The 288358-nt window shown below is 46.3% G+C and overlaps 3 protein-coding genes across 4 annotated transcripts; 1 reads left to right on the top strand and 2 right to left on the bottom strand.

The window, feature by feature from the left end:
- Nucleotides 1–10802: 10802 nt before the first annotated feature.
- On the bottom strand, nucleotides 10803–41132 carry LOC136627091 (ciliary microtubule inner protein 2B-like). The gene is made up of 5 exons (XM_066602035.1): nucleotides 41003–41132; nucleotides 28377–28570; nucleotides 24174–24391; nucleotides 14075–14264; nucleotides 10803–10986 (listed from the first exon to the last, which is right to left on the bottom strand). The coding sequence occupies exons 1-5, from the start codon at nucleotides 41068–41070 to the stop codon at nucleotides 10889–10891; spliced, it is 768 nt and encodes a 255-aa protein (XP_066458132.1). The 5' UTR covers nucleotides 41071–41132; the 3' UTR covers nucleotides 10803–10888.
- A 61710-nt stretch (nucleotides 41133–102842) lies between these two features.
- Nucleotides 102843–226006, top strand: DGKQ (diacylglycerol kinase theta). The gene is made up of 23 exons (XM_066604481.1): nucleotides 102843–103332; nucleotides 129807–129886; nucleotides 144874–144976; nucleotides 153055–153140; nucleotides 155398–155523; nucleotides 156575–156728; nucleotides 161485–161553; nucleotides 175686–175786; nucleotides 176725–176948; nucleotides 186712–186802; nucleotides 187074–187128; nucleotides 189589–189650; nucleotides 189795–189945; nucleotides 190347–190385; nucleotides 191921–192036; nucleotides 195821–195972; nucleotides 200461–200609; nucleotides 203029–203210; nucleotides 204724–204824; nucleotides 204954–205100; nucleotides 211909–212020; nucleotides 217422–217574; nucleotides 219316–226006. The coding sequence occupies exons 1-23, from the start codon at nucleotides 103050–103052 to the stop codon at nucleotides 219418–219420; spliced, it is 2841 nt and encodes a 946-aa protein (XP_066460578.1). The 5' UTR covers nucleotides 102843–103049; the 3' UTR covers nucleotides 219421–226006.
- A 3307-nt stretch (nucleotides 226007–229313) lies between these two features.
- On the bottom strand, nucleotides 229314–288086 carry SLC49A3 (solute carrier family 49 member 3). 2 transcript variants are annotated; one of them, XM_066604479.1, is made up of 11 exons: nucleotides 287992–288083; nucleotides 279390–279611; nucleotides 275118–275276; nucleotides 250525–250744; nucleotides 250323–250399; nucleotides 248026–248163; nucleotides 245989–246105; nucleotides 242672–242824; nucleotides 237455–237612; nucleotides 233597–233709; nucleotides 229314–230338 (listed from the first exon to the last, which is right to left on the bottom strand). In XM_066604479.1, the coding sequence occupies exons 2-11, from the start codon at nucleotides 279561–279563 to the stop codon at nucleotides 230220–230222; spliced, it is 1428 nt and encodes a 475-aa protein (XP_066460576.1). In that variant the 5' UTR covers nucleotides 279564–279611; nucleotides 287992–288083; the 3' UTR covers nucleotides 229314–230219. The 2 variants fall into 2 exon arrangements, with proteins under 2 accessions (XP_066460576.1, XP_066460577.1); XM_066604480.1 differs by lacking the exon at nucleotides 233597–233709 and having other exon boundaries at nucleotides 287992–288086.
- Nucleotides 288087–288358: the final 272 nt, after the last annotated feature.

Raw genomic sequence — 288358 nt, 5'->3', positions numbered from 1 at the left:
GGGTTAAATGTGAAATCAGGAGAATAGAACATGTTGGATTGGATAATGGGCTGGACTATTTAGCACCCAAGAGAGCTCAATAAAAGAGAAGGTGTGCCTCTAAAGGTCAGCTTTGAGCTTGCTGTTTTCCTGGCTGTCTGGAGAGAGACGTATGATGCTCACCGTGAGGCATGATGGGATGTCCACTCAAGTTTAAAGTTTTGGCACTAGGCCTGTAAGTAAGGGCAATGCCAAATGTTTAGGTAGAAGCCAGACAGCTAGGGTTTGTGTTTGTTTCTGTGCACTATGACAATATTTTATACAATGTGCTGTAAGAAGAAATAGAGAATGGTGAAGGACAGATTTTAAGTCAAATCCATCATGTTGGAGTGATTTGAGTAACTTCAGGTATGTGTGCCAACCATACAAGGTTATTGCTATATAATATGATTTTATATATATATATATATATATATATATATATATATATATATATATACACTACCGTTCAAAAGTTTGGGGTCACATTGAAATGTCCTTATTTTTGAAGGAAAAGCACTGTACTTTTCAATGAAGATAACTTTAAACTAGTCCTAACTTTAAACAAATGCACTCTATACATTGCTAATGTGGTAAATGACTATTCTAGCTGCAAATACCTGGTTTTTTGTGCAAAATCTACAAAGGTGAATAGAGGCCCATTTCCAGCAACTATCACTCCAGTGTTCTAATGGTACAATGTGTTTGCTCCTTGGCTCAGAAGGCTAATTGATGATTAGAAAACCCTTGTGCAATCATGTTCACACATCTGAAAACAGTCTAGCTCGTTACAGAAGCTACAAAACTGACCTTCCTGTGAGCAGATTGAGTTTCTGGAGCATCACATTTGTGGGGTCAATTAAACGCTCAAAATGGCCAGAAAAAGAGAACTTTCATCTGAAACTCGACAGTCTATTCTTGTTCTTAGAAATGAAGGCTATTCCATGCGAGAAATTGCTAAGAAATTGAAGATTTCCTACAACGGTGTGTACTACTCCCTTCAGAGGACAGCACAAACAGGCTCTAACCAGAGTAGAAAAAGAAATGGGAGGCCGCGTTGCACAACTAAGCAAGAAGATAAGCACATTGGAGTCTCTAGTTTGAGAAACAGACGCCTCACAGGTACCCAACTGGCATCTTCATTAAATAGTACCCGCAAAACACCAGTGTCAACATCTACAGTGAAGAGGCGGCTGCGGGATTTTGGGCTTCAGGGCAGAGTGGCAAAGAAAAAGCCATATCTGAGACTGGCCAATAAAAGAAAAAGATTAAGATGGTTTCTCACCTACGTCTAACATGCAGCAAATGTCCAAGATACCATACCCAACCAGGTGTCAGTCAAGAGGCGTCCTTCCCTGTCAGGCTCGTGGCATTACGGTTTGGTCTGCCTGGACTCCAGGCTTGCAGCCCTCAGCTTCTTCTGAACTATCTCTGATCCCGAGGAGTAGGTCCAGCAGCATTGTGGCTGGAGGTTTAAACTCCTCCAACCACACTCATACAGCTGTCCCTTCTAATCAGCACTCAGTATGCCTGTTCTCCAGCCCCCTGCAGGCTATCTCTTGTACTGCATTACCACTGTGTGTATAATGTTACAGGAGTTGTAGTGGACGGGAAGTATATTTCTCCCAGAGTCCTGTCATTCTGTGACGCAGCAGGAAGCCAGCTCATCTGCTAGCTAATTAATTAGAAGTTCAATTTTCTTGGTTTTGTTAATGATATGCTATGCCTTTATGTAACTTTTTTATATATGTTTTTTCTTGGGTACACTGATTTATATTATATACAATATGTTTCTATTTATTATATTTTTCTACATATCTAATGATTTTATGTGAATTATTCTGCTTCTGTTTTTCAACATGCACGAGTGAGAGTGAGAGGAGAGAGAGGAAAAAAAAAAAGCTCGGCACCGGGGGTCCCACATACAAAAATGCTCGAGTCTCCCATTGTAGTCAATGGGGTTCGTTACTCGAGTAGAGCTCTCGAATTTTAAAAAAAGGTCGACTCGAATAACGCGGACCAGAGCATTTGGGTGCTCGCTCATCTCTATTTGTAAATACACACATGCACGTACGAACGTAACTCTGTTCACCCTGCCCTGCCCAACAAATCGAGGAAAGGTTATCATATTAATCTGGTCTGACATCTCGCCCGTAATAATACTGTGCTTTAGCATCGACATACGATGCCGCATCTCTGTATCCATCGTGTTTCGGATTTGTTTACTAAAATAAATCTTCTTAAGTTTATACATCATTGGATTTAGCCTTGTGACAACAGTGAACACCACTATTTGTTCGGTATTCCTAGACACCAAGAGGGTCTCTTTGATGACTTTGGGAACCCCCTTCCCCTCTAAGTGAGTACCTTAAAGTTTGTCATATGGAGTTTAGTGCTGAATTTTATTTGTTTCTGTTTTGTATGCTTTTATGACCAAGTATAGCAGAAATCTTGGGCCATCTCCATGCGCTCTCATCCTGGGATGTTCTAGTGAGAGTGTTTTCATCTATCCCACCATGGGTGTGATGGTCTACCAGAAGTTCAGGCCGTTTACACCAGATGAGTCCTTTCCTTTTTATTTTCTCTGTTATCTTTCTTTTATTATCCCACAGAGGACTGCCTTGCTTTTAAATATTTAGTATTACCTATTAGAAAGAAGGTTTAAGCTGGTAACCGACCACGCACCTCAAAAATGGATGCCCCAAAATAAAGAAAAAATAATAGCCGGGTAAAGATCTGTTTTTTTGTCCTCTAGCTTTACAATGTCTTGGTGGACTACCAATTGGGAAAGTTGTATGGGAATGCCGATGCCCTCTCTCTATCATATGAATGTGCCGTGGTGAGTACTCAGGTAGAGTGCCCTGAGCAGAGGGGGGAAATGTGACAGGATGACAGGAGTTGTAGTGGATGGGAGGTATATTTCTCCCAGACTCCTGTCATTCTGTGACGCAGCAGGAAGCCAGCTCATCTGCTAGGTAATTTAATTAAAAGCTCTAGTTGGTGGATGTAAAAGTAAGGAAGAGTTAAGTTCTGGTCATTCACACACCCAACGCTGAGGGACATCCAGTTCTTGGTAATGTCACTGTTGTAACAAATGTAATCCCCTTCTTCACTGTGCCCCATGGTACATGTTTTGTCTTGGAGATGTTTTGGCCCCCTTCTCCTGACTGACACTTTCCAACAATCAGATTCCTTTGATGTGCTGTAACTAGAGATGAGCGAGCACCAAAATGCTCGGGTGCTCGTTACTCGGGACGAAATTATCGCGATGCTCGAGGGTTCGTTTCGAGTAACGAACCCCATTGAAGTCAATGGGCGACCTGAGCATTTTTGTATTTCGACGATGCTCGCTAAGGTTTTCATGTGTGAAAATCTGGGCAACTCAAGAAAGTGATGGGAACGACACAGCAACGGATAGGGCAGGCGAGGGGCTACATGTTGGGCTGCATCTCAAGTTCACAGGTCCCACTATTAAGCCACAATAGCAGCAAGAGTGGGCCACCCCCCTCCCAACAACTTTTACTTCTGAAAAGCCCTCATTAGCAATGGATAGCTTAGCTAAGCACCACACTACCTCCAACAAAGCACAATCACTGCCTGCATGACACTCCGCTGCCACTTCTCCTGGGTTACATGCTACCCAAACCCCCCCCCCCCCCACAGCGCACACCAAAGTGTCCCTGCACAGCCTTCAGCTGCCCTCATGCCACACCACCCTCATGTCTATTTATAAGTGCGTCTGCCATGACGAGGAACCGCAGGCACACACTGCAGAGGGTTGGCACGGCTAGGCAGCGACCCTCTTTAAAAGGGGCGGGGCGATAGCCCACAATGCTGTACAGAAGCAATGAGAAATAGAATCCTGTGCCACCGCCATCAGGAGCTGCACACGTGGGCATAGCAATGGGGAACGTATGTGCCACACACTATTCATTCTGTCAAGGTGTCTGCATGCCCCAGTCAGACCGCGGTTTTTAATTCATAGACACAGGCAGGTACAACTCCCTATTGTGAAGTCCCTGTGGACCGACAGCATGGGTGGCTCCCTGGAACCCACCGGCGGTACATAAAAATATCCCATTGCATTGCCCAACACAGCTGAGGTAGTAATGTCGTGCTTAATGCAGGTGGGCTTCGGCCCACACTGCATGCCCCAGTCAGACTGGGGTTCTTTAGAAGTGGAAACAGATGCATTTACAACTCCCTGTGGACCGACAGCATGGGTGGGTGCCAGGAAGCCACCGGCGGTACATAAAAATATCCCATTGCATTGCCCAACACAGCTGAGGTAGTAATGTCGTGCTTAATACAGGTGGGCTTCGGCCCACACTGCATGCCCCAGTCTGACTGGGGTTCTTTAGATGTGGAAACAGATGCATTTATAATTCTCTGTGGACCCACAGCATGGGTGGGTGCCAGGAAGCCACCGGCGGTACATAGAAATATCCCATTGCATTGCCCAACACAGCTGAGGTAGTAATGTCGTGCTTAATGCAGGTGGGCTTCGGCCCACACTGCATGCCCCAGTCTGACTGGGGTTCTTTAGATGTGGAAACAGATGCATTTATAATTCTCTGTGGACCCACAGCATGGGTGGGTGCCAGGAAGCCACCGGCGGTACATAAATATATCCCATTGCATTGCCCAACACAGCGGATGTAACGTCAGCTGTAATGCAGGTGGGCTAAAAATTCATTTGATTACACTGTAGTGTAATCACTGTAGTGCGAGGGCCCACAAAAATTGCTGTATCAACAGTACTAATGTACATCCAAAAAATTGGCCATGGCCAACCAAGAGGGCAGGTGAAACCCATTAATCGCTTTGGTTAATGTGGCTTAAGTGGTAACTAGGCCTGGAGGCAGCCCAGTTTAACGAAAAATTGGTTCAAGTTAAAGTTTCAACGCTTTTAAGAGCATTGAAACATATAAAAATTGTTTAGAAAAATTATGAGTGAGCCTTGTGGCCCTAAGAAAAATTGCCCGTTCAGCGTGATTACGTGAGGTTTCAGGAGGAGGAGGAGGAGGAGGAGGAGGAGGAGGAATATTATACACAGATTGATGAAGCAGAAATGTCCCCGTTTTGGATGGTGAGAGAGAACGATGCTTCCATCCGCGGGTGCAGCCTACGTATTGCTTAGGTATCGCTGCTGTCCGCTGGTGGAGAAGAGAAGTCTGGGGAAATCCAGGCTTTGTTCATCTTGATGAGTGTAAGCCTGTCGGCACTGTCGGTTGACAGGTGGGTACGCTTATCCGTGATGATTCCCCCAGCCACACTAAACACACTCTCTGACAAGACGCTAGCCGCAGGACAAGCAAGCACCTCCAGGGCATACAGCGCGAGTTCAGGCCACGTGTCCAGCTTTGACACCCAGTAGTTGTAGGTGGCAGAGGCGTCACGGAGGACGGTCGTGCGATAGGCTACGTACTCCCTCACCATGCTTTTACAGTGCTCCCGCCGACTCAGCCTTGACTGGGGAGCGGTGACACAGTCTTGCTGGGGAGCCATAAAGCTGGCAAAGGCCTTGGAGAATGTTCCCCTGCCTGCGCTGTACATGCTGCCTGATCTCTGCGCCTCCCCTGCTACCTGGCCCTCGGAACTGCGCCTTCTGCCACTAGCGCTGTCGGATGGGAAGTTTACCATCAGTTTGTCCACCAGCGCCCTGTGGTATAGCATCATTCTCGAACCCCTTTCCTCTTCGGGAATGAGAGTGCAAAGGCTCTCCTTATACCGTGGATCGAGCAGTGTGTACACCCAGTAATCCGTAGTGGCCAGAATGCGTGTAACGCGAGGGTCACGAGAAAGGCATCCTAACATGAAGTCAGCCATGTGTGCCAGGGTACCTGTACGCAACACATGGCTGTCTTCACTAGGAAGATCACTTTCAGGATCCTCCTCCTCCTCCTCTTCCTCCTCCTCAGGCCATACACGCTGAAAGGATGACAGGCAAGCAGCATGGGTACCGTCAGCAGTGGGCCAAGCTGTCTCTTCCCCCTCCTCCTCATGCTCCTCCTCCTCCTCCTCCTCCTGAACGCGCTGAGATATAGACAGGAGGGTGCTCTGACTATCCAGCGACATACTGTCTTCCCCCGGCTCTGTTTCCGAGCGCAAAGCGTCTGCCTTTATGCTTTGCAGGGAACTTCTCAAGATGCATAGCAGAGGAATGGTGACGCTAAAGATTGCAGCATCGCCGCTCACCACCTGGGTAGACTCCTCAAAGTTTCCAAGGACCTGGCAGATGGCTGCCAACCAGGCCCACTCTTCTGTAAATAATTGAGGAGGCTGACTCCCACTGCGCCGCGCAAGTTGGAGTTGGTACTTCACTATAGCTCTACGCTGCTCATAGAGTCTGGCCAACATGTGGAGCGTAGAGTTCCACTGTGTGGGCACGTCGCACAGCAGTCGGTGCACTGGCAGATTAAACCGATGTTGCAGGGTCCGCAGGGTGGCAGCGTGCGTGTGTGATTTGCGGAAATGTGCGCAGAGCCGGCGCACCTTTCCGAGCAGGTATGACAAGCGTGGGTAGCTTTTCAGAAAGCGCTGAACCACCAAATTAAACACATGGGCCAGGCATGGCACGTGCGTGAGGCTGCCGAGCTGCAGAGCCGCCACCAGCTTACGGCCGTTGTCACACACGACCATGCCCGGTTGGAGGCTCAGCGGCGCAAGCCAGCGGTCGGTCTGCTCTGTCAGACCCTGCAGCAGTTCATGGGCCGTGTGCCTCTTCTCTCCTAAGCTGAGTAGTTTCAGCACGGCCTGCTGACGCTTGCCCACCGCTGTGCTGCCACGCCGCGTGACACCGACTGCTGGCGACGTACTGCTGCTGCTGACACATCTTGATTGCGAGACAGAGGTTGCGTAGGAGGAGGAGGAGGGTGCTTTAGTGGAGGAAGCATACACCCCCGCAGATACCACCACCGAGCTGGGGCACGCAATTCGGGGGGTGGGTAGGACGTGAGCGGTCCCAGGCTCTGACTCTGTCCCAGCCTCCACTAAATTCACCCAATGTGCCGTCAGGGAGATATAGTGGCCCTGCCCGCCTGTGCTTGTCCACGTGTCTGTTGTTAAGTGGACCTTGGCAGTAACCGCGTTGGTGAGGGCGCGTACAATGTTGCGGGAGACGTGGTCGTGCAGGCCTGGGACGGCACATCGGGAAAAGTAGTGGCGACTGGAAACCGAGTAGCGCGGGGCCGCCGCCGCCATCATGCTTTTGAAAGCCTCCGTTTCCACAAGCCTATACGGCAGCATCTCTAGGCTGATCAATTTTGCAATGTGCACGTTTAACGCTTGAGCGTGCGGATGCGTGGCGTCGTACTTGCGCTTGCGCTCAAACTGTGGCGCTAGCGACGTCTGGACGCTACGCTGAGAGACATTGCTGGATGGGAGCCGAGGACAGCGGAGGTGAGGGTGTGGGTGCAGGCCAGGAGATGGTAGTGCCTGTGTCCTCAGAGGGGGGTTGTATCTCAGTGGCAGGTTGGGGCACAGGGGGAGAGGCAGTGGTGCAAACCGGAGGCGGTGAACGGGCATCGTCCCACCTTGTGGGGTGCTTGGCCATCATATGCCTGCGCATGCTGTTGGTGGTGCCTCCCCAGCTGATCTTGGCGCGACAAAGGTTGCACACCACTGTTCGTCGGTCGTCAGGCGTCTCTGTGAAAAACTGCCACACCATAGAGCACCTTGACCTGTGCAGGGTGGCATGGCGCGAGGGGGCGCTTTGGGAAACAGTTGGTGGATTATTCGGTCTGGCCCTGCCTCTACCCCTGGCCACCGCACTGGCTCGGCCTGTGCCCACACCCTGACTTGGGCCTCCGCGTCCTCGCCCGCGTCCTATAGGCCTACCCCTACCTCTCAGCATGGTGTATTACCAGTGATTTGATTTCCTAGGCAGGAAATAAATTGGCGCAAGCCTGCTGTTAAACGTAGCTGGCTGCGTATGATTTGTTTACTATCTCCACCCACCACACACGTACACAGAACGCTGAGGACTGACAGAGGCAGGGCACATAGAATGTTTCCCTTTTTTTTGAAAAGAAAAGGCCCACTGACTATATTCAATCAGATAAGATATGTGTTGTACAGAAATGCAGTTATATGAAGTGCAGCACAGCGGTTACTTTTCCCATGCAGGAAAAAAATTGGCGCAAGCCTGCAGCCAAAATAGAATTTTTTCCCTTGTTTTTCAAAGGACAAGCCACACTGCGTGTATTCAATGAATACTACTAAGTTTAATAACTGTGTTGTGGCCCTGCAAATGTGTCACAGAACTGCAGTGATGCAAAGTTATTGGCTACAGCAGATCAGGGATTTCCCATGCAGGAAAAAAATTGGCGCAAGCCTGCAGTAAAACGTAGCTGGCTGCGTCTGATTTTTTTTAACGTTCTGCACGCAGCACACACGTACCCAGAGCCCTGAGGACTGTCAGAGGCAGGCCAAATAGAATTTTTTCCCTTGTTTTTCAAAGGAAAAGCCACACTGCGTCTATTCAATGAATAATGTATGTCTTCTGGCCCTGCCTACACAATTCTATCCCTGTAGTATTAATGCCGGGTGCAATGGTCTGCACAGCCGGTTTTGAGAAAAAAAAAAAAATATGCAACACTGCTAATAGCAGCCTGGACAGTACTGCACACGGATAGATGTGGCCCTAGAAAGGACCGTTGGGGTTCTTGAAGCCTACACTCACTGCTAACACTCTCCCTGCCTAACCACCACTTCTGTCCCTATTGCAGGGCGCAATGCTCTGCAGATCCAATTTTGAAAAAAAAAAAAAAAATACAGTGCTAACACAGTACTGCACACTATTAGATGTGGCCCTGAGAAGGACCGTTGGGGTTCTTGAAGCCTACACTAACTCCTAACGCTCTCCCTACAGCAGCTCCAGCACGATAGCACTTTCCCTCAGCTAACTCACAAGGCATCTGTGGCGAGCTGCGGGAGGGGCCGATTTATATACTCGGGTGACACCTGATCTCGCCAGCCACTCACAGCAGGGGGGTGGTATAGGGCTTGAACGTCACAGGGGGAAGTTGTAATGCCTTCCCTGTCTTTCAATTGGCCAGAAAAGCGCGCTAACGTCTCAGAGAGGAAACTGAAAGTAACCGGAACATCGCGTGGTACTCGTTACGAGTACCGAGCATCCCGAACACGCTAATATTCGCCCGAGTATCAAGCTCGGACGAGTACGTTCGCTCATCTCTAGCTGTAACATCTTCACGGACTAACTAAGAAAATGTCAGGAAAATCCTCCTAGAAGAGCCGAACTTCATATGGGGGAAATCAGAATCCCTGTAAGTAATGGCAGCGGAGTGCGGACTACTAGTTATCAGGAGGTTACATGTGATTGGGGATGTGATTGTGTTCAGAATTAGCCAAATATAAGAGTGTCTTCACACTTATACAACCTCATTAGTGTAATGATGTTATTTTTATTTTCCCACAATAAAAGATTTTATATTGTTTTTCCAATGGAGTTGTACAGATAACGGGTCACACGGATTTTTTAACATGACAAAAACGTGACAATATACCAGAGGCGTGTAGACTTTTTATATCCGCTGTACATGAGTGCAGTGGGTACTATTGCATATTAAGGCCCATTTACACGGAGCGATGATCGCTAAAAAGCGATAGTTTGACCGATAATCATTGCATTTAAACACGCGGCCATCGTGTACTTTTCATGTACTGCTAGCTGATCGTTAAATTCACTCCAACCTAAAAATCATCTTTCAGTCTTATCAGCAGTTCTCCATGGGTAGTGCTGATAGCATTGTTTCCCGCTGGAGAACTTAAGAACTGAAAGCAGATAAGACCCCTCGGGCTATTAACGGAGTTCAGTGAACGCTTCATTTGCACACTTAATTGCTCTTAAGTACTGAGTAGCTACTTAAAGGGGTTGTCCCGCGCCGAAACGGGTTTTTTTTTTATTCAATAGGCCCCCCGTTCGGTGCGAGACAAACCCAATGCATGTGTTAAAAAAAAAATGTTTAGTACTTACCCGAATCCCCGTACTGCGGCGACTTCTTCCTTACCTTAGCAAGATGGCCGCCGGGATCTTCACCCACGATGCACCGCGGGTCTTCTCCCATGGTGCACCGTGGGCTCTGTGCGGTCCATTGCCGATTCCAGCCTCCTGATTGGCTGGAATCGGCACACGTGATGGGGCAGAGCTACGTGATGACGCGTAGAAGGGGCGGAGCCAGAACTCCGCTCGTGCCGAGACCCAAGAGAAGGGAGAGGACCCTTCTGCGCAAGCGCGTCTAATCGGAAGATTAGACACTGAAATTAGACGGCACCATGGAGACGGGGACGCCAGCAATGGAGCAGGTAAGTGAATAACTTCTGTATGGCTCATATTTAATGCACGATGTATATTACAAAGTGCATTAATATGGCCATACAGAAGTGCTTACCCCCACTTGCTTTCTCGGGACAACCCCTTTAATAGTTTATGCAAAATGATCGCTCAAAGCTGTCACTCAAACTGTCCTTTGAGCGATCTTTGAGCGATCATTGCTCCGTGTAAATGGGCCTTTAGAAATACAGCTTGTTTTATCTAAAGATTTTGTCTGCTTCATAGGCTACTTTAGCCTTTTTTAAAAATCCAGCATATTGTTTTCTTAGCTTCAGCCTAGACAATGCTATAGAGCATAATGTAAAACAGTGGGACTGAATCTAATACATCATTCCTATTACCACCTTCCTTTGAAGAGACCACACAATACAGTTTATATTCTGTCGCACACAGAACACATGTTGTGTAATCATAAATAGCAGAATGATACTTATACCGTACAATACATTTTATTAGATTTAATTAGGCAGATCTTATATGACAACTGAATATGTTGCAGCAACAAGTCTAGCAATTTCATAGAAGAGATGTCCATTGGAATGTTTGTTCATGCAGCTTTCCTATGGCATTCATGCTGCTCCTTCCCCAAGTGGACCCCAAAGAAAACATTTGTCCTATTGAAATAAAAAGAAACGTATTTCCATTATTATACAGAATTATATTTGTGTCCACCTTAAATATATGCATGTTCAACTCCGCAAAATACCTTAACAAGCTAACTTAATAAACAAGCATTGTAGGGAGATTTCTTAGTTTTTCCATTTTCCACCCAGGACATATTTACCAGTCACCAACAAGCACTTATTCTAGAATGAAAAAGAACAGGACTTTAAAAAAAACTTTGAAAAATGTGAAAAAATATACACTCCAAGACTTATTTTCCTGGGTTTGATGAAGTAGTTACATGGGCGCGGTAGCATTTCGTGTAAATGAATTGGTTTTCAGTCAGAGGCGTACAAGTGTTCTCATTCAGGTTTCTGTCACTCCCGTTTATTAAATTAAGAGTGAATGCAGATACACAACTGCCTCTGTATTGAGACTGGTCAAAATGAAGCCAGCTTAATTCTTGGGATGACTTGTGGGCCCAACAGCCGGACCTCCACCAATGGATGGATAAATTATGTAACTTTGATTAGGACTGTTGAGAGGCTACCTGGAGTCCTGGGATGACATAGGAAGGTATATACTGTATGTACCTGTCACGACACGCTGGCAAAGGAATGGGATTGGGGTGACGTCACGGCATTTGCCTCAGAGTCCAGATGATCCTGTTTTCTGCGCCTGTGCCTTGCAGTAGGTCCCTGAGGTGTCATCAGTTTTGAAATCCATCAGTGGGCCCTGTATATTATGTTTCCGATGCATCTCTTTTGGCCAACAGGGAGGTGTTTCCCCTAGTCCACCAATCAGCCATGATGGAGGTGTATTTATTCTTGTCCCGCCTCTACTTGGGTACTGGTTATTTTCCTGCCTGTTAGATGAGGCAGCGGACTCTTGTCAGCTAAGTACTTGTGGCTATTTATACTGTGTTATATATATTGCTCTTTCCTTCTGCATTTAACCGCTTCCCTTTCCCACATCTAAGGACTGTCTGGTCCCCAAGTCTCCTGATGTGGGGGCCATCCTTATTGGGGTGACTGCCTTGCTTTTAGGCAGGGTCTGCTTCACCAAAGTCGGTTAGGAATAGCATTCCCATTCCCATATTTCTATTATTTGCCCTATCTTGCCTACATCTCTGTCTGTCTTTGTCGGTCGTGTTAATGACATCTGTGTAGGGCCCCGTGCTTGTGAGCATAAACGTAATAGTACCCTCCCTGGTCTAAAGGGTTACAAGGAGAGCAATAGTATAGTAGTAGTTATCTGAGGGATAACAAAAAGTGTTAGGGAGGCGATGGTGCCAGTAAATGGTAGGAGAGACCAACCACAGAGAGGTCTCTAAATAGAAGTCAAAATCCCATCTCTCTGGTGGCTCGCGCCACTGCTGGGCTGAGTTGTGGGACTGTTATTTGTAGCACATTGATGGCAGAATTGCTTATTGCTGGTTAAAATTTGGACAGAGAGCAATCCACTTCTATGTCAACTGCACATGGAGGCTCACAATGCATGTTAATTAAAGGGAACCTGTCAAGTCCCCTAAGCTGTACGGGGTGCGGGCAATGGGTAGAGTGGATTTGCAAATCTTACTTTTTAAACTTTGCAGGACTGGACTACAGAGGAGTCAATGAAGCTCATACATATTCATATATACACACTCCCCTCGCCCTCCTTCTCCCGCCACATGCTGATTGTCAGGGCTTTCTGTGTTATTGTGAACATGGAGAGATCTGTCAATCAGCATTAGGAAGTGGTTGGGGGGGGGGGGGAAGAGCTCAAATATGAATATACATGAGCTTTATTGGACTCAACTCCAGTCCAGTCATACAAAGTTTAAAAGTAAGATTTGCAAAACTACTAAACTGATTGGTATAAGTGATGGACCGCTGATCAGTGTGTATCACTATAACCTGCGGTCCTGGCAGCTTATCGACCTGACAGGTTCCCTTTACGTAGAATCTATTACTAACGAACAGGAATCCTACAACCTATACCTCCATGACTCGGGAATGCCTTTTCCCTTTTAGGTTCAGAGGAGTAACAGAGAAGACAGCACCTTAACAATAGTGCCATCCTGGGAATAAGCCCCGTGAGAATCTCCAGAGCTTAAATTATCACTGGCCGTTTAACAAACTAACAATAGTGCAAGTCCCTTTACCTAAAATTAGGGTTTTGTGCTGAAAAAACACTAAGGGTCTCAGTTACTTCTAACTTGCCGTAATATGAAGCCTATCTCTAATAACTGAGACACTAAGATGGAACATAGGGGCAAGGGGCACAGTTGTCTCATGGTGCCCCTGGGACAATGCCCAGAGAGAAGATGGCATTTAGAGTAAGATTCCTGCAGCTTGTAACCACTGTAATCAATTTATTTTAATAGGGTTGTACCAAGATTGATAGGGGTTAGGGGATAACTTGCTGTTGGGGTAGGGGGTGTCTCACTGATGAAACCCCCACTGATCTCCAGATCGGGACTACCGTGTCCTGCCTGCCTGTCACTGCGGAGGCCGTGTCTCCCTCCACAGTAACGTCAGCATAAAGGGAGAGCTGGCTGAGTGTGCGCAGTCAGTGCTCCACTCATTTCAATGTGGCTCAGGTATCTCCATCGCCCCATTGAAAGTGAATAGAGCACTAGTGCGCTCCATTCAGTCTCCTTCTTGATACAGGGGGTGCACTAGCCCCGCATTGAGGGTTACTGCAACCACCATATTAATTCCATTGAGATTGACGGGGGTCGGAGCAGTGAGACCACACTGATCAGCAAGTTACCCCATATCCCATGGATAGGGGATAACATGCAATCTTGGTACAAGCCGTTTAGCCACTTCCTGACTAGATGTTTTAGCCTCTTCATTACTTGGCATGGGCCACCAGGACATTTATAGTCTCTGGGCAGTCCAGAACTGATTAAAGAAGCTGCAATCAAACTTTGGGTTGAGTTGTACTTCTGCCTCTTCTATGGTGTCTCAGGCAATGCCCAAATACCAGAGCGGTCCGTATGCCTCTGAAAACCTGTTACATCCATCAGTTATTTACAATTAGATATTCCATCATAATTATTCCCTCCAGGAGCCGCCGTACTATAAACCATTCATAAACTCTCTGCCGTACCGGGTGCGTATCCGGAATAGTTGGGGAGGAGCCCACTGTCGGTTCTGTATATTACTTTTCCTCGTCTTCTTTGTAGATAATCGTTTGCATCAGATAACCTTGGAGAATGATTATTGTCTGTCAAATCTTCTTTGAAGATTTTTTTCATCTTTTCATTTCTGTAAGAAGGAAGACCTGACATTTCTCCTGTCTTTACAAAGAAAACATGGATGACTGATTGTTACAGTTCAACACATCCTTCTCAGCATTTTGGCCACAAATAACATCAGGTTATGGTATTTTAACCCCTTGAGTGGCACGCCCGGAAAAGTTCCGGGGACGAGCTCCACTGCACATAGCAACATAGCCCGGAAGATTTCCGGGCTATGTATGACTATGGGAGCTGCAGAGCACAATGCCACAAGCTGTGACAGTGTGCTCTGCCTGCACAGACCCACACAGAGCAGTGCAAGGGCTTTGAAAAACCAGCAGAAGATATTGCCGACATGTCGGCAATGTCCTGCTTTGTTTACAGGTTGCCATAGAGACCATCGGCTTGTCAGAAGCAAGCCGATGATCTCTGTGGCAGGGAGAGCTGGTTGTTAGCTGTCAGAGGACAGCTAGGTACTAGCTCTTACAGCAGAGATCAGAGAAAACCTCCGATCTCTGCTGTGTTAACCCTTTACATGCTGCAGTCTATGTGACTGCAGCATGTAAAGGGCTGTCACTGCAGCATGTAAAGGGCTGTCACCATCGGACCCCTGGAATGTGATCAGGGGTCCTGATGGGTCCCTGTGGAAGTCCCCTAAAGGGACAAAAAAAAAAAAAAAAATTTAAAAAAAATAAAAATAAAAAAATAAAAAAAATAATTAAAAAAATTAAAAAAACACTTGTCTCCCTTTACTTTGTAAAAAATCAAAAATACAATCACACATGTGGTATCCATGTGCGTCGTAATGACCCAGAGAAGGAAGTTAATACATTATTTAACCCCTTAATGACATGGCCCCTTTTTTCTTTTTTCCCCATTTCTTTTTTTCCTCCCCCCTGTTTAAAAAATCACAACTTGTCCCGCAAAAAACAAGCCCTTATATGGCCATGTCAATGGAAAAATGAAAAAGTTATGGCTCTTGAGACGCAACTGCAAAACTAGTTGAAATTCAATGATTAGACCATTTTAAAAAACCTGCCCTGGTGGGCACGACAGGGTGGTAGGAAACCTGCCACTCAAGGGGTTAAAGTGCATGGACGCTGATTCCTCTTTTACTAGAGACACCCATCCAAAAATTCAACATTTTACATGCCAATGTTCCCAAAAGGGATAATTATTAATTACTTTTCAAATTTTTTGTGACCTACATTTTACCAATTTTGCAAAAAAAAAATCCGGCCACTGAAAAAAAAATTTGGCCTGTAAAAGGTTAAGTGGAATGCTATTAGATTCAGGAGAGTAGCTAAAGCGTGATGGCCCATAGTGCCGAAGTTCAGCTTGGGCTCACCCTCCCTTGTAAAATATCACTCCATTACTGTCCATGTCCTTCAGATGCACCACCAGGTCTCTTAAGTGACAAATTGATGGAGCACTAGCAACTAAGGATATTGCTCAAGTCTGAAAAGATCAGGGAAACAAGCATACTGTATGTCCCTCCTTCCCACAAGAATCATTATATATATTGGAGACAGCATCTATAAGCATACTTTTATAACGCAGCAGGGTAAAACATGGTGGTTCAGCTATAGTATATGTAATGTATTTCAATTGCCCATCTGTGTGCCTCCACACAGTAATACTTCCCTACTGTGCCCCACAAAGCAATAGCTGTCCCTTTTGCTCACCCAGCACAAAGCTAGTACCCCATATGTGCCCCCACAAACAATAGTGCTCCTTTTTGCCCCACACACTAACAGTGCCCCCTTTGTGCCGCCCCCCCCCCCCCCGCCCCCCCAAACACAGTAGTAGTGCCCCCTTTATGCCCCTAAACATTAATATTGCCAAGGGACCAAAGAGGAAGAGAAAAAGGAGGATAATTCAAGATACACAAGCTGCCACATGGAGGAAGGGAAGAGCTTATTAACTTACAGTAATCCTTTAGTTTGGCAATGGGCACCTGTGCCCCCCCCCCCCCCCCCCCCTAGCTTAGGAGCCTGGTCACGACTGACCCTTATAGCTACGCTTCATGCTATTCTACTATTGTTTCCTGTGCATGTGTGTATAAGAATCAATTCATCAAGAACAAAGTTCTAGCGAGTAGTTTAGAATCAGTACATGTATTGCCTGTTTGTCTGCTAACATGTAGGAGGCTAATGGATAGTAATGGAATACAGGAATGTGAGCTCATTTATGGCCGCGGTCCCACACAGTAACAACCAGTTCAGCTGAAATCATGCCCAGCCTCTGATACTGGCAGCTACAGGTGGGCAGAGTTGCAATTGTGTTTTTTTTGTCTATGTCTACATGTTGAATACACGCCACTGCCAAGCACTTCTCATAGTGGCTTACTGTCCACTCTAATTTTACCCATGTGGCGGTTTTACTGCCCTATTTATTTTTCTTCAGCTACCAAATTTATTTCTTTTTTTTTTTTTTTTCATTGATTTTTTTCCCCTTTTTTTAGTTTTATTGGTGTTCAAAAGCAAAAAAAAAGATATTTGTTTTTTTTTTTAAATTAGTATATTTAAGCTAAAATAAAGTACCAGAAGTACCTCATTTTGCTTTGGATGTTATGATATATAAAATGTACAGTTTTGGATTACAGGGTGCATACACAACAGTTTTGGTTGGTGCCGGCTTTGGGTCATTTTCATTTTTATGTATATATTTTTATTTTATTCTATAATTTTTTTTACTTATTTTTGTAACAATTTCTTTTATCATCTATGTCCCCCATGACATCATATAAGACCTTTATGGGTCTTATGTTACATTGTATTTCTTTTTTTTTATACTATTCCACTGTAACTGGGGCATCCATAGAAGCTGCATCCATAGGAGCCCCAGTTACAGGGGAAACATTCCCCTGTAGTGACAATAGTCACTGGCAGAGCTGATCAGGGTCTGCTAGGACCCTGCAGCTCTGCTGTAATAGGGGGCTCCCAGCAGTCATGTGATTGCTGGATTGCATAGTGGAAGAAACACTTCCATTTTCACTCTTTGGCACGTAATGCTTGTTCAGTGCTTTGCAGCACGGAAAGGAGAAGGCAGAAGCACTTAAAACATGCTTCTCCCTTCTCCTCCAGGTCCTCAGCTGTGTCCGACAACCGAGGACCCGACCTGCTCCTGCTTGATTTTGCAGGAGCAGAGGCTTTAATCCTGCACCGTACTTCTGCTATCACCCGGGATTAAAGCCCAGGACCAAATGGTGTATATTTACCAAGCTTGATTCTTAAGGGTTTAAATAACTACACCCTTTTTGCATACCATGCCCCCTAATTTACTTGATGAGTGAAAACTGCTTTTACATGTAGCAGTGAACCAGGGTTTTCAGGAAGAAGGACTTCTATGAACACACATTAAACCAGGAGACACAGCACAACTAACAATACAGAACCCATTTCAACCCTTTATACCAGTGGTTCAGGAGCTACATGTGGTTCGCGACTAGAGATGAGCGAACGTACTCGTCCGAGCTTGATACTCGTTCGAGTATTAGCGTGTTCGAGATGCTCGTTACTCGTAACGAGTACCATGCGATGTTCGGGTTACTTTCACTTTCATGTCTGAGACGTTAGCGCGCTTTTCTGGCCAATTGAAAGACAGGGAAGGCATTACAACTTCCCCCTGCGACGTTCAAGCCCTATACCACCCCCCTGCTGTGAGTGGCTGGGGAGATCAGGTGTCACCCGAGTATATAAATCGGCCCCTCCCGCGGCTCGCCTCAGATGCGTTGTGAGATAGCTGAGGGACAGTGCTGTTGGTGCCGGAGCTGCTATAGGGAGAGTGTTAGGAGTTAGTGTAGGCTTCAAGAACCCCAACGGTCCTTCTTAGGGCCACATCTAACCGTGTGCAGTAGTGTGGAGGCTGCTTTTAGCAGTGTTGCACTTTTTTTTTTTTTGGTATATCGGCCATGCAGAGCATTGCGCCCTGCAGTAATACTCCAGGGATAGAATTGTGTAGGCAGGGCCAGAAGACATATATTATAGATTGAATATACGCAGTGGTCCTTTTGAAAAAAATATTTAAAAAAATCTATTTGGCCTGCCTGTCACTGTGCTCAGTGTTCTGGGTCCGTGTCTGCTGGGGGTAGTAGTTCTCCAAATAAATACGCAGCCAGCTAATTGTTACAGCAGGCTTGCGCCAAATTATTTCCTGGCTCTTAAATCACCGCTCTGTTGCACTTAATAACAGTGCAACACTGCAGTTCCGTGACACACACATCAGGGACAGAATTGTGTAGGCAGGGCCAGAAGACATATATTATAGATTGAATATACGCAGTGGTCCTTTTGAAAAAAATATTTGAAAAAAATCTATTTGGCCTGCCTGTCACTGTGCTCAGTGTTCTGGGTCCGTGTCTGCTGGGGGTAGTATTTCTCCAAATAAATACGCAGCCAGCTAAGTGTTACAGCAGGCTTGCGCCAAATTATTTCCTGGCTCTGAAATCACCGGTCTGTTGCAGTTAATAACAGTGCAACACTGCAGTTCCGTGACACACACATCAGGGACAGAATTGCGTAGGCAGGGCCAGAAGACATATATTATAGATTGAATATACGCAGTGGTCCTTTTTAAAAAAATCTATTTGGCCTGCCTGTCACTCTGCTCAGTGTTCTGGGTCCGTGTCTGCTGGGGGTAGCAGTTCTCCAAATAAATACGCTGCCAGCTAAGTGTTACAGCAGGCTTGCGCCAAATTATTTCCTGGGGTTCCGTAAACGAAGTCAGCCTCCAACCACAGGCCAATAAGCGCCACATTTAATTACAGCGTTCTGTTTCTGCACTACTGCTAATACACCATGCTGAGGGGTAGGGGTAGGCCTATAGGACGTGGACGCGGGCGAGGACGCGGAGGCCCAAGTCAGGGTGTGGGCACAGGCCGAGCCAGTGCGGTGGCCAGGGGTAGAGGCAGGGCCAGACCGAATAATCCACCAACTGGTTCCCAAAGCGCCCCCTCGCGCTATGCCACCCTGCAGAGGTCAAGGTGCTCTACAGTGTGGCAGTTTTTCACAGACGCCTGACGACCGACGAACAGTGGTGTGCAACCTTTGTCGCGCCAAGATCAGCTGGGGAGGCACCACCACCAGCATGCGCAGGCATATGATGGCCAAGCACCCCACAAGGTGGGACGATGCCCGTTCACCGCCTCCGGTTTGCACCACTTCCTCTCCCCCTGTGCCCCAACCTGCCACTGAGATCCAACCCCCCTCTGAGGACACAGGCAGTACCGTCTCCTGGCCTGCACCCACACCCTCACCTCCGCTGTCCTCGGCCCCATCCAGCAATGTCTCTTAGCGTAGCGTCCAGACGTCGCTAGCGCCACAGTTTGAGCGCAAGCGCAAGTACGCCGCCACGCACCCGCACGCTCAAGCGTTAAACGTGCACATTGCAAAATTGATCAGCCTAGAGATGCTGCCGTATAGGCTTGTGGAAACGGAGGCTTTCAAAAGCATGATGGCGGCGGCGGCCCCGCGCTACTCGGCTCCCAGTCGCCACTACTTTTCCCGATGTGCCGTCCCAGGCCTACACGACCACGTCTCCAGCAACATTGTACGCGCCCTCACCAACGCGGTTACTGCCAAGGTCCACTTAACAACAGACACGTGGACAAGCACAGGCGGGCAGGGCCACTATATCTCCCTGACGGCACATTGGGTGAATTTAGTGGAGGCTGGGACAGAGTCAGAGCCTGGGACCGCTCACATCCTACCCACCCCCCGAATTGCATGCCCCAGCTCGGTGGTGGTATCTGCGGGAGTGTATGCTTCCTCCACTAAACCACCCTCCTCCTCCTCCTACGCAACCTCTGTCTCGCAATCAAGATGTGTCAGCAGCAGCAGTACGTCGCCAGCAGTCGGTGTCACGCGGCGTGGCAGCACAGCGGTGGGCAAGCGTCAGCAGGCCGTGCTGAAACTACTCAGCTTAGGAGAGAAGTGCCACACGGCCCACGAACTGCTGCAGGGTCTGACAGAGCAGACCGACCGCTGGCTTGCGCCGCTGAGCCTCCAACCGGGCATGGTCGTGTGTGACAACGGCCGTAACCTGGTGGCGGCTCTGCAGCTCGGCAGCCTCACGCACGTGCCATGCCTGGCCCATGTCTTTAATTTGGTGTTTCAGCGCTTTCTGAAAAGCTACCCCCACTTGTCATACCTGCTCGGAAAGGTGCGCCAGCTCTGCGCACATTTCCGCAAATCCCACACGCACGCTGCCACCCTGCGGACCCTGCAACATCGGTTTAATCTGCCAGTGCACCGACTGCTGTGCGACGTGCCCACACAGAGGAACTCTACGCTCCACATGTTGGCCAGACTCTATGAGCAGCGTAGAGCTATAGTGGAATACCAACTCCAACTTGCGCGACGCAGTGGGAGTCAGCCTCCTCAATTATTTACAGAAGAGTGGGCCTGGTTGGCAGCCATCTGCCAGGTCCTTGGAAAATTTGAGGAGTCTACCCAGATGGTGAGCGGGGATGCTGCAATCATTAGCGTCACCATTCCTCTGCTATGCCTCTTGAGAAGTTCCCTGCAAAGCATAAAGGCAGACGCTTTGGAATCAGAAACGGAGGCGGGGGAAGACAGTATGTCGCTGGATAGTCAGAGCAACCTCATGTCTATATCTCAGCGCGTTGAGGAGGAGGGGGAGGAGCATGAGGAGGAGGGGGAAGAGACAGCTTGGCCCACTGCTGAGGGTACAGATGCAGCTTGCCTGTCATCCTTTCAGCGTGTATGGCCAGAGGAGGAGGAGGAGGATCCTGAAAGTGATCTTCCGAGTGAGGACAGCCATGTGTTGCGTACAGGTACCCTGGCACACATGGCTGACTTCATGTTAGGATGCCTTTCTCGTGACCCTCGCGTTACACGCATTCTGGTCACTACGGATTACTGGGTGTACACACTGCTCGATCCACGGTATAAGGAGAGCCTTTGCACTCTCATTCCCGAAGAGGAAAGGGGTTCGAGAATGATGCTATACCACAGGGCGCTGGTGGACAAACTGATGGTAAACTTCCCATCCGACAGCGCTAGTGGCCGAAGGCGCATTTCCGCGGCCCAGGTAGCAGGGGAGGCGCAGAGATCAGGCAGCATGTACAGCGCAGGCAGGGGAACACTCTAAGGCCTTTGACAGCTTTATGGCTCCCCAGCAAGACTGTGTCACTGGTCCCCAGTCAAGGCTGAGTTGGCGGGAGCACTGTAAAAGGATGGTGAGGGAGTACGTAGCCGATTGCAGCACCGTCCTCGGTGACGGCTCTGCCCCCTACAACTACTGGGTGTTGAAGCTGGACACGTGGCCTGAACTCGCGCTGTATGCCCTGGAGGTGCTTGCTTGTCCTGCAGCTAGCGTCTTGTCAGAGAGTGTGTTTAGTGTGGCTGGGGGAATCATCACGGATAAGCGTACCCGCCTGTCAACTGACAGTGCCGACAGGCTTACACTCATCAAGATGAACAAAGCCTGGATTTCCCCAGACTTCTCTTCTCCACCAGCGGACAGCAGCGATACCTAAGCAATACGTAGGCTGCACCCGCGGATGGAAGCATCGTTCTCTATCACCATCCAAAACGGGGACCTTTTTGCTTCATCAATCTGTGTATTATATTCATCCTCCTCCTCCTGCTCCTCCTCCTGAAACCTGACGTAATCACGCCGAACGGGCAATTTTTCTTAGGCCCACAAGGCTCAGTCATATAATTTTTCTAAACAATTTTTATACGTTTCAATGCTCATTAAAGCGTTGAAACTTTCACCTCAACCAATTTTTATTTTAACTCGGCTGCCTCCAGGCCTAGTTACCAATTAAGCCACATTAACCAAAGCCATTAATGGGTTTCACCTGCCCTCTCGGTTGGGCATGGGCAATTTTTCTCAGGTACATTAGTACTGTTGGTACACCAATTTTTGTGGGCCCTCGCCTACAGTGTAATCCAATAAATTTTTGGCCCACCTGCATTATAGCTGACATAACATCAGCTGTGATGGGCAATGCAATGGGATATATTTATGTACAGCCGGTGGGTTCCAGGGAGCCACCCATGCTGTGGGTCCTCAGGGAGTTGTAAATGCATCTGTTTCCACTTCTAAAGAACCCCAGTCTGACTGGGGCATGCAGTGTGGGCCGAAGCCCACCTGCATTAAACATGACATTACTACCTCAGCTGTGTTGGGCAATGCAATGGGATATATTTATGTACCGCCGGTGGGTTCCAGGGAGCCACCCATGCTGTGGGTCCACAGGGAGTTGTAAATGCATCTGTTTCCACTTCTAAAGAACCCCAGTCTGACTGGGGCATGCAGTGTGGGCCGAAGCCCAGCTGCATTAAACATGACATTACTAGCTCAGCTGTGATGGGCAATGCAATGGGATATTGTTATGTACTGCCGGTGGCTTCCTGGCACCCACCCATGCTGTGGGTCCACAGGGAGTTGTAAATGCATCTGTTTCCACTTCTAAAGAACCCCAGTCTGACTGGGGCATGCAGTGTGGGCCGAAGCCCACCTGCATTAAGCACGACATTACATCAGCTGTGATGGGCACTGCAATGGGATATATTTATGTACCGCCGGTGGGTTCCAGGGAGCCACCCATGCTGTGGGTGCACACGGAATTCCCATTGCGGAGTTGTACCTGCCTGTGACTATATATAAAAAAACGCGGTCTGACTGGGGCATGCAGACACCTTGACAGAATGAATAGTGTGTGGCACATAGGTTCCCCATTGCTATGCCCACGTGTGCAGCTCCAGATGGAGGTGGCACAGGATTGGATTTCTCATTGCTTCTGTACAGCATTGTGGGCTATCGCCCCGCCCCTTTTAAAGAGGGTCGCTGCCTAGCCGTGCCAACCCTCTGCAGTGTGTGCCTGCTTTTCCTGTGGCAGACACACTTATAAATAGACATGTGGGTGGCGTGGCATGAGGGCAGCTGAAGGCTGGGCAGGGACAGTTTGGTGTGCGCTGTGGACACTGGGTCGTGGGGGGGGGGGGGGATTTGGCAGCATGTAACCCAGGAGAAGTGGCAGCGGAGTGTCATGCAGGCAGTGATTGTGCTTTGTTGGAGGTAGTGTGGTGCTTAGCTAAGGTATGCATTGCTAATGAGGGCTTTTCAGATGTAAAAGTTGTTGGGGGGGGCCCACTCTTGCTGCTATTGTGGCTTAATAGTGGGACCTGTGAACTTGAGATGCAGCCCAACATGTAGCCCCTCGCCTGCCCTATCCGTTGCTGTGTCGTTCCCATCACTTTCTTGAATTGCCCCGATTTTCACAAATGAAAACCTTAGCGAGCATCGGCGAAATACAAAAATGCTCGGGTCGCCCATTGACTTCAATGGGGTTCGTTACTCGAAACGAACCCTCGAGCATCGCGAAAAATTCATCTCGAGTAACGAGCACCCGAGCATTTTGGTGCTCGCTCATCTCTATTCGCGACCCCTTGCTATGTGGTTGACCATCTGAGTCTTAAGTTATGTACTGATATATTGGCAATGGACATGATTGCAGACCTACTCTAGCCACCAAACAGTGCCACCAGCCACTATGGCTCTGGTACCCGCATACATGTAATTTATAATAAATCTCTAAGGCTGGGTTCATACGGCGGCTGATTTGGCGGGCATTCTGCTGCCAATAAGCAATGGAAAGCTTGTCTGCACACCTTTGCAATTTTGTGCAGGTTTTATCACATGTTTCTGTGTGAAATTCGCCCCCTCATTGAGAAGAGGTGAATTCTGCAGCAGAAATGGGGATAAAATTGACATGCTGCGGAATTAAATTCTGCACCTCATGTCAATTTCCGCACGGGTTTTGTGCAGATTTTCTTCAGGAAACTTTTAGATGACATTTTCAAAATCTCATCAACTTTGCTGCTACTGCAAATGCTGCTGAATTTCTGTGCTGAAGATGTGGACCCACCCTTATACGTGTGACATAAGCATGCATACAGTATTACATACACAGATATGAAACATACAAGAACAAACCTGCTCAGTTGCCCCATTACATGTTGGCCTCTCCCTTTGGGTACTGTCCCTCAGTGAAGACCATCTGTCCATCTGAGATGAGCTACATTTGGCTGGTGTGCTAAGCTCATGTTTTAGTTCTTCTATGGCTTTTATTGCAGCTGTGTTCTGAGGATTTCCATCGTAAGTTTGGTATCTTTGAGCATAAAAATACTTTCCACTTGATGGATGAAAATATCCTTAAAATGAGAGAGGGAAACATGAAGTTACATCAAGGGACAAGGGTGGCGCTGTGTTTGGAAGAAAGCAGCCATGTTTTAATAACCCTGGACAACCCTTTTAACGAATTGAAAAAATATAACTGCAACCTTTTTGGAGCACAGAGGGGTCTTCATTAAGAAAGCTTACAACTAGAGATGAGCGAGCGTACTCGGATAAGCACTACTCGCTCGAGTAATTGGCTTTATCCAAGTATCGCTGTGCTCGGGTCTAAAGATTCGGGTGCCGGCACGGAGCGGGGAGCTGCAGGGGAGAGCAGGGAGGAACGGAGGGGAGATCTTTCTCTCCTTCTCTCCCGCCCGCTCTCCCCTGCTCCCCGCTGCGACTCACCTGTCAGCCGCAGCGGCACCCGAATCTTTAGACCCGAGCACAGCGATACTCGGATAAAGCCAATTACTCGAGCGAGTAGTGCTTATCCAAGTACGCTCGCTCATCTCTACTTACAACTCAATAATACTTTGTTGACATCACATTTTTGGGCGGAATTTCTTGGGTGTGCCAGGGAAATCTGGGTCTATGTATCATCGGTAAAGTCCTAATGCATGCCATTGTGTACCATACCCATAGGCACCAGCCAGTGTACTGAAATTCAGCCCTTAAAGTATACAAGCCCAGGTGAGCCATCATCATGAAGTAAATATCTTCCCAGTAGTGCCATAGGTGTACATCACAGAGTAGGAACAGGGTTAAGGGAATGCTGGGAGTTGTAACCTCTGGACATGTGAGTGGACAACTCTCGTAACTACTTAGGCAATATTAAAATAAATGTGCTGATGGCTGTTAAATAGAGATGAGCGAGTATACTCGCTAAGGCACATTACTCAAGCGAGTAGTGCCTTAGCCGAGTATCTCCCCGCTCGTCTCTAAAGATTTGGGGGCCGGCGCCGGTGACAGGTGAGTTGCAGCGGTGAGCGGGGGGAAGAGGGGGAGAGAGAGATCTCCCTGCTCTCCCCCGCTGCTCCCTGCCCACCGCCGGCCCCCGAATCTTTAGAGACGAGCGGGCAGATACTCGACTAAGGCACTACTCGATCGAGTAGTTAACCTTAACGAGTATGCTTGCTCATCTCTATTGTTAAAGCATTATTTCCACGTTTATGGCATATAAATAGGATATGCCATTAATGCCTGATGAGTGGAGGTCTGTCTTATGGATCCTCCCCTTCTCTATACTCTTCAATGGAAAAGTAGTTATGCTTATGTGAGACCGCCTTTCCAATGAAGTAGATGGAGTCTGCAATGGGCAGGAATTGGTAAATGGGGTCAGTTAACCCACATTCTGTAGGTGAGGATCCCATGGTTGGCATTTATGGCATATGCTGTGAATGGAAGTCCTTTTTAGTCTGTTGAGAAAACAATTATTTAACATTTTATTGAACTTCTTCACATTTTTTTAAAGTCCTCTAAGGGAATTGGCCATGCAATCATTTGATCACTTGTATAATGCACTGAAATATGTACATGAAGTATTATGTATGCATTTAAAGCGAGCAGTTAGCTCAAAAAGAAAGGCAAATATAAAAGGACTTATATTTCACCTTCCCGCCAGAGTTACTTCAGACTTTGGCTCAAAAATCTACATCAAAAAATTACACAAAAATTGTGTGTGAAACAACCCTATTGTAGTGTATTACACAGTACTAGAGTTGAGCGAACCTACGCATTTCGAGTAATTACTCGATTGAGCACCACGATTTTCGAGTACTTCCGTACTCGGGAGAAAAGATTCGGGAGGCGCCGGGGGGCGGGGGGAGGCGTGGCGGAGCAGGGGGTAGCAGCAGGGAACAGGGGGGAGCCCTCTCTCTCTCCCACTCCCCGCTGCAACCCCCCACTCACCCACGGCGCCCCCCGAATCTTTTCGCCCGAGTACGGAAGTACTCGAAAATCGCGGTGCTCGGGCAAAAAAGGGGCATGGCCGAGTACGCTCGCTCCTCTCTACACAGTACCCATCAGTTTTCCGCTGAAGGGCAGCCTATTAGGGCCCGATCCTTGCTGGATCACTGTAATTTGAGCGATGATCCAGGCGTGTAAATACCCGCAGTGACTTAATGACAAACGGTGGCCTGTTTACAGTAAATGGAGGCAGGCTGGCCGGCCTCCAGTCAGTGAGCGATCCTCACTCCTGTGTTAAAACACAAGTGTAATTATTGCTGGGACGGCTGTGAAGCACCAGACAGTCGTCCATGTAAAAGGGCCCTTAGACCGTGCATCTAAGGAGGCTGTTGGTAGACCTTGCGCTGTCATAACAACTCATTGGCATTGGGCTGACAGAGGGAGCCCCTTCTCCCCTTCAACCACAAGGATGCTACAGTTGCTATTAACCGTGACATCTAAGGGATTAAACTGCTGGGATCAAAGTTATCTCCAATCCTAACAATGCCAGGAGCACAGCTGATACTATCGCTGATTATTTGCTTAGTGACAGTACCTGGGAGTTCACAATAACATATATTAGAGACATGGACCCTTTCATGGTTGGAGCTTCCCTGCATGGAAATTAGACATGTGACCATGGATTGCAGCCTAAAATCAAGTAAGCAAGTTTTCCGTGCATTAGTTCCAGTGTAAATCCATCTTAGAATGGGAAAATCAAGTGATCTAAGTGACTTCAAACAAGGCATGGTCAGGCAGGGCCAGTATTTCAAGAACTGCTAATTTTGTTGGGTTTGTATCAAAACTATACCGAGCGTACCTTCATCTAATTTACAGCAACTGAAAGAAACGATCTGTTCCTATGGGCCAATATTCCAGCAAAACAATTTCAATATCAAGTGGAATATATGCCTCTACTAGATGGCTGTCTACTAAAGTGGTCATTCAGTGCATATGGATGTGGGCATGGGTGTGTACAAGTACCTCTGTGAACCTCTCTCTCATAGGCCCATGCGCTAGTATTACCTAAATAGGGTATTTTCTGGAGACTGCATGCTCCTTTTAAATAAGGAATGCATGAAGGTATTATGTTACATTGAATGGAGTTTTCCTGGGCTTTTCAAAAAGTTGCTAAAGACAGGGAATAGGCTAAAATAAACTAAGCCCTGCTCATCCGTTAAATGACCTGCTGGTCTAACACAGCCATCTTGCTCCCTGCGACTCCGTACTTGGAAGGAGTGCCGACATGCCACTTATTCATGTGACTGCTGCAGCCAATCATTGCCTCAGTGGTCATGTGCCATACATGCACACATGAATGCTGTAGCTGGAGATTGCAGGAACTTCCAGGGTCGGGACGACTGCACTGGTTGCTCTGCTGACGTATTCTAGTATAATGCAGAACTTATAACCTGCAGTGCAAGAACAGCCATTAAATACATTGTCTAAGTTAAAGGGGTTGTCCCGCGGCAGCAAGTGGGTCTATACACTTCTGTATGGCCATAATAATGCACTTTGTAATATACATTGTGCATTAATTATGAGCCATACAGAAGTTATAAAAAGTTTTATACTTACCTGCTCCGTTGCTGGCGTCCTCGTCTCCATGGTGCCGACTAATTTTCGCCCTCCGATGGCCAAATTAGCCGCGCTTGCGCAGTCCGGGTCTTCTCCTGTTCTCTATGGGGCTCCGTGTAGCTCCGTGTAGCTCCGCCCCGTCACGTGCCGATTCCAGCCAATCAGGAGGCTGGAATCGGCAATGGACCGCACAGAAGAGCTGCGGTCCACGGAGGAAGAGGATCCCGGCGGCCATCTTCACCGGTACGTATAGAAGTCACCGGAGCGCGGGGATTAAGGTAAGCGCTCCGGTAAGCTTTCTTTAGGTCCCTGCATCGGGGTTGTCTTGCGCCGAACGGGGGGGGGGGATTGAAAAAATAAAAAAACCCGTTTCGGCGCGGGACAACCCCTTTAAGGACGTTTGTCTTGATGACAGATTCCCTTTGGACACCTGGCCAGCACACAAGCTCAAAATATTCAATGTACAATTACACACAGTTAATTAAAAATGAAACCTACCATGCTTATTGTTCCAGTTTTCCGCATTAGTTCCAGGAATATTAGAAACCTTTCCATACATTTCCATATTAAGGGAAGTATTGTGGTTGCGAGCACATCTCTGGAGGCCGGGCTCATAGTTGGCTGATCTTAGAGTAGCATTGCCATATATTTTACCTTGCTCACTGCGGAGTTTTGGGGTGTAGCTTGTGTAACTAAAGAAACATATAAAAGTAAATATGAACTGGTATACTGTCTTTATAATAGAGGAAGGGATCATATAATATAGTAGAAAGATGGAAAGAGTCTCTAAGCAGGAAGTGATGCTCCGCTTACACCACGCAGCAGCTCGGCTGCTCAGAGCCGCATATACGAGCGCCAGGTATCGGAGTGCTAATCTGGTTTAGAGAGACTGTGCTACACTGTGACAAGTGCATCATGTTTGAAAGAAAGTGTTGCAGCGGTTCTGGGATTGTTGCCTTGCTTATAGTCTGTTGTAGGTTTTGTAGGTGTTTCTCTTACTTCTGGCTCTGGTGGGAGTGACACAGGTGAGAAGTGTTTGGTCTCACCTGTGGCTAACTGTCAGGGCTAATTAGCCTGGCCTGATGTTGAGCTGAATTGCTGTTGAATCCTCAGTCTCTCTCTGGCTGGGCTAGCAGTCAGAGCTGGGTCCTGGATCTATGTTACCTGTTGCATCTCAGAGCTAAGTACTGCACTTGTTTGCATTTATATTTGGTTTCCAGTGTTATTGCCCTGTTCTAGCCAACTAGTGGCCGGGGTACATGGTTGAGGTACGTGGTCAGGTTCGTCCTTATCAGGAAAAGGAATCTGCGTTTCGGCATGCCCCCTTCCCTGTGTTAGTTATTTGGGGACAGTGTTTCCTTGTTTTGGTTATCTGTATTGTTTTGACACTATTTGTTTTACATTTGTGGGAGATCTGTGGGTGAGGGATACAGAGCGTCCTGGTTGGACATGACACAAAGGCCATGATGAAGAATGCAGATATGTCTGAGGACATGCAGCAAGATGCAGTGGATTGTGCCATGTAAGCTATGTCAGCAATCACATGTATGCGCATGAAATGCGCTACTTGGAAGAGAGAAGGGACTAAAGCAGAGCGAACCATCAGGGGAAGCGAGATTGTGAGTATAGTATTTTTTATTGTATAACATAAGGAGCCATAACCCAGCATTATTACTGATGGGAGTCATGGGGGAATTGTTACTATGTGGGAGAATAAGGGGGCATTAAGATTAATGGGGATCACAGAGGACAGTATTACTGATGGAGCATAATGGAGAAATAATTACTATGTGGGGGCTTTATTACTGATGGGCTCATGGCACTATTGCTGATGGGGGCCTTAACGGGGCATTATCATCACTCATGGGGCCCTAAGGGAGCATTATTCCTGATGGGGCATATGGCAACAATTATTACTATGTAAGAATATTATTGTTTATGGGGGCAATAATGGGGCATTATAACTGTTAGGGGTCATAACGAGGCATTATTACTGATGGCCATAACAGGTCATAATTAAAGATAAAGGTCATAATGGGGCATTATTACCGATAAGGACCATAATGTGGCATTATTATTGATAGGGGCATTATTGCTGCTGGGGTGGGTCATAATAGAGCATTATTACTGATGGCAACTATGATAGTGCATTTTTACTAATGGGGCATAAAAAGAATTATGCAGAAACAAGTTGTGCCTGGTAGAAGTTGTCATTCTGGTCTGAACCAGATGTAGAAGAAAATGTAAGTTAAGGACTCCATTCAGAGGGGGTCTAGGACTAGTATCTACTGCTGTATGGTCAGGGCCGTGTTTACAGCTCAGTATGAAAGTATGTCTTAGGCACTGGGCTGGCTCCTACCCCCCACTAACCCTTTAGTGATCACCCATAAGTATTTTCAAGGTGGTCACTAAGGGACTGTTGATACAGAAGACCTGTTTTGGGAAGAGTGGGAGCTTGGCTTAGGCTTCTGCTTTAATAGCTGGGATTGGAGAAAAAACTCTGATTCTCGCTGTTTAACCATGGTCAATAGTGACAGTAGCATCTAAGTGGCTTCAAAGGGAGTGGGCTCTCTCCGTCATCCATCGAGCCCTCCAAGATGCAATTGTTGGGTGCTGATGGGTCGCCATAGCGGCCAGAGGCAGGATCTAATAGGCTGTTTGTCACAGAATACGCAGAAAAATAGAACATGTGTTATTTTTGGGTTTTTTTTGTGTGGCCGAAACGTATGCGCAAAATACAGAAATGCGAATGAACCTACTGAAATCAATGGATTCTGTTCTCGGCATATTGCATGCGCAAATATGTCACTGTGAAGCCGGCCTTAATCCTACAACGTAAATGACATGAAACATTTTTTTCTACAGGTCTGTACGATTTTGTTTGAGCTTTTATTGGTTCCATTTTGGGAACATATGGCTTTTTGGATCACTGTAATTGAGTTTTTTGGGGGGGAGTTGGGGGAGGCAAAATGACCAAAAAAGCATTTTGGTTCTTTTTTTTTTTTTTTTTTTCTTTTTTTACAATTTTTGTAATGCAGGATAAATAGTTTGTTCACAGGTTGTTATGGATATGATGATACCAAATACCAAACCAGAAAAGTTATGATCACTGATAATGCATTGTAGTACTTCTGTATTGCAATGCATTATCGCCCACGACAGCAATCACAAGCCATGGGAAGCCCGAATGCCAAGGCCTGGCATCCAGTTGCCATGGCAACCCATCGGCCCTCTGTGATTACATAGCACTGGGCCAATAACATTATTCAATTTATTTTTCCTTTTTTTAGCACTTGAACTAGGGGTCATCTGATCACTTTACAATATACTGCAATACGAACGATGAATTTTTGTGCGCATATTTTACTTAACTTTCTTGTACCTTCAATACATGTTCATTTGCATGTAGCAAGCAAAGATGCACCGATTGAAGTGGCTAATTAGCCTAATGAGTTCCAGATGTGTTCTTTTTCCTGCACAATTATGCAGCATATCACGTATCTCATAGCGTATTGCGTGCACATTTGACTTCTGTGGGGGCTTTTGAAGCGCAAATATGCAGAAAAATAGAACGTTTTTTCTGTGTATATATGTAAATGTAAACAAACCCATTGAAATAACTGGGTTTTATTTTCAGTTGTGTGCACAAATACGTCAGTGTATAGCTGGCCTAAGAGATTTCATATATCAAAATACTAACGACCACCTGTCCATGAGTGATTGTGTGAGTTACATGTTCCACCCCCTGATCACATAACAGGGACCTCATCATAGGTCCTAAAATATGCAGAGCCTGACAGCAGCCTTGTGATTACAGGACCTGTGATGATGTCAATGTCATGTGATCAGTCACCTGGGCTCTGTGTCCGTGAGTGAGTTATTTGCTCTGCCCCTGATCACATGATGGTGACATTATCACCCAGTTGCGCCTTCATCTGCCTCCCCCGCAATTGACCTCCCCCGCATTAGACTCGCTCCACTCCAATCCATACTAAATGCGGCAGCTAGGCTCATTTTTCTATCCAGTCATGACCCGGGTATAACGGAGTTGTCGCTGCTATGACCTTCCCTTACCATTTCCCCACCTACCATTCGCCGCACAAACCACCGACACCATCTGTTGGATAAATTTGGCCACAGCAGCCATTTTATTATCACAAACCACATTAATACATTTAAAACTTATTTCACCCCAACCTCAATAATAACAATATCCCCCAAATGTAAACCTGGAAGAGGACCTTGGAGCCCACCCCCTGTCTCTACCACATCCTGCCGCCTCACACCAACAAGGGGATAGCTGTCCCGGCCACCCGCCGCAACTTGGCTGACTCAGGCGACGCTATCCCCGAACCTTTTCTAAACTTTTCCTCCCGCCGCAGGTCGGCAGACTCGGGAGACCGACGACACTCTCCCTTAACCTCCGGTCGCCGTCTCTTACCGACCCCCGAGGCCGGCTAGCCACCCCTGGCTAGCCTCTCCCCCCGACTATCAGGGCTCCGCCCTGTAACCCCGGAGGCGACAGGCCACAAATTACAGCAAAGGAGGGGAAAAGGGGGCTATGTAGCCCCTGCCATTCCCCCACTACCTTCTATACGGGCTCCAAGGATCCGTCTCCCTCCCCCGCCATAGCAAGCGAGGCTCGACCCCCCCCCCCCCCTTGAGCCTGCGCCGCCCTCCACACCACCAGCGGGCGCTCAATGCCCTCCTGCAAACCCTCCATCCATAAGTCCATCCCGATATCATTCAGATGGACGCCATCTGACCTCCAATAGTTGCCAATACCTTTTTCCAGGTCTATGTGCCGCACTGCTATTCCCCCTTTTCCCCCCACAAATCGCGAGACTTCTTTATTTAGCTTCACCCTCGCTCTGTTTAGGCCCTTTTCTGAAAGCGCACCCCTCCACACTTTTCTTGGCACCACTTCGGACCAAACCACCACTACACCCGGGTATGACGCTTGTAACCTAAGGAAGTCATACCGAATGTCCCTTGATAGGTCCCTAAATCTCCTCTTTCCCAAGTCATTCCCCCCCGCATGTATCACTAATACGTCCGGTGCCCTGTCCCATCTCACCCTCCTTTCCACCTCCTCTAAAACAGTGCCCCACGACATGCCTCTAATCCCCAGCCACCTAATTAGTGCTTCACTCTTAGGGAACCTTAATTGTCTGCTGTTGGCCCGCACCCCCGCTCTCTCCGCCCCCCAGAAGACATATGAATGGCCCAAGATCCATACTAAGGCTGGGTGACCATCTGCAAAACAAAGAAACAACGATACAATTTGTTAACAACCGCCCCTATATATCCCCCCCACCCCCCACCCCCAGCCTTAAAGCAGGTGGGGGCGAACATAGGATTCAAAACGTCCTGACTCCCAACGACCTATTCTCTTTATCGCTTCCACCCCCATGCCTCTTACTGATGCCTCCGTCGCTGCTCCCACCCTAAATGAGTGTGACCCAAATTGCTCTTTGTCAAACCCCGCTACCTCCAATGCCTGTTTAAATATTGCTATGAATTGAAAACGGGATAAGAATTGGCCATTCTCATGGCGCAACAAGGGGCCTGACCGAGATTCTAACCCTCCACTATACTGTTCCCATGTCCTCCTAGGGCACATAAAGGCCCCTGGCACCTCGCCTAGCTGGATAACCTGTCCCCGACCCTGCTGGTCCGTCTTAGATCGACGAATCCGCAACTCCAACCTCCCTTCTACTACCCTTACGTCCTCTGCCTGCAACCCGCCCCCGGAAGTCTTGCTGGGAGACACCAACTCATTTATCCTGAATGCACCGAAAAATGCCAGTGAAAAGGCCACCCTGAACAACCGCCTCTCAGACTCGCTCCCGCACACAATGTCCAATGCTCTACCCAATTTCTCCAAGACGTCAAAGGAAACCGGCCGCCTAGTGTCTAAACTCCCCCTACCTTTCCTTAAACCCTTAATTGCCTGTTTCACCAAAAAAATTTTTGTCGCATCCCCCACCCCCCTTAACTTAAAACCAAATGCTATACCCGCTATAAATTGATTTACTTGTGCCACTGACCTACCCAATTCAGCGCTTCTCCCCAACCAGCTCAACAGCAGGCCTACTCTATCGTCCTCTGAATGTGCCCCCCCCCCCTTGCCTCAACCAGTCTTCCCACTCGCGCCATGCTGCGCCATACGCTGCCCTAGTTCGCCGAGCCAGTGACCGCTCTATCAGGCCCCCCACTGCTCGCTTACCACGTTCCAGATTTGATCCGGGCATTTTCTCCCCACCAGCTCTGCACCCGGCGCCAGTGTCCGGAACCGCTCCCACTGAAACCGAGAGAGAGCATCCGCAATTGAATTTTCGACACCTGGAACGTGCACCGCTACCACCCACATGTTTAGCGACGACGCTTGGAGCACTAACTGACGCAGCAAGTTTACCACAGGGGGGGATGATGCCGAAAGGCTGTTAATTACCTGCACCACCCCCATATTATCGCAATGGAATTTTACTTTTCTATCACGGAAGTGGTCACCCCACAGCGTGATGGCCACCACTATTGGGAATAACTCCAATAGCACTAAGTTCCGTACCAAACCTTCTTGCTTCCACCGCTCCGGCCATTCCCCCGTGCACCATTTACCTTGAAAATAGGCCCCGAACCCTGCACTGCCTGCCGCATCAGTATATAACTCCCAGTCCACATTATTGCTGACCTCACCCATGATTACCGACCTGCCATTATATTTTTTAAGGAAGGTGGACCACACTGCAAGGTCTGCCTTGTGGCTGGCCCCCAAACGGATCAAATGGTGCGGTGCGCGAATCGCCAGCCGTCTACAAAACACCCGGCCCATGGGCATGATCCTGCAGGCAAAGTTCAGCTTGCCTAACAGTGACTGCAGCCCTCTTAGCGTGATTTTTTTTTTTTCCTCTTTGCGCCGCGCGTACTTCCTCCCGTAAGTCACACAATTTATTTTCTGGTAAACGACACACCATTGCCACTGAATCAATGGTGATGCCCAGAAAACTTAGACAGGTAGTGGGCCCCTCCGTCTTGTCGGGTGCTAACGCACCCCGAACTGCCTCGCCACCCACTGTAAGGTGCCCAGCAAGCTCACACAAACTGGCGAACCCCCGGGCCCCACACACAAAAAATCATCCAGGTAATGAATGATCGACTGCACAGCCGCAGTATCCTTCACCACCCATTCTACAAATGAACTAAATGCTTCGAAGTATGCACATGAGATGGAACATCCCATGGGTAAACAACGATCTGCAAAATAATTCCCTTCCCAAAAACACCCCAACAACCTAACACTTTCTTGTGTTACCGGTAGAAGGCGAAAAGCCGACTCAACGTCAGCCTTCGCCATCAATGCTCCCTTCCCGTATTTTCTAATCCACTGAAGCGCCGCATCGAACGACGTATACACCACCGAACATAGCTCAGGGTCTATTCCATCGTTCACCGATGCGCCCTTTGGATACGATAAGTGGTGAATCAGCCGAAATTTATTCGGCTCCTTCTTTGGAACCACTCCCAAAGGCGACACCACGAAATCTCGCACCGGCGGTTCTTTAAACGGCCCCGCCATGCGCCCCAAACTCACTTCCTTTTTTAACTTTTCCGTCACCACTCCCGGATAATCTAACGCCGATCGTAAGTTTTTTAACGAAAAGGGGACCCCATGTAACGGGGGCGGGATGTGAAAACCATCCCTAAAACCCTTAAACAGCAACTCCGCCTTCGCTCTATCAGGGTATCTATTTAGATGAGGTACCATCTCTTCCAGAATCACCGGGGTCATCCCTCTTTGTAAAACCGCCGGGACCCTTTCCCTTTCCTTTCTTGAAACATTTCGCTGCCCCGTGGGACCCTGCGCTACAATGGGAGCAGGCATGGCGAAACTTACATGTTGCACCGAACTTGCACTGCCCCTCATTGTACTGCCAACAGTACCCAAGCCCACTTCCCCCCCCCCCCCCGCTGAGCTCCCCTGACCCCCTGCCGAACTAGAGGCCAGGTCGAATGACCCGGCACTGCCCTGAAAGGGCTGTCCAAATCGCGCGGGGGCCATTACTCTCAACCATAATCCAATGTCTTTATGCTCCCATCTGATAGATGGGCGCACCGCTTTACGCTGCCTGAACTGCTCATCATAGCGCAGCCAGGTCTGTCCCCCGTATACCCTATATGCCTCACCTATGGAGTCCATATAGCAAAAAAGGCCGGAACAATTGTCCGGCGCTTTTTCGCCTATCACACTCGCTAAAATGGCAAACGCCTGCAGCCAATTAGCGAAAGTCTGGGGGATCAGGCGCCATCTCCTCTTCTCCTCCTCTTCTTTCTTAAACTCCGTCCTTTTCCCCTTGTCCAAATTAAATTTTTCCAAGGGGAGAAGGGAGAATATCTCAACATATTCATCCTTCCAAATCTTTTCCCTCACCTCTTTTTTGAGATGGGCCCCCAGCGGTCCCTCAAAGCAGACGTATACTTCGCCTTTCGCTTTGTCATCTAGTCGTATCCCCTCCTCGTCCTTTTCTGTCTGTACCGCCACTGTAACCCCCGCTGCTGCCCCTCCCTCCGTAGTACCCGCTAAAGCCCCCGCTTGGAGGCTTTCCCCAGTGACTTGTGATGCCACTATGGGCCCCCGTTCTACCAACGGGGGGGGTTGCATGGATCCCATCGCCTGTCCTACCCCAGTCCCCCCAGCAAGCGGTCCTACCAGTCCCATCCCCATGCTGGATGACGCACTGCACGGTGAGCTCCATGCTGTGACAGGCGACGGGTTATAGCCCCCCCCCCCCTGCCTTCTCAAGAAATCTAACATAAACCCCAGCAATGCACCTGCCTCGCCGCCTACGCCCGGTGTGGTTGCTGTCGCTGCGCTACCCCCCGCCACTTGCGCAATGCTATTCCCCACATGCTCTGCGCGGCTAACATTGCTGGACATACTGTACAAAGAGCTTAACTCACCTGGCTGCGTAGGGGCTGTGAACCCACCAGCCGCCGAACCTCCCGATTGAGTTTCTTCCTGCCCTCCGCTGTGCTGCGACCGATCTGCCGGAACCGCAACCGCCTCCGCTCTTCTTGGCCCCGCTTGACCGTGGGTCACCTCTGTCGTTGTCCACCGCCTTCCTGATGCGTTCGCTGTCAGACCCAGAGATGTTCCGGGCCGCTCCACACCTGACCCGCTGCAAGGCTGTTCCCGTCCTGCAGAGCCGCCACCTCCTCTCCCTCTGCTCTTTGCATTCAGATTAGCGTTTGGCCCCGCCCCCCTCTCAGCACGGGGCCTCGCGCTGTCCGCCGCACTCCTCCGTTTCGCGGGAGTTCTCCCCGACTTGCTCCCCCTGCCTGTTGGTGTTGCCGGGGGGAGCCTACTATGCGGGTGGGCCGGGGAGAGACTCCACATCCTCTGCCTGCGTGAGGGACCGTGCTCGGGGCTCAATCTTTCTGGCGCCCGGGCCCTCCGCGACCTAAGCTCTTTTGTGTGCCCCGCTGGTGCTGCCGCCGCCGGCCCCGCACCCCTAGTTGACCTCCTTCCTTCCACCCGATCCGCTTCCGCCATCTCCGAGTCTCCTGCCGCCACCTCTTGTGTTGCTGCCGATGCCACATTGGTATCACTGGATGAAGGTCCTGCCGCTGCGCCGAGTGCTTCATCCGAGAGCTCCAAGAGCCACTCAAGACCCCTTTCTTCCACCGCTGCCCGGATTCTGGAAAGGACCGCCTCCATCTCTTCGGGTGCTGTGATCTTCGGGGGCTTCCTTGCTGCGTTCGTAACTGGCACTCCTCCTCTTCCTGCTTTCCCCCTCGGGACGAAGTCTTCCTGTTCTGCCGCTGTGCGGGGGCCCCACGTGTCTTCCGGTGCTTCAGGTAAGCCGCGTGTCCTCTGCCCACTTCGCCGTCTGTCGTTCACTGCTCCGGCTTGTACCTCTCACCGCTCGTCACCCACCGCCTTCAACCGCCGCTCCCGCTTCTTTTCTCCGCGCTCGCCCTTCAGCGCTCGATACCCCGCTTCCTCTTCTCGCGCCCGTCTCTCCTGCTTCAGCGCTCACCGTCACTGCTTCCGCACCTGCCGCTCCTGCTTCAGCCCAGCCGCTCCCGCTTCAGCGCTCACCGATCCTCTTCAGCGCTCGCCGCTCCACCCTGCCGCGCTTGCCGATGCTTGATCTCCGCCCGTCGCTCACCGAACTCCGCCACTCTTCTCCTTGTTCTTCTCACTCTTTTGCTTGCTTCCCTCTTCTTTTCGCCGCTCTGGGCCTCTCCCGTGCTTGCTGCTTCTTTTATAGCGCCTCCCGGTTGAGGCCCCGCCCCCTCCCAGAACCCCCTGCGCCTGATGACGCCTCTCCTCCCCGTTAACCCTTTCATGCCGCCTACCGCCCTGCGGGCTTCCGGCTCCGACGGTTCTTTACTCAGACACCTCTGCATTATGGCAGTCGCTGCATTGGCTGCCCATCCACTGCAGAACTAAATTTAAACTCCTCTACCCCACTCACAAAGCTCTGTATGGTGCTGCGCCAGGATGCATCGCCTCCCTACTGTCAGTACACCACCCAGCCCGCTCACTCCGATCGGCTAACACACTCAGACTTAACACCCCTATAATACGAACCTCACATGCTCGCCTACAGGACTTCACCAGAGCAGTACCCATCCTCTGGAACGCTCTACCCCAAGGCATCCAGACAATTCCCAATGCACAAAATTTCAGACATGCCTTAAAAACGCACCTCTTCAGGGAAGCATACCAAATCTCTTGACCTAGTCCCCCGCCCCTGCCTAAAGCGCCCCACCCTGTTTGCCTTCTAATAATTGATCTGCACATGAAATTCCCCATTGCCTGTGTTCCCCATGCCTTGCCCCTCCCCCCACCCTTTGCACCTCCTGTATCACCCCCAACCCATTTGTATCAAACCTAATGTACCTCACATTGTAATTCTTGTATTGTTTTGCATTTATCCATGCCTGAAAGCGCTGCGGAATAAGTTAGCGCTATACAAATAAAGAATATTACTATATATTATTATCTAATCGTGAACTGTTGTCCAGTGTGGGAACAAACCGTCACTGTCGTGCAAGCATGTCACCACAGAGGGTTCAATGCCACCGTGAAGCTAATGCAGCTTACATGATACAGCGACAAGCCAGGATTTCACCTCAGCGAGCAGCTGAACTTTGTAAATCTCGTGAGGCAGATATGCGAAAGCAACGAGCCAACATGTCTCCTCTGAGAGCAGCTGAAGTTCGTAATTCATGTGCACCGCATGGAAATATTTCGACCAATTCCAATCTCTCTCACTATATTATAATAAGTGGCACAGTGCGCCATCAGAAACATTGGTACGCGTGAGTGTGTGTGTGTGTGTATATATATATATGTTTTATATATATAGTTTTATATATATAGTTTTATATATATATAGTTTTATATATATAGTTTTATATATATATAGTTTTATATATATAGTTTTATATATATAGTTTTATATATATAGTTTTATATATATAGTTTTATATATATAGTTTTATATATATAGTTTTATATATATATAGTTTTATATATATAGTTATATATATATATATATATAGTTTTATATATATATAGTTTTATATATATATAGTTTTATATATATATAGTTTTATATATATATAGTTTTATATATATATAGTTTTATATATATATAGTTTTATATATATATAGTTATATATATATATATATATATATATATATATATATATATATATATATATATATAGTTATATATATATATATATATATATATATATATAGTTATATATATATATAGTTATATATATATATATAGTTATATATATATATATAGATAGATATATATATATATATAGTTATATATATATATATATATATATATATATAGTTATATATATATATATAGTTATAGTTATATATATATATATATAGTTATATATATATATATATATATATATATATATAGTTATATATATATATATAGTTATATATATATATATATAGTTATATATATATATAGTTATATATATATATATAGTTATATATATATATAGTTATATATATATATATAGTTATATATATATATATATAGTTATATATATATAGTTATATATATATATAGTTATATATATATATATATATATATATATAGTTATATATATATATAGTTATATATATATAGTTATATATATAGTTATATATATATATATATATAGTTATATATATATATATAGTTATATATATATATATATAGTTATATATATAGTTATATATATATAGTTATATATAGTTATATATATATATATATATAGTTATATATATAGTTATATATATATATATATATATATATATAGTTTTATATATATATATATATATATATATATATATAGTTATATATATATATATATATATATATATAGTTATATATATATAGTTATATATATATAGTTATATATATATATATATATAGTTATATATATATATATATATATATATATATAGTTATATATATATATATATATATATATATATAGTTATATATATATATATATATATATATATATATATATATAGTTATATATATATATATATATATATATATATAGTTATATATATATATATATATATAGTTATATATATATATATATATATAGTTATATATATATATATATATATATATATAGTTATATATATATATATATATATATATAGTTATATATATATATATATAGTTATATATATATATATAGTTATATATATAGTAATATTAGCTTGGATATTCCGCACATCTACAAAACACTCAAGAAGACATTGAGAAGTCAGAGCTCAGACTCATGGGGTATATTAGCACAATATATTTGGATCCAAAAGTAAAAGTATCCTTTTCCTATCCAATACAATTGGAAGTAGCAGGCGAATGACAAGTACAAGGGGACATAAGATAGTTAAAGGGCATGCTTCCACAGTATAGCCCAAACATGCATATGATACAAAGCTCTATCATGTCCATTTAGATAAGCATAAATGGTAGATCCCGGGTTACCTTCTTGTTCCCAGACTCTGCAAACCCTGCAATGTCATACATAAGACAACATAGAAAAATATAAATACTAAAATCCGTTCTACTTACCCCGGTTTATATTTGGGGTCATAGCTGGAAAATAGCAGGTCGGGTAGCTGCGGTAAGATAATGGGCATTTTTGCAGACCGTTTTTAAGTAGCAGAGCGAACACTAAAGATTACAGAGAAGCTGCTGCAGTTAGCATAGTAACAGTAACTGGAGACACAGAGGACCGTGTTATCACAACCAGCGCTCCATTGTCTGCACCACTCGGGAATGTCCAGCTAAATTAACCCTTGAGAGTAACAGGTAGAAAAAATGTTGCCTTTTAGAATCTCAGCAGCGCATCAATATTTGTATTTCGGTGATTAAATATTGCTTGTATATAATGTTTGTATATGAACCCTGCATTTTTTCTTTGTATGTGTGGTTGCTTAGTAACAGTATATCAGATCTCCACAAGAATAGTGCATCAGTAGTGCCACCTAGTGACCACAGAACTAAGAATGCTTATGCAGGTATCTGCCACTTAAAATGCAACCATGGGCTGCTGATAAGATCTTGGCTTTTTGATCATTTGTTTTCACATCAATGAAAGTTATATCATTTGAAAGCTCAATTTTTGGGCAAATTTTGGCATGACCTCATGTGCCATTCTAATGTTACGCGGGTTTGAAGACAACATGGCAGTCTGCAGCAGATTTCACTGCAAAGGACAGCAGAGCAGCGATGAAGATAAGGTGGTTTCACATCAGCCGGACTGCTGAGCAGAAAGCGGGTAGACCCCATTATAGTCAATGAGGTGCGTTCGGCGCTGTTCGGTTTCGTCATAAGACGGACCCGTTCGGCCAGGGGATTCCCCTTTCCTCCCTCCAAGATGGAGAAGAAAACCGGAACCCCAACGCAGACGTGAAACCACCTTAAATCAAAGAAATTCATGGTACAAACATTAACCGACACGTGCCCCTTGTATTCTACAGTGAAAAATTTGGTTGGCAAGTTTAAAACCTGTCACTTCAACACCAAGACCATTCTGGGACACCTTCCAAGGTGACTGTTCCAGATTCCATGATTCCAGAAGACCAGCTAATTTCTGCTAAGACGATTGTCAAGGCGCTGAACATTTCCGTAGAAAGAATTGGGTCCATAGCTCACGATTATCTAGACATGAGGAAGGTATCTGACAGATGGGTTCCAAAATGTTTGTCAGCACATCAAAAGTGTGCCCGAGTTCAAGCCCACCGGGGCATTCTGCAGTGCTTTTGGCAGGATGCTAATGTTTTCCTGTCTCGATTGGTGATGATGGATGAGACGTGGATTTTTACGTATGATCCTGAGTCAAAGGAGCAGTCGAAAAAATTCAGACACAATAATTCTCCTAGTCCAGAAAAGCTCAGAATACAGAAATCGTCATCTAAGCTGATGGCATCTGTCTGGGAGGAAGAGCCCTGCATAGGATCAAAAGCTTGCTGTAACATCATGTATTTTTGTTAGCCATTAAAAGGTCTCATATCTACAAGATTACTTGCCTACTCTTACTGAGAACAATCACATTTTGCTCTACTGGCTAACACTGTATCAAACAGTTTTCATTATATCTTCTGGGATAAAAATGGGATACTGTTTTTGTGTTGGTTTTAGAACATGGTCACACGTAATTATTCTAAAATTGGCTTTGTGTTACGTCCCTGCGGGCCGCAGGAACAACAACCGACACAAACGCAACGAAAATAAGAGCTGAAAGCAAGAGAAACCGAAAGAATATGCACTCACATGGACACCAACAACATACATACACCGACCGTGCATAAAAACAAAGTCAACAGTCTCCAAAATACTTACCAGATGTACTACAACTCAAACAGATGGAAATATGAATAGTATGTACAAGGTATTGGCTTGTGTTTTGGCCAGAATATGTAAGCTCACAAGCCCACATCAAGGGTCCTCTACAGAAAGGGAACCCTGCCTACAAGCTGGACAATCATCCCAATATGGATGGCCCCATGCTGGAAACTAGAGAGAATATATCATAGAATATAAAACTCATCAGGTATTTGCACACCTACAGACACAAACAAAAAAAAATCAACTATGTATATAGACACAGACCAAGACATTAGGTGTGAACAATGTCTGGATGCCTGTAAACAGACACTGAACAGGTCACTGTTCAAATCAAGGAACAGACACAAGGCAAACCCACCCAGAACCTCATGCAAGCACCAAACAGGGAAATGGCAAAATGACCAGCACCCTCTAGTAAGAGGGGCTGGTATTTATATGCACAAGACCGATAGTCATAGGCTGGAGAACTCCACTCCATCAGCCAGCTAAATCAACCGACCTGCAGCACTGTGCTTCTGGAAATCCACAGAACTACAGGTCCCAGGAGAACAACATAAAACTTTGAAAAAATATGCAAAAAGTTGAAGGTTTTAACATTCAGGAGGTTTTATGCGGAATGGAGGAGAACCGCTTGTATTTGTATACCCATTCCACTATAAAGAAAGCCCATTGTATAGAAACTGCATACTCAAAACACATAGTTGTAAGAAAAAGTATGTGAACTCTTTAGAATGACATTGATTTCTACATTGAATACTAGTAAAATGAATGTGACCTATTAGTTGTCTATGTGACAGTTAGTTATAGAAAACTTGGTTCCCTGTGTGGCCAATAGTGGGAAATATGAAAAAGTGAAGAAAATTAAAGCATAACTAAGGTTTCAGATACATTTTCAGAAAAAGGTCTTATGATGATCTGTTTTTCTGTTTCACTTTTTGCTATTACTAAGTTTAGTGGGTGAGAATTTGGACAAGACATTACCCAAATCGATGCGGACTGATATCAAATTGTTAGTTTTTTAATCTGCTTGAATCAGTTACAACACGCTGGATGTACACTAGAGGGCAAGCTATGGTAATGAAAAGGCCGAACAACTCATTGGAGAGCAATGGAGTCTAGAACAGAGAAATGTATCCCTGTCTTACTGACACCACAGCCGTTATTTTAGAATGATCACATCTTCAGGTACGGAAAGTTTATTGTTGCATTAAAAGTTTTAATTTTGGGGTTTTAAAAAAAAGACCCTTTGTCTAAAAGTTGATATTTTTCCATGGTTTGATACCCCTTGGAAATAATTGATGTCTCATCTCTTCAGACATGGAGCTTTTTCTTACATGACGAGAATGTTCTCTTACTCTAAGGAGAGTTGTAGACCCTGTGGGTGGGTAACAGAAAAATAAAGCCCCTAAGAATTAAAGTGGTAGTCCCAGAACTGACACTTATCACCCATCTACAGGATATGGGCCCCCATTGGTTGGATATTGATGGCCTATCAATATCTATTTTGTGATCCTGGATATTACTCTTAAAAGACTTCCTACCTGTTGCTGGATGTCCCCAAGAAAATCAATGTATCGCACAAATGGCGAGCCTTGCAAAAGAGAGACCGTAGAGTCACAGCCGATAGCGATTCCGGAGCACCACAAGTTTTCATTTTTATGTTCTTGTAATGTGCATCAGGGTCTCATTAGCGCTTTTTCCAATTTGGCTTTCAGTTGGTCCAGGCTTCAACTCCATCTTTTCGTTCCTCCATTATAAGAAGCTTTTTAGTTAGGCCAAAGCATACAAAGTAGTAAGTGAGCCCCATTCTAGTGACCGAAATTAAACTTTCCTCTAGCTCTAGTTTAAGGAAATTGTAGTGTAGGGAAAGAGAGAGATAATACATAGAAGAGATATATACTTTAGAGAAAAAGATACTGGGAGAAAGATATATACTGTGTGAGAGATTATACTGGTGGTGAAAGATAATAGTTGGAGGGAAGATATATACTGAGAGGGATTATACTGGGGGTAAAGACATAATACTGGGGGCAACAGGCTCAGCCTGACCCCTTGGGAAGCTGGTGAAACACCCGACAGGCCCTGTTAATCAAGCGCCTCCCAGCAAAGAGGTGCACGCACATGTTGGTTCACATATCATCTTGATCGCTAAAGCATCAATATACACTCATTGTCAAAATATTAGGCACCTAGGAGAAGTTGTTGGAATCCATGTATGATTTACATGCATGATTGTAACATTGATATAAATAAGTGATAATATTAGAGTAAAAGTACAATTTATTGTAGAGAACTCGACCTCTTGTAGAGATGCTCTAGTACCTTGTTGTACCGCCTCTAGCTTGGATACAAGATGTGATACAGGCAGGCATGGAGGCTCTAGTACCCTGTTGTACTGCCAGTAGCTTGGATACAAGATGTGACACAGGTGGACATGGAGGCTCTAGTACCCTGTTGTACTGCCTCTAGCTTGGATACAAGATGTGATTAGGGCAACATGAAGGCTCTAGTACCCTGTTGTACCGCCTCTAGCTTTGATGCAAGATGTGATACGGGCGAGCATGGAGGCTCTAGTACCCTGTTGTACCACCTCTATCTTTTATACAAGATGTGATACAGGTCGCCGAGGAGGCTCTAGTACCCTATTGTACTGCCTCTAGCTTGGATACAAGATGTGATACGGGTGGCCATGGAGGCTCTAGTACCCTGTTGTACCGCCTCTATCTTGGATACAAGATGTGATACAGGCAGGCATGGGGGCTCTAGCACCCTGTTGTACCACCGCTAGCTTGGATACAAGATGTGATATGGATGGGTATGGAGGCTCTAGTACCCTGTGGTACCGACTGTAGCTTTGATACAAGATGGGATTAGGGCAACATGAAGGCTCTAGTACCCAGTTGTACCTCGTCTAGCTTTGATGCAAGATGTGATATGGGTGAGCATGGAGGCTCTACCGGTAGTTCCCTGTTGTACCTCCTCTAGCTTGGATGCAAGATATGATACGGGTGGGCATGAAGGCTCTAGTACTCTGTTGTACCGCCTCTAGCTTGGATGCAAGATGTGATACGGGTGGGCATAGAGGTTCTAGTACCCTGTTGTACCTCCTCTAGCTTGTATAAAAGATGTAATACAGTTGGCCATGTAGGCTCTAGTACCCTGTTGTACCGCCTCTAGCTTGGATACAAGATGTGATGGGGGCTCTAGTACCTTGTTGTACTACCTCTAGCTTGTATACAAGATGTGATACGGGTGGCCATGGAGGCTCTAGTACCCTGTTGTACCACCTCTAGCTTGTATACAAGATGTGATACAGGGGCATGGAGGCTCTAGTACCTTGTTGTACTGCCTCTAGCTTGGATGCAAGATGTGATATGGGCAGGCATGGGGGCTTAGTACCCTGTGGTACTGCCTCTAGCTTGGATGCAAGATGTGATACGAGCAGGAATGGAGGCTCTAGTACCCTGTTGTATCGCGTCTAGCTTGGATACAAGATGTGATACGGATGGGTATGTAGGCTCTAGTACCCTCTGGTACTGCCTCTAGCTTTGATGTAAGATGTGACATGAGCAGGCATGGAGGATCTAGTACCCTGTTGTATCACCTCTAGCTTGGATGCAAGATGTGATACGGGGGGCATGGAGGCTCTAGTACCCTGTTGTATCACCTTTAGCTTGGATGCAAGATGTGATACGGGCAGGAATGGAGGTATACAGGTTCTGTATGGTATCCTGTACTGAACCTGTATAGATCTGAACCTCTAGATCATGCAAACTCATTGGCAGTTGAAGTTGGCATCCCAGTTGTTCTTATACATGTTCTGTTGGCAATAAATCTGGTGACCGGGCAGCCACAGAAGTGTGACAATGTTGTGGAGACATTCCTGTGACCCCCTTGTGTGTGGCCGAGTATCTTGCTAGAAAATGCCCCATGGAAGCCACCATGAGAGGAACACATGTGGCTGCAGGATATCCTGAACATATCACTGAGCTGTCATTGACCCTCGTACCACTAGTAGTCGTATGCGATGGACCCCCAGACCAGCACACCAGCAGGGGGCAGTGTGCCGCTCCACAGTATAGGCAGGATTGAGGCGCTCACCCCGAGGTCTCCAAACACGAACACAGCCATAGTCAGCGCCCAAACTAAACCTGGATTCATCGCTGAAGACAACTCGGTTCCACTCCGTAGCTTCAAAGTGGCCTATATGTAGTGGTGTATGTAGCCTAAGTGGCGTATGTAGCGGTGTATGTAGCCTAAGTGGCATATGTAGCGGTGTATGTAGCCTAAGTGGCATATGTAGCGGTGTATGTAGCCTAAGTGGCATATGTAGCGGTGTATGTAGCCTAAGTGGCATATGTAGCGGTGTATGTAGCCTAAGTGGCGTATGTAGCGGTGTATGTAGCCTAAGTGGCGTATGTAGCGGTGTATGTAGCCTAAGTGGCGTATGTAGCGGTGTATGTAGCCTAAGTGGCGTATGTAGCGGTGTATGTAGCCTAAGTGGCATATGTAGCGGTGTATGTAGCCTAAGTGGCGTATGTAGCGGTGTATGTAGCCTAAGTGGCGTATGTAGCGGTGTATGTAGCCTAAGTGGCGTATGTAGCGGTGTATGTAGCCTAAGTGGCGTATGTAGCGGTGTATGTAGCCTAAGTGGCGTATGTAGCGGTGTATGTAGCGGCGTATGTAGCCTAAGTGGCGTATGTAGCCTAAGTGGCGTATGTAGCGGCGTATGTAGCCTAAGTGGCGTATGTAGCCTAAGTGGCGTATGTAGCGGTGTATGTAGCCTAAGTGGCGTATGTAGCGGTGTATGTAGCCTAAGTGGCGTATGTAGCGGTGTATGTAGCCTAAGTGGCGTATGTAGCGGTGTATGTAGCCTAAGTGGCGTATGTAGCGGTGTATGTAGCGGTGTATGTAGCCTAAGTGGCCTATGTAGCGGTGTATGTAGCCTAAGTGGCCTATGTAGCGGTGTATGTAGCCTAAGTGGCCTATGTAGCGGTGTATGTAGCCTAAGTGGCGTATGTAGCGGTGTATGTAGCCTAAGTGGCGGATGTAGCGGTGTATGTAGCCTAAGTGGCGGATGTAGCGGTGTATGTAGCCTAAGTGGCGGATGTAGCGGTGTATGTAGCCTAAGTGGCGGATGTAGCGGTGTATGTAGCCTAAGTGGCGGATGTAGCGGTGTATGTAGCCTAAGTGGCGGATGTAGCGGTGTATGTAGCCTAAGTGGCGGATGTAGCGGTGTATGTAGCCTAAGTGGCGGATGTAGCGGTGTATGTAGCGGTGTATGTAGCCTAAGTGGCCTATGTAGCGGTGTATGTAGCCTAAGTGGCGTATGTAGCGGTGTATGTAGCCTAAGTGGCGGATGTAGCGGTGTATGTAGCCTAAGTGGCGGATGTAGCGGTGTATGTAGCCTAAGTGGCGGATGTAGCGGTGTATGTAGCCTAAGTGGCGGATGTAGCGGTGTATGTAGCCTAAGTGGCGGATGTAGCGGTGTATGTAGCCTAAGTGGCGGACGTAGCGGTGTATGTAGCCTAAGTGGCGGACGTAGCGGTGTATGTAGCCTAAGTGGCGGACGTAGCGGTGTATGTAGCCTAAGTGGCGGACGTAGCGGTGTATGTAGCCTAAGTGGCGGACGTAGCGGTGTATGTAGCCTAAGTGGCGGACGTAGCGGTGTATGTAGCCTAAGTGGCGGACGTAGCGGTGTATGTAGCCTAAGTGGCGGACGTAGCGGTGTATGTAGCCTAAGTGGCGGACGTAGCGGTGTATGTAGCCTAAGTGGCGGACGTAGCGGTGTATGTAGCCTAAGTGGCGGACGTAGCGGTGTATGTAGCCTAAGTGGCGGACGTAGCGGTGTATGTAGCCTAAGTGGCGGACGTAGCGGTGTATGTAGCCTAAGTGGCGGACGTAGCGGTGTATGTAGCCTAAGTGGCGGACGTAGCGGTGTATGTAGCCTAAGTGGCGGACGTAGCGGTGTATGTAGCCTAAGTGGCGGACGTAGCGGTGTATGTAGCCTAAGTGGCGGACGTAGCGGTGTATGTAGCCTAAGTGGCGGACGTAGCGGTGTATGTAGCCTAAGTGGCGGACGTAGCGGTGTATGTAGCCTAAGTGGCGGACGTAGCGGTGTATGTAGCCTAAGTGGCGGACGTAGCGGTGTATGTAGCCTAAGTCGCCTATGTAGCCTAAATGGCGTATGTAGTGGTGTATGTAGCCTAAGTGGCTGATGTAGAACTTTCTGCATACAGACTAATTTAACATTGTATCCCGCACAAGTTTTTGTCTATATCATAGGTCAGTGAAACCATTAATACAATATTGGCCCCCATCATTGTCTCCAACTGGAAATGCATTTTTGGTGCAATAGTTACAATTCCATTCCACTTTTCACTTTTGAATTACCCATCAGTTAAATAGCTAATGACTATTTCATTAGTTATTATTAATTTAGGAGATTTTGTTTGAGGCCTTCAGATATACTGACCTAGAATATTCTATTCCAACCCGACATACAGCATATAAGTCTTATTTATTTGTCATAACATATTATCCTCCACAGAATGTACTGTGCTTAAAAAATAATCTGTGTCCCCAGGGATAAAAAGCTGGTTAGGAAATAGGAAAATATGTCATGAACAGTGTCACTACTACATGCTGTACAAATATAGTTGCAGCCCCTGCAGCGCTCGCTCATATCTGGTAGCTGTAATATCACAGGAAATCACAAGAAGTAAAGCCTACATTGTTAGCTAATCTGAAAATAGGAGAAAGACAATAGTATGGAATAAAAATACGCCACGAAAAGAATGAATAGAGCATAGCATTATTAGTACGGGGTCTGAAAATACGACGTTACATAATGTGAGGAAACCATGTCTAAAAGGAAACCAATTCAAGAACATAGTTCCAATAGAACTTCATGGACTTGCACAAGAGTTCAGTGCAAAAGCAGACATGTTTTCAGGCAGTCTTAAAGGGGCCCCGTCACCTACTTTTCACCCTATACGTTAAGTTTATGAGCTGAAAGTAGTTGACTCGCTGAGTCCGGGGATCTAAGTTTTATACATACTTTCCCTGTAGTTCCCCCCGCTAAGTAGTCCACCCAAATTAGAAAAGGCGGACTATTTAGCAGCGCCACTCAATGCATTCTACAGCATCTTTCAGTGCTCACACTGCAGGAAGGTATGTATAAAACTTACCTTCCCCACTCCATTGGTCACCTACTTTTAGTCCATAAGCTAAGCTAGTAGGGCTAAAAGTTAGCGACAGAGTCTCTTTAAGATTTAATTTGGTCATATAGTTATGTTCTTTTATTAAAGGGCCACTCCAGCGAAAACACATTTTTCCATCCCTGCACCCCTCACCTAACTGCCTGTCACAGTCTGCAGGTTTTTTTTTGGCATTGCACTCACTTCCATGCAGTACAGCCTCCTGTCTGATGCTTATCAGGCACCATCTTGATGTTGAGATTATAATTCCTCCTGCACAAAACCCCATATGTGGCTAAACATATTTGGCTCCTTTAAATGTGAGCATGAATGGGTGCAGAGCATGTAGATATATGCTGCAGGCCAATTCAATATGTTCCTTCCATATAGTTTGTACTTATGAGATTTAGGCCTTATTCACATGAGTGTTTTTACGTGGCTATTTAGCTTCGTAAGTACGTCAGCCGAAAATCGCGTCCATCTGAAGCATTGGTTTCCAAAAATATCCATTCAGATGACCAATTTTTAGTTGCGTAAAAAACGTTGTCCAGAAAAAAATAGGACATACGCGATTGAAATCCGGGACTGAATTTATACGCTGCCGGAAAAGATAAGTCCGGCCCTATCTTTTGACCAAGATAGACTGGAAGCTCCCATAGTCTCCTAAGGAAGCTGGAAAATGGGAGGGGGAGGGGGTTTCGCTGCGTCCCACATTAGGAGAAGAACACAGCTGGCTTTATTTACCCATTAGAAGTCAATTTGAGGATTTCTGCCGCCCGAGGGAATTCTGGGCAGCAGCGTATTTTTTTGTGGATGAGAAAATGCTAATTAAGATTGGGACGTGATTGCGGCTTTTCTTCATTCAAGCGGGTTTTTTTACGGCGTGTGCAGGCGACCGTAAAAAACTCATATGCTCGTATGAGCCTAGCCGAAGAGTTTTTCTGAATTGTAGCTCCTCCCATGTGGTCTATGTTATACAGTGCGAGGAGTGCAGCCTCCAGTATGTGGGCCGCATGACTCATGCTCTACGGATGTGCTGTTGCGTCCTCCGGACGTGCAACCACAAAAACACAAACAAAAGGCACAACTGTGCAAAGAAAAACATAAACCTATGGGGAAATCTCTCCCTATAGTCCCCTAACCCGGGAGGGGGCCCTGCCTACTCGGCAGACCGATCGATCTTACAAGTGCGAGCCCGCACGCGTGCCTGGGCCACTGACAAGTCCCTATCAGGGAGCCCTAGCACAAAAGAAAGGTGAAACAGCAAACCAAACAAAACAGAAAAGAACTTAGCTCGCATGAAGAGCTTTAGCCAAGATGTGTTCCTCCGTCGCTGTCCAAAGGCAACTGAAGTATTGACCAGCACAGGAGATAATGCTGGCAATGTTTAAGTAGGAGCCAAGCTACTCAGCACCAGGTGCTGACTGACATTACTCCTGCAACTACCACACCCCTCAGCTCCAGGAGAAGCAAGGGCACACCCAAAACCTGGTCTGGCCTGCAAGCAAGGTGCAGGCCTCAGAACGGCTACAACAGTACCTCCCCTTCTAGAAGGGGCCCCAGGACCCTTAGGACCAGGACGACCAGGGTTTGATCTGTGAAAATTTTTTACCAGACGATCTGCATGAACGTCCGCTGCAGAAACCTATGACTTCTCTTCTGGGCCATAACCGCGCCAGTGCACCAGGTACTGCAGGGAATTCCTGACTCGACGGGAGTCCAGAATGCGACATATTACAAACTGCTCCTCCCCATCCACTAGCACAGGAGTCGGGGGTGGTGAGTCATTCCCAGAATCGTATCTTTTGAGCAGAGATTTATGGAACACATTGTTAATCTTCATCGTGCTGGGAATTGCTAACCGGAAGGCCACCGCGTTAATCTTCTCAATTATTTTAAATGGACCGATAAATCGCGGGCCCAGTTTAGCGGATGGTTGTTTGAGTTTTATATTTCTGGTAGACAACCACACCAAGTCTCCAACACAGAATCCCGCCCCCTCAGAGCGGTGACTGTCTGCAACTCGCTTGCTGCGCCGAATGGATCGCTGTAAATTTTTCTGGACCTCCGCCCACCCGGCCTCAATATCAGAACAAAACTCATTTGCTCCTGGTACCTCCGAAACCCTCTTGGAAAGGGGGCCAAAACATGGGTGAAATCCGTAGTTACAGAAGAACGGTGAAGTCCCCGTAGCCTCCAGTGGTCTATTGTTTAGAGCAAACTCGGCTAGAGGTAAGAACTTCGACCAGTCCTCCTGATTTTCCAAGGCATAACAATGTAAATACTGCTCCAGGTTCTGATTACACCTCTCAGTTTGCCCATTGGTCGCAGGATGGTATGCCGAGGAAAACAAAAGCTGGACACCCAAACGAGAGCAGACTATTCGCCAAAAGCTAGAAACAAATTGTACGCCGCGATCGGAGACTATATTCTCTGGCAAACCATGTAGTCTAACGATGTGGCAAATGAACAAACTCGCCAACGTCTTGGCATTAGGTAAATCGGGGAGTGCCACAAAATGGCACATTTTACTAAACCGGTCCACTACCACCCACGCAACCGTGTTGCCATCGGAAGGTGGTAAATCCGTTATGAAGTCCATGGACAAATGCGTCCATGGTCTCTTAGGAATAGGCAACGGCAATAACATACCGGCTGGCCGACTGCGGGATGACTTGGTTCTGGCACACACCTCACATGACGAAACAAAACTGAACGTATCCCGTCGTAATGACGGCCACCAATATGTTCTAGAGAGTAACTTACGGGTATTATTAATCCCCGGATGCCCGGCCAACAGCAAACTGTGAATCTCGGCCAGCACCTGTAACCTTAGATGAACAGGAACAAAAAGCTTCCCATCCGGAAGCTTTGACAGGGCCAAATTTTGTGCTTTACGGACTTGCTTCTCTAACTCTAATGACACTGCCGACACCACCACCCCTTCAGACAGGATAGGGGCAGGAGGTTCCTCAGAAACTACTGGAAGAAAACTTCTGGAAAGAACATCGGCCTTCACATTCTTCCAGCCTGGACGATATGTAACTAAAAAATTGAAACGGGAAAAGAAAAGCGACTAGCGTGCCTGTCTGGAATTAAGTCTCTTGGCAGATTCCAGATATATGAGGTTTTTGTGATCAGTGAAAACCGTTACTTTGTGTCGCGCCCCCTCTAGAAAATGACGCCACTCCTCGAATGCCCATTTAATCGCCAGCAATTCCCTGTCCCCAATGTCATAATTTCGCTCCGAAGACGAAAATTTACGGGAGAAGAATTTACACGGGCGGAGATCTTGCAGTGTCTCCGTTCCCTGAGATAGAGCTGCTCCAACTCCCACCTCTGAAGCATCGACCTCAACAATAAAGGGCCTGGAAGAATCTGGCTGCACCAGAAGCGGAGCAGTAGCAAAACACCTCTTCAATCTCTGAAATGACTGCATAGCTTCCGTCGACCATTTAGTAGGAAAGCCCCCCTTCTTAGTCATATCAGTAAGAGGTTTAACTATCACCGAAAAATTCCTAATGAATCTACGGTAATAGTTGGCGAACCCCAAGAACCTTTGTAAGGCTTTCACATTTTCTGGTAGGACCCAATCCTGCACCGCTCGAACCTTCTCAGGATCCATCTTGAACCCTTCGTGGGTAATTATATGCCCCAAAAATGTGATCTTTTGTACAGCAAACACACACTTTTCTCTTTTGGTGAACAAACCATTCTCACGCAAAGCTTGGAGGACCTGGCGAACATGGGAAACATGGGACTCAAAATCCGGAGAGAAGATCAAAATATCATCCAAGTATACTAGTACGAATCTGCGCACAAACTGAGAGAGAACCTCATTGATCAAGAACTGGAATACAGCAGGGACATTAGTGAGACCAAAAGGCATCACCAGACTCTCAAAATGCCCCTCTGGGGTATTAAACGCAGTCTTCCACTCATCCCCCTCCTTAATCCAGATTAAATTATATGCCCCGCGCAAGTCTAGTTTGGAAAACCAGTTGGAGCCATTCAACTGCGAAAACAGATCCGGAATAAGGGGGAGAGGGTATTGATTGCGTTTCGTGATTTTGTTCAATTCCCTAAAGTCAACACAGAGACGTAACCCGCCATCTTTTTTCTTTACAAAAAAGAAACCAGCTGCTAGTGGGGAATTAGATGGTCGTATATGATTCCTTCTCAAGCTGTCCTGGATATACTCTTTGAGCGCCAGTCTCTCAGGGGCCGATATGTTGAACATGCGACTCTTGGGGAACTTGCACTCAGGGAGAAGTTCAATGGCACAATCCCCCTGTCTGTGCGGTGGTAATTTGTCTGCCCCCTCTTGGGAAAACACATCCGAGAAGTCAGCTATAAATTCAGGCAACTCCTCTGCCTGAATGGAGGCTATATCAGCAGAAAGACAACCAGGGCTCCATTTAACAATGTCCCCCTTTTCCCAGTCCACTACTGGGTTGTGTAAGCCAGGGCAACCCCAAAACTACTTGCATAGGGAGGGATTCCATGACATATAGTGTTATACATTCCATGTGGAACAGCCCAATCCTTAAATGGACATTAGGTACACAAAAACGCAGATTTCTCTGAGATAGTGGAACAGCATCAATGGCGGACACAGGCATGGGAAAATCCAAAGCACTCATCTCTAAGCCTAAACGTTTGACAGTCTCCTGATGTATTAAATTAATACTAGCTCCACAATCCAAAAAGACTGGTATGGGACTGTCAACACTGCCACAACGAATTTCAGTAGGAAGTACCAGCCTGGAAGAGGATACCCAAGCAATCTTATGGCCTAGAGGGGCCCTCTCACTAATCTCCAGGCCATCAAGTTCTGGCTGGCCATTCTGACGGAGACAACACTGAACCATGCGACCAATGCGGTTACAGGAAAAGCATCGACCTTTGCACTGTACTTTGTTCCCACTCCTAACCATGGCAGTCAGTGACCCCAACTGCATGGGCTCCTCCACATCCGCAGATAAGAAGGCAGGATCTATGGAGAGTTCCTGATGCCTCTCCCTAATCCGTCTCCCAGCTTTGATAGCCAGAGACATGGCCTCATCTAGACTGCGGTGTACTGGATGTCCTACCAGTACGTCTTTGACCTCATTGGACAGACCACAATGGAACTGGCTCTTTAAAGCAGGGTCATTCCACTGGGTTTCTGCTGCCCAACGTCGAAACTTAGCACAATAATCTTCAACAGTGGAATCTCTCTGTCGCAAACGTCTGATATTTCCCTCAGCCACCGCTATCTTATCAGGGTCGTCATAAATAAGACCCAAAGCAGCAAAAAAGTTGTCCACTGAGGTCAAAGCCTCAGACGTCGGGGGTAATGAAAACACCCATGCCTGTGGCGCCCCCTGCAGTCTGGACATTATAATGCCCACCCTCTGGGCGTCGTCCCCCGAAGAGCTAGGATGCAGTCTGAAATAGAGCTTGCAGGCCTCTCGAAAGGGTCCGAATTTCTGCCTATCACCAGAAAAACAGTCGGGTAGCTCAATTTTTGGTTCCTTGCTGGGAACCTGCAGCGCAAGTTGTCGCTGTTTAATCTCAGCGACCTCAGCAGCCAGTGTGCCAAGCTGGTGCGACAAAACCCTAAGGGGATTCATATTAACCACACAGAATCTCCCTGAGTAGGTAAGGGCTGGTCAATCTGTTGCGTCCTCCGGAGGTGCAACCACAAAGTCCAAACGAAAGGCACAACTGTGCAAAGAAAAACATAAACCTATGGGGAAATCTCTCCCTATAGTCCCCTAACCCGGAGGGGGCCCTGCCTACTCGGCGGACCGATCGCTCTGACAAGTGCGAGCCCGCACGCGTGCCTGGGCCACAGACAAGTCCCTATCAGGGAGCCCTAGCACAAAAGAAAGGCGAAACAGCAAACCAAACAAAACAGAAAAGAACTTAGCTCGCATGGAGAGCTTCAGCCAAGATGTGTTCCTCCGTCGCTGTCCAAAGGCAACTGAAGTATTGACCAGCACAGGAGATAATGCTGGCACTGTTTAAGTAGGAGCCAAGCTACTCAGCACCAGGTGCTGACTGACATTACTCCTGCAACTACCACACCCCTCAGCTCCAGGAGAAGCAAGGGCACACCCAAAACCTGGTCTGGCCTGCAAGCAAGGTGTAGGCCTCAGAACGGCTGCAACATGTGCATTGGACAACCCCCCGAGATCTATAGCATCCTGGTTCCCTCAGTGTGTTAGGTGCTGCCAAACACTTTTTTCAGGAACATGGCGGTAATACCAGGAGGCTGTAGGCAATAGCATAGGAACACTTTAGTAAACCAAGAAGGGGTGGGGACTATCGCCGTAAGGTATTAGCCCGTGAGGCTTCTTGAATTTTAAAATTTAAAAAACACTTTCCTAATGGGCTTAATATGAATCAGTTATTATCTATTTATTGAACATTTGTGTTTGCTATGCAGTTTGTCTGCCTATTGTATATGGACATGGGGAGGGATTGATCCTATTATGAGGGTTAAAATTTCTAAGTGCAACACCAATCCGGCCCACCCCACTTGCCCCGTTGCCGGCCGTAAGAAGAGACACCACACACAGGAGTCTGGTCTAGCTCCTCACACGGGAGAAAAAACTGCGCACTTTATTACAGATTACATGAGATCTTATACCCTCTGCCCTCTCACCACTAGGGGGTGATGGGCTCATAACCATATATGGGCAGTCCGGATTTGCGGACTGAGACAGTGAAAATCATATAACAGTCATGTACATTTGAACATCTTGATATCTTGTTCCAGCGCTTCTGGGAAATCGGCCAAGTACATGCGGCCTTGTCTGGTTCCGTATCTTCTCTGAATTTCTTAGAACATCTCTCTCAGCCTTGGGATATCTGATGTAAGGCGAAGTATTAAAGTTTTTTTCTCATTTGGAATTGAATAAAACTTGCATATAGGTATAAAAGTATAAAGAACATATATGGCAATATATATATACCCTCACAAACCCCCCTAAAAAACTTAATATGGAGATCAAGCATCAGACCTTGCACTCTTCCTCGGTCGTCTCTCCCTTGCGTCAGGGTTTCTCCACTGCCCGTAAGTCCCTACTCCTAAAAGGGAAGGGATCCCTACCTCACCTCAGAAGGAGGCCATGGATTCCCTGGGCTTATTTCCGGGCCTCCATACCCTCTATCTGTACAAGTTAACACCCCGCAGGGTGTGCCCTCGCCGGAACCTAAGGTCTTCTGCACTTTCCCTAGGCAAATGGGAAGTCCACTGACAGTCCATCTTATGAGACTGAGGCAGACACAGTACTAGTCCATCTCTCCATTCTTCTGGTAACGTATCTGGTTGGCATTATCGGAACTGGCTCTTCATCTTTTTCAAACAAGGGAAATTTTGGTCACATTATCCAGTCCCTTACTCATACTCTTTGATCAAAGGGAAAATACACATACATGAAATTACATACCCCACCTCTTTCTGCTAAAACCATATCCAGGGCCACTCTATTTTGGAACGCCATGGATGCAGTGGGCCCTTACTGGTCAATTAACCCTTGCAAAGCATCTCTGGTGTAGTTTACAAACCTCTGCTAATTGGAATAGATATAATTCATCTAATCTACATTATTATTAACAGTGACAATAGCAAATAAGGACTCAAAACCTGCTTTAACCTGATCTCTAGAATTAAATTCATCTGGCACCCCCCTTGGCACTCCTATTGCATCTATGTGTACATGTGGATCAAAGTTACCACCTTGAGTGTCAACGTCTCTCTTAGCACGATGCGGTGTTGGATTCTCACCCTCAGTGTAGGCTTCATATTGCACATTTCATTGTATTAATTTTTTCTGAAACAGGGGGCTAGTGTACAGTAGTCAAAGGTGTGTGTTAGAGGAATTGTACCACATTATAGCATGTAAAGGATATGCAGGATCATGAGTTTTTTTCAGTGCGAAGTGTGGATCCCAGTGGGCTTTCCTTCGAGCTTGACTGCAGTTGGGATGGTGAACAACATCTGGTAGGGACATTCAAACAGGGTTTCTCTCTCAAACTTTTTCACATAGACCCTGTCACCTGGTTTCAGATTGTGACACTCATCTGTAGGACCTGGGAGAAAAGCAGAGACTACAGAATACATTATTGACAATTCCTTGGAGGGACTCATGACAAAATTAACAAGAAAATCATTCCCCAAACTCTGATACTGTGGCATGTATCCTCCTGGAAAAAAGAAAAACTAATAGAAAGACACTCAATTCAAAATCTACCCATTTCCTTCATTGCCTTTTTGTGTCTACTTTCCCCCTACTCCGCGGATGGTAGGGTGTGTGAAAAGCCTGGAATATACCCAAAACAGACATGACGTGTTGCATTATTTCACCTGTGAAGTGTGTACCTTTGTTTGACTCAATCACTTCCGGTGCCCCATATCTGCGGATTACCTCATTCATGAGCTTCTGTGCGGTTACCTGCTTATTTACTTTGGTAACAGAGAAGGTCTCCAACCTGAAAAACATTAACAACAACAAGCACATTTTCATGCTTCCCAACAAGTGGGAGTTGAGTGTAGCCAATTTGCAATCCCTGAAATGGGTAGAGTGGCCTAGGCAAGTGTGGTGTGGCAAATTTACTTCTGCCCTGTTGCTTACGGCAAAGATCATGCAAAATTGGACAAATGATGCAGCAGCTACAGAAAACCAAGGAGCCACCCGTCCTTGTTCAAGCGTCGACATCATTACTGCTTTGAGAGGTGCGTCTTTTCGTGCGTCAGCTGGGCCATTATGAGGCACAGGGACTATGGTAAGCAAGTTCTGTTGACTGTTCACCATACGCCGTCCCTTTTTAGTCCATTTGTCTTTTTCTTAACTGTAAAGTCTTTAGCATATCAAAGTCCATGTTTTTTATCAAAGTTCAAGTTATTGTTAAATTCTTCTTTTCTTCTTTCTTCCACGGCTTGAGGGCCGCTGCCTTTGCTGTTTGGTCTGTGATGGCATTGCCTCTTGTTTCTCCGGTGTAGGAATTGGTGTGAGCTTTCCACTTTGTCAGGTAGAAGTAGGGTCTCCATGAGACTGCACCGCTGCATCATTCCTAATTGGCTGTCCTGCTGTGGTAAAAAACTGTCTGGCCTTCCATGTTGGGCCGTAATCATGAGCTATGCCAAATGCATACCGGGAGTCAGTGTAAATGTTTGCCGTCTTACCTTCCTCCACTCTACACGCCTCCGTGAGTGCTTTTAATTCCGCTTCTTGTACTGCGACATGCGGAGACATTCTGCTTTTAGGACATCTTGTTGTGTAACCACCGTATATCCAGTGTGGAGTCGTCAATCACCCTGGTACCATCTATAAAAAACAACTCAAAATATGCATTATTAACAAGGGCTTTCAGTAACTTTTTTTTAACTTAAATTTTCTTGTTGCATCACTGCTAGACAATCAGGCAGGTATTCTATTTCAAAAAGATTAGAACCTTGTTGCAAAAAATTTAAAAAATTTAAAAAATGGCTTGCAAAAAATTTAAAAATGGCTGAATTTAAAAATGGCTGACTTGCAATACCTAGATCACCTATGCCTTCTCCTCCCCCCCTTTAAACCAGGGTACGCAATTGGAACAATAGTAGCCGGGTTTAAGTTATTACAACATTGTAAAAAGATTTGATGGAAGCAGATAAGGCCTGTAAGATGTTAGCATGTATAACAGAAACATGAGTTACATCGGGGAAGAATAATCTACAAAACATCTACTCATATTTGAAATGTGATATCCCTTTAAGTGAATTCATTATTAGTCTGTTCCTGCCTGCAATTTCTTATCAAATCTCAGACAGGAGAAAAAAAAAACAAAACAGGAAAAAAAACTAGCTGCTCAAAATTCTCCCCCCTCCCTTGTGCAGGAGGGATGAAACATTATTACGTACTATTACATCATCTAGCTCCACCCCTTCGATATTGGCACATTGCGTCCGTCTTCTCAACTTAATTTCAGCTTAACCGTCCACACGTCCACATCTCAACCAAGCAAAGTCCCATGCATGGGGTAGGACTTTTACCCCCAGTCAATTATCTGCATCACACATTCCACGCAGCCCAAACACGGGTCACTAACTCACATCCATCCATGTGCTCAAGTCTGCTCCGTCGCCCCCCTTTAAAGGTGTACCAGTACATACAGATGCACGGACAAAAAAAAAAAGTTTGACAAACGTACATACATCAGCTGAAAAACACCGAGGTGAGTGCTATAATTTTTATAAAGTACATAATTCTATTGAGATGAGATTGTGAATGAGCGCTATTTATGACAAATTATGTGAAAAAGTTTGCTGAGTGACTGAAATATTCTATATTTCTTATCTACTGAAGCTATTATATGCTGTATTAAACACTGAAGTATTTAGTTTCTGTGACCCTGAATTTGGAGTGAATTCTGAAAGCCCCCACCATTTTAAAACAAACCGTTATCTCTCCGCGACTATGAAACACAGACGGAATTGTTGTTTTAGCTTAAACTATTGAAAAAACATTTTGAAATCATAATTAACACATATGCTGGGACCTTGCAACATTCATTTTCAACCCCTGTATAAGTAAGAATATATATTAGAAATTACTATATTTCCCTGCCTACTAAGACAGTATAACTAATTAAATTCATTTCAATTCATTGCAAGCAAGCCAAGATATTAACCAAGGATGTTATTGTATTTTCTCTCTCGCTGTTATCTTCCTGACCTTGGAAGGCTACACAGACTTTGCAGCTACTTGTCAACAACCTCTTCTCCCCTAAGAGCAAGCTGTTAACTATTTGCACATACAGTATATATATATATATACACACATATATCCACCTAGTATGGATTATACATATTATCTATTATCTATCTTGTATTATACACTTTTTTTCTTTCTTTGCCAACAAATCACGTGCATTGTACTTCTCTCCCCTACCTAACTGCCAATATAACCTTCAATAGACACTCTCCTGACGCCCTCTTGATCACTTACTGTACTTTTCAACATTTCACTTACGGATACTTTCTTAAACAAATAATGTGTACATACGTAACTTTCTCTGACTGTCTCTCTCTCTTTAGCAAACCTTGGTCTTCCAAGGCACCTCTCGGTCCTAAAGACCTCCTCCCAGACACCATTTTGTAATCTACCGTGCGGGTCGGTCTGACACATTTTCATTAGATTTTTCTTACATTTTACAGATTCATCCACACGGCGGCAGCCCTTGAGGGGCTCTATCTTCTTTAATAAGATCTTACGCATATTACAACAACAATAATAATAATAATAACACGCTCCATAGAATGCATCCCTCTTAATTTTCAAATTGTCAGCCCCTTATATACCAGCAGACAACCGAGGGTCCCTTCTCCTTATGGAACCAGTCCCATAAAAATGCATCTCTCTGAAATCAAATCGCTAGCCCCATATATAAGGCAAACCGACCGAGAGTCCCTTCTTTCTATGAGACATCTCACAAAATGCATCCCTCTCTGCTAAACCATTAACAACTAACTAAACTAACCTGAGGGTCCCTTCTCTTGTGAGATCAAATGAAAAGTAAGAGAAAAAAAATTCTGCAGATACAACAAACAATCTCCACTATCGCTAAAACGCTACGGACTTCAAAGTACAAATAGACTACAGATTAACTTCTGGGTGAGCCATTGGTGTGCATATCACAGTCAGTGGTCCATGACGGCAAACCCGGAGCCCACACGAGTTACCGTGTAGAACTCTTAACCCAACCCGTCCGGTCACAAACCACAGATAGTCAGTCCTGCTGCAAGACTCTCAGCGTAAAACACAACATAAATATATGTTTGTCTTACCTGGAGTTCTAAGTGAGTTGATCAGGCTCGGTTTGCAGTAGGACGGTTTCTCAGTAGCGTGGATCCGGGTGAATTGCGCTGTAAGCTCCGATTTTACCGCAGCACGTTCGGGTGCCATTTATGAGGGTTAAAATTTCTAAGTGCAACACCAATCCGGCCCACCCCACTTGCCCCGTTGCCGGCCGTAAGAAGAGACACCACACACAGGAGTCTGGTCTAGCTCCTCACACGGGAGAAAAAACTGCGCACTTTATTACAGATTACATGAGATCTTATACCCTCTGCCCTCTCACCACTAGGGGGTGATGGGCTCATAACCATATATGGGCAGTCCGGATTTGCGGACTGAGACAGTGAAAATCATATAACAGTCATGTACATTTGAACATCTTGATATCTTGTTCCAGCGCGTCTGGGAAATCGGCCAAGTACATGCGGCCTTGTCTGGTTCCGTATCTTCTCTGAATTTCTTAGAACATCTCTCTCAGCCTTGGGATATCTGATGTAAGGCGAAGTATTAAAGTTTTTTTCTCATTTGGAATTGAATAAAACTTGCATATAGGTATAAAAGTATAAAGAACATATATGGCAATATATATATATACCCTCACACTATGAATTAGGTAGCATATGATTATGGGTGTCTCTTTTTCTTTTTATGGCAGCTCAGTAGCCTATGGGTCATGCCATGATTAGGAATCCTGTATGGGTTGAAACTAGTAGTCTAACTTGGGTGTCCTGACTTTACTGTTTCTAAAACTTATGAAATACATTTTTGGTTTTATATTTTTCACTGGCCCTGAGTGCTGGACTATGCAACTTAGATTTTATACTGAGATTTCTCCCTGCTTACTATCTCTTTGCTCTGCTAATACATGAATAGCTAGAGCCTGTACCATATCTGCCTGCAGAGAGGACACTGTGATTATCACTACACTATGTATTCACCTAAATAAGCCACAGGCCATAAGTGTACAGTTACGATGCTGGACTATCATCTCCTTCTTGATTTCTGTGTGACAGAAGCCTCTAATCGTCAGCAGTAATGTGATGGGTGTTTCTGTGCCCCCCTCTAAAGAGCAGGATCCATTACACAGGACAGTTTGATTGCAAAACAGACTTATTTGGGAACACTCAAACCCAAGTAAATCTCAGCTAATCAGAATTGAGGTCCCATGACCAATCTGAGGAGAAGAACTCCATGAGTTTCAGATAGAAAGGAGTACCTAAACATAATAATAATAGCTGACATATATACTGGGGGACAGTTACATAATGAATGGGGGAAAAATTCTGCGGAGTGGCCCTTTAATTAGCTGCAACTATAACCACTGGCTGTTTCCTAAAAAAAATGTGAGGTTGACCGAGTCCTACCTTCATCATTAACCCTCCAACAGTCACGCTAAAATTGGAAAAATTCTCCCCAAAATGTTACTTTTTTTTTAATGTAGATTTTAGCCTTAAAGGGGTTTTGTCATAAAAAAAATCTATACTCGCCTATTCCTTCCCCCTCAGTCTCCTTACCACATCTTCTGGCTGAGCTTCTGCAGTGTCCCAGGTCACCTCACCGCATGCTGGCCGTCTTGATATTAACCCTTTCCAATCCAATTTTGGATTCAGGGTTTCCTAAAAGGCTTTTTGTCTTTTTGCTGTTATACAACAGTGCCATCTACTGGCTAAAGCCAGTGTGTGTGCGCCAGAGAGGCTCCGACAGCGGAGTGGCTGGCAATAGACGGTAATAATACCCTGTCGGACGCATTCTGACATTGGAGCTGTACAAGCTTCAATCAGAATGTAGGAAGACGCCAGACAGTGGATTGGAAAGGGTTATGGCTTAATTCCTAACATTCCTTCCAGGTGGGTCAGTGAAGGTCAGGTCCCTGTGCTATAGCGTTCACTGCCTGGGAAGGCATTCTAATCTATTTCAGAGTCAGCTCGCATGAGCTATCTCTGAACCATATAGGCACTCCCCCTGCTGGCCTGTGTGCTGTGACGTAACATACCTCGGCGGGCAGGCAGTAGCTTGCTGGTAATGTATGTAACCTCACAGGAAGGAGAAGAATCAGGCAGCTGGAGGTGAAGTGACCCCCCTGGACTGCAGGAGACAGGAGAAGATGGGGGAGGTGAAGATGTGGTAAGTAGACTGATGGAGGAGGAATAGGTAAGTATTAGAGATGAGCGAGCACGCTTGGTAAGGGCAGTTACTTGAGTAACTGCCCTTACCCAGCATGCTCGCTCATCTCTAGTAAGTATAGAATTTTTCTTTTTTAATGACAGAACCCCTCCAAGAGTCAGTAAGCCATTTTGTTTTTTGCAAAAAAGACTTTTTGTATGTCACCACATTCTTGGACCAGAGCATTTTTATTTTTCCATGGAGAGAGACGTATGAGGCCTGTTTATTGTGGGACGCCTTGTAGTTTTTATTGGTACCATTTTGATGTCTAACCAATTTTATAATTATTTTTTATTCCTGTTTTGTGAAGTGAAATGATCAGAAAACTGCTATTGTGGTGTGTTTTTTTGCTTTTATGCAACTAACTGTCCTGGATAAATGTAATATTTTTAGTTTAATTTTTTTTCCTATTTATATAATTTGAAGAACAGTTTAGAGTTACTTTTACTTTCTTTGGCGTTTGGTCTCTCTATCTCCACCTTTTGATTCTTTTATTTGCTTGTTACATCATTTATTCTTTTAGTGCTTCTTCACTGCCTTTTTGTTTTAGTAGTTTAATGGGAGCCTGTCAGCTCTGAACAACACCATAAACTAAGTTATGGTACTGTTCAGGGAGGCAGGGCGGATTGGGAAATCAAAGTGGCCCTGGAACAAAATTACAAAGTGGCCCCATCTTGTAAGTGGGTCCAAACCAGCAGCAAGTGTGGTGAATACAAATCGGTAGGGGTCAGCAAATTACCTGCCGCAGCCATTAAGGTGGTAGGAGGGAATAACCGAATGTGGCGTGCATAAACCACCAAAGCAAATTTACTATACAGCAAAGAGCATGTTACAACTGAAGGTATATATTAAGGTGGAGACTATTTCTAACCAGTTAAAGCCGGCATGTGTCCTGAGCCTGCATGATCCTTGGGTTTTTGCTGACAGCTGGGCTCTCGTTGTAATGGCCAGGATCAGAGTGACTCTGATCACTGTCATTTAACTCCCTAGATGGCATGCTCAATAGTGACCATGGTATCTATGTGAGCAGACAGAGGGAGGGGGCTCCCTCTGAGCCTATTGGCCACCCACAAATGCATTTTTAGGATGTCGATGAGTAACCATCGCAGCCGGAGGTCTCGGAAAGACCCCCAGGCATGCCACAACTGTATGCCTATTAGGCTGCATCCACATGGGCGACTTTATCGTGCGATTTTGTTGCGCGATGTGACAGTGCTACAAACTGTATATATGTACAGCCCATGCTTTCCTATGGGTTATTCCACACAAGCTATGTTTTGTAGCCTGCAAGACAACAAAATCACCGTATGCTCTATACAGTCGTGATTTGCAATTTTTTGTATCCCATGCTTCCCTATGGAACCTTCCTCTCTGTTGCATCGCATCACACGAAAACATGATTTTCGTGCGGTGCGATGCAACTTTTACAGTAAGATTTCCTACTATCAAAGCCCTAGTAAGCCCTAGCTGCAGGCAAAAAAAGAAAACATCCCCTTGGAAGCACTGTCCGGCTTCACTGCATCTTCTCCCCGGTCTCCGGCACTGTTCTTCATCATCTCTTCTGCATGGGGATTAAAATTCCCGCCTTCTGGAAGCGCTGCTTCTGATTGGCTGAGCGCGGTGATGCTTAGCCAATCAGACCCAGTATTCAATGAATGGCTGTGTCGGGGCCAGGAAGAAGATGCAGCAGAGCTGGATAGCGCTTTTAAGGTGATGTTTTCTTAGTATTTTCTGCAGCTAGGACTTATTTTTGGGGTAGGGCTTATATTTCAAGCCACTAACCCCCTCCCCTGAAAATCCTTGCAAGTGGTGCTACAAAGTCGAATGACTTTGTAGTGCCACAAAAGCGCGGTCTTGCTGCTAGAGATTGCAGCAATATCGCATGGACCACCGATGCAATATCGCTCCAATTTTCCCATGTTGCCCATGTGGATGCAGCCTTAGGGTGAAGTCACACGAACTTATATCGGCTCGGTTTTTACGCTGAGCCGATATACGTTGTCCTCGTGTGCAGGGGGGGGGGGATGGAAGAGCCAGGAGAAGGAACTGAGCTCCCGTCCCCCTCTCCGCCCCTCTGCACTATTTGCAATGGGAAGAGGCAGGGCGGGGCTAAGTTCCGAGAATTAGCCCCGCCCCCATCCCACCTCTCCCCATTGCAAATAGTGCAGAGGGGCGGAGAGGAGGCAGAGAGGGGGCGGGAGCTCAGTTCCTGCTCCTGGCTCTTCCATCCTCCCCCCCCCCCCCCCCCCTGCACACGAGGACAACGTATATCGGCTCGGCGTAAAAACCGAGCCGATGTATGTTCATGTGACTTCACCCTTAGGATGAGCATTTAGAACTGCTTATTAGATTGTCATAGAGTTTTACACAATAATTATTTCCTATACTAAGTATACATTGCGGAGTCACTAGTGGGTCTTATTAAATAACGAAATAAATGTTAATAAAGGTTATTAAAATTTTATACTGTTTAAACTTAAAAAAACAAAAACATTACCAATAATAACATTGTGCAAGGAGCAAATAATTCTGCCACCCCATGATCACATATTACCACCACAGAGTGATTAGTACCAACATACTGCCACTGAGCACTACAAAGATCAATATTAACACTGTATGAGGGCCAAATAATACCCCAAGACCATGACCACATAAAGCCACCATAGTGTTGCTGAAAAAAAACACTATACATAGACCAATAATACACCCCATACGGTGACCAAATAAGCATTGAATGCCAGATCTACACAGATGCAAAGTGTTAAAAACCCTTTCTGCCTCCTCCCACGGGTTCTCAGCTGTCAGTATCAGCTGACAAACTGACATGCTTCTGATTTATTGCAGAATCAGAGGCTTTAAACCTGCGCTATATTTTTACTATCGGCTGGGTTTAAAGCCCAGGACCAAGCGCCGTAAATGTACCGTGCTTGGTCTAAAATGGGTTAATATAAAGAATAACAAAAGTGATTGCGCAACAATTTCACAATCACTGTTACACACCACGCGCTGACTAAAGACTATAAGGGTATGCTTATATTACATATATGGGGTGTTTCCACGTGGTGATCATCCACCAGTAAGGTATAATTAATGAACTGTTTTTACAGGCTATTGGTTAGACTGGGACTATTTTTCAAACTTCAATAACAATATGGCTGAGCGGCGTGGATGTCTGAACAACCCAGACATTTTCTAATATGTCTGCGGACCGTTCACAACAAGGACACAGCGGAGGAAAATAACATCCTTGGTAAAGTGGGTCTATCACAAGTATTTGGAATAAAGCTTGGTGACCAAGATAAGAAGGAAAGGGAAGATGCCATTTGCCATTCCAATGGTATGGCGAGACAAAGGGACCACCATACTTACTGTTACGTCTGCATGAGAAATACCAAAGGTTTCTCCAGTAAACAGAAAGATAACATTCTGTATCCAGATATACCTTCTGCAATAAAACCTGTGCCCCATGACGACTGATTACCTATTCCTGATCCAATGGGAGGGTTGCTATTGGCCTCTGGCTGAGCAGCATCCCTGGAAATACTATGGTGGTCACTATTACGATTTGGGCCAATATAGGGGACACTGTTACTTTTGAGGCCACTCTAAGGGGACACTGGTACTACTGAGGCCACTATAGGGTACACTGTTACTACTGGGGCCACTATGGGGGTCACTATTACTACTGAGGCCACTATGGGGGTCACTATTACTACTGAGGCCACTGTGGGGGGTCAATATTACTTCTCAGGCCAATATAGGGGACGCTGTTAGTACTGGGGCCACTATGAGAGTCACTATTACTACTCAGGCCACTATGGGGGGTCACTTTTACTACTCGGGCCACTATAGTGTTCACAATACTGGGGACACTATGGGGGACGCTGTTATTACTGGTGCAACTTTGGGGGTCATTTACTACTAGTGCCACTGTGGGGGTCCCTATTACTACTGGGGCCACTATGGGGGTCACTATTACTACTGAGGCCACTGTGGGGGGTCACTACTACTACTCAGGCCAATATAGGGGACACTGTTAGTACTGGGGCCACTATGGGAGTCACTATTACTACTCAGGCCACTATGGGGGGTCACTATTACTACTCGGGCCACTATGGTGTTCACTATTACTACTGGGGCCACTATGGGGGCCACTGTTACTACTGATGCCACTTTGGGGGTCATTTACTACTGGTGCCACTGTGGGGGTCCCCATTACTACTGAGGCCACTTTGGGGCTCATTGCCATGGACGTAAGCGCATTTCAGTTGTGCAAATGCAATATGTATTTGCAGGACCACCGTTGTGTTTTCCACCTGCTCTGGTGTGTTTTCAAGTGCACAAATACACTGCATATTTGCAGATGCAAAAAAGAATGCAAACAGACTCATTGAGATAAGCAGGTTCCCTGCGTACTTGCTGCGTATTTGTGCCATTCACTTCAATTGCAGTGTGTAGTACGCCCCAACAAGGTTTCTTTTTATCCGATTGCTGGGTTTTTTTCCACGCGATTGTACATCGTGCAAAAAAATACGCTCATGTGAACACATTGAAATCAATGAGTTCTCTTCACTGCGTATTCTGCAAACAAGACGTCTCAGTCATTGAAGACGTTACAAAGGGAAGTACAATCTGACTATGATGGGCGACTCTTGCTGGTTCTTACAGATGAAGACATGTTTCTTACAGGAGGAAGGCAAGATCCAAGCACCATTGTCAACCAAGAACAGTCGAATAGTAATATTACGGCGCGTCCAAACCGTTATCATCTTACATGAAGGAAATGGTTCGTAACTTGAAAGTGAGACGTGCGGCGAGTATTCAGTAGGCAGGTTTAATTTTACTGAAACGCATCCATTACTTTTAGAGATGAGCGAACGGGCTCGTTTAGAGCAATTACTCGATCATCGCTTTTTTCGAGTAACTGCCTAATCAGGCGAAAACATTCCGGGGGTGAGCGGGGGTTGCAGAGGGGAGTGGGGGGGGGGGAGAGAGAGCTCCCGCCCTGTCCCCCCTTGCTACCCCCCGCTCCACCCCGCCGGCCCTTACCCCCAGGTGCCCCGCGAATCTTTTACCCGAGTAGGCAGCGATGCTCGATCAAGTAATTGTCCTAAACGAGCACGTTCGCTTATCTCTAATTACTTTCTGTTATGAAAATTTGTTGCACAGTGTTAGCATTCAGAATTGTTCAGATTCTGACGCTCCTGCGGGAACCTGAACGATAATCGTCCTGTTCAAACAAATGCAGCCACTCAACGAGAATCGTTTAATTGTTAAGTTTCCACGTGCAGAAAACTGTCCGACGTGCCATTCAGTATAAGCAGCAGTCATTCAATTCTGAGAACGCTCCCCGGCCCGCTCCGTCTCCATCCCAGCAGCGCTGCGAGCAGCGCTGGGGCGAGCGGCTGGGCATGGTTTGTCCAAAAGCTTGTCCCATGTAAAACAATATAGGAGAACCATTAAAAATATAGTTGGCATGTTGGCACCATCAAAGTATCATCTAAATTGATATGTAAATAGACCCTTACATTAGCTAAACCAAATTATATTGTTTATTTGAAGGTAATTTAAAGAATGAGAAGAAGTGTTTAACAAAACTGAGTCTATCTACCTAGAAACTGGTCAATTCCAGAAATTACTTCTACGGCTCTGTTCACACTGGTTTTGGGGCTCCTACCCACTTGTGTTTTTTTTTAGTGCTGCGTTTTTTTTCAGCAAATCTCAATGGGACTTTCTAATGTTAAAAACGCATCGTACAAAAATCGTAAAGCACAAACTTGTGATGTGTTTTTACATTAGAAAGTCCCATTGACATTCGCATTAAAAAAACACAGCGATATCGCAGCGTTAAGAAAACGCAAGTGTGTGGGAGCCCTTGGGGTGCATTCCTGCAGGTTTCAGCTGCTCTTGGACAGACAGAATAGCCTAATTTACTGTCCTATCCTTTATTGTAAAAAACAAGCAGATATTTAAGTTTTCTGTAATAACAGAACCCATAGTGTAGGGGCTCATGTCCATCGACCGTGCTTTCCCCACGTATCACATGTGTGTTGCACCCATACGTGGTATGCGGTGAATGGAGGCAATGAAAGTCAATTGGTTTTCATCGTTCCATGCACATTGGCATATTAATATGTAAGTGAAATAAATCGCAGCATGCTCTATACTCTGCGTATCATACGCAGCCCGTGTGTGGTTGTACAATGCAATACATTGCGTATGGGCAGCATTTCCGTTATTTAAAAAATCACACTGTTTTGCAGTCTTTTTTTTATTGAAAACCTGGCGTAAGGATAGGTTATCAATAAAAGATGAGCGGGGTCTGACACCTGCCACCCCCGCCAACCAGTTGCTTCCCATAGTTACTGCACATCAGAACTATCACAGCTCCACACAATGTGCCGCAGTCCTCAGTGGTATTGCAGGCTATCTCCCATTGAAGTGAATGGGAAACGGCCTGCAATACCATTCTGGGTTGCTTCACAGTGTATTGATCTGAGCTAGTTCCAGCATGCAATGGATACTGCTGATTAGTGGGATTGCCGGGAATCAGACCCTGCCGATCTCTTAGTGATCAATTTTTAAAAAAAAGGTGGCAAAACTTTTTTAAATTTTGCAAACAACTTCAGAAAATAATTAACTGAATATAATGAATACAGAACAAACGAGTTACATATTTGTAGTTTATAATCGTCTATACCATAAACAGGATGTGATCAGCAAAGAGGGATTGTAAAAACCTATAAATGAGCTCCGTAAGGAACGATTCTTTTCTTTCACATTGTACTGAATGTCCTTTCACTGAGGAGACCCAGAGGCTGGCGGGAGCAGGCAGTGATAGGCAGCTGCTGTGCCTGCAGCACTCACAGAGCAGCACAAGCGATTCATTGTAACATATCAGGACATCCAGTTTGAATGCTGTAGCTTGTTTTTAGTTAATGACTCTCCCCGGTCCAGTCTAAAACTTACCTCCCTGTAGGAGCTGATCACATTGGTCTGACCCCTCATACACCCATGGAGTTATACATGATTGATTGTTGTCTATTGCCAGAGACCTCTGCCAATCTCTGGGCTGGTGTGCTTGTGCACATTTCTGCAGGAAGAAGACAGCTCTGTTCCCATTGGAATAGCCAGGCTTTGGTGATGCAGGCTAAGTTCCCATTGACATCAATGAATGCAATACCAAGCCTGGCCACAGCAGTGGGAACAGAGCAGTCTGCTTCCTGAAGAAATCATCTCAGTGCATTGGCCCAAAAGACAGCTGATCAGTGGGGGTCCTGGGCAGCCGATATCCACCACTGATCTATTACTGATGACTTATCCGGAGGTTTTCAACTGGACAATCCCTTTAAGCTGATATGATATTAAATATTTTGTGATTGAACCCAGAAATCTTGTAGATAGGATACCTTTTAAAGGGGTTGTCTCGCGAAATGAAGTGGGGTTATACACTTCTGTATGGCCATATTAATGCACTTTGTAATATACATCGTGCATTAAATATGAGCCATACAGAAGTTATTCACTTACCTGCTCCGTTGCTAGCGTCCTCGTCTCCATGGTTCCGTCTAAATTCGCTGGCAGCTTGCTTTTTTAGACGCGCTTGCGCAGTCCGTTCTTCTCCTTTCAGCACAAGCCGCTTCAGTGTGCTCCCCGCTACAGCTCTTATGCGCATGCGCAGACGAGCTGTCACTGCTCGGGAGCGCGCTGGAGCGGCCATTCTGTACCATCCTCTGTTAGAGGAAGGTGCAGAGCTGCCGAGCTGTCACGAGAAGCCGCCCAGCTGTCCCACCGTCCTGCCGTCTTCTGCCGCTGCGATGGGGGGGCTGCCGCTGCGATGGGGGGGGGCTGTCTTGCGATGGGGGGGCTGTCGCTGCGATGGGGGGGCTGCGCTGCGCCGGTTACCTGCTGCCTGGCGGTGGGTGACTGGTCGGCCGTGTTCACTCCAGGGGTCCGGTCGGCGGCGCGGCTGCGGGGCGTCTGGTTGTCAGGGAGACACAGCTGGTAGCGTCTCGGGAGCGCGCACGTCGGGCTACAGCAAGCGAAGGGAAAAGAGCTGGCGGCCATCTTGGGAAAATTTTTATAAGTTGCTTAAACGCTGGAACGGTAAGTACAAACCAGCTAGAAAAGTCATTTACAAGGGGGCTTAGTAATGTATGTTTAGTTAGGGGGACTGGGCAATAAAAAAAAATCCACTCCTGCCTCGAGACATCTCCTTTAATGGCTAACAAAAATACCTCTCAGGGTTCTTCCTCAGGCATAATGAAATCGATCCGAAGAAGCGTGAATTATATATATATAATATATATATATATATGGCACATGCATGGATGTGATTAGTTTGTGACACCCTAACACTCTGAATTAGTGTTAGGGTGTCACCGGGCCAGCAGTGTTATCTCTGCTATAGATTTCTCATACTTCCCAGTCACGCATGAATCCTCTTGAAGAATTTAACCCTTTTGTTTAAAGTGTCAAAAGTTGTTATAAGTTTGTATTCCCAAATTCTTCTATGACTTTGATTTTAAATTGCCTTTAAGTATCATAACTTTCGTGTCTGGGTCATTGGCAATCAGTTGTTCATGGTGTGTGAGATACATTGTGTCGCTGTCATGTCTAGTACAATTTTTCGGTGATAGGATTGATCAGCAGCGGCTCCACAGTGATAAAATGCTACGTGACCCACGCTGTGTTTTGCACTTACGGCCGTGTTCATGGTTTTTATTGCGTTTTTGAACCACAATTAACCCCTTCCCGCTCCAGGATGTACATTTACATCCTGGAGCACGGTGCAACCTCTCTGCATACAGCGCGGGTGTCTACTACAGCTGACACCCGCGGGCAATAGCTATTTGCGGCTATTACCCCTTTAAATGCTGCTGTCAATCCTGACAGCGGCATTTAAAACCCCCGAACAGCGTACGGTCCTCCCCGGTGAGATCAGGGGAGCCGTGCAGGTGTCATGGCTGCCTGGGGCCTTCTGAAAGGCCTCAGGGCTGCCTTGAGAGACTGCCTATCAAGCCATCCCCGTGTGGTGACTTGATAGGCTGCCTATCAGAAGGCAGTATGACCTAATGCTATAGCATTACGTCATACTGCAGGAGCGATCAAAGTATCGCATATTGTAGTCCCCCAGGGTGACTTAAAAATAAAGTTAAAAAAAGAGCAATAAAGTTTTTTTAATTGTTAAAAAAAAGTAATAAATGTTTAAATTACCCCCCTTTTGCCATAGCTATAATTAAAAAGTCTAAATAATAAAATAAAAATACATATTTGTTATCGCCGCATCCGTAAAAGTCTGATCTATCAAAGTAGCACATTATTTACCCTGCACGGTTAACATCGTCCGAAAAAAAAAGAAAGAACGCCAGAAATGCACTTTTTCAGTCACCCTGTCTCCCAGAAAAAACGCAATAAAAAGCGATCAAAAAGTCGCATGTATTCCAAATTAGTATTACTGGAAACTACAGGATGTCCCGCAAAAAATGAGCTATCGCTGAACTACGTCAACGGAAAAATAAAAAATTTATTGCGCGCACAAGATGACCGCAGAAAATAATTGCAAAAAAATTAAATGTCTTTGAAAAAAAAAAGAGTAGTATAGTAAAAAAAAAACCTATACAAGTTTGGTGTCATAGTAATCGTACCGACCCATAGAATAAAATTATCTTGTTGCCGTTTGTGCGCCATAGAAACAAGACGCACTGAAACATGGCGGAATGTTGTTTTTTTAAAATATTTTACTCCACTTAGAATTTTTTTAAAGTTTTTTAGTACATTATATGGTACATTAAATAGCACCATTAAAAACTACAACTCAAAAAAGCCATATGTACCCCAAAATGGTACTAATAAAAATTATAGCTTGTCTCGCAAAAAATAAGCCCTCACACAGCTTCATTGAAAAATAAAAAAGTTATAGGAGTTTGAATGCAGCGATTTAGAAAAAAATCTAATTAAAAAAAAAAAGTTTTTAACGGGGAAAAGTGGAGAAACCTAAAAAAAAAAAAAGAATTTTGGTATCGTTGTAACCGTACCGACCCGCAGAAAAAATGTATTGTGTGTGTCATTTACGCTGCATGATTAATGCTTTTAAAAAAAATCTATTGCAAAATTGATGCGTTTTCTCTCCCTGATCTTAAAAAAAAATAAAAAGTTTTACAATATAGTCTCATGTACCCTAAAAACTACAGTTCGCCACGCAAAAAACAAGCCCTTATACGGCCGCATCCACAAAGAAATAAAAACGTTATGGCTTTTAAAAAATGGAGATGAAAATCCGGCAAAAACCGTTACGCCCTTAAAAGGGTTCTGTCAGGGAAAAAAAATCATACTCACCTGTGCCTTACGGGGTCGGTCACCGCAATCCTGCTACTCTTCTCCTATCCCTCCGACAGCCGTCCGATTGTTGGGCAGCTTTCGTCCCTGCTCCGACTACTGCCGGGTCAGTGGTCATCGTGTCACAAATGACGCATAACCCACTGATTGGCCTGGCTGCGTCTAACCTCTGCTGTCCTCGGTAAGTCGACGGTGAGTGCACATGCGTCCCCCTTCCCGGCGCACTTGCGCACTTGCCGTCAACTCTCGGGGGACGGCAGAGGTTAGATACGGGCAGGTCGAGTCGCTGGGAGTTGACTGCTCACATAGCACCTAAACAATGGAGGGACCAAGTACAATGGGATTAGGTGAGAATGCTTTGTTTTTCTCTTTCCATGGGTTAGAATGTAAAGGGATGCAGGGCAGGATGCAGGAGAGTATAATTCTTTTTAATTTTTCTGACAGAACCCCTTTAAGCCCAAAAGAGGCCATGTCCTTAAGGGGTTAAAGGTAATGCCTCTTTTTACTCAAATTTACCTCCAGACTGGAGGTTGCAGCCCTTTCTTGGCCTTAAAGGCCTGCTCCATCCCTGCAGTCTATGGCCACTTCCTTATGTACTTTACAGCCTTTCAGTATATCCCCCTTAGTATTTACACAGCTAGGCCTCAGTCACACTCACAAATTTTTGAACGTATCAGTTATGCATTCAAAAATTCGCCTGACCGAAGCGGGCGTCACGGCGGAACAAACGCTGCTAGCAATGGTTATCCGCTCATAAACAGCGCTGCCCACTATCCTCTGCTGCGGCTGTGACAGCTGCAGCAGAGGATTCCTTGAATGTGAAACCCCTGGATGCTGTCACATCCAAGGGCATCACCTGTGGTCAATGGGGCCGGCGGCAGCCCCAGTGACATACAGAGAACATCGCAATGCTCTGCTACAGCTGTGACAGTTGTGGCAGCGGATTTCTTCATCTCCACGGGGAGTCCTATTGTCACTGGACACTGTAACAGCATTGTCACAGTGTCTAGTGAAAATGGGACTTCCCGCGGAGATGAAGAAATCCTTTGCCACAGCTGTAACAGCTGTGGCAGTGGAGAGTGATGTTCTCCCATTGAATTCAATGGAGCTGGAAATACAGCCGGCTCCATTGAAAGCAATGGGCTGCCGGCAAGCGCTGCAATTATTTTCGAGGAAGGGCTTCAAATATAAGCCCTTCCCTGAAAATCAATCCAAAAATGGGTAAAAAAAAAAAGTATGCTCACCTCTCTGCAGCTGCCGGGGCTTAGCCACGTCCAGCCCGCTCTTCTCTTGCACTGCTCTGAGGAGTATTCAGCAGGCAGGGATTTAAAATTGGCTGTTGACAAAGACTATTATAGCCGAAACACGTTCAGCGCGGACCTGTGAGCTGTATGCTTTTTATTCAATAAAGAACATCATTTTTTTAATGGTAGCAGCTCCTCTCTACTTCTACTTTTTTCAGACAGACAGACAGACAGACAGACATGAGATAGATTGATAGATAGACATGAGATAGATTGATAGATAGATATGAGATAGATTGATAGATAGATATGAGATAGATTGATAGATAGATATGAGATAGATAGATTTGAGAATATCAGAATTATGGGTAATCCTTGCAGAGGAATCACCCAAAATTAAGACCAACTGCGATTAGTGCTGCCTCTGATCGGCTTAGCGCAGGGACCAATCAGAGGCAGCTCTCAGCTGTCATTCAATAGCTGAGAGCTGCCTTTGATTGGTCACAGTGCTCAGCCAATCAGAGGCAGCCCATTCAGCAGACGGGAATTTAAAATCCCCGACTGCTGAATACTACTCAGAGCAGTGCCCCGTGTGAAATTAGCCTGAGGCTCCCTGAACACTGAAGAGCTGGATTCCACATGCAGAATCCCGCAGCGGAAGCCAAGTCTGCCAGCAGCGGCGCCCACGAGTACCTGTCACTTTTCTTTTTCTTCTGTACTGCGGATGTGCAGTACTGATTTTTTTTTTTGAACTACTGCTTTTCTCACTGCGGACGGGCTGTGGATCAGACAGCTTCAATTGACTTTAATGGAAGCTGTCTACAAGGATTCTGCGAAAAAATGGAGCACGCTGTGGTGTGCAATTGGTTTCGGCAAGTGTGCAGGAAGAATCGATGTCCCATAGCATGCTATGGGTGCTATTTGCTGCGGATCCACGGTGCGGACGCCCACTGCGGATTCTACAGCAAATATCCAGCCATGGGCAGGAGCCTTAAGGGGCTGCACATTTTCATGTGGTCCAGGAAATAAGTCATTTTCATTAAATATTTTGGTGCTCCACAATGCCACCTCATGCATAAGTAATCACAAGTTCAACTTATGTAACTTTACCATGAGAGCAGGAGTAATAAACCTCATGTATTGTATGCACTGTTATATACTGACAAACAGAACCTAATAGGCATGAGAAAATGAAAGGCCAGACAAATGAACTGCTTGAGATCTTATCACCTCTGTAACCAGCTTACATCAGCACCATCCAGTCAGCCATGCAGAACAGCAATGGACCTGCTACTTTTGCTACTTTTTTGTTTTGATAATAAGCAGCTATTACACATTAATACGCCTATAACGTACATACAAAGCACTTAGGAGATTCTCTGATGGTCAATTAATATTGCGAGGAACTAAAACAAAAAGTATAATAGAAAGTTACCAAACTTTACATCGTACAGTAATTAACCCCTTAAAGGGGTTTTCCAGTGAGAATACTATTGATGACCTATCCTCAGCATAGGTCATCAATAGTTGATCAGTTGGGGTCCAACGCTCGGGACCCTGACCAATCAGCTGATTGTGTGCCTGCTGACAGGACCACAATTACAAAGGGGTCACAGCAGAAGTCTCTGCTCCGCCCTCTGTGTAGTGGCCGGTTCTTATAATTGCAGGTAAGGCTCGCGTTGATCTCAATCATTACTTTTAATAATCCATCGACGTTGCTGTATGAGGGCTTGTTGTTTTTTGCGGGACGAGTTGTATTTTTTCAATGGTGCTACTTAATGTACCATATAATGTACTGAAAATCTTTAAAAAATTTCTAAGTGTAGTGAAATAGAAAAAAAAGTGCAATTCTCCCATCTTTGGGGGAGTGAGGGTGGTTTTTTTTTTGTTTGTTTCTACAGCAAAAAGGACATAACTTTATTCTATGGCTCAGTACATTTACTACAATACCAAATTTATATAGTTGTTTTAAAAAAAATAAAATATCCTTGGAAAAAAATAAAATTATTTTCTGCCCCCATCTTCTGACTGCCATAACTTTTCTTTATTTTATTTTTTCGACAGTTGTGTGTGTGTGTGTGTGTGATAGATAGATATAGATATATATATATATATATATATATATATATATATATATATATAATGTAGCGTTCTCAGTAAGAGAAACCAAGTAATCTTGTAGATATGATACCTTTTAGTGGCTAACAAAAATCCTTGATGTTACAGCGAGCTTTCCAACTAACTCAGGGGTCTTCCTCAGACATAATGAAATAGATCCGAAGAGGCATGCATATAAATAATGCATTACTTTCAAATTTGTATGGATGCAGTGATACCAAATATGTTTTTAGTTTTTTTCATTGTAAATATGGGAAAAGGTTTTCTTTTTACTTTTATTACCTTTTATTTTTTTTTTAAATAATTAATAAAACTTTTTATTATAATTTTTTTATTTTTATTTGTCTCCACAGGGGACAAGAATTTGTGATAGATTGATCGCTCCTGCAGTGTGGTGTTATACCATAGTATTACATTACACCGTGATCTGACAGGCAGGTTTTGATTGGTAATCTGCAATGACAGCCAAACGGCACCCTGCAATTTCATTGCGGGAGCAATTCTGAACCCCGATCAGGGGATTTCAGTGCTGCTGTCAGAATTGATGACGGCATTTAAAGTGTTAACAGCCACTATCAGCGGAAGTGCTGATTGCACATGTTGCTGGCGGGTGTCATCTGTAAGAAAAAGCCAGCGCCCGCATTGTATGGAACGGGATCAACCCTCAATGTACGTCATGGAGTGTTAAGGGGTTATGGCAGCCTGCAGACGGCCGGGTCGGATTTGGCTGCGAGAATTCTCACAGCGGGATCCGAACCGCGCCCCTGCAGAGACCAGCGCGGCACTCACCTGCTCCTGCGGTTTCGGCTCTTTGATGGGTCAGCTGCCGGACAGCCGAGGCATGTGCAAACCGGAGCCAGCGGCCGGGAGTGACATTTCTGTGCGGGACTCGCAATAGAAATAGAGCATGCCGCGATTTGTTTTCTGCTCGTGATTTCGTGCAGACAAATCGCGGCCCTCTGCATAGAATTGCGTTTTCTATCGCAATCCTATGGCAGCTTCCACGAGCGGAAATTCTGCGGGAAATCCCAACGCGGAATTTCCGCCCGTGTGCAGGGGGCCTAAAGGAGAGGTCTACTTTGGAGAAAAACGTACTTGCTAGAAGGGTTCCTTGATAATAAGCTGATTGTAAAGTGTTACCCCGCAAGAACACTTGGGCAGAAACCTGGCAGATAGGCCACACAGGCTACAAAACCGTGTGACTTTGTATCGATGCAACAGCGTTACAAATCCCATAAATGTGAAGCCTGTGGCTTCCAAGGGGTTCCTTCACAGTAGCGATGTGTTGTCTAATGCTATGTTGCTGGAAAAAAAATCATGGATTCCCGAATATTGCTGCGATTTGCAATGTTTTGTAGCCCTATGGAGCCTTCCTTTGTGTTGCATCGCACAAAATCGCGTTTTTTCATGCAGTGCGATGCAACTTTTACAGTGGGAAGTCCTACTGATTGTCCCTAAAATAAGACCTAGCTGCATTTAAAAAAAAACAAGAAAACAGTACATTACCTAAAAGGTGCTGTCCGCACCACCGCACTTGTTTGTAGTCTTTAGCTGCTGCTTCCTGGTCAAGTGGTTCATAAATCCCGCCTTCAGGAAGCGCTGGCTCTGATTGGTTCTTGGGTGCCGTTGCTCAGGCAATCAATGCAGCAATCAATCATCAAGTGCTGCAGTGATTGGCTGAGGCGTGGAGCTCAAGAACCAGTCAAAGCTAGTGCTTCATGGAGACGGGATTTTTGAACCCCCTCAGTAGGAAGCGCTGGCTGAAGGCTACAGACAAGTTGTGCTGGAGCTTCGGGTGGAGAAGTGCGGATGAGCGGACAACGCCTGTTAGGTAATGTAGCCAGGGCTTATTTTCAGGGTAGGGCTTATATTTCAGGCAAAAGAGCGCAAAAAAATGCAGTGATATCATGCAGAAATTGCCGGAACACAGCTGCGATATTGCTGCAATTTTCTCACAGCAATATCGCTAACGAGCGCGTGAAAGAGACCTACGGCTAACTTTGCACGAGCAATGAATTCCGCCCCCATATCGCGCTCGCCATCCATGTGAAATCACCAAGAATGTAAGGCGTTGTCAAAACAGGCGTGCATGACTTCGCAAAAGAAGCAATCCCCCGTTGCTGCTTTCAGCCGTGGCAGAGGATCGCGGAGTCTCTCCCATTGTATCAATGGGGGATCTCGCATCGCATGCACTAGTACGTGGTGCGATGCTGCTGCCGGCCCCATTTATAACAATGCGTGCCGCGATGTGAGCACGCACCAAATAGAACATGCTGCAACTTGTTCCCCGCATAGTGTCGCATCGGGGTGCCATGCGGGAAAACATCATCATGCATATTACCCCGATCAAAAGAATGGGGTTCATAGTTGTGCATCTCGCAATGCACAAAACTCGCACAATTTTGTCGCCCGCATGAAGGTGGCTTTATTGTATGTAGCGGTGTCCTATATTTCTTCAGAAAGCTGAGTACCAGCGAATATGAAGTCTAGCTCTGTAGTGATGGTATGTACTTAACTAACTTACTGCTACATTGATAGCCAAATCTCGCTACAAAATCATTGCTACAAGACGCATGTATGCGGAGCCTGTGGTTCCAGTGGGTTTCCTTCAGGCTACAAAACATCTCTCATGTGAACCCATAGGCTTCACATACATGCGTCTTGTAGCGATGATTTTGTAGCCCGTGTGAAAGAGGCCTTATTTAATGAGATTTTAATTCATAGGAATGGTAGAATTCTTCTCATTCGTCGGATTCCGTCATCCTCCTCGATCTCCATAGACTGCTATGGAGAAATGCCAGAAGTCTTCTCCCACGTTTCCTTGCTTCAGGCTCACCTTAGGTATGCCGGTGCAATGTATATATGCACAGGCAAGAATGTACTGGAATACACAGATACTGCAGTACATTCCAGCACCGCCTTGAGTGATCTCTCACAAACTTCTCAGGGACTTGTTTTTGTGGCATTTCTTCAGAATCTGATGCCCCAAAGACAAATGCATTATTTTTGTAGTGCATTCAATATTTCACTATAGACTTCTATGTAACAAAACTACAGACAAAAATGCAGTAAAAAATGCTGTGTGTCAAATCACTTTAAGGCCGGTCTACACGAGCGGACTTGAATTGTGGATTCTGTGATTGCCGTCCATATGTATGATACACAGTAATACGCAGGCATTGAAATACATGGACTTTCGCTGGTTCACTCACACTTGCAGGTAGGAATTGCGGATTCCACGAACGGAAGAAAAATCACACCATGCTCTATGTTACCGCGGATTCCACACGTATGAGCTCCATTGATCTCTATGGATGCGTTCGATCCGCAGTGCATACGCAAATAACATTCATATGAACGCAGATTCGTGCACACTTTGCAAGGAGACCAGAGACAAATGGTATAAAGAAAGCAGGAATTAGTGGGCAGACAATGCAGGACGGAGTCTGGGAAGCAACACCCCATCCAGAATGCTGCCTGCAACCCCTGCTTGTTCTTCTGCGCTCTTCCTCCACAGGAAGAAGTGTTTTAAAAAAAAAAAAAGTAGTATAAACCAGCCGAGCCTGTAGAGCAGTATCCCGGTGAGAAGGCTCTCGGAGCAGCTCTCACCACGACTGCACGAGAGAATGTAGCCTGAGCGATAGAAGGTGTTTCCAGGGGGTTCAGCAACCTTCTGGGGTCATTCCCTGCTTGCGTTCAGTTTTCCGTGCAGACGATATGCTCTCCATATGCGCACGTCCGCACAGAGAACCGTGTGCATACACGACCATACGCAATTAGTTTCCGCCATCATTGACAGGTCTTCTGCTGCGTTTATCTACAAGCAGAATCCCACCTGCTCGCGTGGTCGAAGGGACCTTTAACATGAGTGGAATATTTCCACAATACGCACCTAAAGACGCAGCTTAATCTACAGCTCCGGATTTCCCGATGTAGACATGCAGATTGTGATGCAGAGATTTCTGAGTATTGTGGAAATATTCCGCTTGTGTGAAAGCTCCCCAAAGTATGGGTCACACAGAGCAGATTTTCTGCTATTGATTTTGCTACAATTTTCAGTGCATTCATCAAAAAGGGTGAAGCTGGCGGTGAAAATTCTCAGCATAAGGCCGGCTGCACACAGCCGTGACGGGCCCGTCACGGCGCCCCCAAGAGACCCCAATACTTAGCTGCGGATCTGGCGTCCTACGTCCCGCATGACGTTTCGGCGTGACGCGCTGGGCACGTCACATGATACGCCCACAGCGTCATATGACGCGGCGGCGGTAGGCGGGGAAGCAGTTTCACGCTATCTTTCTACAGCGGAAGATAGCGTGACGGACGGCTTTCATTGACTGCAATGGAAGCCGTCCGCGTATACACCCGTGGCAAATAGAACATGCCGCGGGTAAGGACGGGTGATTTCGCAGTGGAATTCCGCACCATGAGCACTGAACTATTAGGTTCAATAGAACCTAATAGCTGCGAGCAACGCAGCGGATTTCCGCCGCGTTGTCTGTGGGAAGGAGCCCTAAGGCCTCATTCACACGGGCGACTTTGTCGTGTTGCTACAAATCGCATGCATGTGAAGCCCATGCTTTCCTATGGGTTACTTCACATTAGCAAAGTTTTGTAGCATGCAACATCCTGACACAAAAACCTTGTGGGTCCTGCGATATGCCTGCGACTCGTGAGGTTTTGTAGCCCATGTTTCCCTATGGAGCCTGCCTCTCTATTGCATCGCATGTCAAAGCCCTAGTCTAAGTCCTAGCAGCAGAAATTAAAAGAAAAAGTGTATATCACCTTAGAAGCGCTGTCAGCTCAGTTGCATCTTCTCCCAGGTCCCTGGCAATATTCTCCTTCATCTCTTCTGGCCGGAGATTGAAAAATCCCCGCCTCTGGAAGCGCTGCCTTTGATAGGTTGACGCTAATCCAATCAAAGCCAGGGCTCGATGAACCAATCACAGTCATTCTTCGAGTGCTGGCTGTAATTGGCTAAGCGTTAGCAGTTGGGATGTCCCCCAGGGAGGCCCAGGGGCCATCCCAAATGCCCCTATTTATAATCCACCAACCACCACTAAGACCTTTAGGCTGCGTTTACACGAGCGCATAAACGGCGCGTTTTTGCGACCAAACGTATATACGAGACCCTCTGAGGCAATGGTTTCGAATGTATTCGTTCACATGGGTGATTTTACGGCGTGTAAAAACGGCAACCCGCGGAAAAACGGACATACGCGACCGAAATACGTGCCGGCGAATATTCGATGGCCGACAAGACCGTTTGAAAAGTAGGAACAAACGAAAATACGCTTTCTAGCTCTGGTCGTGATCGGCGAAAAACGTTCTTTCCGGTGATTATAGGCTGCTCTCGTGCGAACATAAATATGCCTACGCTCATGTGAACGCACCCTTATATAGCACTAGCTGCAAAAGTATAACGGCTCTCCTCTCAATCCATTTAATTTTTTATTTCATTCCTCTGCTCCAAAAGCAGAACACAGACAGAAGTATAACGGACAACCGAACTAAAGTGTGAATGCAACCTGAAGTAGCACTACATGCTGCGCTATGTTATCCTGTAAAATGCTGGCCAGCCAGCTGGAAACTGCACAGACCCCATTATAGTAAATAGGGTCCCTTGAGGGCCATTTAGGTCTGTCATAGGATGGATCTGTAAGGTCAGGGTATGCCGAATGGAGCAGAATAACAGAAACCCCTAACAATGTGTCACTCTGTGTTACAGTATGTAGAAGCGTCTCACTGTGTGCATACAGGTAACTAGAGATGAGCGAATGTACTTGTCCGAGCTTGATACTCGTTCGAGTATTAGCGTGTTCGAGATGCTCGTTACTCGTGACGAGTACCACGCGATGTTCGAGTTACTTTCACTTTCATCTCTGAGACGTTAGCGCGCTTTTCTGGCCAATAGAAAGACAGGGAAGGCATTACAACTTCCCCCTGCGACGTTCAAGCCCTATACCACCCCCCTGCAGTGAGTGGCTGGTGAGATCAGGTGTCACCCGAGTATATAAATCGGCCCCTCCCGCGGCTCGCCACAGATGCATTCTGACAGAGATCAGGGAAAGTGCTGCTGATGCCGGAGCTGCTATAGGGAGAGTGTTAGGATCGATTTTAGGCTTCAAGAACCCCAACGGTCCTTCTTAGGGCCACATCTGACCGTGTGCAGTACTGTTGAGGCTGCTTTTTGCAGTGTTGCACTTTTTTTTTTTTTGTATATCGGCCGTGCAGAGCATTGCGTCCAGAGCATTGCGTCCTGCAGTAATTTTACATAGTCCAGGGCCAGTAGTGGTGGTGAGGCAGGGACAGTGAAAGACATATACAGTCTATATAGGCAGTGAGCTTTTCCAAAAAAATTTGGGGAAAAAAATCTATTTGGGCTGCCTGTGACCGTCCTCAGTGTACTGCGTCTCTGCTGGGGGTAGTTGTCCTGATTCATACGCAGCCAGCTAAGTGTTACAGCAGGCTTGCGCAAAATTCTTTCCTGCCTCTGCTGTGCGTTCCGTAAGCGAAGTCAGCCTCCAACCACAGGCCAATAAGCGGCACATTTAATTACAGCGTTCTGTTTCTGCACTACTGGTAATACAGCATGCTGAGGGGTAGGGGTAGGCCTAGAGGACGTGGACGCGGGCGAGGACGCGGAGGCCCAAGTCAGGGTGTGGGCACAGGCCGAGCTCCTGATCCAGGTGTATCGCAGCCGACTGTTGCGGGATTAGGAGAGAGGCACGTTTCTGGCGTCCCCACATTCATCTCACAATTAATGGGTCCACGCGGTAGACCTTTATTAGAAAATGAGCAGTGTGAGCAGGTCCTGTCGTGGATGGCAGAAAGTGCATCCAGCAATCTATCGACCACCCAGAGTTCTGCGCCGTCCACTGCTGCAACTCTGAATCCTCTGGCTGCTGCTCCTCCTTCCTCCCAGCCTCCTCACTCCATTACAATGACACATTCTGAGGAGCAGGCAGACTCCCAGGAACTGTTCTCGGGCCCCTGCCCAGAATGGGCAGCAATGGTTCCGAATCCTCTCCCACTGGAGGAGTTTGTTGTGACCGATGCCCAACCTTTGGAAAGTTCCCGGGGTCTGGGTGAGGAGACTGGGGACTTCCGGAAACTGTCTCAAGAGCTTTCAGTGGGTGAGGAGGACGATGACGATGAGACACAGTTGTCTATCACTCAGGTAGTAGTAATTGGAGTAAGTCCGAGGGAGGAGCGCACAGAGGATTCGGAGGAAGAGCAGCAGGACGATGAGGTGACTGACCCCACCTGGTTTGCTACGCCTACTGAGGAAGGTCTTCAGAGGGGGAGGCAAGTGCAGCAGCAGGGCAGGTTGGAAGAGGCAGTGCGGTGGCCAGGGGTAGAGGCAGGGCCAGACCGAATAATCCACCAACCGTTTCCCAAAGCGCCCCCTCGCGCCATGCCACCCTGCAGAGGCCGAGGTGCTCAAAGGTCTGGCAGTTTTTCACTGAGCGTGCAGACAACCGACAAACAGTGGTGTGCAACCTTTGTCGCGCCAAGATCAGCCGGGGAGCCACCACCACCAGCCTCACCACCACCAGCATGCGCAGACATATGATGGCCAAGCACCCCACAAGGTGGGACGAAGGCCGTTCACCGCCTACGGTTTGCACCGCTGCCTCTCCCCCTGTGCCCCAACCTGCCACTGAGATCCAACCCCCCTCTCAGGGCACAGGCACTACCGTCTCCTGGCCTGCACCCACACCCTCACCTCCGCTGTCCTCGGCCCCATCCACCAATGTCTCTCAGCGCACCGTCCAGCCGTCGCTAGCGCAAGTGTTGGAGCGCAAACGCAAGTACGCCGCCACGTACCCGCACGCTCAGGCGTTAAACGTGCACATAGCCAAATTTATCAGCCTGGAGATGCTGCCGTATAGGGTTGTGGAAACGGAGGCTTTCAAAGGTATGATGGCGGCGGCGGCCCTGCGCTACTCAGTTCCCAGTCGCCACTACTTTTCCCGATGTGCCGTCCCAGCCCTGCACGACCACGTCTCCCGCAACATTGTACGCGCCCTCACCAACGCGGTTACTGCCAAAGTCCACTTAACAACGGACACGTGGACAAGCACAGGCGGGCAGGGCCACTATATCTCCCTGACGGCACATTGGGTGAATTTAGTGGAGGCTGGGACAGAGTCAGAGCCTGGGACCGCTCACGTCCCACCCACCCCCAGAATTGCGGGCCACAGCTCGGTGGTGGTATCTGCGGCGGTGTATGCTTCCTCCAGTAAACCACCCTCCTCCTCCTACGCAACCTCTGTCTCGCAATCAAGATGTGTCAGCAGCAGCACGTCGCCAGCAGTCGGTGTCGCGCGGCACGGCAGCACAGCGGTGGGCAAGTGTCAGCAGGCCGTGCTGAAACTACTCAGCTTAGGAGAGAAGAGGCACATGGCCCACGAACTGCTGCAGGGTCTGACAGAGCAGACCGACCGCTGGCTTGCGCCGCTGAGCCTCCAACCGGGCATGGTCGTGTGTGACAACGGCCGTAACTTGGTGGCGGCTCTGCAGCTCGGCAGCCTCACGCACGTGCTATGCCTGGCCCACGTCTTTAATCTGGTGGTTCAACGCTTTCTGAAAAGCTACCCACGCTTGTCAGACCTGCTCGGAAAGGTGCGCCGGCTCTGCGCACATTTCCGCAAGTCCCACACGGACGCTGCCACCCTGCGCACCCTGCAACATCGGTTTCATCTGCCAGTGCACCGACTGCTGTGCGACGTGCCCACACGGTGGAACTCTACGCTCCACATGTTGGCCAGGCTCTATGAGCAGCGTAGAGCTATAGTGAAATACCAACTCCAACATGGGCGGCGCAGTGGGAGTCAGCCTCCTCAATTCTTTACAGAAGAGGGGCCTGGTTGGCAGACATCTGCCAGGTCCTTGGAAACTTTGAGGAGTCTACCCAGATGGTGAGCGGGGATGCTGCAATCATTAGTGTCACCATTCCTCTGCTATGCCTCTTGAGAAGTTCCCTGCAAAGCATAAAGGCAGACGCTTTGCGCTCAGAAACGGAGACCGGGGAAGACAGTATGTCGCTGGATAGTCAAAGCACCCTCCTGTCTATATCTCAGCTCGTTGAGGAGGAGGAGGAGCATGAGGAGGATGAGGAGGAGGGGGAAGAGACAGATTGGCCCACTGCAGAGGGTACCCATGCTGCTTGCCTGTCATCCTTTCAGCGTGTATGGCCTGAGGAGGAGGATCCTGAAAGTGATCTTCCTAGTGAGGACAGCCATGTGTTGCGTACAGGTACCGTGGCACACATGGCTGACTTCATGTTAGGATGCCTTTCTCGTGACCCTCGTGTTACACGCATTCTGGCCACTACGGATTACTGGGTGTACACACTGCTCGACCCACGGTATAAGGAGAATCTTTCCACTCTCATACCCGAAGAGGAAACGGGTTCGAGAGTGATGCTATACCACAGGACCCTGGCGGACAAGCTGATGGTAAAATTCCCATTCGACAGCGCTAGTGGCAGAAGGCGCAGTTCTGAGGGCCAGGTAGCAGGGGAGGCGCGGAGATCAGGCAGCATGTACAGCACAGGCAGGGGAACACTCTGTAAGGCCTTTGACAGCTTTCTGGCTCCCCAGCAAGACTGTGTCACCGCTCCCCAGTCAAGGCTGAGTCGGCGGGAGCACTGTAAAAGGATCGTGAAGGAGTACGTAGCCGATCGCACGACCGTCCTCCGTGACGCCTCTGCCCCCTACAACTACTGGGTGTCGAAGCTGGACACGTGGCCTGAACTCGCGCTGTATGCCCTGGAGGTGCTTGCTTGTCCTGCGGCTAGCGTCTTGTCAGAGAGGGTGTTTAGTGCGGCTGGGGGAATCATCACAGATAAGCGTACCCGCCTGTCAACCGACAGTGCCGACAGGCTTACACTCATCAAGATGAACAAAGCCTGGATTTCCCCAGACTTCTCTTCTCCACCAGCGGACAGCAGCGATACCTAAACAATACGTAGGCTGCACCCGCGGATGGAAGTATTGTTCTCTATCACCATCAAAAACGTGGACCTTTTTGCTTCATCAATCTGTGTATAATATTCATCCTCCTCCTCCTGCTCCACCTCCTGAGACCTCACGTAATCACGCCGAACGGGCAATTTTTCTTAGGCCCACAAGGCTCAGTCATATAATTTTTGTAAACAATTTTTATACGTTTCAATGCTCATTAAAGCGTTGAAACTTTCACCTGAACCAATTTTTATTTTAACTGGGCTGCCTCCAGGCCTAGTTACAAATTAAGCCACATTAACCAAAGCGATTAATGGGTTTCACCTGCCCTCTTGGTTGGGCATGGGCAATTTTTCTGAGGTACATTAGTACTGTTGGTACACCAATTTTTTGGGGCCCTCGCCTACAGTGTAATCCAATTAATTTTTTGCCCACCTGCATTAAAGCTGACGTTACATCAGCTGTGCAGGGCACTGCAATGGGATATATTTATGTACCGCCGGTGGCTTCCTGGCACCCACCCATGCTGTCGGTCCACACGGAGTTGTAACTGCATGTGTCCACTTCTAAAGAACCCCAGTCTGACTGGGGCATGCAGTGTGGGCCGAAGCCCACCTGCATTAAACATGACATTACCTCAGCTGTGCTGGGCACTGCAATGGGATATATTTATGTACCGTCGGTGGGTTCCAGGGAGCCACCCATGCTGTGGGTCCACACGGAGTTGTAAATGCATCTGTTTCCACTTCTAAAGAACCCCATTCTGACTGGGGCATGCAGTGTGGGCCGAAGCCCACCTGCATTAAACATGACATTACCTCAGCTGTGCTGGGCACTGCAGTGGGATATATTTATGTACCGTCGGTGGGTTCCAGGGAGCCACCCATGCTGTCGGTCCACACGGAGTTGTAACTGCATGTATCCACTTCTAAAGAACCCCAGTCTGACTGGGGCATGCAGTGTGGGCCGAAGCCCACCTGCATTAAACATGACATTACCTCAGCTGTGATGGGCACTGCAATGGGATATATTTATGTACCGCCGGTGGCTTCCTGGCACCCACCCATGCTGTCGGTCCACAGGGACTTCACAATAGGGAGTTGTACCTGCCTGTGTCTACTTATAAAGAACCCCAGTCTGACTGGGGCATGCAGTATGGGCCGAAGCCCACCTGCATTAAACATGACATTACCTCAGCTGTGCTGGGCAATGCAATGGGATTTATTTATGTACTGCCGGTGGCTTCCTGGGACCCTCCCATGCTGTCGGTCCACACGGACTTCATAATAGGGAGCTGTACCTGCCTGTGTCTACTTATAAAGAACCCCAGTCTGACTGGGGCATGCAGTGTGGACCGAAGCCCACCTGCATTTAATCTGACGTTAGCTCTGCTGTCCAGGGCACTGCAATGGGATACATTTATGTACAGCCGGTGGGTTCCAGGGAGCCACCCATGCTGTCGGTCCACACGGGGTTGTAACTGCATGTGTCCACTTCTAAAGAACCCCAGTGAGACTGGGGCATGCAGTGTGGGCCAAAGCCCACCTGCATTAAACATGACATTACCTCAGCTGTGATGGGCACTGCAATGGGATATATTTATGTACCGCCGGTGGCTTCCTGGCACCCACCCATGCTGTCGGTCCACAGGGACTTCACAATAGGGAGTTGTACCTGCCTGTGTCTATGAATTAAAAACCCCGGTCAGGTTGGGGCATGCAGTGTGGGCCGAAGCCCACCTGCATTTAATCTGACGTTAGCTCTGCTGTCCATGGCACTGCAATGGGATACATTTATGTACAGCCGGTGGGTTCCAGGGAGCCACCCATGCTGTGGGTGCACACGGAATTCCCATTGCGGAGTTGTACCTGCCTGTGACTATTTATAAAAAACCGCGGTCTGACTGGGGCATGCAGACACCTTGACAGAATGAATAGTGTGTGGCACATAGGTTCCCCATTGCTATACCCACGTGTGCAGCTCCTGATGGCGGTGGCACAGTATATTTCTCATTGCTTCTGTACAGCATTGTGGGCTATCGCCCCGCCCCTTTTAAAGAGGGTCGCTGCCTAGCCGTGCCAACCCTCTGCAGTGTGTGCCTGTGGTTCCTCCTCATGGCAGACGCACTTATAAATAGACATGAGGGTGGTGTGGCATGAGGGCAGCTGAAGGCTGCGCAGGGACACTTTGGTGTGCGCTGTGGACACTGGGTCGTGCGGGGGGGAGGGGGCTTGGGCAGCATGTAACCCAGGAGAAGTGGCAGCGGAGTGCCATGCAGGCAGTGATTGTGCTTTGTTGGAGGTAGTGTGGTGCTTAGCTAAGGTATGCATTGCTAATGAGGGCTTTTCAGAAGTAAAAATTGTTGGGAGGGGGGGGCCACTCTTGCCGCTATTGTGGCTTAATAGTGGGACCTGGGAACTTGAGATGCAGCCCAACATGTAGCCCCTCGCCTGCCCTATCCGTTGCTGTGTCGTTCCCATCACTTTCTTGAATTGCCCAGATTTTCACAAATGGAAACCTTAGCGAGCATCGGCGTTATACAAAAATGCTCGAGTCGCCCATTGACTTCCATGGGGTTCGTTACTCGAAACGAACCCTCCAGCATCGCAAAAATTTCGTCCCGAGTAACGAGCACCCGAGCATTTTGGTGCTCGCTCATCTCTACAGGTAACAATGTACATGTGTATATGAAAACGTATTCAGCAGTTTGGAGCAGATTTTCTAAACCTGCAGGGGTATGTTCACATGTTGGGTTTTATTGGTGCAAATCCCCTCCAAAATCCTCAGCATATTTAGCACTGTAGATTTTGGTACGGATCTGCACCAAAACCTGCATCGTTTGATGCGGATTCTGAGGCAACTCTTCAGTAGAGTCTACCCTTTCAATTGAGGAAGTGAAGTCTGCTGCGGATCCACGGTAAATTCCATGACAAAATCTGCAACAATGGTATGGAATTTAGTTTGAATTTTGGTATGCAATTGTAGTGGCCCAGAGGGTCCTCCAGAATAGCCACACATTCATTGTTCTGTGACCACCTGCCTATGTGCTCATTCAGGAGACATAGAAGGTGCTGCATGTCGGAAAACCCGTTTTTCCCCTTTCTGTCTACAAGCTAAACTAACTGCTTGGCAATAGCAGTCTGCTGATTGGCTGGTTGTCACACAAACACTGATTGGTAGAGATTTTGAAGAGTGGGAAGAAGCTCAGGACAAGACAGGATGTTAGGAGGAGAAGTAAAATGCGAGTGGGAGAAAGGACAGGAAGAGAAGGGGAGTCGTAGTTAGAAGGAGGAGGAGAGCGGACCTGTTGTCGGAAGCGGACGTGTAGGAGGTGTTCCGCAGACATACCAGAGGGAGAGAACGTTGCCTGGAGTAGGAAGCCAGGATTCAACCAGCTTCTCCACAGCATGGAGAAAACAAACAAGGACCTTTCCAACTAACAGTGAGGTACACTGAACCATGCTCCAGTGTATTCAGGGAAAGTAAGCTTCAGGGAACTAGCTTCAGTTACTACCGTAAAGCCTTCTGATCAAGCACCCCCACAGATAACTAGGACTGTGGGAGTAGTGTTATGTAACCTCTAGGAACAAATAGAAAGAGCATTGAAGAATAAAGTGTTAAATGCACTGAAGTGGATTTGTGAAGCAACATAATACTGCCATTGACAAACCACTATTAGAAAATCATAGCCTACAAATACCTTTTTTGCTGCTGTGTGGCGACCATTGAGGCAGCTCGCTGCCATTGTTGGGAGAGGTTGCAGAGCCACCCGTAACAACCATCTTTCCTACCCGCGGTTCCCCCACTTTGGCGCGCCCCACTCGGACGCTGCAGAATTTCTATTGTGAAACTTCCGCACCATTTTCACAAAGTGTGAATGTAGCCTAAGGCATTGTTCACATCTGTGTTGGAGTCTACCGTACAGATCTGGCACAAAAGTATGGACAAAGAAGGGCAACATGCTGCACTATTTTCTCCAGTAGAATGGCAGGTGGCAAGATAGAAGCCTGTGGACCCTATTATAGTCGCAGGGGTCTGTTTGGCACCGTCAACATCAGTTAATTGCCGGGTCCAGCACTTGAGTTATTTTCGTTGTTCAGTTCCTCTGATAGAGCTAAACGAGAGATGTGAAAGTGTAACTGAGAATCCAACGTACTTTGGCTAGATTCACACCCCGTCTTCAAATACATCCAGGTATACAACAAAAAAAGGAACAATAAGGGAGATTTATGACACTGTCTTAAAAAAGAAAACTGTCTTTATTGCCCGTAGCAACCAATCACAGCTCAGCTTTGAAAATGAAGGCTGCTCTGTAAGGCCTGCATCAAACGAGAATATGTGCATTTGCGCCGTGTTTTTGCGCACCCTTCTGTTTTCTATTGTAATTTTTGCGCGTGCACAAAAAAGCATGCCACCTTCCTGTCCATTGACATGACTAATTAGCCTAATTACTTCTATATAGTCCATTTAACTGCGCAAATGCACAGGAAAATAGAGCATGCTGCGTATTATTTTGCTTGACTGAATTGTGCACATAAAATATGCAGATGTGAGCGAACCCATTGAAGTCAATGGGTTCTATTTGCTGAGTAATCCGAAGCGAAAATTGTTTGCACACAAATGCACACATGCGAATCCGGCCTAATTGGTTGCTATGGTCAACAAAAACAGTTTTTTTCTGATATCTTCGCCATTTGCATGTCTACTAGATGCTGTTTTGGACAGACCCTTGTTTTTTCTTTATTACTGTGTTTTTACATAGGCAATAAATATATTATTTTTTTGACAGAGGCAAACATAAGCTCAATTCTGGTGCCATATCTGTGTAGTAAAAGACTGGTTCTAGTACTCCATTCACTGTTAGGGCGCCCACCCACTGGCGTTTTTTTTTCCCTGCGAAATTCGCAGCATTTTTTTTCTCCTGGGGTCTATGGGACTTGTAATGTTACGAATCGCGGTAAATTGCGATTTTGCGCGATCGCGATTTTAACATTACAAGTCCCATAGACCCCTGCAGAAAAAAAATGCTGCGAATTTCGCAGGTAAAAAAAAACGCCAGTGGGTGGGCGCCCTTAGGGCGCCCACCCACTGGCGTTTGCGATTTTCGTGCGTGACAAACGCAGCGTTTTCCCCGCGTTTTTCGCTGCGTTTTCGCGGCTTTTCCATTAATTTCCATTGACTTTCATGGGTGCATTAGGAGAAAAATAAGGACACATATGCAACTGACAGTTCCTATGTTAAAAAACGCAACGCAACAAAAAACAACAGTGGACAGGAGTACATTCAATTCTAATTGCTCTTGAGAAAAAACGCAAAACGCAAAGAAAAAAAAAATCGCCAGTGGGTGGGCGCCCTTAGGCTGCATTCACACGAACGTATATCGGCTCGGTTTTCACGCCAAGCCGATATATGTCGTCCTTATGTGCAGGAAGGGGGGGGGAGGATGGAAGAGCCAGGAGCAGGAACTGAGCTCCCGCCCCCTTTCTGCCTCCTCTCCGCCCCTCTGCACTATTTGCAATGGGGAGAGGCGAAATGGGGGCGTGGCTAATTTGCATGACTTGGCCCCACCCCCTTTCATTGCAAATAGTGCAGAGGGGTGGAGAGGGGGCGGGAGCTCAGTTCCTGCTCCTGGCTCTTCCATCCCCCCCCCCCCCCTGCACATGAGGACGACTTATATCGGCTTGGCGTGAAAACCGAGCCGATATACGTTCGTGTGAATGCAGCCCACAACGGCAGTTGTTCATAAGTGAATGGCTGCCTGTTTACATGGGCCGATCTGTCGTTCAGTTTTCTGCATGCAGAAACTAAACAAGAAGTGAACAAATTTCCCTTTGTCGGTCATTCATGTTACATGATCCAATAATCCAAATGATTAATGCATCATGTAAAAGGGCCCTTAAGTGGCAAAGCTGGGGGCTTCTATAGTGCCAATACCTGGATGAAGTTGACTGTATGAGCTGAGCAGCCAAGAAGAACCACCTGGAGAGAATAACTAGCTGAGGAGCTATAAAGAAACCCGTGAGGAGAATGACGAGCCAAGGAGCCATAAGAACCCCCTGATAAGAAGGATGAGCTGAGGAGCCATGAAGAAGCTCTCTGATGAGAATGATTAGCTTAGGAGCCATTAAGAACTACCTGAAGTGAATGATGCGCTAAAGAGCCACGAAGAACTCCCGGAGGTGAATGACTAGCTAAGGAGCCATGATGAATCCCTAGAGGAGAGTGACAAGCTGAAGAGCCATAAGAACCCCTAGAGGAGAATGACGAGCTGAGGAGCCATAAGAACCCCCTGAAAAGAAGGACAAGCTGAGGAGCCATTAAGAACTACCTGAAGTGAAAGACGAGCTAAAGAGCCATGAAGAACCCCCGGAGGAAAATGACGAGCTGAGGAGCCATGAAGAACCCCCTGAAGAGAATGACTAGCTAAGGAGCCATGATGGACCCCTCAATGAGAATGACAAGCTGAGGAGCCATAAGAACCCCCTGGAGGAGAATGACAAGCTGAGGAACCATGAAGTACCCCCTGGAGAAGAATGACTAGCTGAGGAGCAATGAAGTACCCCCGGAGGAGTATGACAAGCTGAGGAGCTATGAAAAATCCCCTGAAGAGAATGACAACCTGAGAAGCCATGAAGAATCCCCTGAAGAGAATGACTAGCTAAGGAGCCATGAAGAATCCCCTGAAGAGAATGACTAGCTCAGGAGCCATGATGAACCCCTGGAGGAGAATGATGAGCTGAGGAGCCATAAGAACCCCTGGAAGAGAAGGACGAGCTGAGGAGCCGTGAAGAACCTCCTTGACGAGAATGATTAGCTGAGGAGCCATTAAGAACTGCCTGAAGTGAATGATAAGCTAAAGAGCCATGCAAAACCCCGAGGAGAATGACGAGTTGAGGAGCCATGAAGAACCCCCTGAGAAGTATTACGAGCTAAGGAGCCATGAAGTATCCCCTGAAGAGAATGATGAGTTAAGGAAACATAAGAACCCCCTAAAGAGATTGACTAGCCATGAAAAATCCCCTAAATAAAATGACAAGCTGAGCAGCCATGAAGAACCCCCTGAAGAGAATGACTAGCTAAGGAGCCATGATGAACTCCTGGAGGAGTATGACAGGCAGAGGAGCCATTAAGAGCCCCCCGAGAAGTATGACGAGCTGAGGAGACATGCAGTACCCCCTGAGTAGTATGACGAGCTGAGGAGCCATGAAGAATCCCCTGAAGAGAATGACGAGCTGATGAGTCATGAAGAACCCCCTGAGGAGAATAAGGAGCAATGAAGAACTCCTGAAGAGAATGATGAGTTAAGGAGCCATAAGAACCCCCTGAAGAGAATGACTAGCCACGAAGAATTCCCTGAGGAGAATGATGTGCTGAGGAGCAATGAAGAACCCCAAGGAGAATGAGAACTGAGAAGCCATGAAAAAGACTCTGAAGAGAATGATGTGCTGAGGAGCCAGGAAGAACCTCAAGGAGAATAAGAAATGAGGAGCCAAGAAGAACCCCCTAAGGAGAATGATGAACTGGGAGGCCATGAAGAACACGGAGGAGAATAAGAACTAAGGAGTGATGAAAACCCTACTGAGAAGAATAAGAGCTGAGGACCCATGAAAAACCCCTGAGGTGAGGGGGCGTGGCCTGGAGTGAGCCCGAGACAGCAGCGTTTGCTTAGGCTCCGCTCGGCAGAGAGACTCTCAGCAACTATTTAGCAAGCAGCGGAGGACGTTTTCCCACCAAACGGCAAGATAAACCTCTCTAGCTCATGGCGACAGCAAGGAGAAAGCCCTCCAAAGCGATACCGGCACGTCTGGAGGAGTTTTTCGCCCCGCGCGGCTCCCTCCCAGAAATGGCGGCCGAAGACTCGCCGGATGCAGCCACAGAAACCCCGGTAAGAGACTCCCGTAAGTCCCTAATCCCGAGACCCACAGGGAGGGAAGAAGAAGATAGCGGGCAGAACGGGCAGAAAGGGCCAAGGGGTGCAGGAAGAGAAGAGAGAACCCCTATAGGTGCGCTTAAGGCTAAAGGCGGCCCTCACACAAGTCGCAGCACAGAATACAAAATGGCGCCGGCGGCTGCACAATCCACACACTCTGCTTCGGGCAGTCCGGCCAAACAAAAGCAGAGGTTGCTAGAAGATTTGGAGGGAGAGAGCCCCACAATAGCGGACATAACTATGGCCCACCCTGCAAACAATCCACAAAAGCAAGTGGGCTCTTACGGCGAAGCCTTAAACAGCTGCCCCCCCCAGAGGAAAATGGCGCCAATATCATTACCTTTGCAGGAAGGGCACTTGGCTCAAAACAGCACATATAAACAAAAGCATGGTCCATTAGATGCCACGGAGATGGAGGGAGAACACTCTGATGCATCCTTGTCACAATCAGTATATGATGGCGAAATCGTCAACTTGTCAGCCTCTGACAAGCCGGCGTCAGAATCATACATTAAAGAGGCGATATTAGCTTTAAGAAACACACTGCAAGTGGATCTAAAAAGTCTGTCCCACCATGTCGACAAGTCAATCTCTGAAGTAAACATTAGAGTAAACAACACCGAGATTAAAATGGAAGAACTGGTAAAATCGCACAATGAACTTATCGACGCCCACTACGTATTAGAGGGGACAGTCACTAAGCTTCAAAATAAATTGGTCGATTTAGAGGATAGAAATAGACGCAACAACGTCAAGATCCGCGGCGTCTCTGAAAAAATATCGAATGAAGAAATCTTTAAATATGTCACAGGCCTGCTCCAGAAATTGCTCCCGAATCTTCCCGAGCATGAGCTCAAGATAGATAGAGCCCACAGGCTCCCACTACCGAGATTTTTGAAAGACAACAGTCCTAGAGACATTATAGCGAGAATCCACCACTTCAGCACAAAAGAGGCGCTTATGCAAGTTGCAAGGAAAATGAAAACCCTTCCTTCCCCTTACACCGACATTCGCCTGTTTATCGACTTGTCTCAGGCAACTATGGAGGCTAGACGGAGCTTCGCCCCCATAACTCTTGCCTTGAGAGAGGCGAATATTCCCTACAGGTGGGGTTTTCCCACGAAAGTTATCATTAACAGAGAGAACTTAGTCCACATTCTCCATGATTGCGCTTCAGCCAAAGCAACTCTTACCTCATGGGGCCTGAAGTTAAAGGATCCCCCTTCGACTCGTGTGCCGAGTCCCTCCGGGAACCCCCGGGACAGAAATCCAGATGACCACGGCGGCCGCCACATGCGGGGAAAATAAATAAGAGAGGAGACCCATTCACTTTCACCTCCGCTGCCACAGAAAATAAGCAGCCCAGAGAGTCAGGCTGATCACTCACGTGAACTGTAATCTACCCCCAGATGTTCCAGCAAGCGATCGCTTGCCACCTTTCCTTCGTTTTTCTTTGCTGTTTTCTTTTACTCAACAGCAAATTGTTGTTTTCTATCTATATGCTTCGCAAGAATTTGATTTCCTGTGTAATTATCTTTCGTTTTTCACTTAGTTATGTTTTGTTAGGCATCTCTATCACTGTATGGTCCCTGTCTCTTAGCTCCGCTGTGCCTAAACCAACAATATGGCTATGAAAATTCTATCGTTGAATGCCAACGGGTTGAATCTTCCGCAGAAGAGAAATTTCGTGTGGAAGGAGGCTATCCGCAACGCCATCGACATAGTATGTATTCAGGAAACACACCTGCTAGACATAGACACTAAGCGTATGTCCCACGGAAAATATCCGCGCGCCATTTTCGCATGCGCCCCGAAGAAGCGGGCGGGTGTGATGGTGGCGTTTGGTGAAACCACCCCATTTAATATCACAAGACAAATATGTGACCCTGAGGGCCGCTACATAATTCTAGTGGGAGAACTGAGAGGCAATCCCATTACTCTAGCCAATATCTATGCCCCAAATAAAAAACAACTAAACTTTCTAAATAAGTTCATGAGAACTGTTCGTAAGGTGGCGAAGGGTGCATTGCTTTTTTGCGGTGATTTTAACTCTACCCCGGACAGCTCTATCGACTCTACCCACCATTCCAGAAAGATGGGCACTGACCTAAACCATTGGCTGCGCAAACATGCCCTTCTTGACACTTTCCGCTGCTTAAACGCTGCGTCCAGAGAGTACACATTCTTCTCTCCCCGCCACAGATCATTCTCGCGCATTGACCTCTGTCTGGTCGACAAACAGTTTATAACTGCGGTAGTCAAGGCGGAGATAGGTACGGCTTCTTGGTCGGACCATGCTCCGATCGTAACATCCATTGCCGTGGATGGGCACAGGCAGTCGGCCAAAACGTGGAGAAACAACGTGTACCTAATGAAAGTCCCTGCTTACAAGTCTGAAATTTTAAAAAATATGGAAGAATTTTTTATTTCAAATGACACCCCTGATGTAGATCCTCGCTCCTTGTGGAATGCCCATAAGGCGTTTGTGAGGGGAGTACTCATTAAGTTGGGGGCAAGATACAAAAGAAAGAAATTGGAAAGAATAGAGGCCTTATTGTCAGATATTCAGAAACTGGAGGGCGAGTTACGAGATGTCCCCACCTCGCAGTCTCATAAAAAACTATTTCAGGCGAGACTTGAGCTACGCAAGATCCTGCAGGATGACTTCGATAGAGAAGTCGTGTCCCGCAGAGCCAATATCTATTCCTCACTGAATAAGTCATCCAAGTGGATGGCTAGGCTACTCAAAAAAAAGATAGTTAGGTCCACCATTCCATACGTGTGGAACTCACCAAAAAAGGAATTTAAGATAACCCACCCTAAACAGATAGCAGACAAGTTCCGGTCCTACTACAGTGAACTGTATAATTTAAAAAATGACCCTGCCTCCAGCCAGCCAAACAAAACAACAATTGATGACTTTCTGAACAAATTAAATCTCCCAAACATTACCAAAGTACAAGCGGCAGAATTAGAAAGGGAAATGTCAGTGCCTGAGGTGATTAATATAATCACTAACATGAAAAACCAAAAGGCCCCGGGCCCTGACGGGTACTCTTCAGAATATTTCAAACTATTTTCCGGTATGTTGTCCCCCTATTTAGTCAAATACTTTAATGCGATTATGAGGTGCGGGGCGTTTCCAGATGAGGCCCTACAGGCTACTATTGTAGTCCTGCCCAAAGCGGGCAAACCCCCAGATGACCCATCAAACTTTCGCCCGATCTCTCTGCTAAATTCGGACGTAAAAATATATGCTAAAACCCTTGCAACTAGATTACTGGAGATCCTTCCCGGAATCGTGCATTCCGACCAGGTGGGTTTCGTGAGGGGGAGGCAGGCCCCGGATGGCACCCGCAAGGCCCTCAACCTTCTACATTCTTTAAAGCTATCTCGCACTCCAGCGGTCATGTTGGCCCTTGATGCCGAGAAGGCTTTCGACCGCGTCCACTGGGATTATGCCTTCCAGACTTTGGCCAGGTTTGGCTTTGGTGACGGGATGCGGCGTGCTATCCGGGCCCTGTACTCTACACCGTTGGCGAGTGCTCGTGGACGGCACACTCTCGGAAGCCTTTAGAATAACGAATGGCACGAGGCAGGGTTGCCCACTTTCCCCCATTCTGTACGTCCTCTCGATTGAGCCTCTGGCGGAAGCCATCCGATTATCCCCTGAAATAAGAGGAATTCCTCTGAACCATCGTCAGCACAAGATTGGCCTTTTCGCGGACGACGTCATCCTCACCTTGACGCACCCACTTAGCTCCTTAAGAGCGGCTCAACAGGTTTTAGACACTTTTAGCACCGTGTCACAATACAAACTCAACATAAATAAATCCATGGTTCTGGGAATTAATACCTCCAAAGAACTTAAAAAAGCAATTAAAAAAGAATTTCCCTATGTGTGGAAGGATGGAAGTCTGCCTTATCTAGGCATTTCCTTGACCCCTGACGTAGCCGATCTTGAAAAAATAAATTACCCCCCTTTGTTAGCACAAGTGCAGGAGGAACTGGACCGAATGTCGGGACTTGGTCTCTCTTGGTTCGGTAGAATCATGTCTTACAAGATGATTCTCCTACCTAAGATTCTCTATCTTTTTAGGGTCCTGCCGATTGTTTTGTCTCAATCCACTTTAACCAAACTCCAGAGCCAGGTGTCAAACTTTGAAGAAAGCCAGGTGTCAAACTTTGAAGAAACCTCGTCTAGCACTGCCTATCTTGTCCATGCATCGCGATAGAGGTGGTGCTGACATACCAAATCTGGAGAAATATTATAGAGCGTCCCTCCTAAATCAAACCAGGTACCTAATCTCGGAAAAAGGCAAGATGGGGTGGGTGGGGATAGAGAGTAGTTTCGCCAATCTCTCATCCTGCAGTCCATTGCTACTTGCTGCGTCCCTGGAGGCCATGTCTGCAGGGCTACCGCAAAAAACAAATTTGAAAATAAACACTCAGTCACTATCTCCTACTACAATTGCATCACTCAAGATGTGGAATGAGCTGACAATAAAGGCTGCGGCGTCCGGCTCGGTGGCGTTGCCTGTTATCCCCCTCGAGACTCTGGGCGTGTTTGTCCCGGATCTGGACTTGAGAGATTGGATGGAAAAGGGGATTCCGAAGGTGTCCGCCTTACTAACGGAGAACTCTGTGAAATCCTTTACAGAACTAAGCAATAAGTACGGCTTGGATGGCCACGATTTATTTAAATATTCCAGGGTCACACATTTTCTCTCCGGATCTCATATACACACAGTAAAGATCCCATGTGATATCATATCCAGACTTAATTCACCACCTAATTTGAAAAAATCAGAAATTAGGATGTTCTATGACATGCTGACAGGCAACAATAACCCCTCTAAGAGAGCTCATCTGTTGAACTGGGAGAGGGAGCTGGATCGTGTGATCCCACTGGATGCCTGGAGTAATGCCTTCAAATTGGCGGGCAAATCCACCAAGGGGTTAGGCATTCTGGAAGTTCAGCTGAAAATTGTAATGAGGTGGTATTATTCTCCCGCGCTTCTACATAACAGATTCAAGAGGGGTGATGGCCTTTGCTGGAGGGGATGTAATCAGATAGGCACCCTTTCACACATTTTTTGCTTGTGCCCCAAACTTTCTAACTACTGGCAAACCATACTAAACCTTCTTGACAAGGTTTTGGGGGTTCGCGTCCCAAGAACGCCCATGCATATATTGCTGCTCGTGGGCCTTGAGGACATTCCCCTACCAGCCAGATTTCTGCTGGGGCATGCCTTGATGACCGCGAAGGCTCTCATTGCACAACATTGGCGTGGCCCAGATCCGCCAAGTACCGATGATTTTAAAAATCGCATGTTGGAACAGAGGGTGTTTGAAAGATGGTTGGCATTCAGGGAAGATAAGTTGGTGAGGCATGAGGAGATGTGGAGCAGATGGAGGGATCCACTTTAACCCCCTTTCTTTGCAGCATAGACAATCTTAGATGCCATTCATGTTTTTGTGTTATGTTTTCAACTTTTTCTGGTTACGTACGGAGTACAATATTTGCGTATATGGATGTTTATACGGACAATAATCTGCTCCCATGTCGACAACTTGGGATATTCGTCAAATGCATAGACTTTTATTATGTCAAGAAACAAATAAGGAAAATGAAACAACTTACTTGCAGTTTACATCCTCAAAATGTTTCCCTGTTCTCTTTTCGCTCTTCTTACGCATTCTGTCTATAACTGATTTATGCATGATGACTCCTGTGTAACATTTATTCGTATTAAAACAAATAAAAATCTAATGATTAAAAAAAAACAAAAAAACCCTGAGGTGAATGATGCACTGAGGAGCCATTGAAAACCCACTGAGGAGAAAAAGAGCTGAGGAGCCATGAAAAAAACGCTGAGGTGAATAATGAGCTGAGAAGCCATGAAGAACCTTGAAGAGAATGAGAGCTAAGGAGCCATGGAGAATCCCCTGGAGAGCCATGGAGCCATGGAGAATGACTAGCCACGAAGAAGACCTTGAGGAGAATGATGAGCTGAGAAGCCATGAAAAACCCACTGAGGTGAATGATGAACCGAGGAGCCATAAAAAAAAACCACCGAGGAGAATGATGAACTGAGGAGCCATAAAAAACCCCACTGAGGAGAATAAGAGCTGGGGAGCCATGAAAAAACCCCTGAGGTGAATGATGAGCTGAGGAGCCATGAAAAACCCACTGAGGAGAATAAGAGCTTAGGAGCCATGAAAAAAACCCTGAGGTGAATTATGAGCTGAGGAGCCATGAAAAACCCACTGAGGAGAATAACAGCTGAGGAGCCATGAAAAACCCCATGAGGTGAATGATGAAGTGAGGACCAAGAAAAACCCACTAAGGAGAAAAAGAGCTGAGGAGCCATGAAAAAACCCTGACGTGAATGATGAGCTGAGGAGCCATGAAAAACCTTGAGGAGAATGAGCTAAGGAGCCATGGAGAATCCCCTGAAGAGAATGACTAGCCACGAAGAAGACCTTGAGGAGAATGATGAGCTGAGGAGCCATGAAAACCCCCCTGAGGATTATGACGAGCTGAGGAGCCATGAAAAAAACCCTGAAGAAAATGACAAGCTGAGGACCGATGAAGAACCCTGGAGGAGAATGACCAGCTTAGGAGTCATGAAGAACCCCCTGAAGAGAATGACTACCTAAGGATCCATGACAAACTCCCAGGAGAAAATGACTATCCATGGAGCCATGAAGAAGGCCCTGAGCAGATTGAAGAGCTGAGGAGCCAAGAAGAATCCCCTGAGGAGAATGAGGAGCCAGAAGAACCCCCTGAGGAGAACGAAGAGCCACAAAAAAGCTCCTGAAGAGAATGAGGAGCCATGAAGAACCCCCTGAGGAGACTGACCAGCTGAGGAGTCATGAAGAACCCACTGAGAAGTGTGACAAACTGAGGAGCCACAAAGAATTCCCTGATGAGAATAAAAAGCTATGAAGAACCCCGAGGAGAATGAGGAGCCATAAAGAATCCCCTGAAGAGAATGACGAGCCACGAAGAATCCCCTGAGGAGAATGACGAGCCACGAAGAATTTCCTGAGGAGAATGACGAGCTATGAAGAACCCCGAGGAGAATGACGAGCTATGAAGAACCCCGAGGAGAATGAAAACTGAGGAGCCATGAAGAACCTACGGAGGAGAAGGACGAGCTGAGGCTCCCCGGAGAAGCCCGGTTGCCACACCTGCCCCCGTAGGTGTGCAGCCCAAAGCCGGCCGTGAGTGTGAGCGGTGAGGGGAGTCCTCGGTGTGTAACACTCTGGGCGGGGCGGCGGGGAGGTCAGCCCAGAGCACTCTCTCTCTCACTCAGTCTCTCTCTCGCACTCTCTGACTGGCGCTCGCCCGCTCTGCCGGGAAGACATGTTGTCTCGTCGCCCCGCGGTGTCTCAGCGGCCGCCCGTGGAGTAACTGGTTGCCGTGAGCCCCCTCCCCCGCCCGCCGTCTCGGCCCTCCCTGCTGTCTGAGATGTCTGGGGACGGAGCGAGATCCCGGTTCGGGAACCTGGGCCACCGTGCGGGAGGAAGCAACAGCAGCAGCCCGTCCTCTAGCCCCAAACTCGGGGCTGCCCGGAGCAGGACGCCCCCGCAGCAGAAGAAGCAGAGCCCGTCGTCCCCCGGCAGCAAGCACCAGCCGCTGAGGCAGCCGCCGTCCCCCGGGCACAGCTTCAGGAAAGTCACCCTCACCAAGCCCACCTTCTGCCACCACTGCACGGACTTCATCTGGGGGCTGGGCGGCTACCAGTGCGAAGGTAAGCGGTGGGCACCGAGGGCACGGGGGGCGGCGGGAACATTGCTGGGTGGACACAGGGCACGGGGGCATTCTGCTCGGGGGACAGAGGGCACCCTACCGGGGGGAGACAGAGGGCACGGGGGAGCACCCTGCTGGGCTAAGGTGCGGCTGGCAGGTAATGCTGTGTGAGCCATGGGGAAGGCATGTCTGTGGAGGAGCTCCTCAGGAGGGAAGGACATCTTGGCACAGACAGCTCAGGATGTGCCAGCTACTTGTACCCACTTCATAGTAAACATTCCATGGCCAGATGTAGCAGAGCTGAAGTTGGCACTACCATGGTAACACAGCTGCTACTATTCAGTGGGCACCCTAGAAATAAGATGCCTGGGTCGTGCCCTGCCATTTGCTGCCCAGCGTGTGACAAAAAAAGTGTTGCGGTGCTTGTATGTGTAGCCGTAAAACACGCGAATGACGTCACGAGACGCCAGTGAGACACGAAGATAAATGGTTTATCGTTCAGTTCGCTGCAGCGCTGAGCGATCGCCGTTTACATGGAAGGAACCAACGTTTTTTTTAAATTCTTGCGTGAAATTAACGATAAGCGAACAAATTCTTGTCGGTTGTTGGCTGTGGGCACACGGAGCGATCCAAGTAAAAAAACGACTGCAGGGCCCTTTCAGACGCAACGATGGGCGTTAAAAAAAAAAGAGAGAAACTGAAGGATAATTGTAAACGCGACCAACGATCAACCGTGCGTTTTACGCAGACGTAAAAATCATCATCAGCTCGTTCGGTTTAAATAGCGCTTGTTCAGTCGCTTTCATTCACGTATACAGCGAATGCGAATAGCTTCTTGTTTGAACACGCCAACGATCTATTAGCCCCTCCCCCCTCCCCCCTGGAAATAGCGGGCGTCATAAATGTCCCATTTTTAATACCCTTGTGAGCCATTCGTACTTGGTGACAAACTCAGCTCTGCTGTTCCTAACAGGTTGAGCTCTACTACATCTGTCAGTACAGTCGCTTGAATAAATTACAGCGCTGTTTAAAACTGTCCCTTATTATTGTCCTCCGCGTGTCGGATGCGAATCGCTGTCGGTTGTGGCGTTCGTGGGAATTGTCAGCCAATTTGGTGTGATTTAGGTCGTTATTAAATTGGAATGTTACATGTTTATTGACGGGACCAAAACGAGCGTGAGGCCTTCCCTGCGGGGACCACGGCCCGACTGTATATTAACCCCGTGATGGTGGGGGGCCTTGTGCTAGATGTGTGGAGGCTTGTAGAGGGACGTATCCGAATGGATGATGCGGGCGCTCGGATGTGACGGTCGTGTGTTTCACGTGCCACAAATAATAAGGGTTGGATACGGGAGCTGGAGTGAGCGCTGACCATCTCTGTACCACGCTATGGAATATGTTGGCTGTCACACCGTTGTTAGGGTCAGTTCAGGGTTTTCTTCTGTTTACTGAAATAAAACAAGGTTGTTTTTTTTTTTTTTGTTTTTTTTTTGCTCATTGATTTCAATGGGGTTTCAAAAAAACGGAAAGGCGTCAGTTTGCTTGCGTTTTGGTCATGCAAAAAACCACACAGCGGGCTCTACTTTTCCCATATTTGCGCACCAGAAGTCCCTATAGAAGTCAATGAGGGGTGTACTAATGTGCGCGCAATAAGAAAGGAATGTGTGATACGCTGCGTAATTCCACTGGAAAAAGAACACATTTGGAACCAATCAGCCATTTGAAGAGCTGCGTCGTCTTTGCCACGCGCAAATGTACATGCCCTGCAGGTAGAAAAAATACAGTAACACCCCGATACTTGTGCAAAAAAAGCCTAGTTGATTCCGCAAAATACAGCACTGAGGCCCGCGTAACAGCGCATACGCTCGTCTGAAGAGCGCTTAGTGCGCCTTCACATCTTCCTGTGTATTTACATGAAAAGTTTGCTAATGGGCAGAAAAACACAAGGCAACAGTAAATACGCACACGGCCGCGCGAATGCCCCTTAGGGTGCTTGTAGTTGGAATGAATATCATTCAAATGAGTGAAAGTGATTGTCCGGTCTAAATGCCAACCAATGAGGAATGATGATCGCTCGCTTTTCGCTCGTTCATTTTATGCGGCTCATCCGCTGATCGTTCGGGTTAAGTTCCGCTCGCTCAGTCATTCTCATGTTTATACAGCGAATGTGAACGACTTCTTGTTTAAGGAGCCAACGATGTATCTGCCTGTAAACGGGCCGCAGGATCGAACTTTGACGTCGGTCATACGATGAATCGGCTCGTCTAAAAGGGCCTTGACTCCGTACGTGTATCAGACTTCCCAACATCCTTGGTCATAAGATGACTTGTTTCCACATCCCGGTAAATGGCAGCGGCTGACAGTCTGCTGATGATGCCCAGCGTCGGCTGGATGATGTGCGTGTGATCCGCAGTGTGTGAGCGGCATGTAATCTTGTGGACACATGTGGCTGATGAGGGGGATCTGGCTAATTCCTGGCTGGCACACTGCCCGATTACTGAGCTCTCCCTATGGCTCTTCCCAGCTCCTTCTCACTTGCACTTCTGTTTGTTTTGGAGGCAATTAAAGCAGATAAATCTAGTGTAGGAGCCCTCCTCCTCCTCTCATCCAGGGTGCATATGTTTACCAATTCAATATTATTAACACTTGATGTGTTTCCTTGATAGTAAATAGAGAAGATGATAATGAAGTCATGTAGAAGAAAGCCTCTGGCTGGGAGACAATGTAGCAGATTTAAAAAAGTGACACTTCAGTAAATTGATACATTGTTTGCATCTAGTTTGCAAGCAGTAGCAGATACAAGCAGGTGCTCCTTGTAGAATGGAGTCTCATGACGCAACAATGAAATGTTCATCTGCAGGATTTTTGCCTCGGATGCCTGGCTGGCATAGGACATATGGCATTGGCTGGCATAGGACATGTGGCATTGGCTGGCATAGGACATGTTGCATGTGCTTTATAAGTAAGGTGCGCTCATGTGAAAAATGTAGCCACACCCCCAAACTCTGCTGATAGCATGCAGTCCGCTGTCTGACTATGCTGGCCATACATAGGAGCATACAGAATCCGAGCAGTCCCCTCCGCCTGTTGCTAGGCAGCTGCCGGAGCTCATTTGTGCGATAGCTAGCAGGCACTTTGCTAGGTCACTTTTCGTAAAAATCCTATTCCTTGCATCGTACTGTAGTTTATTGCACATTTCTGATGCACGATCCAACATGTGTGAACACGGCTTGTGGAGGATCAGTGAGATCTCCTGACATGCCTGTTCTAGTAAATCCTTGTATTTCCCATTAGTATAAGTGTTCTCGAGCTTCTCCTCTTAGAACTGCCATATTTTTCGGATGCACCCCAGATTTGGGTAACAGAAAAAAATATTTCCTACTAATTTAAACGTCTCGGGGGGTCGAACAAAGTGGAGGGGCTACCGTCATTAACTTTGGTGTTCTAGTATAGAAAAGGGGGTTAACGGTGAACAGTCAGCTCCTATTAAACCTAGTGTGTCCATTCAAACAATGGCGCAAGCACATAACTCTGCTACCCACAGCTCTTTTGCATGCACACACAGTACTCTTGCAGCTCTGCTACATAAACATTATTGTTAAAAACTGATTTTTGTTTACAATTAAGGCCCATTTAGACACAACGATAATCACTTACAAAATGTTGCTCAAGCGACTTTTGAGCGATCATCGTTGTGACATTTACAGCGCATTTACAGTGCAAGGTGATCGCTCAAGATGAGCGATCACCTTGTACTGCCAGCGGAGCATGCAGAAGACAAGCGAGTTTCCCTGCTTGTCTTCTGCATCCAGCTGTTCCCCTGCTCCAGCGTCCGGCTGTTATACAGCTCGGAGTGGAGGATGCAGAAGACAAGTGGTGTTATACAGCCGAGCGCTCTGTGTGGGGTATGAAGAACAGAGCTGGACCGCTCTGTTCTTCATACCCAGCCTGTCATCAGGGAGCGGGATACAGCTGAAACAATAGTATCAGCTGTATCCCGCTGTGAATCCCTGATAAGGCTCATCGTCAGCACGCTGAAAGACAACGATGAGCGACGGGAGAACAAAAACTGCACAATGTCAGTGCAGATAGACACAACGATTATCGCTCAAAAGACAGTTTTTGAGCAATGATCGTTGTGTCTAAATGGGCCTTAAATCCCTAGAGACAAGTGTAGTAATACATGACCCCTAATAGCTGCTTCTTGGTCACATGGTTATGACATCATCAAAGTTTCTGCTATGGCAAGTCCTTTGATCTTGGTTCTTGTGTGTACAGAGGAGCACCTCACCCCGGGGGGATTATGTGAGTGATCTCCTATATTATCTGCTGGAGGAGAGCAGGCAAGCAGGAGGACTGTGGAGTCGCGGTATGTGAGGCTGCAGAGTCCTCCCGATCGGGCAGTGTGCAGTATCGTCACACTGCCGGATCATTAAGGCAGCAGTCAGGGGTCTCTGGATCTATCAGACCCCCCTGTGTAAAAATTTCTAAGTGGGATAAAATGGGGGAAAAACCCTCAGTTTTGCCATTTTTTTGGGAGGGAGGGTCTTGTTTTTATGTACACTGTGCGGCAAAAAATAATTTTTATTCTGTGGGTCAGTCTGATTATTTGGGGTCTCATTGTAGTAAAAAGGGTCATGTGTGGCCACAGGCCCTCGTAGGGTCATGTGTGGCCACAGGCCCTCGTAGGGTCATGTGTGGCCACAGGCCCTCGTAGGGTCATGTGTGGCCACAGGCCCTCGTAGGGTCATGTGTGGCCACAGGCCCTCGTAGGGTCATGTGTGGCCACAGGCCCTCGGAGAAGGACAGTTGTTTTCTGTTTCCATGCAAGAGCAATCTCTGACTGTTGATCATAGCAATCAGTGTCCCGTCGGTGAAATGGACTGACTGTCTAATTTCGGTGTGAACTGTCTAATTTTGGTGTGAGATCCATATAAGAGTGTTTGGATGTGAACGTCCAACGGGCTGCAGATTGTAGACAACAGCTTTCCCGAGATGTAGTGATGAATCGCTCATCCAGCACGGGTGAAGTAATTGGCAGCCGGCAGCTTCAGCGTCATTCAGCTCCAGATCATTGTCGTCTTTCCACTGCAAAAATATTCATCTTCAGCCTTCTAATAAGCCGCGTGCTTTAAACATAACCCTGTATGGGCACAAGAGACCGAGCCGGAGGAGTCCTAGCTCCTCGCGGACGGTGTGTGTACACGCTCCTCGTGAGCACCTTGTCCGTCGTGGAAGGCAGCCGGGTTTTATCTACAGCGGAGGGTTGGGACTTGGTAGTAAAATGTAATTCCATCATGGTTTAGTATGATTAATGCTGCCAGACAATTAGGATTGTTACTGAAAACGTGTAATAGCCTAGTGATAATGACCGCTGTGCGGAGGAATAACCCATAGGAGGCTATAATATAGTAGTGAGAACGCCCATGGAGAGTAATATGTGAGTGCAGCCGTAGAGAAAATTACAGCGTGCCAGAAATAAAGCCAACAGTGTTACGGTAGAATGAGTTCTGCCGTCCGGTGTAACGTCCTACATGAAGCGATGAGGTTATGACAGCGTTAATCTCTAAAGTAGCTAGCGCCATTCCCTCTCGCCATCCTGCGTTTCATTAACCAGTCAGCCTGGTGCCTAGTGGCATACTTTGCAAGGGATTTGAGTGCCAGCTTTGGTTGGCCAATGACTGGTGCCATTGCAGGTCAGAATGAAAAGTCAACCATATGGTGGTTAATCTGCTCGTTAACCATGTCTTTTATGGAAAGAAATAGCAGAGGCGGCCAACGCTTGCGCTCTTCTTGGGCCTGCCTTTCAGCTACATCTGATGTCTGGACTTGCTTTCGGCTTGGTCACTAGCTACTGTTGTGTTCTGTTGTTTCTTTCCATAGAAGAGGTGACAAGGAGTAAGATAACCAGAGGGCAGAGGAATCAATAGCTGCAATGTCTGCGGAACGGAGCCTATTGGAAATGAACATCTTATAGGGGAGCGCTTAGGTTTGTGATTTCGAACACATTGATGTAGGATTCCCGAAATACGAATACCCCTTTGAAGAAAACCTGTCACCGGGTTCATGCTGCCTGAAGTATGGGCAGCCTGAACCCCGGGACAGGTATGTATACTGCACTCATGTCTTATTCTGATTCACTGTAGTGTTTCAGAAAAAAAAGTAGGGCTCATTTACACAGGTGTACTTGTGCCACGTATGATGCGCGCACTTTTTGCGATGCGTAACCGGTCGTGAATATAAGCCAATGATTTCAATGATTTGCTCACATGAGCGCTTTTTAACGTGATATTCAATTGCATGAAAAAATACGCAACATTTCCTATTTTGGTGCGTATTATGCACAGCAGTACGCCTTTGAATTGAATGGACCGGAGCAAACGGGCATTGAATATGCAGGAAACCTGCAGGTGATGCAGGGTATTTGTACACCAAAAACAGGGGCCCTTCAGCATACTTTTTTGAATGTGCAATTGCATAGTGTGAATGGGCCCTTACTCTGAAGATTCACTCCAACCAGAGCCCCAAGTCACAGGAACGGCACTGCGCTGGCCTTTTCCCGCCTGGACCACTTACTGACACCTTTCTCCCTACATAAGCAGGGAGATAACTGTCGCTCATGGGGATCTAGGCGGGGAGAGGCCGGTGCGGCGCCGCTGCTGTGACGTGGGGCTCTGGTTGGAATGACTCTTTAGAGTATGTTTGCTCTGAAACTCTGAAGTGGATCAGATATCCATGGTCACGGCATACCTACCTCACGGGTACGTGTGACGTGGTGTGGGCGATATGAACCTGGAGTCTGGCTGCCTTTAAATTATTATGCAGGTTGCTGTATTTAGCTGTAGAGTCCTGATGATATACAGATCTGTGGGACAGTGCCCTGTAGATCTGTCAGCAAGGTCAGGCGTTTATATGGCAGCCTTCATCTGTGTGCCAGGCCTTCAGGGTGTTTTATGGCCTAAAGGCGGTTTCCCATCTGCGTCGAAACCTCCTGTTGAGAATGCCAGAAGAAAAAGAGCTGAATCCAAAAGCTGGGCCGAAAGCGGGTGGACCCCATTGTGATTAATGGGGTCTGTCCGGCACTGTTCTCTGCCATCCAGAGAAAGAGCCGTTCGGCTACGGGGATTCCCTTTTTCTGCTCCCCTAACGGAGCAGGAAAGCAGAATCCCCAGTGCGTGCCGACACCATGTAGCGGCCTGCGTCTCTCGCCATGCTCTGTGCTCGGTGGTAGATGTCTTACAACTTTTAGCTCTTTAGTGATGAAATTTTTTGCACCATAAGGGTCCCTTTAGACGAGCCGATTCTCGTTTGAACGAGTGAGTGACGTCATCACTGTCTCGCTCGCTCTCGTGCAGCCTGTTTAGGCAGGCAGATACATTTTTGGCCCGTTCAGTCTTTCACATTAAGCGAATATGAAAGACTGAACGATTCTCATTCAGTGAACGAGCCAACGTTGGTTTTGATGCCGCCTGCATAAAATGAACGGAAAACGATAGATTTGCGTTCTTCGTTTGGCCGTTGGCTGGCATTTAGACTGATTCTCATCACTGCATTGCAAGAGCCGCAGCTTATTGACGTGGCCGTACGCGGGATTGTTTATTTCATTGATTTATTTGTTTGGGACCAGTTGTATTTTTTTAGGGGCACCACTTGGGGGAACATACAATGTATTATATACATGAGCGTAATTTAATAGCGTATTACGCACACAGAGTCGGTAAAGGTACATTGATTTTCATCGATTCACACTTGGGCATACACATTGCATATAATATATGCAGAAAAAAGAACGCAGCATGTTCTATTTTACCGCGTATTACACGCGATAGATCCCTACTGTTCTCTAAGGGCGCATAATAAATGCTGTATGTATGCAACATTAAGTGACAGAGCGGGAAACTTAAGAAGAAAAAAGAAACTCTGCACATGGCATTGTGCGCAAGATTGCTGCCATGTGCAGTGATAGGCCAGCTCACAGTGTGTTAGGCCTCATGTCCACGGGGAAAATCAGGCCCGCCGCGGATTCTTCATGCAGAATCCTGCAGCGGGTCTCTCCTTTTCCATGGACAAAAGGCCTAAAAAGAAGAATTACTTACCTGTCCAGACGCTGCGGACCTGCCCTCCATAGCGGACGGATCTTCTTTCTCCGGCCCGGTGGATGTGCTCGGCACGTCGGCAGCGCGCCACGCGCATGCGCCGTGCACTTTTTTTTTTAACTCCTGCTCTCCCACGCTCCCGCACTAAAATGGAGCATGCTGCCGGTGATTTCCCACACACGCAATCCGCACCTCAAGGGAAAATGACATCCTCGGGTATTTAATTACCTGCGGGTGTCCAATGCATCCCTATGGGGCGCGGATCACGTGTGCGGGTGACGCACTGCGGATCTGTCCCCGTGGACATGAGGCCTTATACACGCAGCATTTAACCGCACGTTCGCGTGAGCCCGGCCTAACTTGTACTCGCATTACATTTCTGCAGGTGCGAGATGGAAATGTCCAGAACTCTTGCCATTGTTTTTACAGCATCCACCATTCGGCAAAAATGACATAACTTTATCTGGATAAGTACAATTACTGCGATACCAAGATTATAGAGATTTTTTTTTATTTTTTTTTTACCACTTTTGCGCAATAAAAACACATTTTTAAAGAAAAACTATTGAATCTGCACTCTGCCATTGAAAGTCCCGGAACATATTTTTTTCCGACCAAAGACCTCTGTGAGGGCTTGTTTTTTGCAGCAGGAGTTGCCGTTTTTATTAGTACCATTCTAAGGTACGTGTGATGTTTTGGATTGTTTTTTTGTTTGTTTTTTGTGGGAGGTGAACACAAGAAAAATGGCAATTCTGGCATTACTTTTTACGATTATTTATATAATGTTTATCATTAGTGATAAATGGCAAAATGTTTTCATTACAGATGTGGTAACACCCGTTATGTGCTGCATTTTTTTTTCTTTTTAATTTTATTTGAGAGGGATTTCCGGAGAGGCGGCACATGGCGGCAGCAAGGTTACTACTAGGTTTTTATATGAAAATTTGAGTCAATTGTTATAAAGCAAAAGACAATGCAAGTTACACAATCTATTTTATTACAACTTATTTGTTATATCTTTATTGCAATCATGTTTCTTGTATCACCCTGAAAGTTTCAATAAAAATCTCTTGAACAATAAAAAAAAATAATAAAAAAATTCAAGGGTATTTTTCTATAAACTTTTTATTAAACTTATTTTTTTCATACAATTTTTAGTCCCTCAAGGGGACTTGGAAGAGGCGATCATTCATTCACTAGGATAGTACACTGCGCTACTTACGTAGTGCATTCTACAAAGCCTATGATGGCCGCCTATTAGACTCTGTGGGAGGTGGCGCCTAATGGCAGACATGGAGGCCTTTGTCAGGCTTCTGACTGCCATGGGAACCCATTGGTACCTTGGAATGGCACTGTGGGGTGCCAATAGTACATTGCATTACTTAAGTACTGCATTCTACTACGGGCTCAGGTCCACGAGTGTATGCGTAAAACACTGCAGGTCTCACCGCAGTGTTCTACTGCTTCTGTAAACAACGGCTCTGCCGGCAGAGACCACGTATGTCTGAGAGTTCACTGCTCATGGCCGGAGGATCGCTACATCCCTACAGCGATGTGAGGCGTTTTTCACACAAAAATGTCTCACATCTCTGGGGAAATGGCACGTTCCGGAGCGCTATGTCGGGCTGACTTTCACAGCCTAATACCATGCTTGCCTGTGTGAAATTGGCCTTAGAGGTGATATTAAACTTCTGCCTTTTGAGTCGTGTATAATAAAATGAAGAATCCAATTGATATCAGAAAATGTATGAGTATAGTAACCCATGAATAGAGCGAAAAACTCTCAGGTCTCGACAACCAGCCTGTCCCGAATCCTCAATTGCCTCTTATTGAGCTATCTCGTAAACTGAGGAGAGAGACCTGGCACTAAATCCAGATTCCCAAAAACTGGGGCAACAGGTTTGTGACTAGACCCTAAGGAGAAGTGAAGCCGATCCCATAAGGAAATGGAATGTGACAAAACAGTCACAAGATAGCTGATGATTTTTGGGAGGGAGACGAGGAAGAAAGTCTTCAGGAAAGCTTGGGGCATGCAGCAGCCTGCGTTCAACCCATAGGTGGACTCTGTAACGTAGAGCTGAGCCAACCTAGCTGCTGGGTAATATTTAGTAATTTGAGGCGTTCCCGAGCCCCCTGCTGACGTACATCGCAGAGCGGTTTAGCACCCACACAATGTCCTTGAGATTCCCATAAAGATTGAAGGTGTTTTTGAAAGGTTTCTAAAATAGAGACCCATGAATAGGCAAAGTCATAAAGTAAGCAAGCTAAAACATTTGTCCTAGCCACGAAAACCATCTCTACGCCGATGGCACCCAGCTATACACATCTTCCAGGACATCACAGCACCGTTCCTCCAGAACGCCACCGACTGTCTGCTGTCTCTAACACTTTGTCCTCTCTTTACCTACTACCAAATCTCTCAAAAACGGACCTACTGGTGTTTCCGCCCTCTACTAACCATCTCAGTGTGTGGTCCCATAACTCCCAGCACACCCGCTGCCTTGGGGTTATATTCGACTCTGATCTCTCCTTTACCCTCTACATCCAATCCTTCGACCGAAAGTGTCACCTGCACCTCAAGAACATCACAAGAATCCACCCCTTTCTCACTGTAGACACGCTAAAAACGCTTACTGCTGCCCCCGGAAAGAAAAACCAATGAGGTAGAAGCCAATTTTCCCCACTTTGGGCTAAAAATTCCTTCCCGACTCATCTTAGTAAGACTGCTTTCACACCTGTGTTAGGGTTGAGTTCAGGGTTTTCCCATTGATTTCAACGGGGTTTCAAACAACTGGAAATGCTTCCGTTCAGCCTTCAAAAAACAGAAACCTACTGAAATCATTGGGGGAAAAAACGGATCAATTTTATACGGTTTTACTTCAGTTTCTCTCTGCCAAAAACGGAGCAGAGAGATGGAAGCCCCGAACTGACCCTAACGCAGGTGTGAAAGTAGTCTTTTCAGATTGTTTGCATTGGGGGGATGAGTTTTGTAAAGTGATGCTATAGATGGGGTAAGTGTAATACCAGGATAAGCTATCCATATTCCATTTAAAGTCAAATGTCAGTTTAAGAAGTTTAAATGGTCACTATCATGTCAGGAAACATATTAAAATTCGCAACTCGGCATTTCATGGCCAAGTTGGGAAACCCATGGTTGTTTCCCGTTCACCTCGCCTGGTGCCTCGTGAAACGGCCGAGGCGGCAGCCTTATGGTGTTTCTGTAGTTCCCGTTAAAGTGAATGAATGTTACGAAAACAGTCTAGTACAGCTGAGCTCAAGCACTCGGCAATCTTTGGTGGTCCTATTGAAGTGAACAGAGCGGCGGAGCACATGTGTGGCCAATGCTATTAAAACTTTGGCACACGCCAGGGACAATATCTCGAGATTGATGGGGGTCCCAGTGGTCAGACACTCACAAGCAACAAGTTATACCCTATAGGAGATAACTTGCTGAGGTGGAACAACAACTCCTTTTAAGACTTCTACCAGTCCAGTGCTAGCTTGCCCTATTTCTCACTGACTTGCATTAGCAAGTAGGTTTGCAAGAATTAACGGTCAAATGGGTGACCACCTGATCAGAATTAACGGTCAAATGGGTGACCGCCTGATCAGAATTAACGGTCAAATGGGTGACCGCCTGATCAGAATTAACGGTCAAATGGGTGACCGCCTGATCAGAATTAACGGTCAAATGGGTGACTGCATAAGATTTCTTTAGAGACTGTCACAATGGAAACCTGACTTTGCATAGGAGCTGTAAACTCTAAAAGGAAGTTCTGGGCAAGGCTTTGCAAAATTTTCACTTTCACAACAAAGAAAATGGTTGCAAAATTGGATCTTCCTTTCGAGCCTCATGCTTGAGTCGCGTATTTCAGCATGTAATAGGGTGGAGGGAAAAAACCATGTCCTTGTATGTGACGCTTATGGACATACAATGTTTAAAAAATTGCTCATATCTCTCATAGGCAATCTGCCAAACATTTAATTATAGTTTTATTAATTAACTCGAATTGGGTTATTCCAAGGAATATATTTACCCCCTACCTAGTACCTCACTGTTTACTTGTTTTAGTCGAAGAAAGATTGAATGGAGCGGCAGTCAGTCACGTTGGACCACCGCTTCATTTAGAATCCTCCTCACTGTGATCAAGTAGGTACCTGTCCTACTGTCCTAGTGATTGGTGGAGGTCTCTAAGACGAGGCCTCAGCCGCTCATGCATTTATGACTTGTCCTACGCATAAGGTGCTAAATAACAAAGCTTTTCCCCCAAACCGTGTCCCCTTATCCAGCAAAGCACAGTGGATTACTTTTTTTGTTTTTGCATTTGTTGCATAAATGGGACTGAAATTTAGGGCTCATTCACACTGGGGTGTTTAGGTTTGGTCCCTAAATACAAATATCACTAAGGATTAGAGATGAGCGAGCGTACTCGGAAAAGCACTACTCGCTCGAGTAATTTGCTTTATCCGAGTATTGCTGTGCTCGGGTCTGAAGCTTCGGGTGCCGCTGCGGCTGACAGCGGGGAGCAGGGGAGAGCGGGCGGGAGAGAGGGAGAGAAAGATCTCCCCTCCGTTCCTCCCCGCTCTCCCCTGCAGCTCCCCGCTCCGTGCCGGCACCCGAATTTTCAGGGACGAGCACAGCGATACTCGGATAAAGCCAATTACTCGAGCGAGTAGTGCTTTTCCGAGTACGCTCGCTCATCTCTACTAAGGATCCTTGTTAAAGCTAGCTAAAAAGGAAGCAACCTATATGAAACCCCAAAATAAACATAAGTGTAGAAGGTGATGGAGGGTTAGCTCTAGAGGCACTGAATTTGATCAGCAGTAGACCAGAACCGCCCAGTGGTAGGTTCAAGTTAAAGGATGTCAAAAAAAGGGGTCACAGAACATGATACTTCACTCAGATAGTACAGTGGAGAAGGTGTAGTGGCCCGAAGTACCTATACCTGACCCCTCCATAACTGTGATACATGTCATGTCTTTTATGTGGATGCACTGTGCAAATTGTCTTGTCTTTCGTTATGTATATTGCACAGCTGCAGCATGTAAGAGGTTAATGTCTAGGATATGTCTGGAAATTGTAACCAATTGTCCTGTCACGCGAGTATGAAAGGTATAAATAGGAGTGTAAGGTGTGGTTGAAGAAGGTTCCATCGTCTTCAACGGTAGCACGTGAAGTTAGAGTGCTGGCCACATGGGGCATGTACCTTCAATCCTCTCATGTGATGGAAGAGAGGTATCCTAACGTTCCAATCCCAGGACACCTACCTTGAGAGCGGGTGAGAGAAGCCCCACTGTACAGTGTTCAAGTTACTAACCACAAGTGAGTGTCAGCGGAGTGTTGTGTCCACCTTCGGTGTGTGTGAGTCATACAGATAATGTGGACTGTAGGCCCAGTGTCATCCTGTGTTCTTCTCCCTGACCTCTGTAACTTGTTCTTCTTGCACTGGTGTGTAAAGTTATAATCTCTAAAAGTAAAGTTCTAGTCTCTGACTGTTGCCAGTAACTGAAATGATCAACTGTTTGAGGAACTTGGGTGCGAAAGTCGAGACTACCCCCCAGTGTCTGTCCACCGTCCTATCTGTCTCAATAGACGGGGCATCCTTTTCACCTCATCCTCTAGTCCTGGATAGGGGGGTAATGCCTTGAGCTACCACCCTTCACGGGGTGTTTTTTTTGTTTTTTTGTTTTCCTTTCAGAGAAAGTGATGGTCATTCCACTTGTCTCTTGTTTTCCTGCCAGTTGCCCATCTCTATTCTCTAGTACTGCATCAGTGTTGTATTCTCTTTTTCAGAGGAAGTGATGTTCATTCCACTTGCCTCATATCTTTTGTATTTTAAGTAGGGGGAACTGTAGTGGCCCGAGGTGTATATATATCTGGCACCTCCATAACTGTCATACATGTCATGTCTTTTATGTAGATGCTCTGTGCAAATTGTCTTGTCTTTAGTTATGTGTATTGCACAGCTGCAGCATGTAAGAGGTAATGTCTGGGATATGTCTGGAAATTGTAACTATTTGTCATGTCACGTGGGTATGAAAGGTATAAATAGGGAGTGTAAGGTGTGGTTAAAGTTCCATAGTCTTCCAACGGTAGCGTGTGGAGGGAGAGTGCTGGCCACATGGGGGTACCTTTAACCCTCATGTGGTGAAGGATGGAAGAGGAAGAGAGGTATCCTGATGTTCCATTCGCAGGACCCCTACCTTGCGAATGAGTTTGAGTTTTTTTTCTCTTTAGGGTTGTGGGGGTCTCTCAGATTTATTTTTCTCTTCATTAGGCATACCCTTTATATAAAGATCCAACTGGACGCATGTGGGGGGTTTGAGAAAGTTCTCATCATCCCTCTTACATGTTCCCATAGATGTGTATCAGCCCGGCTTAGGAATTGTATGCATACGACCGCATGCATGAGCACTTCTGCTCTTTATTAGTCCTCAGGGTACAGATAAGGGCTGATCACATCAGTGCCAAAGGCTTCTGCATTCCTGCTCTGTTGGGGAGCAGAAAGCTGTCTGCATGGAACAGACTTAAGAGGGTGCAGAACGGACGACATTGACTAGAATGGGGTCTGTTTGGAACCTCCAGCGCTGATGTTAAGTGACCCTTAGCAGCGCTGTTGGCTTGTTGAGCCCGGCCTACGCTGATGATGTGTACGTCGAGTTTGTAGTTGTCAATTCCAGCTGTTCACATTTGTTGATATAATGACCAAAAATAGCCGTCTGGGTATCAACAGAACTTGGTCGGCTGTCTCATTAGTTTATAGGAGGTGAATGCGGCTCTTAAGTTTATTGAATGCTCTTCAGTTGTTTTATAGTTCTAATAAGACATTACTAGGACGATGTCCCAGAGACAGTAGTAGCTGGGCAGTCAGAACTTTAGTAGAAAATGACCTAAAAGGTAATCTGTGAGTCTTTTGTTTGCCTCCTTGTAAAATTGGAAGCCTGAGGATTTGCGTGACATATCGCATATGTATACCACACTGGTTTTTAACGCCTTAAGGACCAAGCTCTGCTCCTGGTCAATAGGAAAAATACAGAGTGGGGTTTAAGCCTCCGCTCCTACTATTAAGAAGGAGCGGGTCGGGTCCTCGGCTGTGCCTGAGGTGTGCAGGGACCTCTATTACGCTTGTGTAGAACTTGTTGACCACTATGACAAGTTTGAAGAGATTTCACCCAGTTAACAGTTATACAGTTATGCCTGCCCGTATCACATCTTGTATCCAAGTTAGATGCAGTACAACAGAGTACTAGAGCCTTCATGCCTGCCTGTATCACATCTTGTATCCAAGCTAGAGGTGGAACAACAGGGTACTAGAGCCTCCATGCCTGCCTGGATCACATCTTGTATCCAAGCTAGAGGCGGTACAACAGAGTGCTAGAGCCTCCATGCCTGCCTGTATCACATCTTGTATCCAAGCTAGAGGCAGTACAACAGGGTACTAGAGCCTCCATGCCCACCTGTATCACATCTTGTATCCAAGTTAGATGCAGTACAACAGAGTACTAGAGCCTCCATGCCTGCCTGGATCACATCTTGTATCCAAGCTAGAGGCGGTACAACAGAGTACTAGAGCCTCCATGCCCACCTGTATCACATCTTGTATCCAAGCTAGAGGCGGTACAACAGAGTACTACAGCCTCCATGCCCGCCCGTATCACATCTTGTATCCAAGCTAGAGGCGGTACAACAGGGTACTAGAGCCTCTATGTCCGCCTGTATCACATCTTGTATCCAAGCTAGTGGCGGTACAACAGGGTACTAGAGCCTCTATGTCCGCCTGTATCACATCTTGTATCCAAGCTAGAGGTGGTACAACAGAGTACTACAGCCTCCATGCCCGCCCATATCACATCTTGTATCCAAGCTAGAGGCGGTACAACAGGGTACTAGAGCCTCCATGCCCACCTGTATCACATCTTGTATCCAAGCTAGAGGCGGTACAACAGAGTACTACAGCCTCCATGCCCGCCCGTATCACATCTTGTATCCAAGCTAGAGGCGGTACAACAGGGTACTAGAGCCTCTATGTCCGCCTGTATCACATCTTGTATCCAAGCTAGAGGCGGTACAACAGGGTACTAGAGCCTCTATGTCCGCCTGTATCACATCTTGTATCCAAGCTAGAGGTGGTACAACAGAGTACTACAGCCTCCATGCCCGCCCGTATCACATCTTGTATCCAAGCTAGAGGCGGTACAACAGGGTACTAGAGCCTCTATGTCCGCCTGTATCACATCTTGTATCCAAGCTAGAGGTGGAACAACTAGTTATACGGAGGGCATGAAGTCTCTAGTACCCCGTTTTACCACCTCTAGCATGGATACAAGATGTGATACAGGCGGGCATGGAGGCTCTAGTACCCTGTTGTACCGCCTCTAGCTTGGATGCAAGATGTGTTATGGGCGGGCATTGAGGCGCTCTAGTAAATAAAAAAATAAAAATCCTCCATAGAGCCTCCATGCACCCTGTTTCACATCTTGTATCCAAGCTAGAAGCGGTACAACAGGGTACTAGAGCCTCCATGGCCACCCGTATCACATCTTGTATCCAAGCTAGAGGCGGTACAACAGGGTACTAGAGCCTCCCTACGAGGAGGTCAGTTTTCTGCAATAATTACTTATATCAGAGACCCCATACTTACCTCTCCGGATCCATGGCGAGAGTGACTGACTGCAACGGAAGCCATTCGCGTGATTTACTGTGATGAATAGGACATGCTGTGATTGTCCCTCGTGAGCGGAACATCACAGTTGATTTCTGCTCGTGGGCAGGGGGGAATCTGTAACATAGCATGTCTATGGATAGCTATTGCTGTGGGATTTGCGGTCAGATGCCACAGCGATTATCCGGCCATGAGCCTTCGACGTATGAATGTTGTGTGTGTGTGTGTGTGTGTGTGTGTGTGTGTGTGTGTATATGTGTATGTATATATATATATATATATATATATATATATATATATATATATATATATATATAATATAAATATAATATAAATTTGTTATCACAAATGCAATAACCCGTACTTTATAGGGCTGAATCTTGCAAAAAGCAGAATGTAATTAGATTTTTATTTCCATACCATGCGAATGAGATTTGTTCAGATTACATCCACATGACCTATACTGTAATTGCTGTGGATATTCCAGCACTGTCCTTGAAATGAATGGGCCCGTGGGACGCATTTATATCCTCCACTCCATTCACGTGGGAACCTTGGGGATCGATGGGGATCCCAGTGGCTGGATGGCAGAAAACTTTATATGTTGAGACACCCCTTTAAGGAGCTAACTTCCGTGTTCCTTACATACTTAGCGTTCTGTACTCTAACTTCTCATAAGAACGATCCGCCTGAGGTCTTCGTGGAAGCACGGAGGGTAGTTTTGTGGCACTTGACACAGTTGCAGTAGCATACTCGGGTCAGTAGGGTGAAGGACACCCTTTATGGGATGGTTCTAATCTAAGTTCAATCACAGAGAAATACTTGCTCTACCAGTTAAATACTTGCCGTTTTGCTTTATGGTTGGCATCTGTGACCTTTCACACTTTATGAAATGTCTTCCTGTTCCAGTTACCGCTACTGGCTGAAGATTACCAGCTGCGCGGTTGGAGAGTCATACACAAACTGTTTGCATGTAATTGTAAACCGAAAGCCGAATCTCTAGTTTTATTTCTCCGTTGGGGTCTGGTGAAATATAGTGGAGCCGGCCTAATATTTTAACTGCTAATTCTTGGAAATTTCAGTTTTTAATTTAAATTAAAAAAAAATATTAAACCAAAAAAACTGAAAAGTAACAAATATTCATGACCATTGGCTTAAGGCTGTATCTGCACGGACTACAAAACATCACTCGTGAAAGAAGCCATTGGAAACCATGGGCTTCACAGGGCAGCGATGACTTTGTAGCCCGTGGGGATGCAGCCTAAAAGTAAAAAAAACATTCTCAGCCGGAGGAATAACAGAGCTGCACAATACAGAGTTCTAAGAAAAGGTGCTCCAGAATGATTTCATGGGGAACACAGATGCTAAGACGTGTCCGGAGCGCTAACGGCCCTCTAATGAGGCCTGAGGGTATATTTACACAGCAGATCTGGTGCACGTGGACAAGTCCAAGGAACATGGTGGCTGTGACCCCTTTGCTCACAGTTCGCTCTTCTGTAAACTATTCATGAACCCGTGCCAGTGAGTCGCGGGAGGGGTGGCATGTCGCCCCATCTTGTTGGAGAATGCAGTACATTCCTTTTTCTAGTGTTAGTCGGTCGTAAAACTGTTCAAGCGTCTCCAGATAAACTGCGGTATTCAATGTTGACTCAAAGAAAACTGGGTTCTCCGTGTCCCTGACACTGCGCAATAAATGTCGATTCTCTGGTGGTGCGGTGGGGTCCGGTGGGGTCTTCAGTGGACCACTGCCTCGTATTCTGTGATAAATAAAACCGAGCTTCATCTGCCATGAAGTACAGCAACGAGCCCCAAAGTCCTCTAGCAATCAGTCAACAACCATGTGCAGTAATTTAGGCATTGGCCAACCTGTTCGTCATACACCAGCTTGCTGGGTCCAGTCTCTAATATTTTTTTTCTTTTTATTAAAATGTAGTAACGTGGGGAAATCAATATATCTTTGAAAAAAACAATCCACTTGCTAGTTGTTGTCGCAGTATTGTCAGACCGGGCTACTTCTCCGTTGCCCACCTGTATTACAGAACTGTCTCAGATGCGTCACTGAAACCTGAACAAAAGGACATGTAATATGAATACTTCAACTTCTTATGACCTCATTAAGGGCTCCTGCACACGGGCGGATTTGATTTGCGGAATCCGAGGCCGGCGGCTGTCCCCGGATTCTGCAGCAAATGCCCCCCATGGCCTCCTATGGAGAATCGCTACTTCCTGCACACAATCAACTGTGATTACCGCTCGCGACCGGAAAAAGGAACCTGTTCCGTTTCTGTTGAAGTCAATGCAAGCCGTCCATCACGCTTCCCTTCTGCAGTCATTTCCGTGAAAAGGCTGCGGGCTCCACGTTATCGCTGCTTTATCTGCACTGTGTATGCGTGACAGCCGGCACTTCCACAGCACAGATAAAGAAGAAACCTGCCAGGTAAGCGGTGGGTCACCGGCCGTACGGGGTCGGATCCCCTGTGTGATGGAGGCCTCAGAAGAAGGAGGCAGGGGATAAAAAAAGTCCAGAAACAGCTCAAAGCTACAAAACCAAACCTACTCACCAGAGTGCCTGGCCGGCCGCCCGTATGTGTTATTACTCCGATACACTGGAGATAATCTAAAGCTTTAGGTAATCGGTGGACAGGAGGGGTAAACCAAAGCCACAATTTCGTTTATGCTTTTTCTTTGCTTGATTCCACTCCAGTAAATCTGTTTAGTGTGGCTTAAAGGTTGTAAATCAGAGAGAATGGATTCTAGGAGGACAGGTGCGAGAAATCTCTTATCCCTTTATGAGAACTTCACTTGTGTGCCTTTATGGTACGAGAACAGTGAAATCAGCTGAAATATGTACACCATATTCGGACAGATTGGGGGCGCTGGCATTCTTCACAGGTTTGCTTTACGTGTAGATGGGTTGTTGGAAACCACGTTCACATGTATGGTAAAATGACTTGGGTTTTCGGTCCGTTTGCATGTAAATGGTCTTTAAAGGGGTTGTCCCGCGAAAGCAAGTGGGGTTCAGCACTTCTGTATGGCCATATTAATGCACTTTGTAATATACATCGTGCATTAATTATGAGCCATGCAGAAGTTATTCACTTACCTGTTCCGTTGCTGGCGTCCTCGTCTCCATGGAGCCGTCTAATTTCAGCGTCTAATCGCCCGATTAGACGCGCTTGCGCAGTCCGGTCTTCTCCCTTCTGAATGGGGCCGCTCGTGCCGGAGAGCTGCTCCTCGTAGCTCCGCCCCGTCACATGTGCCGATTCCAGCCAATCAGGAGGCTGGAATCGGCAATGGAACGCACAGAGCCCACGGTGCACCATGGGAGAAGACCTGCGGTCCACCGTGGGTGAAGATCCCAGCGGCCATCTTCGCAAGGTAAGTAAGAAGTCACCGGAGCGCGGGGATTCGGGTAAGTACTATCCGTTTTTTTTTTTTTTTAAACCCCTGCATCGGGTTTGTCTCGCGCCGAACGGGGGGGCTATTGAAAAAAAAAAAAAAAAAAAACGTTTCGGCGCGGGACAACCCCTTTAACTTTTCCACAAACTTGTGCTTATGAAGTTTGTGTGGAGGATCCTGCTACAGCGCCGGCCACTGGGGGGCTCCCATCTAACTGGCTGTTGTCATGTGAAATAACTCTTTAGCAAAACAAAAGTCGAGGGTTTAACACTGTTGCCAGGGGCCATGGGATTCTAAGAAGGTCCGCTGCTGGACATTTGTACCCAACTCCTGTGGGGAGCCGGGTAAGTTGAATGATCGGCAGAAAGTAAAAAGTTTTTTTGTTTTTTCTTTTTAAGGCCGCCTGCAGACGGGCGGGTCGGATCCGGCGGCGAGAATTCTCGCCGCGGGACCAGACCCGCTAAGCGCCTGCAGGGAGGAGCGCGTACTCACCCGCGCCTGGCGGCCTCGGCTCTTTCATGTGCCGACTGCCGGGCAGCCGGCGCATGCGCAGACCGGAGCCGCCGGCCGGGTGAGTGACGTTTCTGTGCGAGGCTCTGCGAGCCCCGCACAGAAATGGGACATACCGCGGTTTGTTTGCCGCGCGACATTTCACGTGGCCAAACCGCGGCCGTCTGCATAGGAGCGCATATTGTAATGCACTCCTATGCAGGCTTTTAGTGGCGGAAATCCCGCGGGAAATCCCGCTGTGGGATTTCCGCCCGTCTGCAGGCGGCCTAAGTTGTGTTTTTTTGTTTGTTTTTTTTTTAATCCCGTTTCAAAATGTAATTTAATAGCATTTGTTTTTAGTTACAAAAAACTGCTTTATAGGTTCTCTTTTTTAAAAGTTTTAAAAGCATACCTCTATAATACATTATAGAGGATTGTGCCTCCCTTTAGTAGTAATCTCTCCTTATTGGCAAAGCCACAAGTTTTATCAAGGTTTCTATCGGCCTTTCTAGAATTTCTGAAGGCAACAATCAGGAACGCTATCTTTTCTCCTTAGGGAGAGGACCTAGAAGGTGAGTGAGTGAGGAGACTTATAAGGCCATGCATGCTCCTATGGGTAATATACAAATAAGGGAGCTGGAACAATACCTCTGCAACGCCACCTAATGAAAGGCAGCATTCCTGGAAGTCAATGTTAGACTCTTTATACAAGCCTTGTAACAATGACTGGGAATTAAAAGCCTAGCCAGAATCCATGCACAGATAGCTCTTTTGGGGTATTTACCACTCATCAGTGAGCAGTAGGTTTCTGGCTTCCAATAGGTGGCGCTGCAGAGGTATTGCTCCATCTCCCTTATTTGAAGGCAAGAATAGCACCGTCTACAACAATATTCTTGAACACTGGTACCCCAAAAGATAGCATGTAGGACATGCGGATTTGTCCATGGTGTAAAATTATGCCCCGTCTAAGCTCACCCTTAATGGGGTTGTCAGTTATGTAATTTTTACTTAAACCGGCTATCCATGTGTAAATTTAATAAAAAATCCTATACTCACCTCTCCCAGCTCCCCACAGTGTGCAGCCCCCACCACAGCTCTGGGTCTCCCCTCCTACATTATAGACTGAGGCAGCCTGTGGTACGGGACGTCCACAATGACAGAGTTTGGAGATCGAGCACTAGGCTCTGTGATTGGCTGCAGCAGCCTGTAAGGTCCCATACCACGGGCTGCTTCAGCCTATAAATGTCAGAAGGGAGTTCCGGAGCTGCGGCGCTGGACACAGTCGGGAGCCCAAAGAGGGGAGTACAGGATCTGTTATAAATGGAATGACGGTGGGCAGGTGTGAGCGCCGCTGCTGTCATTGCGGGATGCTTTGGACCCTAGTTCTAGGGATGGGTGGGAGACTCCATGGTCAGACCCCTGGGGATTAGCCAGTAATCCCGTATCCCGTGGATAGACTAGAACTTGTTTATATGGGATAATCCCCAGTTGAATCCTTTTATAAAGAGGTTACAATAAAGCCTTAGACCCAATGTCCCCGGGAGGATTTTTGCTGCGGAGTCTGGAGCCGGTGTTCCTCTCCGGATTCCGCAGCAATAAGCCTCTAGAGCATGCTATGTTAAAACGATCCTTCATGTCCACAAGAGGAAACCAATTGTGGTTTCCGCTTGTGGATAAAAATCGCAGCATGCTCCATTTTGCTGCGGCTCCTGCACGGAGGGCTTCCATTGAAGTCACTGGAAGCTATCCGATCTGTGGCGCGTCTGCAGGACAGGCTGCGGATTCCGCTGAAAAGCAGGTGTTTGAAAAAAAAAAAAGAAGACCCCGATAGGTAGGCAGGGTCCTCGCCACGGGCAGGGTTGGATTACGCTGTGGGCTCCCACATGCAGAATCTGTCCCGCCTGTGGACATGAGGCCTTATATAAAGTTTCCAAGGATGCTGGGTTTGTCTTGTTTTCTGCGCCTTTAGATCTTATGTGTACTATAATAAACATTTATTATTGGGGTCGGAATAAATAAAACCCCAGCTTTGAAATTACATTTTATATAATGGCCTATTTACATAAATGGACAATCGGTCAGATTTGGGAGTAAATAAAGCGAGTGTGCGTGATCGCTTAAAGGGGATGTCCCAAGGTTACACGTTAACCCCCATCCACAGAAGAGGAAAAACAAGCTGAGACCCCCGCCGATCTTGAGAATGGGGGTCCCATGTCCAAGTCCTCACTGTGGGGTTACTGCCCGCCCTCTGCAGTGAGGAGGAGACTGAATAGAGCACCAAACATTCATGTGGCAAGCGCTCCATTCACTTCCAATGGGATTGTGGCGATGCCAAAGCGGCAAGCGCTCAGCTATTCCATCAGCCCCATTGAAATGAGTGGAGCGCTGACCGCACATACTCAGCCAGCGCTCCATGCATTCTGAGACCCCCTCATCAGCCAGTAGATGGGAGTAACTTGTAATCTTGATTGGTGATGATCACGTGAATAGCCGTTTATGTGGAACAGAAAAAGAATTGTTGTGCGGTGTGCTGAGACTCGTTAACATGAGTCATGTGATCACTAGACATGTGACATTTTTAATTAGGAGTGTTAAATAGATGAATTTAGCGAGATTTGGAATATCGCACCGGTACTGTATCCGCTTATCGTTTTTTGCCTTTGTCCTAACAACTAGATTGGCGCCTCAGCGCTTCAGCCCACGTGTCGTCCATCCAGCAGGAATCTCCGCATGTCTAAATACGGCGTGTAATTATATTCATAAACTGCGACACCGCATATTAGGGTGTAAAAATAGTAGAGCGTTTCAACATCCCAGAGCTGTCAGAGAGACCGTTACGCTAATTGTAATGATTCACGGCATGTAAAAATAGCTGAGCAAATCTGAGCCCGACCCGCCGGTGACGGCAGCCATTCCCTCGCCATGAATCATGATGGATGAATCGCCGGTGTCATTAGTAAACCTAATCTCCCTGTATTGCGAGCAGCGGAAGAGGAAACTACACTCTGCTACCTGATGAGGACATTCTACCTGGCTGATGAGGCTTGCGACACGGCAGGAGGCGTGACGGCTTACAGCGAGCTAATCGCTAAACCTGAGAAGGGCACGCAGTTCTAGTTTGTGGGCTGTCATCGCACCTGCGTTGGGGTCACTTCAGGGTTTTTCATCTCTCTGGTCTGTTTTTGGAGGAGAGCAACTGAAATAAAACTGAAAAAAATGCTCTCCCCACTGATTTCAATGGGATTTCAGAAAAACGGAAAGGCTTCCATTCTTCTGTCAGCTTTCTGTTTTTTGCCAAAGGAAAAGTAATGCCGCAGACTGCGCTATCTTTCCTTCCGGAAAAAAAAATGGAAACCTGACAGAATGGAAGCCTTTCCGTGTTTTTTTTTTTTTTTTAACCCCATTGAAATCAATGGGGAAAAGAATGAATCTGTTTTCTTTCTTTGGCCAGGCTCACTCGAATGTAACTCGTGGCAGTGATTCTGCGTACTGGCTGCGTGCCACTAATCGCCATGTTACTTTCTCGGCGTTTACACGCACGTAATACGAGCCAACATAGAATGTGTTGTGGTTTTTCTTGTGCGCGTATTTCGAGTAATTCGTGTGAGCGGTAACATGGCCGCCCATGGGAGATTGGCACAGCGTATTGCGCAGGCGTGTTTTGCTATACCCATACGGTCGTGTGAGACTAAGCTCTCTCTCCTCCAAAAACGGAGTGGAGAGACGGAAACCCGGAACGCAGGTGTGAAAGCGGCCGTTCGGGAGCAGGAATGGGGGATCCCTGGGGCTGAATGGCTCTGTCTCAGGATTGAACCGAACAGACTCCATTGACTATAATGGCGTCTGCCCGCTTTATGCTCGGCTTTGGACAGAAGAAAAAGTGCTGTTGGTACAGCTGGATCTCTGATGGAACCTCCATCTGGATGGGAAGCCACCCTAGTCATTAGGTCAGGTGTTTTTTTGCTGGGTGGTAGTAAGGTGTAGCCGCGTCCAGCGACCGATCAATCGTTATTCTCACTGATCCTGATCGTGTCTGTGCTGCAGATCCTTCCATGTAAACAGGCCGCGTTACGATTTGCGGTGTGGGAAGCAGATTGTCACATGCATGGGGATTATTAGTTTTATTTCTAGTGAAGGGTGAGAATATGAGCAGATGCGTATGTAATCACACCCACGCCTGATGTGCACATTGTTGACTCGACCATCTATCAGCATTCGGGTCACAGATATTTTTGGTGATAATGTGAAGATAAATGGAGTTAGCGCCACGGAGGAACTCTGTACGTCTTGAGCTTATATGGTTATAAGGTCGGGAGGGGTACCATCTCCCCTTAAGGAGAGCACCTAGAAGGTGTGTGGAGACACCTAGGAGGGGAGTGAGAAGACTTATAAGGTCATGCATGCTCCTGGGAAATCTATGCAGATAAGGAAGATGGAACAATACCTCTGCAGCGCCACCTATTGGATGGCAGCACTCCTTCAAATCAAAGTCAGACCCATTAAACAAGTTTTTAAAATAATGATTGAGAGTTGAAACCCAAGCCTGCAAACCATACACAGGCAGCTGTATTGGGGTGTTTGCCCCTCATCAGTGTAGTAGGCGACAGGCCTGTGACGTGGGTCAGGAGGGTTATCGTCTCCTCTGAGGAATATATGCAAATAAGGAAGATCTCGTATGTCCCAAGCTCTCTTTGGCTCAGACTTTTAATCATGACTTGATACATTTTCTACAAAACCTTACGCTTTGATACAATATTGCATGAAGGCGTCCATCACTGTAAAGTGGCAGGTATCTACTTATACAACGTATACAACTGTATTGTTATAATCCGGTGTATTTATTTAAAATTCAGGATTTATTTGTGTTTGTCATCTCGTCCCGGCAGCAAAAAGGGCTTATTAAATGTGCCTGAGCAGGGGTCCTGGGCATGTATATACATGACTGGATCAGCAAAAGTAAATGTAGGCTTGTCTCGTGCGCCAACGTGATTGGACGGTCCCTAGGACGCAGTCAGTAGTGACCTCCTCATAGGTTATATTCATCTCAGAACCCCTGAAGACAACATATATCGGTGAGACATGTCAGAGGGGGTGGCAGTAGTAATGTCTTAAGCAATGACATACACCACCTAAGCAATTACTGCTTTGTCAGTACTGCAGACAACATAGTTATAAAGGGCAAGTAAAAAGGGACAGCTACTAGACGCGACAGTCGCCGACGCTGCCTAGCGTGGGAAGACTAAGCTAAATGGGCGCGCTGTGTCTGACAAACTGGTTGCGCCTAACCGAAGGTTAAGATCTTTCCTCGTTGCCATCTTCCATCAAACCAACACTAAGAAATTCCGTTGATCCCAATGATACATTACTTTCTAGCACAGTGGCAATTTAAGCTTAAAGGGATTCTCCCACTTATTTCGGACAGCTCCGTACATTGTGTAGTGGCCCAAGTTGGTACTGCAAGTAATTCATTTCAATGGGACTTGGCCTGCAGTACCATCCTAGACCTCTGTACAATGTACGGAGCTGAAAACAGCTAGAAATGGGACAGCCAATAGCTCAGTAAGCCAACTCCCCAGCAGGCCCTCCTGGCTACACCCCTGCCGTGTTGTGACTGTAATCTTAATCATTTGTTTTGTTCATAAGCTTTTAAATGATCTAATAAAAGTAAAAGATTAATGTGGTGTGAATATCGAGAAATCTGCTGCTGCTGTTGATCAATTTATATGCACAGACGTACGTATGCATCATTGATGTTAATGACTTAAGTGCAGATGGTATTGATGTATTTTGCGTTCTGTTTCCTTATGTATTTATTTTTTTCTTTGCAGTTTGCAATTTTATGTCTCATGAAAAGTGCCTAAAACATGTGAAGACCCTTTGCAGTTGCTTAGCTCCAAGTCTAGTAAGAGTAAGTAATGAAAAAAACTGTCATGCTTCTATCTTCCAAAAGATATTCTTGACCAATTTTGGATCAAATAGTCCACCCCCCCCCCCCCCACCCCCACCCCCTACCTGACATTTCCACCTAGACCTTGTTATCGAATGTGCAAAATGTGGGGCATTTCTGGTGCGTTGTTTTGAATTATGCTCTAGACCTATATCTATGAAAGGAAAATACACCTAAAAGAGAAATCTATTGCGCCTCACACAAGGGTGTATAAAAAGGGGCTTGGCTTAAAGGGGTTCTGACATCAAAAAAAAAATTGTACTCACCTTGCCTGGCCTGGCCCGATCGCCAGGCATGTCCCCTCCAGCCGGCATCTTCTTCTGTGCCTTTAAAGCAGAGCAGGAGCGGTCAAAAAGACTGCTTCCTGCTCTGGTCCGTCCGTCAGGCACTTCCGAGGTGAACAGACGGACCGCACAGTGCTTGCTGTGGGCGGCCCGTCCGTCCTGCTGAACTCCGGAGTGCTGCGCATGCGCAGTGGAGACGCAGCCCGTCCTGACTCCTGTCAGAGGGCACCTCTCCACTGCGCATGCGCGCGATCCCGGAGTGGCGCGGCTCGTGCAGACAGAAGAGGAGGAACAGCGCCTGCTGGGAGATGACCCCCCCCGATGTCAACAACAACAGAAGAACAGGTAAGTATTATCTTTTTATGCTTTAGCAGCCATTAAACCGTGGGTTCCCTGGGTCCATTAGGCACACCAGGGAACAATGGCTGCTAAAGCATAAAAACATTATTTGTGTCAGAAACCCATTTAAACATGACAACATGTGCCAAAACTCTGACGCCAGCTAAGCCAACCGATATATGGTAAAACCTTTAGACAAAGGTTGACCAGCGAAGACGACCCTGGAGCTTCAGAAGCATCTGGCTCATCACACTAGGGATCCCTCCATGTACCCAGCAGAGAGAGAAGCAAGACTGAGCATGTGCGACCACCTTTATGGACACAGAAAGGCTATTGAGTAGAAACAGCAGGTGGTGATATATTAATATTAGTCCTGTAATGTCTGGGGTTAGATATAATTTTTTAATTAGTGTGAATACAAAAAATGTTTATGGGATGGATTTAACCATAAATATATGTATGTGTACGTATACATAGATATGTTATTATATATACATATACATTTTTAGGGGGACAACTTTTTCAAAGATGACCTGTTGATTTTCCTAATGTCGCTTTTTCAGTAAACACTTGTATTTCTTATGGAATAACCATTCTGGGTCATGATGTGTTTATTCCGTCTAGAAATTTTTGAATACGTTGACAAGTGACAAAGGGGGGTGACTCTGCAGAGCCAGCACTGATTGGTCCGTGTACAGGGATACCTCCCAATAAGTTGGCTCTCTGTTGTCCGTTTATTCATACATTTCTGGTGGGAATGACAGAGCAGAGTTCTCTTGGACTATTATATTGTGGCAGAGGCAAGGATTTACAAGTCAGGAAAGTTGGCAGGTTCACTTTAAATTTTAGTTCAACTTTTTTTTTAAATGCCGTCAAATATATTATGTGAGCTATATCAGACTTGAATGACTACTTGCCTCCGGAGCGGTCTTCTTAATTAGAAGCCCCTGGCAGGTGTCATTGGTTGACTGGTTTGATTTTCAAAGACTTCTCAAGCCGGTCGAACAGCAGTAGCTACAAGCAATTGCAATACAAGGTTAATGTGATCTTAAACTGTAGTGGCATATCGGGCAACTTCCCAAGTGCATCATGAAGGGACTCTGCAGGCGGTAGGGGGGCCTGTGTGTCTGTCGTGGACTCGAGCCGACACGGGGACCTGGGCTGTGACCTCTTGTATCTATTAATTCACGCAGAAATGAAATCCAGGATAGCATCTCCAAAGAACAATGGGGTCACCTCTAGCTAGGAGGGTGATGAATCGTCTCTGTCAGGAGGGCCTGCAGGCGGATTGGGGACCTATAAGTTGCTTGCTTTAATAAGGCACATCAGGTGCGCCTGTCATTTCTCCTATTGTTTTAAGCGTCTGCGGTTTCAGTTCAAAGTTATTTTAGTCACAGAAGTACCTTTCCGAGTGGTCATGTGATGGCGTTGGAGTCCTTGAGAATGCCATCTGTAAACCCAGACAGCTGTGTGAAGTATTTCTTCTTTCTAGTTCCACCATATTGTATGTATTTGTACAGCGTGCTCAGATTCACGGATGGCTGCCGTCGGAGTGGTCCGGCGGGGCGGTCAGTGTAGTTTTGTTCACACTTTTGCTCCATTGCACTCGGACATGTACTTTTGTTATTGGCTGTTTTTCTGCACCGAGTTACAACATGGTGTGGAATCGCATATTTACTTATCTCACATACTTCTCTTATCTGATCCTAGTTGCCGATGTTTGCATCTTTATACAATGTTACTTTGTAACTATGTCTTTAGTTTTGTGCTACGCCATTCTTGTTTTAGACCCCCCCTGATCCCACTGATTTTGTAATTATAAATGGAGTAGTCTTTTTGGATTGTTGTAGGTCTCTTCACACTTAGGCTGGGTCCACACGGGGCGGATTCCCGACGGAAAACTCGCGGTTTGGCCGCAGCGAAAAACCGTGAGATTTCTGCTGGGAGAACCGCTGCTTCAAAACCTCGCTCTTCTGCTGCGGCCGGCGCTCCCATAGAGGAGAGCGCGGCCGCAGCGGGGAAAAAAATGAACATGCTGCTGTCGGCAAATCCGCACCGCAGCGGCGGCTTCTGCCGGCTTAGCCGCAGCGGATTTGCCATCCCGTGTGGACGAGATTTCTGGAAAATCTCGTCCACATGGCTGGCTAATCCCGGGATTAGCAGCCGCATGCGGATTTTCCGCAGCGAAATTCTGCACGGAATTTCCACGGCAAATCCGCCCTGTGTGAACCCAGCCTTACAACTCTTACTTAGGCTCACATGCGCGGATTCCTATTGCAGAATCCGCATGGAGGATCTGTGGCAAAGTGCGGGCACTGAAAAGCATTTAAAATTGCTTTTTCGCTCACACATATGCGAACTGCGTATTCCTCGAGCGGAGATAAAATCGCAGCATGCTCTATTTTGCCATGGATTCCACACGGACGCCCTCCATCGAGTCAATGGAGGCTATCAGACCCGCTGCCTATATGCAATTAACTTTGCGTATGGGCAGCAGGTACCCGCGTATGGGCAGCAGGTACCCGCGTCATTGCTAAGCAACGTGCGGGAAATAGAAACTTTTAAAAAAACAAAAAACTGTACTAAGCATGACTGACGGTGAGCTGCCGTGGTAAGGTAAGCAGAGTCACCAGCCAGAATTCGCTGCGGGCCTCTTAAATGTGGAATCCTGTCCCCCCATGTCAGCCCGGCCTCATACTAAACACAGTCCCTTCCCTGGTGTACTGTGGACAACCAGATATACGTGTATCTAAAGGTTGTTGACTTCTCGTTCGTCGTCCGGTTTCTGAAGGATGTACCGTTCTCTGTCAACAGGCGGTATCCACTCTGAACCGCTGCCTGCTTACTGTGAATGGAGGCGGGCGGGCTGGAACGATCCCTGGCGCTCGCCTCTATTCACTCAGCGATGCTCGTTCCTGTGTAAAAGCACAAGACTGATTATTGTTGGGACGCCCTGCCTGCCATCTGCTGCCCACCATATGGCCCCCTTACACACCCCTGTAGACCCATCCTATATGAAGGACTACGCTCCCTCAGTGCTGCTGTTTCTGTATTGTTATGCAAGGTGACAGCTTAATGTCTACTGTAAATAATTTAGTCCACATTATATTAGGAACTGTTGGCCTCTTAATACATTCGGCATCTTACTCCAGCAGACTGGTGTATGCAGCACCCGTCTGAAAGCAGTGGTTCGAGGTTTTTTTTTTTTCCATAAAACATGTTGCCCATGCAACAGCATAACAAACAGGCATATACTCTCCTCTCCCATCTCCCGCTCCACTGCTCGGTCCTCTGCCCCGTGTTTGTGCAGAGGTACGTCCCAGGCTGCTGCAGCCTGTAAGCATGACGTCACAGGAGAGATGCGGAGCAGTGGGGCGCCAGGAGAGATGAGTATATGCCTGTTTGTGATGTTACATGGAGAATGTTTTTGAAAAAAAAAAAAGTCTCAGGCAGCCTCCTTAATAAATTTGCCCCCATAGTGTGACTCTATCCTTGCAAGGATGAAGAGAGCCGTTCATCTCCCCTGACAATTCTGTTTTAGTTAGTATTAGAATACAAGTAGTAGCATTCTCCATTAATAGGGTTTTCTGAGGAAAATACTATTGATGACCTATCCTCAGGACCGATCAGCTGATTGTGCGCCCGCTGAGATCGCTGCAGACAAATAGGTTGGAGCAGAAGCCACGGCTCCACCCCCTGTGTAGTGGCCACTGCTTGTAATTACAAGCGCAGCTCTCATTGAAATCAATGGAAGCCATGCCTGCAGTTACAAGTGCCGGCCACTACACATGGGTCAGAGCAGCGGCTTCCTCTCCAACCCCTGTATATTTATGGCTCTGTCGGCGGACGAGCAATCAGCTAATCGGTTACGATCCCACGCGGTAGACCCTGGATGATCAACTATTGATGACTTATTCTAAGGATAGATCATCAGTCGTATTGTCCCAGGAAACCCTTTAAAGTCACATGAAAAGTACTAAACTACAATGCACAGTGTTTCACTTTGTGGTGGTCAGTGGCTGCAAGCTTTGACTGTGTGATATTTTCCCGTAGACTTCTCTGTAGAATTAGAGCCATGCAAATAAGTGATGGATTAGTGCTCTACGGCGCCACCTGTTGGAATGGTAGCTGCTGAGTGAGTATCTGACCTTTTAACAGGCGGCCTTGTAACATGACTAGGGATTTCCGCCAAACCAGAATATCATTGTACAGAACTATTGATGAGGGCTGCTGCCCCTCTTCATCGGTGTTCAGTGGGGTCAACTCACCTGGGATCTGAGGAAGAGGAGAAAAATGGCAGAAAAATGCATATTTTAAAATAAGAAATGCTGAAGTTTTTAGTGTTTTTTACAAGCATTTAAAATTGCTGAAAGAGCCTTATAGAGAGTTCACACCGACTACAACAAAGCAATACGATGCATGGGCTGAAACATGAGGAAGTGAGGGGCAAAAACTTGTCAAAAAAGCAATTAACCCTTAAAGATATGACCTATTCTGGCCTTCAGGCGATTTCCCCCCCCCCCTCTCCTATTTTTTTTTTTATTCCTGTGCCAGCCCAAAGCCATAGCTTTTTATGGAGAATGAGTTGTATTTTTCAGTAGCAGCATTTTGGGGGGAATAATCATAATCATCACCACCACCACCCCATCATCCACCACCACCCCATCATCCACCACCACCCCATCATCCACCACCACCCCATCATCCACCACCACCCCATCATCCACCACCACCCCATCATCCACCACCACCCCATCATCCACCACCACCCCATCATCCACCACCACCCCATCATCCACCACCACCCCATCATCCACCACCACCCCATCATCCACCACCACCCCATCATCCACCACCACCCCATCATCCACCACCACCCCATCATCCACCACCACCCCATCATCCACCACCACCCCATCATCCACCACCACCCCATCATCCACCACCACCCCATCATCCACCACCACCCCATCATCCACCACCACCCCATCATCCACCACCACCCCATCATCCACCACCCACCCCATCATCCACCACCCACCCCATCATCCACCACCCACCCCATCATCCACCACCCACCCCATCATCCACCACCCACCCCATCATCCACCACCCACCCCATCATCCACCATCCTTTGTATAGCGCCAACATATTCCGCAGCGCTTACATAGACAGGGGGAATACAGAAAGAGAAAAGTACAAACATTACAGAACCACGGTTGCATAGTAGTCAGCTGATGGAGACAATAGGGGTGTGGATCCTGCTCCAACAAGCTTACATGCTACAAATAATGGGGTGATACAGAAGGTAAAGGGCTGGAGATGTGCAGGTATGGTGAGGTGGAGAGTGAGGGGTGATATACACATAGACAATGGTCAGACATTTAGCCATGTGACGGCAGGATCATTATGACTGCAGGAGCGGTTTATGGTGGCTAGCAGGGATTGCAGTCAGTAAGTAAGGGAGCATGTTATCAGGCGGAGTACAGAGGGGTTTGTTTAGGGTATCGGTATGCCTACCTGAAGAGGTGCATTTTTAGAGCACGCCTGAAGTTCTGCGAGTCCTGGATTGCTCGGGTAGCCTTTGGTAGTGCGTTCCAGAGGACCGCTGCTGCTCTGGAGAAGTCTTGGAGGCGGGAATGAGAAGTTCGAATTAAAGGGGCGCGCAGTCTGGTTTCGTTAGCAGAGCAGGGGCTGGGTGATGTATTGAGATGAGGGATACAATATAGGGGGGCGCTGCGCTGTGGAGGGCTTTGTGGATGAAGATAGCGAGATTGAATTCTGTATTTAACGGGCAGCCAGTGCAGTGACTGGCACAGGGCAGAGGCGTCCGAGTAGCGGCTGGACAGGAAGATGAGCCTGGCTGCCGCATTCAGGATGGATTGGAGAGTGTAGAGTCTGGTGCAGGGGAGGCCGATCAGCAACGAGTTGCAATAATTGAGCTGGGAGTGGATGAGGGCAACAGTGAGCATTTTTAACGTGTGTACAGTGAGAAAAGAGCGGATTCTTGCGATGACCTATTGACTACAAAATGCTAATTAATCTCAGGATTCCGTTGCGGCTATTCTTCATTGACGCGATTTTCAGCTGTGATGCGGCCGGCGTACAAATGCATCGTCCGTGTGAATAAGGCCGTAGGGTGCTTTTACATGAGACGATCTGTCGGGCTCTGATGTCAGACAGTCATCCTAGTGATGGTCGTTCATGTGCTATACTGGAACGATCATCGCTAGCGAATGGAGGCGGAGCGGCCGGGGATCGCCCACAGTAAACAGGCAGCCATTCATAAATGAGTGACCGTCTTTTCACACGGGCCGATCGTCACACATAAGACTGATCGATAAGGGTTCAGATTCTCACTTTTCTCACTTTCAGCTAATTTGTGATATGTTATATAGACATATGAAAAGTATTGATCAGTGGGGTCCCGCTGCTGAGACCCCGGCTGATCCCTACAATGAGGGGTCTGCAACACTTACCTGAGCACTGTGCCCCATCAGCTGTCTTCGCTGCTTTTCTATACACTCCCTAGAAGTCCGTCTTCATCTGCCAGAAGCAGCCTAAGAGTAGCGAAGGCAGCCGATGGGGCACGGTGCTCAGGTGAGCACTGCAGCCCTCTCGTTCTAGCGATCAATAGGGGGCTCTGCAATGGGACCGCCACTGATCAATACTTTTGACATGTCTCTAAGTTAGCTTAAAATGTAGTTAGGCCCAATGTCCACAGGTGGATGTGATTTGCGGAATCCAAGCAGGGCACCGTGCGGTAGATCTGCAATTCAAGCCGCCCCTAGGGAAGCATGGGCGTCCGCACCTGAATTAGAGCATGCGGATTTGTTTTGCCGATCTTTTGATGCGGAAAATAAATTTCACTGTGGTTCCCGCACGGACGGCTTGCATTGAAGTCAATGGAAGCCGACCAATCCACTCCTGTTCGTAGCTGACACTGCAGAGACCAGGAGATAAAAAAAATAAATCATCTGTATTGTGCTTGTCCGACGGTGATCGGTGCGGGCCATTCACAGTACTGATGTCCCGGAAGAATAGAGATCAGCGTGGACACTGCCGCCTGCAGACATGGGTACGCAGGGTCGTCAGCCGCGGGCAGGGTCTGATTCTGCTGTGGGCTCCCGCATGCGGAATCCGACCCGCCCGTCGTTAAGACGTCTCGGGTCACTGGACTGTGCTGTCATGCATTACGAATTTCTCTACCACAATTGTAGTGCGGTGAACAGGTGAGATCTGAAATCCTGTTCCTTGATTGGAAATAGGACAGTCCTATTTTTAGGAGGAGTATTGATGAGTAACGGTGGTTTGACATGGGTAGATAATGAGCACGGACTAATAATGACCTTGTCGATGATCCCTCATTAATTATGATTCCATAGATGGATAGATCAGCAGTGTGGCAATCAGCTTCACAGGTCCCGTCTCCCCAACCTCCGGCGGCAGCATCAGAACTATCATCACAGTCCTCCTGGTGCAGAGCTTCTCCCCTAGCTCCTGCGCACTCTACTGGGAGCCAGAGACGGGAGAGCAGTTAGCCAGGACTTTAAAAGAAGATGGCTTTGATGCTTCCTCCAGAGGTTGGATCTGAGGGCTGTAGATTTCAGGGGCCAGAGAGGGGCGTTGTCATATGTGTGGGGGGCATTATCACTGTGGGGGTACCGAGAAGAGGGGGTAACAGTGTTGTCATTTTAAGAATTTAGGCTACGTCTACATGAGGGGGATTTGCTGTGGAATTTTCTGCAGGGGAAAATCTGCAGGGAATCCACATCACAAAGTCTGCTCCCCAATCTGTGCCGCTGGCTGTGGATGTCACCCCCTCATTTAGAAAGGGGAATCCACACTGCAGATTCACTGCTAAAATTGACAGGCTGCAAATTTTAAATTCTGCACACTTCAATTACCGCTCCGACTTAGGGTTCTCTCTTCCGCATATTACACTTTTGGGTTTTGCGCTCTTAATACGCGGTAATAAACTATACATTACTTTCAGCGGTGCCTCTCATACACAATGTGCGCAAAAAAGAAGGCAGCATGCTCTATTTTGGAGCTTATTACACGCCAGCATAGTGTATGAGGATTTGTCGGCACAGTGCATTGTATACTGCTGCATGCTACCTCCACGGCAAAAACGCCCACGGTGTGCAGGAGAAAACACCCCTGTGGGAGGGCCATCAGTGTGGAATGTTTCTTCAGCATGTGGACAAGATTTAGAAAATCTGCCCCACGCTGTTCTAATGTAAATGGCGTAGATTTTATGTGCGACAAACATGCTTCGTGTGTACAGGGCTTTACAAGTATCTCCCGTAGTTCCTGCCAAGTTCCATGAGATGCTAAAGCTGCTGAATGCAGGCTGTAACAGCATAACTCTGAAAGCACAATACACTGCAGTTATGAAATACTGCAGTGCATCGTGCAAGCAGTTGCATAGTAAAGCCCCTTAAAATCCCAATGTTCAAAAAACAAAACCTTTTCTCATTTTTTTGGTTAAAAAAAAAAAGTTGTATGTTTTTCTTTAAATTTTCTTATTTTTTTGGATTCAATTTCACAAATAATTTTTTTAGGTTTTTCAATACATTATAAGAATGCGCTCACACGTCCATAGGCGCAAAACGCTGCGTGAGTCACACCGCGTTTTACAGCTTTGGAGCCAGCGTACTGACGCATATGGCGGCAGGATTGTACTGCACATGATGGCGTATCTCGCGTACGCTGTCATACACCGCCCACCAGTTGCTTCGAAATGTAATTCTGTATGGGCGCTTGTATATACGCACCCATAGAATCCTAGACTGATAGAGGATTCGCCAAATCATCCCAGAGAGATGTTAGTCCAGCCTTTGTTTAAACAATGTGTCTTATTACGCGTATCTACACTGCAAAATAGAACATACTGCGTTTTCTATTGCGTTCACGTATTACGCAATGCCGACTCATTAATGTGAGCGGAACTGCATAAGGCAATGTCATTGATTGCCTGCGAGTGACATGTATTACATAGGTGTACAGCGTTAATCATACGCCCGTGGCTGCCTATGGGGCGTTACATGGTGCCACTGAAAAAAGAACTTACAACGATGTCGATAGAAAACTAACGAGCTTCTGGCATCTGAAAGTTGGGGATGACAGAACGATGCTGCGGCAGGAAGTGGTTACGCCATTGCTATACAACATCTTCCTATAGTGTGTACCGAGGGTGGTGGTTGAGGGGTTTGCGCTCTGTGACGAATCTCACTGCCAGATGCAATTTTCCTTCAGGTGATGATTAACTGGATACATTGTTACTGAGCTGGTAGAGAGCGCTGAGACTGTCCTGCGCAATAAATGTTGCCGTGTGAAGATTACATTGGTGAATGTTGTTTTATTAGCATTACTGCATCTTGCCATCATGCATTGTGTGCCTCAGAAGCTGTGAGAGTAACATTCATGGAAAATAGACAACTGACAAACAAGCGTCACCAACCACTTCCCTTTTGCGGCAGACGAATGCCCTTTTAATAAAAATTGCTTCTCACTTGATGAGATTATCAGTATAGACTAGAATGCACAACCTTCTTCGGTGTGATGGCCGCATTGTCATATACTTCTACTTAAAAAGCGCCACAAAAATACCCCTTACCAGGAGTGACATGAAGCACCCTTCCAGCACCAGTGCACCTCCCAGGAGTGCCACGAAGCGCCCTTCCAGCACCAGCGCACCTCCCGGCAGTGCCACAAAGCGCCCTTCCAGCACCAGCGCACCTCCCGGCAGTGCCACAAAGCGCCCTTCCAGCACCAGCGCACCTCCCGGCAGTGCCACGAAGCGCCCTTCCAGCACCAGCGCACCTCCCGGCAGTGCCACGAAGCGCCCTTCCAGCACCAGCGCACCTCCCGGCAGTGCCACGAAGCGCCCTTCCAGCACCAGCGCACCTCCCGGCAGTGCCACGAAGCGCCCTTCCAGCGCACCTCCTGTCAGTGCCACGAAGCACCCTTCCAGCACTAGCGCACCTCCCGGCAGCACCTTATCGGCCTCTTACAGCACTGTTATAACATATCGGTTGCCCCAAGTCCCTCCCCATGCAGCAGTGAATCTCTCCAACAGCCCCTCCTCCCTCCCAACATTTGCCCCTTACTAACTATCGAGTGCTTTCTATCACTGCAGAGGATGGCACTCATTGATTAATACAAGCTTCAGTCACACGGACAAGGCCTGTAAGTGTGTGACAGGAGCCTATGGTAACAGCTGAGGAAAGGGCTTATTTAAGGCGAACAGATTTTCCCAGGGTCAAAGTGGGACAAAGGGGTGTGGCCAGGGGCGTGGCTTATCACTGCCTGTGATTTTTACCTCTGTCATTATAAAAAGTACAAGGCCATTTTAAAAAAGACAAGGGGCAAAGTTCTGCATCCAAAAAACTGTCAAAATCCGTCCCATTGCTGCACTCCCCCTCACGTCCTCTGTTGGCTTCCAGCTGTCAGTGCTCCTCGGCTTCCGGTTCCCAGCGACCTGTAGTGGCCTCGCCTGACCAGTGTCTCCACACCTGTCCAGGCCGTTAAGAACAAGAAGCCATGAGTTCTGGCTTTTGCATCTTCCTCCTCGCCTAACGAGGGTTCTTAGAGCACCAGAGGACAATTTTTTTCCTTCATTTTGCTGCTGTGTATCCATTTTTCTATGCTGCTCCTCATCTCGGCGCTGCTGTAGAAGGAAATGTGCGCACCTGCAGCATTGCCTCCTCTCTTCTCCTCTCCTGCGAAACCAAGGGGGAGACATCAGGGAAGGAGGACACCGGATGCACACACTGCCGTCAGTGTGTACAACTCGCAGCAGCACCAGTAAGTGATTAATGGCTGGGGAGCCGCGGCACTTGGCTGGTAATCACCTTCACGCTGACCCGGCGTCCTGGAAAAAGTGGGACAAAAGCAAGACAGACGCCCTGAAAGTGGGACAAATTGCTATCACGCTTGGGACCCTAGGTAAAGCAGGACACAGGGTTCTGAAGCAGGACTGTCCCGCCTAAATCGGAACGTTTGGTCACCTTACCTTATTGAACGTCTGCAGTGGCTGGTCGTAGCAATTTTTTAGAAACCTAGCTGATTGCTGTCTAGCTGTGGGGGAGTTGCAGTTAGCGGCAGCACAGAAATGGGTTGTACACCCATAGTTTACACTAATTCACTATATGCTAGGACTATGTAAGTGGGGGGAAAAGGAGGTGGAGCACCCCGTGGTGGTGTATGTAGACTAGATATTGTCACTGGGGTCCCAAGCGGGGTCTTGGTGATTTGTGTGGGGGGTGCTGCCAACCAGAGTTGAACCTGTATGAAACTGATGGGAAAACGTAGATAGAACTGCTGGATTATGGCGCAAACTTCAAAAACAAACTTATTGAAGAATCGGTTAATTAGAAGGAATTTTTTATTAGATGAAATTGAAAGCCAGCAAAAAAAAACGTGTTTTGAAGACAAAGCATCTTCCTCAGCTTGGTTGGGTTAAAGCACAACCATAGCTGTAAGAGGATGCTTGGTTATGCATAGGGACTCAACAGGGAAGAAGGCACCACAGCTGCAGGGATACATTGTCGAGCCGCTGCATGTTTGTTTGTTTTTTATGGCTTTTAATTTCGTACAATAAAAAATTCTTTCTATCAAACTGGTTCTTCAATAAGTTTTTTTTGTATTTTTGTATTTTTTTTTTTTTTTTTGTAGGGTTGTGCCATAATCCAGCAGTTCTGTCTACATTTTTTGGTATTTGTGCAGTTTTGGATACAGAGAAATTTCAAGTCCTTCCTTTTTAGTTTCCCATATCTCATGAACTCACTTCTGGTTTTGGCTAAGAAAAAGAAGAAGAAAAAAAAATTGCCACAAAAATCTGTATGAAGCCACCGTTTTACAGGATGGAGCAAAACTAGACAGATTTACGAATACTGTCTGATAGTTGGTCAGTGTTAAGCTGACGCATTTTAAGTCGGTGTCTATTGCTGAATAATAATCTTTAGATTCAGTCTTAACTTTATACCACCTATTAGTCCACCAAAGTTGTCATACGTTTTTGGTGCACAAGGTCACGTTTAGGCCATGGCCCCCGGTTGCACAGAGCTATACCCTTTCTTCAGACTAAAGACCGATGATTGCTAAAAAAATCACTAAAAGGCGAACGTTTTAGCGATAATCATTGCATCTGAATGTGCGGCCATTGTGCACGTTTTGTGCACTGCTAGCTGATCGTTAAATTCAGTCCAACCTAAAAATCGTTGTTCAGCCTTCCTTATCAGCAGTACTCCACGGGTAGTGCTGATAGCATTGCTTTTCCCCTGGAGAACAAAGGAGCTGAAAGCAGATAGGAGCCCTCAGGCTATTAACTGCATTCAGCTAAGGCTTCATTTACACACTTAATTGCTCTTAAGTAGCAAAGTAGCTACTAAGCTTTGAGCAATCATTTTGCATAAACTACTGTCACTCAAACTCTCGTTTGAGCGATTTCTGAGGACTCATCGGCCCATGAAAATGGGCCTTTAGTGGAGATAGTGACTAAAAGAGTCTACAACAAGTCATAAATGTGGTACTAAGCATGTAAGACTGCTTCCTGGCACCGGTTACATCCGAAAACTGTTGCATTTTCAATAGTAATTTTGCCCCAATCTGTTTCAAATGAATCTGTACAATGGCATCCATGTTCGAAGAAGAACAATCGTGACCGCAGATATGCCAAGAGGTATCTCTCCTGGTCATGTTCCTCGCCACTCTTTACATGTAGCAGCCATAATAAAATGGACTTGATGACTTATTAAATCCCATTGATTTTTACAAGAGCCGCAGCGGTGGCTAGACAGGGGTCAGATGAGCAACTTCTGCTCTGTACCTGCCTGTTTCAGCCAGGGTCCCAAGGGGCATTACGCAGCCGATCAACTATTGATAACCTATCCCTGGTATTCCCTGGAAAACCCCTTTAAAGCAATGCTTCAGTTTTTCCTATCCATTTGTGTACATGACAGCTGCCGTCCGCCTCTGTTTCCATTGGAGTGTTGGCAGGCACAGAGATGTATATTTGCTTACCTTATATAGTTAATTTCTTACAACAGGTACTCTTTCCCTTAAGGGGAAGCTTGCAGAAGCTTGTTAGCGCCTCTTTGTTTAGCCCAAGATGCACATGTAATGTTTGTTTTGGATGGTTGCACAAAGCAGATGAACAACCTGAACGTTGGCCAAGCCACAACGCGGAGAAAGGAGCCAAGGCTTGTGTATCTCCTATTGAAGAAAAGCCGAAACCTATGAACAGCGCTGCTAGTAGTATCCAGCATGAGGACTGATTCAATAATGGGATACTTGTTTAAATCTGCATCCGTTCCAGGTCTAAACTAACATTAATGGAACCTACTATGTGTCTAAGGGCTTTTTACAAGGTCCAATTCCTTCCCGTTTTAAGGCTGGGTTTGCATCAGTGTATTGTTTTCCGATCCATCCTAAGAGCATCTGCAGGCCTGCCATCCCCAGCCCAAAAGAAAAACGAAAAAACAAAAACAACTTTTTTTCCTACCTCCTATTTCCTGCACTGTGCTATACGGGGTGCAGGTGTAAATGGATGCTGTTTATCTTCAGTTTAATGGGTCTGTTGAATACAATTGCGCATGTGTAGTTGTAAAATAGCGCTGCATTTCCGAAAGGTAAAAAAAGTCGAATTCATTAAAACGGATCATAGCTGATGTCTCACTGATGGAAACAGATGCTATGTCTTTTTTATTAGGTCTGTTTGCATCAGTTAGACATCCATTCCGACAGCCGAGCCTTAATGAGCGCCGACTGACAACATAGTACATTGATCGGCGCTCATTAAGCGGTCTTACACGGACACATTCTCAATGGTAAGGCTACAGAAAACTGTTGGTCCCCATACAATTTTCTTTCATAGGCTCTACATTTTCCTGTTTATGCGGGACTATGCGCTCCTGATGAGGGAACTTCAGTAATGCCGCATAACAAATCCAATCGGCCAACAAACCACTTCCCCTTGTCGTCTGGCTGATTGGAGGCATATTCGTATTCGGGTAGATGTTCATGTCCGATGTCCTTACGGGAACTCTGGTGTCGAAGCCTCTGCTTCCATCCCGGTTCTGCCACTGGGTCATGTGGTATGGACAGACGGTCTGTGCCCACCATGTCATTACACAGCCAATACACAGATGGCAGCTGGCTTAGTTATTGAAGATGACTCCCCCTCTAATGACCTGATGAGAGTCCATACCATGTGACCCGCTGCAGGATGAAAGTGGAGGTTCCAACACCACAGCTCCAGATTTCGCTTCTCTGGACAATGCCTTTTAAGCAAAGTTTACTTTTTTTCACCCCTTCAGGTTCCAGTTGCACATTGTTTCCGACCTCCAGGACATTACAAAAAGAAGTTTTGTACAGTTTGTCGAAAACTTCTGGAAGATAGTTTGGCTTTAAGATGCGAAGGTAAATGTGTTACATTTTTTATTTCTTCCCCCTGTTGTGAGAGTTAAAAAACAGAATTTCTAAAAGGCATTTATTGGGCAAAACACAAAAGCCTATTTTTATGGAAAAAAGAGGGTATTTCCCCAAATATACACAGTGGTGATTTTGTGGCCACTGACCTACCGCCGCATGGCAAGTAAACTGCCGTGCCATGATGTGTTGCCCTTCTAGTAACACATGCTGGCAGTCATGGCTCCACCACATCTCTGGCTTCATGTGTTTGTGCCTTGCTATAGATACATGTCTAAGGAGCATGGTTTAATTGTATAGAACAAAGTGAAGGCAAGCACAAACATCAATGTAAATATTTATTAGGCTGCCTGTCCACGGGCGAGTTTGCATTGTGTTCCCTGCGGCGATAATCCGGCTGCGGGGAACGCAGTGAAAGCTTTCCATAGCGTTGCTATGTAGAGCGCAGCCGCCCTGTCCACGGGCAGAGAATGATTGCAATTGTCCACTCGCTGCCGGCAAATCGCAGCATGCTGCGATTTGCCGCGGCCCTCCGCTGTCGGCCTATCTGTCAGATAGGCTGTCCTGCGTAGATCCGTCTGCTGGCTCCTGCTCCAGGGTGGTGACTCCCGTGGCGGAGATTCGCCATGGGATACCGCTACGCCCGTGGACAGGCAGCCTTAGTTAAAGTGCATTCAGACGGAACGGTTATGGTTCAAAAGAAATCGCTGGATTGTGTGGATAATCTTTCAGTGTAAACACAGCCAGCGATCGAACGCAAGACAATAATTTTTTCGCCTAGCGTTCATTTCATGCAAGCATTAAAATCATTGTTTGGTTTATCCCTTTGCAGTCTAATTTTAGATTCTGGGTTTCCTAGGGGGCTTTGTCTTTCTGCCATTATACAATGCTGCCATCTGCTGGCTAGAGCCAGTACTACGGTATAGGACATGCTGGAGAGGCCTCCGACAACAGAGCCGCCAGTAAACTACAGAAAGAATACCCTGCCGGACGTCTTACGACATCAGAGCTGTACAGGCTTCAATCAGAATGTCTTTAGACGTCAGACAGTGGATTGGAAAGGGTTAAAATACCAGTTGCTCAGCTGTTCTTCACTGGTACAGTGAATATGAATGAACGATCTAGCGAGTGAACGATCCAGCTGCCTATTTAAGCAGACCGTTAACCCTTTCCAATCCATTTATTTTTTTCTCACCCATTCTCCCCAGCTCCAAATAAATTGGAGCTGGGAGAATGGGTGAGAAAAAATACATTTTCCCTGCACCCTCCTGATCTGACAGAGTTCAGGAGGGTGCAGGGAGGGACCTGCTTACCTGACCGGCGTCTTGTGCATTCTCCTTCTGCCTCCCGGCTCGGCGATCATGTGACCGCTGGGGTCAGGTGACACCTGGCGGTCACATGATCGCCGGGTCGGGAGACAGAAGGAGAATGCACAAGACGCTGGTCAGGTAAGCAGGTCCTTGCACGGTGCAGGCTCCCGGCTCGGCGTTCATGTGACCGCCGGGGGTCAGGTAACACCGGCGGTCACATGATCGCCGGCCGGAATCTATGCATTGCATAGCGCTAATTGAGCGCTATGTAATGTATAAAGAAGTGGGCAGAAAGGGTTAAAAACCCTTTCTGCCTTCTCCTCTGGGTCCTCGATGACGACCAGTAAAGGAGTGCATCTGCACCCGATGTGCCTGACGATCGGGTGCAGATCCACTCCTGCACTGCAGTGTCGGGCCTGCCCCGACATCGGAGCTGTGGAGGAAAATGATGATGTCGGGGCAGGCCCGACATTGGACTGGAAAGGGTTAAAGCTATAAATGGCTACATGTAAGAGCCCCCCAGCGCTGTCTGCTCTGGATACTTTGTTACAGCTGTCAGTAGTCCTGGCCCCGGATCTGGGATGTCAGAAGCGCTGGATCTGCTCCGCTTGGCTTTCCTGTGAAATTGGAGGCCCCATTCTTGGCGAGGAAGGCTAAAGTGCTTCTTGAGATTTTCATGAAGTCTGGGCAATGTGGTGTGAATTAATCATTACTCACTCTATAACTTATTTATGCAATTTGTTCTATGCTGTTCAAAAACCGGTTTGTTTTCACCATCTGACTTTGTGTCTATACTGGGTTTCATTTTGACACCGGAGTTACTCTATTAGATGGCGAACCGCAAATATCTCCAATTCACTTTGTATCGCAGTCATTCTGCCGTCTCCTTACATTGTTCAGTAGAAGTAATTAGTTTGGCTTAAAATACATCCCAAGCTTATTGATGATGCTGCATTTTGTCACATTTCCTGCTGCATTGTTATATCTGTGCCATTATGAGCTGCTTCCAGTTGTTACCGTGTTGTCAGTCTGTTAAAGGGGGTTTCTGGGACTTGATCATTGATTGGCCACCAGTATCAAATCAGTGGGGGCCTTAAGGCCCATTTACATGGGTCGATTATTGTGCAAAAATTGTTTAAAAGAATGAATTTGCGCAGTAATCGTCGCGTCTAAATGCGGAGCCATTGTGCTCTATTCGTTTCCCGCATAGAACGTGAGGCACTGAGCCAGAAGTCAGCGAAAACCCAGCGGTGGTCTGCCTTTCTACACGCTCTGCATGAGCGCTAACAACCTAGCGGTGACGTCGGCGCTCCTGCAGTCGTTTAGACTGTCGTCCCGGTTAAATGGGACATTACTCCCAGCATATTCACCAATCAGCTGATTGAAGGGGCTAAGGGGCTCAGGTAAGTGCTGCAGCCTCTCTGTTTTGTTTTTTTTTGTTTTTTTTTTTAAAGGGACAGCTCCATACATTGGCCCTTGTCCAAGTACTATGGCTTCTTTACCCTGTTGGAAGTTGGATCGTCGATTTGTCACCTATTTGATGTTACTGGCTACCCTAACAACAAGCCATCAGTATTAGAACCCTGGAAAAACACCTTTTAAAACCTCTGCAAGAGATAATCAACAAGCCAATTGTATCACACAGGCATTTCCTCTAGGCTAAGTGCTAAACATTCCCTTGGGTTCATACATATGGTAACAATTGACAGAGTATGTTACAGAAAATTCATATGGACCATAGGAACCATTAGACTGAATGTTCATTGACTTCTCTGGGACAGTGTTTTAGGCATGCTCTGTGAGCTGTGACCATCACACATTGTGAATGGTGGGTCCTGTGGTATCTGTATATAGGTGTCACTTTTCATTGGAATCCTATCTGTAATGATAATGAGAGAACTATTGAAAAGTGATCTCTACAGCACAGAAAGTGTAAGGCCTAATGCACACGGCTGGATTGTATTGGGGAATCCGGAGCCAGCGTCTCACACTGGATTCCGCAGCAAATACCTGCCATAGGCATGCAGCGTAAAAGCGGGTTTTCATGCCCATAAGCGGAAATCGATTTCCCCCCCCCACTGATTGGGAAAAATTGCATCATGCTCTATTTTGAGCCGGATTCTTTGCGGACAGGTTCCATTGACTTTAATCGAAGCCATCCGACCTGTGGCCTTTTTGCAACCATCATTGCGAAAAGACCACGGGATCCTAGCGCCGGCGTGGCATTACCTGTACTGGTAATAAATATGGGAAATTAGAGAATGAATTACAAAAAATTCTCTACAAATGTTTTAACAGAAGAACTTCATGTTTTGATGATGCAAGGAGCTCTGGCAGTCTGATGGGACTCTTTTCTTACCTCTTGATGGACTTTTTTATACATCGATCTTAAGTCATAGGCGTTTTACCTCTAAAGAAACGTATCCTCTATCCAAAGGCTGATGTCTGATTGCTGGGGGTTCAACCATTAGAACCCCATTAATTCTGGGAAAGGCACACCCTGAATACCCAATGTGAATGGAGTCGCATTTCGCATGCTCACTCGCCTGCCACTACTTATTACTACTGTGAGATGAAGGGAGTTCAAGACATTCCACAGAAGTGAATACCATGGGGTCTACAGATGTAGCAGTCTCTAACTTTTCCGTGACAAGTTAACTTAAGCCATTAAAAAAAAACTATCATTCTCTTATCTTAACACAACAAAGTCATTGTGAAGTAATTGAACAGGTAATCAAACTCACAGAAAGTTACTCTAATGTGTCAAGAAGAAAAGGTGCTTTTAGGCCTCCTTCCCACGAACGGATTTCCGCCGCGTAATTCGTGGCGAAAATCCGTTGCGTTGCCCGCAGCTATTAGGTTCTATTGAACCTAATAGCTCAGGGCACACGGTGCGGAATTCCACCGCGGAATTCCGCACCGTGAAATCTCCCGTCCTCACCCGCGGCATGCTCTATTTGTACGCGCTGACGGCTTCCATTGCAGTCAATGGAAGCCGTCCGTTCACGCTATCTCCCGCTGTAACACAGCGGAAGATAGCATGAAAACACTTTCCTGCCTGCCGCCGCCGCGTCGCATGACGCGGCCGGCGCGTCACATGACACGGCCGGCCGCGTCATGTGACGCAGTGAGCGTGTCATGTGACGCGGCGGCGGTGGGCGGGGAAGCGTCATGCGGGAGCGAAGAGACCGGATCCGCTTGTAAGTATGGGGGCTCTGGGGGGCGCCGTGACGGGCTTCGCCACGCAATATTCTGCGGCGGAGCCCGTCACGCTCGTGTGCAGCCGGCCTTAGACACAAAGATGATAGATCAAAACATGGCTTTTGAGTGATCATTTTGCATATCTACTAATTGGTAATAATGCCTATTAGTACCAATTAGTAGTATGTGAGCTACCAGGAGCTGAATTTATTCAGAGGACCACCTGCTATTTTCTGAATAAATTCTTTGTTCTGCAGCGGGGCTGACAACTGAGAACAGCTGCGACAATTAAATCTAGCTGTTATCAGCCTTTTCTGGGCAAAGCACAGCATGCGGTCCTGCTGATCAGCTCTTCTGCCGAACGAAGGATTTTAAACTAAACTGAAAGATGGGCACATTTAAATGCAATGATTATCGCTCAGAAGCCATCTTTTGAGCGATAATCGTTGCGTTTAAATGGGCCTTAAGGTTAAACTGCTGCACATCACCTCGCTATTCACATGGGGAATTTGGAGAGTGCTGATTGTTTGGGGTCCCAGTGATTAGACCTCCATCAATCAGACATTTATCGCCTATCCTGTAGATGAGGGCTAAATGTATTTAATTGAAAAGCCCTTTAAAGGAACCTACTGCCCATTGTTTCCTAATCTCAGGCAGAGCTCCCAGCGCATTATGGTGTGCGCTCAGACTTGTCCTGGGATTCTGTCTGAATCATTGAAAAATAATCTTCAGACTGAACCTTAGGCTTTATAGATGCAAACTTTAGTCTGTTTGGTTTCCCTTCTTTTCCGTTTACTTTGGAGGAGGGAATAACGTAGTCGACTGTGGAACTGGCCTCAGCGTTGTACGGCGCAAGACGTCTGAGGCCAATAACTGGCTGCAGGGTTCATGTGGGTATACGGCACATCACTGCTGCAGCCACGTGACCCAAGCCGAGGGGGATCGAGGTAGTTAGTATGGCTTCTTTCGTTATTGTTAAACATTTTCTGCATTTACATTAAAAGCGGGGAACACAATTCAGGTGATTAGCATTCTAGTGGCAGGAGCGCAGCAGGAACTGAAAGAGGTGATTAAAACTCTTTGAACTTCATATTCAAGTCAATAAAACCACTCCTTATACTAATGGGAAAAATGCCAAAAGGAATAACAAATCAAAGCCAATGTGCTGAATCACCATGTCAAACAGCACTTGCGTATCTCTGGAGCAAAATACTCATAAGCCCTCTTGTTTGCTGGTAATGACCACTGGAGTGTTCAGCAATCCAAATGAAAAAACCAAAACCCACCTATAGTGAAATACCGCAACACCATTAAACTCCTACGAGGCTTTACTATACTTACAAAGGGTAAAAGAACACCAACATTAAACCTATAGCTTAGCATTTCTCAGTTTCTCTCCCTTTGAGCTTCTTCTGGGGCTGACCCCAACTTCAGAAGCAACCACTCACCACACCAGGGATCCCTCCATATGCCCAGTGAAGCAGAGAGAGGAGCAAGACTGGGCATGTGCGACCACCTTGGAGCATCTACTGAGCTGGACTGGACACAGCAAGGTTCTTCAGTAGAAACAACAGGTGGCGTTGTTCTAACATCAGCCCTGGAATATCTGGGGATAGAAACATTATATAATAAGTGTAAATACAAAAAATTGTAATTATGAATTTAACTACAAACAATACTTTTCATGGGTCAGACCTCTTTAAATACGGGGCAGTTTCTAATGTGGTTGCAGTTTTTCTCTTTGCATGTAAGTAGGATAAAACCGTGAATAAAGCGCGTAATAAATGCATTGGTAAGGACAAGCTGCAGTTTCTTTAACCTCACGGTGTATAATCAGATTTGTGTTAAAATCACTAAAACTAAAGCAACCCTCCTGTCAGGAGCCCAAAATTGATATGTAAGCGCTCTTTTACACGGAATGATATAGTTCAGTTTATTGCTGGAGCGTGCGAAACTGAGCGCTAATCGTTCAGTATAAACATCGCCAGCGACTGAAAGTCAAGCAATAATTAATTTGCTTATCATTCGTCATTCAGCTTATACAGGCATAAAAATCAAACGACGATCAGCTGGTGTAAACGGGCAGTCATTCATCTATAAACCACTCTCTTGTCTACCGTGAATGGAGGCGGGCGGGCGGAAGAGATCTCCTGTGCGCTCCGCCTCTGGTCCCTGAACAATTGTCCCATGTAAAAGGACCCTTTAACCCTTTCCAATCCAATGTCCGGCGTGCCCCGACATCATCATTTCCCTCCACAGCTCCGATGTCGGGGCAGGCCCGACACTGCAGTGCAGGAGTGCATCTGCACTCGATCATCAGACATATCGGGTGCAGATGCACTCCTGCACTGATCCTCATTGGGACCCCCGAGGAGAAGGCAGAAAGGGTTTTTAACTCTTTCTGCCTTCTCCTTTTCACATTACATAGCACTCAAGTAGAACTATGTAATGCAGGAGATTCCTGACACCCAGCGGTCACATGAACGCCAAGCCGGGAGACTGCACCGTGGGGGGACCTGCTTACCTGTCCGGCGTCTTCCGCATTCTCCCTTCTGCCTCCCAGCCCGGCGATCATGTGACCGCTGGGTGCCACCTGACCGCAGCGGTCACATGATCGCCGAGGCAGAAGGGAGAATGCGGAAGACGCCAGACAGGTAAGCAGGTCCCTCCACGGTGCAGTGAGCACCTGCACCCTCCTGAACTGTCAGTTCGGGAGGGTGCTGGGAAAATGTATTTTTTCTCATCCATTCTCCCCAGCTCCAATTTATTTGGAGCTGGGGTGAATGGATGAGAAAAATATAAATGGATTGGAAAGGGTTAAGGTACATTGAGACAGAATGATATCCTCCAAACATTTGTTAAAATGAGCGAAAGTGAACGATATCACCCAGTCTACTAAACATCAGCCAACAACTGAGTGATGTACGAGATTTGTTCGCTTCTCATTTGTCGTTCAGTTTCAGTCCGCATAATAATTATCGTTGGCTCGTTCGCTTCTCGTTACGTTTAAACACTTCTTGTTCAGTGTTTCACATGGGAACAGGAAGTGCTGAACGGGAAGTGAACGATTCTCAACAATGAGTCTACCTGTCTAAACGGGCTGCACGAGCACCGAGGAGTCGGTGATGACGTCATCAGCCCGTGCTAACGAGAATCGTGCGGTTCTTGTTCCGTCTAGGAGCATAAGTTTGTATGATCAAAGGATGATTACTTGCTATGTAACTGAGCTGAGATAAAGAAACCAGCCAAGGAGCAAGTCCTAAGGAAAAATAAATCATCCCTCGTAGGCGCTAATCATTTTGAGCTCCAACTGGAGAGTCACCTAAATAGAACGTTCTTGGCACTCTCCACTTTCCAAGGCATAAAGTCATGATGGAAAACCTACAAAACCCCCCAATTGGTAACATACGTGTCACGGAGTCCGTAGAGGACCTAAATATGTTGTGTTACTGTAAAGAAGTCCTTAGTAGGGTCTCTTGCTTTCAGAGTTCCGCTATATTTGTATTTGGTCTATTTCCCTTTCCGTGCAATAAGTTATCCTTTTTTCACCTTTTCTAGTTTGTGAACTCCATGTGCACACGGATTGTGTCATATTTACTTGCAGTGACTGTCGGCAGTGTCAGCATGATGGCCAACAAGACCATGTAAGTTCACTAAACTGCTTCATGTGTGTGTGGTTTGAGCTGCTGTTGCATGTTTTCACGTTGTAGCTTTTGGCTTATAAGGCTGGACTCACACGAGCGGGTCGGATTCCGGCTGTGAACCCAGCCTGTGACCCAGCGCTTAACTGTATTATGTATGACTGTGGAGGCTCGCAGGAATGCGTAACCCGTACACAATGTTAATTGCGAATGGGCTGTGGGTCACACGCCTCCATTGAGGGTGCCTGTGCAGATTTTGCTGTTGGAGCATTCTGCCGGTTTTCTTGACTTGTAGTGATGTTGCCATCCAATAGATGGTGCCGCATCTCCTTTCATGTGCAGGTTGTAGGAGAGATAAGACACATCATAAAACTGTCACATTCCTGAGCTCAGTGGACTGATTAATTAGTGTCTTAGCTCTGTTTGTTGTTTTAAGTTTTAAGTGCAAAACAGTCTCAAATTTCTGTGTGTGAACATTTGTATTTCAGTCAAGAGGGGTGTCCTCTCTGCATTTGTATATTATATATGTGCCCAATCCAAACCAGTCCCATTTGAGCCTGAGGAAGGATTAAGGCCGCCTGCACACGGGCGGAAATCCCGCGGCGGGATTTCCCGCTGGATTTCCGCCACTGAAAGCCTGCATAGGAGTGCATTACAATACGCACTCCTATGCAGACGGCCGCGGTTTGGCCGCGCGAAATCTCGCAAACAAACCGCGGCATGTCCTATTTTTGTGCGGGGCTCGCAGAGCCTCGCACAGAAACGTCACTCACCCGGCCGCCGGCTCCGGTCTGCGCATGCGCCGGCTGCCCCGCAGCCGGCACATGAAAGAGCCGGGGCCGCCGGGCGCGGGTGAGTACGCGCTGCTGGGGTCGGGTCCCGCGGCAAGAATTCTCGCCGCCGGATCCGTCCCGCTTGTCTGCAGGCGGCCTAATAGAGGAACCGAAAGCTTGCTGTACCATCATGTATTTTGTTAGCCATTAAAAGCTATCATATCTGCAGGATTACTTGGTGAGAACAATCACACTTTGCTCTACTGGCTAACACCGGACTAAACCCTTTTTTCTAAATTAGAATGGGTGCACCACTTAGCAGCATTAAACGGCGTCTTTCCCCGCTGACACCGGGGAATGACTGTGAGGGTAAGTGTAAAACGTATATGCCCAGACTCAGCGGCTCACCTACTTTTAACTTGTAAGCGTAGCTTGTAAGGCTAAAAGGTGACAGATGCCCTTTAGGGTATATTTACACAGGAAAGATAGGTTGTGGAATGCCCGTTGCGGAAAATTCTGCAGCATTTCTGCATCCAACACAGGTGTAGATTTTGACTCAAAACCGCCTGTGTGCCTGCCGCTTATTTCAGAAGATACAGCGCTCCTCTCCGTAGTCTTTGGCTGTCAGCGCACTGCTTCACTCGGTACCTGCCAGCCTCTAGTAAGTGCAGCGCTGCTGGTCAGTTGATGGCTCTTCTGCATCACTTGACAAGTGGCGCTGCACTCAGTACAGGGCGCCGGGTACCGGGTGAAGGAGTGCGCTGACAGCCGAAGACTTCGGCTAGGAGCGCTGTATCTTCTGAAATAAGCGGTGGCCATACTGCTGAGTTTGTTTAAAAATTGTTGTTAATAACTTCATGCTTTGCTCTGCAGTTTTCAACTGATTTGGCTTCTTCAGGTGAAGCATGTGATTAAGGGCTAATGCCCACGGCTGCATGTCACGCGGCGGAAATCCACTGCATTACACCGTAGCTATTAGGTTCTATTGAACTCAATAGTGTAATGTTCGCGCTGCGGAATTCTGCAGCATGAAATGACCCGCCGCATGTTCTATTGGCCGCGGGAATACGCACGGCCGGCTTCAATTGTAGTAAATGAAAGCCAGCCATCACGCTATACTTCCACGTTAGCACAGCGGAAGTATAGCGTGAATACGCTTCCCCGCCGGCCGCGTCACATGACACTGCTGGCGCGTCATTCGCTGTACTGCTCATGCGCGTCATGCGGGACTCGCACAGTAGATCTGGAGGGTGAGTATGGGGTCTTTCGGGGAGCGCCGTGACTGACTCCGCTGCGGTATTCCAAGTCCGTCACGGCGGTGGGCATGAGACCATAGTTAGTTCATCTTATCTTGTTTATTTGTACTATGCCTTAATATCAATAAAAACTGGAACAAATGCTGTTCTACATTTTTGACTGGTAGTGTGTGCATGTATGTATGTATGTATGTATGTATGTATGTATATATGTTACTTAATCTTTTCTAGGACACATATCATCATCACTGGCGAGAGGGAAACTTGTCTTCAAGTGCCCGTTGTGAAGTCTGCAAGAAAACCTGTGGTTCTTCTGAAGTTCTCTCCGGGATGAGATGCGAGTGGTGCGGCATTCAGGTATGGATTTAATTTATTCTTCACCTCTTAGAATAAAGCAGGGTTTATACAGAAGACTGCTGACTCGGCCCTCGCTATCTTCCCGGATTCCCTATGTAACATGCTTATTCAGCTCCTCCGATTGTGTTATTAAAGAGACCCCGCCATGTCCTCTGTCAGCCAGGCCAGCCGATCGCTGCAGTCTCGCTGATTCCAACATGGTCCTTCTTTCGTTTATACTCGCCTCTTATTGCATTGTATGGCTTCTTCTTAACAATATATAAAAATGTAACTATAAATATATTTAAAAAATGGTTATCCTAGCTACAGAATCACTGTGTGTGTTGGTGTGCATTAGAGATGAGCGAGCATACTCGGTAAGGCGATATACTCGAGAGAGAGAGAGCATCGCCTTTTTCGAGTACCTGCTGGCTTGTCCCTGAAGATTCGCGGGGGATGGGGGCGGCACAGGGCAGTGAGGGGGAGCTGGGAGGAGAGTGAGAGATCTCTCCCTCCCGATCCCCTCTGCAACCCCCACTCACCCCCGCGGCCCCCCCTAATCTTCAGGAACGAGCCAGCAGGTACTCAAAAAAGGCGATGCTCTCAAGTATATCGCCTTACAGAGTATACTCGCTCATCTCTAGTGTACATATATACATTTGTATAAAATATATAGTGTTAAGGCGGCAGAATACAGTCCTAAGTTCTTGCTCATGGCTCGAAGGTTGCAGGTTCAATCCCTGAATGGTTCAGGTAGCCGGCTCAAGCTTGACTCAGCCTTTCATCCTTCCGAGGTCAGTAAAATGAGCGCCCAGCTTGCTAATGGATAAAGATGACTGGGGAAGGCAATGGCAAACCACCCCGCAAAAAACAGTCTGCCAAGAAAAGGTCACGATGTGACATCACCCGAGGAGTCAGTCATGACTCGGTGCTTGCACCAGGGGACTTTATCTTTACTATAGCTCTAGCTAGCTATCTATCTATATCTCTTTACGAATAGTTTGTGGCTCCTGCTTTTGAACTTACAAATATTTTGTAGCAATTTAAAATATTTTCCCCTTTTTTCCCACAGGCACATGCTGCTTGTTATGCGATCCTGAACCATGAATGTACATTTGGAAGACTACGAAATATGGTGCTTCCACCAAACTGTGTTATTTTACAGTCCCGGAATTTTAGCAAGATGCACTGCTTTAGAATATCGGAGAGTCTCCAAGCTGAGAATGGTTTGTATTGCCCTAATAGGCTTATTTGAAGCATATTTTAATTGTGGAGATTTACGGCATTTTTATTATCAATTAGAAAAACTTTTGTTTGTTAACACATTTTCACATTACAATAAAGCCTTTTCAGGCTTAAAAAACATATCACTTTTGTATTCGTCTGATGAGATCACATTTGCATTGTGGCTGCTCTTTATAATAGCAGCGATACCCCTATTACAGATCTGTCACACAACAGGTTCCGATGACCCTCAGTAGACCCCCCAATGAATATGTGAATAGAGCCTGAAAGTCATCTGAATCCACCCATTCCGGTGGCATGACTGAGTCGTTCATGTGTATGGGGGCCTCCCAACTGTCCTCTGACGGCAGCCATGTGAAAAAGGAATTGAGCATGTTGATCCTTTCTTTCCACAGGAGATGAGCCGCTGCCAGAGGTGTCTGCCAGCGGCCTGTTCCCCTATACACACTGTAATAAACATGCTTGCTTTCCAAATCTGTATATCATGGTGTTGGGAGCAGTGACTACTGGATAAGTGTTTGTCCAGCTCTTAAGAGCAATTTCCACACCACTTTTAAAATTCTTTCATAAAAATATACAATGCCAGAATTGCTTTTTTTTTGTTTCCAATCTCCAAAAAAAAGTAATAAAAAGAGTTCAAAAAGTCGCATGTACCTCAAAGTAATGCCAATAAAAAGTACAGCTGGGTCTGAAAAAAAATCCTGTCTACGGAAAGGTAAAATTTAGTGTTTTTGAATATGGCAAAAGAGAGCAGTTTTAAAAAAAATTGGTCAAACATATAAAAAAAAACAACATATTAACTCTTACCTGCAGATTAAGATGAACATGTCATTTTACTGCACCATGAGCAAAACAAAAAAAAATAGCAGAATTGTTCCCTCCACCCCCCCTTAATCCCACTTTTTTAAAGCTCGGAATACATTATATAGTACATTACATGGTACTGTTAACCAATACACATCGTCCAATCTGAAAAAATATATCCCTATTATTATGGCCTCGTGTGGCGCAGAGTGTTAAGGCAGTAGAATGCAGTCCTAAGCGATCACTCACAACTAGAGATGAGCGAGCATACTCGCTAAGGACAATTGCTCGAGCGAGTATTGTCCTTAGCAAGTACCTGCCCGCTCGGAAGAAAAGGTTCGGGTGCCGGCGGGGGAGAGCAGGGGGGAACGGAGGGCAGATCTCTCTCCCCCCTCCCCCCCCAACTCCTCCCTGCTCACTCCCACAACTCACCGCTCACCTGCGCCGGCAGCCGAACCTTTTCTTCCGAGCGGGCAGGTACTCGCTAAGGACAATACTCGCTCAAGTAATTGTCCTTAGCGAGTATGCTCGCTCATCTCTACTCACGACCTATTGTGAGTGAGAGCGAAGGTTACGGGTTCAATCCCTGCATGGTTCAGATAGCCGGCCCTCTATCCTTTCAAGGTCCGTAAAATGAGTACCTCGCTTGCTGGGGGAGTAATAAGCAAACTACCTGAAAGTGCTTCGGAATAAGTTGGCACATAACAAGTCCCTTTCCTATGGACATCATCGCTGTGCAGCCAGAAGTGAAGACCAGCGCAGGACCAGGCGGGTAAGGGATATATATATATATATATATATATATATATATATATATATATATAATTGTTCCCAAATAACCCCTTCAAAACAGCACTGTGTTTGCTATAGAGAATAAGGTCCATTTTTTTCTGTTGCCATCCTAATAAGCTAGGACTACAATATCCTATTTTTTTTTCTGCATGACTATTGAAGGCCTCTCCTTTGTGCTCCTGCCAGTATTTGATCACCCCTTGTGGCCGTACCTTACAGCGACTGACGTTCTACACATATCTGCAGTCTGAAGTTTCTCCTCGTTTCTAAGGATATATTTACACGGACGAGTTTCACGTATGAGTTTTGTTCCAAATATATGGACTGAACTGGCGCAAAAAATCGTCCATTATTTCCTAAGGGATCTTTTTAAAATAAAAAAAAAAATCGCCTTGCATTCGCACATGCTGTATACCACACAAGATCTTTATGCCAACTGAGAAACTGACTACTTAAGAACACAAAAACCCAAGTAAATCTGATGTGGTCAGTACTGCGATCACATGACCATCTGAGAAGAAAGAGGCCGGGTGTTTCGAATAGAAGCGAATAACTAACCAAGGTCATACTAACTCACTTGTATATAATGTGGGGAGGGGTGAGTGGAGGGGGGCTAATTACATAATGAATTTAAAAAAATCTAAACTTTCACCGGAGTGGCCCTTTAACAGGATTCCATCAGCTCCTAATGTAAAGTTGGATGGTTGCCCACAAAGCCGCCGCTTCTTGTTTACAGTCATCTAATTATGCGCTCGCTTGTAGTGACAGGACGAGTCCTCTTTATTGCAAGCACGCACATAAATACCGTCTGTGTACACAAGGCAGAGGCTGTACACACAGTTGGTGGGGGAGCGGGGAGGAAGGTAGGTATGAGAATGACCGCCACCACTCCTGTGAGCCCATATATTTACTTACTCAGATCATAGGCGCTGGCAGTCTCTGTAAATTAAAGTACATTTTAAAAACACATATACACTAGCATAACCCCCACATATGTGGTAAAAACATCACCGGCAGATGCATCATTCAAATGGGGACTTGATCAGTCTTTCACATTCGCTGTATAAGTGGCTGAGAACGACGGAGCGATCAGGATTTAAACCACATGATTAGTGAATGAGCCAATGATGATTTTTATGAAAGGGACTTGTCATTTCTATAGCACCAACTTATTCCGCAGCGCTTTCAGGTATTTTTTAAAATTTATTACCCCTCGGCAAGCTGGGTACTCGGAAGGATGGAAGGCTGAGTCAACCTTGAGCCGGCTACCTGAACCATGCAGGGATTGAACTCGCAACCATCAAGTCGTGAGTGAGAGCCACACGAGGCCCCATAGTGCTAAAGAATTGTTGGTTATATATAAGATTGGTCATACCGGCGTTGGGGTCGGTTCAGGGATTCCATCTCTCTCCTCTGTTTTTGGAAGAAAGAAACTGAAATAAAATAAGAGAAAAAACTCCTCCCATTGATTTAATTTGGGTTTTAAAAAAAAAGCATTCAGTTTGCTTCCATTCTGTTAAGTTTCAGGTTTTTCGGACGGGGAAATAGCGCGGTCTGCAGCATTCTTGTTCTGTCTCCAGAAATGGAAACTTGACGGAATGGAAGCAAAAAGAAGCCTTTCTGGTTTTTGAAACCCCAGATCCATTTTTATTCCAGTTTCTCTCCTAAAATGTAAATGTTACCATGGAAGTTCTAAATGTACAGCCTCCTCAATGGCCGCCATGTTTTCTGTGGGTCCCAACTGAACCTTATGATGCCAGGAAGAGAATTGGTGAGAAAAAAAATGTTGAAATCCTAGGCATTACTTCTTGCGGCGGATCCTGTTGTACGCCGACTTACAACAAGGCACCCCACACACAGGCAGTTATGTATTACGGACCGGCTTATTGCAGTCAGTGGGCATCTGTGCATTGTGTGCATGATCTGATGCCTTCACCTGTTTCATTATGGGGGGGAAAAAACAATCCTCCCCCCCCCCCCCCACCCATATCCCCATTCTAAACTTGTTTTTTTATTCATAGAGCGAGCGTTCCCATATGGCAATATATAGTATATTTGCATTTACTTTAACCAGTAGATGATGGTGAGCTGAGAGTGAATTGAAATAACCTGGTTAAGGAAGGGTATTGTTTCTCCTTAAAACATGGGAGAAAGTATGAGCCTTGTGTGACGCAGTGTGTTAAGGCAGCAGAATGCAGTCCTAAGCTCTCGCTCACGACCTGAAGGTTGCGTGTTCAATCCCTGCACGGGGCTCGAGGTTGACTCAGCCTTCCATTCTTCTGAGGTCGGTAAAATGAGAACCCAGCTTAGTGGGGGGGTAATAAATAAAGAAAAAAAAATTACCTGAAGGCTGTGGAATAAGTTGATGCTATACAAATAAGAAGTCCATTCCCCCTTCCCTTCAGAAGAACATCTAGAATGTAAGTGAGGAGGCTTATAAGGCCATCCATGCTCCTCTAGGAATTGAACAATGCCCCCATTTTCCTATTTAAAATAACCTAAAGCACAAAATAAGCTTCATCAAAAAAATAATAAACAGTTTGTCAAGCATATGCAGGAACTTGGAGTACTAAGGGTTAATGACACGCACAACTTGGCACAGGATTTTTTTGACACCGTCTAACATACATTGGACGTTGCCAATATCCAGGCTGAATCACCGTCCATAACCCTTAGTACTCCAAGTTTATGGGCACATAAAACCCCCTCATTGTCTGCTGCCTAACTGGTTACTTCTGACACCCATTGAGTCGGGGATGGAGGGACTCTGGGACGTTTCACCACTCCGACCTGCATGAGGGAGTGCTACCCAAACGCGGTTCTAGCTCTCTAACAAATAAAGCCTGTTGCTTGAAATAAGCAGTTACATTTGTTTTCTGACTACATAGGTTATTTGCAGAATTCTTTTGTCTCCATACAACACGCAGTTTTGCACTTCGAATACGTTTCATTTTGTCTACATGAAGCCTGTAAGTCGTCGGTCGTATCGCAGAGGCCCGCCCACGGTTGGTGTAGTTGCCTTCAACAGTGAGGAGCGCAATATGAAGATAAACATCCTAGTATGCTTGGGAGGAAAGAAGCATTGTAAGAAAAAGCTCATTTTTGTCGGCAGTACTGACATCTATATTCTTGTTTTGACAGATGATGAGAATGAAACAGATGGAACTCCACAAGGATCAATCAAGGAAACCCCTCCGTCTGCGGATTCAAGTACGTGCTCCCCACTAGTGTTACCGTAACGTTTTCATCGTCTGTCGGAATCCGTTTTGATTTTACTTTTAATTCGCAATTTTTTACTTATTAAGAAAAAGATGTTTGTTTTTAATTGACTTTTTGTCGTTTGCTGCTGATGAACCCTTTTACTTTCATACTGAATCATTTCGCTGTATGCAGAAGAAAACGTCTTAGTTGCTTTTGGATAGCTTAAAGGATTTGCCTGCTGGGAAAATGCCTGGCATGCGCTGCTCCCCCCGAGCAAAACAAGTGTGCTGCCAGCGGGACCGCGGGTGTTTCGTTGACCGCCCCTGCAGTCTCATTATGGAATGGGCTGTCATTGATTAGGGTTGTAGCCATCGTTGCTGATAAATCATGTCCCTTTCCGTTTCTTACAGATTTGGGCTGCGTAAAAGGACATGATTATTTATTTTTTTTTATTCCTGCTTCCCATTGCCAAAAGTAGTAAATGACGCTATACTCTTTGCTTCCCATGCATCCAGCGCCACAGCGTGAATGCTAAGGTGTGTGATTGGCTGCAGCAGCCTCTGACGTTACTTGTACAGACTGACTGCAGCCTGTTAATACAGACCCGCTGCGGTGAACAGAGCCAGGAAAGGGGAGTATAGCCTATATTTTCTCCATGGGGAGCACGAATTAAAAAAAAAAAAATTGAACAACCTTTTTAAAGGGGTTGTCCTATAAAGGCAGCCCATGTCCAAAAGTCAGTTTAGAGCATAGGAACATCATGAAGGGGGTACCTTTTATATTACACAGACATTCTTCTCAATGGCCACCATGTAATACTAGATCTTCCCTGCAGTGACTACTGGAAAACCACAAAATCTCACAGCAAAAGCATCTATTAAATGCGAACGCTGGAAAAGGCACCCGGGGTGATCTGTAGAGACGCCTCCCACCTCCGCCCAGTTGTCTACTTTTGAAAAGGGTTGTATTTTGATTAAGAACAATTTGGAGCAGTTAAAGTAAAATTGGGAAGGTGTGTGGCCAGAGCCTAAATATCCCCTTAAGAAGTCCGCCAACAAAGATCCAATAGTCATGTCCATCATCTTTTCTGGGAAGCCGCCCTCAGTGCCTTTTTTAAGTGTCACTGTGAATGGTGTTTACATTTATTGATTGTGTATGGCAACACAATCCAAAAGTTAGGCCGGTTTCACATCTGCATTGGAGCTTCCGTCACAGATTTGGCAGTCCAGCACTGTTCGGTCCCGTCCTGAGACGGAGACGTTCGACTGCAGAGGTTCCCCTTTCCTGCTTCCCGAACTGAACCCCGAGCCCAGATGTAAAACACCCTAACCGCGCTATTATTATTGACTCTCTTAAAATAGATTAAAGACTATTTTAAACCTTTTTATCAATATTTATTTAACCAATTTCAGTTGCTTTTAGTTGAAAATTGCTCCTAAACTGCTATCTTTATTCAGCTATACGCACACAGTGGATACCGGAGACTCAGGGCATCGGGGATTCAGGGAGCGGATACACTGTGCAGAGAGGATGAATTCAGTGAGCCCGCTTCCAGCCAAAAACACACAAATAAAATGGTGTATTGCTACATAAATGTTGTGGTTTTGGATCCGTTATTCTTTTTCTAACTAGAACTAGTTTTTGGCACTATAACTGTGCCAACAATGCCTGCGAATGGCTGCAGGCACAGTGAAGAGCAGGCGTCGCCTGTCGTCGGTAGCGCTAGCTGAAGACTAATTTAACTTGATAGCGGTCTTCAGCTGAATCTGCTTGTAGCCTCTCAAGGCCGTGGGAGAACCAATGCAGACACTCTGATTGTGTCCTGCAAACAGCAGAAAGTATACGTCAGTCTACATATCATATTCATGACTGCACACGCGAGAGATTGCCCTATGCCTTCAGAAGCACAAAGAGATTAAAGGACCATTCCCATCAGACCACTTCTGGACAGACTTCTCTAAACAGTAGATGGGTACACCTCGTTCCTACTGGTTATTACCATTTCTGAGTTGATGGCTTTGCTGGTCATCTTTCGATTTTGAAGGGAAATAAGCATGATGCTCCAGGTTTCCATGGCCGACCGCTGCACCTACTGTCCTCAACATTGTCCCTTTCTTTGTGCTTCTTCAAAAAGACCTTGAACAATCGATCTTGAAACTCCAGTCTGCTTGGAAGTCTTTGCCTGGGAGAGACCTTGCTGATCTTGTTGCTGTGTACAGTCTCGTCATGGTGTATGACCTGAGACATGAAACTGTCTTCCACAACCTCACCTTTGTAGCAGAATTTGGCAGTTCTTCACCCGGCTTTAAGCCTCCTACACAGCTGTTTGTGTTTCAGTTACTGTCTGTATTTCAACCTACATATAAAAATGATTATCCTTAAAGGAGATGTCCCGCGCCGAAACGGGTTTTTTTTTTTTTAAACCCCCCCCCCGTTCGGCGCGAGACAACCCCGATGCAGGGGTTAAAAAAACCACCCGCACAGCGCTTACCTGAATCCCGGCGCTCCGGTGACTTCTCTACTCACCGCTGAAGATGGCCTCTTCCTCCGTGGACCGCAGCTCTTCTGTGCGGTCCACTGCCGATTCCAGCCTCCTGATTGGCTGGAATCGGCACGTGACGGGGCGGAGCTACACGGAGCTACACGGAGCCCCATAGAGAACAGCAGAAGACCCGGACTGCGCAAGCGCGGCTAATTTGGCCATCGGAGGCCAAAAATTAGTCGGCACCATGGAGACCAGGACGCTAGCAACGGAGCAGGTAAGTAAAAAACTTTTTATAACTTCTGTATGGCTCATAATTAATGCACAATGTATATTACAAAGTGCATTATTATGGCCATACAGAAGTGTATAACCCCACTTGCTGCCTCGGGACATCTCCTTTAACTGTTTAGTATAATTGGTTAATCCTACACCTGATTGTAATCCTACAAAATCCCTAACTTTGTGCAAGTGTACCAAGAGGAATTGATGGTGTTTGGAAGGCAAAGGGCGGTTGCACAGAATGTTGATTTTGATTGAGATTTCTTTTGTTCATTTGCATTTTTTTAATTGACAAAAAACTGTTATTTCAGAAAGCATTCTTACTTTGCAACAGTTTTACACACCTGCCTAAAACTTTTTCACAGAATTGTATAGCTTTGCAGTTTTACTGGAATATCTAGATCAATACGGTCGTGTGCTCTGGGTGGTTAGAGAGGTTTTCCAAGTTCCCACAAATTTTAATAAAAGTCATGGATCATTATAAGACAAGGAGGCAGAGCTCAGCTGTTCATAAAGCCTTTGGTTCAGCTCTGCTGCACCCTGCTGTCTGTGCTTTCTGGCACTGCCGTGGTGATGTCATTGACCACCTATGAGACCACTGAGACCCGTGATTAACTGCAGCGGTCATGTGAGTAACCAGTCAATCGCCACTGCAGCGCTAAAACTTCCTTAACTTGCCATAGAATAATTCTGCTTTTCCCTTCACCCATTTTCAGAAGATATTACGTGATGTATTGCACATATTGTTAAACATCTCCAATTATACGGTACAATTTTTAAAGATTCATTTTTAGGCTTGTGTCCATTCTCTAATTGAGTTTTATGACTGTCCTGATATTACAAAGTTCATAGCAGGTCCTGTCTAACAAAAGTAGGACAGGATTTCCTACAGTCCCATTAAAAGCAAGCTATAAACCCTCCAAACAAAAACCTAGTTACAACCACAATCGGTCTGTGCCTATAAATGTACATAAGAAGTGGAAGGAAACCAATTTGGAAATAGTCAAGCACAGGAAAGGCTCTAGCTAAGATGTGTAGTAGACCTTGGATTAGTTTCCTAGAACACTCCACCTCCTTTGTGTATGTCCGGAAATCCTTTTATGCACTAGTAGATGTTCTTGCAAGGAAAACTTTATACACTCCTTGTCAAAAATAAATGAAGCACCTAGAAGGGAATTGTCAGAATGGAACGATTGTAACATTGATCTAAGTGATTACAATATCAGAGCAAAAGGATCATTCATTGCGGAAAACTGAACCCTTGGAGGGGGGCTCTAGTACCCTGTTGTACCGCCTCTAGCTTGGATACAAGATGTGATATGGGCAGGCATGGAGGCTCTAGTACCCTGTTGTACCGCCTCTAGCTTGGATACAAGATGTGAAACGGGCAGGCATGGAGACTCTAGTACCCTGTTGTACCGCCTCTAGCTTGGATACAAGATGTGATACAGGTGGGCATGGAGGCTCTAGTACCCTGTTGTACCGCCTCTAGCTTGGATACAAGATGTGATACAGGTGGGCATGGAGGCTCTAGTACTCTGTTGTACCGCCTCTAGCTTGGATACAAGATGTGATACAGGTGGGCATGGAGGCTCTAGTACTCTGTTGTACCGCCTCTAGCTTGGATACAAGATGTGATACGGGCAGGCATGGAGGCTCTAGTATCGTGTTGTACCGCCTCTAGCGTGGATACAAGATGTGATACAGACGGGCATGGAGGCTTTAGTACCCTGTTGTACCGCCTCTAGCTTGGATACAAGATGTGATATGGGCAGGCATGGAGGCTCTAGTACCCTGTTGTACCGCCTCTAGCTTGGATACAAGATGTGATATGGGCAGGCATGGAGGCTCTAGTATCCTGTTGTACCGCCTCTAGCGTGGATACAAGATGTGATACAGACGGGCATGGAGGCTCTAGTACCCTGTTGGGCTGCCTCTAGCGTGGATACAAGATGTGATACAGACGGGCATGGAGGCTTTAGTACCTGTTGTACCGCCTCTAGCTTGGATACAAGATGTGATACAGGCAGGCATGGAGGCTCTAGTATCCTGTTGTACCGCCTCTAGCGTGGATACAAGATGTGATACAGACGGGCATGGAGGCTTTAGTACCCTGTTGTACCGCCTCTAGCTTGGATACAAGATGTGATATGGGCAGGCATGGAGGCTCTAGTATCCTGTTGTACCGCCTCTAGCGTGGATACAAGATGTGATATGGGCAGGCATGGAGGCTCTAGTACTCTGTTGTACCGCCTCTAGCGTGGATACAAGATGTGATACAGACGGGCATGGAGGCTTTAGTACCTGTTGTACCGCCTCTAGCTTGGATACAAGATGTGATACAGGCAGGCATGGAGGCTCTAGTATCCTGTTGTACCGCCTCTAGCGTGGATACAAGATGTGATACAGACGGGCATGGAGGCTTTAGTACCCTGTTGTACCGCCTCTAGCTTGGATACAAGATGTGATATGGGCAGGCATGGAGGCTCTAGTATCCTGTTGTACCGCCTCTAGCTTGGATACAAGATGTGATACAGACGGGCATGGAGGCTTTAGTACCCTGTTGTACCGCCTCTAGCTTGGATACAAGAATTGATACAGACTGCCATGCAGGCTCTAGTACCCTGTTGGCTGCCTCTTGCTTGGATACAGGATGTGATACGGGGGAGCATGGAGGCTCTAGTACCCTGTTGTACTACCTCTTGCTTGGATACAAGATGTGATACAGACTGGCATGGAGGCTCTAGTACCCTGTTGGGCTGCCTCTAGCTTGGAAACAAGATGTGATACGGGCGGGCATGGAGGTTCTAGTACTCTGTTGTACTACCTCTTGCTTGGATACAAGATGTGATACAGACTGGCATGGAGGCTCTAGTACCCTGTTGTACCACCTCTAGCTTGGATACAAGATGTGATACGGGTGGACATGGAGGTTTTAGTACCCTGTTGTACCGCCTCTAGCTTGGATACGAGATGTGATACGGATGGGCATGGAGGCTCTAGTACCCTCTTGGGCTGCGTCTAGCTTGGATGCAAGACGTGACTATGGGTGGGCCTGGGGGCACATAGCTTCTATATGGTATCCTGCAGCATTTTGGTCCATGTCAAATTTTCCCTTACATATTCTATTGCCGATAAATCTGGCTACCAGGCAGGCATGGAAGTGTAAAAATGTTGTGTAGACATTCCTGTGACCCCCTTGTGTGTGGCCGAGCATTATCCTCCTGGAAAATGCCTTTTGGAAGCTGCCATGAGAGAACACATGTGGCTGCAGGATGTCCTGAACATATCACTGGGCTGTCCATTGTCCCTTGTACTATTACTAGGGGTGACCGTCTGTCATATGCGATGGCTCCCCAGACCATTACACCAGCGGTGGGAGCAGGGTGCCGTTCCACAGCGATGGCAGGATTAAGGTGCTCACCCGTAAGTCTCAAGACACGAACACATCATCGGTGAGTGTCAAAGACAGTACAGGTATTGCGTGACATGAGACCAAATGTTATTCAGCCAAGCGCTTGGAAATGGTTCCGACCGAGCAGTCGTAGCTGCTTGTAGTTGTCAGATGATCCTCTCTACTGTTGATCTGTTGAGGGCATCTTGAGCCCAGTCACCTTGTGTGCCCTCACACATCCACTGGTCCCAACACACAGTGGGCAATTCGTTAATACGACCATCCAGCTTCTCACACCCCAATAATGCGCCCCTCTCAAACTCTGGTAGCGGGGTGAAATCTCTTCTCTGCGTCATAGAGCCGTCTAGTGGTCAACAAGCTCTACACAAGCGGAAGAAGAGGTCACTACACACAAGGAGCCTCCGAGAGCCTCTTATAGGCCAAGAGGGGAACCACTTTCAGGGCCTCTGGTGACAAGACCGTCCATCTAATCACCACATATCTGCCTGAGATGGAACTGTTTTGCCGGAAAACGACAACTTTTTGGATTTGTTTTGCCAAATAGAGTATATATGGCTCTGAAGGAAAATCCTGATACATAATAGATTACCGATCAATAGGTCACTTCCACACTGTTACTGACTTTCAGGGTATAAAATTATTTTAGTTGGAATGAGAAAATAGTTTTGGTGATATTTAGAGTCCTTACAACTGGATCCTGGATAACCTAAGAAAACCCCCTAGAGAACAGTAGATTCTATTACTCTGTTGCCATTTGTGTGCAGTCTATCCTGATAAGGCAGTGTACATTTTTCCGTTTGGGCATTTTTAGGGCACATTTCCCTTTTCCAGGTTTCAGATCTTTTTAAAGGTACAACTGTCCATTGTAGATGCAAGATGTCTTATGTCAATTATTAATAGATGTTAAGTGGCCATTAGAAATGCAGAAGCTTCAGGATGCGAGTGTCTGCTGTCTGTCTATATGCTAAATATTAAACATAAGGTTTGTCCTTGTTCGGGCTCTGTGCCGTATTGGAGGCTAACTGCCTCATTTCTGTCTTAATTAGATGGTTGAACAAATCTCTCCGTTTAGGCTGTGATCATATCTGGTAATGACAACTGCTTTAGAAAGTAAAGCAATTGTTCAGATATTCTGGTAATGCTGAATTGTGGCTCTTTTATTAAAAAGACTTTAGGTGGCCGACACTGCCGATCATGTAATGTGTATCGCAGCCTTCCGACCCTCCCCTAACGGCGGATGTCAAGGGAGATCATGAAGTACAGCTGCCAAATTCTTGTGTTCTTAGGAGATAAGCCATAGCCAGAGGTGTCTGACAGTGACTTACCTCTCTACATTCAGAACTCACAAACAGTTGGCTGAGCATGCATGTGTATGCTTGTTTTGGAGCGAGATAGCTGTCAACCAGATGAGCATCTGATGTGTTTGATCAGCCCAAGGCTGCTTTCGCACGGCTATGTAAATCATGCGAGGTTTGTGTGATGTGAGAATGGGGTCATATACACGAGCGTTTTTGCCCCCCTCCCCCCTGTATAGGGTGGGAGGCATTTTTGACGCAAATGCCTTGCATCCATGGGGACATCGCATGAGCGTGATATCGGAGTGAGTTTCACAGCCCGATATCGTGCATGCCCACGTGTAATTAGCCTTAGGGAAACTTTAGAGGCCGTCCCATGGGCTACTGACAAACTATCGCTTCTGTGCTTTACAATAGTCATTCAAATGAATGGAGGCGGAGCGGGCCAGGATCATTCCGGTTACCTCTCTCCATTGACAGTGAACAGGAAGCGCTAAAGCATTGAGTAGCTTCAGGTCACACAGCCTGGCAGTCGCTCAGTTTTTAGTTCTGCTAAAAACCAAACGACTCCGACAGGTGAGGGACTTCTTACTCTGTACCCTGTCGGCGGCCACATGTACATGGAATGACTATCATACGATAGTTTTTGTGTTCTGTTTTTTTTTACACTGGCTGAGAATCACTAATCTGTTAATGAAGGATGGTTTGCCCCATTGGGCTATATGTGGTCGGCTGCGCACCTCCCTGTTCACATCGGAAGAAGTGCAGATCTCCAGCGAGCATTTTTAGGTTTCCCAAAAAGCCATGATCCGTTGACATACAGGCCGTGTAAAAGAGACTTGAAGCTAGTCATAGACTTGAGCATTTGGTTGGCGACGCTCCTCTGTAATCTCATGCCTGCAGTTATTAGCATCCAACCGTTATCCAACGTTAGCCGTCAGAGGAAAAGGAGATCCTTTTCTTCTCCCCAATATATAGAGCCGTAGCAAAGTTTAACTTGTGTGATACTGCGACCCAGCAAAGCCAAGGAAAAGCTATAAAAGGGGCAAATGAACTGAAGCACTGAACTTCTTAACTCCTTCTTAAAGGGGTTGTCCCGCGAAAGCAAGTGGGGGTAAGCACTTCTGTATGGCCATATTAATGCACTTTGTAATATACATCGTGCATTAATTATGAGCCATACAGAAGTTATTCACTTACCTCCTCCGTTGCTGGCGTCCTCGTCTCCATGGTGCCGTCTAATTTCAGCGTCTAATCTCCCGATTAGACGCGCTTGCGCAGTCCGGTCTTCTCCCTGGTGAATGGGGCCGCTCGTGCCGGAGAGCTGCTCCTCGTAGCTCCGCCCCGTCACGTGTGCCGATTCCAGCCAATCAGGAGGCTGGAATCGGCAATGGAACGCACAGAGCCCACGGTGCACCATGGGAGAAGACCTGCGGTCCACCGTGGGTGAAGATCCCGGCGGCCATCTTAGCAAGGTAAGTAAGAAGTCGCCGCAGCGCGGGGATTCGGGTAAGTACTATCCGCTTGTTCTTTTTTTTACCCCTGCATCGGGTTTCTCGCGCCGAACGGGGGGCCTATTGAGAAAAAAAAAAACCCGTTTCGGCGCGGGACAACCCCTTTAAGTTAAACTTTGCCACATCTGTAGCCTTCTTCGATCAGTTTAAAGTGACTTCTCTTCACAGTGGACATCTGATGTTCTATTTAACGGGTGTTTGGGCAAGTCCATAGTTATTACCGTGGAGCATTACTTCTAGTTCAGCACTGTAACAGTATTTTCAGTTTCTCTTTCACACTTTGTAACATTGTAAGATTAATAAGCAAGCATAAATCTGTCAGTGTTTAATCTAGTGAAAAGCAAAACCTTCATAAACCTCACAAATATGGCAATCAGATTAACCCCAGGTCAAATCCCATCACCCACAGTAATCTAGTGCATAGAACTTTAAATATTGCTTTCAAGAGGGGCTTCAAAATCCCTTTTAACCCCTTAGTACCGCAGGACTTAAAGGGGTTGTCCCGAGGCAGCAAGTGGGTCTATACACTTCTGTATGGCCATAATAATGCACTTTGTAATGTACATTGTGCATTAATTATGAGCCATACAGAAGTTATAAAAAGTTTTATACTTACCTGCTCCGTTGCTAGCGTCCTCGTCTCCATGGTGCCGACTAATTTTTGGCCTCCGATGGCCAAATTAGCCGCGCTTGCGCAGTCCGGGTCTTCAGCAGTCTTCTATGGAGCCGCTCGTGCCAGAGAGCGGCTCCGTGTAGCTCCGCCCCGTCACGTGCCGATTCCAGCCAATCAGGAGGCTGGAATCGGCAGTGGACCGCACAGAAGAGCTGCGGTCCACGGAGGCAGAGGATCCCGGCGGCCATCTTCACAGGTAAGTATAGAAGTCACCGGAGCGCGGGGATTAAGGTAAGCGCTCCGGTGAGCTTTCTGTACGTCCCTGCATCGGGGTTGTCTCGCGCCGAACGGGGGGGGGGGGTTGAAAAAAAAAAAACCCGTTTCGGCGCGGGACAACCCCTTTAAGTTTACGTCCTGGCTGCGGGGTACTTAGCGCAATAGGATGTAATTTGGCGTCCTGTGGATGGCGCGGGCTCTGTTGCTGAGCCCATGCCATCCCACAGAGGGAGACGCCTGTTAATAATAGCTGGCCTCCTGCTGCAACAATGGGGAGAGATAAGAACTGCAATCCCGGCGGTTAACCCCTTACAGCGTGCTCCCCCTGTGATACAATCAGATTATATAGTGCGGAGGAACAATGGTGTCCCGGCTTAACATTGCCTATGATCACTATTGTAAGCGATAAGGCATTGCAGTACAGAAGTCCTGTGATGCATTAACATTGTGATCATAGCTGTTATGGTTCAAATCCCCTACAAGGGCATAAAAAAGTAGAGTGAAAAAAGTTTAAATAAACCGTCCCCCCCGTTTTTTGTTTGTTTGTTTTGCACACTTCTTTTTTTTTTATTTTGTACAAATGTGGAAAAACCTTAAAATAATTTTGGTATCAGTCATACCAGCTTGCAAGAAAAAAATTATCGTTTCATTTATGCTGCATGATTAACACTGTGAAAACAAATTGGCAGAATTGATGTGTTTTTCTCTCAGCGCTCTAAAAAAAAGAGTTTTACAATACATTCATTATTTTATATACCCCAAAAATAGTACCAATAAAAACTACGAATCGCCATGCAAAAAACAAGCCCTCATACGGCCGTGTGGACAGAAAAATAAAAGTTATTGCTTCTGAAGAATGGAGATGAAAATCCCCCAAAAATTGTTGCAACCTTATGGCCAAAATGGGCCGCGACCTTAAGGGGTTCTGACATGAATAATGTTTTTATGCTTTAGCAGCCATTGTTCCCTGGTGTGCCTAATGGACCCAGGGAACCCACGGTTTAATGGCTGCTAAAGCATAAAAAGATAATACTTACCTTGTCTTCTGTTGTTGTTGACATCGGGGGGTCATCTCCCGGCAGGCGCTGCTCCTCTTCTTCTGTCTGCACGAGCCGCGCCGCTCCGGGATCGCGCGCATGCGCAGTGGAGAGGTGCCCTCTGACAGGAGTCAAGACGGGCTGCGTCTCCACTGCGCATGCGCAGCACTCCGGAGTTCAGCCGGACGGACGGGCTGCCCACAGCAAGCACTGCTTGTGACGTGCTTGCTGTGGCCGTCCGTCCGTTGACCTCGGAAGTGCCTGACGGACGGACCAGAGCAGGAAGCGGTCTTTTTGACCGCTCCTGCTCTGCTTTAAAGGCACAGAAGAAGATGGCGGCTGGAGGGGACATGCCTGGCGATCGGGCCAGGCCAGGCGAGTACAATTTTTTTTTTTTGATGTCAGAACCCCTTTAAGAGGTTAAAATATTTCAATGAAGTGACATTTACACAGGTGAGCGTGATATCGCGTTTTCCAACATGCGGTTTTCACGCCGATTCAAGGTGTTTTTATTTGTTTTGGTTTTTTTATTCAGGAACGCCTCGCATCACTTTTGTGAAATTGCGATCCTCAGGGGCTTGTTTCACGCGCGTCAGATGGTGTGTAAGGATTCTGCCTTCTGAACACACCATTACATTGTTCCTGTCCTCATGGGGGATCACATTCTGAATTTCACCTTTTTAGTATGCTTTTATTGTGTGGGAGCAAAACTGGAGTACCTGGAGGAAACTCATTCAAACAGGTAGAGCAGACGTGTCCTCAATCGGCTGATCGGGCAAAGAGCGTTCATGGGGGGCTCATGCCCAGTAACTGGCGCGTGTAATTAAGTCTACCTTTAGGGTCCCTTTACTCGTCTACCTGGCCTTTACTTTGGCCGATTCATACTTTGTGTGGGATGAATGATCGTTCGTGTCGTTGTTCATCCCTCCATAGAAGATGATCGCTGTCAACAACACATCCCCCATTCACAGGGGGGAAATGTGCAACCAACAACGGAGACTGTTTCAGCTGCACAAAAGATGTTATCAGCTGACGAGCCGGAGGAGTTTACTTACTCATTAGTTGGTTGATTGGCTGCAGCTTTACGCACCCCAACAATCGAGTTAACAAGCGTTGAGTTAGTCCCTGTAAAGGCGCCATTAGTCTATATGTTATAGTCATAAGTAAACGGCAGCATAGATGGTAGATGAATAAAATCCAAGTCGTTATTGTTCCATATTTAAAACGTGGACCAGTAACGTTTCGACCAGTATGGTCTCTGTCAAGACAAGGCCTGACAAGGACCATACTGGTCAACACGCTACTATTTGATTGACTTTGGGGCTTTTTTGGCTCATTGTCCCCACTTAGGCTCTGCATTGTTTTTCCTCCCCACCCTGGCTGGGTTGAAATAGATGAGTGAGTGCTGCTGGACCCTATACTTGCAGATTAGTCTATATGTTGACCGTGGCATAACTAGGACTTCTTCAGTGCCTAGAACAATGTGTAAATGCTGTTTTGCTGTGTTTTTCTTTAATATCATTTTAAAGTAGTAGTTCAGTGCTGGTTTGTGGGACGCTTCTACGGTATTATAAATCGAATATTAGTTGTCTTTCCGAATGCAATTTTGGATGCCTTGGTTTTTTTTTTCCAGAAGGCAAACAAGAATACAAAAATTGCAATAAAAACGAGGAATAAGACCTACTGCATGTTTAGAAGAAAAACTCTGCCCCCCTAAAACTGCCTTATAAAATTGTGTGTAGTACAAGCAAACGAATGGCTGTTGTGGCAAAGTCCGCAAGAAAACCATTTGTGTGCATGCAAGGCCATATTTACACGTCATGTGACCATAAGAAGATGCCTTCATTAAAGACCCTTTTAGATTCGCCATTCTTGCTATACTAGTTTCTGAGGAGTTGTAATGCTAATTGGTCAACAATCATCAACGATAAAACTGTTCTGTTATTGATTATCAATTGTAATACCGTAAAAAATGTTACCAGTGGCACAATGTGTTACATAAAGTGCTGCCCAATAGTACTTTACATATTTGTGCATGGACATTTACACATATTGCTTCTTAGCGCACAGCCTAGTGTTCAGAGGGATCCCCCCCCCCCATACAAACCCTGAACGCACAGGACATAACTGTTAGCATTAAGACGTTAAAAACTATTGTTCTCTTATTTTAATACAAAACCCATTGGAAAGCAGTTGAAAGAGTTAACAAACTGTTGCACAGAAAGTGACCAAATTAAAAAGTCAAGTTTAAGGCGCAACGATTATCACTCAAAATACATTCAAACGATGGCATATGGGCGATCATCGTTGCGCGTACACGCTGCCATCGTTTACTCTTTGGCTAATCAATGATTTTAAGGTGAGCTTAAAATCAATCGTTCAGCCAAAGAGAGATTACAGGGACCGCACGCTGTGTTCTGCACAAGAGTTGAAGATCACATTGTATTCTGCTGACAGCCCATGCGAGAACAGTGAAGCTGTGTGCAGAGCTCAAACCACATGCTGGGCTCTGCAAACAGCTCCTGGGGGCCCTTTTACTCGCAAATGAAGCTGCTAAAGTGTTAATGGACATTAGTGGCCATTAACACTTGATGCAAAACAATCGTTAAAACGGTCAATCTTTCAATCGTTGAAAGATTGTCTTTGCGTGTAAATGGGCTTTTACTTGTACAGCACCATATTGTAACTAAATTACACCCCCTATACCGTAAGTAACAAATATCACCAGTGACAGATTAATACCGCTTGATTGCTTCTGAATTAAGTAAAGGTATTAATAAGCTGAAAGTGCCGCCATGTTATGAGTGACTATTTCCACCGTACTGAGACTACATACAGTAATCATATAGCCTTGATTAAACTGGAGTACCATAACATATGAGGATATCTGAAGCCTGATGAAATGTTAGATGAAGCCGTGTGCTTGGACCCAGTATGGCTGCACATGGAGATCCTGTGGGTAGATACTCCGGGTCTGTAAGCGGTGTGTTGTTGTGCTTCTGTGGGGCGGGCCATTTTACCCAATACCGCTATGTGCAAGGGGCCTTGTAGCTACAAGTAGGTCTACAGAATTCCTACCAGTCTATATAGCTATAAAAATGTAAAATAAAGGCTTTTCCCCTACTTGTTGATTATGTATATTTTGTCTGTATTTCATGACCTATGTGTTAGTTGTGATTATGTATCCTTTGGGCTACAAGGTTTATAGCCATTTTCTTTCTTTTCAGGCAAACAGAGTTTGAAGATTTATGATGGCCACGATGCAATAAAGCGCAATCAGCCCAGGATAATCTCTGTTCCAAGAATTGCAAAAAGTGAAGAAGTTGTGGTAAACTTATTATAAGCCATTCCTGCTGCAAGTGTTAGCGTAGTATAGCTCACCACAATGCTCCTAATCTAGATTTTTATATAAATGATGGTAGCGTGATAAATAATACATGCACTATGGGGCAGATTTACTTAGATTACAGCTTTATATGGCGGCCTAAGTAATGTTACACTGGCATGAAGTGCACCAAATGTACTAATAGGCACAAGTCTCTTAATACATTAGGCGCACCTTTTGGCTTTTTATGTACCAAACATGAAGTTTAGACCTATTATGAGCTGGTGGAGATTTGGGCTATGATTTATGGCATAAATTATAGTAAATCTGATAGGCCACAAGCAGCCATAACCCCAAACCCCACCCCCACCCCACCCCCCTAAGCTAGGCTCTGCCCCTTTTTTAAACCAGTGTAAAATAGCATAATGTCTTCCCACATTGTGCTTTGTGACCCCCTGTATTCCAAATTTTTCAAACTGGATGTGCATGAATATTAGGGTCCTTCCTGATTACAAAATGTAACGGCTGCTTCTACAGTCTGACATCCGATTGTCTTGGCATATGATTTTTTTTCTTTTTTTTTTTTAATGGATATGGTGTGGGATTGTGTAAAATTGTTAAAATTTTGGAATGGGGTACTAGAGATAATTAAAAATAATTATATATCTTGTTGATATTGGTCTTAATACCAAAACTTGTATACTGGGTATTCTTGATGGGCACTTTTTATGGGGGAGGGGGTGATTCAGAGAGACCCTCTGGCTGGGTTCACAAGTGCGGTGACCCGGGCCTCCTAAGCGATCTCATTTGATTGAGTATATGCATGAGGATATTATACTATGACTCAAACAGTGACTGATGTTCCTTAAGTGAATTAAGTTAACGGCTAGGAAGGGTTTGATTTAGCGGACAGCTTATGTTTCTTTGTCTTCTTGTTACAGGAGGCCTCCTTGAGAGCATTTTACATTCCTGATGATCCTCAGGACTATGAACTTCAGACGCTGACTCAGCAGACATTGGTCTCCGATGACATCATTAACAGGAATGGCGCTACAGATGATGGCAAAGGCAGTTCTGTGTTCAAAGAGGCGACACCTGAAGCTTGGATAATTAGGGCAAAGCCAAAGGAGCAGGAAGTCATTAAAGTTTATCTTGGCTGGATGAAGTAGGTTATGTTAGTGACTCTATGCATGCTCCTATCTTCACAGTGACTCCGTTTTGGCTTAAGTAACAACAAATAGCTTAGATTTCTTAATAAAAGGCAAAATAATTGTGATAATTTTTCAAATTTTAGAGGAATAACTTAAAGCTACTGGACCATAAAACAAAAGCCGTAACGGGGTCACCCAGTGTAAAGGTGGCTTCACACGAGTGTGTTTTTGTGCATGTACACGTGCGCACAAAAACTTGCTTCTATTAGGACCAGTGCATTCCCTATGGTGTGTTCACATGTCCGTGCATTTACGATAGTGAATGCACGCATTATCTACAAGTATAAGCTCTTCCCTGAAAACCAACAATTTTAGTGTTTAGAAAGGAAAAAAAAAAAAATATATAAATATATATGAATATATATATATATATATATATATATATAAATATATATGAATATATATATATATAAATATATATGAATATATATATATATAAATATATATGAATATATATATATATAAATATATATGAATATATATATATATAAATATATATGAATATATATATATATAAATATATATGAATATATATATATATAAATATATATGAATATATATATATAAATATATATGAATATATATATATAAATATATATGAATATATATATATAAATATATATGAATATATATAAATATATATGAATATATATATATATATATAAATATATATGAATATATATATATATATAAATATATATGAATATATATATATATAAATATATATGAATATATATATATATAAATATATATGAATATATATATATATAAATATATATGAATATATATATATATAAATATATATGAATATATATATATATAAATATATATGAATATATATATATATATATATAAATATATATGAATATATATATATATATAAATATATATGAATATATATATATATATAAATATATATGAATATATATATATATATAAATATATATGAATATATATATATATATATAAATATATATGAATATATATATATATAAATATATATGAATATATATATATATAAATATATATGAATATATATATATATAAATATATATGAATATATATATATATAAATATATATGAATATATATATATATAAATATATATGAATATATATATATATAAATATATATGAATATATATATATATAAATATATATGAATATATATATATATAAATATATATGAATATATATATATATAAATATATATGAATATATATATATATAAATATATATGAATATATATATATATAAATATATATGAATATATATATATATAAATATATATGAATATATATATATATAAATATATATGAATATATATATATATAAATATATATGAATATATATATATATGAATATATATGAATATATATATATATGAATATATATGAATATATATATATATGAATATATATATGAATATATATATATATGAATATATATGAATATATATATATATGTATATATGAATATATATATATATGAATATATATATATATATATATATGAATATATATATATATAAATATATATGAATATATATATATATAAATATATATGAATATATATATATATATAAATATATATGAATATATATATATATAAATATATATGAATATATATATATATAAATATATATGAATATATATATATATAAATATATATGAATATATATATATATAAATATATATGAATATATATATATATAAATATATATGAATATATATATATATAAATATATATGAATATATATATATATATAAATATATATGAATATATATATATATATAAATATATATGAATATATATATATATATAAATATATATGAATATATATATATATATAAATATATATGAATATATATATATATATAAATATATATGAATATATATATATATATAAATATATATGAATATATATATATATATAAATATATATGAATATATATATATATATAAATATATATGAATATATATATATATATAAATATATATGAATATATATATATATATAAATATATATGAATATATATATATATATAAATATATATGAATATATATATATATATAAATATATATGAATATATATATATATATAAATATATATGAATATATATATATATATAAATATATATGAATATATATATATATATAAATATATATGAATATATATATATATAAATATATATGAATATAAATATATATGAATATATATATATATAAATATATATGAATATATATAAATATAAATATATATGAATATATATAAATATAAATATATATGAATATATATAAATATAAATATATATGAATATATATAAATATAAATATATATGAATATATATAAATATAAATATATATGAATATATATAAATATATATGAATATATATAAATATATATGAATATATATAAATATATATGAATATATATAAATATATATGAATATATATAAATATATATGAATATATATAAATATATATGAATATATATAAATATATATGAATATATATAAATATATATAAATATATATAAATATATATGAATATATATAAATATATATGAATATATATAAATATATATGAATATATATAAATATATATGAATATATATAAATATATATGAATATATATAAATATATATGAATATATATAAATATATATGAATATATATGAATATATATGAATATATATGAATATATATGAATATAAATATATATGAATATATATGAATATAAATATATATGAATATATATGAATATATATACATACATACACACACACACACACACACACACACACACACACAGTTACCTGTCCGCCACTGCCCTGTCCCCCACAGGGAAAAAAAATTCCCTGATGCAGCAAAGGAATTCTAAATCCCCGTGGGGAATAAAGAATTCCCTACCACAGCTGTCACAGATGACAGCTGCGGTAGGGGATCCAGTTGCCGGCATCCTGTAATTGTTTTTCAGGGAAGGGCTTTAAATATAAGCCCTTCCCTGAAAAAGCAAAGTAGTGTTAAAAATAAAAAGCCTTCTTTCAGCTGCCAGGGCTCAGCCATGTCCTTTCTGCTCTGTTCCCGACTCAGCAATGCAGTTCTTCAGATTTTAAATCCCCCGGCTGCTGAAAGAGCTGCTTCTGATTGGCTAAGGTGCTTAGCCAATCACAGGCAGCTCCTACCTGTCATTTATTATTCACAGACAGCTGCTTCTGATTGGCTAAGCGCCTCAGCCAATCGGAAGCAGCTCTTTCAGCAGGCGGGATTTTTAAATCCACACCTGCTCAAAGAACTGCATTGCCGAACCGGGGACAACGCAGAGAGGACGCGGCTGAGCCCCGGCAGCTGAAGGATGGTGAGTTTTTTATTTTTTATTTTTTTAACACTACTTTGCTTTGCCCTTCCCTGAAAAACAATTACAGGATGCCGGCAGCTAGATCCCTTACCGCAGCTGTCATCTGTGACAGCTGTGGTAGGGAATTCTTTATTCCCCACGGGGATTTAGAACTCCTTTGCTGCATCAGACACGGCAGCGGCGGACCGGTAAGAATTTAAATAAATAAATAATATATATTATAATTTTATTTCATTTTTTACACTAAAGTTGTTGTTTTTCAGGGAGGAGCTTATATTTAACCCCTTAACGACCGGGCCGTAGTGTTTTTACGTCCTGCAGCTGCAGGACGTGTATGGAGGGAGGTAGCGCCGCTATCTCCCTCCATACAGCGCGGGCGTCAGCTGTTTATTACAGCTGACACCCGTGGGCAATAGCCGCGCTCGGCCGATCGCGGCTATTAACCCTTTAAATGGCGCTGTCAATTCTGACAGCGACATTTAAATCCCCCGAACGCTGTTTGGAGGTCCCGCACGGCCCCCCCGCGGTGAGATCAGGGGATCCGTGCAGGTGTCATGGCAGCCGGAGGCCTAATGAATTGCCCCAGGGCTGCCTTAGCAGACTGCCTATCAAGCCATCCACACAGGGTGGCTTCATAGACTGCCTGTAAAAAAGCAGTATGTCATACTGCAGGAGCGATCAAAGCATCGCATGTTAAAGTCCCCCAGGGGGACTTCAAAGTAAAGTAAAAAAAAAAGATCAATAAAGTTTTTCAAATTGTAAAAAAAAAAAAAAGTTATACAAGTTTAAATCACCCCCTTTTGCCATATCCATTATTAAAAAATCTAAATCATAAAATAAAAATATGTATTTGATATCGCCGCGTCCGTAAAAGTCCGATCTATCAAAGTAGTGCATTATTTTTTCTGCACGGTAAACATCGTCCGAAAAAAAAAAATAACGCCAGAAATGCATTTTTTTAGTTACCCTGTCTCCCAGAAAAAACGCAATAAAAAGCGATCAAAAAGTCATATGTATTCCAAATTGATACTATCGGAAACTACAGGACATCCCGCAAAAAAATGAGCCCTTGCTCAACTACGTCGACGAAAAAATAAAAAAGTTATTGCGCGCACAAAATGACCGCAGAAAATAATTGAAAAAAATTAAATATCTTTAAAAAAAAATACAAGTACTACAGCAAAAAAAAAACTATATAAGTTTGGTATCGTAGTAATCGTACTGACCCATAGAATAAAAATATCGGGTCATTTTTGTTGCAGTTTGTGCGTCGTAGAAACAGGACGCACCGAAAGATGGTGGAATGTCGTTTTTTTTTTTCAATTTCTCTCCGCTAAGCATTTTTAAAAAGTTTCTCAGTACATTATATGGTACAATAAATAGTGCCATTGAAAAATACAACTCGTCCTGCAAAAAACAAGCCCACATACAGCGACGTCGATGGATAAATAAAGGAGCTACGATTTTTTAAAAGGGAGTAGGAAAAAACAAAAATGGAAAAAAGCAAAAAAGCTCCGTCACTAAGGGGTTAAAAAACAAATAACGGGGCGCCGGCAGACACTTGTCTTCAACGGAGCCGCCGGCAGCAGCCGTGGCTCCATTGAAGACCATGCGTATCTGCATTCACGTGTGTTTTTGCTCGTACAGGGGTGTGCACCTATGTACGCACACGCTCGTGTGAAGCCACCCTAAGGCACAATTTATAGTACAGATGTCCTATAGCACGGCCTTGGGTATAAGTGCATCCTGTGCACGCTCTATAGTTGTGCCATCATTTTAGATTATATTTTTAAGGCTGGTGCTGATTAGAGCCTTAAGTAACTTTATTGGATGGTAGAGCAGCTAACACTTTTTTTTTTATAGTACCAGTATATACTTTTCTTCAATCTTTTTTTTTTTTAAGACATTGACCTTTAAACATTAACGACCACCTATACATCTTCTGACGGCGTCTCTTAAGGGGCTTTATACTGATGCGCTGAGGTCTTGCCTGGGTCTCCTGTACCAGGGAGAGCGGGTGCTCAGTTTTTGGATGATAGCCTAGGACTTTTTAAAAATAAAAAATAAATAACCTTTGTTAATCTTAACTCAAAAAAAAGCACGCTCGGTAAGGTGAGTTATTTGAGTGAGCCTCGCTCTTCTTGAGTAACTGCCTTCTCAGAGCGTGCTCGGGTGGGTGGCAGGGGTGAGAGAGAGATCTCACTCTGCCCCCCACCCCCACCCTCGAGCACGCTCTGAGGAGAAGGCAGTTACTAGAGATGAGCGCGGCTCGCTCGAGTAACTCACCTTACCGTGCTCGCTCATCTCTAGTTATGGCTCCTCGAATGTGACAATGGAAAAAAACTGAAAAATTACTTGGTCATTAAGGTGCAAACCGGCATGATCACTAAGGGGTTAACTAAACTGTTCTCACGGCGGCAGTAAATATTGCTTCAGTATTTGAGAAGTTTTACTGCCTCTTCCTCTACCAGTCACAACGGTTCTGCTAATGTGTATGGATGTAAGTGTTTTACTGCAAAACAGGAAAGTGTATGACATTTGTCATCACGTAAATTGACCATTTCAAGGAGGATGTGGTGACTGGAAAACTGTATTCTTGTAGTTTCTGAGCTACGTTGTAGACTCTTAGGTTCTTATTACGCCCTTGAATTGGTACTGATTACACTTAATTGCTGCTTTATCGTGCTGTTACACCGATTGTTGGCTTTAAATTTGGGCTATCGTCCTCTTTGGAAGTGGCCATGTATATGAACTCTGAACTCAATGTTTCTTAAAGGGGGGAAAAGGGACTTGTTATTTGTATAGTGCCAACTTATTCTGCATTTTTATTACCCCCCAGCAAACGGGGTATTCATTTTACTGACCTTGGAAGGATGAGTCAACCTAGCGCCAGCTACCTGATCCATGCGGGAATGGAACCTGCAACCTTCAGGTCGTGAGCAAGAGCTTAGGACTGAATACTGCTGCCTTAACACTCTGCACCACACAAAGTGAAAAGTTGAACATTTTGTATGTATTTGAGTTCATCCGCAATACCAGAGGGTGCGCTTACAGATCTTTTCATCTACAGCAATTCTATATCTTTAACCACTGCGATCCTGCCCTGAAATGTAACTTATGTCAATATTTGTGCAGCCTATCACCGAAGCATGAAATAGTTAATGCATTCCAACCAGTGTTAAGCACACAGATATCACAAAGTAAACATTGCCTCAGGGTCATAAATTGTCCCTTTGCACTCTGTAGTCTAATCAAAGCTGATCCCAAGTAGTGAAGTATCGGGCCCTTTTCACATGAGCCAACTTATAGTTTGAACACACGAATGACGTCCTCATTGGCTCATTTACTTGTGCAGCCTATTTATACTGGCAGATACATCGTTGGCTCCTTCAGGATCGTGCAGTCATTCACATTCGCTGTATTAGTGACTTAGAAGACTGAGCAAGCGCTGGTTAAACCGAATGATAAGGGAATGAATTAAAATAAGTGGGCTGAATTAAAACAGGATAGCCGTCTTTCTGCCACGTAAGGTTTTCCAGTTATGGGCAATAATATAATCCAATTGCCGATGTACTTTATTTTTTCAAAATATGCCCATACAATTATTCCAGTCGGCTCACCATTAACCCTGCTTAATAAAAAGAATAACAAAAGTGATTGCGCAACTATTTCACAATGTTACACACCGCGCGCTGACTGAACACTATAAGGGTGGGTGTGTGTAACATATAGGGTATGTTTCCACGTGGCATGAACACTGCGGATCATCCACCAGTAAGGAGTAATTAATGAACTGTCTTTTTACAGGCTAATGGTTAGGCTGGGACTATTTTTCAAAATTTAATAACAATATGGCTGAGCGGTGCGGATGTCTGAACAACCCAGACATTTTCTTATATGCCTGCGGACAGTTTACCAAGGATGTTATTTTCCTCCGCTGTGTCCTTGTTGTGAAGTGGGCCTATCACAAGTATTTGGAAATAAAGCTTGGTGACCAAAATAAGAAGTGCCACCGCACAACATCTGTGGGTCATGTAACCCTCATCTCACACAGTGGCTGAAAGGCAAGAGTAGAACGCATGAGAAATACCAAAGGTTCCTACAGTAAACAGAAAGATAACATTCTGTATCTAGATATACCTTCTGCAATAAAACCTGTGCCTCATGATGACTGATTACCTTTTGTTGATCCAATTAGAGGGTTGCTATTGGCCTCTGGCTGGGCAGCGTCCCAGGGGACCACTATGGTGGTCACTATTATTACTCGGGCCAATATAGGGGACACTGTTACTACTGAGGCCACTATGGGGAACGCTGTTACTACTCGGGCTACTGTGGGAGTCACTATTACTACTCGGACCAATATAGGGAACACTGTTACTACTGGGGCCACTATAGGGAACACTGTTACTACTGGGGCCACTATAGGGAACACTGTTACTACTGGGGCCACTATAGGGAACACTGTTACTACTGGGGCCACTATAGGGAACACTGTTACTACTGGGGCCTCTATAGGGAACACTGTTACTACTGGGGCCGCTATAGGGAACACTGTTACTACTGGGGCCGCTATAGGGAACACTGTTACTACTGGGGCCGCTATAGGGAACACTGTTACTACTGGGGCCGCTATAGGGAACACTGTTACTACTGGGGCCGCTATAGGGAACACTGTTACTACTGGGGCCGCTATAGGGAACACTGTTACTACTGGGGCCGCTATAGGGAACACTGTTACTACAGGGGCCGCTATAGGGAACACTGTTACTACAGGGGCCGCTATAGGGAACACTGTTACTACAGGGGCCGCTATAGGGAACACTGTTACTACTGGGGCCGCTATAGGGAACACTGTTACTACTGGGGCCGCTATAGGGAACACTGTTACTACAGGGGCCGCTATAGGGAACACTGTTACTACAGGGGCCGCTATAGGGAACACTGTTACTACAGGGGCCGCTGTGGGGAACACTGTTACTACTGGGGCCGCTGTGTGGAACACTGTTACTACTCGGGCCAATATAGGGGAATTGTTACTACTGGGGCCATTATACGCTTATGTGTTGACTGCTGCAAAAAGTGTTGCCTATCTATTTCTATGTGTGAATGAGCTCTGAAAGAACTTGAACTAAACCCAAAGAAAGGTGGCATCTGTGCGGTTGCTTTTTTTGGTTGGACAAGGAAGGAAGGTTATATTTTAACAGGGCAAAACGTTATCCTTAACCTCTTAGTGACCAGCCTGTTTTTGTTCTCACAGACCAAAAGATTTCATTGTCACATTGCAAGGGCCATAACTTGTTAACACGGATGTATGAGGGCTTTTTGGGGGGACGAATTGTATTTTTTAATGTCCTCGCTCCGTGGTACATGTCATGTGTTGTATATCCTTTATTCCAACACTGTTCTAAGGTTTTGTTTTTACAGTCTTTACAGTTCTGTAAAAATAACATAATGATCTCATCTGGATCGACACGATTACTGCGATACCAAGTTTATATCGTTTTTTTTTTTTCTTTTTCTTTTTTATACTACTTTTACCCAATGAAAACACATTTTTAAAGAAAAGCAATTGGATCTGCATTCTAAAACCCAGAGCATTCTCATTTTTCCGGAGCCCTGTGGGATCTTGCTTTTTGCTGGAAGAGTTGTAGTTTTTATTGGTACCATTTTGAACAAAAAAAAGCAATTCTGGAGTTTAGTTTCTAAAATTATTTTTACAGCGGTCACTGTGCAAGATGAGGAACAAAATATTTTCATTATGTGGGTCATTAAAAATGTGACAACACCTGTTATATGTTGCGTTTTCAACATTTCTTAAGCCATTTAAAAAGGGTTTTGTGAGGAAACATGTTTTTTGTTTATTTTTTTTTAAATTTAACTTAATTGAACTTTTTTTTGACTGAAATTTTTAGTCCCTCAAGGGGACTTGAAGATGTGATCATTAGGATAGCACACTGCATTAGTTATGTAGTGCATTCTACTAGACATATGATAGGACAATTGGAGAGGCCATTGTCAGGCTTCCAGCTGCCATGGGAACCCTTTGGTAAGTTGCACTGCGGGTGCCAATGGGTGACAGAAAGAGCCCCCCCACCCCCTGCTTACATGCTGCAGTTACTATTGTGGCATGTAAGGGGTTAAACTGTCAATGATCTGAGGTTTCCCCGTTCCTGGCGGTCAGTAGTCGGCCAAGCCACCGCCTTATATCTGCAGGTTTAAAGTCTATTAATGAGGGTAGTAACAAGACATACTGGTGGTCACTAAGGGCCTAAACTAGATGAGAGGGGTGTTGCATTCTTTCTGAAGTGTTTCCAGATTGCTTGTTTGCTTTACCTGTGTGATATTTCTTCTTCCTAGAGTGGGTGTGGCCTATATATCCATTCCAGCAAACCGTGAGAAAACGGTGAAAAGTGTCATTCAAGAAATTCTGGTCCAACTTGGGCGTCTGGTAATTGTATTTATTTGTAATATGTTGCCTATACGCAGGCCCTCTCCCGTATCCCCAGGGATGGTCACTGTACTATTGTGAAATGCTATGAATTTGGGATTTGTTATAGTTATAGGGATGAATAGTTTTTGCAGTCAGGTATTTAATATTTGTATTGATTGCAGCTCACTGCATGTTTGTTTTTTTTCTTTTTTTTTTTTTTTTTTTTTACTTTTATAACCTTAGTATTAGAATTGCCTCCTAAAAAATACAATTTTTCCTTTTTTTACAGAAGGAAAATCTAGATAATTTCAGACTAGTGGAAGTACTTATGGGCTGCAAGCAAGGTAAGAATCTCAATGTTAATAACGCTTCTTTACCAAAAGTATTCTAAATCCTTCTTCTTTTTAAAATATGGTTATTCAAGTATGAAAAGACTTGTTACCTCACAGGCCTAAGGGCTCCTGTTTACGGGCGGTGGTGCATGGCGTTACTGGCGGCAATAATCCGGCCGCGAGTAATGCAGTGCACGCTTTCCATAGCGTTGCTAAGGTAACCGCAGCCCCCTGTCCATGAGCGGAGAAGCATAACCATTCTCCGCTCGCAGGACTCAAATCGCGGCATGCTGCGATTCTCCACAGTGAGCTTATCTGTCAGATAGACTCATGCTGAGATCTCTTAGCACTACCCCCACCCCACCCCACCCTCGTCCCCCTCATATTCCGTCACGACCGCAGACAGGGGGCCTAATACAGGAATTCTCAAAGGCAAATGACAACTGTTTGTAATAAATACAGTCCAAACTGTGGTATTCGCAGCAAAAGTGCCCCTAGAGCCCCGCGGGGACCAAAGAGGTGGATCCACTGCAGAACAAACGGAACCACAAGACACCTTTGGAAATAAAAGCAGACCATGATGAGAAAGTGTACACAAGTTCAGCACTGGGTCAAGTTCTTTTCAGGCCCTTAAGGTGCTTTTAGACGGAACGTATCGTTCGAACAAACCAAAGGGAACGGTAATCATTCAGTCTAAACGCGAGCCAACGGCTGAACAACGAACCAGAATCGTTTGCTTCTTTCATTTTAAGCAGGCATAATAATCATCGTTGCCGCGTTCACTCGTCGTTCCACTTAAACTGCGACCGTTCAGCCTTTTACATTCCTTATGTGGCAGACTGAACGATTCTCGTTGAATAAGTCAATGATGAATCTGCCTGTCTAAACAGGCTGTACGAGGGTGAGCATGCTATCGGTGACCTGACACGCTCGTGCAAACAAGAATCGTCTCGTCTATGAAGGAGCCTTACTGTACCTGTAGCCAGGTGTTGCCCTTAGCGAGTATGCAGCATATTACAGTATAGCAGCAAAGGGAATAAGAGTTCAAGACTCCTTCACATGCAGCGGAAACAAAGTGCAGCATAAATTGGCCCACGGTGTGGATTTAAAATCCGCAGCATGTCCATTTATACTGTGAATTGTCAGAGTAGGCTACACCTCTTAGGGGGTAACGTCTTCACCAATATCGGCACCAAAATACACGTGTGTACATGTGGATGCTGACACTAATCCACACGAAAATCCAAACCTGTAGCTTCAGTGTTAATGCTGTTACAGGTATATTCTAAGGGCGCCTACCCACTGGCGTTGCCGATTTTTGTGCGTGAAAAACGCAGCATTTTTGGCGCGTTTTTTGTGGCTTTTTTGCGCATTTTCCGTTAATTTCCATTGACATTCATGGGTGCATTAAGAGAATTAAGGACACATATGCAACTGACAGTTCCTATGTGAAAAATTGCAACGGACTGAAAAAAAAAACGCAAATGGACAAGAACACATTCTATACTAATTGCTCTTCAGAAAAAACGCAAAGGAAAAAAAATCGCCAGTGGGTAGGCGTCCTAATACTTATACATTTATGTTATATATAAATTTAGAAACATGGGTAAAAAAAAATTAATTACGCTCATAGCCTAGACTGCTGAACTACAGTATGATTTGTGACACAACTGAGTAGACATATTGGGCAGTGACTTACCACTCATCACTTATACTTTACAAGCTTAGCAACAATTAATGTGTTTAAACATAAATACTGTAACTTCAGAATGAACCTGTGCAGCATTATACTGCTCACACGGCATTAATATAAATCCCTGTCTATTCTGATTACAAATCCCCCATCGAACCACGGATCTAACAACTTGAATGAACAGTATAATGCATCCCGATTCTTAACCGGTGTTCAGCTATGAATAGTTCCTACGTAAAAGTAAAAATAGTTTCCCCATAAGTTTTAAGGCCCTTTTGCATACGATAATTGCTCAAAATTCGTTCATAATCATTGTGTGTAAATGTGTCCATCTTTCACTTTTCTGCCAAACGATGGTTCTATGTTCGGCATAAAATCCATCGTTCGGCAGAAGAGCTGATAGCAGGGACTTCACTCTGTGTTCTCCGCAGGGAGCTCTGATAACATTCTCAGCTGTCAGCCCCTTGGCAGAACAAAGGAAATGTATTCAGAGAACAGACCACCCACTGTTCTCTGAATATAGCTCCCAGCAGCTCACAAGCATTAATAGGCTACTAATTGGCATTAGTACCAATTAGTAGTTTATGCAAAATGATCACTCAATAGCCATTATCTTTTCAGTGATCATCTTTGTATGTAAAAGGGCCTTTAGTCTTTAACACTGTTCTGGGGCCAGTTTCACTGACTGAGTTCTGGGGCTATTGTAAATACTCTGATAAACCAAGAGGATTCACTGTCTTTCTCCAGCAGTATAACTGTACTTTATCATTTTCCTTTAGTACAGAGAATGGTTCTGCCGGTCGAAGAGTTAATTCTTGAGCGCCTTAAAGACCTCCGGATGGTTAGTAGCCTCGGTGTTTTCTAATAATGCTGATGTCATTGGCTGGAATACAAAGCGATGGCTAGTAATGAGCCGCGCACTATTCAGTAACAACACACTTCCTGTTGACGACTTCTGTAACTCTTCCCTTTTTGTCTCTGTCAGACCTCCATCCGGCAAATGAACCAGACGAGATTCTACTTGGAGGAGAACACAAAGCTTGACATTAGAATAGAGCTATTACTCACTGGCTTACCAGTCTTACTTACTAATGAGGAATATAACAATATCTTAAAAGACAGCCTGGAAATAAAGGGTGAGCCGAACGTCTTACTGAAGGAAATCTGAGACTGTCTTGGTCGCTGATTCGGACATGGCTTATTGATCTCCCTTAGAGGAGAATGTCTTTAAAGTGCTTCGCTTGTCAATTGAAGTCTTCAGATTTTTAATGCAATACTCTCTAGAACCCATTAAAGTAATCTGAGATCAGATGAGTAGAAGGATCGGATTAGGAACGGAAAAAATGGTTTCACTATGCGGATATGAAATATTTGCTTTGACTGTACAATTAGAAACAATTATCATGTTGGGAAATCGAATGCCACTAAGTGAGAGGAGTTTTAGGCTTTAATGTATCTTTAATTAACACTTTGAAAGTCCAATTCATTTGTTTAATTCCTTCATACAACTTTACGGAGCCTTTTGTTCTCTTTACAGAAAATGTGGTGACTGTTATTCCGGCTTACGCTCCCCAAGGTAACGGACCGCTTATGATGTGCAAATATCCTGTTTGCAAGTTCAGTATTTGCTTTGCAACCGTGTTGTAAAATGTGAGGGTGTAATAAACTTATTGCAGTAACATTAATGGGGTTTTGCCATGAACTAAAATTGCTTCACAACCACTAAGTACTTCCTGGTTGCTGCTGACCAGGACATGTGACTGCTGCAGCCAATCACTGGCCACGTCAGTGACCTCCTATAGGCAGTAATTGGCTGCTGCAGTCAGATGTCCTGGTCAGCTTCAACTAGGAAGTACAGAGTGGTTGAGAAGCAATTTAGTGGTAAAACCCTTTTAATGTTGTTACAATACTCCTTTCAACAGTCTGAGCCATTTGTTTATTGCACCCCAAGTCCGCCTGCAGACGTCCGGGTTGGATCTGGCTGCGAGAATTCTCGCAGAGGGATGTGGTCCCGTGCCCCTGCAGAGGTCTGCGGCTTACCCGCTCCCAGCGTCTTCATACTCTGCTATGCGCAGAGAGGAGCCGGCGCGTGCGCAGAGAGGAGCCGGCGCGTGCGCAGAGAGGAGCCGGCGCGTGCGCAGAGAGGAGCCGGCGCGTGCGCAGAGAGGAGCCGGCGCGTGCGCAGAGAGGAGCCGGCGCGGCACTATTGACATTTCTGTGCGGGCCTCTGCGAGACCCACACAGAAATAGAACATGCCGCGATTTGTTTTCCGTGTGATTTGACGTGGACAAATCGCGGCCGACTGCAAAGGATTGCGTTTTGCAATTCTGGAAATCCCGCTGCAGAATTTCTGCCCGTGTGCATGGGGCCTTACATTGACAGTGACTGTGAAGCAATTTTTGGTAGTGGGAAAACCCCTTTAAGTTATCCCCTATCCTGTCAACAGAGACTAACCAGCTGATTAGTAGGGGTCCCACTGCTGGAGTTTATAGCCCTTGCTCATTCCTGCATGAATGAAGCAGTGGTCGCACTGCTGCTCCATTCATTTCCATGGGACTGTCAAAGATAGCGGAGTTAAAGCGCTCCGCAACCTCTGGCACTCTTGTTGCCATGAATGGGATCGCCGGACTTAGCTGAGTGCTTGAACTTGGCTATTTTAGGCATTCCCATTGAAATGAATGGAGCCACGACGTACATGTGTGACCACGGCTCCATTCATGAGTGGACACTCCAGAGCTCTGTCTTTGGGATCAGTAGGGGTCCCGCATGTCAGACTGCCACGGGTCAGCTAGTTATTCCCTATCCTGTACATGGGGGTTCACAGAATGTTACCAGAATCCACCTTTGAGTTATGTTTAATGCAGATATTGATTATATTATTGCATCTTACTGCAGTTTATAGTATTACGGTTCAGCAGATTTATATCCTCTCTAAACTGAACATTTTATCAAAGGCAAAGGAAGTGCGTCCATCCACCGGAGGGGCAGGACTTGTTTAGCTTTGCATTAATGTGGCGAATGTGGTTCCTAGTCTGTTGATTGAAAGGAAAAGTTGCAAATGACGTTACGATATTTGCAGAATTGTTGATTTTGCAGTATACTTTCTCCAGGTGCCGTTGTGTTACAGATTTCCTGTTTTTCTGAAGCGGAGCGAATATTTATGTTAGTAAAAGACACTACAGTCCAGAACAAGCAGCTCACCGCTACCATAATCCCCCATATCATGGCAAGTATCTCCACCTTACAAATCACCAAACTTGGGTTTTTTGTTTTTTAGTATTGGTGTTATTTCTAATTGTGAAATCATTAATATTGCCATTTTGACGGAACAGCGACTACTGCTGACCTGTGTTCTTTTATGTGGAAACAGTGTAAACCAGACCAGCTCATAAGGAAGATGGAACAATACCTCTACGGCAGCATTCCTGCAAATCCATGTCAGACCCTTTATACAACTCTTTAAAACAATGATTGGGAATTAAAAACCAAGCCAGAATCCATTCACAGACAGCTGTTTCTGGGTTTTTGCCTCATCAGTGTGAAGTAGGTTCCTTTCTTTGCTAGTGACAGGCCTGTGATGTAGTTCAGGAGTGGTATCGTCCCTCTTTAAGGAGAGCACCTAGAAGGTGATCGGAGACACATAGGAGGTGAGTGAGGAGACTTTTAAGGTCATGCATAGCTCCCCTGGGAAATATGCACATAAGGAAGATAGAACAATTCCCAATCATTATTTTAAAGACTTGTTTAAAGGGTCTGACATTGATTTGAAGGAATGCTGCCCTCCAATAGTTGGCGCTGCAGAGCTATCTTTCCATCTTCCTTATTTGCATATATTTCCAGAGGAGCACGCATGGCCTTATAAACCTCCTCACGCACCTCCTAGGTGTCTCCTTAAGAAGTGATGATATCTTTCCTGACCCATACCAGCTCCAATTGTGTCTCCCTTGTTCACTGAAGTTTGAATTGAATTCCACCCCCCCCCCACCCCCCCACCCCCGTCCTACAGCAGCCGGTCCTAACTTGTATGGCTGTACATCCAGTATAGGGATGACTTCCGTCACTATGTAATACCGCTCTACAGTGTCTGTACAGCTTTGAAACCTGTTGCTTCCTGGCAAAAGTACTATCATATAATGTCTTGATGAGGAGAATTCTTGAGATTGATGACTGCGGTTACCACAGTTTGTTGAGGCGGCGCGCTGGGATGAATGCACTCATTTTGACTTATTGTGGACATTCCTTCTTCAGAAAGAGCCAATATAAGAGGGGAAGATTGCTGCTTACTGACCTACTCAGTAGCATTAAGGAGCACATTATAGCTATTGCTTCTTATCGCTATCGGCAGAAGTGCTGTGCTAGAGTTAAAGGAGATGTCCCGCGCCGAAACGGGTTTTTTTTTTTTTAAACCCCCCCCCCGTTCGGCGCGAGACAACCCCGATGCAGGGGTTAAAAAAACCACCCGCACAGCGCTTACCTGAATCCCGGCGGTCCGGTGACTTCAATACTTACCGCTGAAGATGGCCGCCGGGATCCTCTATCTTCGTGGACCGCAGCTCTTCTGTGCGGTCCACTGCCGATTCCAGCCTCCTGATTGGCTGGAATCGGCACGTGACGGGGCGGAGCTACACGGAGCTACACGGAGCCCCATAGAGAACAGCAGAAGACCCGGACTGCGCAAGCGCGGCTAATTTGGCCATCGGAGGCCAAAAATTAGTCGGCACCATGGGAACGAGGACGCTAGCAACGGAGCAGGTAAGTAAAAAACTTTTTATAACTTCTGTATGGCTCATAATTAATGCACAATGTATATTACAAAGTGCATTATTATGGCCATACAGAAGTGTATAACCCCACTTGCTGCCTCGGGACATCTCCTTTAAATCCACATGAATACACTGACATGTAGCGGGACATCTGCTGGGGTCATAGGTGCCATTTACTTTCATTGCTATTGTACGTGAATTACTAGCTTGGGTGTGTATATTTCACATATATTGGGTTTCTTGTCATTTACTAAGGGCTTTGGGGTATTAGGTGTCACATGGCCACTTTCACTTTGTGTCTGTGCTTTTCTGATCCATTTCCCTCCTGTATTAAATTTGCTGTTCACAGATGTTATCTGGCTTCGGTTCAGCGAGGTAAAGTTATCACCGAGGTTAAGAGGCAAAATTAAAGGTTACTTATTAAGTTATTGAATTATTGCAAGTTTCTTGGAAGCTAGGTCTTCTAGAGGAACACTGGCAGGACAGCCCTGCTCATTCGCCACAGTATCCAGGGGGTCCGTAACCCAGTTCTTGGTCCAGGTGGCCATCATCTTCTGGCAGTTGGATGAGTGGCATTCTTTACATTGAGCACTTCTAATGAACTTAAATGGCACAGCTGGGTCATCACAAAGTGATCATTGTACCCTTAACGCTACAGGACGTATGTTTACGCCCTTGCTTGGGGGGCACCTAATGCAACATCATGTGGATAGCCTAGTAGGCTCAGCCAACTGACAGCCACAGGTTTTGTAAGAAAAATGTACAAAATAGGCTGATGAAACCTATTGCAAAAATGCTTAGAATTGCCTATTCTGTATGTTAAGGAAAGTGCGGGTACTCTTTAAATGCTGTGACATAGTAGTAAAAAGCATGATTGTGTGGAGCTGCTCATACTCAGAGATAGCTGGTATAAGTCCCAGCTCTACCATAAACATGCTGCTGGTTTTGGCTGACCATGCATGTTTTTTTTTCGATGGGAAAATGGGAATAAGCTTCTGGCAGACCCCCTGGCAGCGTCTCCTCTCCGGCAGGAACAAAGAATCGAACATGTTGAAATCCAGAGTTGGTAGTAGTCTCCCTTTCCCCATATACTTTGATTAGTAGACCGAGTATGTTGAAAATGGCAGGTTGGACCAACTTTTGTCTGTGTATGGCTATCTTAAAGAGAACCTGCCATGTCCTCATGACAGCGGGGCTGGCTGCATAACTTTGCAGTGAGACCATGCTGACTCTATCGCCGCTCCATTCTTCTCCCTATTCACCCCTATACTCAGCCTATACTTGGATTCGGCTCCAAGTTGTGTCAGGTTGGCGTCCCTCATGGCTCCGTCAGTGATGTCAGATTTGATTGATAGTGAGCGGTGACAACTTTGGCATCCGTTGTCAGGTGGTGAACACCGCCAATACCTGTTGGGTATGGAGCCCACTCCATACACCCCCTGCATGATGTATATGAATGGTATGCCATAGGGGATTCAAGTACAATAATCATGCATCTTGGGTATATTTAGGTGAACACGGCTTGTAATCTGCCTTCTGGCATCTAGTTATTTCATCTACAGGAAAATTGACCTAATGGCAACAAACTAGTAACCTAGTGTGCTAGGCTGAAAAGTGACAAATGTCCACCTAGTTCAACCTGTCCTCCCTCCCCCCCCCCCCCCCCATCCCCTCACCCCTAGGATGCATGATATGCTGCTTTTCCTTAATTACCTGCCGCTTTGTGTTAATTTGTTTCATTTGTTACATTTTTCTATGTATATAAAACCAATCTCGCATCGACTCAAGCCTTGAAAGCAGACTGGTTGGATTGTGTAAGGAGTTCATCTCGATGTCGGCTATTCTTGTAGCGTATTGTTTCATACCGCCATGCGACACCCTAACGGGACGGCAAGGAGGGGTGTTGAGCTTTCACATCTGCGCCGTTGGACGGCACGGGCACCTTGGGTATAACCTGCTGGCATCAGTGGATGATAGATTCCCCTTAGAGCAGTAGTTCTTCAGTAGATAGTAGAACACTAGAACACTAAAGCCCTTTTATCATTTGTCACATATGACCTTTTTATGTCTTTCTTTTCTCACGTTTAATGGTTTAATACCTTGTACCACAGGACTGGGCACCAGGTAAGCTCTGTTGGTGGTAGACCCTCGCTGAACTCATGTCTTCCTGAGTAGCTTATGTTTTTATACCTTTTTTACCTTTTTTTTAATTATTATTTTTTAACCCTTTTTTGTTTTTTCACTCAGCATGAAAAGTTACCTCAGAGTTCCTGCCCTCTTCTGGTGTTCGTCAACCCTAAGAGCGGAGGTCTCAAGGGCCTCGGGCTTCTCTACAGCTTTCGCAAACTCTTGAATCCTCATCAAGTCTTCGAACTGACAAATGGCGGTCCTTTGCCCGGGTGAGTTGTTGGGCATGTTCTATCCAAGCGATGCATGTTATGCCATGTTCAGCTGGTGCCGTGTTGTCACATCTATGCTAGCTCGCAGCATAGAACGGATGCTTTGGTCTTCTCTTTGAAGCTAATGCCACTACTTGTGATACGTTGCACTAATATGCCATAGGCTCCCATGTTGCCGCTCACACACATTGCACGAAATACGATCGCAATAAAGATCGAAGCGTGTCTTATCTTGGCGCATATTACGCCCAAATAGTGTATGACGAGCGGCGGCACACAGCAAGGATGCCATGTCGCTGTGTACTCGCTGCGTGACTGTCTCATGCAGGCAACACGCAGCGGATTCTGCCCGCATGAAGCTGCCATGTCGGGGTTTTATCTTGTTTTCCTCTGAGGAGCGCGTCACATTGACCGTTTATATCCGTATACATGTGTATTTTTATTTGTAGGCCCTTATATTTTTCAATTAGTCATACAAATGCACGCAGTAATGTCTAAGGACTTTGCGCTAAGTTCTGTCTAGGTTTCTTTTACTTGGCGTCACAATATGTTATTAGGGATGTGTTGGGGATTCCACTTTCCTTCTCCGTCCAGCTGCCCGGTTTTGGGACTGAAGAAAGCGCTTCATGCACCTTTTCATAAAAAGGCTATTTACACCACAATAAAGCCCATAACGGCCAATTATAACAAGTGGGCATCCCCTTCTTCTGTCTGTGGAGGAGTAACTCACTGACCTATAAACCTTTAATTCAGGTGTTTATGGGAACCTAGATTGATTACGGTAAGTTAAAGGAATTGTACTGGAGTAGCAAGGTATCCCCTAATCACAGGATAGTTGACAAGTTGCTGATCTGTGGGGTCAGACTGCTGAGACCCCACGTTGGCCTCGAAATCAGGGGTCCCGTCTTCCCCATCATCCGTACTGCGGGGCTATTGCACTCCCTGCAATGGGGAAGAGACTGAATGCAGCACAGGTTGTGCAGGCGCATCAGCCCTTCATTCGCTGTCAGTGGGACTGACGAGACTTACCATCACGCCCATTGAAGTGAATGAAGTTCTGACCGCGTATGCCCGGCCAATGCTCCATTCAGAGTGATATTACTTATCGGCAGGTTATCCCCTACCCTGTGAATAGGGGATAACTTGCTATTCGGGGACAACCCCTTTGGGTGTTCAGGGCCGGGCTGTTAGTTTTGTACATTTTAAAAGCTGGGTTCACACTTGCTGGTTTTTGTGCATCGGGCAGCTACAAAAGTAACATTTTGCTGTTTTATTCTTTGAATTTTCAAAGGATTTCTGCTTTTATGTAACTTGTTAAAAAGGTTTGGACCGCAATTACAAGTTATCCTTTATCATGTGGATAGGGGATAACTTGCTGATCGGTGGTGGGCGCCCCACAGTCTTAAGAACGGGCTCATGTCTCCCGCTCTGTCGCTTCCCCCCTCCCCCCCCCCCCCCCCCCCCCCAAAGTAATTTGAGCGCTGGCCAAATTTTTGTCAGTCCCATTGAAATGAATGAAAATATTCAAGCGGGCGCACTCTGTTATCTCCGCAGCCCCATTGAAAGTCAATGGAGCACTAGTATGTTTGCTTGTGCAGCACTCTATACAGTCTCCACCTGAAGGCAGGGGGTGCAGTAACCCCGCATAGAAGAGAACGGGGGATAAGGGACCCACATTAGATTGGCAGGGATCTCGGCTGTGAGACCAGCATTGATCAGCAAGTTATTCCCCATCTTGTGGATAGGGGTTAGCCTGTAATTGTGGTACGACCCTTTTAGCTACTTTTTATCACACTTCTGTATGATATATATTACGTGGGTGCAAACCAGTAACGTGACTAAACTATTAGCGCCTGTTCACACGGACTTTATACTGTCAGATCCATGTTGAAGTATTCCAGTGACAATCAGACCAGGATCTGGCTGTAATCCACGGCTCGGCCTCTCAGTTCTACTGCAGATTTGCATGCGGATCTGCGCACGGATTTAACCCCAATCAATAGAGCAGATACGGGTGCTCCCACATCGCGAACTGACATATCGTGTATTTTTCTTGTTCCCACAACCCGCAGTCACATACCCCGACCGTATGACCTGCGGAGGAGATTGTCATAGCATTCAATAGGAAGCTAGAATGGCGCAGGCGTGAGTGCAAAATCTGCGCTGAAACCTGTGGCGAAATAACGCTATGTGATCAAGGCCTTGGCTCTGAAAAGGGCGAACAGACAGACACTATTACAGCAGTGACACATCCATGTTTTTGGCGTCAGCCGTGAATCTGAATAAAATGTTAGAATTTACTTTGCTTCGGATGATGGAAAACGAAGCGCAAACGAACAATTTGTCACAATTGAATTTTGTTTTTCAATTGCCATAATGAAACCGCCGCACTTTTGCAAGACCTACGTCCTTCCCATCCGTTATTGCCCATACTAGGGTTACTTGATACGTAAAGGAGTTGGCCACTTTATTTCACAGATTAGCCGTAAACGATACAATGTAACAGATCAGCACAGGAGAACAACACTGCCACCTGCTGTTTCTCAGATGAAATGCTTGTATGTTGTGTTGCTATAAAGATTCCAGACTTTTTGGATTTCCCTGCATGTATCTCTTATTCATAAATCTTGTGTTAACCCCGTGTTTACTTGCTGCCCGGCTGCAGTTTTGGTTGGTCAGTCTGTTGCTTAAAGGAGATGTCCCGAGGCAGCAAGTGGGTCTATACACTTCTGTATGGCCATAATAATGCACTTTGTAATGTACATTGTGCATTAATTATGAGCCATACAGAAGTTATAAAAAGTTTTATACTTACCTGCTCCGTTGCTGGCGTCCTCGTCTCCATGGAGCCGACTAATTTTTGGCCTCCGATGGCCAAATTAGCCGCGCTTGCGCAGTCCGGGTCTTCAGCTTTCTTCTATGGAGCCGCTCGTGCCAGTGAGCGGCTCCGTGTAGCTCCGCCCCGTCACGTGCCGATTCCAGCCAATCAGGAGGCTGGAATCGGCAGTGGACCGCACAGAAGAGCTGCGGTCCACGAAGGTAGAAGATCCCGGCGGCCATCTTCAGCGGTAAGTATTGAAGTCACCGGACCGCCGGGATTCAGGTAAGCGCTGTGCGGGTGGTTTTTTTAACCCCTGCATCGGGGTTGTCTCGCGCCGAACGGGGGGGGGGGTTTAAAAAAAAAAAAACCCGTTTCGGCGCGGGACATCTCCTTTAAATCTGACAACCTGATCAGAAAGTAGCACTTTCAGAAGTCTAGTAACAGGATGCTAATGAGGTGACTTCTGGGAGGAGGTGATTCCTTTCTATGTACAGACATTGGGCAGTACGGCTCTGAACTCAGACGTTCTTGGTTAGGCCCACACCGCAATACTACTACCTATTTGCAGTTTGCACCGCTACGGATTACACGTATAGTACCCCCCTTCACCAGGGCTAATCCGTGTGCAGAAACCCGTCGCAGAATCGGCGTCCGTTAACAACACTTCACTTGTTTTTATTTTGAGACGCAGATTTCAAATCCGTATACAGAAAAATCTGTGCCGCTCAGCAATGTTGTCCATTGCACCTAATAGGACACGGAAAAGCATTTTTAGGTGAAAAATCCCCTTTGGATACTAGTATTACTAGTGAATTATGTCTGTCGGTACAGAAGAGCAGTGAAGTTCATCTACAAATCAGAATTTACAGGACAAAAAGGGAAACATTGAAGGCTTATTCCCAGGAAGAAAGTGATGACCCCCCCGCTGGGATATACTTACTGCACCATCACCTTCAACTAGTCCATGCACAGATGGTGGGGAGAGGTGGAGGGGCCACTTTGCAAGAAAAGAATGCAGAAAACTGCTTGCCAAGCTAGTATGGTGACCCTTTCAGTCCCAGGAGCGGTGGGGTTCTGGCAGCTAGAACCTCACTGATCAGACACTGATGGTATACCTGGCTATATGCCAACGCCTTCTGTCATGGGAATAACCCTTTAGGTGTTTGCAGTCTCTGTTACACAAAGCATTAAAAGTTGCTATAGTTTTAATTCCCCAAGCGGTGGTGGAGCGCCTCATGAAGTGGGAGATGTGCAGATGTCTTTAATATACTTTGTAGAGAAGGAGGACAATACTATGATTCAGGACATTGCACATTTGTATAAGGCCGGGTTCTTATCTGCCATGGAGGTTCTGTCGCAGATCCCGAAGAAAATGCGCTGCATGGAAAACTTTTTTTTTCCGGTAAAATGGCGGGCGGCTGAGTGGAAACCGAAGGACCCCATTATAGTCAATGCGGCCCATTCAGCGCTGTTTGGTTCCATCATAAGACCACGGGATTGCCTGGAGCAGGAAAACGGACCCCCCACGCAGAATGAAATCAGCCGAAGACCAAGTTGCTCACAATTAATCTTACTGTGTAATTAATCTCTTTAGAAAGAGCTGAAGAAGCTCCAGCATGCAGTACAGTTCGGCACGTACAGATACTACATTGTGCTTTCCTTTTCAGATTTCATACGTTCTCTCAAGTTCCCTACTTTCGAGTTCTTGTATGTGGGGGTGACGGTACGGTCGGTTGGGTTCTTGGTGCTCTGGAGGAGATTCGGCACAAGTTGGTTTGTACGGAACCGTCTATAGCTGTCCTTCCTCTTGGAACAGGTAACCGCAAGGGGTTGTTGTCGTGTGTGAATGAACCTTGTATCGATATGTTGTCCCATGATATCATCTATTCAGTATGTGGGATTACATTTCATGTCCGCTTTCCCTCTATGGGCATTTATACATTTCACCTATTACTTAGTGAGCGGTCTGAAGCCCTGTGATACCATCTGGGTCGGGGCGATGTGACTAGATGGGTCCAACGAGATGCATCGTACACCCCATCTTGTTTGCTAGTCCCCTTTTGTTGTTTGTGCTCATTGGTCATCTTCAGCCTTAGGGTGGCTTCACATCTCCTTCGGAACTTCCAGCTGGAGGTCCCATCACAGATGCAGCCGAAAATACCATAAGATAAAGCACTGCATGCAGCGCTTTTTTTTTTCTGTCCAAAAGCCGGGCAGCTGAGCGGAAAGCGGGCTGACCCCATTATAGTCAATGAAGTCCGCCCTGCGCTGTTCGGAGACTGAACCGTTGGGCCACGGGGATTCCCCTTTACTGCTCCCCGAATCCCCAGCACAGATATGCCAGCACCCTACGGGAAGCACATGGGCCATGTTTGAGTTCTAAACAGCAATATTTGCTGCAACAGCCATCTTTTGCTTCTTGACTGAATGCTCCATTAAAACAAAGGCGTCTGTCTTGCTTACAGGGCAGTCTCTTCAGATGTGAAGCCCGTCTACTGACTGCACTAATATACTTTATTTCCTCTCTGCAGATAGAAATATATTTTTGTTGCTCTGACTTTCCCCAAAAACGTAATCTCTGGCCCTTTATGAGGACGTTCCTTGTGGCTCTGCAGTCAGAGGGCTTTACTTTATGAATAGTTACAATATACAATCCCAGCATACCCGTTAAGGGGGACCTGTCACCTGACTAAACACCGTAAGCTGCGTTATGGGGCTGTTATGGCAGCTGGCAGGGAGATGCATTTTACTTTATACTCCCCTGGTTCCCGCCGCTGAAGTCTATGCTGCGTACAAAACTTGGGCTCCTTTCAGAGTCTCATGAGCGTGTGCTTCCTCATAGGTTTGCATGGGACATTAAAAAAAGTGTCTGATTTTCGTGTGCAGCGCGGACTTCAGCGGCACGCACCGCTGGATCCAGACAGCGGGTGAATATAAAAAAATACATCTCCCAGGTCCCTGTCAACTGCCCTGACGGCACCACAAGTAAGGTTATGGTGGCAGGTGCCCTTTAAGTTGGGGAACGCCTGCTGATTTTCACCATGGATTTCATCAGTGAGCTTTAAGCCAAAGCACAATCTAGGGAAAAATCAGAATGCAGAATATCCACCATATCTAAAAGTACCTTTCACACAGGAGTGATGGATGCAGTGTCTGTCAGCTGGCTGACAGCCAAGTTCCTGCTCTATCACCAGGAATGGAGAAACCTCAGATCCTAGCACTTTAACCCCTCACATGCCACAATCAGTAGCAACTGCAGCATGTAAGCAGACGACAGGGGGAGGAGGCTTCTTCTGTTACCTATCGGCACCCCGCAGTGTGATTACAAGGTACCAATGGGTTGCCATGGAAGCTGGCAGCCTGACAAAGGCCTCTGTATATGCCATGTAACTCGGCCTATAAGGCCTAACCCCCACAGAGTCTAATGGGCTTCTGTCATAGGCATAGTACAATGCACTACATGTCGCTGTTTCCGTTGATTTGGGTGATAATCGCCCCGTTTATAGGTACCTTTAATCCTTTTATTGGGGTTTATTATGTTGTATTCGTGCTTAGAATAAACAACCATGTAACAGGACAGGAAATGCTACCTGTTTCTCTGAAAATAAGACAGGGTCTTACATTATTTTTTATTCCAAAAGATAGTACATGTATACCCGCCTGGACACCATTTTAATTGACTTTTTTATTAGCTGTAATTAGGGTTTATTTTAGGGGTAGGTCTTATTTTCAGGGAAACGTGGGTATTCATCTAAGGCATCATTGTTGTGTAATCAGAGCCGGCAAAGCAAGAAAACAACATGGTTGTTGCTTCTATTTGGAATCCTCTTGATATGAAAGGCCTCCGTCTGTGCAGGAGTATAACGGGGGACTTGTACACTTTTTTTTATTGTCTCTTGCTTCTTTGACGATTGAAACAATTCCTAATATCGGCTCATGTTTGCTTTTGTTGGCTCCAATCAGCGTACATACTATGGTGGGGGTTTTTTTCGAGTAAGACAATGGACGTCTAGATGGAACCTACTGTAAGCCAATGGGATCCGGTGGGGGGCAGTGGTATCTGTCGTGCCATTGGTGTGTTTTGGCATTGTGACTTCCATTCTAAATGGAAACCATGATACAAGTGTGAACAAAGTGTTCTAGATGTAACCCCATCGTCTTCTGTGCTTTCAACAGCTCTTCAAACATTGATTCATTTGTCTTGGGATTATAAGGCTACAATTTTTTTATTCCAGGCAATGACCTGGGGAGAGTCCTCCGATGGGGGGCTGGCTACAGTGGGGAGGATCCATACTCTGTCCTCATTTCTGTGGATGAAGCGGAGAATGTCCTCATGGACCGCTGGACGATACTTCTAGATGCTCAGGAAGTTGTTGATTCAATGGAAAATGGTATCTCCGAACCTGAACCACCAAAGGTAGGACCAGTTTTAGTTTTCTGTTAATTGTTTATACTAGTGGTGCCACCATGCGTTGGAGAAGCCCTCCCCTGAAAACACATTTTTCCATCCCTGCACCCCGTCACACTCTGCTCTTCTGTGTATATTGCACTGTTGTTCGTGCAGTGCAGCCCCCTGTCTAATGCTTATCGGGCACCATCTAATATGTTACGTTCACAGTCACTCCCATGATGCATCAGCACAGCATTAACTAGAGGCTATACTATTTTTGCCTGCTAAGTGGTACAGTGTACATATCATTAACCTCTGCATTCACCATATTAAGCTAAAGACCATAAGTATACACTCCTGGGGGATGAACTATCATCATCTTCCTTATAACTGTGTGACTGGAGCCTCTAATCATAATCAGTAATGTGATAGGAGTTACTGTCCCCCCTGAGAACATCTTGTCTGGTACAGACCAGGTAATGTTATCAAACAGGAAGTCCTAATAGTGACCCCTTTTGAGGTAAGAAATTCCCCAGGGGTCACTAGAGATCACATGACCCAACTGAAGGAATGGCATAACTAAACAATGTAAGAGTAGCTGATTTATATGTACCGGGGGAATAACTACAGAATTAATGAAGAAAAATTCCGGGGAGATCTTTGTCTCTTTTGGGTAGAATCGTGTTAAAATGTATCAGTTTCATGTCTGTTTCCCTCTCCTCTATTGGTCAGTTCGTCTTTATCCTTTCTGTATCGTAGAGTTTAGAGATATTGAGGATAATATAAGGCTTTAGGAGCTGATGGAGCAGTGATTCTACTGGGCCAATACTTGATTGTAGATTTGTTTATGGGTGTATATTAGAGGGGTTGTACCAGAATTTCACTTGATCCTTTATCCACAGGATAGGGGATAGCTTGCTGATGGGTGGGGGTCTCACCACTGAGACACCCGCCAATCTTGTGAGCCGAACTCTTGTGTCCTGCCATCCTTTCACTGCATGGGCCGCCTACCCCCCCCCCCCCCACACACACACACACACACACACCCCACAGAGCCATGGAGTGCTGGCCAAGCATGTGCAGTCAGCACTCTATTCATTTCAATGGAGCTGACAGAGATGGCACCGGCTAGGCTATTTCGGCAGTCGTGTTGAAAGTAAATGGAGCGCTCTTGTGCTTGCGCGACCAGCATTCCATTCAGTCTCCTCTTCGTTGTGGTGGGTGCATTAACCCCCCAATGAGGACGACAGGGGAAACGGGACCCCCATTCTTGAGATTGGTGGGGTCTGAGCAGTGAGACTCCCACTGATGAGCAAGGATAGGGGATAACTTGCCATTCTGGTACAACCCCTTCAAGTTGCTTATTAGTACTACTGTGTTGACTACTGAGGGATTATTAAATACAAGTCATGTCCTAATTCTCTGCCTCGGTCAATGGAGGATCGTTCCTCCCCTGAGAATCACAATTGTGGACACCAGTTTGCAGTGAAGTTGTGTCTTTTATCTATTTGTGTCTTACCCGTTGTCTTTGGTTTGCTAGATTGTACAAATGAACAACTACTGTGGAATTGGGATTGATGCGGAACTAAGCTTAGATTTCCATCACGCCCGCGAAATCGAGCCCGGAAAATTCAATAGCAGGTAATGTTTACTGAGCGTACCTGTACGTAAGAACGAGGGGAGACTGCTTCCATTTTCTGACGTGTGTGTATATAATTATATATTATTGTGTGTGTGTGTGTATATAATATAATGTTCTTTCTCTTGAAGGTTCCACAACAAAGGCGTGTATGTTAAGGCCGGCTTGCAGAAGCTCAGTCACAATCGGAATCTGCATAAAGATCTAAAGCTTCAGGTTGACCAGCAAGAAATCGAGCTTCCGAATATCGAAGGACTTATCTTTCTCAATATCCCCAGGTAGATAATATACGCCGTATTGAATGCAGTGTTCCAGGTCCTTGAAGATAGTCGGTGCTCTTTAATTTGCATCATATATAAAAGGTAGAAATGGATACAAATTAAAGAGTCATAAAAAGTAATTGTATAACATTCTGTGGTGCTTCACGGAAATGTAGCGCCTGTATTTTTTTTACTAATGAAAACCAGATGATGAAACTGGTTCCATTTTTCTAATCTGCTTTCATTTTCTGCCTGTAGATTTTCTTTATTATTCTATTGTTTGTACATGACTATGGGGGCGGCCATCTGGCCTCAGCTTATAGCAGAAGTCATGGGCCATTCACACAATGGGCAGGATCGGACCCATTGACTTCTGTGGGAGTGTTCTTAGACATTCTCTGTGACATGTGCGCATATATATATAATTTGAATTGTGCAACAGCCATTTTTTTTTTCGAGCTAATATACAAGTGTAACCAATAAATAACGCGATTTCAACGGGGCAATGCCAAAATATATGTTTCTCGTCCGTATCATTGGGGGCCACAGCCTAGACCATGGGATATAGCCACTGCCCTAGGAGGCGACACTAAGCAAAAAAGTGTTAGCTCCTCCCCATCTGGCTATATCCCCCCTGCAGGCACTCAGCTAATTAGTCTTTAGCTTAGTGTCTGCTAGGAGGCAGACGTGGAAAGAGCTATTCGCGGGAATCCGGGGAGTCGGGGCTTTTCCCTGGCTCTACTGGCCTCCCGGGGGAGACGCAGGCAGGGGGTGTCTCCACCACTACTGCGGCGTCTCACCCAGAGAAGAAAAAGGGGCCCGACCATGCAATGCGCATCTGAGTCGGTTACCCGCCAGCCATAGGGCTCCCCCTCCCTGGAGTAGCGCACTGTCTAACGGTGACGCGTAGGGGGCAGCACTGCTGGAGTGGTCGACGCAAGGCAGGCTGTGGCTCCCAGGAAGACACCCCCCTTGGGACTATGGACGGCGCGGCAAGTATTCCGGCGCAGACAGCGCATACCTTAAGGAATCAGGACGCCGGCGGTGGCAGCGGCATGCGACGATGGCAGCGGCAAAGGCGGCGGCAGCGGCAGCTCTCCCGCCCAGGGATAGAAGCTTGCGTGTTGCAGGACGCCGGGGCGCCGGCCGGCAGACCACTTCCGGGCACGGCGCTCCGGGGGGCGGAGCGCCGTCGTCACGGCCGGAAAGCGTCACTTCCGGGTCGCGGGGACGCTTCCGGGCCAGGCCACGCCCCCTCCGACCGGGGTGAGTTAAAAAGTCCGCCGGACAGAGAAATGGCCGCGCTCCTGGGACACTTCAGTTGCTACACCTCTGAGCCCAGCACCTGCAGCTCTCTGAAGCACACAGCAGCCTTTCCAGCCGTGCAGCCCTGCAGCCCTGCAGTTTTTCCTCTGCAGTTTCCTTCTGCAACGGAGAAAGCACCCGGACAGCAGCAGCACCTCCTGTCTCGGGCACCAGCAGCAGTAACAACTCCGCAGCAGTCCCTGCCACAGCACCTGCCGGGTCACCAACGCCGCGAGATCGTATGGTACACCAGCGTCGACTTCCGACAGCATCCAAGCGTCAGGACCAGAGGCTCCAGCTGGACCGGGGGAACCGCAGAAACAGCTGCTAGACCGGGTAAGCCCTGCCCAAGGCAGCACTTTGCGGTGTCTCCCCTTGCCCTCCCCGTCCCCCCTGCAGGCATTCCTGTAACGGTACTTAGCTTACCCGCTACCTGGGAATTTTTTTCTGTTGCCATGTCTGACCCTAGATCAGAGGGTTCCAGCCCGGCCGAGGGGAGGGTGAAGCGTTACGCTTGCACTACCTGCAGCGTTAAGTTCGCTTGCGGTCAAGTCGACCCCCGCTGCGCTAGATGTGCCGCGGTGCGTGCAGCTCCAGGGACCCCGGTGCCCCCCGCCGCCCCTGTGGAGCCAGGGCCCGAACCCCAACGGGCGAGGTCCCTGGCCGCTGCCGTTTCTGGCTGGGCCACATTCTCTGCGGCGATTTTACGCTGATCAGAATCCAACTCAGACGCGTCCTCCTCGGAATATCCACGAGGGAGGGCACACAAGAGGAGGAGGTCCCGTAGCAGCGAGGACACTCCCCATAGATCGCGCCACACCGGGAGGTCGTCTGGACACTCAAAGTCCAGACAATCCAGGGACTATCATGGCTCTCATGGGTCCAGGGAGTCCGTGCATACTAATCATAGATTAAGGCATTCTTCACGGTCCCGGTATTCTGTGAGACCAGCCCGGGCTCGCCATGAGGCCCCTCGAGCATCTTGCTCATGGGCGCCCCGGGATACGGCGCAAGCGGCAGGCAAGGGCAGTGGGTCTGAAGACTACGACCACTCTGCAGGCTCGTCAGTTTCGGAACTAGACGAGGAACAGGTGTCGCGCCTAGCCAGCCTAATGTACGGTCTGGTAATATCCATAAGAGAAATCCTCCAAGTAATGGAGGAAACAGTGGAGACGCCTCCTTCCGCGGTGTCATTTAGACAGCGACAGGTCTTCCCAGACCATCCGGATTTTTCGGAGGTCCTTAAACAAGGAATGGCAGAACCCGGATAAGAAATTTAGGCAACCCGGGAAGACTCAGGGAAGTACATATCCATTCCCAGGAGGCTTGAAAAAGGGTTGGGCGGTACCTCCGGTAGTTGACCCGCCAGTGTCGCGACTGTCTAGAAGTTCAGCGCTGCCAACAGCCGAGGTAGCAATGCTGGCTAATCCTCAAGACAGGAAGCTGGATGAGTGGGCAAAAACCGGGTTTTAAGCCACAGGCACCGCCTTACAGACGATGTTTGCGGCCGCATGGTCAGCAAGGCATCCATAGCCTGGGCCAAGCAGCTACGGAGAGACACTGTAGCAGGCGCTCCACCAAATGAGTTGCTCAAACTGACAGACAACGTCATACAGGCAAACAAATCTGTATGCGCAGCAGAACTAGATGCAGCCAAGTTCGTCGTCCGGGCATCCGCTGCATCGGTTGCGGCAAGGAGAACTCTCTGGCTGAAAAAGCTGGTCAGCAGATACAGCATCCAAGATGGCCCTAACCAAATTGCCATTCGAAGGAAACAGGCTGTTTGGACCTAAACTGGATGACATGATAAAGGACGCTACAGGCGGCAAGAGCACGTCGTTACCACAAATGCCGGCAAGAAAGGAGAAGGTTCCACTAAAAAGGAAACCGTTTGTTGTAGATACTTTCGGCGTTTTTTCATCCCGCCCAGGGTCGGGGCAGTGGTCCCAGTCTACAAGAGCCCCGACGGACGCAAAGAGGGGCCCCTCTTTCAAAAACAAGGCAAACTTGGCGATCCCGACCCGGAACATCTAAAACAGCGGGATCAGAGAGCGCGGCATGAGATGCTGCCCCCACCCAGTGTCACCACGGGGGAGGGGCAGGCTCTCCCAATTTCGGGAGACATAGGGGAGGCGCGTGAGCAACAAGTGGGTGCAGGAAATTGTGACACCCGGTTACGCAATCGAGTTCACGACTCTCCCACGGAATTCATTCTGCAGGTCTGGAGTGCCTACCACCCCGGAAGGAGTAGCCAACCGACAGCAGGCCTTGCGGAACCTTCTGGCACAGGGGGTTGTGAAACCAGTACCGGGGGCACAAGAGAGGCAAGGGTTCTATTCGAATCTTTTTTCTTGTACCCAAAAAGGACGGCAGAGTGAGGCCGGTGCTGGATGTTAGGAGGTTGAACCAATTCATCAGAACAAAACATTTCCGGATGGAGCCAATCAAGTCCGTGATAACCTCCATGCAACCGGGCGAATTGCTGTCCTCAATAGATATCAAGGACGCTTATCTCCATATCCCGATTCGGGAAACACATCAAAAATTCCTTCGTTTTGAAACACAGGGAAGGCATTTTCAGTTTACGGCGCTGCCATTCGGCCTGTCTACCCCTCAAAGGGTCTTTACGAAGGTACTAGCAACAGTGATGGCGCCGCTCCAGGCGGAAGGTATATCAGCCATTCCATACCTGGACGATATACTAATAAAGGCATCGTCGGGGACGGCAACATCAAAAGCTTACACGGCACGATGAAGATTCTAGAAGAATTCGGCTGGATAGTGAACCGCGAAAAATCATGCCGAATACCGACGCAACACTTGGAGTATTGGGCATGATATTCGATACCAGCCAGCACCGGGTCCGACTACCTCAAGCAAAGGTAGACAAGCTCCGGCAGGGGGTCCGGTCCCTAATACAGGGGAAACCGTTAACCCTCAGAATGGCTACCCTGGGCCAGATGGGGCAGCATTCGAGGCGGTTCCGTTCGCCCAGTTCCAGTCAAGGAAACTACAACACTTGATATCGGCACGCTGGAAGGGGTTCCCGATGACCCTGGAACAGCGAGTCCAGATAACCCCTCAAGTCCAAAAGTCACTGAAGTGGTGCCGGGAGCCTGGGAGGCTTCAGGCGGGATGGCCTTTGAGCCCAAGTCGCTGGACAGTAGTGACAACGGACGCCAGCCTTTCAGGTTGGGGCGGAACACTAGGGGACCAGTCTGTTCAAGGAGTGTGGTCTCAAAAAGAGACAAGGCTACATATGGACATCCTAGAGTTGCGGGCCATCTACCTGACTCTCCGACACTTCGGGCCCAATCTCAAGAGAAAAAAGGTACGCGTTCAAAAGGACAACACCACAGCGGTGGCCTATGTCAACCGACAAGGAGGAACAAGGAGCGTGTCGGTAATGAGCGAGGTAACAGGCATACTAACGTGGGCGGAAAAGCATCTGAGCTCGATGTCCGCAGTCTACATTGCCCGGAATAGAGATAACTGGGTGGCGGATTACCTAAGACGAGAAACAGTGGATCCCGGCGAATGGGGGCTGCACCCAGAAGTATTCGGACGATATGCCGGAAGTGGGGCTCGCCAGACGTGGACCTCAGGGCGTCCCGACTAAATTACTAGCGACGCTCGTTTATGTCCCGAGCGCGGGATCCACAAGCAGTGGCAGCAGAGGCGCTGACCATTTCGTGGGAGGAGTACAAGCTCATACTTATTTCCACCCATTCCTCTCATACCGAGGATCCTAGGGAAAATCAAGCAGGAAGGATGATCAGCAATATTAACAGCACCAGACTGGCCAAGAAGAAGCTGGTACGCGACCATCATAGAAATGCGGTTCGACACACCGTGGCATCCTCCAGAGCAAAGAGACCTGCTATCTCAGGGGCCTTTTTTTCTACACCCAAATTCCAAGTCTCTACATTTGACGGCTTGGCCGTTGAGACCGAGGTGTGGAGGAGGAAGGACTATTCGGAGAAGGTTAGCCAGACTATGATACGGGCCGGAAAACCAGCCTCATCTGCAATTTATTGTAGAGTCTGAGAAGCGCTTCTTCACCTGTGTGAGGAGGGGCGGGTACAACCGATACAATTGTCGGTGGCCAGAATTCGTGCATTCCTACAATCAGGCCTCGAGGTAGGATTGAGGGTAGGCTCGTTAAGGGGACAGGTGTCGGCATTAACGGTACTGTTCCAAAAGCCAATCGCAAAGAGGATGGCAGTACGTACATTCCTGCAAGGAGTCGCCCATACGACACCCCCGTTTAAACCCCCGGTCCAAACTTGGGACCTTAATCTCGTGTTGGACACTATGACGGGCCAGCCGTTTGAGCCGCTGAAGGAGATTTCTATGCGACTACTGACCTGGAAGGTGGTATTCCTCGTCGCCATTACGTCAATCCGTAGGGTCTCGGAGCTGGCGGCTTTGTCTATACAGGCGCCATATAGGACCGTCCACCAGGATAAAGTGGTGCTGAGGCCATCACCCGAGTTACTACCAAAGGTGGTATCTCAGTTTTCAGACTAATGAAGAAAATTGTCTTGCCTTCTTTTTGTCCAGATCCAGTACGCAAAAAGGAAAAAAAATAAATAAATAAATAAATTAAAAAATGCTGCACCACCTTGGTCGTGGTAAGGGCGCTGAGGATCTATGTGAAAAGAACAAAGACGTTTCGTAAGGACCGACACCCTCTTCGTTATTCCGAAGGGGACCCGAAGGGGCTTGGCAGCCTCAAAAGTCACCCTATCCAAATAAGGTCCTTGATAACAGAGACGTATCGCACCTCAGGGCGCTTGCCGCCATGTCGGGTTACGGCCCGCTCCACACGGGCGGTAGGGGCCTACCGGGCAGTCCGTCACGGAGCCTCAGCCCTTCAGGAGGGTAAGGCAGCCACCTGGACTTCCTTACATATGTTCTCAAAATTTTATAAGGTCCACACAGCTGCATCATCTGACGCCGCTCTTGGCCTGAAGAGCTTGCAGACGGCGGTCGTTGACCGCACAGCCGAACTTTGAATGCCCACCCAATATATTGTTTTCGGGACTGCTTGTGGACGTCCCATGGTCTAGGCTGTGGCCCCCAATGATACGGACGAGAAACAGATATTTTTGGTATAACTTACCGTAAAATCTCTTTCTCGTCGCGTTCATTGGGGGCCACAGCACCCACCCCTTATTTATTTAGGCGGTTGCTGGAACTTTCTGTTCTTCGGTCATGGTTCGGCAGAAAATTGTGCCAAAGAGTTCGTTTTGGTATGTATAAAACATAATATGTATAATTTTACTCCCACTGGCTTCCTACTGCTTGCAGACAGACTAATTAGCTGAGTGCCTGCAGGGGGGATATAGCCAGATGGGGAGGAGCTAACACTTTTTTGCTTAGTGTCGCCTCCTAGGGCAGTGGCTATATCCCATGGTCTAGGCTGTGGCCCCCAATGAACGCGACGAGAAAGAGATTTTACGGTAAGTTATACCAAAAATATCTGTATTACAAACTATCTCTTGCTTTTTCCTTTCAGTTGGGGTTCAGGAGCTGATCTGTGGGGCTCCGATAATGATAATCGGTATGGAAAGCCAAGAATTGATGATGGATTGCTTGAAGTTGTTGGGGTAACTGGAGTGGTTCACATGGTGAGTCTGTTGACGCTGAGGTTTGGTGAATGTACGGCATGATATAGAGGGCTCGGTTCACAGCTCCTTTTTGAGGATTTCCCAACATATAATTTCAACGAAGGACTGCGGGATATCCCACTACAGCCACGTGGTATACGTCTGATTTATAGTGTCCCTCTACAAAGTGTAGCCTTCCCTTTCAGTAGGAAGGAGTAATGCCTGTACATACTGACCCAGCGTATGCCAGAACGACACTCTTGTGGCATACGCTGGGTGCATGTGAGGATATACTCCTGAAGTGCACCTCCATCATGTAGAACAGCAGGATGAGAACACAACCGGAGTTATATAGAGCATTTTAGACATATCATATCGTTGGATCTCCCTCGTTGCTTTGAAAAATGTGGAAGTCCTAAACTCATAGAATGGAAAAGTAAGGATGGGTTCACATCCGGCCGGATCTTCTGTCAGAGATCCGACTGAAAATACTGGAAGAAATAGCACGCAGCATTTCTTCTTTCGTCCTGAAGCTGGCAGTCAGTCGGGTCCGTCTGACATTGTTTGGTACAATCCAGAGAGCTGCAGGGATTCCCCTTTCCTGCTTCCCAAACAGCGAGACCACCCTAAAGATGATTTTCTGGTAGTAGTAAAAAATGTTCCATATTACCAATTCCAGGAACAGAGTTAAAATATTAAAACAAAGAATAAAGTTAAAGGGGTTGCCTCGCGGCAAACATCAAAATTTTACCTTACCCCATTCCCCCTGTCACCCCCCTGGCATAAAATAGCAATTTAAAGCAGTTTTTAAGCCGCTTGCTACTCACCGATCCGACGAAATATGAACTTTAAAAGATCTTCTCCCCAAGATGGCCGCCGGTCCTTTCCCAGGGATGCACTGCTGTTTTCTCCCATGGTGCACCGCAGGTCTTCTCCCATGGTGCACCATGGGCTCTGTGCGTTCCATTGCCGATTCCAGCCTCCTGATTGGCTGGAATCGGCACACGTGACGGGGCGGGGCTACGTGATGACGCGTAGAAGGGGGCGGAGCCAGAACGCCGCTCGTGCTGGACAGAAGAGAAGCCAGAAGACCCTTCTGTGCAAGCGCGTCTAAAAACGCCAGAAGACAGCAGAATTAGACGGATCCATGGAGACGGGGACGCCAGCAACGGAGCAGGTAAGTGAATAACTTCTGTATGGCTCATAATTAATGCACGATGTATATTACAAAGTGCATTAATATGGCCATACAGAAGTGTATAACCTCACTTGCTTTCGTGAGACAACCCCTTTAAGTTTAATTCTTTGTTAACCCTTTACAATCCAATTTGTATCCTGGTTTTCCTAGGGGGCTTACTGTTTTTCTGCCATTATGTAACAGCGCTATATGCTGGCTAAAGCCAGTACTGCATGAGGTGACGCATTGGATAGGCTCCAACAGCAGAGAGGCTGGCAATATACAGTAAGAGAACCCCGACGGACATCTTCCAACCTCGGAGCTGTACAGCCTTAAATCATAATGTCTTCAGACGTCAGACAGTGGATTGGAAAGGGTTAATATTTGAAGAATTTGACATTTGATGTGAAAATGTCATAACTGTGAGCCACACATTAACCTCTTGGGAACATACGTCATACATGTATTGAGGAGGGATTATATGTGGAGCTGGCCTAGGAGCCGGTGTTACCTGTGTTATACAGCTGATACACTTCTGTGCTGGCTGGGATCAGAGAGAACACTAATCATGATTCTTGATCCTCTTAGATGCCATGCTCAGTAGCATCATCTGTAATGCCCCTTTTACACGGGACCAGAGTCTAATGATTCTCGCCTGCCCGTGACACTACCACCAGCTCAACCGCGCTTGGGCAGCATGTTTACACTGCACAGTTCTCGTTGAGAATCCTATAGTTCTCGGTCACTAATCGTTCAGTGTTTCACATTCCTATAAACGATCAGCATTTAAACTACATGATAAATAAACGAGTCAGCACTAATTTTTATGCCAGCTGAAACTGAGCGAAGAACGAGAGGCGCGCGATTCTCATTTGTCTTTCAGTCGTTGGCTCGCTGCATTATCATTCAGTTTTGCTTGTTTGAATGGTTTCCGGAACGATAACTGTTCTGTGTAAACACAGCATTAGACGGGGGCTCTACCTCTTTACCTCCCCCTGCCATAGCAGCTAGAAGCCTAGTAAAGGCCTCCATGCATGCCAGAGTAGATGTGTGTGATAGAGTAGTGCTGACAGCACAATTCACTGCAATACAGAAGTACTGCAGTATATTGCACAAATGATCATCAATTTGCATTTTTTGTCCGGTCATAGTACAGGTAGTAACTTATCTCAGGCTGAGGGGAATCATTTTGGTCCCTTATTTGGACAGTTTCTGTTTGTAGCAAATTCAGTGGAAAATCTCCATCACATTCAAAGAACATGTTCTATCCTGCAACATCTAGGATGGAGCCTCAACTTGGGAAAAGGAAACCTAAATATGGCTATTAAAGAAGCCAACAAAGCTTGCAAAAAGCCAGTTCCAGTTTCTTTAAGAATTAATTCAACAAGAACAATGGTGGCTTCTTGGGTGGAAAGATCAGGCGGTTATTCCCCTTAAGAATACTGATCTGTCCTGAAGACGCTGTGTAAAGCGGGACTTAGGACTCATGTCCACGGGCAAAATAAGAATTAAAATCCGCAGCAGATTTTAACTCTTCTCCTGCCCGCGGATCCGCACCCCATAGGGATGCATTGACCACCCGCGGGGTAGATAAATACCCACGGATGGTCAATAAAAGGGATTTTTTTTTTAAATGGAGCATGAAAAAATCTGGACCATGCTCCATTTTCATGCGGGTCTCCCGCGGGGACGGCTCCCGCGGGCTTCTATTGAAGCCTATGGAAGCCGTCCGGATCTGCGGGAGACCTAAAATAGGAATTTAAAAGAATTTACTCATCCGGAGCGGACCGGGAAGGTCTTCTCTTCCTCAAGGCCGGATCTTTCTTGCTTCGGCTCGGCGGATGTGCCCGGCGCATGCGCGCGGCACGTCGGCGACGTGCCACAGCCATGACGAGTTCATCCGCCGGCCGAAAAAGAAGATCCGGCCGTGAGGAAGAGAAGACTTTCCCCGCCCGCTACGGATGGGTAAATTCTTTTAAATTCCTATTTTCAGCGCTCATGTCCGCGGGGCAGGAGGGACCCGCTGCAGATTCTCCATGTAGAATCCGTAGCGGGCCTGATTTTCCCCGTGGACATGAGGCCTTATGCTTACCATTAATTCGGGTTTCACGAGTCTTCATGACCGCACCCTTTTATATCCCTTCCATTATTTCTTCTTATAGCAAGTCTGTTGCTTCTTGTCATGTCGTCATTGTAATTTAAAGGGGTTTTTTAACCTCTGTGCTTCCTGTTCCTGAAGGTCAAAGGGCAATCTCTGTATGTTGTCATGAAGACTCGTGAAAACCAAGTTAATGTCCAGGATAATTCCCTCTTTCGTTCCCGTAAGGCCTGTCATCTGCCAATTATAAAGGGCAGTAAAGTAGTGCCGACGGGCAAAGCGCTCGTTACAGTTGGCCAATTTATCCTGTAAGTGGGCCAGGGGTGGGCTGGGCTGGGCTAGGGGGCAGAGGGGCATTTGCCTCCCAGGACTGACCCTCTAGTTCTAGGCAGGGCTGGTTAATGATTGGAGCTCTTAGATCCCATGGATGTTATGTCTCATTATGAAGTGCTCTTGCTGTTTGCTCTCCTCATTCAATGAGTATGGAATATTCTGCTGTCAATATCCCCGCGATAATCCACGTCTAAATGTGGATTTTGGTAGAGAATTGTGCCATTTTCAATTCCACATCCAAATCTGCACATTAGGCCAGCTGATGCTGGTTCAGATTTTTCCACGGAGTGGAATATTGGATCTTGTCTGGCTTCTTTCACACCAGTATTGGGAATTTATATAGCTCAGCCCATCGCAGTAACAGAACAACGAAGATACGGCCATTATATGATAGACCATATAGTTTACGCCAAACAGAGCCCATTGACCATAATGGGGTCCATCAGGTTTCCATCATGGTGGCAATCGCTGTATCGGACAATAGCGCAGCCCGCTGGGGCTTTGTGTCCAGCCTTGTGGGCTGGATCTGCAAGAGATGCATATGTAAGCCTCGCCTATTATATGTGTGTAATAGGCGTATTTGTAGAGGTACATTTTCTGTGTGATTTATTTTGTTTTTTGGGATGCAGTGTTCTAAAATGGCATCAGAGTTGGCTTATACTTGCCAATTGTTTTGGCGCACTAGAAGCAATGAATATTAACTCTTTAGTGTCGGCCAATACGCCTTTTTACGGAACTCCTTTTTAAAGCGGTGGCTTGGCTGACCAACAGCCAGGCCCCTGCTCTAACCGCCAGGAATGGCGAAACCTCAGATCCTGGCAGTTTAACCCCTCACATGCCACAATCAATAAAAACTACAGCATGTAAGCAAATGACATGGGAAGGGTGCTCCTTCTGTTGCCTATTAGCACCCCGCAGTGTGATTGCAAGGTACCAATGAAACCCATGGAAGCTGGCACCTGACAAAGGCCTTTGCATATGCCTTGTAACTCAGCCTATAAGGTCTCATCCCCACAGAGTATAATAGGCTTCTATCATAGGCATAGTACAATGCACTACATATCCTATTGTAGTGATCAAACGATCGCATCCTCAAGTTTTTACTGTATTTTTTGCTTGTGCATGTTGTGCGTATTTGCATGCGTTAAAATCGCACAAGCATGCTGCCATTGATTTCATGGCGCAGTTATGTTCAATCAGCTAAATATTTGCCATATTCGTGCGCAATATGCACAAAACTGGAACATGCTACCCTTTTTTTTTTTTCCACACCAAGTCTGTTCTTATGAAGGAACCCGTTGGGTTCTATTCACTGCGTATTGCACATGCAAAAAGTTTTTAAAAAAAGTAACACATAATAGGTATTATCGCATTCCTAATAACTCGGACAATGAAAATATTTATCTCACTTGGTGAACCTAGAATTGCTATTTTTCTTGCTTCCAAAAAGTTGCAATAGAAAGCAATCCAAAAATCACAAGTACCTCAAAGTGGTACCAATAAAAAACGGCAACTCTTTCTGCAAAAAACAAGCCCTCGTAATGCATGGATCTTAGATTCCATAGTTTTTCTATACAAATGTGGTTTTTATTGTGCAGCAGTAAAAAACTAATAAAACCATCTGTACGAACTTGTATTATCATAATCGTTCTGATCCAGGTAGGAAAATGAATCCTGTTATTTTTACCAAATGGTCAACACCATAAAAACACAACCCAAAAACAATGGCGGAATTTCTGAGGGGTTTTTCTAGGAAGCAGTGACTTTTTACATAATTTCAGCTCAGCATAACTTTGTGCATTTTGTGTTGCCAGGGTCAAGTTCAAGGAGGACTGCGTTCAGGTATTCGAATCGCCCAGGGTTCCTACTTCCGTGTAACCGTTCTAAAACCTATTCCAGTCCAGGTAGATGGTGAGCCCTGGATCCAGCCGCCAGGACAGATCATCATTTCTGCTGCAGGACCAAAGGTAAGACCAGTCACACCAGGGGTACATTTCTGATGATGCAAGGGAGATACACAACTTTTGTTCTTGTCCCGAGATCACATTGTCAGTTTATACTCCTCGAAGAGGATCTTATGAAGTGTTGTAATACTGGGGCCCATTTATCAGATGTCCCATGAAGACTGCGTTAGTCTCCCAAACTGGCCATATTTATTAAAGGGGTAGTATCTGTATATGTGAACCCCACTGAACAGGTTAACCCAAAGACAAGTCCTAGTTGGTATCATAAAGGAAACATGTCACTAAAAAAAAAATGTTCTTGGAACTCATTTTATTTCAATTGTTGTATTCATTTGTTTTTAAGCCCCCAGTATGTGCTTCCCTGATTGTTTCTATAATACATTGCAATACTTCTGTATTGCATTGTATTATGCCTGTCAGTCAAGCAGCTTATTAGTCCTTAATAGGTTTATGAACATAGCAAGCCTGGGGGCCACTGTTATGTTATCAGCCACCATAGCAACACATGGACTATCTGTGGGCTTATAGAGGAAGCTCTCTCCTTCTGTAACATGACTAAGGCCTAAATCACTTTGAGCGTATTTTCAGTTTGTGTGAGGCCAAGACAGCACACGGACTCATAGTAGTCAATGGGCTAATCCACACAGACACAGTCTGCGGTTACAAAACAAACCGTAGCAGCGTGCGCTATACCTACAAAGAAACAAACAAAAAGAACAGGCGGTCCAGAGTTCATGGAACTTCTGCTAAGCGAGGTAGGACACATTAGTCAAGGCCTGTCTTGTTTCCAGATGTGAAAAGCAGATGACATGCAGAAGTAAATATGGACAGACAGACTGCAGATGAGTAATCGATCCAATAGCGTGTAATGGTGCGGCACTCAGGAACTCATTGCAGATCCAAGTTGTTTGAAAAAATCCAAGAAGTTTATGTCACTTCATAATGTGCAGAAACCTGCAACGGTTCGACCTAAAAGCGGTCCTTGTCAAGCAATGAGTGCTACTGTATGTAGGGGAGAGAGAAAGCAGAGCTTTTAGGTGACCGCAGGGTGCCCCCTGCCACTGCAAGATCAGCTCTGTCAGTGACTGTCACTACAAGGGGAGCGCTACAGGCTCCTATGGAGGTCCCAATTACAGTGGAAAAATGTAAGATTAATAAAAAAAAGAGACAATGTGAATGACCCCCAGAGGTCTTATATGACATCATGGAGGAGATAGATGTTCTAAATAGTTACAACAATGGGTAAAGCAAATTGCAGAATAAAATATATACGAGTGTGTGTATATAGTAATAGTATAAAAAGAGAAAATGCCCCAAAGCCAACCTAAACCATCACCATAGGCACCTGTAATCCAATACTATACAAATGTATATATCAAAATGTCTGAAACAAAACGACAAACCCATCCTATACTTTATTTTAGAGTAAATATACTCATTTTAAAAATTAACTATAATGTAAAAAATATATTTTTAGCCTTTCACACCTAATAAAACTTGAAAAAAAAATTAATGGAAAAATGTTAAAAAAAAAAAAAAAATAGCCCTATGTGTCGAGGGAAAATAAAAACGCTGCAAAAATAATTTTGGTATCCAAACAAAACAAATGGGATCGGTAAATCCCTAAAAAAGTGTCTGATCCTTTTTGGACCAAAACGCGCCAGCCATTAAGGTGTTAAATATATAAAATCGCACATCTATCATTTACCAGTTTGACTTATGACTTTTACATCTTCTGTTTTAGGTTCATATGCTGAAGAAATCCAAGCAGAAGCAGAAAAAAACCTCCTCCAGCTCCAAAGATTCCAAGGGAGACGCTGTTACACTTTCTAACGACAACGGCAGCTAGAGAGCTAGACGGCGCTGGAAGGTCCTAGTAATACACTGCAGTACAGACCTGCGGCACAAGGGGACTTCAATCCCATAAATGCCTTGTGAGGGATCCGGAGCCAGAATTCTTCTTCCACCGTATACTAAGTGTCATGCAGCCCCTGCAGCTTCCATTGACCGTCTTAGTGATACAATAATCCGGGCTGTAGGCTTGTATACATTCTGTAGATATTCTCCAACCTTTGTAGAAGGGTTACCGAGTAGCTTCTGCATGCTACAACATGGCTGTCCGGGTGCAATGTGATCATTTCATGTGGCTTAGACACTGTGCACTTGGTGATTCTGTACCGTTGTGGTTCTGCCTGGATGTATCAAGGATACGTTGTTTTAGGCTCTTTCTCCTTTTGTGATTCCGACGTCCGAAGACTTGAAGCGAGAACTAAGTAGGAAGGACCCATGCGCTGACCGTTGTGTTAGCAGCAGGTCCGCAGGCAGACGAGCAGACCCTTCCATGTTCTGTACTGTATTTAAAGCACTATTTTTAGAAGATGTATTTTTATTCAGTGGTAAGATGAATATAATAAGCAGATTTTTCTAGATATTTGATTTCCTTTCACCCCAAAAATGCGGGTTTAGTCTTCTCCCCAGAGCCGAGTTCAGGCTAGGCAAGAGAAGCGCGACCGCACTCTTCACTAGCGATATGTAAGTCTTACATATACTTTAAGTAGATGGAGCTTAGGTTGAAGTTCCCATGCCGCTTGGCGGTGTGTGACTAAAGGAAGTCGTCCTTCCTTGTGTTTTACGCCTATTGCTGCGGAGTGAGGATGTGTGACGACTGGATTGCTGTTTGGCTCTATAGGGTTTTTGCAATCCTGGACCATTTAGTAGATTCCACTCGGTAGATTATTTATTTATTGCTCCCACTTTACACCCAGTGATCCGGTTCTACCAAAGTAACGTTTGTGTGACTCTTCTGTGTTCTGTAATTGTGCTGGTAACAATTTAACTTATAGTGTGTGCGAACATCCAAGTGCTGTCATACCAAACCTCCAATAACTGGGAGCTCTTCGGGGGCTTTTCCTCAATAGTTTGTGGTATTTCGCCAATGAATATTCTGCTAGTTGTCGTATGTTTATTACAGAGTTAGATTATGGATTTTTTTTAGAGGTAAATGCTGTTTTCTATCTGTTTATATTGTAAAGTGTAAAATGCATGAAAGGATGTAAACTTGTGTAGATATTCGCTGCTAGGAATCGGACAGGAAATGCTGCAGCAACATTTGTATCTCCTCTCCAGACCTCGTAGAGGAGAATCAGGCCAAAGTTCGTCAGTGTGCGTTGTAGCTGCATCCCCCATGTTATAGCAGGAGTACGCAGGATGATGAAGCGCACTCGGCAGCTGCAAACATTAAGCAACCTTATCTATTGGCAAGTAAGCGAAGGTCCGTTTTAGATAGAGTGAATTGTGTTAAAAAGAAAACAAAAGTTGTGTTTTGTTTTTTTTTTTATTGTAAATCGGCAAAAAAGTAAAACTAATGAGTATTTTGAAGCCTGTAGCTATATTGGTGCATTAGTGATCGGACACAAGCGATAAGTCATCTATCAGCTAATCAAGAGCAACTGGCAAAAAGTAGGACGCCGTAGAATGACATGTATGATGATCGCCCATTAGTTTTGTGTAATTTTTCAGTTTTCTTACTTTTACTTGACAGATTGTTGATGCCAAACTTTATGCCAGCTACTGATTGAAAATGATCTGTAAGTTTATTTTTCATTGTATTTTTGATAAATGGCCACAATATAGATAATATATGTCCAGATCAGATCATGGCCTAGAAAGTTCAGCCTACGGTCCCATCTAACGCATTTACATCTACAGTCCCATCTAACCGATGATGTAAAGTATTTTAGACTACAATGAAGAATATCACGGCAGAATATCTGCGGATCTCTTGTATGTACAGAAAATGTGTGACATTCTCATTATATAAGACAAAGTGTCCCGTTAAACCCTAATGCAAATATGGAAGAGGCCATTTATTATTGTAAAAAGAGCAATTAGAGGGCAAATTCTAAGAAAATATTCATCTTTTAAAGTAAAAATAAAAAGTATCCGTTTACACTGCGGAACAACTATGGGGGGGGGGGCATTTGGTTCACATTTTACTGACCTTTGCTTTCAGGATTAATTGTGAATTCCTCCAATCCTCAGTGTGTGAGGGTTGTGGTGCGACGCATACTCTGATTATTACTATTGGTATATGCGGCGCGGTTCGGTGATATAAATGTGCGGGAGGTTTACAGAATATTCAAAATTAAAAATAGTTATAAGTTTTCCAAATAACCTCTCACCAAAGACACCCCGGTATGTGATGTAACGGCGTTGCACGTGTCCGGGATACATCTGCAGGGAAACCCATAAGTGGTATATTATAATAATACATTATGTTGCTATTTGGAAAAACCAAAATCTATTTTATGTTTTTTTTGCAACAAAGCAGCTGGGATCCAGGTGGGTAGCAGATCTCCTGATATACCCCCCCCCCCCCCCCCCCACCTCGGACCTTCTCATCTTATTCATTAGTTTAATTTTGACCATCGTTGTCATTCACAAGGGAAAATATACAACCGACCAGCAAGCAGGGACTGACTACAGGGACTTCTGGCCATGAAATGGGGAAAAGAAATACATAATATATATTCCTTTCATCACTTCATGGCCAGAAGCTCCTGTAGCCAGAAGTTATAGAATACATTAAAAATGTATATATTTTAGATTTCAGGACATTTCGTCCAATCCATAGATTTTGTCCATTGCTTTCCTCGTCCACTAGGACATTTCGGCCAATGTTTTTCGGCCAATTGCTTTCCACGACCAGTAATCTGCAGTGGCTTCCTTGCCGCTAAGTCCACACCACATGGTGCGGAAGTAGAGGCAGGGAAGACCATGGCCGAATCCCCTGTTTTTCCCTGTAACTGGAGCTCCTATGGATGCCCCAGCTACAGTGGGAAAATGTCAAATAAAAAAAAAAGACCATGTGACTGTCCCCCAGAGGTCTTATATGATATCATGCGGCACAAAATAATTGCATACGTAAGTAAAACAGAATTACAGAAAATAACCCAAAGCCGACGCCAACCAAAATCGTCGCTATATGCTGCCTGTTATCCAAAACCAAAGATACTCTATATCAAAACGTCCGAAACAAAATGAGGAACCCGTCCCGAACTTTATTGTAGCATAAATATACTAATTAAAAAAACAGAACTATAAATGTTAAAAGTTTTTTAGCTTTTTACCACCAATAAAACTAAAAAATGTAAAAAAAAAGTCAGTGAAAAAGATATTAAAAAATCGCCCTATATGTCACGGAAAGAAAAAAAAATGCAGCAAAAATAATTTTGGTAGCCAAGGGAACAAAATAGAGCAGTAAAACGGCCACAGGGGAAAATCCCTAAAAAGTCTAGTCCTTAAGGTCCAAATCTTAATCCTCTTTCCAGCACCACCATACTGCATAGTAACGCAATCTAATTGGTCTACCTGCCAGCTCCGCCCACGTGAGTCCTGAGGGACAGAACGGAGAAGGCTGAACTCGTATGTTTATGGCGACCCCAAGAAAGCTGCAGTGCAATATATTGTGTGTACAGAATATAGCTCGTCGTAAAGCCGACCACATAAGTCGTCGTGATTGGTCACATTATTTTTGTATCTATGTTGTATAACAAAATCTCTAGAGAAAGTACTTTACGATGTTGGATAATCCTTTTGCTATTTATGAGTAATATATATATATTTGTGGTGATTCAGAGTTTAAATCCCTTTCCTAGTGCGTGATGTAATCTGTGCTCCAGCCTCATGTCGCTCCATATTCTAGGCTGCTACCATTTCTAACCAAATATACCAAACAGTGCGGGAAATTCCAACCAATCTTCTGTAATGTAGTCATTCTACAAGCTTGTGACCAGCCTCATCGTGCCTTCACACCTGCAGCAGTTTGGAACACTTGTAGCATAATGTTGCTTTACTGACCAGCAACTGTTTCATGTTTGGAACCTTTAGATTATTACAATTCATGCAAAGTATCTGAAGCTACTTTAAAAAGATACACATAGGAAAATGAACTAGTTCTCACATCTGGAATTACTTGACTCAGATGCTCTACTGATTCTAGTAGGTGACCCCATTCCCTGCAAAAAGCTGACTTAGATCTTTGCAGCTTCTGTGGGACACAAAATAAGGATACAGTCTAATTATAAAGAAATTAATTACAACTACTATTGAGGGCAGTCACCTATGTGCACAAATAAAACACCGCTCCACGCATTTTAAAGATGGCCGTGACTGTAGCTCCGTGCCCATTGCATAGATCTATATTCCACAACGTTTCTGCTTGATTCACGACCTGATTGGTTGTTTGGGTTGGCTGATTCACAATTACAGCAACCTGATTGGTTGTTTGGGTTGGCTGATTCACAGTGATTGGTTGTTTTGGTTGAATCAGCCATTCATTGAAGTTACTAAACATCTATCTGCACATTATCCTTCCCATCCCTGGCTTAGGAATAAACCACATAGGATTGGGGCTGCCAACCAAAATTATCCAAAATCACAGCCAGCCAGCATTTCCAACATTTTTTTTTCTTTCAACAAACTGTAAAAGCTTAATGAATGATAAAGATTCAAAGTAATACAGTTTCTTCATGTCACATGACCCTCTGCTTGAAGAATATTTCTACTTCCTATGCCATCTTGTCTAAATTTGCTACTTCCTCCTCTTTCCATAACCTCTAATATCCTGTGAGCAGTGCATGATGGGAGGACAGGAGTTGCACTGCGCTGTATTGCTCATGTGCAGATCAGAGTTCCCCTGCCTGCAGGGTTCCTCTGGCACAGAGAGGCTGTGGCTGGTAATTTGTAGGTAGTGTGAGTTGTGGGTGGAGCTATAGCATTGGCCAGTAAACCAGCTCTATGCATGCCAGAAGTTGTAGGTAATGCCCGGTTTCCCTGAAATAAGCCCTACCATCATTTTTCAGGATTTATGCGGATGCTTGAAATATAATTTCCACTCCAAACATATGCCCAAGTTACAGTCAATTTAAATAGTGTCCAGGCAGCTATATATGTACAAAAGTAAAAGCTTTTGGAGCAAAAATTAATATAAGACCCTGTCTTATTTGGGGGGAAACAGGGGTTGCCATGTTTACTGCAGAAATCATGTATGTAAACACAGCGGCAGATCGGCGACTGCACAGAACAAAGAGGGCCCAGAGCGGCAGATAAAAGGTACAGATTGCCACTGCTTAGCGATAGATTTAAGCATGTTCAGAATTTCCATTTTAGGCCCAGAAAACCCTTTTAAGGGCACCAGGACATGAGCACCAAAGGCTGCCGGTAGCTCTCGGGCTTTAGAGCCTGGCAGTTGGCTATAAAACACAAGTGTTAGCTGCACTCGTGTAATAGCTTCCCATGGAGACTTCCTCAAGGCCAAATCAAGGCTGTATAAGGACATTAGTCCTACATAACTTAACCCTTTCCAATCCACTGTCTGACGACATTCTGATTGAAGGCTGTACAGCTCTGATGTCGGAAGACGTCCTGCAGCGTAATACTTACTGTATATTACTGGCCGCTCTGTTTGGGGCCTCTCCAGCATGTCCCATACCGCAGTACTGACTCTAGCCAGTAGATGGCGCCATTGCATAATGGCAGAAAGAGAAAGCCCCCTAGGAAACCCTGAATCCAAAATTGGATTGCAAAGGGTTAGCGGGGCGCCAAGTCTTGTCTTCCTTCCACTTGCAGTTGAGTGAAGTGCATTCTCAGTAATCCATTCAGTCGGGGATGAAGAGGCTGCTGTTCTCTATAGGTTGGCTGGCGTGACGCCCTGAGTCATGTCTGCCCCCATTATCATGCCTGCATGTGACACATCTCCAGTGATAAGAGAATATTACCAGTCCCTGTATGAAGCCGCTGACCTTACCGTGGCGGCCCTTTTAGGTTGCGTTGCACTTTATTTTGTCTGTTAACTGAAATACATTGTGCCAGACACAAACCACTGTAAACATTGTAGCTTTTAGATGTGTTTTCGTTTAGTTTGATTCTATTTGAGGCACACGGTTTTTCCGAGCGGCTCCTGTATAATGGATGCGTTTAGGGTGTGGCTGCCCGCTAATACACTTATAGCAATATGGTCATGCGTGATGACCTACACTGACTGCTGTATTATAAACCCGCCCACCGTGTGTGTTAAGCTGCCTTCGTTTTCCCGTGTGCTTACTGTGCACATTCCATGTTTACTCGTGGTTTAAGCTTGAAGATCCCGTTCTCTCGGTGTTTCCTGTGTCGATCTCGTCTCATTTGGTGAAGTATACAATTTTTTGATTGTTTCTTAAATGTAAAGTTTTGTATTTAAAAGCGTTGACCTTTATTTAGTCGGACTCACAGACTGTTGTTTTGCAAGAATCTCTCTGTATAATGGTTTCTTCTTAATTTGCACTGATTTCAGTCCTGTAATATGAGATCATCAGATCTGTATTAAATTGTGTCAAATCCAATTAGTTGACTGTATTTAAATGCTGTTTTGTTGACAATATACAGTATATCTCCAATACTTGGTGTCAGACCTACTTCATTATTGAAAGAAGACACATTTTTAAGTATCTTGCGTTCCGTTCCATCCCGGTCAGTTCATTCAGTATTGTCGGATGCATTTCATTATTCCAAACCTCCTTTATTGCACAACTCTTGCCGACACACGAGATTATAATTTGAGTGATGTCCATTCAGCGGTTTTACTGCAGTGCAATAATCTGATCTGAAAAGTACCGTATATACTCTAGTATTAGCCGACCCGAGTATAAGCAGAATCAATAAGTTTTACCACAAAAAACTGGTAATACTTATTGACTCGAGTATAAGCCGAGCTATACTCCAGTATATACTGGGTAAAGAAACAAATACAATACTCACCTCCCAGCCGGCCCCTTTTTACCTGGCGCGATGGTCTCCCAGGCGGTCTGGCAAGCTTCTTGAGACTTCTCCCCGCTGACCTCCCCCTGCTCGGCTTTGAATTCTCCCGCCGTCAGCGCTGTGTAAGTAAGCGCTGTGATTGGATCGAGCACCAGCCACTCACAGCCGGCGTTCGATAAACCAATCACAGCCATTCAGTGATGTCATCCACTGAATGGCTGTGAATGATCGAGTGTCGGCTGGGATTGGCTGACGCTCGATCCAATCACAGTGGTGGGTGGGTGGGTATTGCAGATTTTATTGTTGTTTTTTTTTTTACCTCACTCAAGCATAAGCCGAGGGGGGCTTTTTCAGCATTAAAAAATGTGCTGAAAAACTAGGCTTATACTCGAGTATATATGGTAATTGTAAGATGTGCCACAGCATAAGATAAAGAAAAACTGAGTAACCTAGTATGTAAGGCTGAAAAAAGCCCCATGTCCAACCAGTTTAGCCTATTACCCCCCAATGTTGATCCAGAGAAAGACAGAAAAACCCCAGGGAGGTAAATAAGGAAAATTGGCTTCTAAGGGGGAAAAAAATTCCTTCCCGCCTCCAATCTGGCAATGTGGATGATCACCGACTCTTCTCAGTAATCTGTGATATAACATGTAATATTGTAACACTCAAGAAAGGTGTCCAGGCTTCTCTTAAACTCTTATGGAATCTGCCATCAACATGTCCTTAGAATTCCATAGTCTCACTGCTCTTACAGTAAAGAACCCCTTCTATATTGGTGTGGAAACCTTTCCTCTACATGCAGAGGAGAGTAAATAAAAGGTGTAAACTAAAGATAAAGCCAATTCTTTATTTTCAAAAGGCCTCCCTTGTCCAACACTGCCGGTCCAATCCCAGAAGTGACTGCATCAGTCCTGTGCCGTTCATTGCTCGTGTAACTGTTCACCAGTTGCTAGCCTCAGCAGGTATCTGTGCATGAATGGCATGTGCCAACCAAGGCCGGTGATTGGTGAGCAGGTATGTGACTACTGCAGTCCCTTCCAAGACTGGACTGACAGGGACGAGCGCAGCAGGAAATGCTTGTTTGTCGGGTGATTGCATATTTCATATGGCACCAATGATCTTGTTGGCAGCACATCTTACCAGGCAAACGGTGGATGGCTTGATCGTAATGATGAAACAGTATGGGGCATGAACCAATGTTGTGCATACATTCTGAATGGATCTATGTGAAGGCCAGTCCTTATCACATTAAGTCGTATAAAAGGGCCCTTAATGACCAAGCAATTTATTTTTCATTTGTCACAGTCCAAGAACCATCACTATTTTTTTTTCACTGACAGTTTTTGTATTGAGGACTTGTTTTTGCCTGACAGTTGGAGGTTTAAAAACAAACTGCATTCTGGGATACATGAAACTTTAAGGGGTTTTCCTGGGAGAATTCTATTGATGACCTATCTTTAGGACAGGTCATCAATATTTGATCGGTGGCTCAGGACCCTGACCGATCAGCTGAGCGGGCGCATGCTGTCAGTGCCACAAATACACAGAGGTCAGAGCAGAAGTCTAAGCGCCGACCTCTGTGTAGTGACCAGCACTTGTAACTGCAGGCATAGCCCTCATTGAAATCAATGAGAGTTACAAGTTGGTCGGGGTCCCGAGTGAAGTACCCCAGCCGATCAACTATTCACCCTGGAAAACCCCTTCAACTTTTTTGGGGGAGGTGCCCAATGAAAAACAGCAATCCCACCATTGTATTTTTTATGTTCTGCCATACCCTGCAGTATAAATAACTTTATTCTCCCAGTCCGTACGATTACAGGGACACCAAATTTATGTATAGAACTACTGGATGTTAAAGGTTTTCTGTCTCCATCACCAGAGTCCGCGGTTCAGATGGTTTATTTTTAGCTTTGGCAATTTATAGTTTTCATTTGTACCATTTTGAGATGCATGAAATGTTTTGATCACTTTTTCATTTTTGGGAGATTGGATGAACTGCAAACCTCACTGACTGCTGGACGGATCACTGACCATTTTCTACGTCAGGTCGGCTGTGTTTTTATTTCTTTCATAAAGCATTTTGTGCGGGAAAATAGGTTTGTTTCCCCAGAACAACTTTTACTTATAATTTCAGGGTTGAATCCACACAGTGTTCAGTCCATGCGAGGCACTAAGGCACCGCCACAGGGACCTACCTGGGTGTAAAGATGAGAAAATACACACTGGTACAAGACTGGCAATCAATGGAAACTGACCCTGTTCTGTCGGGTAAAGAAAAGCCTACCTATAACCGGGCACCAGAAAGGGTATAAGGCGGGACCTTCGGCCATAATGGATGACATGAAGTATATTTTGCCAAATGTCTGTTTGCTTATAAAACCATCATATATACGCGTTTCAAGGGCAGCAGACCTTGTCCTCAGGGGTTGCTGGGGAAACATCTGGATGCAAAGCCTTCTCTAAAGACACCCCTCACCATCCAGATGTGTCCCCAGCAACCCCTGAGGACGAGGTCTGCTGTCCTTAAGTATGTATATATATATGCTGGTTTTATAAATAGAGGTTTGGCAAAATATACCTGATAGAATTATCTATGTCCGAAGGGCGTGCCTTATAGCCAATTTTTGAACCTTTCTAGTATTTGTCTATACATCTACCCAGGTGGGTATGACATTACTTGGGGTTGGTTGCACCTGCCATACATAGGAAATCTATGCCTTTCATCCAAAGACTTCAATCCATTATGCTCAAACAAAAAAAAAACAACCTCCTCTTCCTGTTTTGGAACTCCGAGGCAGTGAACACTACGTCACTCGTGACATCGCGTACACTGACCTGCAGAATGCCGGCAAAGTACGCTTCACAGAAAGATGATGATCCGGCCGGTTGGAGGTGATGTGACCTGAGAGGCCAGGAGAAGATGCGGTAAGAAGACTGACAGGGAGGAATAGGCAAGTATAGGATTTTTTTTTAATGACTTTTACCGTAAAGAGGTTCTATCACATTTGACTCTTCACCCTCAAGTCTAAATACAACAAATATTTTCAATGTTATGCTCAACTTTTACCAAAATTGTTTTCAAAATGTTTAATGGGGGTAAGTTCACCCTCGGGAGATTTGTTCCATAAATGCCTACTACTGCCAATCCCTTCCATAAAATTATACATTGTTGGAAAGATAATCTAATGTAACTTGTAATAAAACAGCAGTGATGGACAAAGTGAAACATAAAGCCTAGTAGTCACAATGTCTCACCATGTTAGTACCATTAGCCTCAGTTACGGCCTTACAATGCCTTCCCATGGAGTGAACCAAGACTTTTAGTTCAGGTGTTAGAAGCAATGATACAATCTGGTTTCGCATTATCTTAATTGTGTTTTATATATCGGTTGCTTCTGATTAACGGGTTTCTTTAATTGGCTCCGTAGATTTTCGATGGCGTTGATCAGGCCATTTCCGGTACTCTACTAGTGTAATCTGATTTGAACCCGCTCTCTGCACACAGCAGCACCATGAGATATAAGGGCTTCATTATCTTGGAGGAGATCACCTACAGAAGGCCTCAGTTTGGGCTCAATCATTGTAAGTTTATTTCGGCCTTCAGTGTGACCCGTTATCTGTACAACTCCATTGGAAACCAAACGGAAATCTTTTAGGGGAGAGAGGGGAAAAAAAAAAAGTATCTGTGAAAGCTGTTTAAAACTTAGTATCTCTCCCCTTTATGGAGGCCTTTCCAGTAACCCCCGTCCCATGATCCTCCTGCGTGTTACATGCCAGGACCTCGCCCATCTGTTTGCTTCCATTAGCGTTGCCATCTATATAAATATGTCTAGAACCTCAGGGCTGAACACGTTACTCTTCATGTTCTTCAGCTGCCATTTCTGCTTTTAACCTTTTATAGTCCGTATGAAAAAAGATGATAAAGATGCAGGCGCCTGCGCTGCAGATCCCCGCCATTACTAAAGTGGGAACTGTTGAGGAAAAGAAAAGGGACCATTAATAAGCAAGTAAATGTGTGACGGAAATACAATATGACGGTACAAGAGCTGAAGCGGCGTACCCATTCTGGTATTACTGATTAGACACAACATTCGCTAAGGTCACACACTGTGCGGGGTCCAGAATCCAATGCCGGTAGTTTAGCACGAAGCAGTACACAGCCTTTGGGAAATGCCTTCCTTGTACCTCCATCCCTTAACCCCTTCAGTGGTAGGTTTATTATTACCGCGTCATGCGTCACAGGGCAGGTTTTTTTAAATGAGTCAACAATGCAATTAAATCTCACAAGTATTTGAAAGTACTGCACTACTTTGACAGTTGGTATTATGGCAGGGAAATCTCTGGGGCTTGCTGCACTGAGTATGTAGTAAAAACACCGGAGGATTTCAGATGACAGCTCAGTGCTCTGCACATTTCAGCACTAGAGCTGTCCACAGAAATCTTCTAGGGTTTAACTGCATGGTCAGTGCAGCAAGCTCTGGAGATTTTTTGGGCATGCCACTGAAGGGGTTGTTCCACAAAAGAAAGTTGTCATGCATGCGCAGAACCACTCCATTGCACAAGACCACTGCTCCGTTGATTTAGTGATCTTTGGGACCTCCATTCTCATGATCAGTGGGAATTTTAAGTCATACCCCCCTACCCATCAGAAAGTTATTTCTTACCCTGTGGATAGAAGATAAAAGGGTTGTCCCACAAAATAGTTAATACTGCAAGAGTTTAGAGCCTTAAAGGGGTTGTCCAGGGAGGCAAAATCCTTACCCAGACCTGTGGAGTCAGAACCTCCGCTTCTGACCCTGTTCCAACAGTGGTATAGACACACTCTGTTATTAGGATGAGCAGAACCAGCTGCGGTGACCTGAACAAACAGTCCCTTCCCCATCTCTGCATCAGCTGTGACAGACAATGGGGTTGGCTTAGTTACTAAGATGAGTGGAACAGCCAGCCCCTGTGATGACGGGACCCAGTTTGTAACCAGGCTGAACAAGGTGGTACCAAAACAGCATGTCCAGGTAAAGATTTCACCTTCCCAGACAGCCCCTTCAATGGCTAAACTATTATCTACATGTACTGATTAATACCATAAAAATGCTACGCCTGTTTAAAGTGATTTTTAATTTCTTCACGACAGGATGTTGCTTTATTCTTTTTTCTTTAGACTATTTACACGTATAACATTTGTAGTTGGGTTTTAAGTATGAAAAGACTAAAAACAATGATAGATTAAAAAAAAAATATATCTAAGTTCAGGGGGGCTTAAAGTGACCCTCCAGTTCAAGTAAAAAAAAAAACCTGTCTTGTGACAAATAGAGTAGACTAGTAATATTTGCTGCTTTCCTTTCTGCCGGTTCTACCATGGATCTGCTGGTTCCTCGGACCCCTCTTAGGTCTTCCAAGATGGCTGGCGCACATTTAGCACTGCCCAATGCACACAGTATTGGTAGAACATTAGACTACATCTGCCCTCTGACTCAATCAGGATGGAGTGTCTGACTGCCGATGTGCATTGGGTAGTGAGTCAGGCAGAGTGGCCATCTTGCAAAATCATAAAGGGAGCGGGCACAACCGCAGCAGAAATGCAAGAAAAAGAAGAAAGCGCAGGTGATATTACTCCCCCTCCAGTCCTGGGCACACAATTTGTCCCATGTTTCTCCACTCCAGTCCTCAATACCCTCAACAGGTCATGAATAGAGATGAGCAAGTATACTCGCTAAGGCACATCCTCGATCAAGTAGTGCCTTAGCTGAGTATCTCCCCGCTCGTCTGTAAAGATTCGGGGGGCGGCGCTGGTGACACGTGAGTTGCGGGGGGAGAGAGAGATCTCCCCTCTGTTCCTCCCCGCCCCCCAAATCTTTAGAGACGAGCGGGGAGATACTCGGCTAAGGCACTGCTCGCTCATCTCTATACATGAATGAAGATATCCTACAGAGGGAACACTTGTGACAATCACATCCCCTCCACAATTGTAAATAAATCCCGAAAACCCGCCTTGTTGGGGTAACCGAGGACTGAGGTTCAGAAACACTGACAAAGGGCCCTTAAAGTCAGATTCATATTTGAGCCCGCTGGCATCTGATACATACAACAGGATTTAGTGGCGTTGTGACAAGAATAGGGCTTTGGCCACAGCGGGAACAATTGTGATATTTTTTTTCGTCTGATTTAATACAATTCACAGAATGACAAATGTCTGATGGGTATCGGTCTGACCCCCGGGGCCCCCACCGATCATGAAAAAACGGGTGGCCCCTGTTTGAATGCAGTAGTGGCAGTCAGGCATGCAGCCCTCAGCCGTCTCTCTCTGTCCAGAGGTTGAATGAAGCAGCAGTGTGCAGAACCAACTGCTACTCCGTTCAAACCAAGGACCCTCGTTCCTGTAATTGGCGGGAGTCTCAGTGGTCGGTCCCCCACCCTCTGGTTGCTTATTTGCCTTCCATGCTGGCCGTCTGACCATTTGACCATTCCTGACAGCTGGGCTTGTGACCTGTGGCTTCATGATCCTTCATGCAGTGATGAGGAATACAGCCCAACTGCTGCCTCAAAAACACGTATGGGATGTCCTTAAAGGGGTTTCCCCACTCCCTAAAATTGCCTCGGAACCCCTCTGTCCTTCCTGGTTGCTGCTGACCAGGACATGTGACTGCTGCCGCCAATCACCGGCCATAGCAGTGACCTTTAGCCAGTGATTGGCTGCAGCAGTCACATGTCCTGGTCAGTAGCAACCAGGAAGGACAGAGAGGTTCTGAGGCAATTTTAGGTAGTGGTGAAACCCCAGCCAGCTGTTCATAACAGAATGTCTGTGCAGAATGCAGAAGTTCAGTAATCTCTTGGATTGCGCATGCGCAGCCACTTAGAACCCGGGGTCTGTGCATAGAACATAGCAGGTGCACAAGGGGAACCAGTAGTCTGGCTATGGCCGTGCCCTGGTAAGCAGCCCCTCCATTTGACACACCGCAGGGCAAGAGCGATATAAAACAGAAGTAACTTTGACCCATAAGATATATTGGTACGGGTTTTCTCTTCTCATTTGCCACACATTGATATACTTAATACTGAGCACATATAAAGTGACTGACCCCTTTAAGTGGCATGGGGGGGGTGGGGTGTAAGGGGGGGTTGAATATGTTCCAGTGCTTTGGAAACATTCCCTTTTAGGCAGAGTCTGAGTAATATGTATCAGTGAAGATATAATATGCACTATAGTCTATGTGCGTAAATAAACCACATACTTGACCAGTCGTATATTTCAATCTGATCCATTCCACACGAGGACAAATGGGAAACGGCGTAAGGTTTCGTAAGTGACTGGAAGCCCACCATGAATATTAATCCCTGGACCTGACTGGAGATAAAGTAGACACGTAGATGTTAAGGCAGAGCTCTTCCTCAGGCCGGCTTCTCACCAGCATCTTGTACTACGGCAGTGATTATGAAGAGTTAGGCCTCATGTCCACGGGGAAAATCAGATCCGCTGCAGATTCTACATGTAGAATCTGCAGCGGGTCCCTCCTGCCCCGCGGGCATGAGCGCTGAAAATAGAAATTTAAAAGCATTTACCTTTCCGTAGCGGGCGGCGAAGGTCAGCTGTTCCTCACGGCCGGATCTTCATTTTCGGCCGGCGGATGAATTCCTGACGCCGGCGGCACGTCGCCGGCACGTCGTCGACGTGCCGCGCGCATGCGCCGGGCACATCCGCCGAGCCGAAGCAAGGGAGATGCGGCCGTGAGGAAGAGCAGAGCTTCGCGGTCCGCTGCGGGTGAGTAAATGCTTTTAATTCCTATTTTAGGTCTCCCGCGGATCCGGACGGCTTCCATAGGCTTCAATAGAAGCCCGCGGGAGCCGTCCCCGCGGGAGACCCGCATGAAAATGGAGCATGGTCCAGATTTTTTCATGCTCCATTTTTTTTAAAATGCCTTTTATTGACGATCCGCGGGTATTTATCTACCCGCGGGTGGTCAATGCATCCCTATGGGGTGCGGATCCGCGCGCGGGAGATCCGCTGCGGATTTTAAATCACATTTTGCCCGTGGACATGAGCCCTTAGAGATAGCATTGTAACCGTGCGCCATTTGTATCATTCCGGCTTCATCCGTTTTTGCCTCCATATTCGCTGTTACTGGTATTATATTCTACTGCCTAAATGCAGATCCATATTTGCCCAAAAGAAAAGAATACCGATAAATGGAATTATGGAGCCAAAAACAGAGAAAAGTGCATGTTGCATATTCATAGCAGTCATAGAAAATACGGCCACATGAAGATACATAGATTTAACCCCCAACAGGCACGGTAAAATTGTCAAAGCCCTCCCAAAAATTGTCTTTTTTTTATTGGTTTTGAATTTGTATCCCATGTTAAGGCTAAAATGAGTTTGTCACTAAAAGGTGCCAAATAATATATTAACGACCCTGTAAATAGTTTCCCCTTTTGTGTTTCGGTTGCCCTAGCTTTATTTCCCATCCGTGTGGCTGCGGGGCGTCTTGTATTCTGCGGGTCAAGTTCTAGTTTTTATAGGAACCAGTTTCATAAAATGTATTCAATAACTTTATTGGGCTGGTTGGAATGGAAGAGAAGATGGTAACAGCCCCTTCATAAAGGCAACTTCCCACCCTATATGGAAGTCTGTACATGGGAGGCTATGACCGGGACGGCTCGGATCTGTCTGTTACTTGCAGCCTTTTGCCATATTTGTAAAAAAAGAATCTAAATAATAACAAAAATACATATTTGGTATCGCTGCGTCTGTCCGATCTATCAAAGTTACACATTCTTTACCCTGCATGATGAACGTCGTCATAAAGAAAAAAACGCCAGAAATGTGCTTTTTGGTCACCCTGTCTCCAAGAAAAAATGCAATAAAAAAAAAAAAAAGTGATCAAAAAGTGGTATGTATTCCAAAATGGTACCGACACAAACTACAGAACGTGTCGTAAAATAAGCCCCCGCACAACTACACCATGCTGCCACATACACAGTGCATGAAATGCGCGTACAATAAAGGTTGCAAGATATTGTATCTTTGCGTGTATTACACACGCATACATGTCAAGATGCATGGAGAAATGCGGTGTCTGTCTTTATCTTCTCTTATTATATTGCCCAGCAGTCTAGGGTTTCAGGAAAAGGAAAGACCTCCAACTTCCCGATGTCGTAGACACATGAATTTTGCCGCAAGCATAGACTATCTCCAAAATAGCAAAACTAATTGGGTCTCAACTCGATTATTCAATTCTAGCGCAAAAGAATTAGCATCCAAATTTTATGTACGAAATCTAATTTTCTCACTTTCCGGTGTCATAGAAACGTGAAATTTGGCACGGCATTGATTATGTCATAAATAGGAAAAGCTAAAGGGTCCCAACTCCATTATTCAATTCTAAGCGCCAAAGAATTAGCGTCCAAATTTTGCGTACAGAATTTAATTCTCCAACTTCCCGATGTCATAAAAACATTAAATTTGGCAAAAGCATTGATTATGTCATAAATAGGAAAAGCTAATGGGTCCCAACTGCATTATTCAATTCTATGCGCAAAAGAATTAGCGTCCAAATTTTACGTACGGAATCTAATTTTCTTACTTGAAATTTAGCACGGGCATTGGTTATTATGTCATAAATAGGAAAAGTTAATGGGTCTTAACTCGATTATTCAATTCTAAGCGCAAAAGAATTAGCGTCCAAATTTTACGTACATAATCTAAATCTCTCACTTCCCAATGTCATAGAAACATGACATTTGCCATAAGCATTGAATATGTCATAAATAGGAAAAGTTAATGGGTCCCAACTCAATTAATTCTAAGCGCAAAAGAATTAGCGTCCAAATTTTACGTACGGAATCTAATTCTCCCACTTCCTGATGTCATTTTATATGAAGGAAATGTCGCATGGTTACCTCCACGTGGTGTTTCCTGGGTAACGCAGAGAACTATGCAAAATGGTGAACATATGTTTTTCCTCAGTATCTCTAAAGTAACCACGACTTCATAAGATTTTCCATGTGAACACCAGATAAACACCCGTACCAAATTAAAGGGGTTGTCCCGCGGCAGCAAGTGGGTCTATACACTTCTGTATGGCCATATTAATGCACTTTGTAATGTACATTGTGCATTAATTCTGAGCCATACAGAAGTTATAAAAAGTTTTTCACTTACCTGTTCCGTTGCTAGCGTCCTCGTTTCCATGGAGCCGACTAATTTTTGCCGTCTAATGGCCAAATTAGCCGCGCTTGCGCAGTCCCGGTCTTCTTTTTTCAATGGGGCTGCTCGTGCTGGATGCCGGCTCCATGTAGCTCTGCCCCGTCACGTGCCGATTCCAGCCAATCAGGAGGCTGGAATCGGCAATGGACCGCACAGAAGCCCTGCGGTCCACCGAGTGAGAAGATCCCCGCGGCCATCTTCATCAGGTAAGTAAGAAGTCACCGGAGCGCGGGGATTCAGGTAAGCGCTCTCCGGTGTTCTTTTTTAACCCCTGCATCGCGGTTGTCTCGCGGTGAAAAAAAAAAACAAAAACCGTTTCGGCGCGGGACTAGCCCTTTAAGTCGGGCGAAGCCGGGTATATCAGCTAGTTTTTATATAAAGCTATAGTCTTTAAGGGAATACCTCCTATATAGCGAATGTAAAGCCGAGGGAGATACATTTAAAGCTTGTTTTCGGCTCTTAAGCGATATTCATATATTTACTTTTTGTAAAGTAAGATATTTGCCCCAAAAGGAATCCTTTGATGTTTTCATGGATAATGCCATGCATAACACTACCTTGGTGCGGGGAAACTGAAATGGATCTGTTGGAACAAATACCCCAATTTTTAAATAAATTAGACTCACATTTTCCGAAACAAAAAAACAACTCAATATTTAGGAGTAAACTAAGGAGGAAAAAAAGCAAAAACAAAAAACCACCACCTTTGGAATTCAGAACTCCAAAAAGTTGAAACTTTGCTCTGGACATGAAGGCCCAAGACACCCCTGCTCTTGAAAGGGTCAATGAAAGCCTATGGTTCTACCTGGATGCCACATTTGGTGACAAGTGACGTGTGAAGCCAGCCTTATAATTATAGATGATGACACCTAACCGTTCTACTTACCCCGATATAAAAGCCAAGCCTGTGGAGCTTCCTTCACCGACCGGGTAAGAACATTCCACCGCCAGTTCCATAGCAATCGGATAGATTGCAAAGCCAAACAATCCCAGCAAAGAGCAGATGACCACCAGCAGGGGCGCCACATGCTTCACATTAGATGCCTAAATGGCAAACAAAGGTCATTTACAAAACCAGAAACCTAAGAAAGTCAGGCCGGGCTACATGCAGACTCCTTGTAGTGAGACTTCCCAACGTTAAAGGTGAAGTGTCCTCATAAGATGACCTATGGTGAACCCCTAACACCAATTTAGAGACCATAAAACTTCCACATCCCTTACCAGTGGACTAAGTAAGTATTTACTCTTTTCTTCCTGTTCTGGTAGTGTTTTAAGTACACATTAATCACACCGTGTCTGTGCCTTTTTCATATGTATTTATGCCTCTTTGGATCCATTCCATTAAGCCTGAAGAAGCACCCTAAGTAGGTTGGAAAGCTGGCTGTAACATCATGCATTTTTGGAATAAACAGAAAATCAGAAGCGGCGCTCCAATGGTGTATAACGAAGTTGCAATCAGGAACAGTTATAAAATGAAATAAAACTCACCGCAACTGAACCGGTCCTAATGAAAGGAAACCGGTCAGTTCATGGGTCCACTGGGGTGTTTCAAATCAATTGGAATGAAGTACATTGATGGTCCAAAGACATCCCCTAGGGGAGAGCAGCAGCGAGCGACTCCGAAACAGTGTTGTCAAGGAGGAGAGAAATGTAAAATTTAAAAGCAGAAAAACTCACTTAATGCGCTCCATCCAGCTGTGTCAACAGAATGAAAAAAGTCTTACTTGGTGTGGGGTGCCTTGGACTCCTGGCACCCCAATATCCAAAGAAGCAGGGAAACTCCAACGGTGCAGGGGTATATTTCATAAAACGATTTATTATATACATACAAGGGTAAGTGGATAAGTATCGCAACGCGTTTCGGCTTTTTGTAAGCCTTTTTCAAGCATAAGGGACACATGTCCAATGGTTCCTATTTATAGCTAACATACTCTAAGGGGAAGGGGAAGGGGAGGAGTTTCAGTCTAAGCAATCTGTCATCCCTAAACAATGTATAATTTCTAATTAGTAATATCCCACTCTCATTATTAATGATATATTCATATAGTTGTTTATACATTATATAAAGGAACTATATATATTTTGAACAGTTCCCTTGCAAAGACACTAAGTTATCACCACATGATCGGAACTCATGACGGAGGGGGGAGGGGGGGGGGGGGGGAGGGGGGAAGGAAGGGAAAGAAGGGAGAAACTAAAGAGAGGGGGGGAAAGGGGGAGGTTATATAGTATTGTACCGTATTGGGAAACAGACCCCCAAGTCAATCCGGCTAGCAATCAGCGTCCTGGACGCCCAAAGAGGGCGGATCTCCGCTGGTTTCCTCCATGGGATCTTTCGTCATGGATCCCGGGAGGTCACGTGATGGTACGCTGGACGTGGTGACGTTGAGTGTCGGGATCCTCCGGCCTGCGTTCAGCATCCTTGGACGCGCAGAAGAGGCGGGTCTCCGCTACTTTCCTCCATGGGATCTTTCGTCATGGATCCCGGGAGGTCACATGATGGTACGCTGAACGTGATGACGTTCAGTACCAGGATCTTCCCGTGGCTTAGTCACATGGGATTCCATTGTGCATAGTGACATCAGACGTTTTTAGACGCTGGGTCACATGATCGCACTAACGGAGTGCCGTAGATAGAATTAGTCATATGATTACATATGGAAGCCTTTTTGGACCAAGTATATACAAGGGAAATGTATCATCAGGGAAACTAAATAAACATTACATATTATTATATATAAATAAAGGAAAAAAATGAAAATATTATGGACGGAAGGGGAGGATAAAACTAAATATATATACACACACACACTCATAAAAACATAACTATATGATTGAAAAAGAGGGGGGGGGGGAAATGAAAAATAAGATGGATTAGAAAGGAAATATAAAAGGATAAAAGGGGGAAAAAAATGTGGAGGGAGGGGAGTAGTGGGGGTACAGATTTAAATACATTTATATCATATAAAAACCACTTATCTAAATATAATAAATGTTAATTAATAAAATAATAATGGACCTCAGTTTAAAATTTCAGTTTAAATATTCCTAGAATTATTAATAAAATTTCTCAAGTGTTTCGTTTAGTCCAAAGGGATGTAATGTATTAAATTTAAAAATATAAAACATTTCTTTCCTTACTAACTTTGAGTGATTCCCTAATGTAATTTGTTCCAAAGGTGTAATGGATATTCCCGACGGGTCAGCACTATGATGAACTGAAAAATGTTTAGAGACACTATGTGATGCAAATTGTCTTTTTATGTTATAGCGGTGTTGGTTAAGTCTACACCGTAATGTGTTTGACGTTCGCCCTATGTAACGTAAAGAGCAAGGACATTCAATAAGATAAATTACGTTTTTGGTGTTACACGTTAAAAACTGTTTAATATGATGAGGTGGATTTGTTGAACCTAAATCAACTGTTTTTCTCTTGTTGCAAATATTGTCACAACATTTGCAACCATTTTTTCCGCATTTATATGATCCTGTTATTTGTAATATTGTGTTTTTCTTAAAGTTGGACTTGCAATTGATTGACCGGGGACAGGACGGAGCTAGGATATTCCCAAAGGTTTTATTCTTACGGTACGTAAGATTCGGTTTTAGTGGGAAAACCGAATCTTACGTACCGTAAGAATAAAACCTTTGGGAATATCCTAGCTCCGTCCTGTCCCCGGTCAATCAATTGCAAGTCCAACTTTAAGAAAAACACAATATTACAAATAACAGGATCATATAAATGCGGAAAAAATGGTTGCAAATGTTGTGACAATATTTGCAACAAGAGAAAAACAGTTGATTTAGGTTCAACAAATCCACCTCATCATATTAAACAGTTTTTAACGTGTAACACCAAAAACGTAATTTATCTTATTGAATGTCCTTGCTCTTTACGTTACATAGGGCGAACGTCAAACACATTACGGTGTAGACTTAACCAACACCGCTATAACATAAAAAGACAATTTGCATCACATAGTGTCTCTAAACATTTTTCAGTTCATCATAGTGCTGACCCGTCGGGAATATCCATTACACCTTTGGAACAAATTACATTAGGGAATCACTCAAAGTTAGTAAGGAAAGAAATGTTTTATATTTTTAAATTTAATACATTACATCCCTTTGGACTAAACGAAACACTTGAGAAATTTTATTAATAATTCTAGGAATATTTAAACTGAAATTTTAAACTGAGGTCCATTATTATTTTATTAATTAACATTTATTATATTTAGATAAGTGGTTTTTATATGATATAAATGTATTTAAATCTGTACCCCCACTACTCCCCTCCCTCCACATTTTTTTCCCCCTTTTATCCTTTTATATTTCCTTTCTAATCCATCTTATTTTTCATTTCCCCCCCCCCCTCTTTTTCAATCATATAGTTATGTTTTTATGAGTGTGTGTGTGTATATATATTTAGTTTTATCCTCCCCTTCCGTCCATAATATTTTCATTTTTTTCCTTTATTTATATATAATAATATGTAATGTTTATTTAGTTTCCCTGATGATACATTTCCCTTGTATATACTTGGTCCAAAAAGGCTTCCATATGTAATCATATGACTAATTCTATCTACGGCACTCCGTTAGTGCGATCATGTGACCCAGCGTCTAAAAACGTCTGATGTCACTATGCACAATGGAATCCCATGTGACTAAGCCACGGGAAGATCCTGGTACTGAACGTCATCACGTTCAGCGTACCATCATGTGACCTCCCGGGATCCATGACGAAAGATCCCATGGAGGAAAGTAGCGGAGACCCGCCTCTTCTGCGCGTCCAAGGATGCTGAACGCAGGCCGGAGGATCCCGACACTCAACGTCACCACGTCCAGCGTACCATCACGTGACCTCCCGGGATCCATGACGAAAGATCCCATGGAGGAAACCAGCGGAGATCCGCCCTCTTTGGGCGTCCAGGACGCTGATTGCTAGCCGGATTGACTTGGGGGTCTGTTTCCCAATACGGTACAATACTATATAACCTCCCCCTTTCCCCCCCTCTCTTTAGTTTCTCCCTTCTTTCCCTTCCTTCCCCCCTCCCCCCCCCCCCCCCTCCCCCCTCCGTCATGAGTTCCGATCATGTGGTGATAACTTAGTGTCTTTGCAAGGGAACTGTTCAAAATATATATAGTTCCTTTATATAATGTATAAACAACTATATGAATATATCATTAATAATGAGAGTGGGATATTACTAATTAGAAATTATACATTGTTTAGGGATGACAGATTGCTTAGACTGAAACTCCTCCCCTTCCCCTTCCCCTTAGAGTATGTTAGCTATAAATAGGAACCATTGGACATGTGTCCCTTATGCTTGAAAAAGGCTTACAAAAAGCCGAAACGCGTTGCGATACTTATCCACTTACCCTTGTATGTATATAATAAATCGTTTTATGAAATATACCCCTGCACCGTTGGAGTTTCCCTGCTTCTTTGGATATTGGGGTGCCAGGAGTCCAAGGCACCCCACACCAAGTAAGACTTTTTTCATTCTGTTGACACAGCTGGATGGAGCGCATTAAGTGAGTTTTTCTGCTTTTAAATTTTACATCATGCATTTTTGTTAGCCATCAAAAAGGTATGATATCAACAAGATTACTTGGTTTCATATCTACAATGAGAACCCCTCTCACTCTGGAGCACGGGGGACAACTACGTATTACATGGACAGACCATTGATTGCAAACTAAATCTGGCGTACACATCAGATAAAGGCTGGCTAAGTTATAGGGCTTGAAGGTGAGTAAAGTGGGAGGGATCTGGGGAGCTGCTTCTTATATAATTACACAAAACGATTATAGTTCAAATTCCCGTGGGAGCGCAGAGATTTGAACGATAGTCGTCCCGTGTACAACATGCAGGATGGCCGCTCAGGGACCTTTGATTTGAAATATATCCTTATGAGTGGAGGTCACATGACAAAACCAAGCACAAAAAGTTTACCACTTCAATCCCACAAGGTGGTAAATCTTTATACTGCTGCGGGCACAGGAACCCCGCCAGAGACCTCGCTGGTACACCCCGTTTTCGGAGTTGTTTCGGAGTTGTAGAGTTTTCTCTAAGCACATTATTGCTTACTCACCACAGCAAAGGCAATCACCGATAAGGCCGTCAGGGCAAAACAGATCTTCACAACTTCTGTAAACTTCTTTGTCCGGTCAACATACAGCCCACATAGTAAGGCACCAACAGACCCAAACACAATGAAAAGGGCTCCGCATAAACCTGAAATAAACTAAAACAATAAAAAAAAACAACATTAACCTCTCAGTCATTTATTTATGGTGAAAAAGAAAAAATTACAGAGAGAAATGAACGTAAGAACCATCTTCAGTACGTAACTGAGCCAACACTCCCCCTGCCAAGGATACATCACATCACCCTAGCCAGGGTGGGCGAGATACGTCCTTACTACTAAAGGCTCTGTCTCAGGCTAGATTGCAGTTAGAGCTGTGAACTCAGAGGGCAGCAGAATAAATTGATCGTCCAAAGGAACGATGATCGTAAAAAAAAGAAAAAAATTTGCTGGATCGTTCATATTTGAATGACAGCCATTCAGCGTAACCACGGGCAACAACTTAACGATAGTTCGCTTATCGTTCATCGTTCATTTTATGAGGTATGAAAATAATCATCAGCTCGTTTGATTTAAAAAGCGATCGTTCCGTCCTTCCCGGTTGCTGCTACTGAAAGATCTGTTTAAAAAAATGTAACAAATTTATCTTTGTTGTTGTTTAAACCGATGGAGCAAACTGCGAGAGTCTGCTCATCGCTCAGTAAATACCAAAATCGGTATTTACTCACCTGCTCCAGATCTTCCCTTCGCCGCGGCTTCATCTTCTCTCAGTCGCAGCCGGATCTTTTTTCTTCGGGCTGGCGCATGCACGGGGCACGTAACAGACGTGCCCTGCGCATCCGCCGAGCCGAAGAAAGAAGATCCGGCCACAACGGAGAGAAGATCTGGAGCGGGTGAGAGGTGAGTTAATTCTTATTTTTATGCCTCATGTCCGCGGGGCAGGAGGGACCCACTACAGGTTCTCCATGGAGAATCCGTACCGGGCCTGATTTTCCCCGTGGACATGAGGCCTAAGGCCTCATGTCCACTAGCTAGATGGAATTGCGGATTCCGCAGCGGAATTCTGCCGCGGATTTTGCCCATAGGGAATCATTGGCCATCCGTGGTCCATTAAATTGATTTTTGCACCCGCGGATGGCATTTTAAAAGAATTGCGCTTTTCACACGCGGGAGAAAAAAACGCGGCATGCTCCATTCTGCCGAGGATTCCGCGCGGATCGGCAACATTGCCATCACATTGATAGCAATGTGTGCAGATATCTGCATGCAAAAAAAAAATACCATTTAAAGCAAATCCACGGCAGATTCTGCACGGATTGTATTTTTCAAGTGGACATGAGGCCTTACAGCTCGACATGGAAAATCACTGATCTTACGGCCTTTAATATAAAAAACAAACAAACAAAAAACAAAAAACAAAAAAAAAAAAAAAAAACACACGCACCTTTTTGCCATATCTATTAGACAAAATGACCCAAATAAACCCCCAAAGACATTTGTTATTGCTGATTCCATAAGAGACTGATCTATCAAAGAAGTGCATGATTCACCATGTTAAAAAAACACGGCAAAATTGGGCTTTTTTGATCACCCCATCTCCAAGAACAAATGAAATAAAAAGTGATCACAGAGTCACATGTACTCCACCATGATATCAATAGAAGCTACAGGACGTCCCACAAAAAATGAGCCCCTAACAGAATGATAACAAAAAGTTATGGTGGCAGAAAATTGTATTTTTTTTTGCCAATTTTTTTTTTTTTTGCTGTACTACTTTTAAAAAAAGAACATAAAATTTAGTATCGTAGTGATCATACTGAACCATGGAATAAAGTTATCAGGTCATTTTTGCTGAAGTGTATACAAGTAGAAACAAGACCCCACAAAGATGGCAGACTTACATTTTTTTTTTTAATTATTTCATTCACTGCATTTAGAAAGTCTTTCAGCACATTAACCCCTTAAGGCCCAGGCTGTTTTGTACCTTTAGGCCTCATGTCCACGGGCAAAGGAAGAATTAAAATCCGCAGTGGATTTTAACTCTTCTCCTGCCCGCGGATCCGCATCCCATAGGGATGCATTGACCACCCGCGGGTAGATAAATACCCGCGGATGGTCAATAAAAGTGATTTTAAAAAAAATGGAGCATGAAAAAATCTGGACCATGCTCCATTTTCGTGCGGGTCTCCCGCGGGCTTCTATTGAAGCCTATGGAAGCCGTCCGGATCCGCGGGAGACAAAAATCGGAATTTACTCACCCGCTCCGGTTCTTCTCTTTGCCGCGGCACCATCTTCTCTCCGTCGCGGCCGGATCTTTTTTCTTCGGGCCGGCGCATGCGCGGGGCACGTCACCGACGTCATCCTGCGCATCCGCCGGGCCGAAGAAAGAAGATCCGGCCGCGCCGCACAGAAGATGACGCCGCAGCGAAGGAAGGATCCGGAGCGGGCGGGCGGTAAGTTTATTCTGATTTATTCTTATTTTCAGCGCTCATGTCCGCGGGGCAGGAGGGACCCGCTGTGGATTCTACATGGAGAATCCGTAGCGGGCCTGATTTTCCCCGTGGACATGAGGCCTAAGGACCAGACACTTTTTAGGGATTTTACTGCAGTATTTTTTTTCCTTTAGCTACCAAAATTATTTTTACTGCATTTTTTCCCAGTGACACATAGGGAGATTTTTTAAATATCTTTTTCACTGACTTTTTTCCTTTTTTTAGTTTTATTGGGGGTAAAAAGCTACAAAAAAAAAAAAAAATTAACATTTCTAGTTATTTTTTTTAAATTAGTATATTTACACTAAATTAAAGTATGGGACGGGTTCCTCCTATTGGTTTCAGAAGTTTTGATATATAGTTACTAACAGCTGATAACCTGTTCCTGCCTCTGATTGATTGCAGAGGGCAGGAGGCTTAAAGCGCCGCCGTCATTTTACTATTGGCAGTGCTCTAAGCCCAGGACCAGGTGCTGTAAATTTACAGTGCCTGGTCTTTAATGGGTTAAAATAGTGCCATTAAAAATACAGACAGCTATGTTGTGGGGAGGAGAAATGGTAAATGGAAAAAAATAAATAAAGACAGACTGCATCCTTAAGGGGTTAATAAGAAGAGTATCTTAGTAAAATAACAGTGACATTCTGTATTGATGACGGGGATTACACATTAACCCCTTACACTCTCTCCAGAACCAGAAACCTCCAAAGTGACAAATATTTAATAAATCAGCGACATTGTAAGGGGTGAGGTCTTCTGAAGTCTTCTTAGTATTTCTGTCTGACCCATTAAGAGGTCCCATGTACCAATATAAATACCGACTGCTATACTTACATCCGAGTAGCCATTGAAGCATAATATCTGTTCCAGAAACGTGGAGAAGGCGGTGAAGATCCCGAGGCCGCAGCCGAAGCAGATCATTAATATGATGTAAGCCTTATTCTTCATGAGCTGCAAGCGATGAGGAGACAATTGTTAGCAGCACCTACTCCTAGAACACCTCTAGGTGCCGGCACGCAGGACTTGGCTGCAGGTTTGGGCACCGATTTCACTCATTACAGCAATGTCCACGCCGGATGAACACGTTGCGGTCTTCAGATCCGCAGCGACCATAGCCCCCCCCCCCCCCCCCCCCCCGCAGATTCCTCATGTACATTGTACTGTACTTTGTGGTGGAATGTTGGAGCGCATTCCAAAGTGGAAGTTCTGCACGTTTTCTGCTGTGAACTTACATGGGTTGTCCAAGAAATAGACAAAAAAGAGAGTTAAAAAAAATATATATATATATCAATCACTCTTTAGTATTCTAGCTACTGCTGCTCATTTTGGCTGGGGTACAACCATTGGGGAACGAAAATGGCTGCTAAACACAGAGCCCATCCTCTATGATGGATTGCATCAGGGCAGAGAGCCGAGCACCTATATAAGCTCTCTTGCTCCTCTGCCGTTAGTATGGCTGTCACTGCTGAGATAACCGGGAGCCAGAGGAACGGAGCTTTTAAATGCCCAGCCTGTGAACACCAGGGCTGCTGCTGCGCCTCACACCAAGTTAGCAGACACATTCCTCATAGCAGCCTGCACCCACAGCGCTCTCTGCCTTCACAGGGTTCCTCCCTCCTCACATGGGAGGTAAGCTCCGTTCCTCCAGCTCACAGGCACAGCTGTTCTCACAGCAGTGATAACAGATGCTAGTATCTTTTGCCCACAGTCGGAGGGGTTACTAGTGCCGGAAACCATTACCGGCAGGCAGATGAGAGCACAGATGGCTGTTCAGCTCTCATCCCTGATGCTAGTCACCCCAGCAGGATGGGCTTTGTGTTTGGTAACGATTTTCATTCCCCAATGATTGTCCTCTAGACAAAATGAGCCGTTGGAAATAACCAAAGTTATTCAGGTGTCTCGTTACACCGGTGTATACACTGTGGTTATGCATTATTTACTTTTTTTTCTGTTTCTCAGACACCCCCTTTAAGGCTCATGTCCACGGGCGGGTTTGAACTCCGGGATCTGCGTGGGGCACCCACATGGATGATCCAGAGTTCGAGCTGCCCATAGACAATCATTGGCACCTGCAGCTTTGCCGCGGATCCCGCAGGGACTGCTTACATTGATGTCAATAGAAGCCGTCCAATCTGCGGCACACCCGAAACAGTCACTCCGAGTGTGCTGCGGGTCCTGCAGAAAAGCAGGAGATTAAAAAAAAATCTCCACTGCACATGTGCAGGAAAGGGGTCCGCCCACATGCACAGAGAAGACGATGGACGACCCGCACGCATCCAGACTGGTAAAATAATGTCTGCATGCCGTGGGCAGGGTGGGATCCCGCAGTGGGGCTTCCGTCCACAGAAGCCGCCCCGCCCGTGGACGCGAGGCCTTAAATCGAACAAGTTCATATAATGTGCACCAATGTCACCTTTACGGTTCTCTGCAAGTCATTATAAGGCATGAAAAAATGCACTTCAGCCAGAAGGACCCTTCACAAAAGGCTTAAGAAGGTTTAAGTTGTATATATAAGTCTCAGCATATCTGATGCTCAGACTCTGCAACACTAGTGCTTAGATGGGCTCTCTATGGGTTTAAGTACCTGAAAGATCGAATCCAGATGTTCTACAACTTTGAATATCTTGAGTAAACCCATTCAGTGAAGCAGAACATTCAGATGCCAAGCACCTCTGATAGCTCCTTGTACCTGGTCTGCTCTTCCTGCCCACCATGACTCTGCAGAGAAACCGGACGGCCAGAGGTGGTTCTCGCATGGACCGTTGGGCCGGTTCCTCTCGCTGAGCTGTATTCACGACCCAAACCCTCACAGCTCCTTTTCCCTAAGGCATCACCTTAGCAGATAGAGCGGCACGCATCGACAGAGCTTACCTGTTTTAAGCCGGCAAAGAAGGGCTCAGAGGTAGAATTAACGGCGCTGAGTGAAGGCGGTGTCAGAGGGGCTCTCTCATTAACCCCTGCAGTGGCTAATATACAGACCAGCACAGCAGGAACGCCATAGACACCATGCTACAAATCACAAACATACACAGAGGTTACTTGTAGTTGGAGATTCCTTGTGTTCACATTCGACCGTCCAGATGAAACTTCCGTTACATTTTTTTTCCAATCGGCTTCACTAACAAATCTACAGGTTTATCGGTTATGTAAAAGCACCAAGTACTGCAGCCTGCGCTCAGAGGCAAAGTGCGACACTACATAATGTGCGTTAACACGGAAGCCAACATACAGGAGATGAAGGTCTCAGCAAATGCTTCTAAAAGCCTTAACCCTTCCCAATCCACTGTTTGACGTCTGAAGACATTATGATTTAAGGCTGTACTGCTCCGATGTTAGAAGACGTCCGTCGGGGTTCTCACTGTATACTGCCAGCCTCTCTGCTGTCGGAGCCTATCCAATATGACACCTCATGCAGTACTGGCTCTAGCCAGCAGATAGCGCCGTTGTATAACGGCAGAAAAAGAGTAAGCCCCCTAGGAAAACCAGGATACAAATTGGATTGGAAAGGATTAAGCAACTTGAATGAACTTGCGCTTATGTGTTACGGCCCATTTACACGGGATGATTACCGTTCAAGCTCCTGTGTGCCAATTTAAACAATAGTCGTCCTGCAGAAATGCATGCATTGTTCGGATTGGGTGAGGGTGGAAGGGATGGGGCCATTGGCCAATTTTAGAACAACCAAAAGTGCAAATTTCTTTATTTACCCTAGATAACATTGTGCTGACAAATCCCCGGTGACAGGGTGGGGGGCTCTCCCCTCCTAATTTACTGTCCCCTGGCAGTTGTGATGTGAAAGTTCATCTCTAGTAACAGACACTAAAACAGATAACAAGAAGTGGGGGTGGATGCTGACTCATGCTACCAGTAGAAGTAAAGAGAGGGGGGGGGGGGCTGCAAGAGGGCAGCAGAAGCAGAGCGACTCACACAGATGCTGTTGTAGCTACTAGTAAGTGATTTACTGTCTCACAGCTACTGAGATCCTGTGTATAGTAGACATAGCAGCAGTCCTCACTCACCAGCTCAGGGAAGACTGGGAATTGCAGATAGAGCCTGCAGAGGGGAAAATTGGTGAAAATGCAGGATACACGTCACATAATGGCCAAAACTAGTGTTATTTTTAACTTACACATATGACCACTTATTCTGAAAAGTCACCTGAAAGTATGGATAGTCTTTCAACCTTAAGGGACTCTAAATGCATAATATAAAGTAGGAGAGATTACATTTAAAGGGACTCTGTCACCATCATTTTACACCATAAGGTAGGGCCTGTCACACTCATGGCAGCGATATTTCTGCGCAGTGATTTTAGAGAAACTTGAAACTAATTAGTAGCAGCCAGAGACAGAACTAGTCCTGCATGAGCTGCAGCCTGGCCACACCCATCCGTCCCTACAGCCAATGATTGTCAGTGCTCTATACTCAGTAATAAGCAGAGAACTGTCATTCATTGGCTGGAGGGCGGAGTGGGTGTCAGATAGTCTGCAGCTCATGAATATCTAGGACTACTTTAAAGTAGTCCTCTATGCATCTGCTGCTACTGATAAAATGCAAGTTTCTCCAAAACTCCTGCACAGATCCCCACAACAGACATATCACTGTAATCAGTGTGCCTGTCTCTACGTCATGCTGCCCTCAGAGAGGGGCGGCTAAACGATGGTGACCAAGTTTCTATAACAAGAGAAATAGCCTAATTATAGCTGTTATAATATCTAAAGAGTCATCAGATAGCCACCAGTTCGTATTTGAGGGGTATAGACGCTTTATTAGCCGATAAAGAGATGCCAAGGTCCAGATTACGTAAAAAGTGGGCATACAATTGTCTGGAGCCACTGTGGGTTCTTTAAAATAGATCTTATCCATTAATTTAGGAGTATTGAGGCCGGCTACTGAAAATCATGTCGCATGTTTTAGAGGATTGCCTTTGTTAAGAACTGAAGACTGGTACGATGCCAGCTGAAAAGGTGGTAAAAAGTTAATGCCCAAGGATTGCGACAGCTTGTGAACCATCTTGGAGAAGTTAGCACATAACTGGGATGAAGGGTGTTAGAGAGGAGTCAAAAAAAAAAAAAAGAAGGATAACCAGGACATTTCAGCAGAAGCGAGGTGTGAATCTATCCTTACAGAGCGATTCAGAAGGCGCAAAATGTATACGTTTTACTTACTAATATTGGGATGTACTCGGCTCGCGAGGCGATTACCGGAGACATTATGTTTGCTAGTAATATGCCAAATGGGTTCGCTAAATAAAGTAAAACAAAATTGTAAAGACCAATAAAGCTTCGTGTGAAATAAAAGAGGAGAAGAAAAAACGGAGGATGACAAAGTATATATGTAAATAACACTGACGGGAATGACGCTACTCACACATGGATGCAATCATATTAGCGGTGGCGCGCTGATGCTCCGGGAACCAGACGGCAGCAAGCTTAGCAGGAACAAAAAGCACGAGCGGCTGAGCCAGCGCGCAGATACTCTGCCCCACAAACAGGTAGACCAGGGTACTCCTCCCGCTGTTCAGGATCTGCACGGCACTGAGAGAACGCACGATACTGCCGGCCATGTTCAGCCAGGAGCTGAGAACGATCTGCAAGGAAGGACATATGCAGTTATCAGTTCAGTATTACACGATACATTAGAAATGCTTAATCAGCTAGTAAGTGTTGTCATGTTACCCTTGTACACTGGACTAATAAATATTAGCAAATTGTAGCACCAGGGTTTCTGGTGGCACAATGCGTCTCACAGCTCTGCTACATGCACGGCACATGCACAGCTCTGCTACATGCACAACAAATGCACAGCTCTGCTACATGCACAACACATGCATTGTTCATCTCATACAACAGGGATCAGAAGCAGCACAGCCCTGGAGACGATGGACCTGTGATGATGCCACCGTCATGCTCCGCCCCTGATCACATGATGGTTACGCTAATCCGGAGTGAATGACTTACATGCTCTGCCCCTGATCACGGCGGTGAGGTCATCAAAAAGGTCCTTCATCGTCAGTGAGGGAGTTACATGCTCAACCCCTTATATGACGATGATGTCATCACAGGTCTTGCATCCTTATGCAGATTACAGACGGACTACAAACCCCCTGCGGCTTCAGTTGCTATGAAATATTAACAAACACCTAGCCAGACAGCAGCCATGTGCGTACAGGACCTGTAATGCTGTCACCATCATGTCATCAGGGGCGCAGCATGAAACTTCCTCACGGGGGCAATAGGACCTTTGATGACATCACAGTCATGTGATCAGGGGCGGGGCATGCAAGTCACTCACAAACTCACGCACAAACTGGTCGTCATTAGTAGTTTGAATTTAGGATCAATATATATCAGTTATTCTATCACTGATGACTTCCTGCAGAAATCCAGTGACGATTAGGCCGTTGGAGATGATGAAATGTATAAACCTATTTTTAGTTTTTTTTGTCCTTTCCAACTGACAATTAATAGTGAAGTGGCCGGAAGGGTTTAGGTTACAAGGTTTATGCTCTCAGTGAAGAACATAGTGGTTCATAGTCAGAGTCTGGAAGTCTGTATATAGCGGGTCTGGCTCTCCATCAGCAGCACAGTAAGCGGGTACCATGCTGGATACAAAGCAGTAAACTGAGGACTGGACATTCAGCATATAAAGTATACAAAAAAAAAAAAAAAATTTAAATGTATCCACCGGCCTCCATTCAGCTGCTAGAAGCTAAAAGTGTGATAGACATGATGATTGGTTGGTGTAAAATGTCTATCGATTTGCACTAGACGTATTATGTGTGTTTTGTGACTTCAGCCTAATGTGGAACTCTGCTGCATAAGGAAAGAGTTAAATCACAGTGTTATGTTATTGCTTATGTGTTCATCTTGAGTGTTTTCCCAGTCCTCCCCATCCCCCACACAGGATCTTCTTCAACAAAGAGATATCTACTTTCACTTTCAGTTTTGAGCACGTTTGTGAGACAAAGACTTGCTTATACATTGGACTTGAGAGAAGGTGGGCAGGAAGGAGGGGGGATTCTATATGATCCGACAAATGAGAATCATATATGTTACTGATGTAACCTGTTAAACGCCCATAAAGGGCAGGTGTTATCCTTCTCAATAAAAGGCCCTGTCTGGCTGTTTCTGGGCAGAGAGCCATTTTGGATATGAGGCTGATAGCTTGTGTCTAATTTGCTCCACGAAGTGTGCACACGATACAATTCGGAAGCGACAAAATACCCTGAAGCCTGCTGGAGAAACCATAATCCAGAACAGTGGCATCCCTGGGTGGGCGAGTGGATCTGTGAGGTCACAGCCTGGAACGTACAGAGATCGGCAGATGGCACGCAGAACTCAGGGGCCCGAAAATCTACAGAACACGGTAAGATTGCTTTATGTAAATCTACCGATGTGATCTGGGTTCTGACTGCTAAACTGCCTGTATCTGATCCAGACTGGACCTTCACTGAAAGACAGGTCTGTCCACTCGAAAAATCACCATGTTACCTGTCTAGGGGTATTTTGTATGCTGTTGTGTCTGAGACGGTTAAACACTGTGTATACAAGACCAAGAGATAAATTCTGCGAGGGTTAATGTGTCGGAAGGGCGGACTGAGCTGTTTAGGTCTGAGGGAACACGCCAGTGACACTTACTCCTAGGTAAAACTAGTGTGAGGTTAGGAAGATTTATGATACGTATATTTACCTTATGATTGAGCGTGTTATGTTCTCATATGTGAAAAGGTATATACGTGTGAATATAGCCGTGGTGTGACGGCTGAAGCTTCCAGAAAATTCTTGGTCATTGAAAATAATCGTCAGTCTCTGTGTATAGCTAAATGTCCTGTCTAGGACGTGTACAGGAAGTGCTCTTCGGGATTGCTAGTAGACCTTGGGTTGATATAAAGGTGGATGAGATATATATATACCCTGAGCCGTTGTGGGTATTCTCCAGTAATCCCGTCTGTTTGGTATTATAGAAAGAATGTGCAGTGTTTATTATTGGGGGGAGGGCTGCTGATAAGAGTGAACTGAAAGCTTTTTCCAATTAACCCTTCCGTTCCTTTTGTCTTGTAGAATTAATGTGCATTGTAATCTGAGTGGGAAAGAGAGGTTATATTGGAAGGATTTGAAGGGAACAGAATTTACTGAACAATGGGAAAGGACCAGGAAAAGTTGCAGTAAGAAATGTCAGGTCATGGACAGATAAGATAGACTGTAGAAAGTTTACAGAAGATGAGCAGGAAGCCTAGCAGAAAGAAAGGTGTTTTTAGATTGCTAGGAGGAGGTATAACGTGGTTAAGAGATTGAAGAGGGGAAAGCATGTAGGGGGGTATGTGTATTGCTTATGAACAATGTAATGTCTTTGTGTTGACTACAGCCCCTCCCTGTAATGGCGGCCGCGCTTGCAATGTTTACAGCTCCACATAGTGTGACTCTGCAGCACTTCCCCCCATGTGCTCACTTTCAGGGTGTGTGATGTTACTTCCGGTCCCTCCCCATCCGGGACAGGACCTGGCCCCGCCCCTTCCTCCTCCAGCGGCCATCTTGCCTCACCTGGAAGTGCTGCTACTCCTGGGCCCACCCATTCCTCCAGTGGCCATTTTGCCTCACCTGGAAGTGCTGCTGCCCCTGGCCCCGCCCCTTCTTCCGGCAGCCATTTTGCCTCACCTGGGAGATCTGTAGCCCCGCCCCTTTCTGCCTCTGGCGGCCATTTTGCTGCATTTGGGAGGCCTATATTCCCCAATGCCACTGTATCCAGTGCTAACATCATGATTGTCTGAAGTAAGGTTTTGTTTGACCAGACTTTGTTACGCTCCAAGATGTGGCCACTTTGGATGTGTGATAAGTTCAGGGAAACAAACCTTTGTGAAGATGCAGCTTGGGACATAGTAGATGACTAAGCTGGTTTATAGTGTATGGAAGATTGGAGTTGATGCATGGGGGGCAGAGACCAGGAATACATGACAGGGGATGCTCTCTCATGTTCCCAGGGGCTCTGTTTTCCACTGCCCGCTTCTCCAATGGATACTCAGACCGATGATGTTATGGAAGGCTCCTACAGATGGAATAATTTCCCTATAGTCACCCAGCAGACTTTTTCACGCAATTTGGTGAAGTAATTTTACTTTTTATGTGAAGAAAGAGGGACTGAATTGCCCAGAGTAGGATGTTAATTCATCCGTATTCTTTAGTTTTTCTTTAAGTCTTTTGTATATTCTAGTGTCAGTCTACACTGAAGCTATAATTATATTCCGACAGGAGAGTAAAAGCTAAACGCTGGCCATACCCTGAAATACTATTACACTGGGTGACGTAAAATTTGAATTGTGTGGTGCCCCCTTGTGTTAAAAAATGCTAACTGCAACCTGAAAAAAAAAAAAAAAAAAAAAATCTAAAGGATATTTTTGCTCAGACTTCGCTGCATACAATGTCATCTTGACCTACAAAGTGCTTGTTTTTGTGCCTCTTGGTTTACTAGTTTGAACGCAATGACTCTTTTTCCATTGAGTATTCCGGTTCAAAAGGGGGGAGGCATAGGTGATCTGGGTCATAGATGATCTAGGTGTTGTAGATCAGCTATTGGGTTTGAAAAAAAAAATAAATAAATGGAATAAGATAACAAGATTCTGAGCCATGTGAAATAAAACATCAGCACGATTATTTAGTACTAATACAGTAAGAAACTGCAGATATGCAAACAGTTATCAGAACCTCTGTTGATAATGCATATGTTGAGCTTTTTGCAGATGGTATCAGGGTGAGGATTGATGACTCCACATCGGATATGCAGTGGTCACACAACAAGATGTCCTAGAAGCAGAAGCTCTGCCTCCGCATGTCACAGTACAAGCAGCGGAATTAAAGGCCATCACTAAGGCGTGTAGAGTGGCGAGAGGTAAGACGGCAACCCTTTACACTGACTCCTGGTATGCATTTGGCATAGCTCATGATTACGGCCCAATATGGAAGGCCAGACAGTTTTTTACCTTAGCAGGACAACCAATTGAGAATGGTGCAGCGGTACAGAGTCGCATGGAGGCCCTACTTCTACCTGACAAAGTTGAGAGTTCGCACTGATTCCTACACTGGAGAGGCGAGAGACGACACCCTCGCTGACAGCATAGCAAAGGCAGCGGCCCTCAAGCCGTGGAAGAAAGAAGAAAAGATACTGACAGCATGAGTCAGTGGTAAAAAACTTTGGACATTGACAAAAATTTGGACTTTGATATGCTAAAGACTTTTACAGTTACCAGCCAGCAAGGAAGGAAAGAATAAATGGACTAATATGGGAGCAGTAGAAACAGGACAGCGTGTGGTGAACAGTCAACAGCACTTGCCCACCACAGTTCCTGTATCCCATGATGGCCCAGCTGATGGACGGAAAGATCCACCTAGTAAAGCAGCAATGACGACGACGCTTGAAAGACGATGGGTGACTTCTGGGTTCTCTGTAGCTGCTGCATCATTTGTCCGGTTTAGCATGATCTATGCCATAGATAAGACAGGGCAGAAGTAAATTTGCCACATCACACTTGCCTGGACCACTCTACCCATTTCAGGGATTGCAAATTGACTACGTTCAGCTCCCACTTGTTGGGAAGTATGAATACGTGCTTGTTGTTGTTGATGTCTTTGCAGGTTGGAGGCCGACCCTGTTACCAAGGCAAACAAGTAGGTAACCGCAAAGAAGCTCATGAACGAGGTAAACTGTGAATATGGGGTACCAGAAGTGATTCAGAGTCAGACAGAGGTATAAACCTCGCAGGTGAATGTAACATGTCATGTCTGCTCTGGGTGTATCCCAGGCCTTTTACATACTCTACCATCTTTAGAGTAATGGAAAGGTGGAGAGACTTGGTGGCACGCTAAAAAGTAAGATACTTAAAAATGACGCCACTTTGGAAAGACTGTCATCCAATAGCCTTATACAGTGTTAGATATGAACCCAGGGGGGGATTATACATTATCTCCCTATGAGATTGTTTGGGCTAGCCCCAAGGCTAGGTCGTTACTATCCTCAGTAGTTACAATTACAATCTGATGTGTTGACTGAGTATGTGATTTCCGTTGTTAAAGAACTAACCAAAGCCTATGCACAGGTGTTCTCTTCCAGACTCAGAGGCAGACACTGGGACACATATCTTGCAGCCTGGGGATTGGGTGTGCGTCAAGAAGTTCCTCAGGAAGCACCCTCTTGAGCCCCGATTTGATGGCCCCTACCAGGTGCTTCTGACTACTGCCACAGCTGTGAAACTAGCCGAAAGACTTACATGGATCCATGCTTCATATTGTAAGAAAGCTTCAGATCCGGGAGACCAGTCTTAGTTGTGCCAAGGACATTACTCTGCTTAGGGCTAGTGAGAGAGGAGGGTGGCAACTGGAATCCTTAGTCGGAAGAATATGAGGGTATGGTTACCTTCTGGTATAACTCGTTCAATGCTCAAGTAGCCGCATATTCCTTCGACTATTGTACTGTGGTCCTGTGTCTAGGCGCAAGATCCCACCGCAGGCCAGATTTAGCTCAGTCCAGCTGGTTATATGACTTATATACCCGGGGAATACAATATGTTCGCGCCACTGATAACGTCTGGGGAGAAGACTGCCGTTATTGGGGATTAGTGGGATGTAACGCAGGAACAGACTAGTCCTATAAACCGCGAAGTGCCTTAAATAAGAAAGATAGGAGCGGGAAATCCCTAATTAGTCGTATAACCCTCCTTGAGAATAATAAGGACAGCAGGTATTGGAAGACTGAACTTAGTATGTTGCTTGGTTTTAATGCGGTTTTTACATTAACCATGGGAGATCCAAGCCCGGGGGACGGAGGGACTTATAGTCTGGGGACATACCGGTACGGGAGGACAGATCCCTTAGGGAAGTTTAAAATAAGGGGTATGGTAGATGCAGCCGAATGGAAGCCTTCACTTAGTCCCGTGCCCATAATTAACCCCCTCCGCCGTAAGATAAAGACCTTGACGAACATGATGATCATAGCCGACCCTACCTTTTGTGGACACCTTGACAGTAGCGACTGGCTACTCTGACCAGAATCTCTGGTTGGAGTTGATGAGGTACAATGCTAACAGGAGCAACAAGTCTAACTGTTGCGTGTGCGGTAGTGCCCGACCACACTCGGGGATGGTCCCCCTAAATCTCCCTGTAGATGCTGAAGAGTGGTTTATTAGTCTCTTCACGAACATTTCCGCTAATTACACTGTCCGTGAGAAATGGAAGAAGGAATACTCTATAACTACTTAAGTGTTTTGCACCGGAGAGAGTATTACTGACTACCCTGGAAACTACACCTGCCGGGCAAATAGGCAGGGTGGAGGGAGATTTTTGGGGAACTCACCAACGGGTATTGCTCCTCCTACGGTACGATAGGAGGGGAATGGACACAGAATCAGGTTCAGTCCTTAGGAGACGTTTACTGGCTTCGTAGTGACATGAGGTAGAGGACCCGCCTGGAGGGTAATTGGACAGGGGAGTGTGCCTTAGTAAAGCCCTTATGCCCCTCCACATCCTGTCAGATAACGTTGAGGATAATGAGGTTACCCCCAATAGTTACTTTATCTCGATCCAACTCAGTCTGTGTTTTGTGGTTATCCTGTCATGTTGGTCTATCCTTGTTTTCCGCATAGGTACGGCGGTTCCTTCCAGTCTTGTCACTAGGTAGTGTAGGGTCAGGGTGAGGCGACCTGGACGTGTTCACCATTAGGACTATCTCCAGGAGGGACATTGGTGTGGGTGAAGATTAGGGAGTCCCACGCCGTGCGTACCTGTGCACGCTACTAGTATTGTAACATTATGCTAGAGCGAGAAGAGAGACCCCTGGTGGTAGTTTTGATCTACACGTGTACATTGACGTCATAGGATAGCCAAGGGAGGTACCTGACAAGTTTTAAAAATTAGAGACCAAGTTAAAACTAGATTCGAGTCCATTTTCCTGGTCATTATGGTAAATAAACGTTGATTGGATTAATTATGTTTATTATAGTTAGCAGTGGTTTATAAATTATACTAGAGACGCCTTATAGGGACTAGTCGACCAATAGGACCTACTTCGACTATGACTTTTTTAAAAATAGAGTGACCTTAGATATAACTTTAGCTAAAAAGGGGAGTGTCTGTAAGATGATAGGGGAGACTTGTTGTACCTACATCCCAGACGACACGTGACCCGCAGGTAAAGACGCAGTTGCCATTAAGAGGCTGACCGCACTAACTAAAAAGAGCTAACTTTTGGGACCAGCACTCGCCATGGATGAGCGGGTGGTAAAGGATCCTGGCACAGACGGGCGTCGCTGTTGTATGTGAACTGATGATTACCTTTTCTGTTCTAGTCTGCTGTGTTATCCCCTGTGTCAGAGAGACCTGTGAAACTGATGCTGGAAAAGCCGCTCCCACCATGAGTTTGCTGGATGCATCCCCAGAAGGAGTGGACAAGTCCTACACCCCCTTGAAGACTCTAAAACGAACCTTCAACGCGCTCCAGTTATAGGCTCACGCGCAGAGAACTGTGAAAATTAGATAGAGAGTTAGAGGATAGACATTTTAAGGGGGGATTGTGATAGACATGATGATTGGTTGGTGTAAAATGTCTATCGATTTGCACTAGACGTATTATGTGTGTTTTGTGACTTCAGCCTAATGTGGAACTCTCCTGCATAAGGAAAGAGTTAAATCACAGTGTTATGTTATTGCTTATGTGTTCATCTTGAGTGTTTTCCCAGTCCTCCCCATCCCCCACACAGGATCTTCTTCAACAAAGAGATATCTACTTTCACTTTGAGTTTTGAGCACGTTTGTGAGACAAAGACTTGCTTATACATTGGACTTGAGAGAAGGTGGGCAGGAAGGAGGGGGGATTCTATATGATCCGACAAATGAGAATCATATATGTTACTGATGTAACCTGTTAAACGCCCATAAAGGGCAGGTGTTATCCTTCTCAATAAAAGGCCCTGTCTGGCTGTTTCTGGGCAGAGAGCCATTTTGGATATGAGGCTGATAGCTTGTGTCTAATTTGCTCCACGAAGTGTGCACACGATACAATTCGGAAGCGACAAAATACCCTGAAGCCCGCTGGAGAAACCATAATCCAGAACAAAAGAATGTCATTTAGGCTCCATTGTGTCAATATGCAGTGGCATACCTTTTTTTTTTTTTCTTCACACTTCAGGCCCATTTAGACAACGATTATCGCTCAAAATTCATACAAAAGGCGTCTTTTGAGTGATAATCGCTGCGTCCCATTGCGCACCATTTGTTTAGCGCTGAGTTCACGACAGCTTAAAAAAAAAAAAATCACACCGCAGTCTTATCAGGACCGCATGCAGAGTTCTCTGGGGGAAGAGCTGAAAGCTTTCTTTTAGCAACTATCCCGCTGGAGAACAATGGAGCTGAATGCAGATAAGAGACCTCCAGCTGTTATCTGCATTCAGCTAAAGACTTCATTTGCACGCTAATAAGCTGCTGAGTGGCTACAAATTTTGAGCAATCATCTTTCTGTGTAAATGGGCCTTTACGGGAGAGCACAGCAGACAGAGCTTTCCCATAGAGGGCGCCGCAGGAAACACTTTACCACCCAATACAATTAGAGTCACTGGGCGATGCATGCCCTTACAGTGAGACAATTCTGATAGAAGACTAATATGTATTGACATATCTTCCTGATATGTACCTGAAATGATAGACACACAGGCGTAAGCGCAATTGTGCACACACTAGCACTATGAATGAGGCTTTTTTGCTCGCGTATCAGCTTTTTTTTCTGTACTTTTTCTCTCTGCAGAGCATGTCTGTTTGTGCGTGGCAGACAAACGCACCCACTGAAAAGGCCAATGGTATTCCAGTCAAATGGTCCAGTGTTTCACATATCTCCTTCCATATTTTGCATGCAGTTGCTCACCCCCCATTGACTTCTATGGGGACCTTTGGTGCGCAAATGCACAAAAAGATAGAACACATTCTGTGTAACTGAAATGTGCGCACAAAAATACGGAAATGTCAGCAAATCTGTCGACCTCAATGGGTTCTATTCTCTGCGTATTGCGCAGCAAAACGTACAAAAACATCCGTGTGAAGTCGGCCTTACCGGTACCAAGATCCAGGCAAACGGCAATGTAAAGAAACGGTTGTGGTAAGACAACATGTGCAAGGATGCGGTTCACTAGAGCGTACCAAGCGTCTTACCTCGTGCCTACAGAAGTGCACCTCCTACTCCCATGGATGGCTGATAAGTAGCAGCAGTAAGAGGAGATCTGGAGCCGAACCAAGTGGACTAAAGAGAAACAAATATCTAAGAGCCCCCTGACAATGATGAAGAGCACTGAGGAGCCGCTGGGGGGTACACATCAGCCCAGGTCCAGGCTGAAGGCCACTTACCCCTACGGGGATCTGGTTCTCACTGCTCTGATCTTCATGATCCATCCTTTGAGCGATTACATTTGATTTTCCTGTGGAAGTAGCTTTACGAATGTTTGTTTTTTTGGCACGGCAGGTTAGGTCACTCTTACACACGGGCTCGGCAAAACGACACGATTTCCCATTTCAGCGTTTTGCCGTGATTTTACTTTAGTCTTCGGATGCAGGTTCCTGCCTCCGACAGCGAATTTTTGGCGCACCCCATCATTGTGATGGGTGATGATGAGATGCGCCAAGCAGGGAAGAGTAGAGCAGGTAGCACTAGAAGGCAACACGATTTCCGCGCCCTGTTAGGCTCCATTGAAAACAATGGGAGCGTTCCACCGCGGTTATGGTGAGGTTTTGAACGCCGTGGTAATAAGCGCATGTGTGAGAGAGCCCTTATACTTTTCATTGGTACCATTTTGGGCTACATACAACTTATTAACTTTTCTTTTTTGGGAGGGAATGAATAGAAACTGCAATTCTGCAATATTTCATTTGTTTCTCTAAGAGTTCACCCTGCAGGGTTAATATTAGTTGTATAGCATGGCGTATAACCGTTATGACAACAGGAATTATACATCAATTTTGTAACTTCATTTTTCCTATAATTAAACATTTTGTAAGGAAAAAGTGTGATTTGGGATTTTTTCTATGTACAGGACATTAACCCTTTCCAATCCACTGTCTGACGTCTTCCTACATTCTGATTGAAGCTTGTACAGTTCCGATGTCAGAAGACATCCGACAGGGTATTCTTACCGTCTATTGCCTGCCACTCTGCCGTCTGAGCCTTTCTGGCGCACACATACTGGCTTTAGCCAGCAGATTGCACCGTTGTAGAACAGCAAAAAGAGAAAGCCTTTCAGGAAACCCGGAATGCAAAATTGGATAGGAAAGGGTTAATCTGCTTTTTATTACTTTCATCCCATTATGGGACTCATGATCCCCTGTGCGCACAGTACAGTGCTATACAGAAGTACTGCAGTGTATCATGTCTGTTAGGGGAAGGTGGGGCACTAATAGGCTAACAAAGAGCTCCTCACTTTGTCAAAAGACTTAGACCAGAGTCACACAAGCCTATGCGTATTTATGCGCACATTTGCGCTATGTTTTTGTGGAACGGGTGTTGTGTATTGCACACACACAACTGTGTTGGTTTTTTTTTACTGTACTTTCCACTGCACACAGACACATCCAACAAGGCTCTCAGCTGGGGGGGGGGGGGGGGGGGCGTGGCCTGCGACCAGCATGAGCAGTCGCATGTAAGAGGTGCTCCCCAGGGGGAACAATAGAATCCTGCCCAAATCCTGGCCTAATCGGAACCAGAGTGATCCAATCAAGACTAGCGGGCTCCTAAATCCCCAGAGACGGTTTGGACCGCGGCTGAAGGCAAGTGCAGCCCCCTGATCCCAGCAACAGAGCCGCGGGAGAGAAAGGGCGCCAACATCCGCCATCTTCCCGCGCCTAGCGCACGGACTGCCTCCCCATCCTGCCCTGCCGCCCGGCTGCAGTAAAACCCTGGTAGGCTGCACTCTCCTACCCACCACCCAGCGGAGGACCCCCCTGATGTCTGGGACCGGCTGCGCCACCTTACTTACCCCGAGGTCCCATTGCGCTGTCTCCGGGCCGCGGGAGCCGGCGCCTGCTGTGAGCCGGGAAGGGGTGACCCCCCCCTGCCGAAACTGCCGGTCTCCCACGTGAAGTGCGAGACACCCCGCTGCCTGCGTGCCCGAATCGGAGCTGCTGCCGTAGGAGCCACGGACCAGCTGTCGGCTCCGACCCCCTCAGCGCCGCTCGCGGGCGCCCGACTCCGCGATCCGAGGCTCACCGCCCGCTCCCTGCCGACGAACTCCCGAGACGTGGCTGCGCGCCTCTCCTGCCCTGCTCCGGAGCGCCGCCGCCGGGCTACTGACTCCTAAGAGAGCAGCGCGGAGCACCTCCGGACCGGCGCGACTGCCGTAAGACCCGCCGGGGACTACACCCTGTTAAACCCACTGCACGGGAACTTTACTACCGCTATACAGCGGGAACACCTTGCGCCCAGGTGCGCATTGAACGCGGACCTGAGCGCTGACCCACTCCCGTGGTAGCGGGCCGACCAAATCGTCCTACCAACATCCACCACCAGCTGCGGCGGACCCGGTTGCCCCTGACGAGTCTCCTGCGACGGCCCGTTCCATTTCCGGACTGCCTTGCCGCTGCCGGACCACACTGCACAGGACACCATCTCGGAAAGGATCACCCCTCGAAACCGGCCCTGCGGAGCCGGCGACGTTGAAACTAAGTCTCTCTACAGGGGGCCAGGGGACAACACCCAAGACTGTACAGACCCCTCATAGTCGCGGACCCTGAATAGGGGACATACGACACAATAAGACCACCCGCCCCCCCCCCCAAAAAAATAACCAAGGGACCGACCACCCCACTGCTCTCCTCCTCCGAACTTTACCGCACCGGGACTACAAATAAAAGTCCCCGTAGTAAACAACGTACTACCCCCGACTTTGAACCGCAGTGGCGGGAGTGGTCTGTTATCCCTCGCGTAACCCGCATACCGTTACAGTCCACAACAATACAAAGATATAAACTCCGGATCTCTATAATAAAGCATTGACACCGTCTATATACCAAAAATATCCCGCCATACCAACCAAACGAATTTTAACATGAGCACACGGGCGAAAGGCGGCTCCGCCGCCGAAAAATTAAAAGAATTTTCTCGCTCTGAAACCCCTGACCACACCCCGCGTGCAACCCGACCCATGCAAGCGAAAGAGTCCGAAGGTGAAGCGGGGCAAAACTCAGAACCCACTATGCGTCAACTCCTAGACGCGATTAACACCTGTAAATCCTCTCTCACCAACAAAATAGAGGAAATCAAATCCAATGTCTCCCTATTAAGACAGGACCTACACAACATGCGCGACAGAATGCGGGAAATGGAGGATCGCGTCTCTAACGCAGAAGACTCACTGCGCCCGTTAACTACAGCGGTCAAAAAAGCAACAAGAGCAATAGAATTCTGTCAATCAAAAACAGACGATTTGGAAAATCGCTCGCGCCGCAACAATCTGCGCATAATAGGCCTGCCCGAGAAATCAGAAGGCTCCCATCTAGAAACATTCGCAGAAACCTGGCTCAAAACACTACTGGGAGAAGACACCTTTTCTACCCACTTCACAGTAGAAAGAGCCCACCGAGTCCCCGCAAAACCACCACAGCCGGGAGCCCCCCGCGCCCCTTCCTAGTAAGGATTCTAAATTGCAGGGATCGGGATGCAGCACTACGTCAGGCCAGACTAAAAGTCTCCATATTTCCCGATTTTTCGGACGAGCTACAAAAACAAAGAGCCACCTTCACAGAAGCAAAACGGAAACTTAAAGACAGATCCCCTACTCAATGGCATACCCTGCACGTCTACGAATAGTGGCCCAGGGAAAGGTGGTCTTCCTTCAATCCCCTACGGAAGCCATGGAGTGGCTGGAGATGCACGCCGAAATCTCAAAGGGGTAACCAACCGCCCCCCCCCCCCCATACTCGCTAGAAAGACTCTAAGCCTTGTCGCGATCCAGATTCTCAACATCCCTTGATGCAAAGACGATGTGCAGCATGACCGAGACACCTCAAAAGTTATTATTGGAGCCCAGCGGTCAATCTTAAATCTCTAAAGGCCATCAAGAACTTCCCCCCCAACAACACAACAACCGCTACTTCTAACCAGAGTGTAGCTAAATTGTTTTTCCATTCCGGTTTTCCTTTCCCCTAATATCTCCCTGTCTTCTCTCCTTTTCCTCCCCTTTCCACAATTTTTCTATTTTTGTTGTATTTTGATATCTGCGGTATAAGTTTAGCAAGAGGTCAATGATTATTGGTTTGAACTGTTACACTCTGCTCTCCACCAAAACCCTTCACAAACAGGCGCTCACACAATCCCTCCCCCTACACCCCCCCCCCCCCGACCCCAAAATCACAGACACGGGGGCTAAAATCTATACCCACGCAAACAAAGATGTCTCTAAAATGTCTTAGCTGGAACATCCGAGGGCTCGGCACAGCACTCAAACGTAGGATAGTATTCACATATATCAGACAACTAAGTCCACACGTCATCAGCCTGCAGGAGACTCATCTCATTTGAGAAAAGGCAGACACCCTCTCAAAACCATGGATCCAGTGGGCCTCCCACTCCTTTCACACCTCCTCCTCTAGGGGCGTTTCCGTACTAATCCATAAGTCGGTACGCTGAAACACAATCGTCACCCGCAGAGACCCCGAAGGAAGGTTCATATTTATATATGGAGAAATAGACTCCAAACCATACATCATCCTATCTATATACAACCCACCACACAACAATCTCCACCTCCTACAGACTGCTATTGCGTTTGCACACCACTACCCTATGGCGGAGGTAATCTGCCTAGGTGACTTCAATATGATAATGGATCCGATCAAAGATAAATTTCACATACCCTCTAACCCCACCCCTACTTCAAACTCCCCCCTGAAACAACTAATTGAGAGTGTCGGATGGGTCGACCTCTGGCGACACCACCACCCCGAAAAACGGGAATATACCTGCCACTCCCCGGGCCACAACGCGCTGACAAGAATCGACTATATATTCAGCTCCACAGAACTGGCGATATACCTCTCAAACATAACACACTGCCCGAGAGGCATCTCAGACCACAGCCCCATATTATTAACCCTAAAATTCCCCCAAATCAAAATAAGGCCCACCTGGAAACTACACCCATTCTGGCTCAAACTTATCGGAACGGATGACCAGATGCCATTCCACATCTCCCTATTTTTGGATGCCCACCAAGATAACACTCATCCGGCCCTGAAATGGGACACCCTCAAGGCCTATATTAGAGGATTCCTCAAATCTGCCATCACACACACACACACACATTAAAAAAATCAACATCACAAGCCGATAAAGAGATAGAAAATCAGACCCTAGAACCTGAGAGAACATACATATCAACCCCCACCGAAGCCAATCAAGCAGCCTGGCTTAGTCTATCCCGACTCCATAAACAACAAATACACGTCAAGGCCAAACGCCAACTATTCTTCTCCAAACGACACTACTTTGAGCTAGGAAACCAATCCAGCCACCTACTCGCCAACCTTATAAAACGAGAAAACCACACGAACACGATCCTTAAGATCAAAAATCAACATGGAACAGAGGTCACCGACGCCCCATCTATTACAAATAGCTTTAAAGAATTTTACGCTAACCTATACACTTCCTCCTCCCATAACACGTTGACAGACATTCTAAATTATCTAAGCGACCTAAATTTCCCAACCCTCTCCAAGGAGCAGGTCGACCTCCTAGAGGCGCCCTTCACTCTGTAAGAGATCCAACTAACAATTCAGGAAATGGCCCTTAACAAATCACCAGGCCCCGATGGTCTCCCAATAGAGACATATCGCAAATACCTCAAACAACTAGGCCCGCAACTCCTCGAAGTATTAAACCAAGCGCAACTAGACAAAACACTCCCAACCTCATTTTACAAAGCCTCAATAGTAGTGATTCTGAAACCTGGAAAGGACCCTACAGACTGCGGCTCCTATAGACCGATATCACTGGTAAATGCAGACTATAAGATCCTAACTGAAATTCTGGACACCAGACTGAATCAGGTGATCCTTTCCATCATACACCCCGATCAGACAGGCTTTATGCCAGGAAAATCCACAACCATAAACATCCGCAGAGTCCAGACAGCCATCCAACTAGGCACACAACACAACATGCCATGGGCCCTGGTATCACTTGACATGGCAAAAGCCTTTGACTCGGTGGAATGGGCTTTTCTGGAAGCATGCTTGATCCGCTTTGGATTTGGACCTAACTTCTAACAATGGGTCAAAACCATATATAAAGTCCCCAAGCGCAAACGTCATAGTCAATGGTATCCCATCGGCGGAATTCCAACTGACAAGAGGCACCCGACAAGGATGCCCTCTATCCCCGGCCTTGTTCGCCATAGCCATCGAGGCATTAGCAATTCGATTGAGAAACTCCCCCAATGTGACAGGCATCAAATGGGCAGACCATGAAAGCAAACTAGGACTATACGCAGACGATACAATCCTATTCTTATCAAACCCATCAACCTCCTTCGCCCAAGCCATGACACAAAGACAGATTCTCCCATTTTTCCGGATTATATGTCAACTGGGCCAAATCAACAATCCTTTACACAGAGGCTAACCCAAAAAACGATCCCCACGTCGAGAAATATGGATTAAAACCAGTCTCAAAATTCAAATATCTGGGAATGATCATGTCATATGACCACAACAATGCAATAACAGACAACATAAACCCACTTCTAGAAAACATAAAACTCAAACTGAAACGATGGGCTAAACTACCACTATCCGTAGCCGGGCGCATAAATCTCATTAAAATGGTCATCCAGCCCAAATCCCTATATATATTTCAACATATGCCAGTGAGTGTCCCCAAACGCCTTTTCAGGACTTTAAACTCCTTAATCACAACATTTATTTGGAACTCCTCGCGCTCCAAGCTGAGCCTATCGATCCTACAAAGACCTAAAGAACAAGCCGGAATGGCCCTTCCGGACCTCCGGCTTTATTACCTAGCAGGACAATTGCGAAACATCAGAGCCTGGGTCTTGGGAAAAGAACTACCTATAGCAGACAAACAACTTGCGAAACAAGTAACTGGTCACAATCTCCTGAATTTCCTAGAATTCCCGGAGCGCACCAAAACCACTGAACTAACCCCACTTCACAAACTGGCTCTTAATGTATGGAAAGAAGCAAAGACACAGCAGAACTACCAGGGGGTGTTGCCGGAACTTCCCCTCTGGAATAACCCTGGCCTCACCGCACTACAGTCAGTTCCAGATCCACAATACTGGATCGCCCAAGGGGCACATACACTAAATGATATATATATAGATGGAACACTCCCCACATTTACGCAACTGCGCGATAAGCTGCAGGCCCCACACCTCCAGCTATTCAGGTTTTTTCAACTGAGACATGCCCTAAACTCCCAATCCCCCCCCCCCCCCTCGGCCCGTATATCTAAGTTCCCCACAATAGGCATCCTCAAATCACAAGGACCCAAAGGCCTAATACCAGCCCTATATACACACCTCCTCTCAGCCAAAATAAATCCCAATCCTCTCCCAGCATACGATAAATGGAAACTCGCCATCACCTCCCTCACACCTGAGGAGTGGCAGGACATCTCTGAATCCCACCAGTCAGTGTCACCAGCTGTAAACAATAAGCTAATACAACTGTACATTATTCACCAAGCCTACCTTACTCCCAACCGATTACACAAAATGCGTAGCACCACCTCAGACTCATGCCAGAGATGCCGCCAACCAAGAGCGGACTTCTGGCACCTGATCTGGGAATGTCACTTTGTCAGGGAGTTTTGGTCAAAGGTGACAAACCTCCTGAACTAACTTCTACGGCCCCCACTATCCATGGAACTAGACCCCAAGGTGGCGCTGTTCAGCTTGCTGGAAGAGGAAGTGTGGCCATACCACACCCGCGTCTTTCTCAAAAAGACACTATTCCTAGCCCGTAAAGAAATAGCCATAAAATGGATGGCAACAGAGCCCCCCCTCGGTCCCACAATGGGTCCAGTCCGTAAACACAGTAACCTCATACAAAAAAATCATATATCAAAAAAGAGGATGCCCGACCAAATTCCAAAAAGTATGGGGAGCCTGGCTAGACTCACTCTACCCTGACCACCGATTAAAACTTTAACTTACCCCACGTTAATGCCCTCCCCCCCCCTTTTTCCATTCCCTAATACCCCCCCCCCCCCCCCTCCCCACTGACAAGCGCCTGGAAGAGCTACAACCCCGAATCCCCTAACTCCAGAAGGAAAAAGGAAGAGCAGAGTCCGATGTTATTTTATTGTTCTTTTATATAAATTTAAAAGTTTACTGTTACAATATGCGAACAGATAGTTCGAGAGACACAGCAACTAAGTTGATGTTAATCCAATATATACAACCGTTACTGTCTATATCACCATGTGTAATGTAAAGTTTACTTCACTGTGTATCTCACAAACTGCATACTGTCAATAAATAAAACGAATTTTAAAAAAACAATGCTCTCAGCCATTGAAATGGACAATTAGGAGCAATGACCAAAACACGCATGTGAACAAACCCATTGAAATCAATGGGTTCTATTTTCTGCATATTGTGCGCAAATACGGTCCACATGAATCGAGACTTGGGTGATCTGGTCTCTATTGATGACATCTAGGGAGTGATCTTCAATCCTGCCGGCTGCAGCGGAGTGTCAGCAGTATATATGGAGGGATGCCCACACAAGGTTTGTGCCGCCAACACCATAAATGGATGGTGCAGTGCAGGAAGGGGTTAAAAAGGTTTAATACCTTGTTAGCCAGTAAAGCGTGATTGCTCTCAGTAAGAGAAACCAAGTAATCTTGTAGATATGATACCTTTTAGTAACTAACAAAAATACATGATGTTATAGCAAGCTTGCGAACCAACGCAGGGTTCTTCCTCAGGCTGATGAAGGGTCGATAAAAAGAACCTAAAAGCTCGCTAGATCATATATGTTTGTTAGCCATTAAAAGGTATCATACCTACAATATTACCTGGAAGGGGTTAAAGAACTAGACTACAAACAGCCACAGCCCTTGTAAACATTGGCATGGACTGGACGGGCACTAGAATCGTGACCAAGGAGATTGTGATCCCATTCCTGGCAGCGGACGGGCATCGCTGCGGTGTGCGGAGCCCTTATTCTCTGCACTTCATATTCCAACAGACTGCGGATTACATTGTAATCCTACTTCTGCTAAATGAAGCCATTAATTGTAAAGGGTCCACAGAGATGTGCTAATTCTGTATGTTTTTAGTTTTGGGAGCTACAGTCTAGAAGTTCTATTTATTGGTAGTTTTTCCCCCAGCGGCAGCGAGGCCTGTTTATATATTCCAGAACTCAGCGTTATCTGGCTGGTAGGTAATATTCACCCCGGATTAGCCTGAAGGCTTTCAGATGCTCAGGCCGACCGGGAGTCAGAGGGCTTAAACAGCAGCCGAAAAGGAAAACAGCCGAATGGACCTAATCGTGCAAAAGTTCTGCACAGGTAAAAAATCATGGCGAACTGCAAAAAAACCCAAAAAAAACGCATGAATTAACGATTTTCCTCAATCAAGTCCCGAGCTTCACTTGTGTGAAAAATTGCCCATTCACACGATCTGGAGCGGCATGTTGCAAAAAAAAAAACAAAAAAAAAACAACAATCCATCTAATTACAAATGGTCGGTACCGACCGGCAATATGTCTGCGTACAGACGCGTCTTGGAAGACACTTTCCTGACGGCAGCTAACAACCTCACACGGCGCTCCGCCTCAACATCAATTCTGGACCAATCATTATACATGTCAGGCCGCATGCAGAATCTGGCCCGGTCGTGTGCTTTCGGCCTAAAGCCAATTTCAAACAGGCGAGCGTGATATCGGGGCACTCAGCCTGATCGTGCGATGTCCGTGGATGTGAGGCATTTGCGTCACTTCAGGGAAGTAGCGCTCCTCAAGCAGGATCGGCGAGGGTTTCCCATTGCTTTCAGTGGGAAACCTGGCATCGGATCCCGTGCACCGCGCACGCTGTGCGAGGAGTTCTCTGGCCCCATCAGATATAGGCGAGGCAATCCGAGGGAACGCCCAAAGATGGGACGTGCCGCGATCACTACCTGCATTGCGATCCGGGAAAAAAATGCTTAAGTATAGGACGGCATTCTAAAGAATGGGGTTCATATTCGTGCGTCTCGCCACGCACAAGTCTCGCATGATTCTCTTGGCGTGTGACAGCGGCCTTAGATTTGACTACCTCGTCCTCCAACCAGACATTCCCATCCATATTAACCCTTTCATAGCTCTAACATCCAATCTCGGTACCCCGATCTCTTTAGGGAACACGTACGCTCGGCTCTAATTAATTCCCCTACGGTTATCGCTGTAACGGTCGGAGACGGGGGACAGCTTGTGCCTTGTAGAATTTTAATTATATAGAGTTTGAGACCCAGGAAGGCTACGGCGCCATCATCTGACCGGCCGGTAAACTTCAACTTATATTGATAATCATTGAGATACCATACGGAATCCTGAGCGGACGCCTGACTGCAGGCCCATATAATAATGATATCGTCTATGAAGAGTGCATATATGGGTTAGAATGACTAAATATATTGCGCCCCCCCCCCCCACTAAGCCATTAGCTAGAGGTGGGGAGCGTCCCGACCACATGGGGGCGCCTGTTATTTGTAAGTAAAAGTCATCATCAAAAGCTGAAATATTGTGTTTTAATACGTCCTCTCCTCCCATTAGATAAACTCCTGTAGCCGCTCACTGTAGATGCCAATTTATGAAGAAGGTATAAAACGGCAACGATCGCTAAATGATGTGGGATACAGGAATATACCCTTCCTACATCACGTTAACCACATACACCGATCACCAATGAAGACTCTCGGAAAGGTTTTACCCTATCGTTACTGTTCCTCAAATATCCCGGAACGTGCGGAGCTAGAGGCTGCGGGGCTTCATGCACCCATTCACTTAATCTGTCATTCAGGGACCCCGTAGCATACATAGCAGGGCAGCTGATGGTATTCATGCTTCCTGTGGCAGTCTACCCATAAGCACTACAGTTTTAGGATAATCTGTACTTGGTGTTGCACCGAGTCAGTCTTTTCTTGGAAGCAGACAGCTCCGTACATTGTGCAGTGGATGGGGTTGGTACTACAGGCCAAGTCCCATTCACTTCAATAGGATGGAACCAGGCCACTGCATAATGTACGGAGCTGTTCGCTTCCTAAACAGCTAAAAGTGGGACAAGCCCTTTAAACCATCAGCAGTACAGAAATACTATAGGTGATCACACCCTATATGACGGTCATACCTGCCCACTGACTAAAGACCCCTCGGATGAGCCAGAATACACCGTAAAGATGGCCGTCTTCTGAATGGCTTCTTGTTCATAGCTGCTCTATGGGGGGGGGGGGGGGGTCGCTGGCGTGTAAGACAAGGCCATAAATGAAACCGATCAATCCCTGACCAAACTCTGCTGGTATGATTGTGTAGATAGCTTTGGGCCGGCTCCACACGACCGGGTCGGATCCCGCAGCCCATACGCTGTGTTAATTGCGTACAGGCAGCAAGTTGGACAACCTCCTTTGACCTCAATGGAAGTCGTCCAGGGCGGAGGCCGCAGCAAAATAGGACATGCTGCCATCTTTTCCTCCGCTCTCAGAATACACAATTCGGGAGCCTGAAGTACGGGCCATTCAATGTGTGCGATTCGCTGCAGAATAAGTTAAAGAATATTTTTTACAGTTCTGCAATTAACTTATTAATCAGGTCTATATAAACGAGGATACGGCGAGCGTCTGCTTTGTGTATTTTGCCACCATGTGTCAAAAACCTGTACTGCATGTCCCGAAGAAAACCGGAAATACCTGTCTGACGATGCCGTGTAATCTCCTCCAGCCATCGCATCGCTCCTACACTGGCAGAGTTCTCGGCCCGCTGTAACCGGCACCGGTACACATTGTGTTCTACGCTAGTTTTGCTTTCCTTTACACGGGTCGAGAACCAGCTTATGGAGACGCATGGCTGTTAGTAAGTTACTGCGCCCCCCACAGGCCGGCTATATACCTCCCTGTTCACACGAGCAGCGAGTATATTTATGCTCGCTGAGACTGAACGATTAGCCGATGGATGAACATTCGCTGGTCCCTTTACACGGACGGCTCGATTGTGGGGCGAACGAATGCTCGGAGCAACATTCGGGACCAATAACTGCCAGTGTTCAATGACTTTAAGGGAGGGTGAAGCTGCAAGTGACATCAGGAAAACAGAACAGCTCTCCGGGGTGCGCAGAGGAGCCGGGCCACATCTAACCCCCCACTGTGCCTCATCAGGCTGTGTGTTGATCCGTGGCCAAGATGCTTCTGGACATCGGGAGGGTCAAGAGTTCCATCCGGATGCCATTTTCAGCGGAGCCCTGTGATGGAACCTGGGGACAAAGATCCGGACGGGATGTGGCCCTCAGGCTTGTTTCAGACTTTTAGGCCTCTCTCACACGGGGGTGACAGCGATATCAGCGCTATAAAATTGCACCAATGTTGTAGCTTTGGGCATGGGATTTTCTAGCGTCAGTGATGAGTTTTTCTTGCGAAAAATCGTGCATCGCTTCGCTGCTGCAATTATTGCAGGAAGGTTAAGCCCTACCCCTAAAATAAGCCCTAGCTGCATTCCTAGGGGAAAAAAATGAATACTTACCTAGCAGGCATGGTCCGGGTCCTCCCGCTGCTCTCCGGAGCTCCACTGGGCGTCCTGCAGTCCTCATTCGCCCACAGAAAATCATTTCCTGGTTGCAGAATTAAAAAATCCTGCCTCCAGGAAGTGATGGCTGCGATTGGTTCATCCAGCCCCGCATTAATTGGCTGAGCAGAGTTTGAAGAACCAATCACGTTGCAGAGGCAGAATTTATGAATTTACCAATCAATACCGCAGTTCAGCCAATTCATAAACCCCACCTCCACCACATGATTGGCTGAGCAGAGTTTGAAGAACCAATTAATGCAGAGCTGGATGAACCAATCCAGCAACCAGGAAGTGATCTTCTGTGGGCGAACGAGGGCTGCAGGACGCCCGGCGGAGCTCCAGACCACACCTGCTAGGCAAGTATTCCTTTTTTTTTTTTTTAATTTTCTTTATTTCTGGGAATGCAGCTAGGGCTTATTTTAGGGGTAGAAATAGACATCACATCTCATGCAAATCACTAGTTAAAGAAGAGGATAAATAAGGAGGCTCCATAGAGAAACATGGGCTACAAAACATCACAAATTGCGGCTTGGAGCGTTTTTTGCTCTCGCAGGATCACATCAGACTAAACATCGCAAGTGTGAAGGATCCCATAGGAAAGCATGGGCCTCACATACATGTGATTTATAGCGCTGTCGCTTCGCAAGAAAACTCACGTTATTGTGACGCCTGTGTAATAGCGGCCCTAGCCACAAACATGAGTTCTTATGCGCTTGATACACAACGCGATGCTTTGATGGCAAACTGCATGGGGGGCGGGGGGGGGGGGGGGGTGATCTTAAAAATTCAAGGAAGGTTTGTTCTTCAAAAGTGTAAAAATGATCCCACCCACAAAGCGTTAACCAAATGTTGGACTGTTGAATGCGGATGAATGGAGAGAAGAAGCTCGTTGGATCTGCATCCACAATTCTCTTTTTGTTTTTGCTGAAAGAGAAAACTGCAACAACCAATGAAACGTTCAAGGTTTTCTACTTCGAGAAGTGATGGAGAACAGCAACACTATGGATGGATGTCTGCAAACGCCACTCAGATGATGGTACAGTGGTAGAAACCTCAGCCACAAATTAGCTTTGCCTTAATAGAGCCTCATAGGTCTGAAAACCAGAACCTCAAACCTATGGGTGAGATATATATATATATATATTATATATATATATATATATATATATATATATATATATATATATATATATATATATATTACACATACACACAGTGATTCGGAGACATAAGAAGGTGTCCCTGCGTCGGTGGAGACATACTGCTTTTCCCTTGTCGGAGGCCGCATCCAGATCCATGCTATTCAATTACAGCTTTTTAAAGTTGCGGGTGAACTAGTAGTAGAGGGTGCTGGATTATTTTTTTCCTTTATTAGCATGCTTCCTGGTAAATACTCTTATTTTATATCCTACATTTACTTCTTCCCATTGACCTGAACTAAGAAAAGTCTGCTTACCCCACACAGTAAGACTGCGGTCACACGGAGCAGAAATCCTGCGGAATGAGCGCACAGAAATACCGTGAGATTTCCATGGCAGAAAGACAGCTTCAAAGCTGGTGCCGCCCAGGCGGGTTCTGAAGTGGCTTTGCTGCCTGCATTCCGCTGCGGCCATCCCTCCCCATAGAAAGGAGAGAGGCCGCAGCGGAGACGGCGATAAGATTAACATGCCGCGGCCTGGAATTCCGTGCGGCATGTCAGTTTCATCGCGGCTTGGCTTTCCCGCAGCGGTCTCCATTTCTCTGCCCATGTAAGACGCTGCGTCGGGGCCTCACTCTCAGACTCACCAGTTTCATCGCGGCTTGGCTTGGCTTTCCCGCAGCGGTCTCCATTTCTCTGCCTAGGTAAGACGTTGCGTCGGGGCCTCACTCTCAGACTCACCAGTTTCAGAGGGGGAATTATAAAAAGTAGAAGACTAATACAAATCGCACAGCGGATGTCATGTGATACGCGGCGGGCACAATGCTATATGCTGCGGGCAGAGCGTATGGCTGCACAGTGTGACCCAGTGAGGCCTATCCTATGGCTACAGGTGATGTGGCGTGCGGTCAGTAAGGGCAGATGTTACTTTGTTACTCCTCTGTCACTCTTTGAAACGGATTGCAAAAACACACAAAAAAAAGAAAATATGGGAGCGGCCGATGGGATATTGAACATGAACTTACAGCGTAGTTCAGGCCCAGCGTGTCCAGCAGCCAGGATGCCACGAAGCCCATGGGTATGGATACAAGCAGGTAGACCAGCGACAGGTAGTTGACGATGTCCAGAGAGCACTTCATGTAACTGGCAGTCAGGTCGGCGACCGGAGCGAAGCTGATCCACAACTAGAAACATAGAAACAAGGGGCACATGAGTGCAGCTGCAGAACCTCTTGGAAAAGGTCCTCTGGGATCAGCAAGAAAGCCAACAGAAACACAGAATGTATACAGTATATACCCAATGAGGGGATAAAGACCACAGGAGGGGAGGGGGGGTCTACTGAGACTCCTATGGCTCCTTCATAGGGAACGTATGGTTACAGCGTACTGCCTATACCCATGTACGGGGCCCGCGCTGCGCGGAGAAGGGGAGCGTGCCGCTATCTTCTGTTGTGGATTTCAGCCCCTCATTGGGGAGAGATCTGTTCCACAGGCGGAGATGATGATACAACCGACATCCCACCCGCTGTGCTGCCACTGGAGTTGCTGCAGATCTTCCATGCAGCGGGTCCGCCAGGAATATCTGCGCTGATCCGCCCCGTGAGCACCCAGCCTCAGGGCTCTTTCCCACAAGCGTATATCGGCCGCCATTGTCACGGCCGGCCGGCCCACATTACCGGCTGACGCGTTGGATTCCAACGCATCAGATCACACGGCCGTATTCCTGCAGCATAAAAGCTCCCGGCCGGCCAATATAGCCTCAAGCGCTTTCACACCGGCTGAACAGACGGTCCTGGGAGTATCTGTCCGTACGGAATACGTCGTCCGCTGCATTAACTCCTATGGGAGGCGAGGACAGCGGCCGGAGAAGGGAGGGGGGAGGGAGTTAGCAGCGTGACTGCTACACTCCCTCCCCCTTCTCTCCTCCCCTCCGTCTGTTTACAATGGGAGGGGGCTTAGCCCCACCCCTGTCCTGCCCACTCCCATTGCAAACAGCCAAGGGAAGGAGAGAGGAGGTGAGCTGGCAAGGGAAGGGGAGACAACAGTATAGCGGCTTTAGCCTATATGTGCCGTGGCCCGTGCCGTCTGAATGGGCGCACAAACGTTAGATTTGTGCGCCACATGTTTTTACAGGCTAGTAGAAATGCCTGCAGACGTGTGGAAGAGCCCTGAAGCTGGTCTGGGACTATCTACGGGTGTACCAGGTGGATTAGTCAATAGAACAAGAGGGCTGTCGAAGCGTCTGCCGAGCTCCGACGGGGGACTAACGGGGGACTGCACCCTCACGAGACATGGAAGACTGCTTCTTTTTGCAGAACTTCTAACCAACAAGGCAACGCAGAAAACACACGTAACTAGTAATAATGGAGGAAGCCGTACAAGGCGTGGCAGCGCGCCGCCCCCCGCTGCGGGACTCACAAGGCGTGGCAGCGCGCCGCCCCCCGCTGCGGGACTCACAAGGCGTGGCAGCGCGCCGCCCCCCGCTGCGGGACTCACAAGGCGTGGCAGCGCGCCGCCCCCCGCTGCGGGACTCACAAGGCGTGGCAGCGCGCCGCCCCCCGCTGCGGGACTCACAAGGCGTGGCAGCGCGCCGCCCCCCGCTGCGGGACTCACAAGGCGTGGCAGCGCGCCGCCCCCCGCTGCGGGACTCACAAGGCGTGGCAGCGCGCCGCCCCCCGCTGCGGGACTCACAAGGCGTGGCAGCGCGCCGCCCCCCGCTGCGGGACTCACAAGGGGGGTTACATCATGTAATAGAGCAGCTCCCACCACACTGCAGAGGGGTTCCATCCACCTTGAGGAGGCCAACTAGTCTGAGCCTACGGACACCGTTGTTTCCATCATCACTTTCTGAAAGCCAGAACATTCTTTGGCGCGGTCTCACGGGCTGGGATCTGCGTCCTGTGGAATATTTAGCACCAAAGTCCGCACTGCTAACGCGCAGATTTTGATACAGAAGTGAAAATGGCCGAAATCTGCTGCAACTCCACATCAAATCCCGCAGTACGGCTCTGACCCGGCCGACCATCCCTGGTACAGATGACACTGTATGCCGGCGGGTACGTGCGGACGCCGCTGGTGGCAGGGCCGAACCCGCAGTGTGGTAATCGCAGTACAGCGCGCCCACTCCAGCGCAGCATTTGAGAACACCGCGATTTTCAAGCATTGTAAGGCTGCCTTGCCTGTCCACGGGTGTTGCCATATCTCGTGGCGGATCTCCGCCGGCCAGGAGCAGGAGCCGCAGACGGATCTCCGCCGGCCAGGAGCAGGAGCCGCAGACGGATCTCCGCCGGCCAGGAGCAGGAGCCGCAGACGGATCTCCGCCGGCCAGGAGCAGGAGCCGCAGACGGATCTCCGCCGGCCAGGAGCAGGAGCCGCAGACGGATCTCCGCCGGCCAGGAGCAGGAGCCGCAGACGGATCTCCGCCGGCCAGGAGCAGGAGCCGCAGACGGATCTCCGCGAACAGCCTATCTGACAGGTAGGCGCACCGCGGAGAATCGGGGCAATTCACAGCATGATGCGATATGCCGCCTGTGAGCAGAGAAGCGCTAGGACTCCATTCGTGGACAGGGGACCGCGCTTTCCATAGCAACACTATGCGTTCCCCGTGGCTGGATTATTGCTGTGGGGAACGCCCGTGGACAGGAGCGCCAACACCCATCACAAAAACCAGATGTTAATTGGTCAATAATGCGCAGAACGGCCGTCACTAAGGGGTTAAACGCATCCTATCTAGGGGAGGAGTTTGCTTATTGTAGGCCGGCTGTGTTTGCACTGCGGAGTACAGAGCGGGCGTCCGCAGCAAATACCGCCCATAGCACGCTGCGGAAAACAACACTGTACTGCGCATATCCGATGGCGGACCATCCGCAGTGCAGGGGGTGCAGGTACGCACGGATGCCAGCTGGGCGCTGGGGGCGGAGTCTGCTGCAGGATCCAACCTGGCTGTTTGCAGCGATCCTCGGCCGCGGAGTGTCGCTCCCATTGAAAACAATGTGCGATGCGTGGCGTTCCGAGGTCGGACGTGGCGGGTTTTTTTCAGTGACGCGGGAGGAAAAAAAATTTTGTAAAAGAAAGGCTGGTGTGTAGAGCCGCACTCAAAAAAAACGGGGTTGGCATGGGCGCGCCCCACAACGCACAAATACCGCGTGATTTTCGTGGGCGTTCGAGCAGCCCCGGTCCGAGAAGCCTGCGCGTCTATATCTGCGGCCCTCCTGTGAGTGCGACGAGTGAAAAAACGCATCGCGGCAAATACGATGTCGGCGCATGTGAAAAGCGCGTGTGTCAATAAAAGCAGAAACGTCCAGGACGCCGGCGCGACAATCACGTGTGCGAGCGACGCCTCCCGCAGGAGATCACGGCTGGACAGAGCCGCCACGGAATACGCCGTGATGGTTCCCGCAGCGCCACTAGGAGCGCTCACACCTAATATACTGAGCGCTTCCTGCGGCGCACAGAAGTCGCCCCGTGTGACCGCGCCGTCCGTGAGGGAAATAATACTCATCCGTACCGTAAGAGCATTTGTGCACAGCTTAGCTCACGGATTTGCGCCGTGAACGAGACTTTTTTGCGAGGAGCTGCGTATTTAATTGTAATTTTTCAGCACACAAAGCACATTTTTTGCGCGCCGCCCCCCCCCCACCCCGATTTAAAGAGCCATTTAGCCTAACGACCCCCAGATGTGTTCCTTTCCCCAGCAGAATGGCGCGTCCCCTCCGTGCTGAGCGCGGCGCCCTCTCATAGACTTCTGTGGGCACCCAGCAGTAGAGAACGCGGCGTTTCTTTCCGCACGTAATATGAGAATCTGTGCGCAGCGATTACCATACGGCGCTCTGTGCGGGGCACAATCCTGCGCAGACACGTCCGTGTAGAGTCGCCCTCACAGTCACCTCCGGCGCGGCGTCCTCGCAGCGGACCGCTCACAGCGGGGCGGAATGAGTCGCACCGACCTTCCTGCGCCGCACTGTTATCGCTACGCGGCTCGGATTCCGGACCGGTGAAAATCTGAACGTCTTTACCTCAAAACCGCAAGACTAAATCGGGCAGCGGTAACGCGTACCCCGCGGAGGGCGGCGGGCGGACAATGGTGGTTGTTGTTGTTGTTGTTGCTGCTGCAAGTTTTGGGGGGTTTTTGCTGCAATTAAGATCTGAAGAAAAAAAAGTTCCACCAGAAGTTCCGCCGTTAAAAACGGAACAAAAGCTGCAATGTGCGCCCGGCGGACCGTCCGTGAGGACCTCCGAGGTGGGTCCTACACTCCGCTACTAGCAGGCACAGCTGCTGCAGCACCTCTTGTCACTCACCGTGGCGTTGGAGCAGTTCAGGAAGCACACGACCACCAGGATGAACCACCGCTTCTGGTACAGCCGCACGGGGCTCGCTGCTGACTGACAGGGCTCGCCGGTCGCCACTTCCTCTGCAGACTCGTCCGCCGGGCTCCGGTCCTCGGGGTCTGCGGGGATTCCGGGCTCAGCCATGTCTGCGGTCCTATACCGGCACTTATCACCTGGCACTCATGCCGGCCGCATATTACCAAAGGAGGCCTGAGTTCTCCTATGGGGCCGATTCAGCCAATCAGCTGGCTGGAATCGGCACCACGTGACACAGCGGCGTGCCCGCGCATTGCCGTGCACAGGATTGTGCTGCCTGAGTTCTCCTGTGCGGCCGATTCAGCCAACAGCGGCGTGCCCGCGCATTGCCGTGCACAGGATTGTGCTTTGCCCGCGCTTTCACATGCTCAGTGCCTTGCCATGCACTCGTGTGCACACAGGATTGTGCCTTGCCCGCGGTTTACATGCCACTCGTGTGTGTGCACAGACAGTTATTGATTTGGCAGGTATTTTTTGTGCTTTTGCCAAAGGTGATTATTTCTTTTGCGCAAGTGGATTTGCCAGCGGAAGTTTTACATCTTTTGCGCAAGTGGATTTGCCAGCGGACGTTTTACACAGGACTACTAAAAGCCAAGGTAAGCTGCTGCATCTGCTCATTTAATTGCGCTCTTACTTCCCCTGCGCGCATTGGCGGAGAGGCGGCCAATTCTGCATGCCGCTGCATTGTCCACGAGCGCGATCCCCAGCATGCCGCTGCATTGTCTCCGCGATCCCCAGCATGCCGCTGCATGCATTGTCGCCGCTGCATTGTCCACGAGCGCGATCCCCAGCATGCCGCTGCATTGCTACGTGTGGAGACGCGGTTACCTGAGATTTGTGCGCTGCTACGTGTGGAGACGCGGTTACCTGAGATTTGTGCGCTGTGCGCTGCTACGTGTGGAGACGCGGTTACCTGAGATTTGTGCGCTGCTACGTGTGGAGACGCGGTTACCTGAGATTTGTGCGCTGCTACGTGTGGAGACGCGGTTACCTGAGATTTGTGCGCTGTGCGCTGCTACGTGTGGAGACGCGGTTACCTGAGATTTGTGCGCTGCTACGTGTGGAGACGCGGTTACCTGAGATTTGTGCGCTGTGCGCTGCTACGTGTGGAGACAACACCCAAGATTTGTGCGCTACGTGTGGTGAGTACGTCACCTGAGATTTGCGCGACGCCACCTGTCTTTTTTTGCAGATTTGTGCGCCTTATTGCAAAATAACGTGTGGAGAGGATCCTGACGTTTGGACGCGTTTCGAGAAGAATTTCGCTTCGCTCGGACACCATCTGACATCACTCAGCGAGATAAGCTGCTGCATCTGCCCAAATTTTGATCGCGTGCATCTGCTGATATGCGCATATTTGGCGCATATTTGCAGGTGTTCGCTTGCATCTGCTTATATCCGCATACTTGGCGCATATTTGCAGGTGTTCGCTTGCATCTGCTGATATGCGCATATTTGCCGGTTTTCTCCTGCATCACCAGATATGTGCATTTTTGCTTGCATGTGGTGATATGCTCTCCGTTTTCCACAGGACGACTCGTGTGGAGAGGAACCTGACATTTGGCTGCGGTTTGTACAACGTACGGAACCAGAGATTGGCGTTTTAGGTGCTGATCTCACATTTGCCCCCCGCCTTTTGGAGAGGACGACTCTTCTGGAGAGGAATTTCGCTTCGCTAGGACATCACGTGACGTCACTCGGCGAGGTAAGCTGCTGCATCTGCCAAATTTTTCATTGCTTGCATCTGCTCATGTGTACATGCATGCGTGCCTGTATGCGTACATGCATGCATGCCTTGTGCGTGCCTGCCTGTATGCGTACATGCATGCATGCCTTGTGCGTGCCTGCCTGTATGCGTACATGCGTGCCTGCATGCCATGTGCGTGCATGCATGCCTTGTGCGTACAGGCGTGCGTGCCTTGTGCGTACAGGCGTGCGTACGTGCCTTGTGCGTACAGGCGTGCGTACGTGCCTTGTGCGTACAGGCGTGCGTACGTGCCTTGTGCGTACAGGCGTGCGTACGTGCTTTGTGCGTACAGGCGTGCGTACGTGCCTGTATGCGTACAGGCGTGCGTACGTGCCTGTATGCGTACAGGCGTGCGTACGTGCCTGTATGCGTACAGGCGTGCGTACGTGCCTGTATGCGTACAGGCGTGCGTACGTGCCTGTATGCGTACAGGCGTGCGTACGTGCCTGTATGCGTACAGGCGTGCGTACGTGCCTGTATGCGTACAGGCGTGCGTACGTGCCTGTATGCGTACAGGCGTGCGTACGTGCCTGTATGCGTACAGGCGTGCGTACGTGCCTGTATGCGTACAGGCGTGCGTACGTGCCTGTATGCGTACAGGCGTGCGTACGTGCCTGTATGCGTACAGGCGTGCGTACGTGCCTGTATGCGTACAGGCGTGCGTACGTGCCTGTATGCGTACAGGCGTGCGTACGTGCCTGTATGCGTACAGGCGTGCGTACGTGCCTGTATGCGTACAGGCGTGCGTACGTGCCTGTATGCGTACAGGCGTGCGTACGTGCCTGTATGCGTACAGGCGTGCGTACGTGCCTGTATGCGTACAGGCGTGCGTACGTGCCTGTATGCGTACAGGCGTGCGTACGTGCCTGTATGCGTACAGGCGTGCGTACGTGCCTGTATGCGTACAGGCGTGCGTACGTGCCTGTATGCGTACAGGCGTGCGTACGTGCCTGTATGCGTACACGCACGCGTGCCTGTATGCGTGCACGCACGCGTGCCTGTATGCGTGCACGCACGCGTGCCTGTATGCGTGCACGCACGCGTGCCTGTATGCGTACACGCACGCGTGCCTTATGCGTACACGCACGCGTGCCTGTATGCGTACATGCATGCGTGCCTTGTGCGTGTATGCGTACATGCGTGCCTGTATGCCTATGTGCGTGCATGCATGCCTTGTGCGTGCATGCCTGTATGTGTGCGCGCATGCCTGTCTGCTCACCCACTTACTCAGCCACCCCCCCTCTCTCTCACACACACACTTGCTGTGTTAAATTCGTCTTATTGGCCGAAAAAGACATTACATTAGATTTGAGCATTTAATTCCTTTTTTTAGCAGACGTACAGGTTCCATCCCAATACTGCACCTAATCTGCACTAACTGAACAAACCTTCGGAGAAACATACCAATTGTCCAAATACGATGTCTTTATCTATTAAAGTAGGAGTGAAGAAAAGCAGGGACAGTGCAATAACTATGAAAGCCCACGGAATTAAGCCAATTGCAGGCAGGGTTAATTTTTTTTTTTCTTCCTCGTTATAGGTCAGCTGATACGTTTTGGTCAGAATACTGCACTGTGGTAACCGTTTCCGCTGCTCGCAACCACAGAGTTCAATCACCAGAGAGCCAGAAGTTCCCAGATGTTGGCTCCGGAGGATGCTTAAAAGCTGGAAATGGCCCATCACCTGCTATGGAACTACATCATCCGGATCTGATGGAGCAGTACGATGAAGATTGTCAGGTTGCATGTGATGCTGCTCACTGTCCCTCGTTAGTCGGTTCACAGTTTATACACTAAGCTATTTATCCCCTTAGAGAACAAGCCTGTTTGCGCCTTAGTGACAGACCGAAAATTTGGAACTTTACATGTGTCACTTGACATATCATAAGTCCGTAAAGGTTTTGCATATCCAAGTGACTGACATTTTTTTCTTCCCCTTGTTGTACTTCTGTTAGGTAGTAAAAAGGACTGTTAAAAGTTGTGTATATTTATTAAAATTGCTACTTTGCACAATTTTCAATTTTCATTTTTTCACATTGTCAAATGTCATATATAAAATAAGTGCCAACATACTGTACAAATCTCTGCGAACATATAGATTTCCATCTGTTCACTTTATTCTGGAAGCACGGTTTAAAACGTTTGTACATTTATTTTTTCCATCTAGGAGACGTACAAATTTAACATTACTTTTCAGAATTTTGAGGAACACTTAGTTTTCCTACACCAATCCAAGTTTGCAAAGGCTGCTAGGTGTCATAATTAAGGATGAGCGAGTATACTCGCTAAGGCACTACTTGTTCAAGTAATGTGCCTTAGACGAGTATCTCCCTGCTCGTCCATAAAGATTCGGGGACCGCTGCGGCTGACAGGTGAGTCGCAGGGGAGATAGAGAGAGATCTCCCCTCCGTTCCTCCCCGCTCTCCCTCGCGGCGGCCCCCGAATCTTTAAGGACGAGCAGGGAGATACTCGTTTAAGTCACATTACTCGAACGAGTAGTACCTTAGCAAGTATACTCGCTCATCCTTAATTATGACACCTAGCAGCCTTTGTGACATAGACAAAAGGCCGCTGTGTTTATGGGTCTTTTCTGTTTAATGCATTGCAGTAAAATATTGCGCAGTTTTTCAGGATCCTCCGTCATAATTTTTTTTTTTTAAAAGCGTATTAAAAACAAGGGAGTCACTGGGAAAAAACAGTTCATTAAAAGAAGGGTTTAAAGATTGCTGAACGTCGAGGGTCTCTTCACTGTCTGCCAGCCTTCCCGTTCTCAAGGACGTCAGATCTGCAGGAAATGACGAGAAATCAGCAGGTTAACAGTCACATCCCACCAGTATTACTGATTCCTAGATCCGCTCAACCCACTTACAATGACCACTACTCCCTCAACCAGGTCAGAAGAATTATGCATGCATCTATGCATACATACATGCATCTATGCATGCATACATGCATGTGTGCATCTATGCATGTACGCGTGCATGTACACGCATGCGTGCATCTATACATAAATGCATGCATACGCACGTACGCATAAGGCACGCGTGCATGTACGCATACAGGCACGCGTGCATGTACGCATACAGGCACGCGCGCACGTACGCATACAGGCACGCGTGCATGTACGCATACAGGCACGCGCGCACGTACGCATACAGGCACGCGCGCACGCCTGTACGCATACAGGCACGCGCGCACGCCTGTACGCATACAGGCACGCGCGCACGCCTGTACGCATACAGGCACGCGCGCACGCCTGTACGCATACAGGCACGCGCGCACGCCTGTACGCATACAGGCACGCGCGCACGCCTGTACGCATACAGGCACGCGCGCACGCCTGTACGCATACAGGCACGCGCGCACGCCTGTACGCATACAGGCACGCGCGCACGCCTGTACGCATACAGGCACGCGCGCACGCCTGTACGCATACAGGCACGCGCGCACGCCTGTACGCATACAGGCACGCGCGCACGCCTGTACGCATACAGGCACGCCTGTACGCATACAGGCACGCGCGCACGCCTGTACGCATACAGGCACGCCTGTACGCATACAGGCACGCGCGCACGCCTGTACGCATACAGGCACGCCTGTACGCATACAGGCACGCGCGCACGCCTGTACGCATACAGGCACGCCTGTACGCATACAGGCACGCGCGCACGCCTGTACGCATACAGGCACGCCTGTACGCATACAGGCACGCGCGCACGCCTGTACGCATACAGGCACGCCTGTACGCATACAGGCACGCGCGCACGCCTGTACGCATACAGGCACGCCTGTACGCATACAGGCACGCGCGCACGCCTGTACGCATACAGGCACGCCTGTACGCATACAGGCACGCGCGCACGCCTGTACGCATACAGGCACGCCTGTACGCATACAGGCACGCGCGCACGCCTGTACGCATACAGGCACGCCTGTACGCATACAGGCACGCGCGCACGCCTGTACGCATACAGGCACGCCTGTACGCATACAGGCACGCGCGCACGCCTGTACGCATACAGGCACGCCTGTACGCATACAGGCACGCGCGCACGCCTGTACGCATACAGGCACGCCTGTACGCATACAGGCACGCGCGCACGCCTGTACGCATACAGGCACGCCTGTACGCATACAGGCACGCGCGCACGCCTGTACGCATACAGGCACGCGCGCACGCCTGTACGCATACAGGCACGCGCGCACGCCTGTACGCATACAGGCACGCGCGCACGCCTGTACGCATACAGGCACGCGCGCACGCCTGTACGCATACAGGCACGCGCGCACGCCTGTACGCATACAGGCACGCGCGCACGCCTGTACGCATACAGGCACGCGCGCACGCCTGTACGCATACAGGCACGCGCGCACGCCTGTACGCATACAGGCACGCGCGCACGCCTGTACGCATACAGGCACGCGCGCACGCCTGTACGCATACAGGCACGCGCGCACGCCTGTACGCATACAGGCACGCGCGCACGCCTGTACGCATACAGGCACGCGCGCACGCCTGTACGCATACAGGCACGCGCGCACGCCTGTACGCATACAGGCACGCGCGCACGCCTGTACGCATACAGGCACGCGCGCACGCCTGTACGCATACAGGCACGCGCGCACGCCTGTACGCATACAGGCACGCGCGCACGCCTGTACGCATACAGGCACGCGCGCACGCCTGTACGCATACAGGCACGCGCGCACGCCTGTACGCATACAGGCACGCGCGCACGCCTGTACGCATACAGGCACGCGCGCACGCCTGTACGCACAAGGCACGCGCGCACGCCTGTACGCACAAGGCACGCGCGCACGCCTGTACGCACAAGGCACGCATGCACGCACATGGCATGCAGGCACGCATGTACGCATACAGGCAGGCACGCACAAGGCATGCATGCATGTACGCATACAGGCAGGCACGCACAAGGCATGCATGCATGTACGCATACAGGCATGCATGCATGTACGCATACAGGCATGTACGCATACAGGCACGCATGCATGTACACATGAGCAGATGCAAGCAATGAAAAATTTGGCAGATGCAGCAGCTTACCTCGCCGAGTGACGTCACGTGATGTCCTAGCGAAGCGAAATTCCTCTCCAGAAGAGTCGTCCTCTCCAAAAGGCGGGGGGCAAATGTGAGATCAGCACCTAAAACGCCAATCTCTGGTTCCGTACGTTGTACAAACCGCAGCCAAATGTCAGGTTCCTCTCCACACGAGTCGTCCTGTGGAAAACGGAGAGCATATCACCACATGCAAGCAAAAATGCACATATCTGGTGATGCAGGAGAAAACCGGCAAATATGCGCATATCAGCAGATGCAAGCGAACACCTGCGAATATGCGCCAAATGTGCGCATATCAGCAGATGCAAGCGAACACCTGCAAATATGCGCCAAGTATGCGGATATAAGCAGATGCAAGCGAACACCTGCAAATATGCGCCAAATATGCGCATATCAGCAGATGCACGCGATCAAAATTTGGGCAGATGCAGCAGCTTACCTCGCTGAGTGATGTCAGATGGTGTCCGAGCGAAGCGAAATTCTTCTCGAAACGCGTCCAAACGTCAGGATCCTCTCCACACGTTATTTTGCAATAAGGCGCACAAATCTGCAAAAAAAGACAGGTGGCGTCAGGTGGCGTCGCGCAAATCTCAGGTGACGTACTCACCACACGTAGCGCACAAATCTTGGGTGTTGTCTCCACACGTAGCAGCGCACAGCGCACAAATCTCAGGTAACCGCGTCTCCACACGTAGCAGCGCACAAATCTCAGGTAACCGCGTCTCCACACGTAGCAGCGCACAGCGCACAAATCTCAGGTAACCGCGTCTCCACACGTAGCAGCGCACAAATCTCAGGTAACCGCGTCTCCACACGTAGCAGCGCACAAATCTCAGGTAACCGCGTCTCCACACGTAGCAGCGCACAGCGCACAAATCTCAGGTAACCGCGTCTCCACACGTAGCAGCGCACAAATCTCAGGTAACCGCGTCTCCACACGTAGCAGCGCACAAATCTCAGGTAACCGCGTCTCCACACGTAGCAGCGCACAGCGCACAAATCTCAGGTAACCGCGTCTCCACACGTAGCAATGCAGCGGCATGCTGGGGATCGCGCTCGTGGACAATGCAGCGGCGACAATGCATGCAGCGGCATGCTGGGGATCGCGGAGACAATGCAGCGGCATGCTGGGGATCGCGCTCGTGGACAATGCAGCGGCATGCAGAATTGGCCGCCTCTCCGCCAATGCGCGCAGGGGAAGTAAGAGCGCAATTAAATGAGCAGATGCAGCAGCTTACTTTGGCTTTTAGTAGTCCTGTGTAAAACGTCCGCTGGCAAATCCACTTGCGCAAAAGATGTAAAACTTCCGCTGGCAAATCCACTTGCGCAAAAGAAATAATCACCTTTGGCAAAAGCACAAAAAATACCTGCCAAAAAGCGCAAAAAATACCTGCCAAATCAATAACTGTCTGTGCACACACGAGTGGCATGTAAACCGCGGGCAAGGCACAATCCTGTGTGCACACGAGTGCATGGCAAGGCACTGAGCATGTGAAAGCGCGGGCAAAGCACAATCCTGTGCACGGCAATGCGCGGGCACGCCGCTGTTGGCTGAATCGGCCGCACAGGAGAACTCAGGCAGCACAATCCTGTGCACGGCAATGCGCGGGCACGCCGCTGTGTCACGTGGTGCCGATTCCAGCCAGCTGATTGGCTGAATCGGCCCCATAGGAGAACTCAGGCCTCCTTTGGTAATATGCATGCCGGCCGTGGGTATTACTACTGCGCCGGTCAGCCAATGGCGGCAGGCGGAGGAGACGGGCAGGAGACAGCGGCGACCGTGTACCGCCTACCGCCCCCTCAGCGGACAAGCCACGCCCACTGACCGCCAATTACCCAGGTCACGCCCACCCCCACTCCACTCCGAGCAGGCCACGCCCACCTCCTTATTACGGACCGTGTATCCGCCGACCGCCCCTCACCGAGCAAGCCCCGCCTATCGTGCGCCCGGCTAGCCGGCCACGCCCACCTGCTCCATACCGAGCAGGACCACGCCCACCGCCCCTCACGGAACGTGTACCCGCCCTCGCACCGAGCAGGCCCTGCCCACCGTCCCCTCACGGCCCGTGTATCCGCC

This window comes from Eleutherodactylus coqui, chromosome 5, assembly GCF_035609145.1.
Source record: "Eleutherodactylus coqui strain aEleCoq1 chromosome 5, aEleCoq1.hap1, whole genome shotgun sequence".
Lineage (NCBI taxonomy): Eukaryota > Metazoa > Chordata > Amphibia > Anura > Eleutherodactylidae > Eleutherodactylus > Eleutherodactylus coqui.
This window is presented reverse-complemented; position numbering and strand designations above follow the sequence as displayed.

What these genes read in the sequence shown, in the direction of transcription:
- LOC136627091 (XM_066602035.1), bottom strand. Translation starts at nt 41,070, where the DNA reads ATGCCCATTATCTTACCGCAGCTACCCGACCTGCTATTTTCCAGCTAT. An exon ending in GACCCCAAATATAAACCGGG is followed by an intron (nt 28,571 to 41,002) that starts GTAAGTAGAACG and finishes ATGTTTCTTTAG; the next exon opens with TTACACAAGCTACACCCCAA. An exon ending in AAACTGGAACAATAAGCATG is followed by an intron (nt 24,392 to 28,376) that starts GTAGGTTTCATT and finishes TCTCATTTTAAG; the next exon opens with GATATTTTCATCCATCAAGT.
- DGKQ (XM_066604481.1), top strand. Translation starts at nt 103,050, where the DNA reads ATGTCTGGGGACGGAGCGAGATCCCGGTTCGGGAACCTGGGCCACCGT. An exon ending in GCGAGTGGTGCGGCATTCAG is followed by an intron (nt 155,524 to 156,574) that starts GTATGGATTTAA and finishes TTTTTCCCACAG; the next exon opens with GCACATGCTGCTTGTTATGC. An exon ending in CAAAAAGTGAAGAAGTTGTG is followed by an intron (nt 175,787 to 176,724) that starts GTAAACTTATTA and finishes TTCTTGTTACAG; the next exon opens with GAGGCCTCCTTGAGAGCATT.
- SLC49A3 (XM_066604479.1), bottom strand. Translation starts at nt 279,563, where the DNA reads ATGGCTGAGCCCGGAATCCCCGCAGACCCCGAGGACCGGAGCCCGGCG. An exon ending in CCGAGTACATCCCAATATTA is followed by an intron (nt 248,164 to 250,322) that starts GTAAGTAAAACG and finishes TGTGATTTGTAG; the next exon opens with CATGGTGTCTATGGCGTTCC. An exon ending in CGGTGATTGCCTTTGCTGTG is followed by an intron (nt 237,613 to 242,671) that starts GTGAGTAAGCAA and finishes TTTGCCATTTAG; the next exon opens with GCATCTAATGTGAAGCATGT.